Source organism: Mobula hypostoma, chromosome 9 (assembly GCF_963921235.1).
Source record: "Mobula hypostoma chromosome 9, sMobHyp1.1, whole genome shotgun sequence".
NCBI lineage: Eukaryota > Metazoa > Chordata > Chondrichthyes > Myliobatiformes > Myliobatidae > Mobula > Mobula hypostoma.
The window spans coordinates 121,368,664-121,657,021 of record NC_086105.1 but is presented as its reverse complement, the minus strand read 5'-3'; the positions used below and the strand labels follow the sequence as shown (position 1 = coordinate 121,657,021).

The 288,358-nt window shown below is 41.0% G+C and overlaps 3 protein-coding genes across 5 annotated transcripts; all 3 read right to left on the bottom strand.

Moving 5' to 3' along the window:
- Positions 1–81,795: 81,795 nt before the first annotated feature.
- Positions 81,796–118,089, bottom strand: LOC134352277 (protein disulfide-isomerase-like). Its single transcript, XM_063059567.1, has 11 exons — positions 118,038–118,089; positions 115,555–115,698; positions 100,590–100,796; positions 97,395–97,528; positions 92,305–92,421; positions 91,781–91,906; positions 89,370–89,567; positions 84,871–84,991; positions 83,396–83,580; positions 83,235–83,306; positions 81,796–81,849 (listed from the first exon to the last, which is right to left on the bottom strand). Exons 1-11 carry the CDS (start codon positions 118,087–118,089, stop codon positions 81,796–81,798), a joined length of 1,410 nt encoding a protein of 469 aa, XP_062915637.1.
- A 2,825-nt stretch (positions 118,090–120,914) lies between these two features.
- Positions 120,915–157,308, bottom strand: LOC134352276 (protein disulfide-isomerase-like). Its single transcript, XM_063059566.1, has 11 exons — positions 157,095–157,308; positions 155,301–155,507; positions 144,159–144,292; positions 143,897–144,034; positions 137,283–137,399; positions 133,604–133,729; positions 132,584–132,778; positions 130,735–130,855; positions 122,558–122,739; positions 121,101–121,205; positions 120,915–120,992 (listed from the first exon to the last, which is right to left on the bottom strand). Exons 1-11 carry the CDS (start codon positions 157,306–157,308, stop codon positions 120,915–120,917), a joined length of 1,617 nt encoding a protein of 538 aa, XP_062915636.1.
- Positions 157,309–161,805: 4,497 nt separating this feature from the next.
- Positions 161,806–276,251, bottom strand: arhgdig (Rho GDP dissociation inhibitor (GDI) gamma). Of its 3 annotated transcripts, XM_063057449.1 has the most exons (7): positions 276,154–276,229; positions 273,137–273,228; positions 206,045–206,221; positions 186,549–186,632; positions 173,186–173,262; positions 171,392–171,455; positions 161,806–163,446 (listed from the first exon to the last, which is right to left on the bottom strand). In XM_063057449.1, the coding sequence occupies exons 3-7, from the start codon at positions 206,214–206,216 to the stop codon at positions 163,247–163,249; spliced, it is 597 nt and encodes a 198-aa protein (XP_062913519.1). In that variant the 5' UTR covers positions 206,217–206,221; positions 273,137–273,228; positions 276,154–276,229; the 3' UTR covers positions 161,806–163,246. The 3 variants fall into 3 exon arrangements, with proteins under 3 accessions (XP_062913519.1, XP_062913520.1, XP_062913518.1); XM_063057450.1 differs by lacking the exon at positions 273,137–273,228 and having other exon boundaries at positions 276,154–276,251; XM_063057448.1 differs by lacking the exons at positions 273,137–273,228; positions 276,154–276,229 and adding an exon at positions 224,374–224,726.
- Positions 276,252–288,358: the final 12,107 nt, after the last annotated feature.

Below are 288,358 nucleotides of genomic sequence, written 5' to 3'. Positions count from 1 at the left end.
ATAAATCTTTAAAGGTTACAGCTAACTCAGAGTGGGTGTCTAGCTGCTAGAGTGGGAGTCAGATGGTGGAAATGAGTATTTCTGGGCAGATCTGCATATAAGGAAAAGATCTTAAGACCATAAGACAAAGGAGCAGAAGTCGGCCATTCAGCCCATTGAGTCCGCTCCGCCATTTTATCATGAGCTGATCCATTCTCCTATTTAGTCCCACTCCCCCGCCTTCTCACCATAACCTTTGATGCCCTGGCTACTCAGATACCTATCAATCTCTGCCTTAAATACACCCAATGACCTGGCCTCCACTGCTGCCCGTGGCAACAAATTCCATAGATTCACCACCCTCTGGCTAAAAAAATTTCTTCACATTTCTGTTCTGAATGGGTGCCCTTCAATCCTTAAGTCATGCCCTCTCGTACTAGAAAGAGGGTTGGTCTTCAAATGACAGAAATGGGTAAAAGACAGTGGAAGTAAATATTAGTTCATGGAAATTGGTATTGGAAATAGAATTTCATCCTATGGAATTGGTTATGAGATAGCAGAAGTAGACTTTCAGACAATCAGAATTGCTGTCGGGTAGCGGGAATAGGCAGTGAGTCAATGGAACTGGATATTATGAACACTAGTGAGTATCAGTCTCTAGGTGAGAGTGTGTGGAAACTGCAGTAAAACAAGGGTTAAAATGGTGTGCTAACAGAATAGAGCTCAGACACCTTGTACAGCCTTTTTTGAAGCTTACTAAGGCAACAGTTACGATGATAAGCTGACAGAGTGTGCAGACATGGTACAGTCACCCAGGCTGAGAGTGGCCACTGAAAGCCTAACTGTTGTAGAGCCTTTTTGTTTAATCCTGGGAACAAAGGCCACAGACCATACCAAGACAAGATAAAGATAAACAACAGATCCTAGGGTAGCTCATACTTCCATGGGCCGAATCAAAGTTGGTGATGAATCAGCATACCGGAGGGAGATTCAAATCTGGCTGAGTGGTGTCATAATAACAACCTCTCACTCAATGTCAGCAAGTCCAAGGAACTGATTATAGACTTCAGGAGAGGGAAGCCAAAGGTCCATCAGCCAGTCTTAATCAGAGCATCAGAGGTGGAGATGTTTGGCAACTTTTACTATTTCAGAGGACCTGTCCTGTACTCAGCACGCAAGAAAGCACGGCAGCACCTCTACTTCCTTAGGAGCCTGCGGAGATTTGGCATGACACCTAAACCTTTGACAAATTCTACAGATGTGTAGTAGAGAGTATATTAACTGGCTACATCATGGCCTGGTATGGAAGCACCAATGCCTTTGAATGGAAAATCCTACAAAAGGTGATGGATTTGTTCCAGTCCATTGTGGGTAAAGCCCTCCCAACCAATGAGCACATCTATATGAAATGTTGTCATAGGAAAGCAGCATCCATCTTCAGTGATCCCTACCACCCAGGTCGTGATCTCTTTTCACTGCTACCATCAAGTAGAAGGTACAAGAGCCTCAGGACCCGCACCACCAGGTTCAAGGACAGTTACTACCGTTCAACCATCAGGCTCTTGAATGGAAGGGGTAATTATGCTCACTTGCCCCATCATTGAAATGCATCTATAACCAATTATCTCACTTTAAGGACTCTTTATCTCATTATCTCATGTTTTGTTATTTATTGCTATTCACTTATATTTGCATATGCATAGTTTGCTGTCTTCTGCAATCTGGTTGATCTTTCTTTGATCCTGTTTTAATTACTATTCTATAATAACTGAGTACTTGCTGAGTATGCTGACAGGAAAGTGAATGTCAGGGTTGTGGTTGGTTGGCATCCGTCTGTCTCAAAGGACAATAAGTGTTGATGATCATCATCACAAGCCTGGGCGGAAGGTATGGATATCCTGAGGTGCTCAATTGTCAAGATCTCCCTCTCCGCTTCACCAATGTAGTCCAAAGGAAAGCTTATGAAGCAATACATTTGACACGAGCTTGGCTGCAGAAGCTGCCGGAAAGATGTTCAATGACATCCAGCGGCTTTAGGGGCTCCACTCTGGATTTCTTGTCTGGGTTTACTTCTGTAGCCTTTGTTTCGCCCAAGACTGCCCAAAAGGCAGTGGGGTTGTTTACCCATAGCTATGGATCTGGTTCACGTGCACCAGGGCATGTCCATACACAGGTGGGTCTGTGTGCTATTTGTTCTGGGGCCAGATTTCCTCCCTGTCCTCCCAAATCTCAGGGTTGTCTATGGTGACATACTCTATAGTTCTTTGATAATAAAACTTACTTTGAACTTTGAACTATTGGACAGTTATTTTACTAATTCTCAAGTATTATTGGCCTTTAATGTGTAGATTTAATTGGTTATTAGCACCTGAAAGTGTATTATGATCGGTACTTAAACATGCAAATGGTAGGATTCAGAAGTGCACAAAGTTTTTATTGGATCAATATTCATATACAACTAGTCAATTTCTGTGGAAAAATTGCATTTCTTTGTTCAAACTTCAGAACAGCTTGGTTATAGGAGCAATGCTGTTCTGTTTGTCCACAAGCTACAAAAATGTCATTGAGGAACGAGTCACAGGCACCCGTTAGTCTCATGAGACCATGGATTTGCGCCTTGGAAGATTTCCAGGACGCAGGCCTGGGCAAGGTTGTATGTAAGATCGGCAGTTGCCCATGCTGCAAGTCTCCACTCTCCACGCCACCGATGTTGTCCAAGGGAAGTGCACGGATACAGCTAGGCACCGGTGTCATCGCAGAGCAATGTGTGGTTAAGTGTCATGCTGCCTCAGCTGAGGCTCGAACTAGCGACCTTCAGGTAACTAGACTGGCGCCTTAACCACTTGGCCATGTGCCAACACACGAGTGTAAATTAGCATAGAAACATAGAAAACCTACAGCACAATACAGGCCATTCAGCCCACAAAGTTGTGCCGAACATGTCTCTACCTTAGAAATTACTAGGCTTACCTATAGCCCTCTATTTTTCCAAGCTCCTTGTACCTATCCAAAAGACTCTTAAAAGACACTATCGTATCTGCCTCCACCATCGTTGCATTGATCATGTGGATAGTCAGAGGCTTTATCCCAGGGCTGAAATGGTTGCCACAAGAGGACACAGGTATAAGGTGCTGGGGAGCAGGTACAGAGGAGATGTCAGGGGTAAGTTTTTTATGCAGAGAGTGGTGGGTGCATGGAATTGCCGGCAGCCCATTCCACGCACTCACCACTCTCTGCATAAAAAACTTACCCCTGACATCTCCTCTGTACCTGCTCCCCTCACCTTAAACCTGTGTCCTCTTGTGGCAACCATTTCAGCCCTGGGATAAAGCCTCTGACTATCCACATGATCAATGCCTCTCATCATCTTATACACCTCTATCGGTTCAGCTCTCATCCTCCATCGCTCCAAGGAGAAAAGGCCGATTTCACTCAACCTATTCTCCAAGTGGGGTCTGACCAGGGTCCTATATAGCTGCAACATTACCTCTCGGCTCCTAAATACAATTTCATGATTGATGAAGGCCAACACACCATACGCCTTCTTAACCACAGAGTTAACCTGCGCAGCTGCTTTGAGCGTCCTATGGATTCGGACACCAATATCCCTCTGATCCTCCACGCTGCCAAGAGTCTTACCATTAATACTATATTCTGTAGTTGTCAGAGTCCAGTTAATCAGCAATGGCAGATTTCAAATGGGAAAACGATTAATCTAGTAGAAGGTTTAGATATCAATCAGTGGGTCTCCAGGCTAAGAGTAGAATGCAGATGGAATTCCTTCCTCTTACTCAGTAAATGTGCAGATCCAGAAAGGGATATTCATTTGGGGGAAGTGGGTATCCTGTTGGCAGGGGATGGCAGGGGCATGGAAGTATAGAGGCTACTGGTCAGCAAGTGATTCCAGCCCAACAAGAGGCAAAATAAAAAGTTTTAAAATTTGTTATGGTAATAGAAACTACAACAGTCCTCCAGATATCAGAGAAAAAGAGCCTGAATTACCCAACACACTGCCACAATAGGTTTCCTTCCACTAGGACACCACACTCTGAACTCTATGGATTTGATCTGCATTTGATCACTAATTTATAAAAGTTACTTTGGCTCCAAGACCTTTCAAATGAACTCAGGTCATTACAGATGCAAAAGGCTACCCTCACAGCCTTGCGCAAGTCTCAGGGATGAACTTGTTTCCCAGGGATGGCTTATGTCCATTGCAGTTCCTTTCACCATCAGTAGGCCCACATATTTCTGCACCTTGACAATTCAGGTACTCATCTGTTGCAAGATATTTTATCTCAATGATAAAGGTGGTGCATGCGTGTGTGCCTTGCATGGGACTTACAGAAGAGATGTTACTTTCATAATCATGCCATTGCATTTTTGTTTTTAAATCAGACTGTGCAGAGAAGAGACCTCATTCATTCCAACCAGGTGTTCATTTGAGCTGGTTCCATGTCATTTTACAGGATTAGTTCCCTCTACAGTTAACATTCATACTGCTTGATAAATAATTTGCTGCAAAATTGCTTTTCTAACTCCTATAATGAATGTGAATTCACCCAGGAGAATGATAAATGTACTGTAAAGTGGCGTGGTCTCCACTAACAAATATATCTGAACTTCATAACAGAAAAATGATTAAACTTCCCTAAAAAAATACAAGGTTAGTTATTAGCTGGCCCATTCTTTTGTTTTCATGCAATCAGTTAGAACTAATTGTCAATGGTGACCATTTCAAGAATTGTCCCACCAGCCACCATCTGCTATTTGGAAAAGGAAAATTAGGAATACTTAGGAATCCCAGGTTGATCTCTAATCTCTTGCATAGGACCTTGTTTAAAGTTTTCTGAAAGTCTAAATAAACCACATCCACATGCACCTGATGCCTCCTCATATATTTCTTGTAAGTTTATCCCAAGTTCCCTTTCGTTCACCCATGCTGACTTTGACCAATATTGCCACTATATTCCAAATATTTTGCTTGTATATTTCTAATGATGGACTGTAATATTTCCACACTACTAATATCAGGATATTCTGTGCATAATTCTGTTTTCTCTCTTCCATCTTGGCATTATAGCAAATAACCTCCAATCTGTAGTATCGGTCTAGAGTCCAAAGAATGTTGGAAAATGGCTACCAATGCACTTACTTCCTTGCGTACTCTAGCTCTGGGGATTAATTGGCCTTTAATTTCCTAAATACCATTTCCCTATTGGCACTGATTTCCTTTGGTTCCTCACGTTCAGTAAAGCTCCTGGCTCCCTTATATTTCAGCAAGATTATTTGTGCAGGCAGAATTTGTTTAATTGATCAGCCTTTTATTTGTTCTCCATTACAAAATCCTTCCTTTCTGGCTATTATTTGTCTTCAATAATTATTTTCTCTTCATATACTTATAGAAGTTTTTGTAGCTGGTTTGTATGTTCCCTTTGGGTGGGTGCGTAATTTAAACATCTTGGATCTAGTTGTCACGGTGGGCACTGGGAGGACTGAACCCAGGTGCGGAGGAACAACAGACACCATGTAGGGATGAAACAAAAAGTTAGACATAGGAATACTAACAGAGCTTTGGAGAGATGACCAAGTGACACCACGAGACAAATCATTCTCCAGAAACACAAGGATTCTACTACAGCGCTAAATGAGAGTCCCCTTCAAGTAATTATAGAATGTGGAAACCCCGTGCTAGTCACAATTAACTTGTCAAGGTTAAACAGAAAGCACAAGGGCTTAACAGCTCATGTTAATACAACAATTAGTAAATACAGGTGCTCGAGAAGACTAGAAGCAGAATGCTCTACAGCAAATTGCAGAGGTCTGCAGGACTCATGACACTAGTACTGTTTTGTTAGCCAAGTTGGAGCCAACCTTCCAGTTGTAATTTTGTATCAGACAGGAATGAACAATTGTAAGTGATCATCCACCTGCCTCTTCAATATTAGTCATGGCTGATATATTCCCAATCTATCTGAGCCATACCTTAACTTACACCACCATAGTTCATAGTTTCTTTTGTTTAGATTCAAGACCTTAGACTCTAAATCGATTACACCACTCTGCATATCTAACTTCATAGGTTCACCAGCCTCTGGTGAAGAAACTTGTCCTGATCTAAATGGCAAACCCCATATGCCAAGTCCGTGACCCTGTGGTATTTAACTTCTAGCCACTGACAAAATCTTCTCCATATCTAGTCTGTTGAGCCCTGTTTGAAATGTATAGGTGTCTCCTTGCAATATTCTCTCTCATCCCCATAACCCAGTGAATATAGGCCTAATCAAATCAATCCCTCCTCATGTCAACTCTGCCAAACCAGAAATCAGTCAGGTAAACGTTTGTTGCACTTACTTCATAGTAAGAACATCCATCCTCCGATAAAGAGACCAAACCTTCATACAAAATTCCAGAAGCAGGTCTCACCAAAATCCAGCTACTGACTCCTTCTCGTCCTTCTACCAAGTTCATTAAATATGCTTCCTCAGGTTGGCTTCTCTGCTAAGGAGGTGGGTCTTTCTTCGCCCTATGTAGGCCTCCCATAATTCATGCACCTTAACTACAGCTCTCCTGAGTCTTTCTTCTTGCAATTGAAACAACATATTTCTCCTTATGGTCAAAACTCTCCTGTTAATATTCTTATAAATTTCTGCTTCACTGTCTCTTATGCTTTCACATCCTTCCTGTAGTATGGTGACTGGATAAGTAGATAGGGTGGATAGATTAAAAGCAACACACATTTTCAGCAAATGAATCATATTGGTTGAGCATTGTTCAAAGTGTTGCAGATAATATTCCATTTCAGTTACATTTTGAGTTCTGAATGAAAGGAAGTATTGTGGTTTGAATGCACAATTAAATTTAACCTTTGTCTGTTCATAATTCTCAAGGAAACACATGCAGCAAAAATGAGATTATCTAAGTGCATGGGAAATTTTGACAAGGTCCCTCAAGCTTGGGATTGATAGTGACTTTCTAGTTTGAATTTAGAGTTGGCTTGCCCATAGACACAGATAATGGGCATGGTGGAGGAAGGGTGTTATGTGGCTCAGGACACATGACCAGTCATTTTCTGCATCAAACAACTTTCTTTCTCTGTGATGCATGTCAATGACTTGGATGATCATGTAGATGAATGGGTTACTAAGCACAAAGATTGATGGGGTTTTGAAAAGTGAAAAAGTTGTCAAATATTGTAGCAAAATATAGATCAGTTACAGATACAGGTGGAGAAATGGCAGATGGTTTAATCCAGACAAATGCAAGGTGTCACACTTCGGGAGGTAAAAATGCTAGTATACAGTTAATTGCAGAAGCCTTAATAGCATTGATGTACAGGAGGATCATGGGACCCAAGTACATTGCTCCTTGCAAATGGCTATGCAAGTAGATAGGGTGGTAAAGAAGGCATATAGCATGGTAGCTTTTATGTTCAGTGCTTTGCATATAAGAGTAAGAAGGCTATGTTGCAGCTCTATAAATTTTGGTTAGGCCACAGTTGGAGTATTATGTGCAGCTCTGGTCTCCGTTACGGAAAGGATGTGCAAGCTTTGGAAAAGGTACAGATGTAGTTTACCAGGATGATGCCTGAATTAGAGGGTGTGAGGTATAAGGAGAAGTTAGACAAACTTGGGTTGTTCTCTGTGGGGCACTGGAGGCTGAGGAGAAGCCTGATAAAAGTTTATATAATTAGGAGAGGCATAGATAGGGCAAACAGTGAGATGCCTTTTTCCCGGGGTAGGAATGTTAAGGACATGCATCTATGGTGAAGGGGGAAGTTTTTTTTCCATATAGAATGGGAGGTGCCTGGAGTAGTGGTAGAAGCAGATACAATGGTGATGTTTACAAGGCTTTTAATTTGACACATGAATATGCATTGCGGAGGGATAAGGACCATGTGCAGATGGAAGAGATTTAGTTTAATTTGGTGTCATGTTTGGTGCAGACATGGTGGGCTAAGCGTCTAATGAGATATCACAAAGATTCTGTAAAACTGCAGTAAAATGACATAAATTCAACAGCAGGGAAACAGACTTTCTGTTTCAATTAGTCAATGCTCCCCAGCAACTATCTGTTTTGTACATACTGAGAACTCAAGAGAATTGATCATATTAACAGGTTTATGCTTGTACCTGCTGGTTTTTACTTATTTTCAAAGAACCAATCACAATGGACTATTTCTATCTACAAAGATCTGCCGTAAACACATTTCAAAATTCTTAAACTGTAGATGTTAACTCTTTAATGAGTTTCACTTCACAGAATTCCAATTAAAACAATTTAGCTATAAACTAAATAGGGAATTTGGAGATAAACATAAATATTTATACTGGTATTGATTCTCTAATAGCTCACAATAGCTCTGAATCAGAATTAAGTTTATTACTACTGACATATGTTGTGAGATTTATGGTCTTGTGGTAGATGTACAGTTCCTTTTGTCAATCAACTTACCAGCTCTTGGCTTCATCCCTCCCCCTCCTGTCGTCTCCCATCATTTCAGGTCTACCCATCCCACTTTCAAATCTCTTACTATCTCTTTTTTTCCGTTAGTCCTGACAAAGGGTCTCAACCAGATGCTGCCTGGCCTGCTGCGTTCCACCAGCATTTTGTGTGAGCCATTGGATCTTTTTTTCGCTCAAAATGGAGCAAACTGCTAGAAAAAGGAAACTTTTTTCTGTAAAAGATAAGCTTCACACACTTGACATGATCAAGACTAAAAGTCAAACTCAAGTTGCATGAGACCTCGGGATACTGGAATCGGCACTTTGTGGCTGGAAATCTCACAAAGAAAAGTTACGCACGTTGCTTTGCAAGTTGAAGAAGAAGCAGGACTAAAAGCCAAACATCTGAAGACAGCCAAAGATGTCAGCCTCGATGACTCCCTGTACCAGTGGTTCGTTCAAGCTCGCTCAGAAGGCCTTCCAATTTCCGGTCCTATTCTCAAAGCTCAAGCCGAGAAGTTTGACAAGCAGATCAACGGAGAAACCTCACAGTTCAAAGCTAGCGATGGATGGCTAGATCAGATTAAACGCTGTCACAGGATTTCTCAAGCGTTAGTGTCAGGAGAAATTCGCTCAGCTGACAGTGCTGCCGCCAACGAATACCCTGCTGAACTAAAAACTCTCTTAGAAGAAGGTGGCTATGTGGAAGAGCAAGTGTACAACAGTGACAAAACAGGCCTCTGCAACAAGATGATCCCAGACTGTACACTGGCTAGCAAAGATGACGCCCACTGACGTGAGGGGTTCAAACAACGCAAAGATCGCGTGACGTTGTTGTTTTGTGTAAACAAGATTGGGACACACAAGTTAAGACCGCTCACAATTGGCAAATCTTACTCGCCCCACTGTTTCCACCATGTCAAAATGAAGACGTTATCGTTCGAGTACACGCACAACAGCAATGCTTGGATGACTAGTGTCAACTATGAAGATTGGTTTCACAAAACTTTTGTCCCTGCCATCCACGCTCATTTGCGTAAGCAAAAGCTAAAACCCAAAGCTCTTCTTTTGCTTGACAACTGTCCCACTCATCCACCAGCTGCCAACCTAGTAAGCCGTGACGGAAAGATCCGAGTTTCTTACCTCACCAAGAACACTACGTCCAAGATCCAGCTCCTAGATCAGGGGATCATCTCCGTGTTCAAACAGAATTACAGGCGGGACTTAACTCGTAGGATTGTAGCTGACTCAACAATGCTTGAAGCCTATCTGGAAAGCCTGAACGTGAAGGAAGTTTGCCACTTAGGCCTGGGCAGCAGTCAGCTCGTCATGTGCACAGAAATGCTGGGAGGAGAGTCTGGGGCAGCCTTTTCATCTCGCCAATCCACCATGGAAGATGATGATGACGAGCCAGATTTGTACGGCTGCAGAGAGGAAGATATGCGTGAGGCAGAGAAGCTGTCCGAATTGAACAAAGAAGAGCTACACCAGTGGTACTCTGCCGACGACGAATGCCCAACATATGAGCACCTGACGGGTGCTGAGATCATCTGTAATGTAACTATAGCACCGGTGGAGGCAAGTGTACCGGTTCTCGAACCACAAGAAGATGATAATGACGGGCCTCCACCCCCACCCCCAAGAGTGTCTGAAGCCATTGAACACCTCGAGGCTTGCCTCTGTTGGCTGGAGACCCAGGAGGTGGACCACATAAAAAACATCCCAGGTCAGAAGCATTCTAGATTTCACGTGCAGCCAGCGACATGCTACATTCAAGCAAGGAACACTCGATCACTTTTTTAAGCAATAAACTGTGAATGATGATTGATAATATTCTTGAATGTCTTTATTTGTTGTTTTGTGTATTAAAAAGCTTTACTAAAAATTAATTTGTGTTTTAATTTCTACAGTAACAACAACGCTGATTAGCGCGACTAAGCTTTTTTCACGATGACATTTTATGGACCCAAACGATCGCGTCATAACAAGGTTTCACTGTAGTGCAAAAGGGGAGTAGTGAGGTAGTGTTCATGCGTTCATGGACAGTTCAAACATCTGATGGCAGAAGGGAAGAAGCTGTTCCTAAAATGTTTAGTGTGTGTCTTCAGGATTCGTACCTTCATATATATTAATGACTTGGATGAGGGAATTAAATGCAGCATCTCCAAGTTTGCGGATGACACGAAGCTGGGTGGCAGTGTTAGCAGTGAGGAGGATGCTAAGAGGATGCAGGGTGACTTGGATAGGTTGGGTGAGTGGGCAAATTCATGGCAGATGCAATTTAATGTGGATAAATGTGAAGTTATCCACTTTGGTGGCAAAAATAGGAAAACAGATTATTATCTGAATGGTGGCCGATTAGGAAAAGGGGAGGTGCAACGAGACCTGGGTGTCATTATACACCAGTCATTGAAAGTGGGCATGCAGGTACAGCAGGCGGTGAAAAAGGCGAATGGTATGCTGGCATTTATAGCAAGAGGATTCGAGTACAGGAGCAGGGAGGTACTACTGCAGTTGTACAAGGCCTTGGTGAGACCACACCTGGAGTATTGTGTGCAGTTTTGGTCCCCTAATCTGAGGAAAGACATCCTTGCCTTAGAGGGAGTACAAAGAAGGTTCACCAGATTGATTCCTGGGATGGCAGGACTTTCATATGAAGAAAGACTGGATGAACTGGGCTTGTACTCGTTGGAATTTAGAAGATTGAGGGGGGATCTGATTGAAACGTATAAGATCCTAAAGGGATTGGACAGGCTAGATGCAGGAAGATTGTTCCCGATGTTGGGGAAGTCCAGAACGAGGGGCCACAGTTTGAGGATAGAGGGGAAGCCTTTTAGGACCGAGATTAGGAAAAACTTCTTCACACAGAGAGTGGTGAATCTGTGGAATTCTCTGCCACAGGAAACAGTTGAGGCCAGTTCATTGGCTATATTTAAGAGGGAGTTAGATATGGCCCTTGTGGCTACGGGGGTCAGGGGGTATGGAGGGAAGGCTGGGGCGGGGTTCTGAGTTGGATGATCAGCCATGATCATAATAAATGGCGGTGCAGGCTCGAAGGGCCGAATGGCCTACTCCTGCACCTATTTTCTATGTTTCTATGTTTCTATGTTTCTCCCTGATGTAGTAATGAGAAGAGAGGACATGTCCTGGGTGGTGAGGGACTTTCATGATGAATGACACCTTATTAAGGCACTGCCTTTTGAAGATGTCCTCAATGATGGGAAGGCTTGTAACCATGATGAAGATATGGCTGAGTCTACAGCCCTCTTCAACCTCTTTTGATCCAGTGAATTGGAGCCTTCATACTCAGTGGTGATACAACCGGTCAGGATGCTCTCCACAGTACAGTTGTAGAATGTCTTTGGTGACATTACACATCTCTTCAAAGTCCTGATGAAGTTCAGCTACTGGCACACCGCCTTTGTGAGTGCACCATAAACACATTACAGCAAGGATGGAAGCCATTTGATTTACAGAATCGGGTTTAATACCACTGGCATATACCATGAAATGTGTTGTTATACAGCCGCAGTATAATGAAATATATAATAATAACTGTAAATTACAGTAAGAAGTATATATATATTAAAAAAATTAAATTATGTAAGTAGTGAATAAAGAGAAAAAATGTAGTGAGGTAGTGTTCATGGGTTCAATGTCCATTCAGAAATCTGATGACAATGGGGAAGAAACTATTCCTGAATCGTTTACTGCACGCCTTCGGGCTTCTGTACCTCTTCTCTGATGGCAACAATGAGAAGAGAGCATGTCCTGGGTGTCCTGAAAGATGGATGCTGCCGTTTTGAGGCATCGCTCCTTGAAGGTGTCCTGGTTTTTGGGGAGGCCATGATTTCCGGCAATGATGGAGCTGTTTGAGTTCACAACTTTCTGCAGCTTATTTTGATCCTGTGCAGTGCCTCCCCCCCCCCCCCATAGCAGACGGTGATGCAGCCAGTTAAAATGCTCTCTATGATACATCTGTAGAAACTTGTGAATGTCTTTGGTGACATACCAAATCTCCACAAACTCCTAATGAAATGTAGCTGGTTTGTGCTTTCTTTGTAACTGCATTGATATGTTGGGCCCAGGATAAATCTTCAGAGGTGTTCACATTCAAGAACTTGAAATTGTTCACCCTTTCCACTTATGATCCCTTGATGAGGATTGATGTGTGTTCCCTTGTTTTACCCTTTCTGAAGCCCACATTCAATTCTTCGGTCTTACGGATGTAGAGTGCAAGGTTGTTGCTGTGACAACACTCAACGATTTGATCTACCTTGTTCCTGTAAGCCTTCTCGTCACCATCTGAAATCCTGCCAATAACAGTTATGTCATCAGAAAATTTATAGATGACATTTGAGCTGTGCCTGGATACACCGTCATGGGTGTAGAGAGTAAAGCAGTGGGTTAAGCACACCTCCTTGAGGTGTGCCAGTGTTGATTATCAGAAAGGTGAAGAGGTTATTAATGATTCGCACAAATTGTGATCATTTGCTAAGGAAGTCGAGGATCCAGTTACAGGGGGAAGTACAGAGACTCAGGTTTTGGAGCTTTTTGATCTGAACTGTAGGAATGAATGTGTTAAATGCTGAGATGTAGTCAATAAACAGCAGCCTGATGTAAGGATTAGTGTTGTCCAGGTGATCCAAGGCCACATGAAGAGCCAATAAGATTACACCCACCGTAGACCTATTGTGGCAATAGGCAAATTGCAGTGTGTCCAGCTCCTTGCTTAGGCAGGAGTTAATTCTAGCCTTAACTAATCTCTCAAAGCACTTCATCGTGATAGATGTGAGCGCTTCTGGATGATAGTCGTTTAGGCAACTCACCCTAGTCTTCTTAGGCACTGGTATGATTGTTGCCCTTCTGAAGCAGGTGAGAATTTCCAGCTGTAGCAATGAGATATTGAAAATGTCCTTGAACACTCCAGTTGGCTGGTGCAGCTTCTCAGAGCTCTACCAGGTACATCATCGGCTCATACTGGTTCTCTACCACAGGAACTCTTTAGTTCCTCTTCAGGTACTTCCTCAGTAGCCTGAAAAACTTTATCTACCAGACAATTATCTAATTTTCCCCTTTAAGATCATGATAACACCTGACTCTACCACAAAGAGATGATTACAGTTCAGGTCAAGACTCTGCATCAGGAATCAGGCCTCTGTCACAAAACGTTCACCATCCCTTTGCCTCCACCATTGCTGCTTGATTCACCGAGTTCCTTCAGCAGTTCGTGTTTTGAACCAGCCAATGTCTGACTTTGTTCTGAAATCATTCAAATTAATCTAAACAGCTTATTAATATTCAAATTGGAAACTGTCTCAAAATGGTGCAGTATAGTTTCTTATAGTGTCAATAAGCTTGCCTGCAGTGTGGAAGGTAAGCTTGTTTTAAACAACCAACATTTTCTTTGAGCTCTGTGTTGACAAGAGATTACACAATGAATGGTGGGATATTCAGTGTATGATCTTTACACTCCTTTACTCATTATGCGAGTCAAATGCAGCAGAGTAAAAGTTTGACATTTAGTGAAGGTCTTTTGATTTGCCTTCAACATACAGCAAAGCCTCATATGGGAATGACCCTGGGAATGAAAAGGTTAATGAGTGAGGAACATTTGATGGCTCTGGGTCCTTACTCACAGGAGTTTAGAAGATTGAGGGAGATCTCATTGAGCCGACCAAATATTGAGTGGCCTATAACGTGGAGAGAGAGAGAATGCTTCCAATAGTGGGACAGTCCAGGACTAAAGGGCTCATCCTCAGAATACAAAGGTGTCCCTTTAGAACAGAGATGAAGAGGAATTTCTTTAGCCAAGGGGTGGTGAATCTGGCCCCAGGTGGCCATGAAGGCCCATTTATTAAAGCGGAGGTTGATAGGTTCTTGATTAGTAACAATGTCAAAGGTTACGGGAAGAAGGCAGGAAAATGAGATAAAAGAAAAAAATTAAGCAGCTCGGATCAAATGGAGGAGCAGGCTCGATGAACGAAATGGCCTCATTCTGCCCCTATGTATTCTGGGCTTATGGTTTATATGTGTGGTCACGTTGATCACCAGACTCTTGTTTTCAGTTTGATTCGTTTCTTATCTTTTTTAAATGCTGTGAACATATGACAGTATCAAATAATTCAAAAAGAAAAATACTACAAATACTGGAAATCTAATTAGCAAATCAACCAAGGTCTGAGGAGAGAGAAATGGAGCTAACATTTCATACTAGTAACCTTTAATCAGTTCTGATACCCTTGTTTCTCTCTCCACTGATACTGCTTGACCCTGTCTTGTATTTCCAGCATTTTCTGCTTTGTTTCATGCACAAAATGATTTTCATTTTATGAAAATAAATTGGAAATGATATGGGAGTGGGGGAAGGCAGGAGATTGGAGCTGACGGGAAAAATGGATCAGCTATGATGAAATAGCATATCAGACTCGATGGGCCAAATGGGCTAATTCTGCTCCTATACCTTGTGGTTTTATGGTCTTATAATACTGAAATCGAAAATGTCAAAGCAAGAGGTAAGTGTAATTTTCAGTCTACATTGACCTACTCTACCACAGAAGGCAATGTACCGAATTTTATAAATAAAAATCAGAAATCACAATTTCTGGAGGTAAGCTATCAAATGATAAAAGTTGAGAACACAATAAAAACTTGACCATTTATTGAAGGAAATTGCTGAATAATGTAGAGCACTGTTTCCAAGGCTGCAAGTTATGGAAGCATTTAATACGTTTCTGTCAATTAAGAAATTGAAGCTAGGAAAGGAGGCACATTCCATTTTCAGGCAATCATTTTAAGCATCAATCGCTCTCAGGTTTGACTAGACACAGCAGAAAGCTTTGTCAGAGCATTGAGGTGAATTTTATCATTCTAGGAAAATATGGAAAATAATTTTAAATTTATATTTATGTCCATCAATCAAACTACCTGATAATCCCTAGGTTTCGACCTGGCAGCCTTGTGTCCCACCGATTCATTAATCTCTCTTGCATAAAGCTGGCAAGCCACATATGCCAAGACTCAGCTTCGCAATTTTCAAACATTAATGAGCTACTCAATTAATGCTAATTATAAAGCAATCATAAATCTGGTTGTACAGGAAGGGAACCAATTTCCTTTGTACCATCTTGGTTTCCGGATTGAATTGGATGCCCTTTGAAGTGAATTGTCTGATAAGCAGGCCACTCTTTCCAGGGTGCAATGGTAGCCAGTGAGTCAGGTGTGTTGTCAGGCTTCCCAAAAGCAGAATGTTGATCATTGTTCCGAATAGTTGAAGTTGTGGAATGTAAAGTAGCATAAACAAACACCCATCTAAAAATGGTGCCTCGCTTAAAGGAAATGAAACCGAACGATACAGCAGGTAAAGGAAATATTATTTAAATAAAAGTTTTAAAGTTGACATTGCTATTCTTGAAGTTGAATACTCGGCCAATTTGCACTAGCAAAGCTGTAGTGAAGCAGAAATCTTAAGGTGATGTTGAGTGAGGGATTACTATGAATCAGTTCACCAGGGATAACTTGAAATAACACTCCATATCTGAGAAGAGAGTGCCTTAGTTGAAGATATTCAAAAGCTATTATTTCTGACATTACCGCATTGTCTTCACTGCCACACTGACCTGGCACCCTCAACTTTTTGTGCTAAGTTCTTAAAAGTGCTTGAATCCACAGACTTCTCTCAGAAAAAAATGTATGTTGCCTCATAAGCCACCCACCCTTTATTTGTCCTCAGTCCTCAAACTTTCTGATCCCATTTCCATTCTGTTAAGATTAGACTGAGCAGATTGTACAACAGGCAGCCAATTCATTACTGGCTGCTTTGCGTCTAACCACAAGCTCAGTATCGCACTGATTTATCAGCCTGACTTATGTGCTAGGGTCTCTGGAGCAAGACTTGAACCTACAGCCTTCTGACTCAGTGCCAAGAGTGTTACCAATGAGCCAAGATTAATGCAGCCAGTACAATCACAGCTGACTGTAAAGAATATAGTGTCCTTTCATTTGCCATTTTGCAACTGATTACTGTGGGATATAGCTTCTTAGATTGATTTCAAAGGTACAAACTAAATCTTGGATTCACTTTGTGTTCAGACAAGTTGTCCTTTATAGTAATACCCTAAGATCATAGACATGTAAGAGTCATAAAAGAGTCATAAAAGAGTCAGCAACTTTGGTCCACTATAATTTTCTTGCCCATCTACACTAATCCTACTTGTCAAATTAGGAAGTACCTTTCTAAGCCTTGTCCATGTAAATACCTCTTGTGTTTGGTTCTACCACCTCTTCAGGCAGTACGTTCCAGATACCAAAAACACAAGAGATTCTATAGATGTTAAGAATATAGAGTAACGCACATAAAATGCTGGAGGTCCTCAGCAGATCAGGCAGCATCTATGGAAAAGAATAAAGAGTCTACATTTTTGGGCTGAGACTCTTTCAGGACTGAAAAACGAAGGCAGGAGAAGCCAGCATAAGAAGTGTGGGGGGAAAAGGAGCACAAGCTGAAGTGTAATTGATGAAGTCAGCTGAGGGGTGGGGGAGGGGGGATTGAAGTGGGAAGATGGGTGGTGATAAGTGGAAAAGGCCGAGGGCTAAATGAGGAGGGTGGACCTTGGAAGAAAGGGAGGGAGGAGAGGCACCAGAGGGAGGCGATCAGCAGGTGAGGAGAAGAGAAGAAGTAAGAGGAGAGCCAGAATAGGGAATGAAGAGGGGAGAGAAGTGAAATTACCAGAAGTTAGAGAAATTGATGTTCATGCTATCAGGTTGGAGGCTACCCAGACAATACAAGATGTTGGTCCTCCAACCTGAGAGTGGCCTCATCTTTGCAATAGAGAGGGCCATGTCTGACATGTCAGAATGGAAATGAGGATTGGAGTTAAAAAAATTGGCCACTGGGAAATCCTGCTTGTTGTAGATAGAACGAAGGTCAGATACCTACTGCTCTCTGGACAAAACAAAAACTCACCTCTCAGACCCCTTTTAAATTCCTTCCTCTTACCTTAAAGAACAGAGAATCTTGTAGTGCAGAAAAAAATCATTTGGCCCATTGTGCTTGTGCTAACTCTTTGGAAGTGATTTTCAATTGGACCAACTCTCTCTAGTTTTTCCTCAAAGCCCTCATGCTATTTTTATCCTACTCAAGTATAAGTACATTTCGCTTTTGAAAATTGCTATTGAAGCTACTTTTACCATCAAAGATATCATGCCATCCAGATTGTGACAAATTGACAAATTACTGCACAAAAATAGTGATCAAAACACTGATTAGCAATAAACTTAAATATGATCCTACTGCTGGTACAAGCAGATTCTCTTTTCCTTCCTACACAATCTCATGTTTTCCTAGATCATGGGATAGCTAGATTGCTTCCACACAAACAGTGTGTTCATTCTGGAGTGACTGATGGGACATTGGTGGGATTGGCACACTCTGTAAGAAGTGGAACAGGCACATGGGTAGCCTGTATGTTGCTTCTGCTATTTTTGTTGTGCTTGCATGTGACAAAGAGATACGAGATGCTCAGACACTTTCCAGATGGTCTTTCTCTATTTTAAGCGGATGCAGGATAGGAGTTCCCAAGAGAGCAGAGGATGCTACATATTTTTCTAGGACGCTTTAAGAAAGTCCTTGTATCATTTCCTCTGTCTATCTTTTACTCCTTTCCTGTGACAGAACGCTTGTCAAGACGACTGCTTTAGTAGATTAGTGTGGGCTATGTGAAGGATGTAACTCACGGACAGAAGTGGTTGACTTTAAGTAGAACCTCGATGGTATAGATGTTGATCTGGGAGAGGACACTATCGTGTGCTCACTTATCCTGTTAGTAGTGTTGGAGGAGGTTGCAGAAACAAAAAGTGTGGAGGACAGCTGTGCTGAACAATACCAGAGATGAGGAATCCCAGTCATTTGTAGAGATTCGGAAGGTGTTCAGAGTAGGGAAGGTTAAAAGGTGAATTCATAATATTCATAAAGAAAGGAAGGCTGGATAAAATCAGTAAATAAAAATTCCCCTGCTATAGGCAACCTTCCCTCTCACTGTCCTCTGGTAATTCTCCAGTACTTTGAAATGCCTCCTGCAGGGAGTTTGCCTCTCTGAAGTGTATAGGAGTTCAGTGATCACAGTTATGCTGGGCTTGAAATCAACCAGCTCAAGCAGTGGTTAACTGAAAACTATCACGACTACATTCTACAGACTATGAATTTCTCCCACTGTGCTTTCTTTCACCGCTTGGGAGAAGTTCAAGGGGAGGGGAAGAGTGAGGGAGGCATGGGAAAGAGTAGGTGGGAAAGATCTGGGAACAAGAAGATGCAGAAGGCGTGGGAAGAGCAAAGAGTCAGAAGAAAGAGGGAGACAAGATTGACTAATGCAGGAAAACCCAGCCTATTTATTCTATCCAGCTGGCCTATATCTGAGATATGTTATTAGTTCACCTTTTAACTTTCTGTGCTTTGACTATCTTCCCAATCTTTGAGATTTCTCAGCTCTGGTAGTGTTTTTTTTTAAATAATTTTTATCTAGAGATATAGCATGGTAATAGGCTATTCTGGCCCAACGAGTCTCTGCCTTCCAACGACACCTATATGGCCAATTAACCTACTAACCCATATACAGTATGTCTTTTGGAATGTGGGAAGAAACAAGAGTGCTCAGAGTAATCCTTTGTGGTCACAGGGAAAACGTAGAAACTCTGTACAGCCGCAGAATTGGGTGACTGGCACTCTAATATTGTTATACTGTTCCACCCTGGTTCTGGCTAAGCTTTGCTCTGCTCTGTTAAGACTCTGTTAACAGCATTGGATGAGCTGTTGTGTTCTACGGCAGTCTAATTCCTCCACTAACTCAGTATCAAGTGGAAGAATCAAAATCAGAATCCGATTTATTATCACTGTTAAGTCATGAAATCTGTTGCATTGCACAGAATTAAATGCCAGTAATTTGTTTTTATTCATTTACAGTACATGGGTGTTGGAGGTGAGGCTAATCTTTATTCTTCTTCCTCAACTGCCCTAAGACAATAGAAACCATAGAAACCATAGAAACTACAGCACAGAAACAGGCCTTTTGGCCCTTCTTGGCCGTGCCGAACCATTTTCTGCCTAGTTCCACTGACCTGCACACGGACCATATCCCTCCATACACCTCCCATCCATGTATCTGTCCAATTTATTCTTAAATGTTAAAAAAAGTACCCGCATTTACCACCTCGTCTGGCAGCTCATTCCATACTCCCACCACCCTCTGTGTGAAGAAGCCCCCCCTAATGTTCCCTTTAAACTTTTCCCCCCTCACCCTTAACCCATGTCTTCTGGTTTTTTTCTCCCCTTGCCTCAGTGGAAAAAGCCTGCTTGCATTCACTCTATCAATACCCATCATAATTTTATATACCTCTATCAAATCTCCCCTCATTCTTCTACGCTCCAGGGAATAAAGTCCTAACCTATTCAACCTTTCTCTGTAACTGAGTTTCTCAAGTCCCGGCAACATCCTTGTAAACCTTCTCTGCACTCTTTCAACCTTATTTATATCCTTCCTGTAATTTGATGACCAAAACTGAGCACAATACTCCAGATTCGGCCTCACCAATGCCTTATACAACCTCATCATAACATTCCAGCTCTTATACTCAATACTTTGATTAATAAAGGCCAATGTACCAAAAGCTCTCTTTACGACCCTATCTACTTGTGACGCCACTTTTAGGGAATTTTGTATCTGTATTCTCAGATCCCTCTGCTCCACTGCACTCCTCAGTGCCTTACCATTAACCCTGTATGTTCTACCTTGGTTTGTCCTTCCAACATGTAATACCTCACACTTGTCTGTATTAAACTCCATCTGCCATTTCTCAGCCCATTTTTCCAGCTGGTCCAAGTCCCTCTGCAGGCTCTGAAAACCTTCCTCACTGTCTACTACACCTCCAATCTTTGTATCATCAGCAAATTTGCTGATCCAATTTACCACATTATCATCCAGATCATTGATATAGATGAAAAATAACAATGGACCCAGCATTGATCCCTGTGGCACACCACTAGTCACAGGCCTCCACTCAGAGAAACAATTCTCTACTACCACTCTTTGGCTTCTTCCATTGAGCCAATGTCTAATCCAATTTACCACCTCGCTATGTATACCTAGTTACTGAATTTTACTAACTAACCCCCCATGCGGGACCTTGTCAAAGGCCTTACTGAAGTCCATGTAGACAATATCCACTGCCTTCCCTTCATCCAGTTTCCTGGTAAACTCCTCGAAAAACTCCAATAGATTGGTCAAACATGACCTACCACGCACAAAGCCATGTTGACTCTCCCTAATAAGTCCCTGTCTATCCAAATGCTTGTAGATTCTGTCTCTTAGTACTCCCTCCAATAACTTACCTACTATCGACGTTAAACTTACCGGCCTATAATTTCCCGGATTACTTTTTGATCCTTTTTTAGACAACGGAACAACATGAGCCACTCTCCAATCCTCTGGCATCTCACCTGTAGACAGCGACATTTTAAATATTTCTGCCAGGGCCCCTGCAATTTCAACACTAGTCTCCTTCAAGGTCCGAGGGAACACCTTGTCAGGTCCTGGGGATTTATCCACTTCAATTTTCCTCAAGACAGCAAGGACCTCCTCCTTTTCGATCTGTACGGTTTCCGTGATCTCACTACTTGTTTCCCTTAATTCCATAGACTTCATGCCAGTTTCCTTAGTAAATACAGAGCAAAAAACCTATTTAAGATCTCCCCATTTCCTTTGGTTCCGCACATAGCCGACCACTCTGATCTTCAAGAGAACCAATTTTATCCCCTACAATCCTTTTGCTCTTAATATACCTGTAAAAGCTCTTTGGATTATCCTTCACTTTGACTGCCAAGGCAACCTCATGCCTTCTTTTAGCCCTCCTGATTTCTTTCTTAAGTATTTTCTTGCACTTCTTATACTCCTCAAGCACCTTATTTACTCCCTGTTTCCTATACATTTCATACAACTCCCTCTTCTTCTTTATCAGAGTTGCAATATCCCTTGTGAACCAAGGTTCCTTATTCCTATTCACCTTGCCTTTAATCCTGATAGGAACATACAAATTCTGCACTCTCAAAATTTCTCCTTTGAAGGCTTCCCACCTACCGATCACATCCTTGCCAGAGAACAACCTGTCCCAATCCACACTTTTTAGATCCTTTCTCATTTCTTCAACTTTGGCCTTCTTCCAGTTAAGAACCTCAACCCTAGGAACAGATCTATCCTTGTCCATGATCAAGTTGAAACTAATGGTGTTGTTATGATCACTGGAACCAAAGTGCTCCCCTACACAGACTTCTGTCACTTGTCCTAACTCGTTTCCTAACAGGAGATCCAATATTGCACCCCCTCTAGTTGGTCCCTCTATATATTGATTTAGAAAACTTTCCTGAACACATTTTACAAACTCTAAACCATCTAGACCCCTAACAGTATGGGAGACCCAATCAATATATGGAAAATTAAAATCGCCTACCACCACAACTTTATGTTTCTTGCAGTTGCCTGCTATGATAGTGAGTTACCCTATGTAACAGTCGTACCATTATAAAGCTCTGCCCACAGGCCCCAGGCCCCTCACAAAGGAGAAACACCCACCTTGTAATTGGACTGTCAAGCCTATTGAGAATTTGAGGAATGAGATATCCTCTTATTCTTCTAAAATTTAGAGAATATGGTCCCAACTTACTGAACTTTTATGGAAATGTGTCATTATGATCAAAGACATTATGAAGTGGAAGCCATAGAAAGGGTGCAGAGGAGATTTACAAGGATGTTGCCTGGATTGGGGAGCATGCCTTATGAGAACAGGTTGAGTGAACTCAGCCTCTTCTCCTTGGTGCGTCGGAGGATGAGAGGTGACTTGATAGAGGTGTATAGGATGATGAGAGGCATTGATTGTATGGATAGTCAGAGACTTTTCCCCAGGACTGAATTGGTTAGCACGAGAGGGCATAGTTTTAAGGTGCTTGGAAGTAGGTACAGAGGAGATGTCAAGGGTAGGTTTTTTACGCAGAGGGTGGTGAGTGCGTGGAATGGGCTGCCAGCGGCGGTAGTGGAGGTAGAAATGACAGGGTCTTTTAAGAGACTCCTGGATGGGTACATGGAGCTTAGAAAAATAGAGGGCTATGGATAAAGCCTAAGTAGTTCTAAGGTAGGGACATGTACGGCACAGCTTTGTGGGCCGAAGGGCCTGTATTGTGCTGTACTATTCTATGTTCTATGTAATCATCAAAAACACACACTTGATTTTAGCTGTCTGCTAACTTTATAATAGGCATCCAATGATGTCCAGTTGACAGTGGTCCAGATAAAAAAAGTAATCACACAGCTGCTTCTAAAGATATTATCCAAGGTTTGCACTCACTTATTGGTATAGTATTTCGATTGTACTAATTCTCTGAAGTAAACTTGACAATCCAAGAGGAGTTAGCTTGCTTTCAGTCTGTGCTTGACTATGAAATTAAATTCCTGAGGTGAATGTAAGCTTTCTAAATCCCTGCACCACTGGCTAAAACAGGATAGACCTCATTAATTTCATTGCCTTTTTTAAACCTTTTAAAAATGGTTTTGCACAGTATGAGGATCTGTGGAAAGACTTTCTCACTTTGAGATTTATTGGAGCAAAGGAAGTCTTCAACATAAAAAGGTCACTCTGCGTGATGCAGGGTTTGAAAACAGAACATAGAAAAGGTGGGATTTATTTATAGGCATCCGACCCAGTACTGGAAAAACAGCACTGCATGCTTGTGACAGGATTTTCACATAAATGTATATTGCCTGTTCGCAAGAACCTGAGTAATCATCTGTAAAACTCATTGTGCTTTTTCTTCATTATATGATGCAGTGACAAATGAGCCCCACCATTTTTGTTCATGTTTTGTCAGGTTTCTGCCAGAAATTGCTCTATGGTTTTATGTCTTTCACCTAATGTGCAACTAACGTAGAGCTGCTGAAAACTGCATTACAGTACTTAAACAATTAGGAGATGCCAGTTCTTCAGAACGTGTCAATTGTACAATGAAGATAAAAAATGTATCACTACAGGAGCTTTCATTGACTGCAATACCTGTGCTAATCTACATACAAACATGCAACATGAGACACTTTGTTTATTAGACACACTTATTTTCAGAAGTAATTTTTAAGAAACTGTTCCTTCTCAGAAGTCCAACATAGCAATAATATTGGGATTAGAGGGTTTTGTACGTGGTGGGTAGGTGGGTGGATGGGGCCAGTTTTGCTGTTGCTCTTTACTTACTTGTGTTCTGCCCAATACAGTAGGCCATGCTATATTGACGCTGGAATATATGGAACACCTGTGGGCTGCTCCCAGCACATTGTCGGGTGCATTAGTCGTTAATGAAATTAACACATTTCACTGTCTGTATTGATGTACATCAGATAAATAAATCTGAATCTGAATCTATTTTAGCAATGCACGACAGGGAGTGTGATTTCTGAGACTGAGACTGATTCGAGTAAGAGATGAAAAGCAAATGATCACACTGCACCCAAAATGATATCCATTATGGCTTTAAACGTAGCTTAATGACTCACTAAAATGCCAAAAGTGCATTAATGTAACTATGAAAGAAAAATAGTGGGAAAAGTATTGCTGACTATAATCCACTGGCATGCTTCTGGTGCCCTGGAGAAGGAGCTTGTCTTGCCTGTTCATTTAAGGCTATCGTGACAAGTGGATCCCACAGGACCTGCAGGCACACTGAGTGATAGTTGAAATTGATATCATTAGATCAGTTCAGAAGTTGCATATGCACAGGGTTCTCTTATTGGGTTTTAGTTTCATCGGCACCTCCTCGGTTTTTATTAGATCAAGCATATTGCAGTGGAAACACTCTAACCAATTCAACCCTAAAGTGATTATCACTGTACCAGTTGCATCTGAAGACAGTTAAAGACCTACTGCCTGAAAGACTGGTGATTTGCATCTAGAGGAGGAAGTAGCATCACCACTATTTATGTTGCTCTCCCCATTTTGAGGCCATTAAGTCACAATGAAGGCAATCAAACTAAGCTAAATTGGAACCTTTCATGATTGTAGCCCTACTTTAAAATTATTTCTTTCATTAAAATCCCCAGTCCCTGCTAATTTTTAAAGTACATTTTGATTGCAGAAGTGCTAGAATCTATTATTAAAGAGGCAATGATAAGACAAATGGAAAGCAATAACAGAAATGGGCAAAATCCATAGATTATGTAAAGGAAGCCATGCAAATCAAAGCAAATTCTGGAATTTATTATGGTTATATCTAGCAGAATACATAAGAAATTAATTCACATTGAATATTTGGATATATAAAAGGTCTTTGGATATATAGATATATATTTGGATATATAGAAAGTGGTTTATTACAATTTGAACACAGGATTGGGAGAAGTGTGATGGGGTGATTGTTGGTTAAGGTTCAGAAAACAGAGAGGAGGAGTCGTTTGTCGTTATCGATAGGTCATTTTGTGGTAAGGAGGCTTTGACGAGTAATGTGCCACAGGGTTTAGTGGTAGGGCCCAAGATCTTCACTGGTATGGGGGAATTCTCCTGGAAGGAAACATTAAGCGGCCTGGCCCCACACTCCCCTAATGTTAGAAAAATGAATAGTAAGTATCTCATTGAAAGGATACAGGATCCTCGGGGGGTCGACAGGGGTAACCTTACTGGACTGTTTCGAACAAGGGGATACAGTCTCAAAATTAAGGGATAATATTTCAGGACATGGTTGAGAAGGACTTTCTTTACCTAGAAGATGTTGAATCTTTGGAATTCTCTACCTAAGAGGCCTGTAGACACTAGATTATTAAGTACATTCAGGACAGTGATTGATAATTTTTTAGATGTTAAGGGAATCTATAGATATGGGGATAATGCAGGTGGAAAGCTGACGACACAATCAGCCATGAGCTGTTGAACGGTGTAGCAGCTGTGAGCTTTCTATTCAAGTTCTATATGGATCTTTGATTTAATTCTGTTTTAAGCACAAGCACTTACAATGTGAAATAAAATCTCATTCCTAGATATCAGCTGAAAGACCAGCATGAATTATTGAAGACAAGAGAAAATCTGCAGATGCTGGAAATCCAAGACACACACACAAAATGCTGGAGGAACTCGGCAGGCCCAGCAGCATCTATGGAGGAGAGTGAACAATTGACGTTTCAGGCCAAGACCCTTCATTACCGAAGGACTCAATTCAGTTTTGCTTAACACAAATGAAACACGGTTTCATTGATTCCCCTGATGGCCAAGTGAATAAGTATATTGAGGTGAGGGCGCCCTGTCGCACTCACCTCAATAACAAGCGAGTGCTTTGAGAGGCTGGTCAAGGATTACATCTGCAGCTTGCTACCACCCAAACTGGACCCCCTACAATTCACCTACCGAAACAACCGATCGACAGACGACGCAATAGACACTGCTCTTTACACATCTGTTCTTACACATCTGCAGAAGGATGCTCATGTGAGAATGCTCTTATAACCATATAATCATATAACAATTTATATGGACTACAGTTGAGAGACTAACTCAAGACTAACTCTTCTTGGACTACAGTTCAGCATTCAACACCATAGTTCTATCCAGGCTCGACAAGAAGCTCAGAGACCTCGGCCTTGACCCTGCCTTGTGCAGCTGGATCCTGGACTTTCTGTCAGATTGCCAGCAGGCTGTAAGAGTGGGCTCCCTCACCTCCAACCCTCTGACTCTCAATACAGGATCCCCTCCTTTACTCCTTGTATACCCATGACTGTATCACCTCCCACAGCACCAATCTGCTAATTAAACTTGCCGACAACACTACATTGATTGGCCTTATCTCAAACAATAACGAGGTGGCCTACAGGGAAGAAGTCATCTCTCTGACACAGTGGAGTCAGAAAACAACCTCTCCCTCAATGTCAAAAAAATAAGGGAGCTGGTTGTGGACTACAGGAAGAATGGAGATGAGCTAACCCCTATTGACATCAATGGATCTGGGGTTGAGAGGGTAAACAGCTTCAAGTTTCTCGGCATCCACATCACCAAGGACCTCACGTGATCTGTACACACCAGCTGTGTGGTGAAAAAGGCACAACAGCGCCTCTTTCACCTCAGACGGTTGAGGAAGTTTGGTATAGGCCCCCAAATCCTAAGAACTTTCTACAGGGGCACAATTGAAAGCATCCTGACTGGCTGTATCACTGCCTGGTATGGGAACTGTACCTCCCTTAATCACAGGACATTGCAGAGAGCGGTGCGGACAGCCCAGCGTAGCTGTAATTGTGAACTTCCCATGATTCAGGACATTTACAAGGACAGGTGTGTAAAAAGGGCCCATAGGGATCACTGGGGACCCAAGTCACCCCAACCACCCATGAAGCAGTACCGCAGTATAAAAGCCAGGACCAACAGACTCCAGGACAGCTTCTTCCACCAGGCCATCAGGCTGATGAACTCAGGCTGATTTGAGTGTACTCCACATTACATTGACTGTTCTACTTATTATAAATTAATATAAATTACTATGATGGCACATTGCACATTTGGATGGAGACGTAACATAAAGATTTTTACTCCTCATGGATGTGGATGTAAGAAATAAAGTCAATTCAATTCCAAAAAGAAAACGAAATGTTTCATTTACAGTTCAAAAGAAATTAGATATTTAGGGCCATATAAACACTTAGAATTCAAAATATATCATGATTTTATTTTGTTGTTTGCTAATATCCATGTCTATCATTTTGGATATGGAAGAATCTCTAGAAGGTGCTTTGAACTAACTCATTATAGTGAATGTCTCAGAGGAACATTTATCATAATGAGCAGATGAGAGAAGTCTTTCCTAACCTTATGCCAGACGCAGTGGGGAGAAAATTGCAGCAACTTATTTACTCTGAATAAACATATTTGTTCAGTTATTAATTGTATTTCATACTCTTATAATGTAATATGGTAGTTTATAGTTTTTAAATGATAATCATTTCACAATATGAAACACAACGTAAGACATGGAATTACAAACAGTACGTTAGTATTGAACTTGTTATTTTTTTGATATCATGAAAAGGATGTTGGTGGTTTATAATCTCAGGAGTCAATTGACTGTGATAATTTTATGTATAGCACTGCACTGCTGCAAAAAAAAATTTTTCATTACATATGTGAGCGATGATAAACCTGATTCTGATATAAGTCTCTATTGTGGACTGGTGGATTGAGAGTGGGAAAGGGGAAAGGAGGGGGGAATCATGATTGGGAAAAGGGGAAGGGAGAGGGGAGGGAATGAGAAGAGTCAGAGAGACATTCTGTAATAATCAATAGCACCTTAACTATATATATGTGTGTGTGTGTGTATGTGTGTGTATATATCTATATCTATATATATATACACACACACACACACACACGCACACACAAGAGGTGATTGATAAGTTCGTAGCCTAAGGTAGAAGGAGTCTGTTTTAGAAAACCTAGCACATTTATTTTTCAACATCGTCCCCTCCTACATTTACACACTTAGTCCGGTGGTCGTGGAGCATACGGATCTTGGACCTCCAGAAAGTGTCCACAGCAGGGGTGATTAATAAGTTTGTGGCCTAAGGTAGAAGGAGATGAGATGCCAACCACTTGTCTTTAACCACATAAGTAATCTGCTTTCAGCAAGATTTGCATTTGATCATGATTTTTAATTCATTTTCAAGTCATGTCACTACCAAGAGCAACACTTATAGCCCACCAATAATCATGTCTGAGAAGGGGCTATTGGGATTGTTTCCTGAAAGTACTTCTGTGTTTTTTTTTGGATTAGGGGATTCCAGGATTTGGATGCACCAATGTTACAATATGCAACCTACCAGGGGAACCTGTAGGCGGTGGTGCCCCTGTTCATCTGCTACTCCTTTCCTTTTTTTTGGTGATGGAACTCCTGAGCTTAGGAGTTCTACTAAAGTAGCCTAGGCTAATGATCGTGCTGCATTTGTAGATGTCACACTTGCAACCCTAGTTTAGGTTGGTGGATGGGGCACCAACTGAGTAGCATTGCTTTGTGTTGGGTGGTATTGAACTCCATTCATCCAGTAAAGTGGTAAGTGTACCTTGTTGATGGTGGGAATCCTTTGGGCTTCTGCAATAAAGTGTGTCACTCACTCCAGGATACCTCATCAATAAACTTAAATTACAGTAAACAGCCACCTAACCTAACCATGCCATATTAATGTTTTACCTCCATGCAGCAAAGTACTACAATTACATTCACTTGACTTTACTTTTCAACCCAGTTTTCTTCAGCTAAAATTAAAACCAAATGCTGATATATTTTCTGATTTTTCCACTAATCTTGGAAGTGAAATCCACTGCCTCACAAGAACTGGCATGAAGTGATTTCTCCTCATTCTCCTTCTCACGCATTCTATCTTGTTTGCATTGCACTGAATTTCTAATTCCTCTCAGACACTCCATATTTCCTACCACACCCATCATTTGGTCCTGTTTTCTGTGATCTTTTTTACAGCACCATACTTAACACCCCAAATGAAGTCCACTCTCAATACTTGTCCATCTCAGGCAGGAACACCTCCAGCTCCTTACTCTTAACCCAAGCCTACACAATTTATAACACCCTGAATCTTGTGTGCTATGGACTATTGCAGTGGAGGTCCAAATGTAATACAGGTGTTGGCCCATTGTGCATTACCAGTTTAATGCAGACTTTGTAACATGTGATACATACCTCGAGATCTTGTGACTTTTTTTTGTGAGAATGATGTAATGGTCTTTTGGAGGTCACCTGATGTAATTTTCCTGCCGATGTGAGGTCATGTGATGACATGTTCACCACGGGTATATAATGGAAGACCTCAGATGACGCAGTTAGTTTTTTGTTTTTAGTTTTTAGTTTTCCAGCTAGAACCGTTTCTGTGTCCGTTTCTGTTCCGTAATTATTTTATAACGCAGTTTCATTTTTAAAATGGAGTGTTACGTTCTGTTGCAAGGTACAATAGTGCTGGACTGGCAACTTTTGCTAGATGTGTTGATGTACCTTTTTCCAGCAGTATTGGAGAGTGAAGACTTCATCGAAGTACAGGATATGAAGGATTAAAATAAGTCGGGAATGTTGGGCAGTTTAATAAAGGATCGACCTTATTCAGTCTTCGTTGAAGAAGTAGCGACCTGCATCGAAAATAATTCCTGCCGAAAGAGCAAGGTAGTTCATGCAGGATTTGCTGTCTAGAAATTCAGGTCGGTTGTCTTAAGCCGTTGATTTCCTTCATCGTGAATCCTTTGGACAGAACCAGCAGGAAAATCATGTCTATGAAGAAATCCTTCTCCAGAGAAGTCTCTCCCAATTGAATGTATAAATCTGTTGGACTTTGGAATTTACCATTTTAAGAACTGTATCTGACTTTACCGCTTTAAGAACTGTTTTCGCATTTAATGCTTTAAGAACCAGTGCCGAGTGACGATTTGTTGAACGGCTGCATAGCGGTCAATTTCCGGTTAAGGTTTTCGTTTGTTTTTTATTGTTTATCCGTGTTTAATAAATGTTTGGTTGTTTTCATATAACCTGTCTTGACTGATATTCATTGTTGTCGGTCACGTAACACATGAAGCAATTTCTAGACTGAGAAGTTTAACCAGTGGGGTGCCAATGTCTCTATCTAGTATTCAAAAATTCATATTGTCATTAAAACCTAATATAATGTCATTAAGAACAATTTAATGGCAAATGTTATACTGCAGCATTATGTGAAACCAGTTGGACTGAGCCAGTTTACTGATTAACCTTAAATTCAGGCAGGTTAAGACTGAAAATGATAAGGGTCTTTTTTTTAAGTAAGCGTGTAGGTTAGAGTTCATTTTGATCCAAGGAATGAGTAAGGAAGCAATTGATGCATTTTTCACAAGTAAATAGGATCTAGGATCAGAAGTGGCCTACACAGGATATCACAAGAAAAAAAAACTGGCCCAGTCTACCCTTTTCTCATATGAGATTCTTTCAAAGTCCTCCAATTCCTCTGTTTCCTTCAGCAGATGGCTCGTAGTGTGCAAATCGGGCAGGGGAGGAAGTAACATCGCTGTTATTGTGTTTGTTCCTTCACTAGATCCAGGCATCTTTGGCAAAGCCAACAATTTCTGCCCACTTTGGTTTTAAGATAGCCTTTAAATATTGATGATCCTTTTAAATAGCACAGTATGGAGAGGTGGGCTTCTTCTTGCTGACAATAGTTTGGTTTCCAAGTAAGATTAATATGACATGGCTGATGGTTAGTTTTGCATAAGAACTGATGTCATAGTCTGCTTATACTATAAACACTCAATGTGGACTCACTCTACCATCTGTACGAACAAAGTGGATGGTAGTAGTTCTAAAAATGTCCAGCTGGAGTGCATGTACAAAGTTAAACGTACCAGTTAATCCAAGGTTCCCAGAAATCCCGGTTTTGTTACTTTTGTTTTATTCATTATATGCATAAATATACAATAATGAGAATCAGCTCCAAGAAATTAATTTGTAAATCTGGGAGAAATTTTCATCTGTCAACCAAATTGTGCTCATGGCCAAGAACATTTTTGTTTAATTTATCAGTAAGTGCTCATAAACTTTAGGCTGCACATAATATATAATACATAATACTAGAAGGAAAGTTTCTGTCATTTTGAATTAATGACCGCAAAAGACAAGCTATTTATTGTTTCATACCATATAGGAGATTGCAAAATTGTATTAAGTATTTTACATTGTGTTCTTACCATTGATGTAGAGGGGAAAGATAACATTTACTTTATACAATTGTCTAACTTACTGCCGATTTGAGACTAATAAAGATATTTTTCACCATTAGCGACACACTATATTATTGTCAAGATCAGAACTTATTATTATCTGCAATATTTTTACAAATGCATTGAAACACAACATATATCCAATGAGGTAAAGATTTATATTGCAAGGCAGAACACTTAAACTTTAAATGTTGAGACTTTAATCTGGCATGAATGTTTAAAAATAGACTGGATGCTCTTTTATTTTTAATCTCAGAAATAATATTCTTCAAAATACTTCTGCAAACTGAAATTAAAACACAATTTGAAGCGCATTTCAGGGACAAACTGATTGACAACATGAGTCAGTATAAAACATATTAAAATATTTAATTACAGAAAGTTGTATTATAATTCAGAGACCTATTAGAAGTAAAGGAGTCTGAACAAAGGCACTCAACATTTTAGGAACTGCTTCTTCACTCCCATAATAAGATTTCTGAACAGACAATGAAACCATGAACACTACCTCACTATTTTTGTTCTTTTTAGACTACTTATATATATATATACAAACAGTATTTATTATTATAATTTATAGAATATTTTATGGATTGCTGCTGCAAAAGAAGGAATTCCATGACATAGACCGGTGATAATAAAGCTGATCCTAATCCTGATTCTGAACTGCAACCATCCAAGACTTCTGTAAATTTTCATTTTTGGCATATAGAACTTAGAACTTTACAGCACATTCCAGACCCTTCAGCCCACAATGTTGTGCTGACCATGTAACCTACTCCAGTGACTGTCTAGAAGTTCCTTAGCACAAAGCCTTCTATTTTACTATGCTCTTTGTACCTGTCTAAGAGGCTCTTAAAATGCATCTTGCGCATTTCTTGTTTTATTTCCTGCTCCTTTATGACTTCACTTTCGCCACCAATCTTTGAAACTGTTTACCTTACTTCTCTGGAGGTCTCTTAAACCCTCTCTTTGATCATCTGGTCTAACATTTGTATCTCAGGTGTTGAAAATTCTCTACTACTCTTGCAAAAGATCTTACAACTATTTATAAAATTATAATGTAAAAAGGAGAAATAAGATAATTTAAAGTTTGAATTGAATGCCAAACCAAAGAAGGATTTGGGAATACCAGTCCATAATTCCTTGAAAGTGGTGTCACAGGTAGCTATGTTGATAAAGAGAGCTTTTGGCCCATTGGCTTTCATAGACCAAAATTCTGAGTGCAGGAGTTGAGATTATATGTTGGAGTTGTATAAGGCATTGGTGAGGCCGAATTTGAGCATTGTGTGCAGTACTGGTCAGCTACCTACAGGAAAGATATCAATAAGGCTGAAAGAGTACAGAGAAAATTTACAAGGATATTGCTGGGAATTGAGGAGTTGAGTTATAAGGAAAAGCTGAATAGGTTTGGACTTTATTACTTGGAGCATAGGAGAATAAAGGGAGAATCGATAATGGTTATACGAGCTCTTAGCAAGCAAGATTTTTCCACTGAGACTAGAAACAGAGATCATAGGGTAAGGATGAAAGGTGAAATATTAAGGGGGAACTTGAGGGCAGTTCTTCACTCAGAGGGTGGTGTGAGTGAGGAAAGAGCTGCCGGTGGAAGCAGTGGATGTGGGTTCGATTTCTACATTGAAGAGAAACTTGGATAAGAACATGCATGGGAGGGGAGTGGAGGGCTATAGTCCAGGTTCAGGTTGAGGGGACGAGGGAGAATAATGGTTTGGCACAGACTAGATAAGAACATAAGAAACAAGGTTTATAGAAGTTAAGCTCTTGGAAGGAGGCATCACAGGATAATTGGCAGTTAGGGATGAGTTGAAATTTTTAGAGGTAGTTTAATAGGAACTTTGTCTAAAATGTATTAGGAGCTTGTTATGCCTCACAATGAAACCCATCATATTGTCAGCCTTTTTACAGTTACTAGCATTTTATGCTTTCAAATTAACTTGAATAGCAAAATAAAATTATTAAAATATCTATATTAAAAATACAACAAAAATATAGGAATACAATGAAATTTCTAAAAAAACAAAGGAATTTGTAAAAAAGCAAAATGCATGTTGCCAGGTGAATATTTGAAGTGTAAATGATGGGTTTTTTTTAGAGTGAGTTCAGTTACAGGTAATTGAAGACTCTGGTGAACATAATGGCTTCTGGAATTACAGAGATGCTGCTTTAAAAGAGCAATTAATCTTGGATGAATAATTCAGGTTTTAAGGTTAACTAAGGATTCAGGAGTTTAACTTGATACAGGCTGGGATAAACTTTACAAAGTATTTTCTCAGTTACTTGACAGAGTGTTTATTTTTGACCTACCTTTGTGCTTCTTTTACTTTTGGATATGGTTGCTACATTCTGAGATGAACCATTTTGGACAAACTTTAGAAGGAGAGTCTACCAAAGTGCAGTCCAACACAGTGCAGACAATGGTGTCAGGAATTGGTTCCTTGGGTCACTGCAACTTCCAGCATTCTATTTGGGATGTTTGAATGGTGCATTCCAAAGATGTCATGGAATTTATTTTGCATTGTTGTAATCCTTCATTGGAAACACCCGATATGTCCTTAGTATCCAGTGTAGCTATTGCAAATATCAAGTTCATAAGTGATGAGGTGATGGGGAGAGGAGCTGAAGGACTGATGGGAGTACTCACAATGTCCAAAACAGAATTACAGAAATAAACACAGCACAACAAAAGGAGGCCACTCAGCCCATTCAGTCTTAGCCAGCTCTCAGGCTATTCACAACACAGTCTGTCACTTCCCACATGCCCATCATCAACACCCTGATTTTTCTACCACCCACCTACACCAGGGGTAACTTACAGAACATAACTGGCCTATCAAACAGCACAGTCTTGTGTTATGAAATGAAAATGGAGCAGGCAGAATAAACCACACATGGTCTGAAACATGCAAACTCCATATAGACAACATCAGAGGCAGGATTGAACTGAGGTTGCTGGAGCTGTGTTGCAGCAGTACTGCCATTTGCCTCTTGAAACATTCATCCCATTACGTTAAGAACACAGGAAAAAAAGTCGGACAAATTTTCATGTCTGCATTCTCTTATTTCAGATGCTTTGAAAGAGTTTGATGAATTGTGAAAGTCTCTATTCTGCCTTTTTTATTTCCTTCTCTCCCATTACATGATGAGTGAGTGCTAGGTAACAGAATTGGCTCTGTTTCAACCATCTTAGACATGATGATCTGAGAGATTTTCTCAGTGTTGTAAATTATCTATGATTCTATAAGTGCTCTAGGTTTTCATCTGTGGAGTCATTTGAAAGGCTTTTTGAATCATTGCTCAGCTTGGTATCCTCTAAACTGGCAGCAGACAGCCAGGTCTTTCAAGCACCCATGTCAAAGGCAGTGAGAACATGCATTTCTTCCTTCTTGTCAATGGCTATGGCTCATTATTGCAGCTTCCTGTGCAAAATTGTGGCCAGAACTCTCTGCGGAAATGCTAGCTGTTGTAGGCTGACGTTCTAAGCAATAGCACAGTTTGCTGCTTGGAATTTTCCTATTGTGCTCCAGTGTTGACACCTCATGGTATCCAATGGTGATTCATAACCTTCTCAGTAATAGCACTGTGAAAATGTCTATTGTACCTGTGCCAGGATATGCCTTGTGCAGGAGCAACAATTCCATTCACTTCAAAACTTCAAAGTTCAAAATTAATTTTATTATCTAAGTATGCATATGTCACCCTGAGATTTATGTTCTTGCAGGCATTCCTAGAACGTAGAACAGTACGGAACAGGAACAGGCTCTTCAGCCCACAATTTTGTGCCAAATCACTTAAATTAGTAAATCAAATAGCTAAGTAAACTGACCCCTTCTGCCTACACAATGTCCATAAGCTTCCACTTTCCTCACATTCATATCTCTATCTAAACGTCTCTTAGAAGTCCCGACTGTTTCTTCCTCTAGCACAACCCCAGGCAGTGAATTCCAGGCACCTACCACTCTGTGTAAAAATATTGCCTCTCACATCTCCTTTAAAATTCTCACCTTGAATGCATGCCCTCTAGTATTATATATTTCAACCCTGGGTAAAAGATGTGGTCTATCTACTCTAACTATACCTCTCAGAATCTCATGAACTTCTATCAGATCTCACCTCAACCTTCATCGCTCCAGATAAAACAATCCAAGTCATTCCAGCCTCCTGTTATAGAACATGCTCTCTAATCCAGGCAACATCCTGATGAGCTTCTTCTGAACCCCCTCCAAAGTCTCAACATCCTTGCTTTAAATGGGATGACCAGAAATGTATGCAATACTCCAGATGTGGGGAATAGAGAGAGTTGACATGGATAGGCTGTTTCCATTGAGAGTGGGGGAGATTCAAACAAAAGGACATGAGTTGAGAGCTAAAGGGCAAAAGTTTAGGGGTAACATGAGGGGGAGCTTTTTTACTCAGTGAGTGGTAACTGTGTGGAATGAGCTTCCAGCAGAAGTGGTTGAGGCAGGTTCGATGTCGTCGTTTGAAGTCAAGTTGGACAGCTGTGTGGACAGGAAAGTAATGGAGGGTTATGGGCTGAGTGCAGGGCGGTGCGACTAGGTGAGAGTAAGAGCTCAGCACGGACTAGAAGGGTCGAGATGGCCTGCTTCCATGCTGTAATTATTATATGTGGCCTAACTACAGTTTTATTAAACTGAAACATAAATTGCTGACCTTTGAACTCAATGCCTTGACTAATAAAGGCAAGCAAGCTATATGCTTTCTTAACCACGATATCACTCTGTGTAGCCACTTTCAGAAAGCCATGAATTTGGACTCCAAGGTTCCTCTGCTCATCAACACTGTTAAGGATATTGCCCCTAACAGTGTAGTGTCTCTTTGTGTTTGACCTACCTCACGTTTGGTCAATTAAAATCCATCTGCCATTTCTCCGCCCATATGCAGAAATGATCTGTATCCCATTGTATTCTTTGCCAGTCTTCTATGCTATCCACATATCATATCATAATCTTCATATCATCTGCAAATTTACTAACCCTCCCATATACATTTTTATCCAGGTCATTAATATACATCACAAACAGCAGGGGTCCCAGCGCAGTCCCTGTGGAACTTCACTAATCACAGACCACCAGTCAGAATAGGTCCCTTTAACCACTCCCCTCTGTCTTCTATGGTCAAGCAGGTTCTAAACCTCAACACCCAATTCACCATGGATCCAATGCATCTTAATCTTCAGGATGGGCCTCCTATGATGGAGATTTTCAAACCCCTTGCTAAAATCCATGTATTCAACAGCCACAGCTCTACTTTCATTAATCACCCTCATCACCTCGCCAAAAAATTCAATCAAGTTAATAAGACATAACTTGCCCCACACAAAAGCAGTCTGGCTCTCCTTTAGTAAGCCATCATTTTCCATATGCTCATAAACCCTATCCCTAAGAATTCTCTTCAGTAACTTCCCTACCACTGCTTGATGCCCTTGCTCTCGAGGTATGTATAGAATGCCTTGGGATTCTCTTTAATCCTATTTACCAAGGACTTTTCATGGCCCATCCTGGCTTTCCTAATTCCCTTCTTGAGATCTTTTCTAGCCTCGTTATAATCCTCAAGGGCTCTGTTTGATTCTAAAACTTTACAAATTCACCTTACTCTCCCGCCATCCCACCAGGGATAGGGTTCCTCGTCCTCATCTACCACCACACTCGCCTCCACTTCCAGCATATAATTCTACCCAACTTCCGCCATCTCCAATAGCATCCCACCAAGAAGCACATCTTTTCCTCCCTGTCCCTCTTTCTGCTTCCCACAGGGATTGCTCCGTACATGACTCCCTTCTACATTCATCCCTCCCCACTGATCTCCCTCTGGGCACTTATCCTTGCAAGTGGAACAAGTGCTACACCTGTCCCGACACCTCCTACTTCACTACCATTCAGGGCCCCAACAGTCCTTCCAGGTAAGTCAACTCTTCACCTGTGATTCTGTTGGGGTCATCTATTGTACCCAGTGCTCCTGGTGTGGCCTCCTGTATATTGATGGGACCTGACGAAGATTGAGAGACTGCTTCACCAAGCACCTACACTCAGCTCACCAGGAAAAGCAGGATCTCCCAGTGGCCACCAATCTCAATTCTACTTTCCATTCCCATTCCAACATGTCAGTCCGTGGCCTCCTCTACTGCTGTGATGAAGCACACTCAGATTGGAAGACCAGTACCTCATATTCTATCTGGGAAGCCTCCAATCTGATGGCATGAACATCGATTTCTTGAACTTCCGGTAATTGGCCCTCATTCTCCTTCACCATTCCCCATTCCCATCATTCATCTCCTTACCTGCCCATCACCTCCGTCTGGTGCTTTCCCCCTTCCCTTTCTTCCATGGTCTTCTGTCCTCTCCTATCAGGTTCCCCATTCCCCAGCCCTTTATCTCTTTCATCAATCAACTTTACAGCTCTTCAATTCAGCCCTCCCCTTCCTGGTTTCATCTATCACCTAGCACCATGTACTTCTTCCTCCCCTCCTCCCACCTTCTTACTCTGACTTCTCTTTCTTTCCAGTCCTGATGAAGAGTTTCAGACCAAAACATCATCTGTTTACTCTTTTGATGGCTGGCCTCCAGCATTTTAAGTGTGTTGCTTCACAAACCTTTCCTTTTTCTTCTTGACTAACTTCATCACCTCTGTCAACATCCAAGGTTTTCTAGGATTGCATCCTTGCCCTTCCTTCTTACTAGAACATACAGTACCTGTCCACTACTCTGTGCAGCTGGTCTTGATACGGTCTCCACATAACAGTTGTGTACTTGCCTGAAAATAGCTGTTCCTGATTGACTCTCCCTAGTTCCTCCCTAATGCTCTCGTAATTTGCCCTATTTCAGTTTAATGCTCTCCTGCAAGGTCTATACTTATCCTTAAATGTAGCTATCTTAAAACTTAAGGAGTTGTAGTCACTGTTTCCTAACTATTCAACCACTTAAAGGTCAGACACATGGGCAGGCTCATTACCCAACACCAGATCCAATGCAGCACCTCCTCTTGTTGGACCACCTACATATTGATTTAAGAAACCTTCCTGAATGCACCTAACAAATTCTGCCCCATTTAACCCTCTTGCCCCGCTGGCTACTGTGGGGTCTGTAGTCAGTGTGATTGTGTCCTTCCTATTTTTAAGTTCTATGCATATGGACTCTGGACAAGTCCTCCATTTTGTATCCTCTGAGTACAGTTGTGATATTGTCCCTGATTAGTAGTACAACTCCCCCACCTTGTATACCTCCCTCGCTATCTTTGCTAAAACATCGAAATACTGGGATATTAAACATCCATTCCTATCCCTCTTTCAACATAGTCTCTGTAATAGCCACACTTCATAGTTAATGATGTTAACTATGTAAAACAAAAAATTACAATAAAATCAACAAAAAAACTACACACAATGACTAACAAGCAACCAGTATACAAAAGAAGATAAACTATGCAAATACAAAAAAAATATAAGACTGACTGCAAGGGAGACATGTAAATATTCATCAATAATATTGAGTGTTTGCATTTTTTTTAAAGTTTTTTTAAAAATTGATGAGGGCTATTTTATTTTGAATTCTTTTCAACATACATTGATAACTTTAATATCCTTGAAGGTCAGTAAATCCCGATGTGTCCCAATGATCTTGCTTATCAGCACGGACCCCACAACCCTGAAGTCGGATTTTGCCGATGGGGATCTGCAGGTAAGGATGGGTTTGGTGGGCAAACATATGTAACCATGGATCAGGAACTGCTTTGTTACAGTACACTTTCTTCTCTGGTCTGAACATTCACAGTTCACAGCTGGTTGTTCATGCAGATGGTGCATTTCACTGTATATTTCGATGTACACGTGGTAAATGAATTTGAACCTTGAATCACAGGTATGGATGTCCCCAACTTCCCTCCCATACATTTAAAAAAAGGTCACCTCGAGCCAGACATGGCTCGATTAGGAAACTAAAAGGATTAGATTGACCCCATATTTTCAAGAGTCAGTGGAATATCACATCACAAATGGAATATGTGCTTTGGGAGCTTGACGTAGCCAGCCATGTGAATGATACAAATCACCCAAAAGAACTAACTAAGTCTTGGTGAGGAGACTCACTCACTGAGGCAGTGAAGACAGCTAATGTTCGCTCTTGTCCTAGCTATTTCTGTTGTCCTCTCCCACAAACCATTTTTGTTCATTTCTCACTACTTACAGGTTCTGGTTCAAGACAGTTCTCAGGAAAGGAAACCTGTCATAACAAAGGGACTGCCTGTACCTATGGGCAAAACGAGGATTATAGTAATTAGGCCTTGTTGTTTTCATTTCTCTAATTAGGCCAAACCATAGTCATGGCCCAACTCGGACGTGGTAAAAGCATTCTTCCTTACTGGTAAATCCTTGTTTTGGTCAGCCCTGTTGGTCAGGAGTTAAAATGACAATTAACTGGCCTTGAAGCTGTAAAAGTAAAGCAAAATCTCTTTGCAAGCCTTATTCTTGAGGTAATAGAAACAGAATTAAAGCCATAAAAGACAAAACTACAGATGCTGGAAGTGAGAGCAATTCTAACATTCTCTGTGAAAAAAAACATTCTTATGTTTCAGTTCAAAGAACCTTCGTGAAAACTGGAAACAAGAGAGAAAAAAATAGGTATTATTGTTGAATTGAATTGACTTCATTTTTTACATCCTTCACATACGAGGAGTAAAAATCTTTACGTTACTTCTCCATCTAAATGTGCAATGCGCAATCATAGAAATTTATAATAAAGAGAACAGTCAATGTAACATAGAAATACACTCAGATCAATGCAGGTTAATCAGTCTGATGGCCTGGTGGAAAGAGCTGTCCCAGAGCCTGCTGGTCCTGGCTTTTATGCTGTGGTACCATTTCCTGGATGGTAGCCGCTGGAATAGATTGTGGTTGGGGGTGACTCGGGTCCCCAATGATCCTTCGGGCCCTTTTCTCACACCTGTCTTTGTAAATGTCCTGAATCATGGGAAGTTCACAACTACAGATGCGCTGGGATGTCCGCACCATTCTCTGTAGAATCCTGAGACTAAAGGAGGTATGGTTCCCATACCAGGCTGTGACGTAGCCAGTCAGGCTTTCAATTATGCCCCTGTAGAAAATTCTTAGGATTTGGGGGCCCATATGAAACTTCCTCAACCATCTGAGGTGAAAGAGGCGCTGTTGTGTACAGGTGTGTACAGACCATGTGAGGTCTCCAGTGATGTGGATGCTGAGGAACTTAAAGCTGTTTACCCTCTCAACCCATCAATATTAAATTGCAGGGAAGATGGAGAATAATAGGATATGTACATTCTAGTACTGGGATGGCCAGCTTGCAAGGTACAAAATCCTGCAATTCATTTGCATTTACTAGGAGGATCTCTCTTTTTGGTTATTATACCAAGCATTATTATCAACATATTCACGACTAGTTATAAATTTTATTGACGTAAAAAATAGACAATTGAATTAAAGGATTATAAGTTTGCATGCATTTAACCATGGTGAACATTCATCTGGATGTAAGTAATCACTGTTTATAATTACCTCTCACGGCCAAATTCAGCTGTTAATTCCTAATTTCCTAGCCAAAGGAAATTTTAATCCTTTTTGTGAAGAAAAGATTAATAAGGAATAAAACTTAGCAATTCTGATATTCATAACCAAATCACTAATCAAACAAATGTTATGTACAGTGACAAAAAGACATTAAACTCTGCATTTTAAAGCAGGGCAGTTAGTCATTTTACAGCTGGGAGTAACAGACGTCTACAGCATGAAATAATGGCATCTAAATCTATATCCCGCTAACATAAATTGTGAGAGCTAGAAGGCTATCCCATAGCTCAGCAAAAATATACTGCCAATTCTGCAGTTCACTGGGTTTCTATTAATTCTGTTATTTAGCTTTATGCACTCTGCAGTTAATTAGATTATTCCTGTACAGCAGTCAAAACTAAAATTTAAATTTTTCAAATGGAAGTCTTGCATTTTAAGGTACCGTGTAAATGCATTCTGCTGTGCCGAAATTATGCTATTCTCATTTCTAAATCTGCATAGTAATGCTTAATTTCTCCATGTCAATCAAAATTAATTCAAACTCCCTTTCACATACACAGATGTTCTTTGTGAAGAAACATTTGTAAAGTACTATTAATTCAGTTTTCTAATGATACTTCGATGAAGTCCTTGTGAAGTACTTCTGCTGAGTGTGCCAAACAGTACCTGAAGCATTTAATTTACCAGTGCCACGGAAATAAAACTGCATTTTGCATCGAAGTACATAGATTTGATATAGATGCTAAACCACTAAAACTTAGCTGGAATTTCTGATTCACCAATGTCATACAATCAAGCAATATAGGATACCACTCAGCCCATTAATGCTGCTTCAGATCTCTGTAAGGATAGTCCAATTATTCAACAAACGGTCTGCCAGAGAAACACAGCAGGTTGAAAAGAATCTTTGGGGGGTTGGGGTGGTCAGGAAAATATCATCAGTGATTTGGGTGAAAACTCTGCATCAGGACTGCAGGCCCCATTATTCCTGCTATTCTACCTTGCCTCTGTGGCTCTTCTATTTTCTCCCTTCAAGTACTTATCTGGTGCCCTTTTGAAACCTACTATTGAATTGAATTGACTTTATTACTTACATCCTTCATATACATGAGGAGTAAAAATCTTTACATGATGTCTCCATCTAAATGTGCAATGTGCAATTTATAGTAATTTATAATATATAGTATGTATAACAGGATAGTCAATATAACAGAAATACAGTTGTGTCAGCATGACTTAAGCAGTCTGATGGCCTGGTGGAAGAAGCTGTCCTGGAGCCTGTTGTTCCTGGCTTTTATGCTGCTGTACCATTTCCTGGATGGTAGCAGCTGGAACAGTTTGTGGTGGGGGTGACTTAGGTTCCCAGGGAGCCTTCAGGCCCTTTTTAAACACCTGTCTCTGTAAATGTCCTACATGGTGGGAAGTTCACACCTACGGATGTGCTGGGCTATCTGCACCACTCTCTGTAGAGTCCTGTGATTGAGGGAAGTATAGTTCCCATACCAGGCAGTGGTATGGTATAATGCTCTCAATTCTGCCCCTAAAGTTCTTAGGATTTGGGGGTCCACACCAAACTTCCTCAACCATCTGAGGTGAAAGAGGCTATATACTAAATATACTTCCACCATCCTTACGGTTATTGCATTTTAGCTTACAATGAGCTGTTGCATTAAAACTTCCCTTGATCTCAATCACAGCTCTTTTGTTACCCATACCCTAGATTTGCCCCCACACCAATCCCCCCACCCTCAACACAATGCCAATATTAACTCTTTATTCCTTTCCTCTTCATACATCCATTAAATTATTTCTTAAACTATCCTCTTCTAAGAACAACAACCCTAGTCCAACAGCCCATGAGCTCCTAATATTGCTTTAATTCAAAAGCTCTTGTTCCAGGTTTTTAAGTCACATGATGATTGATAGCTATGTTCTCAGCCATCTCAACCCTAAGCAAGGTAAGTTTATTTTAATAGCAATTTTTCAGCACAAGGCAATTCAAAGTGTTTTATATAGAATCTTAGAGTTTGGAATATCTTCCCTAAAAATATCAAATCTCACTTCTAAGACTCTTCTTAACATTCCTTCTTTGATAAAACCTTTGACCCCCTTCATTGTTTGCTCATTTGAGAAGCACATTGGGTTGTGGCCCAATTCTGCTGCTATGTTTTATGGTCCTATGGTAAAATATGTTAAACATAACCAAATTGACATTCATTAAGTCTCATTGGCTAATGCAAGAGTACAAAGCTTGTATGTGCCTGTAAGAATAAAAGGTAAGGATAACAAATGTAGGGAACCTTGATTTTCAAGAGATTTTGAGGTCCTGGTTAAGAGAAAAAAGGAGGTGCATAGCAGATATAGGCAATTAGGAACAAATGAGGTGTCTATGGAGTACAATAAATGCAAAAGAACACTTAAGAAAGAAATCAGGAAGGTTAAAAGAATGCAGAAAGTTGCTATTGCAGTCAAGTTGAAGGGGAATCCTAAGGGATTCTACAGATATGTTAAAAGCAAAAGGATTGCAAGGGACAAAATTGGTCCTCTGGAAGATTAGAATGATAATCCATGTGTGGAGCCAAAACAGTTGGGGGAGATATTAAATGCATCCTTTGCATCTGTATTTGCTCATGAGATAGGTATATAGTCTATAGAAGTGAGGCAAAGTGGCATTAACTTCATAGACCCTGTATAGATTACAGAGGAAGAGGTAGTGTTTGCCACCCTGAGGCAAATCAGGGTGGATAAATCCCCAGGGCTTAACCAGCTGTTTCCTTGGACCCTATGGGAGGCAAGTGCAGAAATTGCTGGGGCCCTAGCAGAGATATTTAAAACATCCTTAATGACAGGAGAGGTACCAGAGGACTGGAGGATAGACAATGTTGTTCCATTGTTTAAAAAACTCTAAACAGAAAGCAGGAAATTATAGGCCAGTGAGTCTGACCTCAGTCATGGGAAAGTTATTGGAAGGTATTCTATGGAGCTGGGTATATGAGTATTTGGATAGAGAAGGACTGATTAGGGATAGTCAGCATGGCTTTGTGCATTGTAGGTCATGTCCAACCAATTCTATAGAGTTTTTCAAGGAAGTTACCAGGAAAGTGGATGAAGGCAAGGCAGCGGATGTTATCTACATGGACTTTAGTAAGGCATTTGACAAAATCCCATATGGAATGGTTCAGTTGCTCAGCATTCAGGATGAGATAGTAAATTGGATTCGACATTGGCTTTGTGGGAGAAGTCAGAGAGTGGACGTAGAGGGTTGCCTCTCTAACGAGAAGCCTATGACTTCTGTGCCTATGTGTCACAGGGATTGGTGCTGAGTCCTTTGTTTTCTTGTCCTCTATATCAATCATCCGGATAATGATGTGGTTAAACGGATCAGCAAATTTGCAGATGACACCAAGATTGGGGGTATAGTGGACAGCGAGGAAGGCTATCATGGCTTTCAGAGGGATCTGCATCAGCTGGAAAAATGGGCTGAAAAATGGCAGATGGAATTTAATGCCGACAAGTGCGAGGGTTTGCACTTTGGTGGGACCAACCAGGGTAGGTCTTACACAGTGAATGGTAGAGCACTGAGTAGTGTGGTAGAACAAAGGGATCTGGGAATACAGGTACGTAATGCGTTGAAAGTGGCATCACAGGTAGAGAGGCTCGTAAAGAAAGCATTTGGCATATTAGTCTTCATAAATCAATGTATTGAGTACAGAAGATGGGGTGTTATGTTGAAATTGTATAAGACATTGGTGAGGCCTAATTTGGAGAATCGTGTGCTGTTTTGGTCACCTACCTACAGGAAAGACGTCAATAAGATTGAAAGAGTGCAGAGAAAATTTACAAGGATGTTGCCGGATCTGGAGGACCTAAGTTATAAGGAAAGATTGAATAGGTTAAGACTATATTCTTTAGAATGTAGAAGATTGAGAGGATATTTGATAGAGGCATACAAAATTATGACAGGCTTAGATAGAGTAAATGCAAACAGATGTTTTCCACTGAGAAGAGAAAATCTGCAGATGCTGGAAATCCAAGCAACTCACACAAAATGAACTCAGCAGGCCAGGAAACATCTATGGAAAAGAGTATAGTCGATGCTTCGGGCCAAAACCCTTCAGCAGAACTGGAGAAAAAAAAGATGAGAAGTCAGAGTTACAAAGTGGGAGAGGGAGAAACAGAAGGTGATAGATGAAACCGGGGGTTGGGGGAGGGGGGTTGTGATGTGATGAAGCAAAGAGCTGGGAAGTTGATTGGTGAAACAGATACTGGGCTGGAGAAGAAGGGATCTAATAGGAGAGGACAGAAGGCCTTGGAAGAAAGGAAAAGGGGAAAGGAGCAGGTTAGGTGGGACTACAACCAGATGTCATAGGCTAAGGGTGAAAGGTGAGAAGTTTAAGGGGAGCATGAGGGGAAACCTCTTCACTCAGAGGGTTGTGAGAGTGTGGAATGAGCTGCCAGCATGTGGAGGTGCATGCGAGCTTGATTTCAACGTTTAAGAGAATTTTGGATAGGTACATGGATAGTAGGGATAAGGAGGACCATGGTTCCAGATGGGAGCAGGCAGCTTAAATGGTGTCGGCATGCACTAGATGGACTGAAGGGCCTGTTTCTGTGTGGTACTTCTCCATGACTCTAATAAAAGCGTTCTTGAGAACTAATTCATTTTCTTTGCTACCAGCACCAAGTTCCAATTAGTAACTCACTGCTGCCTTTGTGGTTTTTTCCTCCAGGAACTCATAAGCTCTGATTGAGGCACTGCTGTGGCTAATTTATTGTCCATCACTGGTGTCCTGAGAAGAATGCGATGCATCTCCTTCCTGATGGGTTGCAGAATTTGTTCTTATATTGATCTGTGATGAAGATGTACTCAGCAGCCACCAAATACAATCAACTTTGCCTATTTTACCTTTATATCTTCGGTTCTATTATTACATAGATGCTCAAGTAACTGTGTTTATTTATTTAGGCATTTTAAATTATTTATTCAATATAGCATTGATTTATTTCCTGCTAGTTATTTATTCCACACATCTGTTCCTTTTGCATAATCTCAATTTACGTTTAAAGCTTTCAGATTTTGACCTTGTCCCTTTTAATTTAGCAGTCACAGTTTTTCTAAAGACAAAGGGCCTGTCAAACAGGCATTGTAAATGAGGCAATGTGCAAAACAGGTATCTAAAACCCCAGAATCAGAATCATGTGTAATAAACTTCTGTACTTCTCTTCATGGCCATCTGAGATTCTGCTAACAACAGCTGTGACGTTGGCAAATTTATAGGTGGTGTTTCAGCTGTAACCACTCCTCTCACTGCAACACAAATTACAAGTGAGGTGCAAGTACACACTGTCACTGAGAGAAAACTTTTCTAACTTGACACAACAGCAAGAGCACATGTTGCAAGCAAATTGTTTCAAATTAATACAGCTGGTTCAAAGCAACCGGTCAATGGAAATAAGGTATACCTAGAAATCCCATGGTGTCCTAATAGATCTTGTAGTAGTGACCAAAGATTGCTTTAGTTGTTGGCCCTCTGCTGAAAACTTCAGTTGTTTCCATGAACATTTCCAGCACTTTTCAGAGGACAGGAAATCTCTAAAGGGGGATAGTAGCCGTAGGTCCAATTGGGCAACATATGATTTGGTGGAAATCGGACTTTGGATATCGAGAGGGGTGCGGTGTTGGGGGTTGCAGATAAATAGGGAGCTATGGCCAGGATCATTGTGTTAGGGAATTTTAAAAAATGGAAAATATGTGGAATCAGGAGTATGAGTGTAGGGTTGAGAAGTTCTGTGTGCAGTTTATCAGTAGGGATTTTGTGATGGGGGATAAAGAACAAAGATATGTGAAATGCATTCCAGCACCGTGCTGCAAGACAACTTTGCCATGCGAGTACCAACAATGGATGGTCCCAGAACAGTGTGGTCCAAATTCGTCTTTGAGTTCCAAAGAGGAATAATATTATCACTGGATGATTCACAATGAATTTATGAAAATGATGTTAAGATAGACAGGTGATGTAGAATGACATTTAAATTATAAACTCAAACTGTTACAGATGCTGGAAATCGTGAACAGCACAAACAAAATGCTGGAGGAACTCAGCAAGTCAGGCAGCATCTATAGAGGGGAATAAACAGTTGGTATTTTGGGCTGAGACCCTTCATCAGTACTTAAAAATGCTATGGCCATGTGATTTCCCTAAGAAGATAGCTATAAGTTGTGGAAAATTGTGAAAGGGCATCAAGAATAGATAAAGATTATTTCACTGGTTGGAGAAATAAAGTAGAAACTTAATAGGTAGTCAAAGTGCAGACATTTTATTAAACAGTAAATGAAAAGCAAAAACTGCAATTGTTAGAAATAAGAAATAAAAAGAGAAAATTCAGAAATCATTCAGAATTTTCAGGCACCACCTGCAGAAAGAAAACAGAGTTAACATTTTGAGTTGAAGATCTTTCGGCTTCAACCTGAAACACTAACTCTTTCTCTTTCCACACATTAGGTCCTTTTTTTTTGAAACATACCTGCTAAAATCACAGTGCAACAAATTTCAAAGAACGGAATTATCTTCAGACACCAGCATCTTCTAGTTAAGATCCACAAGCTAAATGTACACATTTATATGTAATTGCTGTGTGAATATTAATTTCAGTTTGTTTATTGTTATTCAAGATTAAGGTGGAGAACTTTTGTTGTGGTCACTGGACTGTGTTGTAACCCTCTTACAGATCAGAGCCTTAGAGCAGCTTGTCCAAATAATGATGGTCAGTGTAAACTACAGGTTCTGGATGGGACCATATGAAAGGCTGGCAAGACACAAAACAAGATTGTACCTGGCATAACTTATTACTCAGACTGGCCAGCAGTCCCTGTTCACCCAGCCAGACTTTTATCCAATGCAAAGATAAAATAAATGTCATCAACTATGACAGACCAGCTTCTTATAGACCAGTGCACCTCACACCCAAAAGGCAGAGACATTTCACGATTTTTTAAATGGATTTAAGTAGTGAAAAATACTTGGTAAACTAAAAGAATAAAGACATTAAAATCAAATAAAATGGCTTGCTGTACAAATCTGATTCCAGTGGTTTAGCATCACCCTTCAGATTTATCCATTTACAGGTCCGTCACTACCTAGCAGAAAACTGAGGGCTTGACAAATCTGGCCTCTCTTCTCAGCACATCAGGACTACACCACTGTGCCCAGTGGAGAATCCTGGATGGAGCAGGGAAACAGATGTACTGGCATCTGACCTGCAGCACAGCTGGCTGATCTTGCAATGAAGTCCAAAACACATTAATACAGGAACAGCTGCCAGCCAGTGATTCCCTGCAGAAATGGCAGCTGTTAGTTAGTTGTATATGGCCTTTACTTCCCCTTCAGAACTAATCTTAATTTCACACCAGGACGCTTACAATAGACTGCTCGTCCCAGCTATTTTCAATTAAATAACTGCTGTAGCAGTGCAGGACACACCTGTGTGACTTCAATTGATTGTTGTCGTGTGTCTTTGAGTAACAAAGGACAGTGCAACTGACTGTATTTAACTTAGTCTGACCTAAGTTCAAAATTATTCTGAACTGCTAAGAAAGAGAACCGGTTAAGTGAGGTTTCATTTGCTGCACCACAAGTCACGCAGTAGTATAGTAGTTACCACAATGCTTTACAGCATCAGTGACCTGGGTTCAAATCCTGCTGCTGCCTTTAAGTAGTTTATAATTTTTCCACGTGGGGTTTCTTCAGGTGCTCCACATTCCTCGCACAGTCCAAGGACCTACCGGTTGGTAAATTAATTGGTCTTTGTAAATTGTCCCGTGATTAGGCTAGGATTAAGTCGGGGATCGCTGCGCAGTGAGGCTCGAAGGGCCGGAAGGGTCTATTCTGCACTGTATCTCAATAAAATAATAAGAAATAAATAAACTCAGACAAGGTATATCCATAAGTACCTGTGCACCCAAGTTCCTGAACGCAACACGATGAATTCAAACCCCATCCCGTAGTCACAATCAATACCATTCTGACTCGGGACATAGTTTTTTTTATTAGGTAATTGCATTTTTATCCCATGGTACTCTAATATAAGGCAGTAATGAACAAAACACATTTAATACTGGGCAACCCTTATGGCCACTTCTTTCAAGTTCACCAGATAAAGGTGGTATTTGGTGGAAATCCTATAGGACCTCCAGACAATTAGTTAATTTTTAAACAATAATTAAAAAGATTCTTCACAACAGGAGATTCTTCTCATTGATTAGAATCCAGGGTGTTTATTTTGTTACGTTACTGTCAACAATGAAATGCTAATTATTTCAATTAATTAAAAGGATTTCACCCACCTTGCTGACAGAAACTAAACCACTCGGAGATTACTTACAATAAAGCCCATTGCATGCCTCTAAAATGAATTGACAGTCATTTTAAGATTGAGCATCAGTATCTTCTTCAGTTGTAGGATCAGGAAATTAAACAAATCAGAGTTTTATTTTGTATGAGTTCTAATTCACTGACATGCCAATTGTGGGTTGGGAAAGACTGGTTCAGGGTTCAGTGTAATTAAAAACAAATTTGTTAGTTTCATGCAGTCAGACTCTGCAATCAGATACAAAGTGTGAACTTCAATTTAGCTTTCATTAATTGCCTTCATGGTTGATTAATGCAGCCTGTATTTAGTACATTCCTCATCCTTCATTTACTGATGGCTCACTGCTAGGGGAGTAGAAAGATCCACTGTAGGGATCCAGTGTTTGGTTTTGAGATTTTCTATTCATTGTTGTCTGAACTCCCATCCTCTCATCCTCCCAGCCTCCCATCTCCTTCTTACTTGAGCCTCAGGGGAAGAGGTAACCGTGTCTTCCTACTCTGGGAGCTTCCACTTCCCTGGCTACTCTGAACACAGTGTGAAAAGACAATCAATACAGTATTATAAGTGAGATAGGATATATTGTCAAGGAAGGTGTAGAAGGGGTTACCATTTTTTTTTAAACTAACCCTGCATTCATTCTTCACTCCTGAGTGAAGATCAATGATCTGAAATGTTGAATAAATTGTCTTTGCAATGGTGCTGCTTGACTCACTGAGTTCATTCAACACTCTCTGTTTTTAATTCAGATTCCAGTGTCTGTAGTTTTAATTATCTTCTATTATTGCCAAGGGAGGTATTCTACTTAAATTTCTTTTTTGATTACGTTGCTAAGTGAGAGGTAACCAAATTTTAGGGTTAAAACAAATTATTATGATGTTGAGATGTTTGCCGAGCTTGGCAATTAGCTTGTAGACAGTTAATCACCAGTCAAGGTGACATCCTCTGCACAGTTGTTGGTGTTTCTCTCTGGGAGTGCTTGCTTTTATATAGGCCCCCATTCGCTTGCCTTGGTTCTGATTGGCTATCCCTTCAGCTGACCTTTGAATTCTTTTGGCCCGCGTTTCTATGGCTCTTAGGGGTATGTAAATGGCATCTATTTTGATATGTTTGTTTACAGAGTTAATCAGGACCGAGGCAAGTGAACAGAGGCCTATATAAACGCAAGCACTCCCAGAGAAAAAACACCGACAACTGCACACTGAGGATGTCACCTCGACTGGTGATGAAATGTCTGCAAGCTAAATGCCGAGCTCGGTGAACACAACATCAAACACCTCAACCCGAGTTACCAATAATTACCATCACCCTGAACAGATCATAATGTCTCAGCCCACCAAGTCCTTGCCATACTTCAAAATAATAATCCCATCAAACCCATTCTCCCTCGCATTATATCCATATAGCAACCTATTCCATCTCCTATGCTCCCCTTTGATTTGTTTGCTTCATACCTACACATGGGGCAAATTTACACCAGTTAATAATCCTACCTGTATATCTTTCAGATGTGGGAAGAACCAAGAGCACCCAGAAAAAAACCCACGAGGACATAAAGGAAATGTGCAAACTCTGCACAGCGAGCATTTGAGGCCAGTATTGAACCTGGGGCCTCTGGAGCTATGAGGCAGCAGCAATAACCGTTGCTTCTGGTTAGTTATCCCCAAGTCCACCTGAAGTAGAGAGTGTGCCGAATGGGTTATGATTAGGCCCAGTTTGACAAAGTTCAAAGTAAAATGTATTATCAGAGTATATATATGTCACCACATACGATCTTGAGACTACTTTTCCTGCAGGCATAGTCAGCAAATCCACAGAATAGTAACTGTAAACAGGATGAATGAAAGAGCGAGAGCATATATCTACTGTACGTCAATAGAAATATCTTCTCACTAACTCCGAAAACTTTGTAAGTGTCGCTGAGGAACATCAGAAGCACTGAAATACCAAAGTTAGATATTTATAGCAATTTCCTGCATAGATGCAAAATCAGAATCTGGTTCACATGATGACTTTGTTGTGCAGCAGTGTAAAGATACAAAATTATATAGATTAGATAAAATAATACATTGTGCAAAAGAGGGAATAATGTTTCATGGGTTCACAGACCATTCAGAAATCTGATGACGGAAGGGAAGCTGCTATTTCTGAATTGTTCATTGTGGGCCTTCAGGCTCCTATACCTCCTCACTCCAGGACAGATCTCAGAGATATTGACACCCATGAAATTAAAGCTGCTCACTCTTTCCGCTGCTGACTCCTCAAAAGACTGATGCATGTTCAATTCCAATTCACCAAATGCAATGTATGGGACACTCTGTTGCACAACTTCCTTTACTTCCATATAATAACCAGAAAAATTGAGAAGTTTCTGTCATCTCCTCCGTCTTTCAACATGGTGTTTTTATGTGGTAAAGGAGTAATGGGAGTCAAAGGTCAGTCTTATAGAATTATCCAAATCATGAGGATCAATACAAACTTAACTTAGATCACTTGTTTCTCAATTGGGGTGGGAGCGCTGGGGGGGCTGGTGATGGTGGGTGCATGGTTCTTGGTTCGAGGTTTGTCCCTGATCTTTTGTTTATGCTTGCTGTCCTTAATTCTGCCTGAATAAACTTATGACTTAAATTGGGAATTTCAGACTAACCCTGTCATTTATCGAAACATTCTTTATCAGCTTTTATCAGAGCTGGGAGCTCCCTACTGAGAATCCAGCTATATTAAGTATTGATCATAAGTCTCTGTTGTTAACAACTGATGAATTGAAATGAGCTTGGGTTTTCCACCGGGGTCCAGTTCCTGCTGTACAACAATGAGATTGTTTATATAGCATCTTTAATGTGATGAAGTATCCCATGAGATGTCCTGGGGGAATTATCAAACATAAATTGGAGTGTTCTACATTAGGTGCAGATAAAGAACAAAAAAAAAATCACGAGATACATTTTAAGAATCCTCTTAAAGGAAGCAAGACAGATTGTAAGGCAAGTTTAGGAAGGGAATTCCAGAAAAATTGAAGACACCAAAGCAGGAGTGATTAAGTATGGGGATGATTTAGATGCTAAAACTAAATGTGGACATTGAATCTTCAAAAATTTAAATGGACTTGGAGGGTAGTTGGAGTAAATTATGCTCAGACTTAGAGGATGTAGAAGGATAATGATTGTGCTACTGAATACGAGGCAAGTTCAAATTCCCCCAGGGCAGAAAAGGAAATTTAAACCAGCAAATTAAAGAATATGTAACTTAAATATCAGTAGCAGAACGGTGACCAAAAAGCCACCATCTGGTTGATACAGGTCCTTTGTTGAAGGAATTCTGCTGTCCTTACCTAGTCTGGTCCAGATGTGACTCTAGATTCACAGCAATGTAGTGACTGTTAACAGACCTCTGAAAAGTTTGAGCAGGTCGCTTTATTTCAAAGGCAATTAGCTACTTGAAATAAATGCTGTCCTTGCCACAAACACCCAGGTCCCTTGGGAAAATAAGAAGTGAAAAGGCTAAATGATTTATAATTTAGTTTTTTTTCCCTATTGGCTTAGAAAGCTTACAATTCCATGTCTTTTTATAGATGTTATCCAATCCATTTGTCTAAAATTAATGAATGGATTTGATAGGGAGGATGTAAATCAATCATTCCTCTGTTGGAGGAATTTATAGCAAGGCTGCTTAGCTTTATATAAAAGCTGGATTATATAGCAGTTAAAATCAGAAAGGTCTTTCATCACACAAAGCCTAGTGGAAATCTAAGCTCTTTTGATCAAAAGGCCATGCAATCTGTATCAATTGAAATGAGAAAGGCGGGACTGATGCGATCTGTTCAGTAAGAGCATCAAGGGTTTCAGAGCTGAGACCTGTAAATGAAGATGAAGCAGAGATCAGTCATGATCTAAGAGGATGGCAGATCAGGCTCATGAGGTTGTGTGACCTATTCCTTTTCCTATCTTTCTTTTGCTTAATACATGTGCAAGATTTGAGAGTTCTGTTAATCACTGGACTACTGTCTAAATAGCTTAGAAACTAAGCCAGTAACAGAATGACAAAGTGGGAAATATATTTGCATGACTTGAATATTCAACATCTACTGTAATGTGTGGCAAGATCAATGTAACCATTTATTTAATGTTAAATACATTCAATATACAGCATGGTGCTGAACCATCCATAATCACACATATGCCAACTTTCATTAGGTTCCTCTTCAGTTTGTCTATTTAGTGAATAATCTATTACACTTTTAAAAAAATACAGGCCCAGAAATTCATCTGTGCAACGCCAGGAGAAACAACATCGTGAGGGTGAGAATTGAGTTTATCGTGTGTTTACCAATTTTGTGCTGATTTCTGAGAGGTTTGACATTAGTCTTTTCTAGAGAGTATGGAGTCCTTGGCACAAGATTTTTTTAGAACTATTGCAGTTTTTGGAGTATACATCTTTCTCAGTGACATCAATAGCATTGTAATGCAAATTTATTGTTCTTGTTTTCTGGGGAGAATTTGTGAAAATTGATTTTCGTACTTAAAGAGCAAAAGAAAGGGAAGCAAGAACAGGAGGGAATTTGGCTTCCTGTGTCCATCCAATAAATGAATGGATAATCTTTTACTTAAATGCATTTTTCCTGCACTATCCATACATCCCTTAATTCTCTTAATACCAAAAAAAATCTATCTAATTCTGACATGAATATACTCAATGTCTGATCCTCCACATCTGACTTGGGTACAGAATTTCAAAATTCCTAACCTCAAAATGAAGCAACTTTCTGTCTTGGTCCTGAATAGCCAACCTCTTCCCTTGAATCTATTATGCTTTGCATCTATCTTGTCAAGCCTTGTGAAAATTTTGAATCTTTTTAATCTTTTTCTACCATGTCTGACCTCACATATTTTTCACATAATATTCCATTTACCATGCCCTCATCCATTCACTTTGCCTCTTGATACCTCTGGATCCTTTCTGCATCTTGGTGATTTGGTTACATTGCAGGGCTGCCATTTTTTGTAGCTGGACATTTCCTGTACAGCCACTGTTCAAGTTCTTCCACACAGTATGTGAGGATTCTGCCCTCTTCCGCCAACATCACTGTAGCACACGCTCATCTTTGCCAGTGCTCTCAATGGTTGCAAGCTTGCTGATGTCACTTCCTGAGATTAGAATATCAGGATATGTCCTAGTAAGTGAGAAATCGATATGCTTTTGCTGAAGCAGTTTCACTATTTTATTAGACCTTTTAGAAAAGAGCATCGGAGAGATTGCATGTCATTCCAATACCAAATAAAGAACAGATGAGTTCTTCAGCCTTAATTTCTTGTGATTTATTTTTTCCAGTCCAACCATAGTCTATCAGGGGTTCCCAGCCTTTTTTTTAAGGCCATGGACTCCTACCATTAATCGAGGGGTTCGTGAAAAGCAGTTTGGGAACCGCTGCTCTAAGTTTTCTGAAATATAAACACTTAAGTGGTTCTTACTGCCCCACTAGCTGGCTAGACCTTAAGAACCTCCAAATCTCTCTGACTTTCTATTGTTCCTGCTCCTCTCCAACATTCCTTACAGTTATCCTCTTTGACAAAGGTTTCTCTTTTTGAGACTCACTGTCTCCCTAAGAAATGCCATAAGCAGTTTTACTCTTTACAGATTAAATTGCCACTGATGAGAAAAACTAATATTGTTATATTCTAGTCATTGAGTTCATTTGTGTTTGGATATTCAGATGAAAGTGTACAGAAAATCAATGTCATAGCACTTTGTCTTTTGAAAACAATTTGGAGTCCAGATTGCAATTCCTCATGGACTATTAGCTTTTCACTTATTTTTGTTCTTTTGAACTAATTAGTTTGCTGTTGATTCGCTGTCAATGTGTCACATGTTAATGGCAACATCTTGAAAGGAATTGCAATTATTATTTATATATTTCTATAAACAAATATCCTATTAATTTGTGGCAGCTTATGAATGTTATGATCCCCACAATATCTGGAAATATTTTGCTGTTTCTTCTATTAATTATGTTCCTATCACTACTGCCACATTGTAATATAGGAAATGAAGCAGTGGATTACAAGCAAACCATGACTGCTTTTATTAGGCATCATATTATTAGCTTTAGTGCCTGCTATCTGCAAAGTAATTAACATTTAATCAGAAGCACCATTTGTAATGAAGCTGGTGAAATAATCTCCTAGAAACAAACGTCATTGGATGGCTGGTTAGGTTTTGAAATAATTCAGATGGCAACTTGAGTGTTTGTTCTCATTTTAGTCAGATAAGAGCATGAAGATTCAGCAGGCTGAATCATATAAACTTTTTAGGTTATTCAAACAGAATTTATCAGGATTTAGACATGAAGCAGGACTTAAAATGTCAGAAGTTATCATCACTTTAGCAGCTTTCTGTGCTGTAAGTACATCCGTTGCTAAAAGAGAGAAACCATTTTTTTCCTCTTTTGCAAATGCTCAGAAGGGTACATTCACAAGTTTCCTGTTCAAATCTCTGCTCTTCTGAATGTCACTGACTTGGCATTGGCTGTCTACATGCAATTCAATCAGTGATCCTTGTAAGGTTTTCTAGAGGTCAATGACTTTGAAAAACCTGATGTAAAATCCTGGAGGAGCAGTAATTCAAAGATGCAAAGTATATTTATTCTCAAAGAATGTATCCATTTCTTCACCTTGAGATTTGTTTGCTTACAGGCAGCCACAAAGCAAGAAACCCAAAGAATCCAATTTTTAAAAAGAAATATCATAACCACTACACTGAGAATGTGGAAAAAAAATCACACACACTTAATGCAAACAATAGGAACAAACAACAGCTTTCTGATCCAGATTGAGTCCTTTCATCTGCTTCCCAGAGCAGCTGGAGTAGGCACAAACCTCGAACTTAGTGCATCATAATAGTGGGCAAAAAAGCCACGAAATTCTCAGAGATGACAGCTGCCAGGGCAGTTCACAACCACGGCACTGTGGCGAGAGAAGTAAGTATCGCGGGAGAGCCAGTGGCATCAGCCCAACCCTCGCCCCACCTCCAGCCCCGACACTCGGGCTTTCCATTCTACCTGGACTGGCATTTAAATTGTCCAAGCACCGGGTAGAGCCTGCTCAGGACCCGGACCCTGGTGCAGCGATACGCTTGCGCCACACAGCCTGCGTGCTTCATCTAACTCTAATGCAGCAGGGAAGACAATAGCTGTGTCCCTGTTCTATCCTTTCCAGTCACCTCCACCTTTTCCTAAGCAGGTGACTCCACACTTTCCCCCGAGCTCTATCAAACTATCTCATCCCCACTACTTACAGTCATTGCCTTCTGACCAAATTTCTTCTGGGCTCCTTTACCTTCTACTCAATCATTTCCCACCCTCACAGTCACAACCATCTCCTTTTTCCCCCTCTATTCCTCATTGCCTCCATTTTTCCCACTAGATCCAACCAAATGGAGTCTCCCTATGTAATGGCTCAAAATGCCCAGTTCCAACCTTCAGTAATTTCCATAAGACTTTACTTTGAGAACAGTTTATAAATATTTAGAGTCTGCATCAATTCAGCAATCAGTCTGAAGTTGATATAACAATGCATCCCTTGATGCAACAGAGTTTTCAGGTTTCTTTGCTTGGCTGCACTTGTTCACACCTCACAATTTATCATCAGATTGCTTTCTACAAAACGATGTTCAGAAATAACCCCCCTCCCCCAGCTTCTTCTTGAAAATTCTCCTCCAATCCTTGTTTTTTGACCAAGTGATAAATGTTGTAAAGAACCTCAAAAGAATTCCCTTGCTCTTCTTCAAGATGGTGCAGTAGGATTGTTTATGTCCATCAGAGAGATGTGGTCTCTCATTGGTTAAACATTTTATATGAATGATGGCATTTCCCACAATACTCTTTGAGTTTTTTTTTAGATTATGAGGACACGCAGTCCTCTTATATTGTCATTTAGTAATGCATGCATTAAGAAATGATACAATATTCCTCCGGTGTGATATCACAGAAACACAGGACTGAAAAACTGGCAAAAACCACATAATTATAACATATAGTTACAACAGTGCAAGTAATACCATAACTTGATGAAGAACAGGCCATGAGCATGGCAAAAAGTTCAAAGTCTCTCGAAAGTCCCACATCTCATGCAGACGGGAGAAGGAAGAAAACTCTCCCTGCCATGCCCGACCACAGTCCGACTCTGTGTCGTCCAAAAACTTCGAGCTCCAACCAGTCCTCCAACATCGAGCACCATCTCTGCCGAATGCCTCAATCCCAGCCCCGGTCGCCAGCAGCAGGCAAAGCCAAGGATTTTGGGGCCTTCCCTCTAGATTCTCGATCGCACAGTAGCAGCGACAGCAAACCGGGCATTTCAGAAGTTACTCCAGATGTTTCTCTGTGCTCTCATGACTGCCTCCATCAAATCAGAATTGTGCACAGCACCCTATTTAACAAATACGATATCATTTCACCGGACAGGCTACGCGTGCTGTGGAACTGTCGGACTAGAGCATTCATTCAAACAGTCTATTGAGAGGAACAGAAAAGTGTTTTAACATCTGAGTCAGCCAGCATCAGAGCAGTATTGATCTAATAATCCAATGCAGAATGCTTACAGGAACAGAGTACAAAGAATGTTTTGGAACAGGAGAAATTATCCTACCAGAAATTTGTAACAGTCCAATATACACTCAGAGGCCACATTATTATTAGATACCTCCTGTACCTAATAAAGTAGCCACTGAGTGCACGTTTGTGGTTGTCTGTTCCTATAGCTCATCTACGTCAAGGCTTGACATGTTGTGCATTCAGAGTTGCTCTTCTGCACACCACTGTTCTACACTGTTGAGGTACTGTTGCCTTCCTGTCAACTTGAATCAATCTGGCCATTCTCCTCTGACCTCTCGCATCAACAAGATATTTTTACCCACAGCATCACCGTTCACTGGATGCTTTTTTTTTCACCATTCTCCGTAACCTCTAGATACTTTGGGGAGGGAACATCGACTCAGACCATGAGAGGCCTGCGTCGGGCATTTTTATGCCTTACAAGGCACAGATTGGAAGTCTGTGTGGGGCGCCACTCCTCGCACAGACACTAGAGCAATGTGTGGTTAAGTGCCTCGCTCAAGGACACAAACACGCTGCCATAGGCTCGAACTAGCGACCTTCAGATCATTAGACGAACGCCTTAAGCACTTGGCCACGTGCCCAACACAAATATGTGAAAACCCCAGGTGATCGATAGTTCCTGAGGTATGCAAACCACCCTATCTGACACCAATAATCATTCCACAGTCAAAGTCACTTAGATCACTTAGTCACTTAGATCGCATTTCTTCCAAATTCTGATGGTTTGTTCTGAACAGCTGAACATCTTGACCATATCTGCATGCTTTTATGTACTGAGTTGTATCACATGATTGTACGATAAAATGTTTGCATGAATAAGCAGATGCACAGGTGTATCTACAAAAATAGCCAAACCTCCCTCTCTCTGTTAGGAACTGAAGAGCCATTGATAGAAAATGTTCAAAAGTGCTGAGTAAGACAATAGAGCAGCATTTAGATGCAAAATGGCCTAAAGTCATTCGTGGAGAAACTTTCAGGGAAAATATTCAGCATTAGGAAACATATCGCTTAATGATAGCCAGCATGGATTTGTCAAAAGCAGACCATATTTGATTAATTTGATTGCTGATGAATTAGTGCAGCTGATTTGCACGTGGACTTACACAAGGTGCTTGATAGCGACATTAAAGTCCAGGGATGAAAGTGGTACTGTCAGTAAGAATATAAATTTGTCTAAGGGACAGAAAGCAGTGGTGAGTTTTTGTTTTTCAAATAGGAGGGAAGTTTAAAGTTCTGTCCCTCATTGGTTGATGAAAGTAACAAAGCTCTGTTTTTGATTTACATTAACAAACTGAACCTGGTTACATTCTGAAGTTTGTAGATTGCACACAATTTCAAGTTTCAACATTCAAGACTGTTTATGGCCAGTCGTCTGCATACAAGTGTAAAGGAGAACACAATTATTGTTACTGTGGATCTGATGCTACATAGCAAAAACACAATAAGCATAAAGAACACATAAAAACACAATAAATATAAATAAGAGGAAATTCACAGATGCTGGAATCCAAGCAACACAGATAAAATGCTGGAGGAACTCAGCACGCCAGGCAGCATCTATGGAAAAGAGAACAGTCTACATTTCAGCTGACACCCTTCAGCAGGACATTTTATATTATATATAAATACATAAGATTAGCTTATATATTTAGACAGATTGTATGCGCATAAAGTGACCTTTTATGCTATGTATCAAGTATCTGTACAGAAGGAGACTGACAGGAAATCAAAGTTCAAAGTAAAATTTATTATCAGAGTACATACAACCCTAAGATTCTTTTTCTGTGGGCATACTTAGCAAATCTATAGGACAGTAACTGTAAACGGTAAAGATCAGGAACTGTGAACTGTAAACAAACTGTGCAAACACAATAACTAACAAGCATGAAGTAACAATATAACAGAGTCCTTAAATGAGTGTGGTTGTCTCCTTTTGTCCAAGAGACTGATGGCTGAGGGGTGGTAATTGTTCTGGAACCTGGTGGTGCAAGTCCTTCTACCTGATGACAGCAGTGAGAAAAGAGCGTGGCCTGGGTCTAATCAGAATGCTCCAGGACCTGGACCTCACTATCCCATTGAGCAATTGAAATGATAACGTGGTGGTGGTGTGGGGTACAGTGCGGTGGATAATGGCTGGAGATATTGATCAGCCTGACGGCTTGAGGGGAAGTAACTATTTTTGAGTCTGATGGTGTTGGTGTGGATATTGCCTAGTCTCTTCCTGATGGGAGTGGGGCAAACAGTCCTTGAGAAACACACATCAAAGTTGCTGGTGAACGCAGCAGGCCAAGCAGCATCTGTAGGAAGAGGTGCAGTCGACGTTTCAGGCCGAGACCCTTCGTCAGGACTAACTGAAGGAAGAGTGAGTAAGGGATTTGAAAGTTGGAGGGGGAGGGGGAGATCCAAAATAATAGGAGAAGATAGGAGGGGGAGGGATAGAGCCGAGAGCTGGACAGGTGATAGGCAAAAGGGGATACGAGAGGATCATGGGACAGAAGGTCCGGGAAGAAAGACAAGGGGCGGGGGGGACCCAGAGGATGGGCAAGAGGTATATTCAGAGGGACAGAGGGAGAAAAAGGAGGGTGAGAGAAAGAATGTGTGCATAAAAATGAGTAACAGATGGGGTACGAGGGGGAGGTGGGGCCTTAGCGGAAGTTAGAGAAGTCGATGTTCATGCCATCAGGTTGGAGGCTACCCAGACGGAATATAAGGTGTTGTTCCTCCAACCTGAGTGTGGCTTCATCTTTACAGTAGAGGAGGCCGTGGATAGACATATCAGAATGGGAGTGGGATGTGGAATTAAAATGTGTGGCCACTGGGAGATCCTGCTTTCTCTGACGGACAGAGCGTAGATGTTCAGCAAAGTCTGTGTCGGGTCTCGCCAATATATAAAAGGCCACATCGGGAGCACCGGAGGCAGTATATCACCCCAGTCGACTCACAGGTGAAGTGTTGCCTCACCTGGAAGGACTGTTTGGGGCCCTGAATGGTGGTAAGGGAGGAAGTGTAAGGGCATGTGTAGCACTTGTTCCGCTTACACGGATAAGTGCCAGGAGGGAGATCAGTGGGGAGGGATGGGGGGGACAAATGGACAAGGGAGTTGTGTAGGGAGCGATCCCTGCGGAATGCAGGGGGGGGGGAGGGAAAGATGTGCTTAGTGGTGGGATCCCGTTGGAGGTGGTGGAAGTTACAGAGAATTATATGTTGGACCCGGAGGCTGGTGGGGTGGTAGGTGAGGACCAGGGGAACCCTATTCCTAGTGGGGTGGCGGGAGGACTGAGTGAGAGCAGATGTACGTGAAATGGGGGAGATGCGTTTAAGAGCAGAGTTGATAGTGGAGGAAGGGAAGCCCCTTTCTTTAAAAAAGGAAGACATCTCCCTCGTCCTAGAATGAAAAGCCTCATCCTGAGAGCAGATGCGGCGGAGACGGAGGAATTGCGAGATGGGGATGGCGTTTTTGCAAGAGACAGGGTGAGAAGAGGAATAGTCCAGATAGCTGTGAGAGTCAGTAGGCTTATAGTAGACATCAGTGGATAAGCTGTCTCCAGAGACAGAGACAGAAAGATCTAGAAAGGGGAGGGAGGTGTCGGAAATGGACCAGGTAAACTTGAGGGCAGGATGAAAGTTGGAGGCAAAGTTAATAAAGTCAACGAGTTCTGCATGCGTGCAGGAAGCAGCGCCAATGCAGTCGTCGATGTAGCGAAGGAAAAGTGGGGGACAGATACCAGAATAGACACGGAACATAGATTGTTCCACAAACCCAACAAAAAGGCAGGCATAGCTAGGACCCATACGGGTGCCCATAGCTACACATTTAGTTTGGAGGAAGTGGGAGGAGCCAAAGGAGAAATTATTAAGAGTAAGGACTAATTCCGCTAGACGGAGCAGAGTGGTGGTAGAGGGGAACTGATTAGGTCTGGAATCCAAAAAGAAGCGTAGAGCTTTGAGGCCTTCCTGATGGGGGATGGAAGTATATAAGGACTGGACATCCATGGTGAAAATAAAGCGGTGGGGGCCAGGGAACTTAAAATCATCGAAAAGTTTAAGAGCGTGAGAAGTGTCACGAACATAGGTTGGAAGGGATTGAACAAGGAGTGATAAAACAGTGTCGAGGTATGCAGAAATGAGTTCGGTGGGGCAGGAGCAAGCTGAGACAATAGGTCGGCCAGGACAGGCAGGTTTGTGGATCTTGGGTAGGAGGTAGAAACAGGAAGTGCGGGGTGTGGGAACTATAAGGTTGGTAGCAGTGGATGGGAGATTCCCTGAGCGGATAAAGTCGGTGATGGTGTGGGAGACAATGGCCTGGTGCTCCTTAGTGGGGTCACGATCGAGGGGTAAATAAGAGGATGTATCCGCGAGTTGTCGCTGTGCCTCGGCAAGGTAGAGGTCAGTACGCCAGACTACAACAGCACCCCCCTTATCGGCGGGTTTAATAATAAGGTTAGGATTAGTGCTGAGGGAGTGGAGAGCAGAGCATTCCGAAGGAGTGAGGTTGGAATGGGGACAAGGTGCGGTGAAGTCGAGATGGTTGATGAAGTCCTTGAGAAGGTCAGTTGTGATCCTTCGTGATATTGCTGGCTTTTTTCCAGCACCTTTCTGTATATATGTCTCTGATGGTAGGCAGGCTGGTGTTGGTGATGCACTGGGCAGTTTAACTACCCATTGTAGAGCTCTCCTGTCCATCACAGTGCACTTTTTATTCCACACAATGAAACAACATGTTAGGATGCTCCCTACTGTGCATCTGTATAAAATAGTGCATAGTCCAGCTCTTGTCAACCTCCTCAGAAGGTAGAAAAATTGGAGATGTAGCAGAAGGGTAAACTGTAGATAGACAACAATTAAAATATTTCTGTATGGTATAAATAGCAAAGTAGTCTAATTTTTCCACAGGTGAATAACTCCATTCAAATGATTGGGGTTACACTTCATTCACCAGCAGCACTGGAGAGAAACTAGGTCAGATGCAGAGAGCTCTGCCTCTGGATTCAGCAGTGAGGCTGGAAGTCTGATGCACCTCATCTTCTGCTGGTCTAAAACTTCTGCTGTTGACACTACAAATGTGGATAGGTGAGGCAAACTGAACAGCAAGAATACAGACAGTTAGCAGATCTCTAAAGAACAGCCAGTTGTAGTGGAGTTTGATCTGAACCAAATATAAGCTGGTAAAATGGGAAGCACATGTGAATTGATAATTTAATGTAGGTAATTATGAACTGATGTTTTGTAGCAAAAATAGAGTGAGGCAAAATAAATTATGTGTAGAGAGCTGTTGAGAGAAGAGGTGATGTAATTCCACAAATCTTTCAATATGGCAAATATGGATATGGTTAATCAAAAGATGCAGGAATTATAAAAGGAAGCAAGGAGTGGAAAATCAAGCATCAGTTAGGTTCATTGGCAAAACTGTGTCCATTCCTGGGCATATATATCCAGAAAGACATCAAAGTCTTTCTTTGATGTCTAATCTAAAATCTAAAAAAATCTAAAAGTCTCAGTGTAGGTGTAAAGAAGATTTATTGGAAGGGTGGCTGGGATGTGAAGATTTTCATTTCATTTTGGAGATTGGAAAAGCTAAAGTCGTTTAACCTACTGTACGAAATGTCAATTCATTCATTAGAAGTATTCTTTATTCCGGATTTGTCTCTTGAATTGTCCCGCACCCCTTCTTCTATATAATTATAGGGATTTTACAGGCATTGGCTCAGTCCCCTCCCACAGTGCCTCTTTTCCACACCTTGTTAACCACTGTAGACTTTGTAGCATCTTATTTACCGAGCAAATAGATGAACATTATTGTAAATCTGCATTTTACACTGTGTGTTTTATATTATAGATTTCTTCACTGGCTCTTAATGACTGAAATAGGCTCAGTCCTCCATGTGCTCAGTCACCTTCATTGTTCTTAATGTTAATATTAATATTAATATCTCTTAATATCTCTTTACAGGCAATGTCCTTTGCAGTTAAAATCAATAGCTATTGAAATATTATGAATCCACCCAAAGCAATTTTCTGAAGTTGCTTTTCTCTGACTATTAATCAGGAAGATTATGTGGAATGGTTATATAAATGACATGTTATGACAGAGTGGTAGAATGTGATAATCTAAGATCCACCACCAAGCAGTCTTGTCCATGACACCAGAAAATTATCGAAAGGGAGCTCTGCACCTCCTAATAAATGAGAGGACTGTCACCCGGGGAAATTTCCAGACAATATTTGGCTTTAACTTTTAAGACTGACAGGAGAATCAACATGTATCATAGCTAGAGAATGGAGCATAATGGAGGGATCAATAAAGGGGAAGAAAAACGGCCTTCGATTGAAGGAAAACGACCAAGCAAAGCAGCAGCCACGTTAATACCTCATTGCAGACCACATAATTGTCCTGTCACCTTTCCAATCTAAAACACTATGTCAGCATTGCTCATTTATTTGGGTCCTAGCAAATGCGTGCTAGGTTCCATCTTGAACAAACTGGTTCTGTGGCACTACAGCTGCAAACTTTAGTCAGTATGAAGCCTTGTTGGACATTGTGGAGCAGGGTAAGCTTACGTTCATCCTTTCAGATTTGAAATGGGTAGTGCAGAGAAAGAAACTACTTACAAATTTATTGATCTTTATATAGGTGCATACACTCGGTGGCTACTTTATTAGGTACACTTGTAAACCTGTTTGTAATGCAGATATCTAATCAACCAATCGCGTGGCAGCAACTCAATGCATTAAAGCATGCAGGCTGTGAGGGGATCCAGGAGTGCCCCTATTAACTGTTTGAAGAGAGAAAGAGAGAGTTATTTATCATCGATGGTTTGTTTTGAAAAGAGAGAGAGACGAAGATTGACGGTTGGACAGTCACGTTAGGGCACGGGAGGTAACTTTGGATTTTTACTTTGGAGATGACACCGTGCAGCTCAAAGGTTGCTATGGTGACCAACGGCACATTATTGATGTTACTTTCAAGGATTTGTTGCTTGCTTGCATTTCTTTACAGACAACGGAGCGAGGGACTCTTTGAATGACAGGTGATGCTCAGCCCGGTGAGATAAATAGGAGGTCAGATGATACGGACCTCAGACACATGATCTGGACACTGAATGAGCATTGTTATGCCCGCAGAGAAAGTGGGTTTTGGAGGATCAATCAGGCAGATTGATCCAATTGCTTTGCCAGTGAAGGCAAGGGGTTGACTGGTGGGGAGTTGTCCATTTGTCCACCCTTGCCAGGGTGATAGCTCCACCACAGGAAAACCGGTCCCCCTTGATAAAGTCACAGTTGGTGACTTGTGAAGGATTTCGAAGGACGACGAGAAGATCGATGGCATCAGCTCACCTGAAGACTCAACTCTCTCTCTCTTTCCACTAAATACCACGAACTGAACTGAACTGAACTTTACTCAACATCGTAAGACTGTATCTTTTTACCCCTAGACTTAAAGAAGCTTGGGTTTTTCATACATATACTTCCACACTTACTGATTTACTTGCTTATATATGTAATCATTGCTAACCTGTTTGATTTATTTACATTTATATTACTGTATTGTGTAGTCATTAATAAATATTATTAGTTTATAGCAATACTAGGCTCCAAAGTGTTTTCCATCTCTGCTGGTTCTTCATTCCCGTCACGGGGTTCGTGACAAGGCATAGTCAGGAGGTTCATTTGCTGTTCAGAACGACCATCAAAATGGGGAAGAAATGTGATCTAAGTGACTTTGACTGTGGAATGATCGTTGGTGCCAGACGGGGTGGCTTGAGTATCTCAGAAACTGCTGATCTGGGGTTTTCATGCACAACAGCCTCTAGAGTTTACAGAGAGCGGTGCAAAAAACAAACATCCAGTGGGCAGCAGTTCTGTGGGCAAAAATGCCTTGTTAATGAGAGAGGTCAAAGAGTAGCCAGACTGGCTCCAGCTGACAGGACGGCTACAGTAATTCAATAACCACACGTGACAACAATGATGTGCAGAAGAACATTTCTGAATGCACAACACATCGAACCTTGATGTGGATGGGCTACATCAGCAGAAGAACATGAACCATGCACTCAGATGATATTCAAAGCATGTCAATGGCCAATTCTTATGCCGGTGTTCATTCTGTCTGTGTCCTCCAGCTCCGAGGGACTGCTTGGTGTTCATCCTTCACACTTATTCATAGACGTTTCCTTCCAATTCACCCTTACCATTTTAACTCCAACCTGCTGATTCAACCACTCCATTTTGGTGTCCCCTCTTGATCCTTATTTTTGCTTCTCTTCAAAAAACACCAAGTGCACAACCCTAGCTCCCTCCCCCCATCTATCTTGAAGAGCATTTGTCATAGCTCAAGGTCTTTATTATCTAAAGATTCCTGTTTCTGAAGTGATGTCCGACTGATGGACAATCAACTGGCGCTTATGTCTCCAAAGATATCCAGCACTGATATCAGATCATCTCCTTCGGTAGAGTATTGGAATATAGTAATGGGAGTTGTAATGGCCAGTGATCATTGCCATGTATTATTTGACACCCTGGCTTAAGACTAATCCCATTATCTTTAAAGTCTGCCTCTACAGTATATTTTTCTGTCTGGTGATCGGCTTCCAACTGCTAAGTCTGTAAGTCTTCTCTGCTCCAAAGGAGAGCATAAATTAAAATAGGTCAGTGGTCCAAACTACTGTCAACAGTGGCAGCGTGCCCCTTCACTCATGGTCTTCCCTACCTATTTGGAGCACAACAAAGAATTTTTTCCTGCAGCAAAACCTGTCGGGCAAAGGCCCCGGCACTGAATAAGGAAATGTTAAACATGTTCAGCTGATGCATGCTCTGTCCACGCATATTATGCTTTATAGCTCTTAAGAAAATTTCAATGAATGTTTTAAAGCCTTCTGTTGAACTTCAGTGTATTTAGCCAATTTTGATCTGAGATTTCAGTGTGTTGCAAACTGTGAATTCCCACTGTTTAAACAAATAGAGGCAATATTGTGGTCGGGTGGTAGAGTGGAGATACATCTCTATCAAGGGAGGTGTAAGGCACTCCTTTCCTCCTTCAGCCCACAGGTCACCCCTGGGCAAGGTGTAGCACCTGCTTAGCACCCCTGGTCAGTGTCTTGTAAAGCCGTGGGAGCAGGTGGTGCATGGTCATATGAGCAGCTGGTACATATCACAAGTCCTGGTTATGCGACCTCTGACGCCAAGCAGACAATCCCTGAAAAGTATTGATAATGGCTGGGGTCGTCCATCTTGTAAAGACACTACCCAGAAGAAGGCAAAGGCAAACCACTTCTGTAGAAAAATTTGCCAAGAACAATCATGGTCAATGCCATCGTCATTACATTGTATGACTTGGCACGTAATGATGATTGTAGTTGTTTGTACACCCATGTGATTGCTGCTCTTGTCCTTCCATTTAGCCTCCATTGTGGAGTAAACTACAGCCACTCTCCGCCAGCGGTAAAGGAAGTGAATATCCCATATGCTAAGCAGCCGACATAGTGAGCGAATGACAAAAGTAAGTAATCACACAACTGATGGAGCAGGTCAAAGCTCTGCTGCTCTTTCACATCTAGTCATGAAGGGCAGTGGACAATTAACGCAAATGAAAGGGGAAAAGTCCGGGAACCGAGGTTTCAGCCATGGCAGGGACCAGTATGTGAGTGCTAAGAGAGTACCTGCAAAATGTTCACTCAGAAGTGATGAGTAAATTATTCATCTCAGCTTCCACCAAAAGTCAGTCATCCATCAGTTTACTCCGTGTAATATCAGCAAATAGATAAGAACACAAGTTTCATAAAAGGCTGGGGGAACCAGGCAAATTCCCAGCTGTAATACTGAAGATATGAGTACCAAACAATCCATGGTTTACTCTGTTCAGCAAAGGGAGCACAAATCCAACTATTCTAATTACCACCATCAGCAAAGTTATGCAAGGTGCCTTTGATGGTACAATAAAGCAGAAGTCAGGTGTGTGATGGAATACTTGCCACATGCCTCAATGATTGCAGTTCCCGTAACGATCAAGAAGCTCGATACCAATCAGGACAAAGTTTTCCACCTGACTGGTCTCCATCCAACACAGTAAACGTTTATTCCCTCCCCCAACACCACAGGATGCAAGGCACATATTTACAAAATGCAGTGCAGTTTCTCAAGATCTTATGTCACCTCTACGATCATGAAGGCCAGAGACAGGATGTCTTTTATTTTATCCTCTTCCTTTTTTCTCTTCTTCATCCTCTTCTTCTCTCCTTTGGATTGCATGAAAACTAACCCCCTCCCGGATGAGCATCCAATGACTGTAACAGCATCCCTTTTTATATCGGTGGCACAGCAGTAGAAACTGTAAGCAGTTTCAAACTCTTGGGAGTACACATTTCACACAACCTCTCATAGTCTCAGAGCACATCCTACACAATCAGGAAAACTCACCAACACCTCTGCTTTCTAAGGCGGCAAAAGAGAGCTGGACTATGCATATTTAATATCCTTCTACAGATGTGCAGAAGAGAGCATCCCAACATGCTGCACCACTGCATGGTACAGAAACTGCACTGCTGCCCACAGACAGGATCTACAATGGGTAGTCAGAACTGTCCAACACATCACCGGCTCCAGCCTACCCACTATCAAGGACAAGTATACAGAGAAGTGCTGGAAAAGGGCTAGTAACATCATGAAGGATCCCACTCACCCTGCTAATGGACTGGTTGTCCCACTCCTATCAGGAAGGAGGCTAAGTAGCCTCTATGGCAGGACCACCAGACTCAAAAACAGTTCCTTTCTCCAAACAGTAAGGTTGGTCAACTCCTGCACCCACTAACCCACCCCTCCACATCCCCCACCACCACTACTTTATCATTTCCTGTCAGTCACCTTGTGTATAGAAACTCCTCTGCCTAGCGTCACTTTATGGACATACAATCAATCTATGTACTTAGGCTATCTAGTGTATTTATTTTTATTCTTGCATCTTCCCCCTTCCTTTGTAGCCCTGAAGAAGGTCTCGGCCTGAAATATTGACTGTTTCTTAATTTCCATGGATTCTGCCTGGCTTGCTGAGTTCCTCCAGTGTTTTGTGTGTGTTGCTTTGGATTTCCAGCACCTGAAGAATTTCTCATGTTTATTTTTATTGTGTTTTTTAATTATTGTGTTCTTTATCTGGTTGTGCTTTCTTTGTTCCGGGGGGTGGCTGCATCAGATCCAGAGTAACAATTATTTTATCCACTAGTCTTGAACCTTTGATCTTGAATCTCGAATGTTTTACTTACAGCTACAATAAATGTTCGGAAGTGGCAGGTAAGATCAATGTGTTTCTTTAGCCTGGTGTCAGGTACACAAACAATGCGGTCCACTCATTCCAATTGACTGAGTGTAGTTAAGGCCCCAACACTGGGATTACTGATCTGGGAGAGCATGCTGATGTAAATTTGCTTATCCTGCACTGAGTCTGGAAGCTTTCGTGATGGCACTATAACTAGTATCTTCCCAGTGCTTTGAAGTGCCTGCTGTAAGTGGTCCAAGTAACTGAAGTCTATTTTACGGCAAGCCATGAACTTTGTGACAGGGTTGGGGTCCTGACCTTTAACAACCTTTTCCTCAGATCCTTAGGTTTTACAATAAACTAGAGGCAAAAGTAAATATTATCACTGAAAGTTTGTATTCACTGAGCCATGGGAACACCACCAACTGCAGTTCTCCTACAAATCCTACTTGACATCATGACATGGAATTATCATTCCCTCATCCTCAATGGCTGTAAATCCCAGGAGTCCCTGCCTAACAACATTGTGAAGGCACCTTCACCAGAATGACTACATTGGTCTTGAAGGTGCTTTAAATTCTGTCAAAAATTTTGAATTAGTAATTCGTGTGGTTTAACTGCAGTTTTTAGTGTTTTTGATGATTTCAAGACTTCTTTAAATATTGTGAATAATTTTAGCTTTCTAAATGGTGTTTAATTTTTGTGAACTTGAGAGATATTCATTAGGAGCTTGAGGAAGTTTGGTTTCTCACCTAAAACACTCCAAAACTTCTATAGATGTACTGTGGAGAGCATTCTGACAGGCTGCATCGCTGTCTGGTATTGGGGGGGGGGGCGGGGTGCTATTGCACAGGATCAAAAGAAGCTACAGAAAGCCATAAAATTAGTCAACTCCATCTTGGGTACTAGCCTCTGTAGTATCCAAGACATCTTCAAGGAGCAGTAACTCAGAAAGGCAGCGACTATTAATAAGGACCTCTATCACCCAGGACATGTCCTCTTCTCATTGTTACTAACAGGAAAGAGGTACAGAAGCCTGAAGTCACATACTCAGTAATTCAGGAACAGCTTCTTCCCCTCTGCCATCCGATTCCTAAATGGACATTGAACCCTTAACCACAACCTCACTTTTTTATATTATTTCTGTTTTTGCACTATTTTAATTTAATTATTTAATATACATAAATAAATAAATATACACTTACTGTAATTGACTTATTTTTTCTATATCATCATGTATTGCATTGTACTTTGCTGCTAAATTAACAAATTTCATGAATTATGCCGGTCAACTTAAACCTGATTCCGATTCTGAAGGATCCAAGGTGTCTCACAAGTCAGGTTGGTAACAATTTCATTGAAAATGTACCAAATGACCTGCTTGAGGTCAGAGTGGGTTATACATCTGCAGTTGGATAACTACAGTATTTTACTCCCAGAATCAAGTGCTGAAACAGGCTCCTTGTGATCCAACATTATGATGAATGCAGGATGATCAATGAGACAGAGCTTTTACCTTATAGCACTGCTGTGTGTAAATTCAAAAGGCTGCAGTCGGTTATAGATCAACCAGTGAGAAGGTTTCAAGTGTTTTGAACATTAAAATCTGACACTGCAAGACATCAATATCAGAATGGGGACATATTAATTAACATCTCGCTGGCAACCTCAGCACAATGTGCTGCAGATTTTCTAAATGTTCAATGAATTTCACAAGTTTTTGCCAAAAGCTCTAATTTATGTCTCAAGAAGGAAAACCTGTAGTATTGGATATCATTTGGTGCTGGTAGCATGCCAGAAGACTATTAGATGTTCTATGCTAAGTGTCAGTCTTCTGGAATATATTTTATTATTTGTGGTAGTATTGCTTTATGTGTTGCTGGTGAGCTAAATGTACAATGTTGTGTACCTTGGTCTGGAGGAACATTGCTTTGCTTGCTGGTATACATGTACACAAAAGAATGACAACAAACTTGAACTTGACCTTGACCTGAAATCATTGCGTAGAGAAGCGCCAAGATAATCTTGCCTCTTGTGCGCCAGCTTCACCCACTTGTCTGATCGAATGCAGGTTTAATTTGCAATTTTGAGAGATGCACATGAAAAATAGATGCCTGTGGCCCCAGCTTCAAAGCAAAGGTCCTTGAAGAGGTTGGATGGATGGAAGAGTAATGAAGATATGAGTGTGTGGGAGGGAGGATGGGACTTGTTTTCTGTTGTTGTTTTGTTCCTGTTGTTCACTTGTTTTGTGGCTGTTGTTGTTGTTTGTAATGTTCTGCTGAATATTGAGGACACCAGAATGTGTGGAGACACTTGCAGATTGCCCCAGAACATTCCTTAGGTCGTGTTGGCTGTGAACACAAATGGTTTAGTTAGCAGATATTGGCTGCTAAGCTTATTGGCCTAAAGTGCTAACACTGAGGATGAAGAGGGAAGGGTCACAAATTGGATATTTTATCACAAAATAGCAGAAGAAGTTACTGAAATTGTTATTTTGGGATGAGAGAAGGAAGTTTACGATTCTTTTCCACCTCCATCTACTTCACCTTACTCAACTGTTCAGAAAGATCATCCTTGTCCCCACATTAAAAGTATAGGAATTGTAATATCCCCAGTTACACCCACTTCTGATTTGTTCCGGTCCCCTGGATGTTTTTATCCTGCAACTTCGATATCTGCATTGGTGTTACTTCCTACTTCCTAAGTCAACAAATGGCTCCAAAAATCCCAAAATCCAGATGCTAGTTTGATTGGAGGGAGAGATCCCATTAAAATTACTGCTTTAGTCTTCTTTCTGAGACACATTCTGAGTTAGGTCAGTACTTCCAGGCGCCAATTTATTAAAGAGACCTTAAGAAGCTGGTAGGCATATGAGGTGAAAGGTCTTGGCTTGAAATGTTGACTGTTCATTTTCCTTCATAAACACTGCTTGGCTGGCTGAGTTCTTACAGCATTTTGTGCCTGTTGAACAGCTGGTAATTCCTATTTACTTTCTTAAATTCCAGAGTAACTGGGAGAGATGATAGAATTATAAGTATAAGACATTTACAATTGCAGTTATAGGACATTTAAATGGGTTCGTGGATAGGAAGTGCTTGGAGAGATGTGAACCAAATGCAAGAAAACTGGAAACACGAAGAAATCTGCAGATGCTGGAAGTTCAAACAACACACATAAAAAATGCTGGTGAACGCAGCAGGCCAGGCGACATCTATAGGAAGAGGTACAGTCGATGTTTGGGGACGAGACCCTTCGTCAGAAGAATGATGCACTATCAATTACTCCAAAAGACTGGAAGTAGAATAAATACTGAAAGGCTTTTACTAACAGTGAACTGGATCCACGTCCATGCTGAGTATCTGTCCTGGACTGAGGGAGGAGCAGTGATACAATCGCCTTTATTCAGGGGTCTGTGGGAGGAGCCACAGGAGCAGTCAGCAGAGGGGTGTGTCCAGACGGGTAACCCAGTTACAACATATATATATATGGTTTACCACATTCACCCCTCCTTTTTAAAAAACAGAGTCCCGCGGGGTGAAGTGACTGACAATATTTACAAGTATATTTACAGGTTAAGTCTATCAGGCAGTCGAGTCCGTCGCTGTGATCTACGTAGCACCGGCGGTGATTGCACCGGCGATGGCGGTTGTGCTGGCTCCGGCCTGACTTGAGGTGTCAACATGTTAGGCGTCGGTAATTCCTCGTGTGTGTGCGTCGCGCCCGGTATGGGAGTGTCGTGTGGTGTCTGTATAGGGTTTGGGGTGCACGGTGTCTCGTAGGTACATACATTGGTGGGTACGGGGTCAATAGTCACCACGGAGTGTTCAGGGTAGGGGCCCGGAGCTCCTGCGGGCGCCAGGTCGCGGATGGAGACCGTGTCCTCCCGCCCATCAGGTAAAACCACGTAGGCATACTGGGGGTTCGCATGAAGTAAGTGAACCCTCTCGACCATCGGGGAGTATTTATTGCTTCTCGCATGTTTCCGAAGCAGCACTGGCCCCGTGGACATCAGCCAAGATGGTAGGGTGGTCCCAGTGGTCGACTTCCTGGGAAAAGAAAAGAGCCGCTCATGAGGGGTGGCATTGGTGGCTGTGCATAACAGGGAGCGAATGGAGTGGAGTGCCTCGGGAAGGACCTCCTGCCAGCGGGAGACCGGCAGTCCCTTTGACCTGAGGGCTAAGAGTGTGGCTTTCCACACCGTGCCATTCTCCTTCTCTACCTGTCCATTCCCCCGGGGATTATAGCTCGTGGTCCTACTGGTTGCAATTCCCCTAGCCAGTAGATATTGGCGCAGCTCGTCACTCATAAACGAGGACCCTCTGTCACTGTGGATATAGCATGGGTATCCGAACAGAGTGAGGAGCTTGCGCAGGACTTTTATAACTGACGTGGTAATGGTGTCGGGGCAGGGGATGGCGAAGGGGAATCGCGAGTACTCGTCGATAACGTTAAGAAAGTACACATTGCGGTCGGTGGAGGGAAGGGGGCCCTTAAAGTCAACACTCAGTCGCTCAAAGGGGCGGGTGGCCTTGATGAGTTGTGCCTTTTCGGGTCGGTAGAAGTGCGGTTTGTACTCTGCGCAGACTTGGCAGTCCCTGGTCATCATCCTGATCTCCTCAAGGGAGTAAGGCAGGTTCCGGGCTTTCACGAAGTGGAAAAGCCGGGTAACCCCCGGGTGGCAAAGATCTGCATGTAGAAGGTATAGCCGGTCAATCTGCGCGCTGGCACATGTTCCCCGGGGTAGGGCATCGGAGGGCTCGTTGAGCTTCCCAGGCCTGTACATGATGTCATAGTTGTAGGTGGAGAGTTCGATTCTCCACCTCAGAATTTTATCATTTTTGATTTTGCCCTGCTGTTGTTTACTAAACACGAATGCAACTGAGCGCTGGTCAGTTAGCAGGGTGAATTTTTTCCGGCGAGATAGTGCCTCCAGTGCCTAATAGCTTCCACTATGGCCTGGGCCTCTTTCTCCACTGCGGAGTGCCGAAGTTCAGGGCCTTGAAGGGTACAGGAGAAGAACGCCACTGGTCTTCCAGCCTGGTTGAGGGTTGCAGCCAGTGCAAAGTCGGAGGCGTCACTCTCTACTTGGAAGGGAATGGCCTCATCCACCGCATGCATTGCTGCTTTGGCAATGTCCCCTTTTATGTGGCTGAAGGCCGCGCGGGCCTCGGCTGAGAGGGGGATTGTGGTGGACTTGTCCAGGGGGCGGGCCTTGTCTGCATAGTTAGAGACCCATTGGGCGTAATATGAAAAGAAGCCCAGGCACCTTTTGAGGGCTCTGAGGGTGTTGGGAAGAGGGAGTTCCAACAGGGGGCGCATATGGTGGGGATCAGGGCCAATGACTCCATTCTCCACGACACACCCAAGGATAGCAAGTCGAGTGGTTCTAAACACACACTTGTCCTTGTTATAGGTGAGATTGAAAGCTTTGGCCACTTGGAAAAATTTTCAGAGGTTGTTGTCGTGATCCTACCGGTCATGACCGCAGATGGTGATGTTATCCAGATATGGGAACGTGGCCTTCAGTTGGCACTGGTCCACCATCCAGTCCATTGCCCTCTGGAAGACAGATACACCATTCGTAACACCAAAGGGGACGCGCAGGAATTGATAAAGCCTGCCGTCCGCCTCGAAGGCAGTGTAAGGGCAGTCCTCCCGGCGGATGGGGAGCTGATGGTAAGCAGATTTTAGGTCTATGGTCGAATACACCTTGTACTGTGCTATCTGATTGACCATATCCGCGATGCTGGGTAGAGGGTACGTGTCGAGCTGCGTGAACCTATTGATGGTCTGGCTATAGTCCACAACCATCCTATTCTTCTCCCCGTTCCAAACAACGACCACCTGCGCCCTCCAAGGACTTGTGCTTGCCTCAATGACCCCCTCCCTGAGCAGCCGCTGCACCTCCGACTTAATGAAAGCTCTGTCCCCCGCGCTGTACCTCCTGCTTTTAGTTGCCACAGGTTTACAGTCGGGGGTCAGGTTGGTGAACAGCGGTGGGGGAGGGATCCTGAGGGTGGAGAGGCTGCAAGTGGCGTCGGTGGTGCGGCAGTTGGCATGGTGTTGTGTGGGATGTGCGGGTCGGTGTGTGTGTGTGGTCAGTAGCGGGGTATGTGACGTATCCCTACAAAACTGGGGATTTATGAGAGTAATTGGTGGGAGAGGCCCATCATACTTCATTGTCACGCTTTTCAGGTGGCTCTGGAAGTCAAGCCCCAATAGCACAGGGGCACACAGTAGAGGCAAGACCAGTAACGTAAAGTCTTGATATTCTGTGCTCTGCGCCACTAGCTTCGCTACACAACCCCCCCGGATGTCTGTTGTATGTGACCCGGAAGCCATGGCAAACCTCTGGCTTACTGACTGTATTGCGAGTCCGCAATGCTGCACCGTGTCCGGGTGGACAAAACTCTCCGTGCTGCCCATGTCAGACACACAGCTTGTCCTGCTCCCCTCCACAGGATGTCCATCACTGACCTTGCGAGCTGGTGGGGAGTGCTTTGGTCAAGGGTCACGGAAGCCAGGGTTGAGTCGCTGTCTTGGTCTGGCGTGGTGGGGTGCCTGGTGAGCACTCGTGGGTCGTAGGCGGTGCGAGGTAGCGCCAACCAAGATGGCCGCCCCCATGTCTCGCACATGGTGGCGGCATGCAGGCAAGATGGCGACGGCCAATATGGCAGCCCCCATGCCTCTCAAGCGGCGCTGCTCAATCCCGCTCGCGGTTTGGACTTACAGGCCTTGGCGAAGTGGCCCTTCTTTCTGCAGCTGGAGCAGGTAGTTTATCGGGCCGGGCAGCATTTCTGGGTGCTTCTCGAGTCTGCAGAAGTAACACTTCGTGGACTCGCGACTGGCAGCAGCCGTGGTTGACTCGCCAGTGGGTTGTGGGGTCTGCGGTGTCCACGAGGCCGTCGGGAGATCGCGTGCCTGGTGAGCATCAGAATTGTGCAGAGCGGCCTCTAGCATGTCGGCCAGCTCAATCGCCGAACATAAAGTAAGATCGGCGTGTTCCAGCAGCCACTGGCGCACATACACTGACCTGGTCCCCGTGACAAAAGAGCTCCACATGCTCTTCGGCCGTCAGCCCCCGGCAATCGCAGGCCCGCACGAGTGTCTGTAGGGCCTGGACGAACTCAGCGCTTGACTCTCCGGGCCGCTGCTGCCACGTTGCTAAGTGATGTCGCGCATAGACGGTGTTTACCGGCCGCAGGTATTGTCTTCTGAGGGTGCTCATCGCGCCATCGTAGCTCGGCTGGTCTCTAATCATTGAGTAGACCCGTGGACTGACCCTGGAGAGGAGAACTCTGCGCTTCGCGGTGGACTCGGTCACTTCAATCTCCTCCAGGTATGATTCGAAGCAGGCCAGCCAGAGTTTGAAAGCGTTTCCAGCTTCAGGTGTTTACAGGTCGAGGTCTAGCCTGTCAGGTCTCAGGACGTGTTCCATGCTTTAAAATTACTGCTAATAAAATTGATGCACTATCAATTACTCCAAAAGACTGGAAGTAGAGTAAATACCAAAAGGCTTTTATTAACAGTAAATGGACCAACGTCCATGCTGAGTATCTGTCTTGGACTGAGGGAGGAGCAGTGACACAATCGCCTTTATTCAGGGGTCTGTGGGGGGAGGCACAGGAGCAGTCAGCAGAGGGGCGTGTCCAGACATGTCCAGACAGGTAACCAAGTTACAACCTATATACATGGTTTACCACAGACTAACTGAAAGAAGAGATCGTAAGAGATTTGAAAGTGGGAGGGGGAGGGGGAGATCTGAAATGATAGGAGAAGACAGGAGGGGGAAGGAAGGAGCTACGAGCTGGAAAGTTGATTGGCAAAAGAGATACAAGGCTGGAGAAGGGAGAGGACCATGGGATGGGAGGCCTAGGGAGAAAGAAAGGGGGAGGGGAGCCCAGAGGATGGGCAAGGAGTTATAGTGAGAGGGACAGAGGGAGAAAAAGAAAGAAAGAAAGAAAGAAATGGATGAATGAATGAATGAATGAGGGATGGAGTACGAAGGGGAGGTGGGCCATTAACGGAAGTTAGAGAAGTCAGTGTCCGTGCCATCAGGTTGGAAGCTACCCAGACGGAATATAAGGTGTTGTTCCTCCTACCTGAGAGTGGCTTCATCTTGACAGCAGAGGAGGCCGTGGATAGACATATCAGAATGAGAATGGGACATGGAATTAAAATGTGTGGCCACTGGGAGCCACACTGCTGTGTTCACCAGCATTTTTTATGTGTGTTGCAAGAAAAATGGATTAACAGACAACAATGTTGCATGGATATTGCACCAAAGGGTCTATTTCTTTGCTGGAAAACACTAATGCACTAGATTATTGTAAAATGTGTTACCATAAACTTCAGAATCACCTTCAAGAGCTGGTTGAATACAAAGAGTTTTCAAACCTATTGACTATCATAAGAAAGTGGTGGTGTCAAACCTGTGTGAGTTCAAAGTTCAATATCCAAAAACTAAATATCTAAAGAAAAAGCACAGGAACAGAACATCCTCATTAAGATAACACCAGAAATACAGATTTTCATCTTTTCAGACAGTCTTACGAAAGTGGAGTTGAATTTAGTATTTGGGGTATGATATCACATTAAAGATTTGAAATTAAAACAAGTTGTTTTTGATCTTTAAATAAAATTTGAAAGGAGTTTGAGTAAAGGAGATCAAAACCATGGGATGTATTGAAAAAAACTGTGAAATTCATTTGTACACTCAACGTATAAGCAAGGAGCCAGATGGGATGAGGGATTTAAACATAGGAACAGAAAATGTTATGGACAAAGTTAAGGGACAATTGAACTGGTTTTCCATGCTTAAGGTTGATTACATTTCTATGCATTGCTGCCATCTGCTGGACTGTCTGTGATACTGTTGTTAATGAGTGATATTTTGTCAAGGATGGAAGTTCGAAGGTCAAAGTAAATTTATTCTCAAACCGCATATATTTCACCATATACAACCCTGAGATTCATTTTCTTGTGGGCATACTCAATAAATTCAATAACCATAATAAAATCAATTAAACACCACACCCAACCAGTGTGCAAAAGACAGTAAGCTGTGCAGATACAAAATAATTAAAAGAAATAATAACAAGTAAATACAGCAATAAATATTAAGAACATGAAACGAAGAGTCCTTGAAAGTGTGTCCTTAGGTTGTGGGAACAGTTCAGTGATGGGGAAAGTGAAGATGAGTGAAGTTATCCCCTCTGATGGTTAAGGGATAACTTTGGAGGACAGACACCCTGAGCCAATAGGCTGGTCCTGGACTTATTTCATAATTTACTGGCATAATTTACATATTACTATTTAACTATTTATGGTTTTATTACTATTTATTATTTATGGTACAACTGTAACGAAAACCAATTTCCCCCGGGATCAATAAAGTATTACTATGACTATGACTAATAGCTGTTCCTGAACCTGGTGGTGTGAGTTCTGAGGCTTCTGTTCCTTCTTCCAATGGCAACAGTGGGAAATGAGCCTGACCAGAGTGGTGGGGGTCCCTGATAATGGATGCTGCTTCCCTGCAACAATGCCCTGTGTGGATATGCTAAATGGTGGGGAGGACTTTAGTCCTGATGGACTGGGCAATATCCATAACTTTTTGTAGGATTTTCCATTCAAGGGCATTAGTGTTTCATACCAAGCTGTAATGCAGTCAGAGATCAGAGATCTCAGGTCAGAGACGAGCTATGTAAAGGCAAAGGACAAGAGGAGAATGGAAGTAAAATTGTCAAAATGTTTTTATTTTGGGATGAGAGCAGAAAGCCTAGCTCTCTTTGTACAGCACATCCACCTTGCCCTATTCCATTTGTGATCAACTTCTCCTTTGACCCCACAGAAGAAGCATTTTAATGGGAACAGCCATTTTGTATGTTATGTGGACCCCCTCACCTCATCTTCGCATATGTTACAATGAAGTCTGTATCACTGCCTAGACAGGCATCTGACATCCGAGTAGAATTAAACTTGAGATAATAAGGGTGAACCTGCACCAGGCAACATTAGCAGACAAATATTTAGAGTCTGTGAACAGACCAAATAGTGCTCAAAGTAGCTGTGTATTAATGCAATGCTCTAATTTTTCAAATATATTTTAAATTTTGATAGGGTTGATTTAACCCATTTGGTTCAGAATAGGTGATCTGGTAAAATTGCCACAAAGTACACATTGCTCCATATTGCTGGTTTCTCCTAAACTTAATCAAATGGGGCTTAATTTGTCCAACTTTTTATCATTACCTTAATATAATTTTAATGTTCACTTCCTGCACAGCACACACTATGCTGACATATCCTCGTGACACGGATCTCAAAGGTGTACTGGATTTAAAGAGGTGCTCAATGACAAAGCTTTGGATTCTCAAGGTCTTTGTGCCGCGATATTGATTGGGCTCCAGTGGGACCTGGCTTCTAGGTTATTTCTTTCTGAGACTTTGTTTTTGCCCTACTGAGCATGATTTGGCCTCCAAGGTTATTGTTGGTATCATCAAACTCAGTTTGATTTGGATGTAGGAGGGTGTGGGGGATGATGGGGGCAGTTTTAGTGGTAGAAGCAGTAGATCTTCCTATTGTAGGAGATCGGTACGTCTACAGGCTGTTGTCAACCTTCACCTCTAAGGATCAGGTTGAGGATCGACGACCAATTTTATTCACCATATATATTTACATGTATTAGGGATTTGCTGTGGCTTATTGATCAGGATATGACATGCATGTAAAAACAACAATATTCATCAAAAAGATAAAGAATTATATGGAAATAAAGTTAGAGGTTATAGTATGGATATGGAACAAAATGTTCATGTGCTGATCTAACAGCTTCCCAAATGCTTCCATCACCTCTAACTCAACCACCAGCCCCGGCAGCACATCCCTGATACCCACTATTCTGTGCAAAACGTGCCTCACACATTTGCTTTAAACTTACCCAGTCACCTTTAATGCATGCCCTCTAGTAATAGCCACTTCAACCCTAGGAAGAAGAAATTGGCTGTCTACCCTATCTTTTTGCCGCTCATAATCTTATAAACTTCTGTCCTATCAAGTCTCCCCTCTGCAGATCCAAAGTAAACAAACCTAGTTTGTCCAATCTTTCCTTGTAGTACATGCCCTCTAATCCAAGGAGCATTCCGGTAAAATTCTTCAGTACCCTTTCCGTGGTGTCCACATCCTTCCTAAAGTGGGGATAGCGGAACTGAGTGCAGTATTCTGGTTGCAGCCTAACCAGAGGTTTTTAATGATACAACTTCCTGATTCTTGAACTCAGTGACTCATCTAATAAAGGCAAGAATGCCATACGCATGCTTTATTACCCTGTCAACTTATAAGCCTGCTTTCAGAGAGTGATAGACCTGGAGCCCATGCTCCTGATCCCTTTGTACATCAGCAACTGAGGATCCTGCCATTAACAGTGTACTGTGCCTTTACTACAAGTACCTCAGGTCAAGAATGATGAGTTCGGAGAAAGACATAAAGATACCGAAGGCGCTGGCGTAGAGGGCTATGAACGACATGAAGGAAATCTGGAAGTCGAACCTGACCAGAGGGCTTAAAAAGAGGATTTTCATAGCAGTCATAGAGTCCATTCTCACATACGGATGCAAGACAAGGACACTCACCAACACTATGCGAAAGTCTCCAGATGGTTGCTATACACGAATGCTCTGGATGGCTCTTGACGTGAGTTGGCAATAGCATATGACGAACGTCGAGCTCTATAACAACCTACTGATGCTCACCACTAAAATCGAGGTGAGAAGACTGCAACTAGCGTGGCACTGTCTATGCCACCCTGAGCTACCTGCCAGGCTAGTCATCATATGGGGGCCCAAGCATGGGAGGATGAACCCTGGACACCCTCCCAAGACTATGGTCAACACGCTCCTAGAAGACAGCGGCGTGACTAATGTAGATGAACTGAACACACTGATGAGGAAGAGGGAGAAGTGGAGAGTCCGTCATCGTGCCCGACACTGGCCCCCTAGGCCTGAGTCGGCGTAGTAGTAGTAGTAGTAGTAGTGCCTTTACATTTGATCTCACAAAGTGCAACACCCCAGACTTGCTCAGATCGAACTCTATCTGCCATTTTTCCACCCATATCTGCAACTGAACAAAACCAATTAGAACCTCCACTTCGGGTGCCAAGTTGCTGTAGTGGCCTTAGCAGTGAAGCCCGGATTTCCCATGTGCTTCAGAGCTGATCAGTCTGATACAACCATCACATTTGAAAAGTGATCCAATTACCAACTTTCCGATAAAGTGAATGTATAAAATGATTTTTGTAATGGTAGCACTGCTTTGGTCCATTTTTGGATATTTTGTTGGGATAATTAAGGTATTTTTCTAGTTTTATGCTTAACTGGATACTTGTTCAACTTGGCCATCCATAAACTCGAGGAAGGATTATTTTTGATTCTGATAGTGAAGTTGTTCATTGTACTTTTTCACTGTATTCGAGTCCAGCTTCTTCTCTAGCTGTCTGTGTAGCAATATGCGATGAGTAGCAACGTAATGATTTCAAACAGTTCATTTTATATTTTTATCAAAAATCACAAAATATAATGATTCAACTTTTATTCCTGAACATTTATCTAATGCGTGTTATTTTAGCATTTGCACAGGATACACTGATATAAAGACTGTACAGATAAACCTGCTTTAAATCATCCCATCATCTGATCACTATATCCTCATCAATTGTAGACAACTAGGAGGGACAGTTAAAGATAAACATTCAGTAAAGGCTTCTTGGTATTTTATATCATTAAAGTTCATCTTTTATTTCTTCATCTGTAGCATGTGAATTTTCACGAAGTTTCTGCAAGAACAATTGTAGAGATCAGAATGTTGAGCTGTACTTTCATTCTGTCAGATATTGTAACCAGGACAATTTACCTGAGACTTGAGAGATTCATTTGAGATATTGGTGGGGTCTCTGCTCGAAGTTAGCTGTGATGGTCTTGGTGCAGTCCATGGACAAAGCTATCTGAAAACTCCCTCCTTCTCTACCCAGATTCCTCCCTATCTTTCCCTATCCATCCACTCGTATGCAAGTTGAGGAAGGGGGTACGGAAGCGCTTCCCAACCAATTATATTGCCTTCCTGTACCTGTGTTGATGCCACCACGCGGGGTAGTCTGGCAAATGTGCTCTAGAGGGAGAACTGCCTTGTGGTAGTCTCCTCCTCCACCATGCAGTCACCAAATGCTTATCTGTTTGTAGCACTGATCTTCACCAAGATCCTTGCTGCAACATCTATGCCAGAAAATAATACATTACTGCAATTATTATCTAATCGATATGTGTCAATAAATTTTTTTAAAAACTGTTCCACGACACTTCTCAGAGCTTTAGGAAATCCGAAGTGTGTTGTGGCCAATGAAGTTCTTTTAAACTGTTGTCACTGTTTTTAGGAAATGAAGCAATAAATCAAGGTTCCTCATGAAATAAATATTGGACTCTTTGGTCAAGGGTTAGATATGGGGAAAACTTCATTACCCTTCTAATGGCATCGAATCTCTTGAAAGCAAAGGAGGATATAAAGTTCAGATTCAAATTCATTTAACACATGTGAAATGCGTTGCTTACATTAACAACCAACACAAATAAATAAATATACTGCTGGCAGCCCGCGAGGGTCGGCACAGATTTCCAGCATGCCTATAATGTTCAGCAGAACATGGAACGCAACAACACAGAACATAACAAGCAACAAAACAACGGCAGCAACACAAGCCCCTTTCCTTCCTCCCGCCACCCACACACACAGACAGTCCTCCAACTCCAGGACGGGCTGCCATTCTATATTCATTGAGATACAGTGCAGAATAGGCCCTTCTGGCCCTTTGAGCTACACTGCTCAGCAAACCCCAATCCAACCCTAGCCCAATCTCGGGACAATCTACAATGACCAATTAACTAGTCAGTCTTTGGACTGTGGGAGAAAACCAAAACACCTGGAGGAAACCCCTGTGATCATAGGGAGAACGTGCAAAGACTGGATATACTCAAGCTTCAGGGGCTCAACTTGAGCACTCTATTTTCTGAACTAAAGCAGGTAAATATTTTATTATGAAAATTTGTTAAAATATGTGGGTGTACATATTAAAAAGCAGATTTGTCTCCTAAGATATTGCTAGAAATTCCAGTCTTTAGCATTGTTCTGAAATCAAGTTGTCTGAACTTGTCATGGCTGAACTCTTACCTTTAATTCTTCCTGTTTGTCCAGAAACTGAGATAAGGCTTCCAGAGTATGAGCTCCAGTGTAGTGTACAATCTTTATGAAAATAGGAGGGAAATATCAGCATCAAAAAGCAGATAAAGCAAATATTTGGAAAAGAGACAAAGGATCCTGAAGGTACAAACCTTTTTCTCTGATTCAGCAGGAAAATACTTCACGCTCGGAAACTTCTCAACTATGACAGCAAAATTAACATCATTTGCTGTAATGTCTATCTTAGCAATAATAATATTCTCAGAATAGTTGTACTTCTTCCCCAGCTGTTCCCATATAGAATTAATGTCCTTGCATCTTTGAGACCACGGAGCACCTTAAAGGTTGAGAAAGGAATAAGTCATTATTTAACAATATATCAGATATTGCAAGAGAAATGTTTTACTAATGTGTATAGTTATCACTAGATGCACCTCAGCCTGGAATGGAAACACCAATGCACAAGAATGGAAGAGCCTACAAAAGGTGATGGATGCAGCCCGGTCCATCACAGGAAAACCCTCCCCACCACTGTGCACATCTACATTCAGGAAAACAGCATCCATCATCTGGGAATCCCACCAGCTAGGTCATGCTCTCTTCTCACTGCTGCCATCAGGAAGGTAGTACAGGAGCCTCTGGGCTCACACCACCAGGTTCGAGAACAGTTATTACCTATCAACCATCAGGGTCCTGAACCACTCACTTCTATACTGAACTCAACCTATGGACTCGCTGTCAATGACTCTACAACTCATGTTCTCAATATTATTTATTTACATTATTATTATTGTATTTTGTACAGTTTGTCATATTTTGCAATGTGATTGCTGACAATCTTTGTGTGTAGTTTTTCATTGATCCTTGTATTTTGTTTTACCATGAATGCCTAAAGAAAATGAATCTTGGGTAGTATATAGTGACAGAAACGTACTTTGATAACAAATTTACTTTGAGCTTTATTAACTGTTTCTTCTGCCACTGAAGGGGCTGTTTCTCAACATTGTATGAGTTGGTTACCATAGTGCATTGGTCTCTTCCAGTGGATCAGCTGTTTGAACTCGTGCAGGATTACTCTGCACCTTATGGCCATGTGCTGTGGCCTATTTCCTCAATCAGGCTAATGACTGAGACATTGTTATTAATGCTGCAAATAGAAGCGAAAAAAGATCTATTGTGACATCTGTATCTATCCAGCCACTGGAAATGAGCACTATGGGTAGTGGTGAACACAACATGTTGTTCCATCCCCTTAAGGCAAGTAATTGGATGCTCCTCATGCATATGTTGGTTGTTTAAGATTCAGAGGAGTAACTGATGCCCGATATAGTCATAACCATCAGAAAAGAAGAGGAAGAAATGGTGAAAGTAAATGAATGTTGAGTTGTTTTCAACATTAAGGACTCAGAATAAATTACAGCAGAATAATATTGGACTCCAGGGGACTAAAATTTAACTGCAGTGTGGATACAAAATGTGGACATTGCCAATCTGATTGTTACAAACTCCTACAGATTACCTTTCCATTGAACATATCATGTGTTATATGGTTATCTAAAACTTTCGTGAAGTTTATTTATATTTATATTCTGCAAAGATAATCTGTGAACATCTAAAATATACTTACAAAAGAGGACAAAGACATCCTTTGTCTCATTAAACACAACTTCTTCAAAATTTTTTCCCACTAAAACTTTAACAGGATTCTTATTCCAATCTTCTGGAATTTCTTCGCTGGACTCTTCAGGCTATTGTGTAACGAGCACATATTATTATCATCAGCTAAAACTCAATTTGAAAAGTTAATAAGATACCTCCATCATACTTGTCCTTATTTAACAATCACCTGAAGCCCTTGGAAAGGTGCCAAACTCTTCTTTGCATTGATAATGAGCAGGAGGAAAAATAATTAAGGCTCACAATCACCACCACCCAATCTCCAGGGCAAACGTTTGAGACTGAAGTCTCGTACTTTGCTGTTGCCCTCCCTCAAAAACCTGCCAATAAAGTCCTTTTGAACAATGGATTCAAAATCACAAAAAGAAGGTATGCTGTATACTGTTTTTGGATGCCAAATATAATTTTTTTTGACAAGATAGACAGATTACAAGTAACTTTTGAAACCTGGTCCTGAAATAATACATTTCCACATAAAAAACTGCAACAACGGTTGTTTGTTTCTTGAAAATGAACACCTAAGGTTTATCCAATCATCTCCTACCAGCTATGACTGATCAATTTTCTATAACTTCTCCTTAACCTCCCTCTACTATACAACAGCTTGTTGTCACTGTTCCTTCATAAACTGGTCAATGCCTCCTTCCATTCTACATTATATGGTAGAAATCATAACAAGCAATTTAGGGAACTGTCCATTTCTGAATTAGCAGCTGAATTATGGTTCTACAGGAGAATGTTAAAAATATCATGGACCACACACACATCAAATGAAGAAGTTCTCAGAAGAGCCCAAGCAGTTCGATCATTCATACCAAAAATAAGAGAAAGACAACTCAGATTCCTAGGACACATCATGCGGAAAGATGAACTAGAAAAACTCATACTCTCTGGAAAGATTGAGGGGAGTAAACCTAGAGGAAGACCTCAGTTTATGTACATCAAAAGCATAGCCAGGTGGCTACACGTTGAGGAAATGGAAGTCATCCAAAAAACGAAGGATAGATCTATATGGAAAACCATGGTCACCAAAGTCTGCATCGGATATGGTACCTAGACTGACAGTCCATTTCTATTGTCACACACCTCTAACAGAAATCAATATTAGAATCAATGTTGTAGTACAGTGATACTCTGTAATTGGAGGTGTATGCAGCCTTTCCTTTTGATTAATTCCTGTTTTGGGGATCAGAGTGTTGCTAGCATAGCTGACACTTATTAGCCATTCCTTTGTGTCCTTGAGGAAAAAGTAGAGAGCCACCAGGTTGAACCAGTGCAATCTTTCTGGTAAAGGTGTTCCCACAGTGTATCCATGAAGGAGTTCCAGGATTTAGATCCAGAGACAAAGATAGAAGATTTAATGATTAGTTTTATTTGTCACATGTACATTGAAACATACAGCGAAATGCGTTATTTGCATCAACTACTAACACAGACCAAGATGTGCTGGAGTCAGCCTGCAAGTGTCACTCTACCTTTGGCACCAACATAGCATGCCCACAACTTACTTATCCTAACTTGTCCATCTTTGGAACATGGGAGGAAACTGGAGCACCTGGAGGAACCCCATGTGGTCATGGGGAGAACTTGCAAATTCCTTATAGCTAGCGGTGGGAATAGAACACCTAACATACTGCTGGCACAGGAAAGCATTATGCTAACCATAATGCTACCATGCAGCCCCTTAATTAATTAAGGATCAACAATATATTTTGGAATGATTGTGATATGAGACTCTGAAAGGAACCTGCAGGAAGTGAAGTTCCAGTGCATCCTTGGTAGTACAGATCATGGGATTAGAAGGTACTAATGAAGTAGTCTAGGCAAGTAATTGCAGTGCATGTTGTAGATGATGATGTTGAGAATTAACATTTAGGACAATGGATAGGAAGCCAATCAAAGCAGATTTCCTGAGAGCTGCTGGAACTGCAATTCTTCAAGCAAGTAGAGAGTATTCCACCATACTTCGACTTTTGCCCTGTTGATGGTGGAAAGGCCTTGGACTGTTAGGATAAAAGTCACTCGTCACACAATACCCGTCGTCTGGCATGTTTTGTAGAGATGGTATGACATGGCTTATCCACTTGAGTTTCTTGCCAGTGGTAATCTCCAGGATATGCGTTGAGGCCCACTGCTGGTCAGGGTTTACTATGGATATCATAGAACATAGAAATCTACAGCACATTTCAGACTGTTTGGCCCACAATATTGTGCCGACCGTGTAACCTACTCGAGAAACTGCCTAGAAATACCCTACCGCAGAGCTTTCTATTTTTCTAAGCTCAATGTACCTATTGAAGAGTCTCTAAAAAGACCCCATTTTATCTGAATCCACCACCATTGCCAGCAGTGCATTCCACGCATCCACCACTCTCTATGTAAAAAAAAACTTACCCCTGACTTCCAAGCACCTTAAAACTATGCCCCTTTGTGTTAGCCATCTCAGCCCTGGGGAAAAAGCCTCTGGCTATCCACACAATCAATGTCTCTCATCATCTATCAGGTCACCTCTCATCCTCCATCACCTCAAGGAGAAAAAAACAAATTCACTCAACCTATTCTCAAAAGGCACACTCTCCAATCCAGGTAACATCTTTGTAAATCTCCTCTGCACGCTTGCTATGGTAGTCACATACTCCGTGTAGTGAAATGACCAGAATTGAACACGGTACTCCAAGTGGGGTCTGACCTATCACATCCTAACTGTTTACCTGATACACAAGCCAGGGCAGTACGATATGGAGAGCAAGCTGTTGCCCGTGTAGCAGGCCCTCCTTCTCCATGTAGCTGATGAATCCAAAGGAACAGCAGAGACTTATACAGTTCAGCATCAGTGCCGTTGCAGGAGGTGCCAGCCAGTGTTGAACTCAGCGTAGGACTGCCTTAGGGACTCCAGCCCTGGTCTTTTTTCCCTGTGAGTGGATATAGCTGCAAGGTAGTGGAGATCTGAGATCAGGGTGTTCCTTCTCCTAGATGAGCCCCCATCTGCAGGCTGGTGAGCCCCCGACTGTGGCTGAGGAGCCCCATCTGCACTACGTGACTGGTTTTAAGGCTCCAGTAACCTGCCTTTGGCAGTAGAAATGGTTCCTCTGGGCTTAGTAGCTAAGCCACACATGAAGGCCAGGAGTTGGACTTGGTTGTCAGAGATTTTCTGTGATGCACTCCACTGGGAGCATTTGATAGGTTGTGGGAACTACCGACCCCAGCTATAACAACCTTAATGAACCAATAGGATATTTATGGCGGGGACTTCCGCAACGGTAATTGAATTTCAGGGGTAAGTTGTCAGACTTGGTTTTGGTCCTTAACTGGCATTTTCATTGTGCAGAAGTTCCCTGCCACATACGAGCCGTGCTGTATGTTGTCTCTGTCTTGCTGCTCTATTTGCCGAGCAGCTGTAAATGGAATTGAACTGCATACAATCATCAGCAAATATCCTTTTATCTGACTTTATAATGGAAGGTCAAATGAATAAATAAAATTATGATAACTGGACCCTGCAGCACTTTTCCTGGGGCATATCTTAGCTAACTTCTCCAGGAAACGTCAATTGATTGATCATGATCTGGGAGGTAGTGGATAACCTGTGATTTACTGGGTTATAACCAACACTGGCATCACAGAAAATGTACATTTTTATGATTGTGGGTTCAGACTACTTGGATATTTGATATAATTTAGCTGCTGTTCATTTGTCCTTTTGGAAGTTGCAAGGATGACGAATTGATCACTCAGATGTCAAAGCTGCAGTTTCCTCTTTCAGAAAAACTGTGAGGACCTGCTCTGAATCATCCCAAAGGTGATTTCACAAGCAGGTCAACATTACAGCTTTGTGATATTAAGAATGCAGTTATGAATTGTAGACTGACAGGTCCTTGCAAAGTCTCCAGTTGTTGCCAGAAAGAAACTTGTTCAGTGTTGTTGGCAGCCAAGAAAATTAATTAACATCAGATATGACTGTGGACTTTAACTTGACTTTACCCAGATTATTTGCTAAAGGAGCTTTAAGATAATGAGAAAAAGCATCCACAAAGGGCAGTGATGTTTCATAATGCTAACACAAAAAAAATGACGTTCTGTCTCTCTCTCTTGCTCTCTCCCTTTATCACTCTTTCAGATACACACATGCAGCATTTACACGTACAAACCATATTAAACAATTGCACAGTCAAATACACATGCACACACACATACGTAAATACAGAACATTCATGTTAGATCTTACATTATCAAAATTATACTTATTAAAGATATTAAATGCTTTTAATACGGTAATACTAACACAAACATAATGACATTCTCTGTCTCTGTCTCTCTCTCTCTTAGATACATACATATTTAAATGTTTACATTTGAAAGTCTAGGGGATGCAAGGAGAAGCACCATCTTTGCTTCTGATAATGACCACTTTACATGTTGTGTGGTTATCTTCTATTGACGTTACATTACCTTTTCTTTCCCATCAATGTATGCCTGGCAGAATTTTTCCACTTCTTCAGTTGTGACCTTGTCAGCTTGCATTCTGTATCTCACTGTCTCTGTTATATTAATCATTCGAACAGCAGGTATGTCCAAGTCTCGAATCTGGAAAAATTCTCTGATGCGGCCATTTCTATTTTCATCAGTGTCAACCAAAATAAAGATTATCTGAAGAGTTCAAAAATTAGTGTTGTTGGAATCAAAATATCTGTAAAAGCAGTAGACTATTTAAAGAGCAGAAAAATAGAATTTTCATTTGAAATATATATTTTTGTTAATTATTAATAAAAGAGATTGGTATACAAGCCAGATATGGCTCTGCTGATACCACTCTTTTCCCCATGTCTGAAAATTGTGGGCTCAAGTCTGAGCAGAAGTAACTAACATAGCTGTATTGAGCTAATGTTGCAATGCACAGAAGCCATCATTCAAATGAGGCAATAAACTGACACATATCTGCCCTCTCACAACAGATCTTCTTCCAAGGTTAGGAGAATGCTACCTGGCATCTAGGTCAATGCTTATCCCTCAGTCAATGTCATTACAATGATCTAAATACTATCAAGGTATTGCTATTGGTAACTGTAAGTAATTCACCTTTCATGTTTCCTAAATTATATACAGATGAAGTATCATCAGGATTTTAGTGTCTGTGTTGGTCCTTATGTTGGAATAATATGGAAGATATTTTACAATGTAAATCTTACTTCCAATTACCAATTATTAAATGGATCAAAAATAGCTTACTTGTGCTTATATTCTGATAACCCAGTTGGGTTCCTATGTGAGTAAATTAATTGGATGAACACACACACCAGAATCAGTTAAAACTTCTTAGCGTAATTGAAATTTGTTGAGTTTTTCTACAATCTGCACGAGATAAATACGGTAATTATTTTAGTCCTCATCAAATATTAGCAATTAGAAATTCCGATGGGACATTATATACTAAAGCCTGTTTTTCCTTACTATTTATGCAAGTATATATTAGTTTAAAGTATGTTGGCTTGATAATCACCTTCTCCATGATTTCAATTCAATTGAGCAAGAATCAGTGAGGCTTGGAATCAATGGATTAGCAAAACTGAGAACTTCAAAAGAACCAGTATAAAGATTCCATGGAGTGTTGCATTTTCCCTACCAGGACAGAAAGCCAGCATTTCAAGATCATGTGGTAATGCATGTTCAACTTCAAGATCGCTAAAGATACAGAGTACAGTTGGTGCTCTGATCTGGTAACATAGGCAAGCAACGTAAAGCATATGAATTGGGCGAAGGAGGAGATCACTTAGACCTTCAAGCTTGATCCATTATTTAATGGGATCATGGCTGACTTCATTGTTACTTCATTTCTATCCCCATATACCCAAGGTCCATCTCATTACAGATCAGAAGTCTGTTGACTTGCCACCATAATGTGAAGGGTTAACACTGACCTCTTCTCTCACCTAGAACATCAGGATATTTTTCATGTGTCAAACTTCGAATGCCCTACAAATGATCAAACCAGCTCTAAATTTTACCACAACACAATTCTAGCAGATGCATTATTGTTTGATCAGCACAAATCTAATCATTTTATGACAAGCATTTGGTTAAACTAAACAGTTTCCATTATGTGTCTGGCAATGGTTAGTGATTAAAAAATGCATAACTTGATAATAGATCGTGTCGTGCTGATTATTCAGAAAAAGTGTTTTAACTATAATATCATTAAGCATTTTTGATTGAAATTCTGGGCATAATCTCATCATGTTGACTATAAACAACTTTAAGAGAAATTGGGTGAATAAGAAATGGTTCTTGATAGCCATCTCATTATAAGATCAGAATCAGATGAATGATAAATGATCTGCATTAAATAAATGTGGATTAAATTACAAATGTCAAAAACGTGTATGGCAGTGAGAGAGGGAAACCAGACTGACATTACAGCATAATTATCAAGGCCTCTTGCTCAAAATAGTAAAGATGTTATAATGCTTGAGTCAGTGAAAAGGATAAAATACATTTTAAAGTCTATGTTGATTTAATTTCTGGGCTGCACTACAATCTCAGTGTTAGTTGACTGATTGACACTGAGTGCTATTTTTTAAGCCGTGGTCCATATTTGATTTGAGAATGATTGGAAGAGTAAAAGTATAATAATTATTACAATATCAAGAGTTTTATGACTGTCAGAAAGCTGTGTATTACTGTAGGTGTAAAAGGCAGATTAAATTAAAATACTGGAATCTGAAAGAAAAAAGATGCAAGTAAAACCAAATGTCATGAAATGCATGTTTAAGTAAAAAATAATTAATTAATTATTTGTACTTTTCACTTTAAGTTTGCAGTATGGATTAATTAATTTATTTAAAACAAACAGTAGCACAACAAACCTGGCCCTTGAAGTGAACAGCTGCATCTTTAAAGCCTTCGTGAATCTCATTAAAGTCCTTTGAGGTCTTGTCTGCAAAGAGCAAAAGGTGACTGTCGACGTCAACATCAAAGGTTTTCATAGAATTCTGAAAAATATATTTTAGATATTGAAAAAAAGGCTTAATCTCTCAAAATGGAGCATTTTGAATATATTGCAAACAAAAAATGGCTTTTAGGTACTACTTTGGAGAAAAATTCTAAAATTTTTATGTTAGGAATACGACTTCAAACTTACATATGGACACAGAAGATCTTGGCTACCATGGTTTTATAGTCAGAAATGTAACATAATATAAATATGTTTAATAATTCATATCATTTCATTAATTTCTATGTGGTAATATGGAATAAGAGAATACACCATTTGAATTGAGTGAAATTATGAGGTTCCCAAATAAACAATTAAATTCCCTTCTGAATATATCAATATACAGTATGAAAAGTTTAAAATTGTTAATTATATTTAATTAAGGTACAAATGTACCTGTTGATTATATTCTGTGACTAACTGCAGCTCATTGACTTTGATGAATTTATTAAGAATATTTTTCTCCATTCTATTTTCATCAGTGATTTCATAATCAATACGCCTTTCTTCAAACTACAACCAAAAAGAAAAGCAGAATGTTTAGAAATGATCATCGACTCTTTAACAGCATAAATTACAATAATAGCTTGCCTGACTTTTCACATATTTCACAAACAACAATATGGAAGTATGCGTTTCTATCTCATTCTGTTAACAGAAATTTGTTATATTTCTCCTTAAAAAACTGTTCACATTTTCATCCATTTTCTGCTGTTGGTTACACTTCAGATTGACATGATCAAGTAATCCTATAATTGCCTATAATCCTATAACGTTAAGCAATCAAAAGATACTTGTTACTGACGCAGTTGGTTACGTTCCAGAGGCAACAAATCTGCTGATGCAAAGGACATCAACAGCACCTTTTAGCAGTTAGCAGTGTTTAAATCAAAACCTTATGGTCTCCTTAATTTTATATAACTACTTAAACTTTGAAATCAAAAAACCTATATTAATTTCAAACATTATAGACATAACCATTGATATCAGAGTCATACCTTTCTGAACAGAATGACGGTATCCCTGGTGATGCCATACTTAACAAAATGTTTTGCACTGTTTGTGATACCAAATGGGAGATGAGGAATATCTTGTGCAGTCTCATAAAAAGTTTGAGTGTCATTACCTTTTAGATCCTGCATTGAAATAAATATTTTTATCTAATAACTTCCTATTATAACACAACAGAAAATTTATTGAAAATGTGGAAAACTTCTCTTCATTACATCTTCAAAATGGCAAATTTAAACTTCTGGCACCGAAAGTTGTTATCAGTGATTTATATACATATAAATTATCTGTACCTTGCATGAGAAACTTCAGGATTTTAACTATTTAATGTATGAAGGTGTCTATCTTGATTTTTGTCCTAGATGTTCGAGTTTGAATTTTTTGATATTTTCTATTCTCCAATCCTCTGGAACCTCTCCCATCCCCATTGATGATGCAAGGATCATTGCCAGAGGATCAGCGATCTCCTCCCTTGCCTCCCACAGTAGCCTGGAGTATATCTCGTCCAGTCCCGGTGACTTATCCAACTTGATGCTTTCCAAAAGCTCCAGTACATCCTCTTTCCTAATGTCTATATCCTCATGCTTTCTAATCCATTAAGTCATCCCTACAATCGCCAAGGTCCTTTTCCGTAGTGAACACTGAAGCAAAATATTCTTTAAGTGCATCCGCTACCTCCTCCGGTTCCATGCACTCTTTTCCACTGTCACATTTGATTTGTCCTATTTTCTCATGTCTTATCCTCTTGCCCTTCACATACTTGTAGAATGCCTTGGGGTTTTCCTTAATCCTGCTCACCAAGGCCTTCCCATGGCTCCTTCTGGCTCTCCTAATTTCATTCTTAAGCTCCTTCCTGCTAGCCTTATAATTTTCTGGATCTCTATCATTACCTACTTTTTTGAACCGTTCTTAAGCTTCTCTTTTCTTCTTGACTAGATTTTCTACAGCCTTTGTACACCATGATTCCTGTACCCTACCATCCTTTCCCTGTCTCATTGGAATGTACCTATGCAGAACGCCAAGCAAATATTCCCTGAGTATTTGCCACATTTCTGCCGTACGTTTCCCTGAGAACATCTGCTCCCAATTTATGCTTCCAGGTTCCTGCCTGATAGCTTCATATTTCCCCTAACGCCAATTAAGCGCTTTCCTATCTCGTCTGTTCCTATCCCTCTCCAATGTTATGGTAAAGGAGATAGAATTGTGATCACTATCTCCAAAATGTTCTCCCACTGAGAGACCTGACACCTGACTAGGTTCATTTCCCAATACCAGATCAAGTACAGCCTTTCCTCTTGTAAGCTTATCTACATATTGTGTCTTGAAACCTTCCTCAACACCCTTATAAACTCCAGCCTATCTAAGCCCCTTGCTCTAGGGAGATGCCAATCAATGTTGGGGAAATTAAAATCTCCCATCACGACAACCCTGTTATCCTTTGTTTTGTTTTAGTTTTCACATTCATTGCCTTCTAGGGTTCAGAATTTATTGCTAGTTTTCACTGCTTCAATATTTGCCTTCAGCTCCTCCTGTTTCCCCAACTTCTTGTCTCTTTCCATATTCAGTATACCAATTCACAACAGCCTATATAAATTTGAATAATAAGTTCAAAGTATATTTATTATAAAAGTACATATATGTCACAATATACAACCCTGAGATGAATGTGCTTGCAGGCAATCACATTAAGTACAAGGCACATAACAGAATTAATGAAAGGCCACACACAACAGCACAAACTACAACCAATGTGCAAAGAAAAACAGGAGTCTTTGAAAGTGAGTCCATGGATTGTGGGAACAGTTCAGTGATGGGCGAGTATAGTTATGTCCTCTGTTTCAAGAGCCTGATGGTTGGCTGGTAATAACTGTTTCTGAACCCGGTGATGCAGGTCCTAGCTCCAAAAGTCCTTCAGACATTAACTTCAGCAGCTGTTACATGTTAAAATCTATCTGTGGTTTCAGGAGAGCCTGATGCAGAGTTGCAGTAAAATCGATGTGTCCTGTGAGGAAACTAACCTGAAAACTCACAAAATTATTATTAGTTACAGCATGAATGTGAAGGTTGACAGAGACCATGAATCAGGATATTGAAAATGGAGGAAGATGGAAAATTGTGAAAATAGAAGGCATGAAAACATTAGGTCTGCTTTTTCATCACTTTTCCATGCTAACTTGCTAGGGTATTTTGAGATTTTTTAAAAAGGATGCAGTGTTGGGTCTCTCAGGGGCTGTTGTACATATCCCTGTTTATTGAGGGAGGCAAGAGATGAGATTGCTTGACCAATATTTTCATGTTCTCACAAGTCACAGATATAGTCCCAGAGGACTGGTGAATAGCTAATGTTCAATTATTCAAGAAGGGAATTAGGGAATATCCTGGAGATGATATACCAGTAAGTCTCATGTCAGTGGTGAAGAAGTTACTGGAGAGTATTCATACTGGTAGGAGTTATGAGCATTTGGAAAGTCTTGACCTGATTAGAGACTGTCAGTATGGCTTTGAGTCAGACAAGTTGTATCTTGCTAACTTGAATGAGTTTTTTGAAGAAGTGACAGAAGTGATTGATGAGGGTAGAGCTTTGGATGTTGTACATGAATCTTAGTAAGGTGCTTAACAAGATCCTTCACAGAATGCCCACCCGGAAGATTAAGAAAAATGGGATCCATAGTTAATTGGCCATTTGGATTCAGAATTTACTTGCCCATAAAAGATGTAGGGTAGTGGTCAATGGGACTTACACTGCATAGAAGTCTATGACTGAAATATTCCACAGGGATCTGTACTGGGACCACTGCTGTCTGTGATATATATGCAAGCAGCATGGATGAAAGCATAGAGGAACGGGTTAGTAATTTTGCAGATGATAAGAAGATTGATGATATTGTGCATGGCATAGAAGAGTGCCAAAGGACACAGCAGGATATAGATCAGTTGCAGGTATGGGCAGAGAAATGACATATTGAGATGAACTGGGCCGAATTGTTACGCTTTGTGAGGACAAATGTAAAGACACAGTATACTGTTAATGAAAAGTCCCTTAACAGTGCTGATGTGCAGAGGGAGATTAAGGTCCAAGTCTACAGCTCCATGAAAATGGCTACATGTGTTGATAGGGTGGTAAAGAGGGCATATGGCAAGCTTGCATTTGTTAGTTTAGGAACTGAGTTCAAGATTCAGGAAATTTGTTGCAGCTTTATAAAATTTTAGGTTAGACTATATCCTGAGTACTGCATTCATTTCTGGTTTCCTCGTTATTGGAAAGATGTTGAGGATTTAGAGAGGATGCAGTTAGTTAGTTAGTTAGTTAGTTGTTTATTTATTTGTTTGTTTGTTTGTTTGGGTACAATATGAAATAGGCCCTTACAGCCCTTCAAGCCACGCTGCCCAGCAATCCCCTGATTTAATCCTAGCCTAATCACAGGATGATTTACAATGACCAATGAATCTACCACCCTGTACATCTTCGGACTGTGGAAGGAAACTGGAGCACCCAAACAAACCCACCGGGAAGACGTACAAACTCCTTACAGGCATCAGCGGCAATTGAGCCCGAGCCACCAATACTGTAAGGGGTTGTACTAACCACTCGTCTACCTTGCCACCAGGAAGCTGCTTGGATTAGAGGGCTCCTGCTGTAAGGAGAGGTTAGACAAACTTTGGTTGTCTTCTCTGGAGCGGCTGAGACTGAGGGAGATCTGATAGAGGTTTATGAAATTATGAGAGGCATTGATAGGCAGCCGGTATCGTTTCCCTGGGTTGAACGATCTATTGCCAGGAGGCATGCATTTAATGTAAAGTTTAAAGGAGGTGTGCAGGTCAAGTCTTTTACATATAGAGTGGTGGATACTCGGAAGATCTGCCTGGGGTAGTGGTGAATGTAAATACAATAAGTACATTCAAAAGGATCTTAGATAGGCATATGCAGGAAATGGAAAGGTACGGATTAGAGCAGATTGTTACAGTATTTGATCACTAATGTAATTGGCTCAGCACAACTTTGTGTTGTTCTATTCTATGTAATCAGACTTTAATTATAAGTTTAAGTAATTGTGTTACAATGATGCTTTCAAAGGCATTGGGCTTTGGATAAGGAATCGCCTGGGGGATGGGGTCAGATGGTGGTGGTGGGAATCTAAATATGTGACCCCTGTGAAACCTATAGCCTCCAGTTCATCTTTGTATGTAGTTGTCTGTAGCTGTTAGGTTGATTAATCCTTTAGTATCTGACAAACATTTCTGCAAAAAGCTTAGTGGAGAAGTAGAAAAGGGAATGGATCTCTTCAGCTCTCACTGGGAAATGTGGTGTAACATGGTGCAAGATTCAGGATACAAACCATCCCTCTGATAGTTCAAATCTCTTTAAGGACAATTTGATGATTCCATGTAGGGAAAGTGATCAGGCATTAGCACAAAGCACAACAATGTCTACATGCCCAAAAACCATTAATTTTAAAACTGGATAGAATAATTACCTTAAAGAAACCGACTACCACCACATCCTCAGAGTTAATAAAAGCTTCAATTTGAGACATACTGGTCAGTCGTACGGCACTATCACCAATCCTTCTCTTTAACCAGGTGATAATGGAAACACCTGTTCTTACTCCTGAAAGAAAGGATTTAGACTATGTAGCATTTAATTTTTATGAAAAATCTAATTTCTGCATTTACTTACTGAAATTCATGGCTTGCTAACTCAAGAAAAGAGTATACATTTCTTTTCCTTTTTTATCGGGGCTTATTTTTCATATTTTATCTCTACTGGGGCTTCTTCATGCCATTTAGAATGCCAATGTATTTGTGTACAATACTATAAAATAATGATAACAGCTGGAAACGGTAGCTAAAAATGTCATGTGACTTTTCCTGTGCAGTCCCATACCTTTATAACAGTTCGTTATCAAATTGATATTACATAACCTGCATTAAAAAGGTTAAATTGAATTTGCTGATCTTCCTAACTAATTTCAAATATATAAATTAAACCAAAATGATTGCTTCCAGAAATCCATATTATTAAAACCTGCTTTAAATATTGCTGTGAATAACGAACTCAAATGTAAGCATTGTGTACCATTACAGAACCTTTCAATCTAATTGAAACATGTTTCAAAAATAAATAAAAATGCTGTCCTGACCTAACAGATCTTTTCTGAGTTCTTGTGCTGTGAAGTGCAAATTTACCGTCAACCACATGCACTAATTGCATAAAAACGCAAACATGAGAAAATCTGCAGATGCTGGAAATTCAAGCAACACACACAAAATGCTGGTGAACGCAGCAGACCAGGCAGCATCTCTAGGAAGAGGTACAGTTGACGTCTCAGATTGAGACCCTTCATCAGGACTAACGGAAAAAGAGTTAGTAAGAGATTTGAAAGTGGGAGGGGGAGACCCAACATGATAGGAGAAGACAGGAGGGGGAGGGATGAAGCCAAGAGCTGGGAATTTGATTGGCAAAAGGGACACAAGGCTGGAGGAGGGGGAGGATAATGGGATGGAACGCCTTGGAAGAAAGAAAGGGGGAGGGGAGCACCAGAGGAAGATGGAGAACAGGCAAGGAGTTATTGTGAGAGGGAAAGAGAGAATGAATGAATGAATAAATAAATAAGGGATGGGGTAAGAAGGGGAGGAGGGGCATTAACGGAAGTTAGAGAAATCAATTTTCATGCCATCAGGTTGGAGGTTACCCAGACGGAATATACGGTGTTGTTCCTCCAACCTGACTGTGGCTTTATCTCAATAGTAGAGGAGGCCATGGATTGACATACCAGAATGGGAATGGGATGTGGAATTAAAATGTGTGGCCACTGAGAGATCCTGCTTCCTTTGGTGGACAGAGCGTAGGTGTTCAGCGAAACGATCTCCCAGTCTGCATCAGGTCTTGCCAATATATAAAAGGCCACATCGGGAGCATCGGACACAGTATATCACACCAGCCAACTCATAGGTGAAGTGTCGCCTCACCTGGAAGGACTGTCTGGGGCCCTGAATGGTGGTGAGGGAAGAAGTGTAAGGGCAGGTGTATCACTTGTTCCACTTACAAGGATAAGTGCCAGGAGGGAGATCGGTGGGAAGGGATGGGGGGTGACGAATGGACAAGGGAGTCGCGTAGGGAGCGATCCCTGCAGAAAGCAGAAAATGGGGGGTGGAGGGAAAGATGTGCTTGGTGGTGGGATCCCGTTGGAGGTGGTGGAAGTTATGGAGAATTAAATGTTGGACCTGGAGGCTGGTGGGGTGGTAGGTGAGAACAAGAGGAACCCTATCCCTAGTGGGGTGGCGGGAGGATGGAGTGAGAGCAGATGTGCGTGAAATGGGAGAGATGCATTTGAGAGCAGAGTTGATGGTGGAGAAAGGGAAGCATAAATGCATAACTTGTGTTCTACCCAACTTCCAAAAATTCAGTTCTATTGACTTCAGTGGAGCCATGTTTCAAAAATAGGACAGTGGTATGGAAGAGAGAGAAAAATGTTCATCATTAAATGTACTTTATAGCGCAGAAGCCAACAGAGTTAAAACATTGAGTGAAACAGGTCCACTATGCTAACAGTGTTCCATGAAAGCTTTATCCCATTTCATTTTATCTGATTCCTTCAATACAACTTTCTTTCCTGGCTCACCTATATATTCAGCTACACTCTTAGATTGCTCAGTGCCATTCACCTCAACCACTGCACAAGGTGATGAATACCACAGCCTTAAGTTTCTCCTGAATTCCGTCTTACATTTATTACTAACTCCATTATACGCATGGCTCATGGTTTTGGGTTCCCCGCTTAAATCTACATTTATTTGCTCCTTTGTACTTGCAGTATTTTTTCTGGACTGCACAGTAGATCATTTAATTTCATTCCCCAAGATAACATATTCTCTTTCTTTTAGATGAAGTAATAAAATGTTAAAAAGCTGTTCTGGTGAGTGTACGCAGTACGATAACACCAGCTTGCGTGTTCAACTAACACTATCAAAAGTAATTTAAAATTTAATCAAACTTTTCTTTTACTGTTTGTAAGATTTTGCTGTCTGTAAATTGTTTAACACTCTATCTATCTAATGAGAGAGAATACTTTAGAAAGGAAAATCTTCGAACATGATAAGACATTCAACTTACATCCATTCTAGACGGTTACATCACCTTCTAGTAAGGAGGTGCCATTGGAGAGGATTGGAAAAACTCAGCTAGCTCCATCAATGGCACCAGCCTGCCCATCATGGAGGATATTTTCAGAAGGTGATGCCTAAAAAAAGGCAGAATCCATCATCAAAGACCCCGCCACCCAGGACATGCTCCCTTCACGTTGATGCCATCAAGGACGTACAGAAGCCTGAAAACACACACTCCACATTTTAGGAACAATTTCTTCCACAGATTTCTGAACGGTCCATGAACACAATCTCACTATTTTGCACTCTTTTTGAAATACTTTTTATTTTCTATATCTTCCTTATTGTAACTTATAGTAATGTCTGTGCATTGTACTGCACTGCTGCTGCAACTCAGCAGATTGCATGACACTTGTCACTGATAACAAACCTGATTCTGATTCTTATACCCACGCTCAAGGAGTGACCAAGGTGTTTGTTAAGTGTTACAAGGCAAAGACAAACCAACAGAGAAGAGTGTACTGGGGAGGGCGGGAGGGATAAGTGCCGATAACAACAGTGACCTGTGCAATTTAGTGGGTTCTTCCTGTCTCCTTTCACGAAAAATTTCAAGGTTGGGTAATCTTGAATATTGAATTCTTCTATAAGATCCTTTTCTTCTGATGCATCGACCTTGCCAAGTTTAGCTTCAAAATGTTCATTCTTGAGCACTTTGGCAGCATTCTCATATTCAATCAGTAAAACGTGTGAAGCACCAGACAAAGGGGCATCTGTAACAAGTGAAAAAACAAACATAATGGTACCATATGCTCTGCTGCAAAATCAAATATGCTGTTTTTATTCTCAAAGTTTATTATTCAATCAAATAAACAAGAGCAGCCAGAGTAAGTTTTCCTGCATGAATTATTCCTTTTATTTAATTTTCATCTAGTTACACTAAAGATTTACTTAGAGAGACTTTACAATGAGGTGATAAACTGATCTATTCAATCAAAATGAAAGACAAATATGCTAAATACACACCACAAGTTGGGCAGTATCTGTGGAAAGAGAAACAGAGTTATTATTTCATACCCAAGACTGTTCATCAGAACTGGGAAAGAGAGCAAACAAGTTATTTTTCAGAACCAGGATAGAGAGACATTTTCTATATAAGCAATGTCTGGCCTGTTCCAGTTTAGAATATCTGATTAATATAAGGTTGGTTTGATGTGTTTTCAGGGATGAAATGACCCTTATTTCCCTTGTAACTTTTGTCCAAAGATTCAGCAACAAGCTTTAAAAACTATATAGTCACAGTTTTAATTATCTAATTATTTTAAATGGTTAAGTTTATTAAGTTCCTTAAGTCCAGGGCCAGCACTGTAGCTTAGCAGATAACATAACGTCTTACAGCACCAGCAATTGGGGTTCAATTTCCACTGCTGTATGTTCTCCCTGTGACCGCATGGGTTTCATCGGGTGCTATGGATTCCTCCCACATTCCAAAGAACGTATGTGTTAGGGCTAGTAAGTTATGGGCATGCTATGTTGGCACTGGAAGCATGGCAACACTTGTGGGCTGCCCCCCAGCACATTCTCAGACTGCGCGAGTCATTGACGCAAATGACATCAATATATATGAAATCACCCAACACATAGTGGTTAAGTGTTCTAGCTCAGTCTTCAGATCGGATGTCTTAGTAATCATATGCTCTGGTTATTATCTTTGAGACTTTTATACATTCCAAAATTACTCCAATAGGTTTGTGGTAGTAAATGTGACCTCACTATTTGACAAAGAAAGAAAGAAAAACACAGTAAACTACTGACCTATTAGCCTAACATCAGTGGGAGGGAAAATGCTGGAATCTATAATGAAGGATGTAATAGCGAACTAGCACATATGGTGTATTTGGATTTTTGGAAGGGTGTCAATAACATCCCACAAAGGACGTTGATCATTAACGTTAGGGTACCAAGTATTCTCAATCCACATTACTTGGTTGAGGATCCCAAATGATATATTTCCTAGTTCACTGATAATACTAAACAAGGTGGAATTGTGAGTGCAGATGAAGACATCATGAGAATACAAGGGAATATGGACAAACAGGGTTCAAGGGTTAGAATACGCCAGATGGAATAAAATGTGCCTCATTATTATCTTGCAACTTCTTGTTTACCTGCTCTGCACTTTCTCTATAACTGTTGCACTTTATTCTGCACTCTGCTATTGCTTTTCTTTACTCTATCTCAGTGCACTGTGTAATGATTTAATTTGTATGAATGATATGCAAGGAAACCTTTTCACTGTATACCAGTACATGTGACAGTAACAAACCAATTCCAATTCTAATTTCAAAATATGGAAGAATACGAAGTTATCCAATTTGGTGGAGATAACTGAAAATCAGAATGTTAAATGGCAAGAGACTTGGTGATGTTGATATTCAAAGGAACCTAGATATGCTTTTACACGGGTCATGGAAGGCCAACAAGCAGGTGAAGTCAGTGATCATGAGGGTAAATGGCATGTTGGCTTCCATTATTAAAGGACTGGAACACAGGATTAAAGAAGTCTTACTGCAATTGCGCCAGGCTTTTGTGGCATTCTGTATAGATTTGGCACCTGTATGTAAGAAAGCAAGTAGAGAACAAACAACAAAGACTCACCAGGCTGATCCCAGGGTGGCACATTTGCCATATGGGGAGTAGTTGAATAGACTTGGTTTGCATTCTCCAGGGCTTAAAAAGAATGAAAGATCTCTCCAAAAAATTCCAAGCTTCAAGGCTAGATGCAAGGAAGATGCTTTCCCTGGCTAGGAAATCTTGGAAGTCCAGTTTTGCAATAAGGTATAAACGGTTTAGGACTGAGATGAAAAAATTCTCAGAGAAGGAATTCTCTGATCTGGGGGCTCTGTGAAATATTGGGGAAACTTTGCCAAGGGTGGTGTTTAGAGGTGGTAAGATGTAAAGGAGCGGTCAGAACTACTGTAATTAAATTTGCCTCTGGTCAAGCCTTCAGTCACCTTCCTTACTATTTCCCCTGGATCTTATAACATTCCTGTAAAGTGACTATAAATCAGAGGTAGCCCTGTTGCTTCTAGTTCAGTACTTTTGCTTGTTGAAGAACATTTGTTATTCTGATTTTTTTATTCTCTATATCCAATTCTTCATTTACCAATTACATATCCGTTTGGCAGTGGCCATTTTGGCAAACTTCTATGTGAAGAACCACCTCTCTTCCAAAAACATAACACAAAGAAAGATACCACAGAACCCTAGAGAAACTTTAACCAATAATAATAGGGAAGGCCCACAGTGGCCAGAGCAGTAGTTGGCACATACTGATATCATGTCAGATTTTGCAGAAAAATACTGAAAATTAATCTACCAATAAAATCAATGAGGTTATTACTACAGATTTCCAAGGATAAATTATTTGGTTCTTCGAAAGCATGAACCTGTTTTCTTTAAAAAAAGAGTATGATGCTTACCGAATCTTAGTATTAGAGACAATTGTGACGTCAGCAGGCACTGTAGTTGCCATGTTGACACACTGGATATGATTGTCATTATTTTTTTTCTCTGCTAGATTATGTATTGCATTGAACTGCTGCTGCTAAGTTAGCAAATTTCACGTCACATGCCAGTGATAACAAACCTGATTCTGATTCTGACATAGCATATGCATAACTTATTCTTTTTGTGTTACATTGCAAGAAGATCTAACAAAGGGCAACTGGGTGGGAAAACCCTACAAGAGTGTGCACAGAGGAAAAGAAACTGCAAGTTCTCAGAATATCGGTCAAAGAACAGTTCAAGACACAAGCAAGGTGCTCATTACTTACCCAGAATTCCCATGCCATTTGGAGATACTGTATGTTCCAGTCAGTGATTCACTGAGCCATACATTATTAAAGCTCACCAAGTCCACGCTGGCCATCACGCACTGTTTGTACAGATTCTACACTGATCCCATTTTATTCTCCCTACATCTCCATAACTGCCCCAGACACTACCAGCCACCTACATCTATTTGGTTTTTCACACTAGCCATTTAACTTGCCAACTCACACTTCTTTGGGAATTTAGAGGAAAGTAGAGCACCCAAAGGAAACTGACATGGTCACAGGGAGAATATGCAGACTCTATGCAGATATTATCAGAGACCAGGATTGAATCCCACTCACTGGTTGCGTAGTAGCTGCACCAGAACGCTGCAGTCTGTGGTTGACCACGTTGGGAGGAAAATAGGATGGCATTGGCTTTCTGACATACCCAAGAGCTTTATGATGCTTCCCATGAAGCTCTCCCTTAGCTTATTTGCATTTTATACTGAAGCCCCAGGTGTTCTGCTGTTCTGTTTGCTGCTTTACAGTAAGCCTAGACTTAGATGAACTTATGGATATAACCATTCCAACCACATAATTGGAAGCAAAAGCTTTGCATGCATGGAGAGATCCTGGGTTCGGATTCATTTTATTTCGTGACATGAACATCAGAACATACAGTGAAATAAGTAATTTGCATAAACAGCAAACAGAACCCAAGGATGCACTGAGGGCAGCAGGGAAGGTGTCACCACACATTCCAGCACAAACTTAGCAGCTCCAGAATGCTCGCCAGAACAACACAGAACACAACAAAACATAGCACAACAAGTAACAAAGCAACAACAGGAAAAGACACTTCCCACATACACAGTGCTCCAACTGCCAAACAGGCGGTCTCTGGTCTCCAGCCACCAGCAGACTCAGAGCTTTGACTTTCCCGCATAACTCACAGATTCAGAGCTCTGTCCATCGTGCCTCAACCTCTAGATTTCCGATCAACCTTTAGGCGTCGACCTCAAGACTCTGTGACAGTTGCAGCAGCTGAGATTTTTTTACTTGATGGCAAATTAAGTGGGGTCTCAATCAACTTGCTTCCCACTCTCTTTAACAGAGCCACTGAAAGATGTTTCCTGCCCCACATCAATCCGCCTCTAGCTGCAGTGAGGAACTTTTAGGTGCCTCCATTTGCTCAGAGGACGGGAGCTGCAGCAGGGCAGAAATGGGCAGCATTTTAAGAGAAGAGACCAGATCAGATGAGACCCTCACATTATGCAGAGCCTTAGTAAGCTGTTGTGTAGGCAAAGAGTCTTTGATATAAAGATACTGAGCCAGCCCTACCAGAAGCTGCCCAAGGACCCTTAGTCACACTTGTCTGCATACACTACTAGGCCTCCATAACTTAGAAATTAATCACTGCCATCATCTTCTATGGCACAAAGTCAATCCGTGAGACCATGAGGTATCACTGCAAAGCCACCCTGGTCATGTCACAAGCAAACATACATCAAGTGACTGATATACAGTTCTTTGTAGGTATCCAGGGAAATTCATTTTACTCAGTGCTAGAGTGATGTGGCAGTGACTGAGGATCTAGTTTTATGGAACAGTTAGCCTTCCGAAGGCTTGGATGCTGTTTTTCCTCAGAGGAAAAAGAAACATAAGGGTTTTGCGATTGTACAAATAAGATTTTGCTGAGGGCAGATGCGGGTTGTGCTCCCTTTAAATAGAGTTAATTGCGAAGAATAAGCTGGAAGGTTTCTCAGTTAGAAAGTGGTAAGGTGTGTCCAAGGGATAAAAAGAGAGAAGGACCAATATTTTAAGATTTGGAAGTGAGAAAATTGAATAATGTGAGTATCATTCCCCTACATTTGGTTTCAGTAATCGTTTTGATGTTGCTTGCATCTATGTTGTCCCCCATTGGCTCAGCTCTTCAGCTCCTGTATGTTACAAAAGAGTTTGTAGGTGACGTTCTGAGAACTTGCAGTTTCTTTTCCTCTGTGTCACACTCTTGTTGGGTTTTCCCACTCACTTGCCCTTTGTTAGATCTTCTCATAACATAGCACAAAAAGAATGTTAAGCTATTCCTTCTCTTTCCCCTCTCCCCTCATGACCTGCCCATCACCCATATTCCTCATTCTGGCTCCCCACCTTCTTGTCTTTATTCTGTGGTCTATTGTCTTTTCCTAGCAGATTCCACCTCATTCAATCCTTCCCATCTTCCAGCTTCACATTATTCCCACTTCCCTCTCTCTCACAGGATTCCCTATTACCTATCAGATCATGCTTCCATCCCTCTCACACCCTTTTATTCCAGTTTCCATCCAAGGGTCTCAGCCCAAACAGTGACTGTTCATTTCCCTCCACAGATGCTGCCTGACTTGTTGAGTTCCTACAGCATTTGGGGTGTGTTGATTCAGATATGCCTGCAGACAAGTTAGTGAGTGAGCCAAGCTCAAATTCTTCCCTAATGCAGGTACCACATCTGACTGCTGCTGTCAATGGCAGCCTCTTTCTCCTCAACAGCACTAGTATAGTCTCTCTGAAAACTAACATGGTCCATAGCTTTTCCTCATCTTTCGACACATTTTGATCCTTTAGCAAAAGTGTTTTCCTCCCTTTAAGACATTGAAGATCACAATTTTCAACAATTCTCAAATTCTAATATCCTTACATATCCTTCTCTCTCTTCATTTTCCTCTGATCCCATCTCTCCCTTTAGTTTTACCCTTGCACATTTTCATTACCTGAAGTTCCCACTGAATGATCAATCCTCAGCAGAGACATCAGCTTCATCCCTGAGCATTGCTAGCTAAGTAAACTCCTTGTTAAGTTGTTGTTCTGCCCCTGTTGACTCAGTGCCAGTACCATCAGGAATCCTCATCTTGAATGATAAGAACAGCATCTTCTGACTGGCACAATACAGCCATCAGGATTTAACACTGAACTCAATGATTCCAGCTAACAAGGCTTTCTAGTTTATTTCAGAACAGACCGATTCTAAGGAAAATCATTAACCTCTAAGGTTAGCGCCATGCTTTTTCACTCAACAGATGTTGTCTGATCTGTTGAACATTTCACCTGTTGTACATTGATTGATTTGTTGATGGTGGAACATCAAAATCTGTGCGGATTGGAAATAACATCGCCTCCTCATTGACAATCAACACTGGTGACGCTCTTCGCCCACTGCTCTACTTCCTCTACACCCATGACTGTGTGGCTAGTCACAGCTCAAATGCCATCTATAAATTTGCTGATGATACAACTATTGTTGGCAGAATCTCAGATGGAGAGGAAAGGGAGTACAGGAGCAAGATATACGAGCTAATTAAGTGGTATCATAGCAACAACCTTGCACTCAACGTTAGCAAGACCAAAGAGCTGATTGTTTACTTCAGAAAGAGTAAGACAAGGAAACATGAACCTATCCTCATAGAGGGATCAGAAGTGGAGAGAGTGAACAATTTCAAGTTCCTGGGTGTCAGTATCTCTGAGGACCTAACCTGGTTGCAACATATTGATGCAGCTATATTTCATTAGGACTTTTGAGGAGATTTGGTTTGTCACCTTAAACACTCAAAAACTTCTACAGATTTACTGTGAAGATCATTATGACAGACTGCCTCACCATCTGGTATGGCGGGGGGCAACTGTACAAGATCAAAGTAAGATGCAGAAAACTGCAAAATTAGTCAGCTCCATCATGGGTACTAGCCTCCATAGTATCTAAGTCATCTTCAAGGAGCAGTCAGTACATATGCCAATGATATTAAACCTGATTCTGATTCTGATTCAGTCTCCATCCCTTCCCAATTATTCCCTCTGTTCTCGCTAACCCCGGTCTCTGCAGTCTGAAACAAGCTGGTCTACTTTAAATGTTTCCCAGTCCTAACAAGAGATAACTGACCTGAAATGCGAGCTGTTTCTTTCCCCACAGATCATGCCAGACCTTCTGAATATTTTCAGCATTGACTTTTCTTTCCAGCAGCTGGTGTATTTGTAATCTTATGATTCCAGTATGTTTTTACCTTCTCTCTCTCTCTCTCTCTCTCTCTCTCTCTCTCTCTGTTTTCATTCACCTCATTTTTACATCTACTTAAGAAAGATCAGATGAGCAAGTCTTCAGCAGTCACCAACACCAATGGCATCATCCAACCTTTCTTGCTTTCTGTCTTCTTGCCTTCCTTCCCTTTTTCTTTCCACTTTCCTCCTCCTTTGCATTTTATAACACGTTTGATTTCTATCTTTTGCTAACTCCGACCTGAAACAGTAACTGCTGCCTAACCTTTATACTTTATACTTTTATACTTTATTGTTGCCAAAACAATTGATACTAGAATGTACAATCATCACAGCAATATTTGATTCTGCACTTCCCACTCCCTGGATTACAAATATTAAATATTAAAAATAGTAAATATTAAAAATTTAAATATAAATCATAAATAGAAAATAGAAAAATGGAAAGTAAGGCAGTGCAAAAAAAACCAAGAGGCAGGTCCAGATATTTGGAGGGTACGGCCCAGATCCGGGTCAGGATCTGTTCAGCAGTCTTATCACAGTTGGAAAGAAGCTGTTCCCAAATCTGGCCGTACGAGTCTTCAAGCTCCTGAGCCTTCTCCCAGAGGGAAGAGGGACGAAAAGTGTGTTGGCTGGGTGGGTGGTACCCTTGATTATCCTGGCAGCACTGCTCTGACAGCGTGCGGTGTAAAGTGAGTCCAAGGACAGAAGATTGGTTTGTGTGAAGTGCTGCGCCGTGTTCACGACCTTCTGCAGTTTCTTTCGGTCTTGGACAGGACAACTTCCATACCAGGTTGTGATGCACCCCAGAAGAATACTTTCTAGGTGCATCTATAAAAATTAGTGAGGGTTTTAGGGGACAGGCCAAATTTCTTTATTCTTCTCAGGAAGTAAAGGCGCTGGTGGGCCTTCTTGTCAGTGAACTCTGCTTGGTTGGACCAAGTCAGCTGATTTGTGATATTGACCCTGAGGAACTTAAAGCTTTTGACCTGTTCCACCTGCGCACCACTGACGTAAATTGGGTCGTGCGGTCCGTTACTCCTTCTGAAGTCAACAACCAATTCCTTCGTCTTGCTGACGTTGAGGGAAAGGTTATTGTCTTCGCACCATGCCACCAGGTTCTTAATTTCCTCTCTGTACGCAAACTCATCATTACTCGAGGCACAGTCTACAATTGTTGTGTCATCAGCAAACTTATATATTGAGTTTGATGGAAACTTGGCTACATAATCATGGGTGTACAGTGAGTACAGCAGGGGGCTGAGTACACAGCCTTGTGGGGCACCAGTGCTCAGAGTGATTGTAGAGGAGAGCTTGTCCCCTATTTTTACAGCCTGGAGCCTGTCTGTGAGGAAGTTGAAGATCCAGCTGCAGATCTGAGTGCTAAGGCCCAGGTTCCGGAGCTCAGGAATCAGTTTATTTGGAATGATGGTATTAAAGGCAGAGCTGTAGTCAATGAAAAGGAGCCTTACGTATGCGTCTTTATTCTCCAGGTGTTCTAAGGAGGAATGTAGGGCCAGAGAGATGGCATCTGCCATTGACCTGTTGCTCCGGTAGGCAAATTGCAAAGCGTCGAGGTTGACCGGTAGGCTGTGGTTGATGTGTGCCATAACCAATCTCTTGAAGCACCTCATAGCAATTGATGTCAGAGCCACAGGTCGATAGTCATTCAGGCATGCCACCTTGCTCTTCTTCGGCACTGGGATTATCGTTGCCTTCTTAATACACGAGGGGATCCTGACTGAAGCAAGGAGCAGTTGAAGATGTCAGCAAACACTTCAGCTAGCTCGCTTACACAGGCCCAAATATCTGATGAATATTTGCAGCATTTTCTGTGTTTATTTCATTTTTAAGAGCTGTTGTCTAACCTCATGCAGAGCTGGTGATCTCTGTGTAATTTTGTGGATTTTATTCCCGCAAACTACACGACAACAACCTGGGTACTCCTGGTTTACATAACTCTCAAAGTAATCTGTAGTTGCAGCTGATTTAATACTATTGCAGCTTATTGACAATTTTATGCTACTATAAATACAAGTACAATTCTCCAACACCATCTTATTAGCCCACCATTACACCGACTGCTGCCATGACAATCAACATGTTCTGTGAAGTTATTTCAAGTTTATACGTTTATCTGTCGAAAAACCTTACATTGTATATCTGCAAATAGTGATGTGCTCATTGGCCAGTATAAGTCTCTCAGGTTCCTGCCTTTTCTTCTGAGTGCTTATGGAATTCAGATTGAGCTCTTCTTTGGATTGGATTTTTGTTTAGTTTACCTTAGTATATGGGGAGCTTCTTTACACTCACTGACTTCCTTCTTTCACAAAGAAACTTAGTTAAAACCTGCTACTCATAAAAACTGATGTTAGTGATCTTTAAGAACTGGTATTGAATACTATTCGAAAATCGAAATACCTCAGATACTGAAAACACTCAACAGATCAGGAGGTATCTGTGAAAAGAGAAACGGGATTAACGTTTCACATTGAAGAACCTGAAAGATTATTTGGCCTGAAACATTAACTTTCTTTCGCTTGCCACAGATGCTGCCCAATCGACTGAATTTTCTGTTGCATAATAACAGCATTATTTTAAATTCTACAGTATCATGTTTGCACTAGATTGCTTAATATTCCACATGCTTTGATACTGATGTTTTATCAGGTTCTACACTGCTAAGGTATCATAATATTGGCATTATTTCAAATTGTTAAAAATAAATGCAGAATCTTACCACTAGATCATATTTAATTACATTAGTACTGTATCAAAGAGTATGTGTTTCTTTCTCTGATAGTACAGTACTGTGCAAAAGTCTTAGACATATATATATATAGCTATGGCGCCTATGATTTTTGCTCAGTACTGTACTTGTCAATGTGGGGCAGAGATCTGAGTTTGTAAATCTGGTGGGAGCAATGGATGTTGGGAATGATGAGACTGGAGGACCGCGGGAAAGACAGAGAAGGCGTGTCGGAGTAGGGTGGCATTGTTGCGGACACCATTTCATTTAAAACAAATGGCTTATTGATCATTACAGAATGTCTCTCTAGTGCTTTCCACTCCCTCCCCTCTCCATATAGTCATGAAATTTGTTTTTTTTGGGGTGTGGCAGCAATACAGTGCAAAACATAAAATTACTGCAGTACTGTGCAAAGGTTTAGGCACCCTAGCTATATTTATGTGCCTAAGACTTTTGCACAGTACCCTATATCATTAGTTTTAAATTTCTTAGCTCTATTAGATAGTAGAAGTTGGTAATTGATTGAATTCCAGTGAATTGTTAGAACCACGACCAGCAGTTGCTGATTGAACTTTGCTGCCATCTCCTGTTTTGATTGCAAAATACAGAAATCCTCTCTGATAAATAATCACCTTTGGCATCAAAATAATTTTACAGGTGATGACAGTGAGAGAAGGCATAGAGCCAGGAGGACTTGAGAAAGTTTCAAACAAGGTGAACGAATTTTTGAAGGGTTCTATGGAATAATTTGGCTAAGAGGATTGGAAATCAGAGAATAGGGGATCAATTTGCGAAAAGAACCAAAATAGGCTGGAAAGGATTTAGTTTAAGCAGCAAAGTTTTTTTTATGTGGAGTGCAGTCACCAAACAGATGCTAAAACAGATTAAATAATAGGGTGAAATAGATCTCAATCTTGAAGGGGGAAATCCTCTGGGCTGGAACAAAGTGACAATTAGATTGATAGTAATACTCTCTTTGAGTGAAACCAATGATAAGTGCTCTATCATTAAATTAATCCCATTAACACTAATGGCATCGAAAAGAATTTCGTTCCAATTTCTAACAATTGACAATGAGGTTCAATCTTTGCTGTAGGATATCAAGTTGGGTTTATGACAGTAAGCAATCTGTTGTTGGCATGTTGGTTTAAGTTAGTTTTGATACTGAGAGCTGCCCTTTAGTACAAGAGCTTGTTGTTAAAAGGTTCACACATGTATATAATGAAACACTGTGTGTGTGTGTGTGTGTGTGTGTGCGCGCGCGCGTGCGCACACGCGCGCACGCATACACAGATTTCTGAACAATCATTTTGAGAGATCTTTTCAGAGGCATATTGGGTCCACATTAAGAAACACATAGCAAAAAATCTTAACTAAGTTTGTAGAAAGTGATATTTTATTTGGAAAACATATTTGAGTTTATGGAGAGATAAAGAATACAAATAAAATAACAACTTGTTAAAAAAAAAGCTCCAATAGCAAACTCCTCAAAGGAATAATAATTCTACTCATTTTTCAAGGTCAGACAGCTTGTTTAAAACATAGAATAGTACAGCACAGTACAGGCGCTTCAGCCCACAATGTTGTGCCGACCCTTAAACCCTGCCTTCCATATAACCCCTCACCTTAAATTCCTCCATATACCTGTGTAGTAGTCTCTTAAATTTCACTAGTGTATCTGCCTCCACCACTGACTCAGCCAGTGCATTCCACGCACCAACCACTCTCTGAGTAAAAAACCTCTCTCTAATATCCCCCTTGAACTTCCCACCCCTTACCTCAAAGCCATGTCCTCTTGTACTGAGCAGTGCTGGCCTGGGGAAGAGGCGCTGACTGTCCACACTATCTATTCCTCTTATTATCTTGTACACCTCTGTCATGTCTCCTCTCAACCTCCTTCTCTCCAAGGAGTAAAGCCCTAGCTCCCTTAATCTCTGATCATAATCCATACTCTCTAAACCAGGCAGCATTCTAGTAAATCTCCTCTGTACCCTTTCCAATGCTTCCACATCCTTCCTATAGTGAGGCGACCAGAACTGGACACAGTACTCCAAGTGTGGCCTAACCAGATTTTTATAGAGCTGCAACACACATCAAAGTTGCTGGTGAACGCAGCAGGCCAGGCAGCATCTCTAGGAAGAGGTACAGTCGACGTTTCGGGCCAAGACCCTTCGTCAGTATCTGCAGAATTCCTCTTCCTAGAGATGCTGCCTGGCCTGCTGCGTTCACCAGCAACTTTGTTGTGTGTTGCTTGAATTTCCAGCATCTGCAAAATTCCTCATATTTACATTTTAATAGAACTGCATCATTATCTTGCGACTCTTAAACTTTGTCCCTCAATTTATGAAAGCTAAAACCTGATAAGCTTTCTTAACTACCCTATCTATCTGTGAGGCAACTTTCAGGGATCTGTGGACATATACCCCCAGATCCCTCTGCTCTTCCACACTACCAAGTATCCTGCCATTTACTTTGTACTCTGCCTTGGAGTTTGTCCTCCCAAAGTGTACCACCTCACACTTCTCCGGGTTGAACTCCATCTGCCACTTCTCAGCCCACTTCTGCATCCTATCAATGTCTCTCTGCAATCTTCAACAATCCTCTATACTATTCACAACACCACCAACCTTTGTATCATCTGCGAACTTGCCAACCCACCCTTCTACCCCCACATCCAGGTCATTAATGAAAATCACGAAAAGTAGAGGTCCCAGAAATGATCCTTGTGGGACACCACTAGTCACAATCCTCCAATCTGAATGTACTCCCTCCACCACGACCCTCTGCTTTCTTCTGGCAAGCCAATACTGAATCTACCTGGCCAAACTTCCCTGTATCCCATGCCTCCTGACTTTCTGAATAAGCCTACCATGTGGAACTTTGTCAAATGCCTTACTAAAATCCATGTAGATCACATCCACTGCACTACCCTCATCTATATGCTTGGTCACCTCCTCAAAGAACTCTATCAGGCTTGTTAGACACGATCTGCCCTTCACAAAGCTATGCTGACTGTCCCTGATCAGACCATGATTCTCTATGTGCCCATAGATCCTATCTCTTGCATTAACTATTATGTGTCACTCCATTCAAAATTTTTGAAAGTATTATAGATCTTTCAGCTCATAAACAAGAGAAAATCTGCGGATGCTGGAAATCCAAGCAACACACACAAAATGCTGGAGGAACTCAGCAAGCCAGGCAGCAGCTAGGAAAAGAGTACAGTCGATGTCTTGGGCCAAAACCCTTTGCAGGAATGGAGAAAAAAAAGCAGAGGAGTAGATTTAAAAGGTGGGGGGAGGGGAGAGAGAGCCACAAGGTGATAGGTGAAACTTGGGTGGGGGGGGGGGAATGAGGTAAAGAGTTGGGAAGTAAATAGGTAAAGGAGACAGAAGGCCATGGAAGAAAGAAAAGGGGAGGAGCACCAGAGGGAGGTGGTGGACGGGCAAGGAGATAAGGTGAGAGAGGGACAAGGGGATGGGAAATGGTGAAGGAGAGGGCACTGGGGGGCATTACCAGAAGTTCAAGAAGTTTCAGCTGCTTTTTTGTGAGGGCAAAGTGAGCTAATAAAATAAATGCAGGCTTTTCATTTCTATCGGCATGAATTGCACTAGCAGTTGAAGCATTTGCTTCTAGATTAATGCATGAAAGTAAGTTGGCAAGGATAGTAGTCATTGCTGTTTGATTTACCCTGTAAGAGCAAGTACAGTTGGTCTTGCCGCAGTAGTATAGCAAAATATAACCCAATAGCTTTAAGTGTGGAGAAAACAGCTTCAGCACAAACTCTATCTTTGGAAGTCAGGTTTCTGCCATTAACATTTATAATAGAAAGTGGGATGATGTAAATCACAGTAGGTATTCAAATGTCAACAATTCCAAGTGCACACTGATTATGACGTTAAAGATTAGCTATAATTGAACAGTTGTCTAGGCATACTGTACAGAAAGTGAAGAAGACAACAGGAAAAATAAAAAGAATCAACATTACAACATGGTGGAACATCTGTAATGGAGATATAGAATAGCCATTAAGGAAAGGAACTAAATGGTTCGAGGATCCTCTCTTCTGCAGTTTGAGCAAAGTGTTGAAATGTTAAGACTTGTTTTATTTTAAGTGAGAATGTTGCACCTGCTGCTGATTGTTAAGTTCAATGTCAAAGTATATTTATTATCGAAATAGGTATATGTCACCATATACTGCCTTGAGATTTATTTTCTTGGCATTTACAGGAAAATAAAGAAATATGATAGAATTTATGAAAAACTGTACATAAACAAAGACTGACAAACGTCCAAAACAAGACAAATCCTGCAAATAATATAACAAGTAAATAAATAATACTGGGAACATGATTTGTAGAGCCCTTGAAAGTGAGTCTATAGGTTGTGGAGCCAAGGTGAGTGAAGTTATCCACACTGGTTCAGGAGCCTGATGGTTGAAGCATAATAACTGATTCCTGAATCTGGTGATGTGGGACTACCAATGGAAACCAATTTAACCGTTGAGGAAAAGTTCCTCCATGGCTAGAAAATTGCAGGATACTAATCAATGTTTTCTTTCAAATTCCCAGTCAAGTTTATATCAAAAAAAAACCTGTGACATTTACAAATTATGCTATTATAAGTAGAAACAATTCTCAAGTATCCTTGAAACTCTTGAAGGTCTTGGCAATTCCACAAGTGGATTTACAGCAGGTGTTCAGCAGGTGTGTTCTGAACCACATCCAGTAGGACACTTAATTCAATATCAAAGTTTAGAAAAAAGAGATTTTAAGTCTAACCATAAGCTGTGTTACCTTGGGTAGCATTAGCCTTACACGTATCAATGCTCACTGTAGAAGCTTTCCTCAGAACTAGTCCAAAGACTTTCCTGATACAGCATAACCAAGCTAATGATAAAGCACACATACTATTGTTTAGCCTCAAGTTGAAAAAACTTACGGAAAAAAACAAGGAGGAATTTGTTTTCCCTCAGGGCTCTGGCAAGATTTTCTTTAGTTAGCACAAGAACATGCTGCTCTTCCTTGATCTTGGGTTGTTGAGCTCTCGTGTCATTTCTTTCCTTTTTGTTGAGCTCAGCCCAAACTGCAGATAAAAAGACGGGTAATAAAAGCACAAGAACTGAGGTGTTCATTCTGTGGCTCTGGGTGAGTAGAAGCTGATTCAATCGCTCTCCATTTTTCATTGTACTGAAACTTTCAGAACAGTTTTAAGATAGCCAGAACAAACAAACTTGTGGAGCTAAACCTGGAAAATGGTGAGATAAACATCTGCAATCAATATGATGAAATACTACTTTTTAACCTTGCTACTGTATCAAGGTTGCCCACATGGGTAAACTGAATCCTATTTTATTCATTGCTCATTAATACTCACTATATGTGCTAAAGCCAATGGATCGAGAACTTGGTGTAAAGGATGGTTTGATACTAATAATCCATACCACAAAACTTCAAAGAATTATTTGTCAATTGGGAAAACTAGCTGAAGCTATTGCGTCTGTGAACACAGAAGATATTATAATTTTACTGCACATTTCCACCTCTGCAGGTAGAAAAAGACCAGTCACCAGATACTGTATATTAAAACTGAACTACTGTGAGAGTTAAATAAGTGACTGCTGGTGACATTGAAATTATTAATAGCACAGTTCTACTTACATTAAACCTGATAAAATCAAATCACATTTGGGAGACTATTTCCACCATTTAATTTAAAATTCATTGCTGGATACTGAAGCAACAGAAGCTTTCATGAATAGCGATTGCTATAAAGCAGTAGTATTCATTTTATTTTTTTATTTAGAGATACTGCACAGAACAGGCCCTTCCTGCCCAGCAACCCACTATTTAATCCCAGTCTAATCACGGGACAATTTATGATGACCAGTTAACCTAGTAACTGGTACATCTTTGTGCTGTGAGAGGAAACTGGAGCACTTGGAGGAAACCCAGACAGTTTATGGGGAGAATGTACAAATTCCTTACAGATGGATCTCTAAACTCCAGATTGCCCTGAGCTGTAAGAGGATCTTACTACACTTCTGTGGCATCCAAAGAGAATTACAGAAAACACTGATTGGAATGCTTCAAGTTTGCAAGCAGCTGTGTACATACATCTACTGATGCTTCTGGACACATCTTCAGTGATGTTCCTGGAATCATCGGGTGTTTCGGGTCTTTCAACATCATACAACCTCCTCCAGGAGACCCAGCCGGGGCTGATCAGACCCCAGCTTGTGTCCAGATGGCTAGCTACTTATGACTCCATGGCTCCCCTCTTTTGAGCCACAGCCATCTTGAGGCCCTTTCTGCCGCATCGGTGGTACTGCGGATGGCTCTCCTCTTCCTCTCTCCCTCGATGCCCAAGATGCTGAAGGCTCTAACTAAGGAACGGGCTGCGAATCCCCTACAACCAACCTCCACTAGGAGACACCTCGCACTCCATCCAGCCTGCTGACAGTTGCTGACCAGTCCTGCGTACTTGGAGAGCTTCCTTTCAAAGGCCTCTTCCAAGCTATCTTCCCATGGGACTGTCAGCTCCAGCAGCACCACTTGCTCAATAGACTCAGACACTAGGACAATGTCGGGTCGCAGGGTGGTGGCTGTGATATGGTTGGGAACTTCAGCTGCTGCTCAAGGTCCACCAACAGCTGCCAGTCCCTTGCAGAGGTCAGAATGCCTGCAGATGTTCTTTTGGCAGGTATTGGCTGCTCCCCAGTTCTGAAATAACTACTTACTAAGGAAATAAACATAGATTGCAGTCTTAGCTTGCAGCCTAGAAATTCAACAGAAATGCAGCCATGTAACATGGAGCAATATGGGAAATGGCCTGCCTGTCTGTCTGTAAATTCTACAGGAAAAACATTGTAATGAGATATTCAAAATGGATGGCATGCAAAACGATGTTACCTGTACCTAGGTATGCAGCATGTGACAATAATAAGGCAACTCTAATTCAAAATGTGCCATCTTTCATAATGGTCTAAGCACCAAAAGACCCTTTCCTGAAATTGAAATTGGATAGACCTAACACTTGTCTGATGTTATTGATTGATTAGGTTGTCCTGAAATTTCCCAAATGGCTGCGTTCAAGAAAACTGGCTATCCCTACAATCTAGCCAGCAATCTTTAAAAGCCACATCAACAAAGCTGTTTCCATGTATACCTTGCAAAAGAAAGCTTGAAGGTGGTAGATCAAAGGCTTTTTGTTTTGAAGATGCAAAGAGATGAAGAAGAAAGAGTTTAGAATGACCACTTGGTGATGATGAGTGGAAACTTCGAAACATATATTGGAAGGGACCATTTTGGTTTTGCTACCATTTAATAATATCAATGTAATAAGCTAACGATTGAGTTACACATAACTTAAGAGATGGTGCAGGTTCATAAGATGTTAATAGTTGATATACTGTGAAGTCCTACCGTTGGCCCTGGAGAATGAGAAATCGTAAGGTGTAGAATAAAGAGACGTCATTGCCAAAGAGAGGCAATGTGTGGAAACTGTGAATGGGTGCTATTATATCTGCTGTGTTACCTATCACAGCAAATGTCATCTAAGTACCAATGATAAGTATTCATAAAATTTATTAAATTGTTGCTGCTACATTCAGAGTCTGATTTTAAGTAAACATCATCAAATTTGCTTTTCAGTAGCTCAGATGTAGACACTTAATAACTGTACCTTAAGAAATAGGCAAGAAGTTACTTAATAGCAGGTTGCAGAGCAGTCATCAAAATGAAGGTAGGTTTTGATGAGGGAAAGGTATCATTATCTATAATTCTGCAGTTCAAAGTGAGCATTTGGTGTGAGCCAGTGCCCCTGAAAGGAACTTACCTTCTATGGTTACTTGCATATGATCTTCCAGCTTAGAATAGCTGAATCCACCCTGGCAAAGTCCCAAGCATGAAAGGTTCTTTTAAGATTGAGATAATGCTGTGGGGGGGAGCCGGTTAGGAAATTTTAACACCCCAGCAAAAAACAACTGAAGAAACCTGGACAACCAGGTAAGCAACAGAATCCCTTAACCCTGATTCAAATACAAACCTCTGAATGATTCTGATATTTAGAAATATGCAAAAATTATTCAAAGCGATTCAAACCATTAAGATCAATGAACCCTTAAAAGATACTTTAAGCCTTCAAATAAATTGAAAAATTGGTTAAAAGTACAGATTTATTAAATAGGTTGCACCCAGTCCAAAGAAACAGAACTTAACAAAGATGATGGTCATATTGGTGGTCCATTCCTTAAATCCTCAAAGACTTATCCACTGAGAAGCTGCTGTGATCTACCAATTGCTGCTTCTCTACCTAAGTACTACACTTGCACTCTCTCTCGCTCTTTCTCTATTTAACCCTAAACTTTGCCTTTTTGATCTTAACCCACTATCAATTCCCAGTACTACCTTTTCCTTTGTTCCTTTCTATGACTCTATTTCGTATTGACAACCATAAGGATGAGCATCACAATGCACCTGCCAAAAGTACCAAGCAGAATTGATCACAAAATCCATGATATTTTTAGAGTACATGCAAATTTTCATGTTTTTAAATCTGGTTTGATGCCTCAGTTATTTCTGTCAGCAATGTATATGTGTGTGGTTAACAGGTGTAGAGATTTGGAAGTAATTAGCAAATCCACATACATGTATATTGTTAGTGCACTGGAATTGTTTACTATGCATTCACATTCATGATTGAATTCCATAATCATGCATGGTGCCATAGGGCATTCCTATAAGACTGTGGAGAGCTCTTGGTATTTCTCCATAAAATCCATATTATCTAAATTGCTTGACCTCACAATATAGTTGGTGACAAATATTTTCTTTTTTTTTCATTATCATCTAATCCAGGTAACTCTGCTCTGGAATTGGTTAATTCACATGATTATATTTGCCACTGTTTATTTTGAAGCAAGCTGGGATCCTCACATTAGTGTGAAGATAATGCAATAAGTGATAGGTTTTCTCTTTTATAAAATTAGCACTGCCTTGAGAAACATTATTGACTTTTTAGTCAACATGTGAAAGTAGAAGTAACAGTTGAAATCTATTTTAATATAGGTCGTAGTTCCATCCAAAATGTGTTTTTCAAATGGAGACATACATAGGATTATATTTATTGTTGACCTCTGACTGTTCTGGTTAAAACATAAACAGACAATGCAGGTATGTTAGAGTCCTTTACCAGAACATTTGCTGTCTACTGTTGTTGATGTTGTTCCTCTCCAAGCCTTGTGGCGCATTGGGAGGCAACCTGCCGTTTCTTTAGCATTTGTCTGTTTTTATGAGGCTGAGTTGCTAGCTCGACACTCAACCCAGTAGGGATGGAAAGTGTGCAAGGAGCTGGTTGGATTCCAACCCGGGACAACTCGCCTCAAAGTCCATTAGACGCCACTACGCTACCAGCCAGTCGTGTGATTTCTATTTCTGGAACCAACCAGTGGGCAGTGAGAAGAGAGGCTGGTAGTGAATAACAGAAGGAGAGCGAGACGAACAATAAATGAACTTACTCTTGCAGACTTCAGAATTTAGAAGACTGCTGAAATCTATTTAATATAGTTTGTAGTTATATATAAAATTTGTTCTTATAATGGAGACATATATAGAATTATATTTATTGTTGACCCTGGAATTAGAAAAATCACAAAGGCAATGCCTTTATAAATAAATGTTTCCTGTAGGGAAATGTGGAATTAAGTAGCTATCAAATGAACAATAGTGGTCAATAAGAAATCCAGATGTCACACAACACACTATCACAGTTGGAAATACAGTGATATCACCTTTTATTTGATTGGGATATAAGTCACTGTTTATTAGCATGTCTTGTATCGAATAAAAATGCCATTTTGACTTAAAACAATATAAGTACAATGTTCATTTTCATAACATGAAGCAAATGGTATGGGTAAAACTAAGGAATAAATTTTCCTACTCCTACCCAAGTTGTCAAAGGATTTCCAAGGTATAGTAAATAGAGGAAAATTCAATGAGTAGTAGCTCCAATAAGGAGTCTACTTGAATAGGTATTCCAAAGTGGATGGATCACGTTTTTTAATGGTCCCACATTTAACCGACCCAATTTTCCTCTACTCATCAAACCCAGCAGGTTCAATAAATTCAAACACACAAGCACTCAGATTAACTAAATGGTACAAAAGAGAATAGTTCTCTCACACAGACTTGACAATATTACCAATGGGAAATGATTGATCTTTGTGAAACCTAAATTACCAAAGCAACGATGCTTAGCTCTGTTTTGCACTGTATTACTGATTTTTTTAATGAAGGAAACTATAGTTCATCCCTTTTATCTTTTGTAAGTTGCTCAGTTGTTTTGTTGGTCTTCCCCAGAAGAATGTCATCAGAGTCCTGTAGTAATGAAGAGTATAATCACTCATTAGAAAATTGTTATTTTATCTGAGAATAGAAATAGAATCTTAAGAAAATTGATTTAAATCAAAAAGAGAATGCACTAACTGTGTCATCATTATCATCATCGTCTTCTTCTGGAGGTAATTTACCACCATTGTCTAAAAATGTTATAAATGTGTCCAGATCCCTTGCTCCTTCATAGTCCACAACCTATGAAAGAATCCAAATGCAACTTATCTACAGGATAAAGTGCTTCCTTTTCAAAAGCACTGTGATCTAAAATAGGTAACTAGGTAGCATTTTAGGATGAGATGTGATATTGTTATGAAGGTCAAAAATCATCCAACTTGTATGATTGATTAGTTTGCAGAGACAGCAAATAATTGATCCCAAATCTAGTTGATGGATAATCTATAAACAAAAGAGATTCTGTTGTTCCTGCTCTACATTGACGACTGCATTAAAGCTGCTTCAGGAATCCATGCTGAGCTCATCAATTACATCAACTTTGCTTCCAACTTCCACCCTGCCCTAAATTCACTTGTTCCATTACTGACACCTCTCCTGATCTCTGTGTCTCCATCTCTGGAGACAAACTGTCGACCGACATCTTTTATAAACCTACCGATTCCCATGACCATCTTGACTATGCTTCTTCCCACCCTGTTTCCTGTGAAAATACTATTCCCTTTTCTCATTTCCATTGTTTCCACCACATCTGTTCCCAGGATGAAGCTTTCCTTTCCAGGACATCAGAAATGTCCTCCTTCTTCAAAGAACAGGGTTTCCCTTCCTCCACCATTGATGCTGCCCTCATCCACATGTCCTCCATTTCCCAGATATCCACACTCATCCTATCTTCCTGCTGCCTTAACAGGGATAGAGTTCCTCTTGTCCTCACCTACCACCCCATGAGCCTCTGCATCCAACATATCATTCTCCTCAACTTCTGCCATCTTTAACAGGATCCTAACACCAAACACACTTTTACCTCCTCTCCACTCTCCACTCTCCACTCTCCACAGGGATCACTCCCTCTGTGAATCCCTCGTCCATTTGTCCCTTCCCACTAATCTCCCTCCTGGAACATACTCCTGCAAGCAACAAAAATGCTGCACCTGCCCATTCACCTCCATTCTGGGTCCCAAACAGTCCTTCCAGATAAGGCAGCACTGCACCTGCGAATCTGTTGAGGTTGTCTATTGTGTCTGGTACTCCTGAAGCAACCTCCTCAGGGTCTCAGCCTGAAACATCAACTGTTTATTCATTTCCATAGATGATGCCTGGCCTGCTGAGTTCCTCCAACATTTTCTGTGTGTTGATGGATAATCTACATGGCCAAGTTGCTCAGTTGTTTGAGTTACTGGTGCACATTCTCCCATTTTCCTAGAAAGCAAAGCTCTGCAGGCCTCTTAAAGGTCTCGTCTGAGCCCTTTCGCTTGGGGAAGCTCATCCTTTCTTATGAGTTGGAATAAGATAAGGGCCAGCCAGGGACCTAGTAATTACTGAAGGAGAGAATTGCCTAATCAGTGCTTAGAATGGAAAGTCTCAACATACAGTACCTTTCTCTCTGAGCCTGCGGGGAAATACTTGATTGTTGGATATCCTTGGACTGCAATTGATTCAACTTCATTAACAGTGGCATCCATTTTTGCTATTACAATGTTTTCATGATCCTTGTACTTCTCGCCTAGTTGTTCCCAGACAGGGGCCAATTCCTTACAATGACCACACCAGGGAGCATCTGTGAGACAAAATTAGAACAAACATCGTCAACAGCTTTGACCTCTTCATTCTACTGAATTGGTCATTATAATATTAATGAAGGAACCCAAACTGTTGTGTAGGAGTTTGATGCTTGTGAAAAAATGCATTATAGAGCAACTACATCGCCTGTTACTAATCTTACGCTTATTCCACAAGATAAACACAACTGTAACTGTTAGTTGTTTTACGGAGGATATTGTAGAACTTGTATAGAAGCCGCATACTTTTTGGTGTTGACATGCAACACAGGACATCCCAAAAAATTATAACTGGATTGCTCTAAGTCCTCCATTCATTGCCAAAGTCCCTGTAATTTTTCCATCAGCTTTCTGTTGGTATTGGTTACTATGAAGGTACATTCCCCCCATTTTTGATGGGAGAAAGTTTCGAAATTCTAAGATTTATGTGATTATAGGACTCTTCCAGTTTTCTGTGTTTTCTTTCTTGTTGCTGATTCGTGGGTTGACGTCTTAGGTGGGTGATATGTTTGTTTTTGTGCAAGAGAGTGGTTGGGGATATACTTGTTGGTTTTTCTGTGTGGACAATCTGTTAGTTTTTGTGTGTGAGAAAAGGGGTTGAGGGTCTGATGTTATTATCACCTTTTTATTGCGAGAGAGGGGATTGGGGGTTTGTTTCATGCAAGGAGGGGTGTTGATGTCTTCTTTTTCACCGACTCCCATGGTTTTTTCTGTGTTGCATGGTTATCTGGAGAAGACAAATATCAGAGTTGTATTGTACATGAACAAGAGAATATTTGCAGATGCTGAAAATCAAAGTAATACACACAAAATGCTGGAGGAACTCAGCAGAACATGCAGCATCTATGGAAAAGAGTAAACAGTTGACATTTTGGGCCGAAACCCTTCATCGGGACTATTGTACCTGCATACTTGGACAATAAAATGAACCTTTGAGCTTTTGTTTAGGACCGTCTGTCTGAGGTCTAGGTGCTCTTCATGGATCAGTTCATTTTGCATTGAAGCCTCAAGAATGTTTGAACCCATGGAACACAGGAGTTAAGCTCAGATATAAGAGCAATATAGGTGGATTTGACCATGGGAAGCAGGCCAGATCAAATGCAATTCAGTCCATTAGATGGCAACAATTAAGGAAAAATGAAGATCAAAGGAAATAATTAATCTCTTCAATGGGTTGTGGAAATACTGAAAGACATTCCAAGCAAAAGACAAGTAGCATGAGACAAAAGGCAACTAAAAAATTCATAAAAAAGTAAAGGTAGAATACAAAAGTAAACTAGCCAATAATATTAAAGAGGATATCAAAAGTTTCTTCAGATGCATAAAGTGTAAAAGACAGGTGAGCATAGATTATCACACCTCTGGAAAATAATGCTAGAGAAATAGTCATGGGGGGACAAGGAAATGGCAGACAAACTGAGTAAGTATTTTGCATCAGTCTTCACTGTGGAAGCCACAAGCAGTATGGTTGAAATTCCAGGTGTCAGGGCTTATGAAGTATGTTAAGTTACCATTACGAGAGAGAAGGTTTTTGGGAAACCGAAAGGTCAGAAGGTAGATAAGTCACCTGGATCAGATGGTATCCACCCCAGGGTTCTGAAAGAGGTGCCTGAAGAGCTTGTGGAGGCATTAGTAATGATCTTTCAAGAATTGCTAGATTCTGGAATGGTTTCGGAAGACTGGAAAATTACAAATGTCACTCACTCTTCACTTCACTCCAGTCAATTATTAAGGATGAGGTCTCGGGGTACTTGGAGGCACATAATAAAATAGGGCATAGTCAGTGTGTTTTCCTCAAGGGAAAATCTTGCCTTTTGGAATTCTTTGAAGAAATAACAACCAGGCTAGAGAAAGGAGAATTGGTTGACATGGTGTACCTGGATTTTCAGAATGCCTTTGACAAGGTGCCACCCATAAGGCTGCTTAACAAGCTACAAACTCATGGTATTACAGGAAAGATTCAAGCATGGATTCAAACAGTGGATAACTGGCAGGAGGCAAAGAATGTGAATAAAGGTTGCCTACCGGTGACTAGTGGTGTTCCACAGGGCTCTTTTTTTGGGACCAATTCTTTTTACGTTATATGTCAATGATTTGGATGATGGAATTGATGGCTTTGTTGCAAAGTTTGAAAACAATATGAAGAAGGGTGGAGAGGCAGGTAGTTTTGAGGAAGAAGAGAAATTACAGAAGGACCCTAGGCAGGTTAGGGAAATGGGCAAAGTAGTGGTAGAATAGAATATAGTGTCAAAAGGTGTATTGTCACGCATTTGCGAGAGGAAATGGAAGGGTTGACTATTTTCTAAATGGACAGAAAATACAAAAAACTAAGGTGCAAAGGGACTTAAGAGTCCTTGTGCAGAATTCCTTAAATGTTAATTTGCAGGTTGAGTCTGTGGTGAGGAAGGATTAATGTGATGTTACCATTCATTTCAAGAGGACTGGATTATAAAAGCAAAGGTGTAATGTTGAGACTTTATAAGGCATGGTGATGCCATACTTGGTGTATTTTGAGCCGTTTTGGGCCTCATATCTAAGAAAGGATGTGCTGAGACTGGAGAGGGTTCAAAGGAGATTCATGAAAATAATTTCAGGATTGAAGGGCTTGTCATATGATGAGCGTTTGATGGCTCTGGGCATATATCCACTAGAATTCAGAAAAATGAGGGGTGATCTCATTGAAACCTATCGACTAGTGAAAGGCCTTGATACAATGGATGTGGAGAGGATGTTTCCTGTGGTGGGAGAGTCTAGGACCAGAAGACACAACCTCAGAATAGAAGGGTGTCCTTTTAGAATGGAGATGACATGGAATTTATTTAGCCAGAGGGTGGTCAATCGGTGGAATTCTTTGTCACAGGCAGCTGTGGACACCAAGTCTTTATGTATAACCAGAAGATCACAGGTTGTATGGATTGGTGATAACATATCCTTCTCGCTGACAATCAACACTGACGCACCTCCGGGGTGTGTGCTTAGCCCACTGGTTTACTCTCTATACACACATGACTGTGTGTCTAGGCATAACTCAAATACCATCTATAAATTTGCTGACGATACAACCATTGTTGGTAGAATCTCAGATGCTGACAAGAGGACATACAGGAGTGAGATATGCCAACTAGTGGAGTGATGTTGCAGCAACAACCTGGCACTCAACATCAGTAAGACGAAAGAGCTGATTGTGGACTTCAGGAAGGGTAAGACAAAGGAACACATACCAATCCTCATAGAGAGATCAGAAGTGGAGAGAGTGAGCAGCTTCAAGTTCCTGGGTGTCAAGATCTCTGAGGATCTAACCTGGTCCTAACATATCAATTAGTTATAAAGAAGGCAAGACAGCGGCTATATCTTATTCAGAGTTTGAAAAGATTTGGCATGTCAACAAATACACTCAAAAACTTCCATAGTTGTACCATGGAGAGCATTCTGACAGGCTGTATCACTGTCTGGTATGGAGAGGCTACTGCACAGGACTTTAAGAAGCTGCAGAAGTTTGTAAATCTAGTCAGCTCCATCTTGGGCACTAGTCCACAAAGTAACCAGGATATCTTTTGGGAGCAGTGTCTCAGAAAGGCAGCATCCATTATTAAGGACCTCCAGCACCAAGGGCATGCCCTTTTCTCACTGTTACCATCCGGTAGGAGGTACAGAAGCCTGAAGGCACACGCTCAGCGATTCAGGAACAGCTTCTTCCCCTGTTCCATTTGATTCCTAAATGGACTTTGAAGCTTTGGACACTACCTCACCTTTTTTTTAATATACTGTATCTGTTTTTGCACCTTTTTAAATCTATTCAATATATGTATTTGATTTACTTGTTTATTTATTATTACTTTTATTTTATTTATTTATTTTTTTCTCTCTGCCAGATTATGTATTGTATTGAACTACTGCTGCTAAGTTAACAAATTTCAAGTCACATGCCGGTGATAATAAACCTGATTCTGATTCTGATATTAAAGGCAGACTATGATAGATTCTTGATTGGTCAAGGCATGAAGGGATATGGGGAGAAGGCATGAGATTGGGGCCGAGAAGAAAATTGGATCAGTCATAATGAAATGGCAGAGCAGACTCGATGGGCCAAATAGACTAATTCTGTTCCTATATCTTATGGTCTAAAACAAAATACTAACATGAATCTGCAGGCATGTTATTTAGAAGCTGAACTCCTGGTCCTGTATTATTACTGAAGTTCAGGTGAATGTCACTTCATAATGCCATCACTGAGACAGAATGAAAGGTTCTCATATCGCATAATGGCTGCAATAATTTGTGGATTTATCACTAGTTATGCCACTTTTGTAATCCCAAAGGGCAATCTGTCCTTAGATTTCTTAGAGCACCACCAAACAGGCTCAAGGATGACTTGAGCCATTCTTGTGTTTGCCTGCTTATGATAGCTGAGATCTTACTTTGTCTGATCAATCAGGTTATGCCACACATTCATTATATTTGCACAATGGTTCAATTAAATTTCTTTGTCTTGAATTAAACACAAGAAATTTAATTGGGATGTTGCTGAAACATAGAAAACCTACAGCCCAATACAGGCCCTTCAGCCCACAAAGCTGTGCTGAACATGTACTTACTTAGAAATTTTACCTAGGGTTACCAATAGTCCTCTATTTTTCTGAGCTCCATGTACCTGTCCAAGAATCTCTTAAAAGACCCAATCGTATCTGCCTCCACCACCGTCGCGGGCAGTCCATTCTATGCACTCACCACTCTCTGCGTAAAAAAACTTACCCCTGACATCTCCTCTGTACCTACATCCAAACACCTTAAAACTCTGCCCTCTCGTGCTAGCCATTTCATGTCTGGGAAAAAGCCACTGACTATCCACAAGATCAATGCCTCTCATCATCTTATACACCTCTATCAGGTCACCTCTCATCCTCCGTCGCTCCAAGGAAAAAAGGCCGAGTTCATTCAACCTATTCTCATAAGGCATGCTCCCCGATCCAGGCAACATCCTTGTAAATCTCCTCTGCACCCTTTCTATAGTTTCCACATCCTTCCTATAGTGAGGTGACTAGAACTAAGCACAGTACTCGGTTGTGGCGAGGGTCCTATATAGCTGCAATATTACCTCTTGGCTCTTAAACTCAACACCATGACTGATGAAGGCCAATGCATTGTATGTTTTCTTAACCACCAGTTAACCCGTGCAGCAGCTTTGAATGTCCTGTGGACTCAGACCCCAAGATCCCTCTGATCTCCACACTGCCAAGAGTCTTACCATTAATACTATAGTCTGCCATCATTTTTGACCTACCAAAGTGAACCAGCTCACACTTATCTAGGTTGAACTCCATCTGCCACTTCTCAGCCCAGTTTTGCATCCTACCAATGTCCTGCTGTAACCTCTGACATCCCTCTATACTATCCACAATACCTCCAATCTTTGTGTCATCAGCAAATTTACTAATCCATCCCTTCACTTCCTCATCCAGGTCATTTATAAAAATCACAAAGAGTAGGGGTCCCAGAATAGGTCCCTGAGGCACACCACTGGTCTTCGACCTCCATGCAGAATATATCCCGTCTACAACCACTCTTTGCCTTCTGTGGGCAAGCCAGTTCTGGATCCACAGAGCAATGTCCCCTTGGATCCCATGCCTCCTTACTTTCTCAATAAGCCTTGCATGGAGTACCTTGTCAAATGTCTTGCTGAAAACCATATACACTACATCTACTGCTCTACCTTCATCAATGTGCTTAGTCACAACCTCAAAAAATTCAGTCAGGGTCGTACGGCACGACCTGCCTTTCACGAAGCCATGCTGACTATTCCTAATAATATGATGCCTCTCCAATTGTTCATAACTCCTGCCTCTCAGGATCTTCTCCATCAACTTACCAAGCACTGAAGTAAGACTCACTAGTCTATAATTTCCTGGGCTATCTCTACTCTCTTTCTTGAATAATGGAACAATATCCGCAACCCTCCAATCCTCTGGAACCTTCCCGTCCCCATTGATGATGCAAAGATCATCACCAGAGGCTTAGCAATCTCCTCCCTCGCCTCCCACAGTAGCCTGGGGTACATCTCGTCTGGTCCCGGTGACTTACCCAACTTGATGCTTTCCAAAAGTTCCAGCACATCCTCTTTCTTAATATCTACATGCTCAAGCTTTTCAGTCCACTGTAAGTCATCCCTACAATCTCCAAGTATAACCTGAGGTGATAATAGTATAGGTGTTCACCAGATCTGGTGGTTCAGTCCTTCTAGTGAACCTTTGCCTCTCATACTTCACTGATCTAAAGTAACGTGTGTGCAGGTTTGTCTGCAGATGTAGTTGTCTTGAGGACCAGCAGATGGCCACGCTACCCTCTGGTACAGCCAAGTCTATTGGTTAAATGTTCTTTATTTTGTAAACCCTGACATGCTGAATTCCCAGCAGATCAGCCATTAAGGGGTAGTTTAGGGCTGATAAGAGATGAGAGATGGTCATGGAGAGTCAGGAGGATCTAGTGCCAACTCAAAACAAGATGAAAATAGTCTAGGAGATAACACCTATTGAACTAAATAAATTTTCCCATTATTTTTTCTATCCCTAACAACCTTGGTTACCCAGTTAAAAGGAATTCTATTATCACCAATAATAATAAATATTTAAGAAATCATGTAAAGGGCATCACCATAAGTATTTCAACTTTTAAAAGAGTCTTCCAGCTGCCTCAGACAGGAACTTCCTATTTCCATTTTAAAAGACGAAGGTCTGTTGCAAAACAGATCAAGACAAATTTTTTAACTCTTCCACTATTGTTTCTATGCTTTACATTCACTGGGCAAGTAAAACCATCCACATGAACTGGATGGGATGCATGCCCAAGGCAGGGTGTGCCCCAGAAGAATATGGAAGCATTGGTTCTCCCACACTGCTCACACTCAGTAATCTGGAGGAGTTCTGGGCAGGTGCTACACTATGACTTCGGCTTTCATTCCTGGAGCTGGTAAGATCAGTGCTTCTTGTTAATGGATAAGTGACTTGGAAAAAAATAATGATTTTGAGCCTTCAGATTAACAACCTGAGAACAGTTACGAATCAACCCCATAGTGAAGTTCATCAGGCCAGATTTGGAAGGGTCAGTTCCTTTCCTAAGAGGCAGTATGGGAAACTGATGGGTTTATGCAACAATCCTGGAGTTTCATGGTCAAATTTCTTTGACCAGAAACATTAACTCTATTCCACTTCCCACAAACACAGTTGAACCTGCCAAGTACTTTTAGCTATTTTCTGTTTTTAGTTTAATTTTATGGTCACCATTACCGATACCAGTTTTACATCAGGGTTATTTCAAATAATTCAGTACTAATTATGCACAATCCTAGGTGGGATTTCAGCTTGTGTTTCCAAGTTCACTTTTGAAAGTTACTCATGTGATCATACCACTTTCAAAGCTTTGCACACCCCAGCCATAGAGTCATAGATTGTTAACCACTGTGTGTTGGTGAAGGGGTTAGAAGCTTAAAGCGGTGGATTATTGAAAATTAAACCTTTTTTCATAACTATATTTTGATTTATTTTTTCATGTTTTTATTTATCTTAAAATTCAAGGACTAGGGAAAGTTATCTTCAAATAAATTTCTAGGAGCAGCTTGTCCTTTGAACACGGCATGGCTGAACAATCCACATCAGTGCTAATGTGTAGTGATTTAATATTTAACATAATATTATCTCATAATACAATACATAAAATGCTTTTATCTAATAATTTTAGCTTTACATTTGTTGAAACTAGGTTGTGTACACATATCGCTATCACACGTAATCATGGGAGAACCTAAATTAGAAAAACATTTATGAATTTCAGTAAAGGCACATGATGGAGTGCGGATGAGGAGTAAAACAGAATAACTCTACACCGTAGTTTGGATAAACTGAAGGCAAAATTATCTAAAAATTTATAGATCAATTGTGTTTATTTGAATATACAGAATTCAACGTCTGAAATATATGTTCAAGTATTGGATTAATACTTACAGAACTCAACAAACACATTCTTCGTCTCATCAAAAGCAATGTTTTCAAAATTCTTCCCAACCAAAATTTTAACAGGATTCTTGTCCCAGTCTTCTGGTATGTCTTTACTCTTTAAAAAAGGCTTTAAATGATTTGAAGAAACTTTGATTATAGTGGATAGAATGGGAATATATTGTAAACAATTTAAAATTAAGATCAGTGATTGCCTAGAAAGTTAAAACACTGCCGATGCATAAATCTGGAGCAGAAAACAAACCGGGATTCCTTTGCCTCTACAGAAGCTACTTGATCCAATGAGTTCCTCCATTAGTTTGTTTTTTGCATGCTGTTGACCACCTGACTAACTCTGAGTGTGGAAATGGAGGTGATATCAGGGATGGCAGCTCTATTTTAGAAACAAGGCCACCCTAACCTCAGTGGCAGATGAAGCACATTCTTGTGCATATTCAGAGACTCATTCAGGGAAGCATATGAGAGTGTAGGCCTTATGATCAACATGGTCTCCTGGACAGCAGTGGCCCCTGCTCTCTTACATGTTTCTAAAACTTGAAGTATCAATGGAAGGCACCTTGGAAAGAGTTTGGAGAGATGGCACCAATGTTATCTCTACAAATCTTCCAGTTCCACTAGCGGGGTAAGTGAACCAGTATCAGTGACTTCCACTAGGACACCACCACCGTTGTTAAGGTCTTACCTATGCTGTAGGCTCCACTGGAGACGTCTATCATCCACTATCATTCACATCTCAAACAAACACTCTATTCTGAGCTCTGTCACCAGGAATTGATTACAGTAAGCAGAAGAAAAGATTCAAAAATGTCTCTCAAAGCCTGCTTGAAAAAAATGCTCGGCCCGACTGATTCCTATGAATCCCCGGGTCGGGACTGCTCAAAATGGGGAAGGAACTTTCAGGATAGCACTGAGAACCTTAAGTCCATGAACTGAAAGCACACGGAAACTCAGTGTAAATGACAAAAGTAGTACACACCCCTCGATCTACCCAGACTCTAATTCCATTGGGCATCTCTTGTCCGTTCTCTGATACAGCCAGCAAATCCTAAATGGGCCTCATTAGTGACATCAAATCCCACAGAATCAGAGGAGAATCAAGATGTCCACAATCCTGAGGGATTACCTAGAAATAAGATCAGGAACATCAAATTACGTGTGGATGTTTCTTTGTTGAAATTGGTTTGCTAGGGCCAATGTATTTGTATTAACTTAAATTTAAAAACATAATCAAATTTCACTTACTTTTGCATCCTTAGCAAGGCTCACAAAGGGTGGTGAATCTCTGGAACTTTCTAACTAAGAAGGTTGTGGAGGCCAGATCATTAAGGGCAGTAAAAGCGGAGGTAGTTATAACTATGATTGTATTGATTGGAGGGGTAGGTTTGAGGGGCCAAATGGCCTTATATTTTCTTCTGTTCTTATGTTGTGCATAATACACTCTAGAAATTCAGCATTTTACCTATGATGTTAATGCTTCAATATATTGAAGGGTCTAAATATCATAACCTGTGGCTATGACTATTTAATCTGCTTTTCTTTCTCTTTGTACTTACTTTAAAAGGAGCGCTTAGAACATTATGTAACTGAGCATTGAAAGATGCTCAGTTTTTGCATCGTTCAGTGACATGGTAAAATCTGACCTTTTGTGTGCTGTGATTGATTTCATACTTCAGATCTTATTCACAGTACAAGAAATGAATAGTACTCAGGATAAGACTTTCAAATCAAGACTATATAAAGTAGGGATAATGTAAAGAGTTAACATCTTACAATAATTTGTAAGCTCCTCTCTTAAAAATCTAACAAGGGCAAAATTCTATTAGAAATTAGGGTGTACCTCAAGATTTCCATTAAGGCCCTTCTGACAGAAGCTTTTCACGTTATCTGTGCTAATTTCATCAAATGGAAACTTGTATTTCTTAGTAGTGGTGATGTTGATTAAACGAATTTTTGGTGCATCTTCTTTCTTTACAGAGAAGTAGTCCAGCACATGATCGTTGTCGTCGTTAATATCAATATAAACAAAAAGAATCTGAAAAATATCGAAATAACTGGGTTTGAGGCTAATCTGTAAACGGTGGTTTGTATCATATATTACCTACTAAAATCTGATAACTTAGGAAAGATCGTCTGTCTTATTGTCAATATAGTTACATGTATGATTTCTTTCAAAGTTGTAATTTGTTTACCAAAGGAAGACAGGAATGTTGATTGTCCAAACTAGAGATTAACTGTACTGAAAACTAAAATCATACAATCAAGACTCAGAAGAAATTCTAAAATTGAGCATAAGTTTAATGTGATAATCAAGTTCTCACCCTTACCTCTTTTAAGTTACCCAGGATACTGCAAGTATTAAATTACTGCATGTATTAAATGCTGTATGTGTGAGACAAAGACAATGAGTGTTTGTGTGTGTATGTAAATATGTGCACACACATGTTCTTTACAGAAAATGTTTCAAATTAATGAATTTCCAGTATGATGTTTTACCACAGAACTGCTTGACATTATTCGTGTAACAGTTAGTGTTTGTAACATTTTAATGTATCAACATTTCTAAAAGTATTAAAAGGGGATGTGTCAAAAGCTGAAAAGCCTGCTGCTCAAAATGGTATTATAAAACACATATTTTAAGGATCAAGTCAATAGATCTTCTAATCCCGATACAAAGTTGTCCTTTCAAACATGAGTAATTTTCTACCTTTAATCTTGCTTTTAAGAAGCTATTCAAAGTATAAGTGCTTCATAATGAAAAAGAGAAACAAAACCATTCCAATAGCTCTTTAAACACCTGTAATTGATTCACTGGGAAACAGTGGAAGGGTTTAATAGACTTGAGCTATGTATTCTATACCTTGCCTCTGAAGAAAGCCGCAGCAGCCCTAAAATTCTCCAAATGTTGATTGTGTTCTTTAATTGTCTTGTTGATGAACAACAGAATGTGGTTGTCAACTTTAGCATCAAATATTTTTGGATTACTCTGCAAATTAAAAATGAGTGGTGAAAACTAGTTGGACAGAACACTGCAATGCATAATTGTACAAATTATTTGTATTAAAACATTATTTGGTAGCAATACAGAAACCAGTGTAAAACAGATTCTTTATCCACTAGTTGACGCATATTATTGAATCATCCCTTTTTTTTCGCAGTACTACCAGATCAAAGGAAAGGCAATAATATCTTGAAAATAGCTAAACAATTTCAAGATCACTGAGGTATTTTTTCGAAGTGCTTCTGCATTGTCAATATTGAAGGAAACTCTTGCCTAGCCAGACCCTTCTTACCTTCTATGTCCCAAAATAGATTAGATCAGAGAATGATTCTTCTTCCACTCTCGAAATTTGGCTTTCCATGTAATTTATTTAGCTTCATATCTACACAAACTATTAATTCTTTCAAACTGTAAAATATTGTTCATTTTACCAAATTATATGTAAGTTAAATTTATTTTCATCTTTTCACAACTGAGTTTTAATCAATGACAACTTATTTAAGGATTTGTATTAGTATCGCTGGATAACAAAGATTTTGCTTCCTGAACACTTTAGGGTGTTTCTTATGTATTTTGGGCTGCTGATCATGAAAAGCACCATGAAATTTCCCAATCAGGCACAATTTTTTTGAAATCCCCTATATTTGTTATTTCAATTCGTCATTCAAGCCAGAATGTGATGCCCAGGAAGGCATTTTTGTTGGTCCGCAAATCAAACAGTTAATCAGACAGGCAATTTAAAGAACTTCGAGTTGGACTGTAGAAAATCACGTGGAAGGCATTGAAGGATGTCGTTGAAATTTTCTTGGCAACTACAGAGCACTAAGCTATGTGCAGCTGGTTGACAACATGTTTCAAGCATACAAAGCCATGAAGTGCAACACGTCACTAAAGATTCATTTTCTGCATTCCTCTGCAAATCTTGACACTGCCAGCGGCAATCATGGTGAAAGGTTTCACCAGGGCATCACGGTCATGGAGAATCCGTATCAGGATAAATGGAATCTATCGGTACTGGCTGATTATTGTTGGACACTTAAACAAGAAGCTTCAGACACTGAGTACAAATGAAAATCATTGACAAAACATTTTTAGCTTAGTTGGATGATTGCAAAGTGTCAGCACCATTATGCAATTAAATGCATTCTATTTAATAAAAGTTAATTTCCTGTCTCTCCAAATTTCTACACGATAAAAGTAGTCTGAAATTATATTTGTGTTCACTTTCAAGCAGTCTATCATAAACAAAAAAAAACATTGAGGAAGCAACACTTTCAGAAAAAAATTGTCCAGTGTATATAAAATTTTGGGGGAATAATTTTTTCTAAACTCTTTTCCCAATACAGACAACTTTGACTTTAAAACTCAGCTGGCTTTACTTAGGGATTATTAATTGGTTTTTCATTGAGAAATAAAATGGTAGGTTTAATTTGGACAGGTTATCATTTAAAAGTATTTTTCCCAATTTTAGAGAAACAAAAAAGAAATCCCTACAACTTCTTATCAAAAATAGCAGCCAAACTCCTTGCTTCACATTGCTAACTCAGCTTACATGTTGGATGCTTTGTATTTTTAAATAAAATCACCCGGGATAATTGGCCCTCTGCGAGGTTACCTGCGGCAAAATTTCCATAGTATAGACAGCACTTATGCACTTCCCTGCTAAGTTTACAACATTACCACAGGAGCTGCCCTGAAGAAATCTGTCAAACTGGCCCTACCCTGCCTTCTCCATTCCCCATGACATTGATTTCCAGAAAATCTGAATAAATAATTCTGAGCTTATATTTTATGAGGTTGTATTACCAGTTTTAGTAGAGCTTAACATAAAAATAGCAATTTTGGTTGATTGTATCCTGGATTTCTTGTGATCAAGCTGGTCCTCAATAATTAGACTAAAAATTAATCCAGAAAATATCTAACAAACAATGTGGGTTTTCAATTTGTCACCAAGTTCTGAGTGTAATGTTCCTTATTTTCCTTAATCCCCTGTGCAGGCTAATGTCCTCTATTGGTAACATAAATCAGTAGATGTCCTCTAATGGCACAGAAGGAGGCTATTTAGCCTATTTAATCATACTGGCTCTCAAAGCTATCACAGCTTTCACACATATCTCTATCTTACTCTCTGTCACATGCCTATCAACCTTATTCTAATACTTTGGGCACCTAGCTGCATAAGGGGTAAATTCAGGTAGCCAATTAATCTATTAAACAACAGAGTGTTAAGATTAGGGAGGCAATCAAAAACACTCAGGGCACAACCACATATTTACAGGGACAATATGCTAACTCCACACAGTAACACTCGTCTGGATCAAACCTGGGCTTATGGTGCCATGAAACAATAAGACTACCTACCACAGCACAGAACGACCTCCCTGTGGTCTATTGCCTAGAACTGGCCTCGATATTGAATGTAAAGACAAAACCATGTTATAACTTAATGGAGAAAGTTGCTCGTTTTCCAAGGACTTTCCATGAGATTTTATTCGACAATGCTTTACCATCATCTCGGCTTGGATTTGTGATGAGAGTATGTTCACTAAATCCTGTAGGTTCTCTGTCATTTGTCCTTTCACTGTTGAGTGTCCTCATTCAACTCGTGACTTATACTCCTCCACAATATAGACCTTTTATGATAAGAATTTGATCTACCAGGTTCCTGAACAATTCATTTACCAGCCTACTTAAACTGATACCTAAAGATAAAATATAACATGTACATTGAAACATTGAAATGTACAGTGAAATGCGTGGTTTGCGGCAATCACCGCCACTTTCTGAGGATGTGCTGGAGGCAGCCAGCAAGTGTTCCCATGCTTCCAATGCTAATATAATATGCCACAACTTAATAACCCCAACTCATGCACCCTTGGAATGTGGAGGAAACTGGAGCTTCTGGAGAAACTCGCGCACTCATGTGGAGAACATGCAAACTCCTTACAGACAGCAGCAGGAAATCAACCATATTTAAACTATTGGGCTACGATGACTATATTTTTCTCACTTCAGCTATTGTTTCTCCTGTCAAGTAGCTCAAGATTCAAATCCATTTATTATCAAAGAGTGTATAAATTATACAACCTTGGGGAAAAGGCAGATAGGTGGAGAGGAGTCATGGCCAGATCAGCCATGATCTCATTGAATGGCGGAGCAGCTTGACGGGCCAGTAGGCCGACTCCTGCTCCTAGTTCTTATGTTCTTGAGATTTGCTTGCTCACAGGTAGCCACAAAGAAAGAAACCCAAAAGAACCCAATTTAAACAAAAAAAGAATAAAAATAAAAATAAAATACCAACACTTGATGCACTAGAGAAAGATAAAAAAAAATACAAGTCATGCAAACAATTGAAGTAATATCAGCATTCCGAACCAAAAATTTGTAGTCTTTCTACAAAAATATAGTTGTTTAACCTGCTCTCTATCTTTGTCATTGTTTTTTATTATAGAAGACCTTCAATATTCACAATGTTTTGGTTTACTTATATAAAAAAATACATTATTCTATTTAGGAAACAAAACCATTGGCAACATACCTCTTCAGTAAATTCAGTAACAAGATGCATTTCATTAACGTGGATAAACTTAGTTAGTTCATCCTTAACCAAACCCGTCTGATTATCAATTGCAAAATCATTTCTCCGATCATCATACTAAAGGGAAAAAAAAGTCAAGTTAATTATACATTCAACAAAGAAATTCACCACTGCTCAAATACAAATACCTTTGTTCATTACAATTAAGATAAGGAGGCTGTTTCTACAATTAGAAACATCAGCAAAATTTTGCTACAAACGCCTAGGGCTCACTTTCTGTAATTGGCACAAATTAAACTATTTTTTAATTACATAAATCCAGATAATTGTCTCACAGCTTGAAAGTAAGCACACAATTAAGACTAAAAGTCAGAGCAATGGTCTAGATGGAAATCCTCAATGACACCATTTTAACTGAGAATAGGTGTGCAACTAATCACAGAGTGTGGTTAAAAACATCTGCTGTTGAATAAGCATCCGTGAGGGCTGTTTAATAGTTGACAATTCCAATTAAATACAACCAGGCTATAGCCCTGTACAGACACGAGTATAATCTTCACACATGTTGGCCACTAATAGTTCTCTTGTGGTTTTGCTTACATGAAGTTAGGACAAAGCAAATTTCTTTCAGAATACATTAATGACTCTAAGCTTGCATTTTTAAAACAGCTTTAACAATGTAAAAATGTCCCAGGAGAGTTCAAGGAAGTAATTATCAAATAAAATCTAGTATCCATTGGTTGATACAATAATCTAGAAATGCGGAGCACGGAGAACTAGGAGGGTTGTATAACTGGGGAAAGTTACATTCAGAGGGAGGTGGGAGACTATGGGAATATGATGAGAATTTTTGAAGTAGTTTAGCTATGGTGATAGGAATGTATACATCTAGAAATTATATGGTTTTCTTGATTGACATAAATGTCGAGCAGATAGAATCAATGCATTACTTAATTGTTCCTAGAACTGAACATGTCTCAGAGAAAATGATCTGCCTTTTAACTAACTTAATTCATTTATTTACATCTTGCCTCTTCTGCTTCCTTAAATTCGCTTCTATTCTGCGCTCTCTGACTCTTATTACTCTCTGTCCTCATGTGTTTAATTTCCTTCTTCACTCAATGTCAGCAAATGCAAGGAGATAATTATTGACCTCAGGAAGAGGAAACCGGAAGTCCATCAGCCAGTCCTCATTGGGGATCAGAGGTGGAGAGGGTCAGTAACATTAAATTCCTCAGTGTTGACATTTCAGGGGATCTGTCCTGGGTCCAACATAAATGCAATTACAAAGAAAGCACAGCAGTGCCTCTACTTCCTTAGAAGTTAACAAAGATTTGGCATGACCTCTAAAACTTCGTCAAACTTCCATAGATGTGGGATGGAAAGTATACTGACTGGCTGCAACATGACCTGGTTTGGAAACACCAAAGCCCTTGAATGGAAAACCAACAAAAAGTAGTGGGTCCAGCCCAGTCCATCAAGGGTAAAGCACTCCCCACCATTGAGCACATCTACATGGAGCACTGTTGCAGGAAAGTGGCATCCATCATCAAGGACCCCCACCACCCAGGCCATGTTCTCACCTCGCTGATGCCATCAGGAAGAAGGTACAGGAGCCTCAGGACTCACACCACCAGGTTCAGGAATAGTTATTACCCTCAACCATCAGGCTCTTGAACCAGAGGGGATAACTTCACTCAGTTTCACTCACCCCATCACTGAACTGTTCCTACAATCTATGGACTCTTCATCTCATGTTCTCAATATTTATTGCTTGTTTATTTATTTTATTTTTCTTTTGAATTTGCACAGTTTGTTGTCTTCTGCACATGGTTTGTTTGTCCATCCTGTTGTGGTCTTTCATTGATACTATTATGTTTCTTGGATTTACTGAGTGTGACTTCAAGAAAACAAATCTCAGAGTTGTATGTGGTAACATAGATGTAATTTGATAATAAATTTTCTTTGAACTTGATCTTCAGTGAAGAGCAGCCAGAGGTATGCTATGGTTTGCTAGGGATAAGAGCCAACTTGATGTGTAGACTGCCTCTAAGGTCAGGTCCTCCTCCGTTACTCACACATCTCCCCAGCCATCACTACTATAAAACTTCTCTTTCCCATCGACATACATGTTCAACCCATGTACCTTGCATTCCCATTCTATTTATCCCTTACCTTTAACTCTCCATCCACATCTGTCTACCTTAAGTAACCTTCCTCTATGACATGAACTCACTCAGCCTCAAACTGTTGTCCTCTTCACTCTTTCTTCAACCAATTTCCCTACACTTAATTTCTATCAATTATGCTCTAAGCAATTGGATTTACTTTCAAAATTCCCCCCCCCCAATTATATGCTCTTAAAACAGATTGAATTTGAAAGAAGATACTGTCCAGTTATGTATCACTATTTCTTCCCTTTAATACATTGCCACAGCAATGAATACAATCATGTTATCCAGCCTTCAGAACCTGACAAAGGGTCTATAACTTAAAATTAACTCTGTTCTCCTTTTCATAGATGCTTCCCGATCTGCTCTCTTTCCAGCATTAATTGTTTATATCTCATCTTCTCACCTTTTTATTAGCTGAATAGACTTCCTAAAACAAAGAAAAAACTTCCTAAAATATATAAATTTTATGTTATAAAATATGGGAGTTAGTGTGGAGAATTAATTCATGGAATTCTTAAAAGATGGTGCCTAGCTCTGTATGTTGAAAAGAGGAAACAGGATATTTTGGATCTAGTACTATGTGAAGGTAAAGGAATAGTTGATCATCTGGTAAATAAGATATTTAGTGATTAATGATCATAATATGAAGGAATATCATATAGAAATAGGGTATGATTTAGGTTAATTTGAAACCAGGGCCTTGGACTTGAATAAAGAACACCTCAGTTCAGTTGGTAAGGGTAACCCTGTATATCTCCCAGTCTCTCTCCATTCTGACACTGCCCTCATGAAGGGCCGTGGCCTGAAACGTCAACTGCTGTGAGAGAGAGAGAGAGAGAGAGAGAGGAGAGAGAGAGAGAGAGAGAGAGAGAGAGAGAGAGAGAGAGGAGAGAGAGAGAGAGAGGAGAGAGAGAGAGACAGAGACAGAGAGAGAGAGAGAGAGAGGAGAGAGAGAGAGAGAGAAAGAGAGAGTGATATTTCTGCCTTTGGCCACCTGCTTGTAGCAACAATTCTCAAGGTAAGCTTAAGGAACAATATCTGGTACGTTGCAGCCCTTGGCACTTCAAAATATACTTACTCTTTCAGGTAACCACTCTTCATTCTCACTTGATGGATGTGGCTGCTCCTTTCTATTTCAGTTTCTTTCTTTTTTATCTTCCATCTCTAAACTGATTTTTAATGGAATTGTTGCCTTGAAAAAAATTGGTCTTCTGTCTTTCTCTCTGTAACTTAAAACACACTCTTCTACGTCTGACAAAAGTTCCCTGATCTGAAACACCAGTACAGTTTCTCTTTGTGAATTCTGCTTGATCTGTTCATTGCTGCCAACATTTTCAGTTTTCATGTCAGAGTTCCAGTATCTGTATTTATTTTTGTTTTAATATGATGCAGGTTCAAAGGGCAGATTTCACAGCTGGAATAGTTGAGGAAGTCAGCATTGCTGCTGAGCCCAGTAAGAACATGATCAGACCAGCACTGATGTGCCAGGATTTAGCTGAAGCAGAAGACAATCAACACTCAGGATTTCCGAGTTTCTCCATAGCGGAGTGGGTAAAAGCTGCCAGATAAAGTTCAAAGTTCAAAGTAAAATTTATTATCAGAGTGCAGACGCGCCACCACATACAACCCTCAGATTTTTTTTCCTGTGGGAATTCTTATCAAATTTATGGGACAGTGGGGTAGAGAGAACAGCAGGAATTAATGAAGTTCTTTTGATGATTATATTCAAAGTTTCATGTTTTCTGTAGAATGGGCCTATTGGATCCTAGTGCTTTTGCAATCCAAAGGTTCTTAGGAAGTCAAGAAAGAAGCATAAAACTTGTCGCTTATGATCATTTATTGAGTGTTACAAAAAGAACGAACAAGCTGAAACATAAACAGAACAAAGAGAAGACCAGAGTAAAAAGTAGTCGTGATCGTCTCATACTCAACTTGGAGATAACAGCAAATTCCAGTGATGACAATTAACCTATGAAATAGCTGGATTCAAGTGTCACAACACCTGCTACTAAAAACTAAGATGACAAATATAAATGCAATTGTACCATAATTACTGGAAAATTCACTGAACAATTACATATACAGTATATAGGTGATTATATAAAAAATATAAAAATACAAGCAAGAACAGGGAAATTAAACTACAAGGGGGAGGGGGAGCTGGGGGGCTTGGGGGTTCTAACATTTAACTGTCATTCATTCTTTGGGGCGCTCCTCTGTTTTCATGGATGTTTGCGAAGAAAAAGAATTTCAGGATATATATTGTATACATTTCTCTGACATTAAATGTACCTACTGAAACTATTGAAGGCAAATACAAGAAAAATATTAATTCTACGTCCCAATCCAACAGGCCTGAAATGCAGCCCTGAAATGCAGCCCAGGTTCCAATTTCCTTCTCCTTCACTCTTTCCACCCTCTTCGTCCCCTGTAACCTGCAAAAGACTGAACTCACACTGCTGGGAATAGAAGGTGAATGTAACTAATTCTATGATTGAATGAAAGTTGTTGCATAAACATTAAATTTAGATTAAGAATTGATAATTTTTTTTTCAATATATGCATTTTTAGGCCAAAACCAGCAAAACAAGTTAGCCCAACCAAGGAATCTCTATATAAGAATGCATAATTCACTATAAATTGATCTTTAAACAATCATTAGGGTGATTTCACCATTTTGTGCATTAAAATGTGCAATTCCAGCAGGAACAATTGCAGACATTGCAGTTACTGCCTCATTGCTATTAAGACATTTTGGAAACATCAGAACCTGAAAGGGAAGCAACTCCACGATAGCTGCAATAGCTTTAGGTAAAGGCCGTCGGGGGAGGAGGAAAAATGGTGGAATAAGTGGAGGGGGAGGTCATTTGTATTCAGTATACATGGTTCAAACCCTGCATCCCCTCTTCCCACATATATCATTATTGATCATTCAGCATTAAGGGGTAGTGCACAGGCAGAGACAATAGAGGCATTCAAAGGTCTCAGGCACATGAATATGCAAAGAACGGAGGAGGCCATGTGCGTGCTGAAGGAATTAGTTTAATTAGGCGTGAATAGCTTAATTAATTTGGCACAACGGAGAAGGCTGAAGAGCTGTTCCTGTACTGTACTGATTTCTCGGATCCTCTCCCATATGGCAACAAGTCGGTAAAAATGACAACATGCTTGCATACTGTGATCAACATTAAACACAATGAGATCCAGTGATGGTTTTATCAATATAAGGAAAACCTACTAAATCAGGCAATGCCTTAATAGTGACTCACAAGAGACTGCAGAGACTGGAATCTGGAGCAACACACAAAATGCTGAAGGAACTGTGTAGGTCAGGCAACATCTGTGAAACCCTAAACATCGACTATCCATTTCTCTCCGTAAAGGCTGAGTTCCTTCATCAGCTTTTGTGTATAGTTTAATATTTTCAGCTTGTTGACTTCTGCATGAATTTTCTTTGTTTTAGCAAGAACTAAAATCAGTTATGACTCCGGAGCTCATGCAAATCAGAATAATCAATTCAGACCATGTCCAAAATGATATTTTTGTACATTTTATGCCTAAAAAAATCATAAATAGGTTCAATTTCTCAGCCCATACATATACATTAAATATATAAATAATTCCATTTTGAATTAATTGCTAAATATTTGTGCATTAAGGTGTAAGTGGCATGACTGATTCAGAGGCCGTGAGCACAATTAGAGTTAGATGTTAGTAAAATGAATGGTTCATACGCCTAATTGTGGGATTATACACTGTGACAGAAAAGGTAGAGGCCAATGTATGAGTATTAAAACCCACAGAACTTGCATTTTTCCTGGAAGTGCAGACGGCAAGTATCAGATTTCCATTCCAGTAGGAAGCAAAGAGGTGATGGAGAGACACTAGCAGTTAGCAGGAGATGGGAGCATACAGTATGTGTGGGCCCAGGACAGAGGTCAGTGATTGTCAGAGTGGGGAAAGTGTTAGATGCGATCCATGGTGGAGTCTGCTGGTGCTGCTGGGAAGGGGTATTCATGTCTGATTGTGAGATTAAGCAGAATCACCAGCACAGGCCATCAGTGCTGCCCCAACTATTGCTTGGTCTTCACTTGCTAAAGTTGACTGATGACAAGAGGACAAACATCAGCTGTTCCCAGCAGCAGCCACAACACAACACCATCAATAGCATGCATAAAATGCTTTTTAAGCATTCAGAATAGAAGTTGTCCCTTAGCTCCCAATCACACTATTGCTCCTCATTTGCCCCCAGAAACAAAAACACCCATTAAATTGCCAAAACTGGGCAATATTTCTTTCTTGCAACTAGGAAGTATTTTCCGAAATTTATCCTACAGTTCAGGTCAGGTCTTTACGAGAACTGTTTAAAAATGTCAAGGCTCAGCTTGTCAATTGCCATAAGATAGTCCAAGTGAAATAAGAAAACTTCACAGAACTTACCATTTTGAACATTACTATGGTACTCTTCGAAATTCCATACTTCTCAAAAGCCTCTGCATTATTGGTGATAGCAAATGGTATTTCCACAACATCATTGGCTATGTCAGAAAATGTTTTCACATCGTCATTTTCAAGGTCCTCAATAAAGAAATGTAAAATCAGCGGTATAGGTTTCTTCCGGTATAACAAAGGATAATGTCAAGAAAATAATTAAAAGTGTATTTTGCAAGTTTTTGAAAATCTTTCACGGTAAAATCATTACCTTGAAAAAGCCAACTATGGCAACCTCAGCTGAATCAATAAAGGCTTCAACTTCAGCTAGACCATCTAGAAATGTATAGGTGGGACCAGCTCTTCTTTTTAACCAGCTGACAATGCCTTTTGCATTTCTTTTCCCTTTGAAGAATAAAAAATCGACTAATCATCAAAATATATGGCAATTCAAATAATCCAAAATCACTAGGACATGTGTCTAAGATCAATATTTATTTAACTATTATACTTATAACATTTTAAATAAATTCACTTTCAGAAATAGAATATAGCTGCTGAAAGAAAGAGTCACTTAACTTCATATACCTGAGCCTAACTGAAGGGTGGGTAATTGACAGATGTGCGCTGTGAAGACAAATATCACATCCTTGTGAGGCAAAAATGTAAACACAAATTGTACCAGTAATCACTTTCATTAAGTAAAATGCTCTTCTGAAGGAATATTCTTCTAATCAGGGAATTGTTTACATTAATGTCATTTCATTAGACTGAAACCAGGGTTTTGGCCTGAAATGTTGATTATACCTTTTTCCAAAAAATCTGCCTGGCTTGCTGAGTTTCTCCAGCATTTTGTGTGTGTTACTAGAAATACAAACTGCATTTTAAAAATGAATAATTCTGCAGAGTTTCACGGGACATTATCAAGTCATAAGGAACATAGGTACAAGTGGAAAGGACTAGCTATTTAGAGAATTGGACACTTCCCACCGTTCAGTGAATTCTTGACAGATCAGTGACATTTTTTGCATGCACATTTCTTTTCTCCTTACTGTTTAATACCTTAGTTTAATAAAAATCTATTTATTTCAGAAAAATAATAATAATTGCCCAGCAATGATCTTCACTTTGAGACAAAAAGCTCCAAAATTTTCTCATCCGTTTGCTGACATAAGTAATCAAAGAATATGGACATATTTTCGTTCACTTTCTTCAATGACTTCAGCCAGCAAAAATATTTTCTTTCTACCTCTGGAATCAAATCACTCGTTAACCTTGTGAATTTCAGGGTACAGTTCCAGTTTTTGTAATCACTCACAATCAAACTCTGAATGTCCAGGCACATCTGGTAAATGACCTTATTATGTTGGGAGTAGGTGAACGTGCAACATAAATTTTAGCACGGACCAGTTGGATCAAATGCCTTATTTCTGCAAAATATGCCTCATATAATTCCAGGAATTGTACCTGGGTGTTTCCAATGCATTAGACACTGGCAGTTTACACCTTGAACCTGGAATGATCTCTTCAATTGGCAGTATGGGTCCGATTTAAAATTTGTCTTTATTGCAGATAATAAAGCAGTAGCTAATTTAGCATTAGTTGGCTCAATCGATAACACGACCCAAATGGTGGTTTGGAACATGGAAAATTACCACACTAGAGCAACACTAGAGCTCTTCTAAAGCTGTAACAGGCACTTTAGTGATTAACAGACAGCAGGTGGGAATCAATAGGACCCAAGATGGGGTTTTAAAAATCATACTAAACAATCTACGTAAAGTGGGGTGACTGGGAAAAAAACAAAAGTATTCATTAAGGAAAAGTCCTGTTTTTTAGATGTGACAATATCCAATTCAGCAGCCCAAGAATGGTTGCTCACATGACTGATACTCAAATGCGGCCATTTCTGGACTGTTGGGCAGAACTTTCAAAAGCTCGACAGCATATACCTCCTTGCTCAAAGACAGACTCATATCGGCTATAATTTGAACCTCTCAGTGCTAAAGATGAATTCTTGTTCTTTTAATGTATCTTGTTACGGTCTTTCATTTTATTTATCTACCTGCACTGTATTTTCTCTCTAACTGCAAAACTGTATTCTGTTTTCTTTTTACTTCCTCAATGAATGACATGCAGACAAAGTTTTTCACTACATTCCAGTACAGGGACCAACACCAGTCCAATCTAATCCACTCTAATTTTTCAGAAACTAATATCTCTCATCTCAGGAATCACCTTAAAATGCCTCTTCTCAGCAAAGCCTTTGCACTTTTTCCTGAAGTATGATCAGCAGACCTGAGAATAATACTCCTGTTGTTTTGGAAAGGTTTATCCTGACATCCTTGATTCTAACCTCCAATCCTACTTCCCAGGATCCTCGGCCGTTTGAAGCATTTTATCAATTTGAATTGCTTTCTTCTAATATAACATGGAGTATATCTACAGACCCCACTTAGAGTTGTGCTCATTGGTTTACGTTGCCTCTTATGGTTCTTGACAAATGCAACACTACATATTTTTTGGTGTAAAATTTCATCTGCCACCCATCCACCCATTCTGCAGGCTTATCCACATTTCCCTGAAATTTTTTAATATCAGCCTCATGGTTTACTAAACTTCCAACATTTGCATCAGTCTCAAATTTGGAAATTGTACTCTGGACTCTAAAGTCCAAGACATTAATATATGTTTGCAGAAACAATGGTTCCTGGGGACATCAACTTCTCCCTCCTGTCTGAAAACAAACCTTCAATGAATCTCTTTGCTTCTTGTTAGAAAGCCAGTTTTGAAGGAGCAACATTCTTAAACTGTGTCCTCATGACTGATCCAAATCCGCAAAACGCTGGCAAATTGGTAGAACAAGTAACTAGGTCATTCCCACCATTGCTTGAGCTCCTAAAGCAATGAGTCTCAATGTGAACATTCAATTCTTGTAGATGTGATGCTATTGTACAATGTTCTCTGAAGTCACAGGATGAGGGTGAGAACCTGATTTCACACAGTGTGCTGTTATGGGTAGGCACTCAGTGATGCTGATTTGTAATATTTCTTATCCTGTCCTAACTTCCTTGCAACATTGAGCACAAGGGGATAACTGATGAATATTCCAAGGCTAACCAATGGAAGACTCTGAAAGAAGTTCAGATAAAGTTCAGATATAGAGACCCTTCAGCCTCTATAGATGCAGGTCTGTTTCCTCCCATTAAGCTCAGCTCCTCCATTCAGGTTCAATGTAGTCAAAAGGCATGAAACAGAACTTCCTGATGCCTTCGCCATCATTTTGGGGGATTCTAACTAGGCCAGCTTGATAAAATTACTAAATAATTATTATCACCAAAGGAAATAACACACTGGACCACTGTTATACTAAGATTCAGAGTACCTACTGTGCTATCCCAGGCCCACACTTTGGCAAGTCTGATCACCTGGCTGCAGCTCCGTTATTGAGGACCAAGAAGGTATGGACCAGGGAGGCACAGGTGTGCTTACAGGACTGCTTTGAATCGGTGGCTGGACTGTATTCAGGGAATCATCTTCGAGTCTGGATGGGTACGCCACAGTTGTCACTGACTTCATTAAAACCTGTGTGGATGAGTGGGTGCCTACGAAAACTTACCGTACATTCCCAAACCAAAAGCCGTGGATGAACCAGGAGGTTCATAATCTACTGAGGGCTAGATCTGTGGCAATTAAGACTGCCGACCCAGGTCTGTATAAGAAGGCCAGGTATGACTTGCGGAGGCTATTTCAAGATCCAAGAAAAAGTTCTGAGAGTGTCTTGACGCAACATTGGATGCACGTTAACTCTGGCAGGGTTTGCAGACCATTACTTCCTACACAATAAAACCCAACGTCATGAATGGCAGTGATGCCTCATGCGCAGATAAGCTCAACGCTTTTTAGGCTTGTTTTGAAAGGGAGAATAATATCACAACAATGAGGATCCTGCTGCATCTGGTGACCTTGTGACCCTGTGACCTCCACCTCAGAGGCCGGCGTCGGGCTGCCTTTCAAGAGGGTGAACCCTTACAAGGTGGCAGGGCCCAATGGAGCACTGGTAAGGCTCTGAAAACCTGTGCCAACCAACTGGTGAGAATATTCAAAGACATCTTCAATCTCTACGGTCGGAAGTTCCCACCTGATTCAAAAGGGCAACAATGATGCCAGTGTCTAAGAAGAGTAGTGTAAGCTGCCTTAATAACTAGCGTCCAGTGGCACTCACAAGTATGATGATGAAATGCTTTGAGAGGTTGGTCATGGCCAGAACCAACACCTGTCTCAGGAAGAACCTGGACCCACTGCAATTTTCCTGTTATAGGTCTACAGCAGACACAATCTCAATGGCTCTCAACATGGCCTTGGATCACCTGGTCAATGCAAATACCTATGTCAGGGTGCTTGTTTATTGATAACACCTCAGCATTTAACACCATCATTCCTACAGTCCTGATCGGAAAGCGACACAATCTACAGTAGGCCTCTGTATCTCCCTCTACAACTGGATCCTCGACTTCCTAACCAGAAAACCACAATCCGTGCAAATTGGAAATAACACCTCCACCTCACTGACAGTCAACACTGGCTCACCACAGGAGTGTGCGCTTAACCCACTGCTCTATTCTCTCTAATCCCATGACTGTGTGGCTAGGCACAGCTCAAATACCATTTATGAATTTGCTGATGAGACAACCACTGCTAGCAGAATTTCAGACGGTGATGAGGGGCATACAGGAGCGAGATATACCAGTTAGTTGAATGGTGTCAGCAACAACCTTGTACTCAATGTCAGTACGACCAAAGAGCTGATTTTGGACTTCAGAAAGGGTAAGACGAAGGAAAACAAACCAGTCCTCATAGAGGGCTCAGAAGTGGAGAGAGTGAGCAATTTCTAGTTCCTAGGTGTCGATATCTCTGAGGACTTAAATTGGATGCAACATATTGATGCAGCTATAAAGAAAGCAAATGAGCAGCTATATTTCATTTGGAGTTTCAGAATATTTGGTTTTGTCACCTAAAACACTTGAACACTTCTACAAATGTACCATGGAGAGCATTTTGACTGGCTGCATCACCATCTGTTATGGGATGGGGGGGGGGAAATCAGTTGTACAAGTTTGAAGTAAGTTGCAGAATGCTGTAAAATTAGTCATCTCCATCATGGGTACTGGAATGTGTAGTATTCAAGACATCTTCAAAGAGTTGGTGCCTCAGGAAGGCAGAGTTCATCATTCTCACTGTTACCCTCAGGAAGGAGGTACAGAAGCCTGAAAGCACACACTCAGTGACTCAGGGACAGCTTCTTCCCCTCTGCCATCCAATTTCTAAATGGGCATTAAACCCAAGGACACGATCTCACTACCTTCTTTAATTTCTGTTTTTTTTGTACTACTTATTTTAATTTAACTTTTAAATTAATTTTAAATGTGGTCGGGTGCTTCCAGAGTGCTGCATCGGCAAGTTTGCGGCGCTGGAAGCTCATGGCAGGAAGAGAGTTTCTCTTCCTCCTACCGTCTGCGTGAGATGATGGGACTTTCGAGAGACTTTGAGACTTTTTTTTACCATGCCCACAGTCTGTTCTTCATCAAATTATGGTATTGCTTTGCACTGTTGTAACTATATGTTATAATTTTCTGGTTTTTGTCAGTTTTTTTAGTCTTGGTTTGTCTTGCGTTTCTGTGATATTTTTTCTGGAGGAACATTGTATCATTTCTTAATGCATGCATTACTAAATGACAATAAAAGAGGACTGCATGTCCTCATAATCTAATCTAATCCAATCTAAATATATATATAAAGCAAATTCAATGACATATGCTGGTGATATTAAACCTGATTCTAATTCTGATTCAGTCACCACACAGTTTCTACAACAAGTAAGCACACTGAAATCTTGTAGAAGCAATACCAGCATATGTTGCCTGCTCATTCTGTTATTGCTGACCTTCCTCAACATACAGGTCACATGCATGAAAGATGACTTGGTTGTTACAGACTTAATTTACTAAGCGTCATTTCCCATGCACCTTCTCTGCTAAGTTATGCAGATCTGCATGGGCTTCAGGAAGTTCTTTGACAAGGTCCCACATGGGAGATTGCTACAGAAGTTTAAAGTCTTTGGGATCCCTTCCCCTTCACCTGGTTTCATCTATCATTTGCCAGCTTGTACTCTTCTACTCCCCCCCCCACCTTCTTATTCTAACTTCTCCTCCCTTCCTTTCCAGCCCTGATGAAGGGTCTCAACCTGAAACATTGACTGTTAATTCCCCTCATACAAAGATGCTGCCTGTCCTGCTGAATACCTCCAGCATTTTGTATGAGACACAGGATACTTGCTTTCATTGGCCTGGGCACAGAATATAAAAGCACAGAAGTTCTGATACAACTACACAAAACACTGGTTAGGCCTCAGCTATTGTCCTGTGTACAGTTTTAGTCACTGTCCTATAGGAAGGGTGTGTTTGCATAAAGATGACACAGAGATGATTCACCAGCACATTGCCTGGGATGGAGTGTTTGTATGATGAGGAGAGACTGGATAGGCTGCACTTGTTTCCTTGGACTACAGGAAGCTGAGGGAGGATAAGAAAAAGAAAACAAATTTTGAATGGCAGAGAAAGGATATATTATTGAAAACTTTTCGTCATTGCTGAAGGATAGATATACAGCAATGTGTAAGAGATTTAAAGGGATTCGGCAGAAGAACATTTTCATGGGGGGGGAGGCGGAATCTGTCTGAGCAGGTCTTGAGGCAAAATTTAATAGACAGCAAGATAAGCAGTTGTATCAAGGCATAGTAGGCTTCAGGCCAAGTGTTACTAAATGGGATTTCAAAAGGTAGGTAATTAATTCTGTGCTCTATATACAATTACTGTATCTTGCACTTATCTTCATCCTTAATCCATAATTTGAATTTTTGGTATAACAGAACCAGTGAATCCATATAAGGAATTTGGGCCTTGTGGAATAAATCTATTTGGGCAGAACAGATTAAGACCATAAGACATAGGAGCAAAATTAGGCCATTTAGCCCATCGAGTCCACTCTATCATTTCATCATGGCTGATCCATTTTTCCTCTCAGTCCCTATCTCTTGCCCTCCCCCATGTATCCCTTCATGCCCTGACTAATCAAGCATCTATCAACCTCTGCCTTAAATATACATAAAGACTTGGTCTCCACAGATGCCTGTGGCAATGAATTCCATAGATTCACCTCTCTCTGACTAAAGAAATTCCTCCACATCTCCATTTTAAAAGGGTGCCCCCCACTATTCTGGTCTTAGACTCTCCCACCATAGGAAACAGCCTCTCCATATTCACTCTATCAAGGCCTTTCACTGAGGTCACCCATCATTCTTCTGAATTCCAGTGAATACAGGCCCAGAGCCATCAAACACACTTCATATGCCAAGCCATTCAATTCTGGAATCATTTTTGTGAACTTCCTTTGAATCCTCTCAAGTTTCAGTCCATCCTTTCGAAGGATAAGGGGCCCAAACCTGCTCACAATACTCGGTGAGGTCTCACCAGTGCTTTATAAAGTCTCAACATTGCAGCTTTGCTTTTATATTCCAGTCCTCTTGAAATGAATGCTAACATTGCATTTGCCTTCCTCACCACAGACTCAACCTGCAAATTAACTTTTAGGGAATCCTGCATAAGGACTCCCTAGTCCCTTTGCACCTCAGATTTTTGTATTTTCTTTCCATTCAGAAAATATTCTGCCCTTTAATTCTTTCTTCCAAAGTGCATGACCATACACTTCTAAAAACTATATTCCATCTGACACTTCTTTGCTTGTTCTAATCTGTCCAAGTCCTTCTGTAGCCTCTGTATTTCCTCAAAACTACCTGCCCCATCACCTATCTGACCAACCTGATTTTCCCAATTTACCTGCATATTGAAACACCCTATGAAATAACATTGCCCTTTTGGCATGAATTTTCTATCTCCCATTGTAATTTGTAGATCACATCCTTATTACTATTTGGGGGTCTGTATATAACTCCCACCAGGGTCTTTTTACCCTTGCATTTCCTTGGCTCTATCCACAATGATTCAACACCTTCCAACCCTATTGCGCCTCTTTCTAATGATTTGATTTCACTTTTTACTGACAGAGCAACCCCAGCCATTCTGCCTCCCTGCCTGTCCTTTCGATACAATATGTATCCACAGACATTAAGCTCTCAGCTATAATCTTCTTGTTCCATTAGAGATGCAGAAACGTTTGCTAAATGTCAAAGAAATCCCCCAAAGCTGCTGTCCTTCATAGTTAAACTGAAGTTCAAGTTTAAGTTTAATTGTCATTCAACCATACATGAATACCCATGAATACAGGTGAGCAAAATAATGTCCCTCTGGGGCCAAGGCACAAAACTCGGTACTAACAGTCATACACAGCACAAAGCACATATAGCACATATAAGATAGCAGTAAACATACAGTCAAAGCAATAAAATATAATATAGCCCAAGTCTCTGAGTGAGTCTACGTATGTTGTTGGCAAGAGCAAGCTCACAGCGGTTTGCAGACAAACGCAATCCGGCTTGTTTTCCACTGAGCAAACACTAGAGGGCAGCACCAGTCCCAGCATGGATGTTATGTGTGTTATGTTTTGTAACTTCAAAACATTAAACTAATTCAAAAGAATACATGGGGAGTCCAAAATACGGGTGTAACTTCGACTTTTACTTTAAGCGAGGTGCGCATGTCAATTTATCCTCTAATTTGTAATGAGAGTTCACAAAAATCTTGTGTTGTGCAATTTTTTTGCCCAGCGACAACAACATGTGTGCACTGATTAATTTCTTCAATAAAAATGCACAAATAAGCCATTTCTAAGAACTTCACTTTCAATCTTTTTTATTGATTTAAAAGAATAAGGATACATACAAACCAGAGGAGAGGTTATCTCAAATACATATTTCAATAATAGTACAAACAAAGAAAGGAATATACACTGTCAAAATCATATATTGTATAATGCTAATATAAAGAAAAAAAACAAACCACTTCTCCTCTTAACAGTTCATAGAATAAAAAGACTCAAAATTTCTGTTATTGAGAAAAAAACCCACTAAACTAACCTAAGACAAAAAAAAGGGGACTGGGCAGTCCATTTTGAGGATACAGTTTTAAAAAAAGGAAAAATCCTTCTGGTCAAATCTAAAACTTCAGGGAGAAGAAAAAAAAATAACTGAAAAAGTAAAAAAGAATTAGATCATATGAAAACATTGAATATATTTCATATATTACATATTCAATATTTTCATAAGCCATTTCTAAGAACTGCAGATAAATCATCGCGAACCCATGTTGTCAACACCTTCAGCATCAGAAACTGGAAAAGGAAATATGATTGTAAATGATCGTGAAATATACGTAACAGGCCAACAAGGTAGAGGTTGGCAACCTTATGTGTGCAGTTTAAATTCCTTTGTGTGCTAGTGGCAAAAGATACACCTTAGAGGGAACATTGACGCACGTACCACATGATAGTGTGATGACGAATGCAATTGCCATATTTTCACGTATAACCCATAATTAATTATTTATATGAAAATAATGTTTAATCAAACAACATACATATATAAGATCACTCAACTGTTATTGAAATATTAAATACACAACACCACATCTCACTGCCTCCGGGGTAATTCCGACGCTTCTCTCCTGGATGGCTGCAAACAGGTGGCACTGCGCCATGAAGACTTTTCCACACTTCAAAAGGGGCCACACAGCTACCCCACCATTGCTCCTACCAATAAACAAGTGAACTAAACTTGCAGCATTCCACTTAACCAATGTCCAACAGGTTCTTGCGATCACAGGAAAATGGACTAAGACGATCACTCGCTGTTAGACTGCACTATCGTTTTTCAATGCTTCTCCTTGTTAATATTCAGAGGCATTCCAAAACTATTCTCAAAAACTTTTGAATAATTAGAAGCATGAGAGCAGACCAATATAATTATACAATGTAACCCACTTTATTCTAATCATTGCTGTTCATAGCCATGAGATCTGCATGAAATGAATGAGCTTGTGGATCCTGGACAGATCTAACCTGATACAAAATGCTACACCAGATTCCTGTTCATCCAGTGACAGTGTGCAACCACTAAGTTTGCGGCAACCACTTAGGACAATTCTCAGCGGTTCCAAGCCCTAGTTATGCCATGGAAGTGCTGCTCCCATTAGCAATGATTTTCCATTTCAAAGCTATCTCATTGTCTGCAAACTCACAATAGATATTCTTGCCCATGATCTTCCAGATCAAGATGCATTGCAGGTACCTGATCAGACAGATTATTATGACAGTACTGGAGGACGCTACAAGACATCTTTCAGAGTACAGATGTGCACGACATAAAAATCAGCCAGTTTGGTGCTTGAATGCACTGAGAGATTTGAAAGGGAAATGTTAAACGCTATAATGGTCTTAATTAAAGCTAACAGAATCAAGGAGATCTGAAAGATATTGTCTCTTACAATAAGTATTCAGTACACGAGGACAAACATGTTAGCCACGATGTAAAACAATATTTGTGGAAAATTCTTCCGGAAATCAACTGGAGTGCAGTATGACTATGGCACACTTAGTGGCCACTTTATTAGGTACACCTAGACACCTACTCATTAATGCAAATATCTAATCAGCCAATCATGTGGCAGCAACTCAATGCATAAAAGCATGCAGACATAGTCAAGAGATTCCGTTGTTGTTCAGACGAAACATCAGAATGAGGAAGAAACGTGGTCTATGTGAATTTGACTGTGGAATGATGTTTGGTGCATACAGGTGGTTTGAGTCTCTCAGAAACTGCCGATGTCCTAGAATTTTCACACACAACAGTCTCTAGAGTTTACCGAGAATGGAGCTAAAAACAAAAAAAATTCCAGTGAGCGGTAGTTCTGTGGGTGAAAGTGCCTTGTTAATGAGAGAGGTCTGAGGAGAATGGCTAGACTGGTTCAAGCTGACAAGAAGGTGACAGCAACTCAAATGACCATGCATTACAACAGTGGTGTGCAGAAGAACATCTCTGAATGCATAACACATCAAATCTTGAAGTGGATGGGCCACAGCAGCAGTAAAATACAAACATACACTCAGTGATCACTTTGTTAGGTACAGATGATACCTAATAAAGTAGCCACTGAGTGTATAAATGTGACAGAATGCATATTATCTACTTCTCACTGTTCAATGCAATAACATAATAATAAGTATTTAGACTTTAGTTATAGGGCATTCTGGTTTTAATCCAATGGTTTATGCAGAATCTAAATTTTGCATTCATATGATCCAACTGCCTTGTAGTTCCTTAAACTACTATCTTCCATAAAATTAAATCTTTTGTATTTTTGTCTGGTCTGAAGTCAGTAAATATCTGTTGAAACCACATTACCTGTGTAGTCAATTGGAGTTTTTCTGTTGCTTTCCTGAAAAAACTTCAGTGTGGGATAGCTGCGTACATCAAATTCTGATGCCAGTTCTTTCTCCATAATGGCATCAACCTTGGCCAGTTTCAATTCTGAAGACTCAGTCTTCAGCTGTCCTGCGGCTTTGGCATATTCTGGTGCTAACTTCTGACAGTGTCCACACCAAGGGGCATCTTTGGGAAGGATAAGTAGAAATAATATTAAAGAATTATTTTAAACTCTATACATTTGGAAAACAGTATTTGGGTGCCACATAAAAAAGACGTTAAGTTTCTTTGATTTGCCTATCTGTCAAATGCTCTACCACAGAATACAATACATTAGACATGCTAAATCAACAATTGCCACCTTAAGGTCTGAACAAGTGCAATATTTCAACTTTGGAGAAATCTGTATGTAAAGCAAACAAAAACTATCCCAAGTAACTGAATCATTTTCATAAAACTAAAACAGAATAATATTGGATTTGCATCTTTGTTTGCTCCGAATAATTTTGCCCTGGCACTCAAGTTAGGCATAATTTATTTAATTGAATAGATCATCCCCAACTCCCACCAAGCAATTGAAAGTTGGTAGTTCTTTGCTAAATTCCTAGTATTTGCATTGTAACCAGATGGCATTTAAATTAAGAGACACAAAAGGGGACAGACGTTTATTGTATTTAAACTATGTCCAACCACTTAAGGGTTTAGATAGAGTAGTCAGCATAATGGATTTGCAATACCATATAAAGATACGATGGTGCCATACTGGTTTTATTTAAACCTTAGTCATCATTTCTACTCGAGCGCATTGCCCCTGCTGCTGCTGCTAAGTTAACAAATTTCATGACACGTGCCGGTGATAATAAACCAATTTCTGTGAAGACAGTAACACTGAATCGTTTGATTCAAAATTTTGCTTTGTACTGAATAGAAGCAAACATCTAAGCTTCATTCGGCACAACAACATTTGCTGACTATGGAATTTACACAAGTTATTATTCCAGTTTTGGAGTTAACTTTGAGCATGAATAGTATTGTTTGGAATTAAGTACATGGGTAAAGTTTTAGCTCGATTCGAATTAGTACAAAAGTGTTTAATTTGTAAGAAGAACAACAGTTTAGAAAGTAACATTATTCTCACACATTATTTACTTATGATTGGTTAACACAACACATTGTATTATAGTGCAGTCCTCAATACAAAGAAAGAATGAAATATTAATTATTTCTAAGTAATTAGAGACAATGATCTGTATTTACAAATCGTCTCAATGGTTTAAGAACAGCTTTTTCCATTCTGCCATCAGATTTAGGAACAGTCCATGAACCCATGAACTATACCTCATTATTCCTCTGTTGCATTCTTTACTTATATTTGTGACTTACAGTAATTTTTATGTCTTACAGTAGAGAGCTGCTGAAAAATATTAAATTTCACAACATATCTCAGTGAAAATAAAGCTGATTCAGATACTGATTTTTACCTAAAAGCAAAGGATGAGAAATAGATAAAGGAAATTATCCATATTTGTGCATGGATAAAGGAAATTATCCATATTTGGGAACTGTGGTCATTAAACTTTGCAATATGTAATTATATCAGAAAATGACCATATTCTACTGATAATTGACTAATGATATTATTGGATATAGTATTCAGCAATGTTTTGACATTTCAAGGCAATATTTTTAACTGATACCAATATACAATTGATTTGTCAAGGAAATTTGATTTAACTTTCAGTCAAAGCTCGCAAAGAAGTCATGCTTACTTACAAAATTCCACCAGAAGGTATTTGTTCTCCTTTAAAGCTCTCTCGAAATTGTGCTCGTTAAGCACTAAAACATCTTGGTCTTCAGTAATCTCATCTGAAATGACTTCCTCAGAATCTTCTTCTGGTGGCAAAGCCTCATCTTTCCCTTCAGTGTCTTCAGCCTCCGTTGCAGTGATGAAGGCAAAGACCAGCATTAAGAGGCACCACTTGGCCATGGTGATCAGAACTGTATGCTGATTGCAGGCAACACTGATAAAGACAAGGCCACCATGACGCCTGACAGACAGCACTTCGTGGAGTATTATTACTGGTTGTGGTATTAATAAAGCAGTTTAAAGTTTATTCTTGGCCTATAGAATTAGAATATGAATTGATGTTGTAGCATGTAAAGCACTTAATATATGCACATCGGTAAACGTCATTTTCTGCAAAGGTAATCACAGTCTGATTATTATCTTAATGCTTCTGAAATTATTCCATTAATTGTTTTACTGCATTGATAATTAATCTTATCAGTTGATAATCAATGCATTAAATAAAATTAAATCTTTATTCTAAGCTAATTAGGTTCCATTTCTGAGTGGTTGAAACAATCTCCAAAGTGTTGGCCGAATGAGTATTTGTAACTCCTCCACATAATGTAAGCTATCTTTTGTCTTTTCTCTACGTCAGTTCTCAAGTGAAGGACTTTGTTCCCCCCAAGTAACTATATGCTTTAGAAGAGCTATGGTTCATAAAACTTGTTCACAATATGAACCAGTTAATGGACAAACCTATTGTCCTGGGAATGAAATGGGTATGTAAAATATGAGCCTGCTTACATATTTGTACAGATTTCTGGAGTCTGAGCATTGTATAATCTTGCATTATCACAGCCAGTGTTGAGACAGCATAGGAAACATTTTCAAAAGCACATTTCCTCACTGTTGTCAACTTTCTGTGTGCCAGGAGTTTGTAGGATAGAAAGGAAGACAGAGCTGAAGAGATTAATGGTACGGAGAGGAATCAGGGAAGCAGTGATGATAGTCAGCAGGTGGCAGTGTAGAGCTACTACCTCATGACTGACTTGGGGTCAATCCTGACTTCTGTTTGTGTGGAGTTGGAACATTTCCCATATGGATTTCTTCAAGGTGCTCAAGTTTCTTCCAACAACACAAACTGTGCAGTTAATTGACGGTAAATTTTCCCTGGTGTGCAGAAGAGAGATACAGTCATTGAGCCATGCAACTTAGCAACAGGCCCTTGGCCTACCACACCCATGCCAACCTATTTGTTCATCTACATTAATTTCAATTCCCTGCAAAAGGTCAGGCTTTCAATGTTTTGTCTGTTTAAGTGCCTCTCTAAATATCTCTTAAAGGTAGTGATTCTATCTGGCTGCTTTACCTCCTCTAGAAAAGTAACCATACTGTGTAAATTTTTAAAAAATCATTCATATGCCCTTTAAAACTCCATCCTTTCAAACACTTGTTTTTGATAATCCTACCATGAAAAATGATTCTGGTTATCTACCCATCTACCCTATCAATGCTTCTTATAATGTTATTATACTCCCATCATGTCACACCTCAGCCTCCTTCTCTCCAGAAAAATCAAACCCAGCCTATCTATCCAATCTCTGCCCATTCTTAATGTCCTGCAATCCAGGCAATTCCTGGGCAGTCACCTCTGTTCTCTCTCCAGTTCAGCCACCTCCTTCCTGGAGTGTGGAAACCAGAATTGCTGAGTTTCTTTGAAAATGTGCGTGTCACTCTGGATTCCAGTACCTGCACAACCTCCTGCATGTAAAGTGATCTTATAAGATTGTACACATGCCAAAATATTTCTGTTTTTGTTAAACACACCAGAAGCTAAACGTGGGTTAGTAGAGGACTCATAAATAATGCTACGCATTCTTATAATAAATCAATAGATTTTATTTGAAAACTTGTATTTAAGTAGCAGTATTTTTTCCTCATACAGTGTTTGATTTAACCTGATGTGTGACAAAATTGTATTTACTGTATATTTAAATCTTAAATATAGATGTGAGAATTTGCCAGCCTTGTCCATATGTGCAAATGACTTGATCTGATGGATTTTTCAGGCAACTTCAGCTTACAACACACAAAAGATGAGAAATTATAATTCTAAAACAGGTGCAATGGTACACGTGGTGAATGTTGGTTGGTACAAGTCAGTTACTCTGTTTGCTGACCTTCTCACATCGAATGACTAGACTTCCATGCAGTGACCTTCTCACTGATATTTCCAAATATTGAATCAAGTCTGGGATGACTTTGATAAAATAATGATAAAAGTTGTAACTAGTCATTGAGAATGTACTAACAAATTTAAGTAAATAGATTATGCAGTATATTAGCTAGTCATCACCTACAAATATTTAACTTATTTTTAACAATATGTTTAATATAAATTACATAGTTACAGGGATGTCCAGTGCAGAAACAGGCCCTTTGGTCCATCTAGTCCATGCCAAACTATTTAAACTGTCTACCCTATCGACCTGCACCAGGACCATAGCCCTCCGCACCCTTACCATCCATATACCTATCCAAACTTCCCTTAAACGTTGCAATTAAGTTACATTGTGTAACTTCTGTCCAGCTACACTATTATTCTAAAGTGTTCATTTTTCCTTGTATTTAATTTTTGAAAAGAATTTAGAATTTATTCAAATCACATTAGGACATAATATAAAGTCACCGAATATAGAGCTCAGCTGGTGAAAATAATTGTTAATATCACTGTGACCTACTGATAGTTAAATAAGGATTGAATATATTGTAAGACATCAAATTTAATAGCTTGCTGATTTTAAGTGAAGCAGCTGACCTTTGACAACAAATATGGGAGTTAGTAAGTGAGTAAGATGTAAACATATTGCATGATAAAATAACCAATTCCTAACTTTGAGGAGCAAATTCCCACAAAAATATAATGACAATGTTAGTGTTTAGTTATTTTTCCACAAATATTATTAAATTACAAAGATAAAGGAAAGTGTAAAAGGTGACTCAACCAAAATTGTTTTGACTATTTGTATTCATTGGAAAGCTTGCATTTTTGATTGAATAGCATTCACACATAGCAGAAATTGAATTCTGTGTGGCATAATGGAAGCAGAAATTCAGAGTCCAAATGTACAAACTCAGCACTTTTTCATGAAGTGCAGATATTACAAAGGGAAAATAGATGCCTGATAAAATAAATAACAATACTAGTTGTACAAAATATGCAGCAATACAAACCCCAGAATTCTGCCTAGTGGTTTATACCATATTTTTTTCTAATTTGAAATGAGTTGCACTACTCTATGTAGGAATGTCAGCCCATTAGTTCTTCATTGGACCAGTTCCTGTGGGGAAACATAAATAATGAGGTAGTATACTACAAACATAGAGTAGAACTTTGAAAAAGACTGTACTGTCTTTTTAAATGGTACTGCTCGAAACATTGAAGCATGCAAGCAGTCGGGTGAAGGAGCACATCAGAAGTAAATGGTTCAATAGGTTTACTGCCAGCTGGTTTACTGAATGTCTCATAACTGCTTTTGTACCATTTTAGAATAATGTCTAAACATACCAAAACAACACTGGATGTGACAGAAATGGAAAAAGGTGATGTAATTCTGCCAAATCAATCTTGCAATTCCAAAACAAGAAACAGAAGTGAGATAAGGTGCCAATTTCACCCAGTCAAAATTAGGTAGCACTGGCATTGAGTGCAGCCTCACTTTACTTCCGGAATGTAATCACAAGCTGCAAAAATATCAGCTAACTCATCAGGACCGACAGAGACATGATGGTAGATTAATTAGTTACTATAAATCACCCCTTAGCGGAAAAATATCAAGAGGGTGTTGATAGGCATGAGAGAGAAAATAGTTTTCAATAAAGTGGGGAATGGAACCTAATGGCTTTGTCCCCTATGAGCTGGCATGGATATGACTGGCAGATCTTTGTGAAATAATACACCATTACACTCGTTTTATTTCTTGGGCACTCACACACACCTCGCCTTTTACAAGTAACAGCCCAAGTTTAGTTCTTCAGAGTGCATTATCAAAGATGGGTTTTGAGCCTGTATGTTATATTTGTAGAAGCACTGGGGAAACTTTGTTGTTATTGAATGCATCAATGAAGTGTAGCAGCTTCAAAGAAACTGTAGCTTCACGGGTGAAGACATACTGACAGCACATTCCTCAAAGAAATGCAAACTAATTAAATACATCTGGGGAAAAATTACCAGTACTATCTGCAATTATAGCCATGAAAACTACAAGTCTGTTGTCTGACTGGAAACCGTATTGCACATTTCAAAACATATATATACTTTGTGGAAGTGTACATATGACCATTGTCAGCATTGTCCTTTTGGATACTCAGAACGTAATTTTGAGGATTCTGTTTAGTGCAGCTTACTGCAGATATAGTTCCAAGCAAAAATGTCATTTTCTACACATACAACAGGAATATAGTCAATGGACAATCTGAGCATATAGTTGATGTAATCGTTCTATTTTTGATTAGGTGGCAAAGGTGCAAGTTATCATTTTTGACTTAATATTATAATTAGGTCAACCAAGAGTATAATTAGCAAGAATTTCTTGAGGTTTAGCTTTGATGAAAGCTTTGCTTGTGGTAGATATAACTCTTCCATTCACTGTTATCAAATAAAAAATAAGAGCATGGTTTTTAAAGAGTCTTGTTCGTGCCCAATCTTTATTTGAAGCATCAAATACAGGTCACAGAAAAATAAGAGCCTCACAAGTAGATAGAATGGTTGTAACATACTGAAATAAATAGGCTTTGGTCACACAATGGAATATAGAACTGCATTAGAAAGAGCCCAGGTTTCGGACCCCTGTCTTATTACATTTTAAGAATCTTGCTAAAATGTCACAAACTGCTTTGAAATGGAAAAGGCTAACAAAATGCACATTTGTAATTTCTATAGTTAACTCTCAGAAAGAGCAGCAAAGCAGTGAAAGCTGGGAAGTGAAGTGTACTAGTACCATTATGTCACATTCCTGTGCACCTTAACACACATTTTCAAACCATTTAACATGCTGCCTCCACCACAATCATCACTAAAAGCTACCTGAATGAATTATGCTTTGTGGAAGGCAAATTCAAAACCAGGAAGAATTACAATAATGCAATTAAATTCTAATTCAAGTGAATTTGTATCTACAATAAAAGACACTGCTCTGAAAGAGTAAAAACAAAAGTACGTTTTTGTCAAATTAATTTTTAAAATTTTAAAATCTCTATCTGTTATCAGCAAAGATATTGTATTCAGAACCGATGCCATTTTTAGATAAAGCAGTGAATCAATGGCAATATGTTTGAAAAATGTCAGAAAGAAAAGCTGACAAAAAGAACAAAACTTTGAGATCCCAAAGTGCTTTACAGCTTGTGAAGTACTTTTGAAATGTAAATACAGTAGTTAACGTGCTTGATGGCAAAGGTGTTCAATGTATGGTTTCAAAGTGACTATCCATATTGAATTTTAGTTGCAAAGTGCAAATATTTCTTTCATCATTGTGAAATTTAAATATTATCAATAATTTGTAATTTAATGTTGGCTGGCTTTTCACATTGAAGTAAAATCCAAAAAAACTGTATTCGGGGAAATACAGTTCCAATGAAGTATATATCTGAAATTTTAACACATCTTTCTTTTTTGGATGTCAATTAAGTAGCTGTGCACTTCCAGCAGTTTGTGTTTTTATTTCAGATTTATGTTAATGAAGAAGCAGAATATATTATAGAACATGTGCCCGAAAGCAGAGCTTAGCAACATACTCACTGTTCATTGGCTTCCTTTTCACATAATGAATGCCATTACAGTGTATTTTATTAGCCATTCAGAAATAACTAATCTTTCTCATATCCATGTTCACATTTAGTCATTTTGAATAGTCAGTTTTAATATCAATCTTCATATCACCAATAAAACACCAGAACACACATTACTACCTAAAGCACTTGTACTAAAAGCAAAGGGTTCTGCAGACAAAGTTACTTTTGTACAATTAATGACATATGCAATTAGTAATGGTAGTAAAAAGCCGTAAAGTAACTTTGGTACCAGGACAGTAATCCCTCTGACTACCGGTTTCTATCTTATTTAAGAGTGAGCCAGGTCCTAGTCATTCCAATCCTTCTTTATATTCAGCTTCCATTCCCAGTGCAGGTGGTCACTTTTGTCATCATCTGTGAAATGGGACTTCATGGTATACATGCCCCTCACCATAATTCCTTTTGGTGCTTCCTCAACTGGACTTATAAACTCATACTCTTCTTCTCTGGGGCCATAGCTGCCAACCATATAGGTGTCTTTGCTTGCTGTTTGCCATAAATAGAAGAGATAATTAAGGTTTAGAAAGAAAAAGTTATAACATTGTCAAGTGATTCAAGCAATTCCTCAGCAACATCCAGATTTAAACACCTGACTGAACATATTTGACTAACAACGGCATAGGATAGCATAATATGTCTTGTGATTATCTTTGGAGCTAATGATTCTACAAGCATAATTTTCAAATAATTTCAAGTCGTTTCATTTATTGAAAAAGCCAAAATATGAATGTGTGCAAATAAGATTACTGGTCAAAAGCAAGACAACTGTTTTGCTCTAGTAAGACCATTTCATTTGAAAAATATCATCATGTAAAGAATAATTGTTTGTCTTCGCATTAATCATTCTTGCAAATAAACACCACCAGAAATGGAAAAGTTGTCAATTTTGACCATTCCATGTACACAATCTGCTTCTGCCTTCACCTGAGGCACAATAACCACTTTAAAGAGTGAAAAGCACAGCTCTTTAGGTGTTATTGTAACCCCATTGAGGAGAGAAAAATGCATCATCTGGGCCTGTAGTGTCACAAATCACAATAAGGGAGCTAAATGTAGCATCTACAGATTTGCAGATGACACAGTATGAGAACGCAAACAACAGGAATTCTGCAGATGCTGGAAATTCAAGCAACACACATCAAAGTTGCTGGTGAACGCAGCAGGCTAGGCAGCACCTCTAGGAAGAGGTACAGTCGACGTTTCAGGCCGAGACCCTTCGTCAGGACTAACGTTCCGTTCACCAGCAACTTTGATGTGTGTTACAGTGTGAAAAAATGTGACTGAAGCAGTGGTTGAAAAGAGGCTCCAATGTGATTTTGGACAAATTGCGTGAATGGGCAAATGCAGTTTAACATGAATAAATGTGAAATAATACTTTGATTTAAAAACAGAACGACTGATTGTTATCTACAGATAACTGATTACAGAGCAGGAAGTGACAATAAGATTAGATTAGATTAGATTATGGGTCCTCTTGTAGTCATTCAAAAGGACGCATTTAGGCGCAGCAAACAATTAAGGCAGGCAAATCATATTTTGGCTGTCATTGTAAATAGACGAGTACAGTAATAAGATGTCATGCTGCAGCTGTACAGGGCATTGGTGAAACCTCATCTGGAGTTCTCTATGCTATGTTGGTCTCTATCTGAGTAAAGAAGTTCTGTCACTGAGGGTTTGCAACACAGCTTTACTACACTGATTCTTGCGATGAGCAGATTGATACTATGACGCAGGCAATTAAAGGAAAGGGTGCAGTCAGGTAGAGTGATAGTGACAGGAGACTCAATAGCAAGTTGAGAGGGAAATGACAGACACCAGGATGGTACATTGCATGAGAGTGTCAGGATCAAGAATATCTCTAAGTAACTGCAGAAAATTCTTGAGAGGAAGAGCAAACCGCCAGAGATCATTGTACGTGTTGGTACAAACAACATAGGCAGAACAAGGGATGAGGTCCTGCAGAATGAATATAGGGAGTTAAGCAGGAAGTTAACAAGCAGGTCCTCAAAGGTTGCGATCATTGGACTACTCCTGGTGCCACATGCTTGCGAGCACAGTTAGAAGTTGGTGTGTATGAAGTTGTGGGCATCACTGAGTTGTGGCTAAAAGAAGATCATAGCTGGGAGCCTTAACATCCAAGGATACAAAATGAAATTAAATCCTTAGAAAGAGGTGATATAGGATCGGAAGGTGTAGAATCCTTGTGGGTAGAGATAAGAAACTGCAGGGATTAAAAAAAAACCTAATGAGAATTATACACAGGCCTCTGAACAGTAGCCAGGATGTGGGGTACAAATTACAACAGGAGGTAGAAAAGGCATGTAAAAAGGGCAGTACTATAATAGATCTCAAGAGAGTGATTTTGTAGAGTGCCTTTTCAGGTGGCTTTTTGAGCAGCTTATTGTTCAGCCCAATAGGAAATGGCAATTTTGGATTGGGTGTTGTGAAATGAACCAGATTTGATTAGGTAGCTTAAGGTAAAGGAATCTTGGGGGAGCAAAATTGATTGGAAGGATACACTAGGCAGGGATGACAGGAGAACAGCAATGGCTGGAGTTTCCCGGAGTAATTCGGAAGGTGCAGGATAGATACATCCCAAAGGAGAAGTATTCTAAAGTTTGGTTGACACTGCAGTGGCTGACAAGGGGAGTCAAGGACAGCATAAAAGCAAAAGAAAGGGCATATAATATAGCACAAATTAGTTGGAAGTTAGAGGATTGGGAAGCTTTTAAAAACTGATTGAAGGCAACTAAAAGATGAACTATGAAGGTAAATTAGCCAATAATATAAAAGAGGATACAAAACATTTTTACAGGCACATAAAGAGTAAAAGAGAGGTGAGAGTGGATATCGGACTGCTGGAAAATGACAGTGGAGAGGTAGTGATGAGGGATAAAGAAATTGTGGGCGAACTTAATAAGTATTGTGCGTTAGTCTTCACTATGGAAGACACTAGCAGTATGCCAGAAATTCGAGAGTGCCGGGGGGTGGGGGGAGTGGTGCAGAAGGCCTGTGGCTGATATTACTAAGGAGAAAGTGCTTGGAAAGCTGAAATGTCTAAAGGCAGATAAGTCACCAGGACCAGATTGACTACACCCTAGGGTTCTAAAAGAGGTAGCTGAAGAAATTGTGGAGGCATTAGTTGTGATCTTTCATGAATTACCAGAATTCTAGAATGGTTCTGAAGGACTGTAAAATTGCAAATGTTACCCCACTATTTAAGGGAGGGAGGCAGAAAAAAAGCGGACATTATAAGCCAGTGAGGCTGACTTCAGTGGTTGGGAGAATGTTGGAGTCCATTATTAAGGTTGAGGTTTTGGGGTACTTGGAAGTACAAAATAAAATAAGCCAGAGTCAGCATGATTTTCTCATGGGGAAATTTTGCCTGACAAATCTTTCAGGAAATAACAGGTAGGATAGATAAAGGAGAGTCAGTGAATGTTGTTTACTTGGATTTTCAGAAGGCCTTTGACAAGGTGCTGCACATGAGGCTGTTATCAAACTAAGAACCCATGGTATTACAGGAAAGATACTAGCATGAATAGAGCATTGGCTAACTGGCAGGAAGCAAAAGTTAGAATAAAGGGAATCTTTTCTGGTTGGCTGCCGGTGATTAGTGGGAAGCTGCAGGGGTCAGTGTTGGGATCGCTGCTTTTCACATTATATGTTAATGACATGGATGACAGAATTGATGTCTTTGTGGCCAGATTTGCAAATAATATGAAGATAGGTGGAAGGGCAGATAGTGTTGAGGATGCAGGGAGTCTGCAGAAAGACTTAGACAGATTAGGAGAATGGGTAATGAAGTGACAGATGGAATATAGTGTAGGGAAGTACACGGTCATGCACTACGTAAGTAATGAAGACATAGACTACCTTTTAAATGAGGAAAAAAAACAGAAATCAAAGGTGCAAAGGGACTTGGGAGTCCTTGTGCAAGATTCCCTAAAGGTTAACTTGAAGGTTGAGTCAGTGGTAAGGAAGTCCTATGCAATGTAGGAATTCATTTTTAGAGGACTAGGATATAAAAGCAAAGATGTAATGCTGGCACTTTATAAGGCATTGGCCAAACTGCACGGAGCATTGTGAGCTGTTTTGGTCCTCTTATCTAAGAAAGGATGTGCTGGCATTGGAGAGGGTCCAGAGGAGGTTCACGAGAATGGTTCTGGAAATGAAAGGATTAATGTATGAGGAGCATATGATGACTCTAGGCTTGTACTGACTAGAGTTTAGAAGCAGGAGGAGGGATCTCATTGAAGCCTGTCAAATATTGAAAGGCCTTAATAGAGTGGATGTGGAGAGGATGTTTCCTATAGTGGGGGAGTCTAGGACCAGAGAGCACAGCTTCAGAATGTTAACTCAGAACATAGATGCTGAGGAATTTCTTTAGACAGAGGGCAGTGAACATATGGAATTAATTGCCACAGATGGCTATGGAGGCCAAGTCAATGAATATATTTAAAGCATAGGTTAATAGGTTCTTGATTAGTCAGGCATCAAAGGTTACGAGGGAGAAGGCAAGTGAATGGGATTGAGAGAGACAATAAATCAGCTATGATAGAATGGTGGAGCAGACTTGATGGGCCAAATGGCCTAATTATGCTCCTATGATTAAATAGAAAGTCAGGCCAGATGGACTCAATGTGGAGGAGCTGATGCAGAGGGGCAGGAGTTCAGGTTCTTGGACTATTGACTTCTTCTGAGGTGGAGCTGACCTGTACAAGTGGTACAGGTTGCACTTGAATAGGAGAGAGACCAATATCCTTGCAGGGAAAACTTATTAATACTACACAGGAGGATTTAAGGTAACTTGGCAGTGGACTGGGACTCTGAGCAGGAGCAAGTCCTAGATAAAGCAGTGACCTGCAAGAGTGAATCAGATTAGCCAGAAGTACAGTAAAGGCAGGGAAAGGAATACTCAGGGAATCTTCTGTTATATCAGTGCATGTGGTTTAACAGGCAAGGTGGATGAACTAAAGTATGGATTGGCTCTGAATACAGGGTGTTATATCTATAACAGAAACATGGGCTGGCAGCTCAATATTCCAAGATGAAGATGCTACTGGCATGACTGTGGCGAGGAGGGGGTGTAGCCTTTCTGATTACAACCAGCAGTACTTAGAGATGACATTCTTGGGGGATCATCCGTGAGGCCTTATGGGTAGAACTTAGAAACAGAAAGAGGTGCATCACTCTAGGTCCCCACACCAAGCCCCAACAATAAGCAGAAACTTGATGAGCAGTTGTGCAGAGAAATTTCTCACAATTGTAGGAATAATAGGGTTATATCAGTGATATTTTCAAATTTGACTGGACCACCCAGATGTTAAGGGCCTGGGCAGGGTGGAATTTGTGACATAAGTTCAGGAAAGTTTCCTGCAGAGAATAAGGCAATACTGGACCTCCCCTTCGGGAACACGGCCGAGCAGGTAATTGAAGTGGAAGTCAGGAAACACACTGTCTCCAGTGACCCTAATTCTATTCATTTTAATATAGTGATGGAAAAGAATGTGTGTGCTGCTCTGGAAAAGGAAGGCAGAGGTCCACGGATTAGGGTGTTGTATTGGAGTAAGCAAGTTGTTGAATTGGGAGAATCCAGTAGAGGTGGAATGAGGGAGCCTGTTTGAAAGGCAGAAATAGCAAGTGGAAGGCCTTTAAGAGTATGATAGCAAATGTTCAGGAGTGGCATATTCCCATGAGAGTGAGGGGAAGTTTAGGTAAACCTGACAAGTTTAGGTAACCTTGGCTGATGAGATATTGAAGCTCTGGTCAGGTAAAAGGGTTTAGGAAGGGAGAACTGAATCTTTTAAGATTAACAAGATTAAGAATATTCTTAAAAAGGAAATCAGGAGGGCAAAGAGAGCATATGTGATGGATCTAGCAGGTTAAGGTTTAGGAAAATCCTAATTAGGCTCTTGGACGGAAATGTCAACTGTTTATTCACCTACATAGATCCTGCCTGACTTGCTGAGTTCCTCCAGCACTTTGAGTGTGTTGCTCTACATATCCAGCATCTGCAGAAATTCTTATGTCTAAGGAAAATTTCAAGAGGTTCTATAGCTATATTAAAAGTAAAAGTGTAGCTAGGATGAGAGCAGACCCCATGAGAGATCAGCAGGGCTGCCTGTGTCTCAAGCCACTGGAGAGGAGTAGGATTTTTGACAAACATTTCTCCTCAGTTTTACTAAGGAGAAAATCAAGGTTGCTTGAGACATGGATAACAAGTGAAGATGCTTTGGAGGGCATTTGTTTTACCAGGGAGGAAGTAGTTACAGTCTTACAGTGCACTAAGATGGATACTCCCCAGGGCCTGACGAAGTTCATCTTTTCTGTGATGCTAACAAAGAAATTGTGGAGACCCTTGCAGAGATCTTTGCTTCGTTGTTAGCCACTGGTGTCATTTCCAAAGACTGGAAGGTGGCTATGTTGTTCCATTGTTAAAAAAGGGTAGCAAGGAGAATCCAGGGAACTACAGAAAATGGAGGGAATTCTGAAGGACAGGATCTATCAGCATTTGGATAGACAGAGTCTATTTAGAGGAGTTAGCATGGCTTTTGCGTGTGGAAAGCAGTACTTCACAAATCTTTCAGGGTGCTTTGAAGAGTTCGTCAAAAAGGTAGATGAGGGGCTAGTGGATGTTGTCCGTTTCAACTTTAGCAAGGCCTTCTACAAGGTCCCGTATGGAAGGGTAGGAGCCATAGAATCCAGAAAGAGCTAGTTAGGTGGATTCAAATTTGGTTCAGAGGTAGGAATCGGAGGATAGTGGTTGAAGGGTGTTTCTTAGAATGGTGGCTGATAACTAGGGGGTCTGTTAGGACCATTGCTATGATTTGATGTGAATTCATAAAGATTGACCAGTAAGTTTGCAGATGACACAAAATTAGGTGTTGTTGATTGTGACAAAGGCTATAGTAGATTATAGGGAGATCCTGATTGGTTAGGGATGTCACCCAAGCAGTGGAAAATGGATTTCAATGCAGATAAGTGTAAGGTGATATATTTTATAAAGTCCAACCAGCTAGGACTTGTATTGTGAATAGTAGGGTGTGAGGGAGTGTAATGGTGTACAAGAGCATAGTTTGTTGAAAGCAGGATCACAGGTAGACAGAGTGGTGAGAGCGCTTTGTACCTTGCTGGCCTTTATCAGTGAAGGCAATAAGTAAAGGGATTGGCCTCATTTGGTGTACTGTGTACCACTTTGGTCATTCTGTTATAGGGAAGACATGGTTAGAGTGGAAAGAGTGCAGAAAAGCTTTATGAGGATATTGCAAGATTGTCAGAACCAGATATTATAGGAAGAGACAGGCCACAATAGATCTTTATTTCTTAGAATGTAGTAGAATGAGGGGTGACTTTATCGAATGTTCAAAATGATTAAGTTTTCTCCCATGGTAGGGGAGTCCAAAAACAGGGTGTTATAGATTTAGGATGAGATTTAAAAGGGACCTGAGGGACAACATTTTCTCTCAGAGGGTGGTGAGCATATGGAACGAGCTGCCAGAAGTGGTTGAGGCAGGTACAACAGTATCACTTATTTATTTTTTGGAATGGGTCCAGTCCTTCGAGCCACACCACCCAGCAATCCCCCGATTTATTCCTTGTCTAATCACAGGACAGCATACGATGACCAAATAACCAACCAACCGGTACGTCTTTGGACTGTGGGAGGAAACCGGAGCACCCGGAGGAACCCCAGGCGGTCATGGGAGGAATGTACAAACTCCTATTTAATAAGCACTTGCATAGCCACGCACAGGGAAAGACTTAGAGATTTGAGCCGAATTCCGGAAAATTGGACAAGCTGGGTGGGAACTGTAACCGTCGTGGATTTGCTGGGCTGGAGGGCATGCATCTGTGCTGTATTGCTCAATGATGTCTGAGTTAACGGGGATAAATTCACCGGAGTTTAGATGATTAAGAGGTGATCTCACAGAAATACTAAGAAGATTAGATAGACTAGATAGACACATCTTCCCGACGGATGCATAGTGCAGAACAAAGGGTCACAAAATCAAGTCAAGGAGCATGTCACTTAGAACCAAGAACCAAGATCAGGAGAGTTTTCTTCACCCAAAGATTGGTAAATTTGTGGAATGTGGTACAAGTGATCAATAATAATACTATAATAATTTAGTTATTAAAATTTACCCAAGGAAACAGATATGTTTCTTAAAGAAAAACAAGTTTGAAGAATATGGGGAGAATGGAAGAGTGGAATACTGATGTGCATCATCAACCATAACTACGATGGATGGTGCAGCAGACCTGAAGGGCTGAATAGTCTCCTCCTGCTTTCTGTACGTAATAATTCAAGAGAATGCATGCTTTGCTTAGACTAATCAGACCATTTGCTCAAGTGCAAATGTTTTTATCTGTCTTCATATATTTTAGACAAAGTGCCTAGGATATTGTAATCCCACGTGCGACTCACCCTGCAAACGTCCTTTGCACGTGTAATGGATGTACTTTAAGCCTGAAACAATTTCTCTGTTAACCTAAAAAAGAAATCAATAAGCTATTTCATTCCTAAGTTTCAACATTATCAATGTACTTAAACTGATTACATTTCACAAACACAATATAATTTCATGAGGCAGCTAGGGTTAAATACAAACCTACCTTCCATTCAGTTATGAGCAGATTAGCAATTCTTGTTCTTCACTTACTGTAGGGCGTCGGCCATACTGAGCTCCACTGTTTTTTCCCCCTGCCTAACTCTTTGACTAATAGAACTCTACTATTCGATGAGGTTAGCCAGGCTCCGTGGAGTCAGTGAACGACTGAACTTAAAATAAATTATTTTTAAAATTAAGCATTTTTCTCATCTTCCTCTGGCAAAGTACTTGAGCTCAATTTGCAACTGCATAATGCAATGCAAGTGAAAGCAGGAGATCTGCCTATGCTTGACTATTACTAGAGTACAGAATTATTTTCAAAGAAGAATTTAAGTCTTCCGTGAGAATTTTTGCTGTATTCTACAGAACAAATCAAATGTGAAAGTATTGCCTTTGTGCACCACAGCAGCTGGTAGCATTAATCAAATCCAACATAATAGCTGCATGTTCTCCTTCTGTGGCATAATTCTTGGGTATAATTCCAATGCAAAAGACCTTTACAACTATGAAATTATTCAAAAAATTCAATGGCTTGATTTATTAATTCTGAATAGTTCAAGCACTGAACAAAAATACAGTGGAGTCAATGTGTCATACAGCACAGAAATGGACACTTTGGCCCGCAACGTCCATACCAACCTTATTGTCCATCTACACTAATCTCATGTGCAAGCATTGGGTCCACATCCTATCTATGCATCTGTCTAAAATGCCTTTCAGACACAGTAAATGTATGTGATTCTAGCATCTCCTCCAGAAGCATGAACTACATTGTGTAAAATAATTATCTCTCAAATCCCCTTCCTCTCACGTAAACCTATTTCCCAAGAGGGAAATCTCTGTTATCAAACCCCTGATGTTAAACCAGAGAGAGAGAGAGAGAGAGAAAATCAGGTGTGTAAATGAATTGAATGTAAGGATTGCTGAAATTATCTTGAAGAGCAAAGTGATCAGTAAGGCAGAAAGCTTTACAGCCAGAAAGAGCACAAAGTATAACATTCTGAGACAGAATCAGAATCATTGACGGGTAAGGAAGAATAATTTCACTCCACTTTGGTTATTGATCAGCTAACACCAAGCATGAGAGGTGGACAAACAGTTGAATGTTCATCAACATGCAGCACAAAACAAAACAGAGCAATAAACCCAGATACAAGACACTCACAGCATGAAGTAAGATGACAGTCATAATTATAACCGAGCTGCAAATGACCATTTCAAAATCCTTCATTAAATCAAAGGAAAGGAAGGAAAGGCACATCGCATCCGGAGTTTCTCCGGTTAGTGGACGATTTCCCTCCACGCCTCCCAGACGTAGTGGGGAACCGCATACGATGCAAGTTACAGCAGTGGTTTGCCATTGAGTTTCCAAAGAGATCACCAGCTCGTAACCCAGCACGGATGGAAAGCGTGCAGGGGAGCCAGCTGGATTTGAACTCGGCACCTTTCGTGCCGAAGTACAATGCCACTACCAGCCAGGTCTTCATTAAATCAAGGCTTTGAAATTGTCATTCTAAATGCAAAGATGTGTTAAGAACAAGGCTTTGAATTCTTCGAAGTTATTCAATACTAAGTATTACATCTATTGGCATTAAAATTAAAATTCTTACTTTAAAGTTAATTTTCAATCTGTATTCAACACCTTCCTTCAGCACAAAGGTCTTCTTCTTCAGAGCTGCCAGGTCACCTGGAAAATAAATTGTATCATACAGCAATTTATACCTTTGACTTGACACTAACTTAGAAAACAGTCTTGGTGAGGCACATTATGAATCAGCAATAATGACCTCTTAATACAAACTTTACACCACATTTGGGAGCTGTTTGTGCTGCCCAATAAATCAGGTAAATGGCCCTTACTGGCACAAGAAAACACACAAAAAAAAGAAATACACTGTTTTGAATTCTCAGTTTTGAAATGCTAGACTTTGGAAAAATGATAACTATTATTAATGTTCATATTGGTTTAGAAAATGCACTAAATTATAAATGGCATGTACTTCATAAACAAATATCACTTTCACTATTTTTCCTTTTCATTAATTCAGTAATCCTTTCAAGAAAATGGCTAAAGCTTATGACTAATTCTCGTCTTGAATATCTTCATGCTATAGACTGAAAATGTGGCTACCTCTACACTGAGGCATGGTACAAAGGCTGTTCTACATCTATGACTCACTCAGAGCTTCTGTGTTAAGAACAGAAAAAAGTCCAATAGATTTAAATGCTGACGAACAACCTGCAGAGGGCAGCACTTCTAAACCTTTCTTGAAAGGGTAATATAGATCCTGAAACAAAAGCAAAGAGGAAAGATCATGATGTGCAATTAATGTACCACAGTTGGCAATGCAGGCACAATGTAAACTTAATGCGTTCTATTCACTTTAATGATTTCAGGACCAACCCAACATTATCCATATTGCTGCTTTGCTAGATGAGAAATATAAGTAGCAGGCAAGCACCAGCTGAAACTGTACCATCGGAAACTAGGCTGGGTCCACTCCAAAAGTAATTCACTGTGACCACAGCTGACAACAACAGGAGTTCAAGTGAACCTGATCTGGGAGATACTCACACCAGCACAACTCTGAAAAGGGCGATGGCTTTATGGTTTACAGATGTTGGATGTTGGAGATGTAGCTGGAGGAAATGGAGAGATGACCTGGACCTTCAGGAAAAAGAAACGCCCTCCAGATGCTCACTGGGAAAGCCGTGGAATTAGACTAACTTGGAGGTCAATGTTAGGAATCAAACCTCAGGATGCAAATAATCCAGTGACCTCAAACAACTGATCAAGTTCAATGAGTGCATTTTCCACTTCACAACAGCACCAGCAGACACCATTCAATGGCCTCAAACTCTGTAAATCAATTAACAACAATACTGTCGATAAGGATCTGATTTTAACAATTATAGGTTGACTTCATCCTCAAATATATTACCACTTCATCTTCATCACTCTCTCTCTCAGAATGCCAATGTCAATTATGAAAACCATGTTGTCACAAAAGAATTGGTAACACTGAATGGGGCACTTGATCTCTCTCTCATAGCTCATAACAGCACAAAGGCAGAAGAAATATCCAGAGGTATACTGACATCCTAATCCCCAACAGTGCTGACACTCACAAACACATCAATGGATAAAGCCTGAATTAATGATGAATTGAAAACTGTTGGATACTGAAGGTATTTAAAGATTAATTTTATTTGTCACATCAAAACATACAGTGAAACGTATCGTTTTGCGTCAATGACCAACACAGATCGAGGACTGTGTCGGGGGCAGCCCGCAAGAGTTATAACTCACTAACCCTAACTGTACACAGTCATGGAGTGCACACGCACACTCCTTACAGACTGCGGCAGAAACCAGGCGCCGACTGGAGCACGCTGGTGCAGTAAAGTGGCTGCACTAGCTGTCACGTTGCTGTGCTGCCCCTCATATCACATCTCATTAGAAACCACATACTTTGATTAAGGTGAAACAGAGTCATAACTTTAATGATTCCTACCAACATAACCTTATTATGCCTTTTTCCTTTGAGGTATCACATGCCAGGCAGTTCAGGAACAGAAGGAGAACAGTGAAGATGAAAAGACAGTGTCATGTGACTTTGCACTGCTTACCACAATTCCTGAACTCAACACTCATGTATTTAAAGAATTGCAAACAACTTGGGGGGGGGGAGGGGGAGAGGGTACGGGGGAGGTTATGGAATTAAGATGATGTAGAACTTTGTGCAGAGCTTGTCGTATATCTTTTCAGCGTGGAATTCCCAACTTACACACTTGGGGATTAACATGGATGCAGCATCTCATGATGCAAGCCTCAGTCCTTCTCCAGAATCTGAATACTAACTTGGAAACACAGACCTCTGCCATCAAAGACACTCTTAGAATATCACAGCAATATGTCCATCAACTGATTACTGGAAATTTTATAGAAACCCCAGTTAGAGGTGGTATGCCCACAACAGGAACTTGGTATCCTCTGCCAGTGGTTTTGCATACCAGCTAGTCCAGCTTGCATGTGGCAAAGAGGTACTGTCCAGAACCAGGCCTTCACAACTCAGAGCTGCTTGAAGATGTCCTCCATTTGCAGTCTGCTCAGCATTCCAATAACCATCAGGAAAATCCACCTGGTAACAGGCACTCACAGAATGGAAGGAGAGCTGGTTATCTTTGCAATATGGTAAATCTCATTTACAAAGATGTTTTGGAATAATTATTTGCTGGGGACACTTACTTTTGTATCATGGGTGAACAACTAATGTGATAATCGAAGGCAAAGGGAAGGTACATGAGCTGAGCAGGGGACTGGGTTTGCAGTTACTGGTAATGCATTAAGATGATCTTAAGGGGGCCAGCTGGTGGCGCAGCGACATCAGCGCCAGACTCGGAAGCCGAGGTTCCCGGGTTCGAAACTAGTCAGGTCTGCCCCCACGCATGCTTTCCATCCGTGCCAGGTTGAGTGTCGAGATCGCAACTCGACCTCGTAAAATAAAGGGAAAATACTGTGAAAGTGTCTGTGTGAGGAGTGGCACTCCACACAGTCTCTCTCTCTCTCGCTCCGTGCCTCGTAAAAGCCATGAAAAATCCATCATCACGGACGCACACACAGACACGCAGACACACACGGACAGACTCGCATGCACGCACGCAGGCACACGCCAAAAAAAAGATGATCTTAAGGATTAGTTAGGCAGAGGTGGGCTGTCAGATTGTCACTTCCTTCTTCTGTTTCCTCCACTTTCAGCTCCATTTTTTCCTTGTTTTCCTGCCTCTCATGAGCTCAGTGTATTTTTGTGTCTAGAGCTATAATTACATATGGGTCGGAGGTGCACGTAGCAGACTATCGGGAAAAATCTCCCGATTACTGTGGCAACCTTCCAAAGTGGCTCAGTCAGTGCAAGCCTGTTTCAGTAATCTGCCCTATCAGAGATTGTGTGCTAGTCCTGCTTTCACTGGATACATTTTGCCGCACGTGGAACATGCATCAGAACCATCAGCCATGCAATCTGCGGATTTTATTTGTTAGCAAGTGGCTATCCTCTGGTTTGCTATAGTCACTCAAGTGTAGTTAGCATAATGGGTTGATGTATAGAATCTAAACACATTGACCTACATGGTTTTCTACCTTTGGCTGCACGTAAATGTGTGATACAGGAAAAGAACCATTTTGGTTCAGGTATAAAGTAGAGTTGGCATGCAACATCCTTAAAGTCAAGAGTGCACTTGTTCAACATTCAGCTTCAGAGGCTTCTATCACAAAAAAAGTTGATGGCAAAATGCTACAACTCTTTCTTCCTTCAGCCTGGAAGGTACCAGTTGGGTGACAGATGGCGAATTAAATACATTATTGATGAAAATGCATCAGGTAGAAATGAAAGAATGAAACATCTCTTTGTGTGCTTAACTTTACAGACCTAAAAGCTTGTAAAGTCCATAAAATAGACCTACTTAAGATTAAATAGTGATGTGGGATAGAAATAGGCCACAAATATATGGACCCAACATCTACTTCTCTTCCCCACACAATTTATTGCCCTTTTTTCAAGAAAAAGATCAATACATAAAGCATTAAATTACAAGCCTGTCATGTGCTAACATCACAAGGATACAAGAGCTTTATGATTACATTATTTGACGCAGAGTGGAAAGCATGAGCTATTGATCACAAGACCTGATTTTAAATTCCATCTTGCTCGCTGAGGATTTAAATTCAAGCAATTAAGTAATTACAGAAACTTTTTAAAAATTAATACCAGTGACCAGTTAAATACTGCCACTTTGTTGGAAGAACCTGTTTGGTTTACTACAACAGAAAATGTGCTGTCTTTACTTAAGCTACATCCACACTACACCGGATAATTTTGAAAACACCGATTTTGAGTAAAAACAACAGGCGTACACACTAAGCGTTTTTCAAAATAACTCTGTCCACGCTAACACAGATATTTGGGCGAATCTCCTCTACTGGGCATGCGCAGGGCACACAGAAAACAAGTGAAGAGGAAACGGTATACTAGTGCACGTTTTGTCCAGATACAGAAAAACTTCAAAGGAATTGCTCTTGGCTCTCGCGCAGGAGGACTTAAAACTAAAAAAAACAAATAATGGAGCGCATGGAGGCAACCAACAGGGAGTTCACAGACAGTATGACCCAGCTGACGATGAACATTGAAAAACTGACTAACTCTCTTGCATTAATAAAGCACCTAGTTAAATGTATAACACATGTCTGCATCAGTGTTATCTTGTATTTCCATACAATGTTACATTAGGCTGTTACACATCTATTGTCAGAGAAGTACTTGCATAAATAGGTAAACCACCTTCATACAAGCAAGGACAGAAAACAGGGCAAAGTGAGTATACTTATTTATTCAGTAAGCTATGGGTCAAAGTATTTGGTGAGTACATTTCTAACTCTTTGGCTTCAGTCTCGTTGCCGTCTGTTCTGAAATTGTTAGGTTGTGTGGGGGGTTGCGTTCAAGAAAACAATGAAATGCCACACTGTGGCCATCTGTTCCGGCACATCATGACAGCGTTTTTAAATGGTCAAAAAAGCTCACTTTACAATTTAACTCTCACGCCGTTCTCACTGACTGCGCGTTATACAGCCGTATGGCAGTGCTTGCGCAGTACCAAGCAGAAGCACTAAAAGCATTGTTGTCGTGGTGTTGTCATGACAGCGTTTTTAAATCTCTCCGTTTACCCCGTACACACTACAGCGGATATTAGGCATTTTCAGATTTATTCACTCTGGAGACTGTTTCTGAAAATCTCCATTTTCGGGGGATGAAAACGCAGCTTTAGTGTGGACGGAAGGTCAAAACGAAGAGAAAAAACTTTGTTTGCAAACTTATCCGGCATAGTGTGGACGTAGCCTTAATCTTGGCTAAATATAACTCCAGACCTATCACAGTAGTTGCTTCTTAACAGTTCACAATGGACTGTTTATTTTATTTCATTAATTTTAAAGACGATGGCAAACAAATTAAAGACAGACATTAAGTCCTAGTCCCATGAATTGTCTTTTGAAAGAATAAATTTAAAAGAAAACAAAGACAGTGTTGCTATTCACTGGCACGATGATGCGTTAATTTTCATCTCCTTCCCTCCCAATTGGAAATCTTTCAAAGTTCAAGAAATGATTAGTAGTGCTTGAAAGTGAGGGAAATTCAGGGTGCTACATTTCATCCACAGCTGGAGTCATTGATCCAATTCGATCTCATTTAGAATCATTCCTGAATTGATTGCTACTGCAACACTAAAGTTCATTAAATCAATAATTGTAAATGCAAAATAAAATTCAAGCTGTTCTTAGGTTCAAATTAAGATCAGGTTTATATTCAGTGTTGAATCACAAGTTTATTGTCAGTATACCATAACAAAACCTATAGTCTGAAAAATCATCAATATTTACCTTTAATACATTTCGGTGCTGATTATAATAGCTGTTATTCAGATTTTTTAAAAAACAGTATTAAGATGTTAATCAGAGGCTCTTGCTGTGTTTTGCTATTGGTTCCAAAGTTGAGTTAGCTGTTCAGACCAGTGAGCACACAGGCATGCAATGCCAAAGGTCAAAGTTCTTGATAATGTCAGATTTGGAAGTTGAATCTGTTAGTTCACGTCATTCCTGAGGTCCTCTAGTGAAACGGACCCTTCATTTTGCTTCTAAGATCCTAGAGCAGGGCATATCTGCTGTAATATGAGAGATCCTATTGACTTTAATGTGTTCAGTGAGGTTATACAGTAGATTAAGAAAAAAAGGGAAATTTGGGTTACTGAAATCATTTTGCTGTAATTTAGTCTTCTTAATTATCTGTGTTTTAGTTATTTATTTTTAAATTTTACCTGTTTTACTTCTGTTATTTGCTTTCAAATGTTTCTGCTGTCCAAAGACAAAAACTATTAAAATCGCTCGCAAGGTTTACATCCTATTCAGCATGGGGAATGTTTTGCCAGCTAGCAAGGAAAGGTTGGGAACGCTTTGGCAGAATGAATTCCACATGAAGGCCCAGTTGCCATTTAGACCATGTTACTGAAATCTGGGGCTTTGGACTTGTGAGATTGTCCCTCTGCAGCCAGACCAGGTAGTAGGGCAGCAATTCTAGAACCTAGATGAGTAATCAGGCTAGTAAAATCTGGCTCTTGCAATTTTGCATTCTCTCCAAAGCCAACACTGGAAATAAATGGTAAGCACACTGACTTTGGAGATACCAGAAACAGCCAGGAGTGAAAGTAAAGTCATTTCAACAATTAGGAATTATGAAGAATTTGATGATATCAACAATGATCTTGAATGGTACAATGAAAATGAAGATTTGCAGGATGAAATCATCAAAAGCACTGTATGAATATAGTCCATTATCTCCACTAGGTGTCTGCACTGATTTTGTTCATTGACAATCAATCAAAAGAACACGACAGCATACATTGGATGAATTCCTCCGCCGATAACTATAAGGAAAGAATACACAGTTTTATAGTACTGTACTAGTATTGGTAATGTTCTAACTTGTTCTGTATTTCATTTAAATACACAATTTGTTACTCAGTTAAACTGTAGTTTGTCTTTTTATACCTTTTTAGCTATTTCCATGAAACTTCGGCTGATTAGGGCAATGCTTAATTGGGCCAAAATACACAGGTCCTGATGCATCCCAATTAACCGGAATACCATTGTGTTTGTATATATTAGTGAAAGGTTGTGGGTGATAAAGTGGATCACATCATTACCCTTCAACCCTGGGATCTGATATTGCATCCAACATGGATGATAGTATTGCATCTCTTTCCAGGGCTACAGTAGGAAACTTTGTCACATGGTGTGAGCAGAATTATCTGCAGCTTAATGTGAAAAAGACTAAGGAGCTGGTGGTAGACCTGAGGAGAGCTAAGGTACCGGTGACCCCTGTTTCCATCCAGGGGATCAGTGTGGACATGGTGGAGGATTACAAATACCTGGGGATGTGAATTGACAATAAACTGGACTGGTCAAAGAACACTGAGGCTGTCTACAAGAAGGGTCAGAGCCATCTCTATTTCCTGAGGAGGCTGAGGTCCTTTAACATCTGCCGGACGACGCTAAGGATGTTCAACGAGTCTGTGGTGGCCAGTGCTATCAGGTTTGCTGCTGTGTGCTGGGGCAGCAGGCTGAGGGTGGCAGACACCAACAGAATCAACAAACTCATTCGTAAGACCAGTGATGTTGTGGGGATGGAACTGGACTCTCTGACGGTGGTGTCTGAAAAGAGGATGCTGTCTAAGTTGCATGCCATCTTGGTCAATGTCTCCCATCCACTACATAATGTACTGGGTGGGCATAGGAGTACATTCAGCCAGAGACTCATTCCTCCGAGATGCAACACAGAGCGTCATAGGATGTCATTCCTGCTTGTGGCCATCAAATTTACATTTCCTCCCTTGGAGAGTCAGACATCCTGAGCTAATAGGCTGGTCCTGGACTTATTTCATAATTTCCTGGCATAATTTGCATATTACTATTTAACTATTTATGGTTCTATTACTATTTATTATTATGGAGCAACTGTAACGAAAACGAATTTCCCCCGGGATCAATAAAGTATGACAATGACAGATCCTCCATGTGGAACAAACTTATCCGATAAAACTCCAAACATGAATGTTCACAAACATCAAAAAAAAAACCCACATCTTTAAAACTTAACGAATGCCCCATAGGATAAAGATGTTTTTCTTTTACAGATGTCTGACCAACAGCTAGCAATGCTAATTTATTATTGATGTCTACATAATGCTAATAAATGAGCTCTTCATCTCCCCCCCACTTTGTTTTAATAAACTCTATGTTGGAGGCCGATTACTCACTCATGAGTCAACAGCCCTTCCACAGGGACTGTAATTGGCCAGACAGAGATGTCAGCATCTTGATCCCTGATTTTAATTGTTTCTCCATTGCCAGTAATGCCTTCTGCTGCCAAGGCCCTCAGCTCTGGAGTTGCTTCCCTGCCTCACCCTTTCCATTTGGGCCACACCTTAAAACCTAACTCCTTGACCAATCTTCTTGACATCCGCTGCTTGGATCAACATTTTTTTCTTAGTTTGGTAATACTCCTGTCAAGTCCTTTGAGACATTTTTATTACACAGCATGTTCCACTGAAAGGGAACATGATACAGAATACATTTTGACTTGCACAGAACACACATGCTGCACTTGGCGATGAATTTAAAAGCATGAGCACGCAAACATAAATTAGGAACAGAAGCAGATCTTTTGGCTACCCAAGCCTGCTACGCCCTTCAATGAATTCATGACTAATCTGATAATAGCCTCATCCCACGTTCTGCTTATGCCCAGTCGCCTTTCACTCTCTTGGTTGTACAACTCAATCTAACTGCCTCTAAAATATTCAAAGGCTTCATATCCACCGCTCTTCAAGCAAGGGGCTTTCAAAGATTCATGACCCTCACAGAAGAGGAAATGCTTCAAGTGTGCAATCTTTTATTTTTAAATAATCATCACTTGTTCTAAAATTGGTGTCTGCCCCGAGGGCATCAACCTGAATCAGACGGACCACATATTTTGCCAACCAAATCATTACAGAATCCAGTTTATGTGAATTTCCAAATGACGTGGTTCAATGTTACCACAAATCTCTGCCTATCTAAGGGTAACCTTTAAGTTATAGATTACAGATCAGATTGTAGTACATCTTCTTGTCACACACTAAAGAAAAAAGTAGCAAATTCTGACCACCATCATTTACAGTAATATGGACAGCTTTCTTCAAGACACATAGGCATTCTGGTATTCTGTATTCTGCTTAAGAAGTCATTCCAGTTTTGTGTACAAACAATGTCTCCATGCCTCATGGTACAGCAACTATCAGGAAATTCTAAGTAAAACACTTCTAAAATATATATCAAAGCTCTACGTTTCTTTTTGGATTCTAGACCTAATCAGTTCCCCTCTACCACCACTCTGCTCCGTCTAGCGGAATTAGTCCTTACTCTTAATAATTTCTCCTTTGGCTCCTCCCACTTCCTCCAAACTAAAGGTGTAGCTATGGGCACCCGTATGGGTCCTAGCTATGCCTGCCTTTCTGTTGGCTTTGTGGAACAATCTATGTTCCGTGCCTATTCTGGTATCTGTCCCCCACTTTTCCTTCGCTACATCGACAACTGCATTGGCGCTGCTTCCTGCACGCATGCTGAGCTCGTTGACTTTATTAACTTTGCTTCCAACTTTCACCCTGCCCTCAAGTTTACCTGGTCCATTTCCGACACCTCCCTCCCCTTTCTAGATCTTTCTGTCTCTGTCTCTGGAGACAGCATATCCACTGATGTCTACTATAAGCCTACTGACTCTCACAGCTATCTGGACTATTCCTCTTCTCACCCTCTCTCTTGCAAAAACGCCATCCCCTTCTCGCAATTCCTCCGTCTCCGCCGCATCTGCTCTCAGTATGAGGCTTTTCATTCTAGGACGAGGGAGATGTCCTCTTTTTTTAAAGGAAGGGGCTTCCCTTCCTCCACTATCAACTCTGCTCTTAAAAGCATCTCCCCCATTTCACGTACAACTGCTCTCACTCCATCCTCCGGCCACCCCACTAGGAATAGGGTTCCCCTGGTTCTCACCTACCACCTCACCAGTCTCCGGGTCCAACATATTATTCTCCGTAACTTCCGCCACCTCCAACAGGATCCCACCACTAAGCACATCTTTCCCTCCCCCCCCCGGCTTTCCGCAGGGATCGCTCCCTACGCAACTCCCTTGTCCATTCGTCCCCCCCATCCCTCCCCACTGATCTCCCTCCTGGCACTTATCCGTGTAAGTGGAACAAGTGCTACACATGCCCTTACACTTCCTCCCTTACCACCATTCAGGGCCCCAGACAGTCCTTCCAGGTGAGGCCACACTTCACCTGTGAGTCGGCTGGAGTGATATATTGCGTCCGGTGCTCCCGATGTGGCCTTTTATATATTGGCAAGACACGACGCAGACTGGGAGACCGCTTTGCTGAACACCTACGCTCTGTGCACCAGAGAAAGCAGGATCTCCCAGTGGCCACACATTTTAATTCCACATCCCATTTCCCATTCTGACATGTCTATCCACGGCCCCCTCTACTGTAAAGATGAAGCCACACTCAGGTTGGAGGAACAACGCCTTATATTCCGTCTGGGTAGCCTCCAACCTGATGGCATGAACGTCGACTTCTCTAACTTCTGCTAATGCCCCACCTCCCCCTCGTACCTCATCTGTTACTTATTTTTATACACACATTCTTTCTCTCACTCTCCTTTTTCTCCCTCTGTCCCTCTGAATATACCCCTTGCCCATCCTCTGGGTTCCCCCCTCCCCTTGTCTTTCTTCCTGGACCTCCTGTCCCATGATCCTCTCGTATCCCTTTTGCCAATCACCTGTCCAGCTCTTGGCTCCATCCCTCCCCCTCCTGTCTTCTCCTATCATTTTGGATCTCCCCCTCCCCCTCCAACTTTCAAATCTCTTACTCACTCTTCCTTCAGTTAGTCCTGATGAAGGTTCTCAGACTGAAACGTCGACTGCACCTCTTCCTAGAGATGCTGCCTGGCCAGCCGCGTTCACCAGCAACTTTGATGTGTGTTGCTTCTAAAATATATATAATTTTTTTTTGCTGGCTTTTATAAATGCCTTTCAGAACCCCAGGAGTGTAAAAGTATTGTACAACTTGAGAATCTCAGTACCTGGAAGGTCAGGTGTCAGACTGTGCCATTGACCCAAAACTAGGAACTTGGACCTATGAGTTATCAACTTGCACAATGGAGAGTGGCACTGGTGGGATCATGAACTCAGTAATACTAGCAACTTGCAGAATGGGCTACTGGAGTGTTCTATCACACTTGGTGCTTCACTGAACATTAGGAAGCCGAGGAATGATGGCAGTCGTGTGAGCTTCCATGGCAGGAATCAGAGACCTCCTTGGTGCAAAGGAAGATGAAACACCACAAGTTGCCTGACGAGTGGGTCTACAAATGTGGAAATGTGGAGAACAACATGGCAGCCAGCTGTTAGTGCTGCGGACTCACAATTCCAGAGAGCCAAAAAAACGCCTGATCGTAGCTACTTCACTGTATTGAGACATTTATGTGCAGAAATTAGCTACCATGTTTCCCAACTCAGAGTGCCCACACTTCAAAATTTGGGTCACTGATGAACTTTATATTTAAGTAGCAAAAAAGACCAAAGTAAAACTAATGGGGATGCAAAGGAATAGCCTGCAGGGCTACAGAGAAATAAGGAGAGGGTGAATGGAACTGCTAGAATTGCTGGGAGTTAACAGGTCTAATAGGTTAAAGGTCCCTTTCAGCCTATTGGATCCATGTTGGCTCCCAGTAATCATGAAACTGTACAAGCATGCAACTATACAAAGCCAGTTGTAAGGTTGTAGCTGGATGACCCCATCATGATAACTTGATGCAGTCTGCCAGTGATTCAGACATCCCATTGTGCCTGCTCCATCAAAGTCCATCACTGGAGCAAAGCACATGCCAACCCACACCCTTCATTCCTTAGCTCTTGTCACCTATATGCCATTCTTGCTCAGTCACTCTCTACTTGCAGATCTCTCTTCTCCATCACAGTAATCACCATGCTATGCCAAGTATTGAGCAGTTGGTATTGGCAGCTTATAGATATTTGGACAGTATCTGTGAGCCTGAACTATAAACATCAGTGGGTGATGTTGGAAGGTAGATAGAAGGGTTCCAAATATCAGATTGGTCCCGTGTATCACTGAACACTCACACCCATACATAGGCATCTTTGTTCTGCTGTCATGCAAACAAACACTGAACAGAAACAAATTGGCCCCAGTCCACCTGATTATTGAAAAGCATTAAGATACTTATGGGAGTCCCAGGCAGCTTGCCATTTAAAGAGTCACAAGCTTTAATCACATTTTTCCAACATATTTTTGCTATTCATTATCGTAGATGCCTTTCTCTCATCACCACAGGTCATGAAGTGTTGGATAAAAAAAAGCAGACAGTAACTGTCTCAGGAGATGTTGAACTTTGGAAGACATGAGGGGCAGGAGCTGGCAATGGGAAGCTATGCCCGACACATAGGGTGTACAAGACCAGTGTTAATGAAGGAGCACAGACAGCACCAGAAAGTCTAGACCCAATTTTAACGGAAAGCAGGTTCTGTATCTAACAAACCCAAGCAGGAAGAGCCTTTCAAGATCCTGTGCATGTGGGGAGCAAACCCATCTTACAGCCAGGGCTTATATACATAAATGTTCCTGTAATTCCAACTGAATCTGACCTCCCACCAATCAATGAGAGGAGAAGTCTGGATACAAACATAGCAATACTAGAACTGTGACCTAGGTTCATGGAAGTTACTGGGGTTCACCATAACCGAGGATTTTCAAAGATCTCACCTTTAATTGATGGGATCTGTGGGAGGGCCAAAGGCTTCTACTGCAACAAGCTTCAGGGAACAACAGGACCTGCTATACTTTCCTGGCTGCCAAAAAGTATTCTCTAACTACTTAGCTGAACTGGAAATAGAGAATTCGTCCCGGCTTGCGTCTGGAGATCCATAAATCATAGAAACAGAGTGCGATATAAGCTGACTATTGTCGTGGATACTTGGAAGAGCAGACCACCCTTAATTCTATAAAAGGCCCAAGTGTTAAAAGTGTTAAAAGGTTGAACACTGTTTTTCCAGTCTTACCACCCTGTTTGTCACTTTACTTTTCCAAACCTTAATCTGTTTATCACCCAGCATAACGGTTTTTGAGAATTCAGATTAATATTATAATACTTCAGGGCTCATAGGGATCAACACTGGAAGAAATCAAACCTAACGTCTGTGACAGGCAGTGGCAAGTTAAGTTGGAGCCAAGTGCAACTTCACCATGTTAATCTCATTCTGATGACATCTCACTTAATGAAATTGAAAGAACACGTCAGAAAAAGATAGTTACCTGTTAAATCCATAAAAATGGGCTCGGGTGCAACAGTACAGATCAAGGTCAATCTTGTTACTTGAACGTTGGGTAAACTGGGATCTGCAAATGACAGACACATGTCAGAAGAGCTTCTAAAAATAGGCTTTTACCTATAAAGTCCAACAATATTTCTCACTAATTACATAGCTTGCTACGCCCGTTCAGCTACAGCATTCATAAATCAACACAAAGTTCCTGAACATTAATTTATTTGATTAAAAAAGTTGCAATCAACAGATAACTTTCGAGGATGAGTAACATGGGTCTTTAACAAGACTGTAAAGGTCATAAGCAAGAAGCATCCTAGTTTAGCTGGTTTTCTGAACGAAAATTACCTGGAATAGAAAAATCCCTTGCTGCTTCCTCATCACCTGATGCTGTTGAGTTTTATGACCATTCTGTTTAACTTGGAATCATGTTTCAAAAATTGCTTCAAAAATGCATCCTTAGGCACAACAGCATCTCAGCTATCTTTGCTACCACATTTTTATTTTAAATGTGAATTTAAACCTCTATTTTATTCCTTCACATCATTTCCCATGTTCCAGTACCTCAAAATGTGTCCCCCATTCATGGTATTTAGCAAGCTATGCAATTGCAGCTTACACACCTTTCAATTTACTGTTGATGTACATTATTTTAAAACTGCACTCCTTGACAGACAGAAGCTCCTCAGGTAACCATTTCTAAAGCTTATAAGCAATCTATGCCAGGTTTTCTTCACAGGTTCTCCAAACCAGCCACATTAACTGACAGAAAATCAATAGGAACTCTGTTTACCCATCTATTTACAAATTCTCTGGCCAACCATCTGGGTTGTGCCCTCTTCTCACTGCTACCTTCAGGCAGAGAAAGAGCGGAATGAGGTCCCACACCTCCAGGTTGAGAAATAACCACCAGCTTCTTGAACAGACCTGCACAACTGTGCCCCTGCCTTAGCAATGCAACATTTAGGTTAACTCTGATTGTGTCTTTTTTTTTACACTGTCTTGTTTTTGCAAGGTCTTTTTTCTCTCTCTGTTCATTGTGCTGTATAAATTATGATTCATTTATACTCTGTGTGTTGTCTGTACCGACGTGCCTGTGATGCTGCTGCGAGCATGATTTTCATTGTATTTGTATCTCACCGTACTTGTGTACATGATAGTAAATAAAACTTGACTTTTGCCAATCCATAAGAAGTTCCCATTACAAACATTTCCACATTGGCCGAGGCTGAGAGAACTCATGTTAGCTAACTACTGTTGGAATCAGTTTAATGGGAACAAGAATCGTGTTGAAACAGGATGACATTTCACTCTCCTCTGCTTTGGGTTGCTGCCCAAGATCAGCTTAATCTCCAGAAAGTTGAGAACATGTTCCAGAGCAAATTATCACCCAACCTCTACTTTATCTATTCAATACACAAAAATATATATTTCCAAGTGCAGCAAACAAATTGATGCCTGTCTGCTTTATGTAAAATTGACTACTGCTTGGATATAATGGAAAATAGCATAATCAATTTGATCAACAATCTGCAGGGAAAAAACGAACTTTGTAAATAGTAACCACAGTACAAGTGAATAGGTGTTGGATTTGATACAGAGAAAGAAATTTCACAAGCTAATATTTTAAATTTAAGCCTGGAAAACCACAATGGGGGAGTAAAAATGAACCACAATGAAACATAAGAATATAAGAAATAGGAGCAAGAGTAGGGCATCTGGCCCGTCGAACCTGCTCCGCCATTCAGTAAGATCATGGCTGATCTGGCCATGGACTCATCTCCACCTATCTGCCTTTTCCCCATAACCCTTAATTCCCCTACCATGCAAAAATCTAGCCAACCTTGTCTTAAATACATCTACTGAGGTAGCGCCCACTGCTTTATTGGGCAGAGAGTTCCAGATTCACCACTCTCTGGCAAAAGCACTTCCTCCTCATCTCCATCCTAAATCTACTCCCCTGGATCTTGAGGTTATGTCCCCTAGTTCTAGTCTCACCTACCAGTGGAAATAAATTTCCTTGCCTCTATCTTATCTATCCTTTTCTTAATTTTTTATGATTCTATAAGACCTCCTCTCATTCTTCTGAATTCCAGAGAGTACAGTCCCAGGCAATTCAAGCTCTCCTCATAGTCTAACCTCCTCATCTCTGGAATCAACCTGGTGAACCTCCTCTGCACCACCTCCAAAGCCAGTATATCCTTCCTCGAGTAAGGAGACTAGAACTCCAGATGCGGCATCACCAGAACCCTGTACAGTTGCAGTCTAAGCTCCCTGCTCTAAAGTTCAATCCCTCTAGCAACGAAGGCCAACATTCCATTTGCACTGGAAATCAGCTGTACTGTTAATGAAGAAGTCTACAAAAAAAATACAGAATTGTTCATCTAAGTTCTTAGAACAATATAAAGACAATATGTAAATCTGTGAACCTAAAGCTCTACTTATTTCACAAACAGGATCAACAAAAGATGTCACAGGCAGCTTCAGGTTAAAAGAACAGGGCACCCATTTGATGAAAAAATGGAAATACCATAAGCATGAAATGGGTAATGTGCTAATAAGATAGCCATTTAAAGGCTAATTTGAGGTGAGCTTTTTGGGCATTCTATGATTTTCATGATTTAAGCGTTTTTGGAAGCATAAAGAAGATATCTTCAGGGCCGGCTGGTGGCGCAATGACATCGGTGCCAGACCCGGGAGCGGAGGTTCCCGGGTTCGAAACCAGTCGGGTCCCCTCCCGAGTACGCTTTCCATCCGTGCCGGGTTGAGTGCCGAGATCGCAACTCAACCTTGTAAAATAAAAGGGAAAAATACTGTGAAAATGTCTGTGTGAGGAGTGGCCCGCCACACAGTCTCTCTCTCGCTCCACGCCTTGTAAGAGCCATGAAAAAGACATCATCACGGACGCACGCACACAGACGCACATGCACAGACTCGCACGCACGCACACATCAATAAAATCTGCAGGTTTCATACTCAGGCATCAATTAAAATATTTTTATGTAAATGAGAAATCCAAAGTCCTACTTCTATTAGAAGTGTGTCACCAATTGGTTGGCACATCATGGGACAACTCAGAATATCACAGCTACAAAGTAAGAAGAGGTCTTGAGAGCATTACATGAGTGGATCTGGAGAAAGAATGTGGACAAGGAATACCACCCGGCTACAGTTGGAAAGAGCCCACCTCACCTTTCTTTTCATCTCTCCCATTGCCTGTTTCTATCCCATTTGTCCTCTAGCCCAAGGCGGGAGATGAGTTTGGAATGGGGGGGGTGTGGTTTGGCTAAGGACACACATATACTCTGTGACCACAGTCTACTCAGGAAGGTATTGTAGTATAGCTACAGATAAAATATTGATATTATGTTGCTAAAAGTCTGTTGATTTGGCTCAAAAGTCCATCTGATATACGATCTAACTCCAACACAAAGTGAACATGACATAGCTTTAAGTAGTGTTAGAAAGTCTCAGGATCAATTTATTTGCTCTGTGCAGTCACTTGCTGTTGGGAGGAATTAGTAATTGAAGCACAAACCTGAAAAACAGCACACGTTTTTTTTTCAAAACGAACATCTACAGCTTGTCAATCAAAACTTGAAAGTTATTCAGGATCAGGATTCATAATACATGATTTGACCCATTTACCAGAAGCTATCCTGTCATAAAGTAAAAAAAAATTCCAGTGAAAATAGGGATTGCTGGACACATCAGCAAGTCAGGCAGCATCTATAGAATGAGAAATAGTTAATGTTTCAGGTTCTCAGCACTTTCCAGTTCTGATAAAGTTCAAAGTTCAAAGTAAACTTATTATCAGACTTGTCAGGATATACAACTGAGATTCATTTTCTTGCGGGCATTCTCAATAATTCTGATAACCATATTGGAATCAATGAAAGACTGCACAAAGGGTGCAGAGAACCAGTGTGCAAAAGACAAGAAATTATGCAAATACAAAAAGAAAGAAAAAGAAAAATAATAATAATAAAATAAATAAACAATAAATATCAAGAACATGAGATGAAGAGTCCTTGGACATGAGTCCAGAGGTTGTGGGAATAGTTCAGTAATGGGGAAAGTGAAGTTAAGTGAAGTTATCCCCTCTGGTTCAAGACTCGGATGGCTGAGGGGTAGTAACTGTACCTGAACCAGGTGAAGTGAGTCCTGAGGCTCCTGTACCTTCTACCTGATGGCAGCAGCGAAATGAGAGCTTTGCCTAGTTGGTGGGGATCCCTGATGATGGATGCTGTTTTCCTGCGACAATACTCCATGCAGATGTACTCAATGGTCGGGAGAGCTTTACCCATGAAGGAACGGGCCGTATCCACTAACTTTTGTAGGGTTTTCTGTTCAAGGGCATTAATGTTTCCAAAACAAGCTGTGATGCAGCCAGTCAATATACTCTCCACCGCACATCTATAGAAGTTGATCAAGGTTTTAGATGTCATGCCAAATCTTCGCAAACTTCTAAGGAAGCAGAGGTGTAGCCATGCTTTCTTCATAATTGCACTTAAGTGCTGTGCCCAGAAAATGATAACACCAAGGAATTTAAAGTTGCTGACCCGCTCCACCTCTGATACCCTGATGAGAACTGGCTCATGGACCTCTGCTTTCCTCCTCCCGAAGTCAATGATTAGCTCCTTGGTCTTGCTGACAATGAGTGAGAGGTTGTTATGGCACCACTCAGCCAGATTTTCAATCTCCCTCCTATATACTGATTCATCACCACTTTGATTTGGCCTATGACAGTGGTGTCATCAGCAAGCTTGAATGTGACACTGGAGCTGTGCTTAGCCAAAAAGTCATCGGTGTAAAGCGAGCGGAGCAGGGGGCTAAGCACACAGCCCTGTGGTGCACCTGTGCTGGTGGTGATTGAAGAGGAGGTGTTGTTATCAATCTGAACTAAATGCAGTCTGCTAGTAAGGAAATCAAGGATCCAATTGCACAAAGAGGTATTGAGGCCAAGGTCTTGAAGCTTATTGATTAGTTTTAGAGTCCCAGACCTGAAACATTAACTATTTCTCTCTCTGATTCCTGACCCACTGAGTGCTTCTATTATTTTCTATTTCTCCTGCAATAAAATCAGAGTAAACAGCTTATGATTTCAAGGCCTTTTTTGACTATGACAGTTTCTCTTTAGCCCCTAAAACCACACAGGAAAAGTGACCCCCAAGAATTGCACAACTGCAATGGAAAAAAAAGTGAAATCCACCAGACTGTGAAAGCTCATCAAAAATGTGGGGTTCAACAAGGCTCAATAGTGTAGTGGTTAGCATAACACTATCACATCGCCGCCAACCCGATTCAATTCCTGCCACTGCCTGTAAGAAGTTTCTACGTTCTGATCACGACAGTGTGAGGTTTCCCGTTACGGTTTCCTCCCACATTCCAAAAGATGAATCGGTTAGTAGGTTCATCGGTCACATGGGTACAATAGGGCACTGCAGACTCACTTGGTCAGAAGGTCCTGTTACCAGGCTGTATTTCTAAATTAAATTGAAATTAAAGAAAGAATTTGAAAGAAACATGAAGGAGTCACTTCAAAAAGTTGAATAAATAAATTGGTTTATGTGAATGCAAGTCAATCAAAAATAGATAATAGCTGAACTATAATAAATAAAAATGATATGGATGATGGTAAGTTCTGTTCAAACCTAAAATAACTCACAGAAGAAATATTAAGGATTAAATTTCAATAAAAATAATTGCATTAATATTTAATGATTCTTAACATAAGCAAGGCACTAATTAGTTCAGAAGATATAATCTGTCTCACACCAGTATCAAGTCAAACAAAAATTAAACACAAAATTGGCCTTAGTTTTAATTTCTAAATCTGACTGAACCACAAAACTTCACTATACTTTATTTAATTGAAACTGTTCATTATTATGTGATCATCACAAGGTGTAGGGCTATCTCATGCTCTGTTTTATCCTCCTAAAATGTCTGTTCATATGTTCCTTCTATCCTGGGAGCAAATACAAAATATGAGGAGTACGCAGACTCTGGGATCATGGTAGCATAAAGTGATTAGCACCACACTTTACCGTAAGACCTTAAGACAAAGGAGCAGAAGTTGGCCATTCGACCCATCGAGTTTGCTCCACCATTTTATCGTGAGCTGATCCATTCTCCCATTTAGACCCACTCCCCCGCCTTCTCACCATAACCTTTGCTGCCATGGCTACTCAGATACATATCAATCTCTGCCTTAAATACACCCAATGACTTGGCCTCCACTGCCACCCGTGGCAACAAATTCCATAGATTCACCAACCTCTGGCTAAAAAAATTACTAGCGACCCTGGTTCCCACCACTATTTGTAAGGAGTTTGGACATTCTCCCCGAGACCACATGGGTTTCCTCGGGTGCTCCAGTTTCCTCTCACAGTCTAAGGACATACTGGTTGCTAGGTTAATTGGTCACTGTAAATTGTCCCGTGAATGGCTGGGATTATATTGGGGTATTGCAGGGCAGTGCGGCTCAAAGGCCCAGAAGGGCCTATTCCAAGCTGTACCTCAATAACTAAAATCATATTGCAGCTCTGTCAACAGTTCAACAACTATAAGTCCCACAATAATCCTACATTTGCAATTCCTGTCCATCTATCTCTTTAAGGGTTGTCAGATGACATTGGGTGAATGAACAGGAATCAAGTAGGGAAGGCACTGAAAGATTATTATTTATAAATATGGCAATGCACCCATTTTGATAAAGTAAGTCATTAAACATCTTGATAACATTCTATCTAAAGTATGTTTCATTTCTAAGATTTTTGTTGAAAATAAAAGTAACTTGGTTGAGGAAGAAAATAATTGCAACAAGATTTTGCCCGCAGCTTTGGCTGGCTGGGGAATTTTAATCTGAAACAACCCACAATTGGTCGGGACATTTTACTGTCAAAATAATATTGATGTGTTAAAGTTCTAAAATAGTTGAATTTAATCTCTGACTGGTACTTGATTCGAACGTATGTTGTTGGAAATATGAAACATGCATAAGGAAGAAAATATTTTACAATTATTGGTGTTAATGTATTTCATGTTTCCAATAACGAGCAAGGGTCTCTTTCAACCCATAGAAGTTGGCAACCACTTTAATAAAAGTTTCTTTTTAAATCAATTTATTGGACAGGATTCAAGTGCCAGCTGTAACAAGAAATAAATAACAGGGCTCTTTGCCAAAAGCATGTGCTATTACATTCTGTGCCAATTTTAACAAAAATAAATTACGGCAAATGTTGAGATCTTTGAACAGTTCACCCATTCTAAAACTTGTCACTGGGATCCAATGAGTCATTGAGAGATGCAGCAAGGAAACAGGACCTGTAGGCCACCAAGTCCAAGCCAGTTATCAACAACTTATTTATGCTAATCATACATTAATTCTCTTCTGATTCTCCCTATCTATCCCCAGATTCTACCAGTCAGTTACACACTAAGGGCATTAGAATACAGAACAATTCAGCAGTGTAACAGGACCTTCAGCTCACAATGCCTGTGCTGACCATGATGCCAATTTAGACAAATCCCATCTGCCTGCATGTGATCCACTTCCTTTTTTTTCCAATCTTTTTATTAGCTTCATAAAAATAAACATAACATGGTAATGGTACAAAGTTATTGGGAATCTATTGTTATAATTAGCATAAGTGATTATAAAGCTGGTTAACGTTTAAATGATAAAACTCCCAAACATATAGGATACAAATGAAGAATATAAAACAAAGAAAAATATCTTTAAAAAACCATGAAAAAGGAAAAAAATATAACCCCCCCAAAAACAAACTAATCTAAACAGAATTAATCAACTAAACTAAAAAAAAGACATGGGCTGTTATGTAACATCATTAAAAAAAGGAGAAAAGAGAAAACCTTAGTGTCAACGACTCCGTTCCACTCAACCAATATTACAAAGAAATAAAATAAGTTTGGAAAAGGTCAAATTACGTCATATGAAAATGTTGAATAAATGGCCTCCAAGTCTTTTCAAATTTAATAGAGGGATCATAAACAACACTTCTAATTTTTTTCCAAATTTAAACACAGCATAGTTTGAGAAAACCAATGAAATGTGGTAGGAGAATTAATCTCTTTCCATTTCAGCAAAGTGGATCTTCTAGCCATTAAATTAAGAAATGCAATCATCCGACGAGCTGATCCACATCCATCCATTTCCTAACTATTTATGTGCCTACCTAAATAACTTTTAAGTGTTGCTATCACATCTGCTTCCTCCACTTCCATCTGCATCGCAGTCCAGATACCTACCACTCATTGCAGATCACATCTGTGATGAACTAAATTATCAGAGGAATCAGGTGTTAGGACAAATGATAGAATACATTAGTGTACATTGCAGCAGAAAACATGTCACTCTAGAAACCACCAGTGACATACAAATTATCTCCCTGTACCACTTTGCTATAGAAATCTAGATTCCATGTTCATAAGCATCCATAAGCAACTTTATAAAATTTACCTCAGATGCAAGTAACATCTTCCATTCCTCTATCACTTCAACACATGGACTGACTTCACTGACCACACAATGTTTTGTTCCTATCTCAATATTCTTTAAAAGACCAAGGTGAGAGCCTTATTTAAGTGCATGTTGCTATTGATTTCTCAAGATTAAAGTGGACATCCAGTTTCACTGTATCTTCAACTTATAAACATGAACTGATATTTAAGAGCACAGAACAAAGAACAGTACTGCACCGGGCAGGCCATTTGGCCCACAATGCTAAGACAAATGACAGAATACATTGACATCCTGATGCCAGTCATCCATATCCCTCCATCCCCTTCATATTCATGTGTCTAAGAGCCTCTTAAACTCATCCAAACTGCCGGATTCTTCAATTACCCTGATAGCCTATTCCAGAAACCTAGCACTCTCTGCATAAAAAAAACTTGCCCCTCAAATCACCTATAAACTCCCTCTTCAAAACCTTAGAAATATGTCCTCCGGTGTTTGTCATTCCTGCTCTGAGGGACAAATTCCTACTGTCTAATCTATCTGTAATATTAAATAATGCTCTCAGGTCTCCCCTTAGCCTCCAGCATTCTAGGAAGAACAACGCAATTTGGCCAACCTTTCCTTATGGCTCATATGCTCTGATCCAGTCAGCATCCTGCTAATCCTCTTCTCCACCCTTTCCACCGTCTTCATATCCTTCCCATAATGGAGAAGTCCATGCAATACTCCAAGTGCGATCTGAATGAAGTTTTATATAGCTGCAACATCACTTCTTTACTCTTATACTCAACACCCCTGCAAATGAGGTTAAGCATGCCACATGCCATCTTTACCACCTTATCCAGTTGCATAGCAACTTTCAGGGAAATCTGTACCTGGACCCCAAGATCCCTCTGTACCTCAAAGCTATTTGAGTATACCAGTAACTGTATATTTCTTCCTTTCATTTGACTTCCCAAAGTGCAACACCTAACACTGGGCTGGATTGGATTCCATCTGCCACTTCTTTGTCCAGATCTGTAACCAATTTACATCCCACTATATTCTTTGGTAGTCCTTTACACTCTCCACAACTCTACCAATCCTGGTGTCATCTGCAAATTTTCTAATCTATCCACCTACACTTTCATCCTAATCATTGATATATATCACTTGCAATAAAGATCCCAGCACTGATCCATGTGATGGGTTACATCGTCAACATTTGCATTTGGAGTAGACCTAGACCTTCAATATATCAAAAGTAAAAAAATATCATTGCGTACACATTGGAAGCTAGAGTAATGAGTTAATTTGGCTTCCGTTGAAAATGGGTATAATTAGGAATTTGAAGTAGATTTGTTCAATCACTCCTTACAGAAGAAATTGGTATCAGATCATTAAATCTCAAATTGCATTTTCACATTCTTTTCTAAATAAAAATGAATGATTCCTCTATAATCAGCACAATACCAAGTTTTCAAAACAATTTTCTTAGGTCTGGTAACCATCCACTTGTGAAATGGCTTAATTGTTTTGTTTATACTGTGATCATCAAATTCAATGGCCATTATTTAGATTGCAGAATGTAAAGCATAACTTTGGTATCCTCCTCTTCTTTCTGGATCTTTCTCAACATGTTCCCTCACAACCATATATTACAGACTAAAACATCAAAGAATCACTTCCTCCACTGGTAAATGTTTACATGGAATTTTGCAGCAAACGGGCATGACAAATAAGATAAATTCCAAAAATTACTTTCCTTATTCTCTAATGGCAGATAAACTCTTGAATATTAAGGACAATAGTGGAAACACAAGCAGACAAATTCAAGTTGTAACTAGGATTTCTGTTAGCAAAGGTATTGTTAAGAGTCTAGTTTTAATTATTTCATAGAACCTTTGGTCCAGGTAAGCCTCTTATTGGTATGAAGGCATTTTTATGAAATACTTACCAGTATTTTACCAATGGACAAGCAGCAGCTGTAAATTACAAATTTATAGAAACTACACGGACATAAGAAATAACTGGCACATCAAAGCATCAGAACAAACAGGTAGTCACGATATAGCCGGATTTTTCAGATCACATTACTGTGACTTGTTTGACAAATTAACAAATCTTACAAAGCTCCTGTTCCAGACATTGATTTAATGTTGTTTTCTTTTTGCCACCTTACCTCAAGACTAAATTGAAAAGGTTCAGGTTACAGAAATTCGCCTGTACAGAATTCACAAATCACTACCCAAAAATGAGATACAGATTAAAATTCACTCTTATAGAAATTATGTGAAAATAGTAAATAAATGAACAAATAATTTCCTTTTTTAAAAATTCATGTTTATTGAAGCTTGCACAGATTATGCAATTTCGGCTTATGGAAATTCACAACACTATTCGTGTGGATAGTCAGAAGCTTTTTCCCAGGGCTGAAATGGCTAACACAAGAGGGCACAGTTTTAAAGTACTTGGAAATAGGTACAGAGGAGATGTCAGGGTAAATTTTTTTAAGCAGAGAGTGGTGAGTGCGTGGAATGGGCTGCCAGCGACGGTGATGGAGGCAGATACAATAGGGTCTTTTAAGAGACTCCTGGATAGGTACATGGAGCTTAGAAAAACAGAGGGCTATAGGTAACCTTAGGTAATTTCTATGTAAGTACATGTTTGGCACAACACTGTGGGCCAAAGGGCCTGTATTGTGCTGTGGGTTTTCTATGTTTCTAACACAGACCCTTTTCTAGGAATCGAATCCCACCACAACAGGGGTCACCTGTAATCACTTATTCATGCATTTGGGCTACTTGGTTGTTCAGATTCTCCAAAAGTCAGTTGATAGTGGATGATTTATCTCCATCTTCTTATCCTCCAAACAGTTGATCATTGTGCTTCGATCATCAGCTGGCTAACTCCATTTTGGGTCTTTGATTTACTGTATATGATCAATTGCTGATAGGTGGGCATTTCCCACGCTGTCCTCAGTGATTGCTCACTGAGCCACTGACAGGCGTCATTAATGAGTCACATCGCCCACTGTCGTGAAATTTGTACAATCCAAACATGATAAATATAGAAAAAACACTGAATTACAGGAAGCATGTATGTGCATTAAACAGTTAAAATAAGTAGTGCAAAAACAGAAATTTCAAGAAGGTCGTGAGGTAGTGTTCATGGGTTCAATGTCCTTTTAGAAATTGGATGGCAGAGGGCAAAAAGCTGTTCCTGAATCACTGAGTGTGTGCCTTTAGGCTTCTCTACATCCTTCTTGATAGTAACAACAAGAAGAGGACATGTTCCAGGTGGTGGGGCTCCTTAATGATGGACATCACCTTTCTGAAGCACTGCTCCTTGAAGATGTCCTGGATACAATGGAAGCTAGTACCCATGGTGGAGCTGACTAAGTTTACAACTTCCTGCAGCTTACTTTGATCCTGTGCTGTACCTGACTTGCAACCCACCCCACCCCGCCCCCCACCATACCAGATGGTGATGCAGTCAGTCAGAATGCTCTCCACGGTACATCCGTAGAAGTTTTTGAGTGCTTTAGGTGACAAACCAAATCTCTCCAAGCTCCTAATGAAATATAGCTGCCATCTTGCCTCCTTTATAGCTGCGCCAATATGTTGGGACCAGGTTAGGTCCTCAGAGATATTGACATCCAGGCACTCAGAATTGCTCACTCAGTCCACTTCTGATCCCACCATGAGGATTGGTTTGTGTTCCCTCATCTTATCCTTTTTTAAGTCCACAAACAGCTCTTTCGTCTTACTAACATTGTGTGCAAAGTTGTTGTTACACCACTCAACTAGCCTGTATGCCCTCTCTCATCAATTTGATAATGAAAGAAATTAACATCAACTTGCAGTTTTATTGTGGGCACATGGCCAAGTGGTTGAGGCTAGTGATCTGAAAATCGCTAGTTCGAGACTCAGCTGCGGCAGCGTGTTTGTGTCCTTGAGCAAGGCACTTAACCACACATTGCTCTAGTGTCTGTGCGAGGAGTGGTGCCCCACACAGACTTCCAATCTGCACCTTGTAAGGCATGAAAATGCCCGACGCAGGCCTCTCATGGTGCATCCAGCTGCAGCTCCTATCAGAGCAAGTTAGGGAATTGGAGCTGGAGCTGGATGAACTACGGATCATTCGGGAGGCAGAGACAGAGATAGATAAGAGTTATCGGGAGGTAGTCACACCGAAAATACAGGAGGTAGGCTACTGGGTGACTGTCAGGAGATCAAGGGGGAGCAGGCAGAGAGTGCAGAGCACCTCTGTGGCCATTCCCATCAACAATAAGTATACCGTTTTGGATACTGTTGGTGGGGATGACCTACCAGGAACAAGTTGCAGTGGTCCTGTCTCTGACACTGAGGTTGGACCCTCGACTCAGAAGGGGAGGAGGGAAGAGAGGACAGCGGTAGTGATAGGGGATTCTATAGTCGGGGGGCAGATAGGAGATTTTGTGGGGGAGATCGGGAGTCTCGGATGATATGTTGCCTCCCTGGTGCCGGGGTCCAGGACATCTCAGATCGGGTGCAGGTTATTCTCGAGAGGGAGGCCAAGAATCCAGATGTTGTGGTCCATGTAGGGACCAACAACGTGGGTAGGAAGAGTGAGGGGCTCCTGCGTAGTGAGTTCAGGGAGTTAGGTGCAAAGCTGAAGGGCAGGACCTCCAGGGTAACAATCTCACGATTGCTACCTGTGCCACGTGTGAGTGAGGCGAGGAACAGAAGGATTATACAGATCAATACGTGGCTGAGAGGATGGTGCAGGAGGGAGGGCTTCAGGTGTTTAGACAATTGGGCTTTGTTCCAGGGAAGGTGGGATCTGTTCCAACGGGAGCATTTACACCTGAACTGGAGGGGTACTAACATTCTTGCAGGAAAGTTTGCTAGTGCTGCTTGGGGGGGTGGGTTAAACTAAATTTGCAGGGGGCAGGGATCCAGAATGTGAGAGAGGATAGCGAGATGAAGTATAAAGGACAGGTGGGGACTACACGGTTCCGGAATATTAAGTGTGAAGTAGAGAAAGGTGAGGCGGAACGAGTGATAAGGAGGATACATGTGCAGAGGGATGGTCTGACGGAGCATGGAGTTAAATGTGCAGAAAGAGTAAGTAAATTTAAGAAGGACAACAAAATTCAAGGGGCGTATAGCCCAGTGAGAGTTTGGGGAGCTGGGTTATGCACAATAGGCAGCGATTTAAACAGAGAGAGGAGAAATGAGTTAAAAATTCTATATCTGAATGTGCGAAGTGTCAGAAATAAGGTGGATGAGCTTGAAGCTCAGGTGCGAATGGGTAACTATGATGTTGTTGGGATAACGGGGACATGGCTGCAGGGGGATCAGACCTGGGAATTGAATGTACAAGGGTATACGTGCTATCGAAGGGACAGAAAGGTGGGCAGAGGGGGTGGGGTGGCCCTGTTGGTGAGGAATGAGATTCAGTCCCTTGCAAGGGGGGACATAGAATTAGGAGAAGTAAAGTCAGTGTGGATAGAACTGTGGAACAGTAAAGGCAAAAAGACCCTGACAGGTGTTATCTACAGGCCCCCAAGCAGTAGCATGGATATTGGGTGCAAGTTGAATAGGGAGTTAACAATGGCATGTGGTAGAGGAAATGTCGCAGTAGTTATGGGGGATTTCAACATGCAGGTGAACTGGGAAAATCAGGTTGGTACTGGACCCCAGGATAGGGAGTTTGTAGAGTGCCTATAGGATGCATTTTTGGAGCAGCTTGTACGAGAGCCGACCAGGGATAAGGCTATTCTGTATTTAGTGTTGTGCAATGAACAGGATTTGATAAGTGATCTTGAAGTAAAGGAGCCATTAGGAGGTAGTGACCATAATATGATAAGTTTTTATCTGCAAGTTGAGAGGGATAAGGGCAGATCAGAAGTGTCAGTATTGCAGTTAAACAGAGGAGACTATGGAGCCATGAGGGAGGAGCTGGCCAAAGTTGACTGGTTGGATATCCTAGCAGAAAAGACAGTGGAACAGCAATGGCAGGTATTCTTGGGAATAATGCACAAGGTGCAAAATCAGTTCATCCCCTGGAGAAGGAAGGATTCAAAGGGGGGAAAGTGGCCACAGTGGTTGACAAAGGAAGTCAGAGATGGCATAGCATTAAAAAAGAAGTATAACAGAGCTAAGGTGAGTGGGAAGATGGATGATTGGGAAATTTTAAAGGAGCAACAGAACTTAACTAAAAAGGCTATACAGGGAGAAAAAATGTGGTATGAACGCAAGCTAGCTAGGAATATAAAGGGGGATAGCAAAAGTTTTTTTTAGGTATGTGAAGAGAAGGAAGATAGTTAAGAACAATGTTGGGCCCTTGAAGAATGAATTGGGAGAAATTGTTATGGGAAACAGAGAAATGGCAGACGAATTTAATAAGGACTTTGGATCTGTCTTCACTAGGGAAGACACAAGCAATCTCCCAGATGTATGGATGGGCCAAGGACATAGGGTAACAGAGGAACTGAAACAGATTGACATAGGAAGGAAACGGTGATGAGTAGACTGATGGGACTGAAGGCTAACAAATCCCCAGGTCCAGATGGTCTGCATCCTAGGGTACTAAAGGAGGTAGCTCTGGAAATTGCAGACGCATTGGTGATCATTTTCCAATGCTCCTTAGATTCAGTATCAGTTCCTGAGGATTGGCGAATGGCTAATGTTATCCCACTTTTTAAGAAAGGAGGGAGGGAGAAAACAGAGAACTATCGCCCTGTTAGCCTAACATCAGTAGTGGGGAAGATGCTAGAGTCCACTATTAAAGACGAAATAGCGGCATATCTTGATAGCAGTGATAGGATTGGGGCGAGCCAGCATGGATTTACCAAGGGCAAATCATGCTTGACTAATCTATTGGAGTTTTTCGAGGATGTAACCAGGAAGATAGACGCGGGAGATCCAGTGGATGTGGTGTACCTTGACTTTCAGAAGGCATTTGATAAGGTACCACATAGGAGATTGGTGGGTAAAATCAGAGCTCATGGCATTGGGGGGAGGATATTGACATGGATAGAAAACTGGTTGGCAGATAGAAAGCAAAGGGTAGCAGTGAATGGGTGTTTCTCAGAATGGCAGGTGGTGACTAGTGGGGTGCCACAGGGACCACAGCTGTTTACGATTTACGTCAATGATTTAGAGGAAGGCATTGTGAATAACATCAGCAAGTTTGCTGATGATACTAAGCTGGGTGGCAGTGTGACATGTGATGAGGATGTTAGGAGAATTCAAGGTGACTTGGATAGGCTGGGTGAGTGGGCGGAAACTTGGCAGATGGCGTTTAATGTGAATAAGTGTGAGGTTATTCACTTTGGGAGCAAGAACAGGAAGGCAGATTATTATCTTAACGGTGTGGAGTTAGGTAAAGGAGAAATACAAAGAGATCTAGGAGTACTTGTTCATCAGTCTCTGAAGGTGAATGAGCAAGTGCAGCAGGCAGTGAAGAAGGCTAATGGAATGTTGGCCTTTATTACAAAGGGAATTGAGTACAAAAGCAAGGAAATCCTTTTGCATTTGTACAGGGCCCTGGTGAGACCACACCTGGAGTATTGTGTGCAGTTTTGGTCTCCAGGGTTAAGGAAGGACATCCTGGCTGTGGAGGAGGTGCAGCATAGGTTCACTAGGTTAATTCCTGGGATGTCCGGACTGTCTTACGCAGAGAGCTTAGAGAGACTGGGCTTGTACACGCTGGAATTAAGGAGATTGAGGGGGGATCTGATTGAGACATATAAGATTATTAAGGGATTGGACAAGATAGAGGCAGGAAATATGTTCCAGATGCTGGGAGAGTCCAGTACCAGAGGGCATGGTTTAAGAATAAGGGGTAGGTCATTTAGGACAGAGTTGAGGAGGAACTTCTTCTCCCAGAGAATTGTGGAGGTGTGGAACGCGCTGCCTCAGAAGGCAGTGGAGGCCAATTCTCTGGATGCTTTCAAGAAGGAGCTAGATAGGTATTCTATGGATAGGGGAATCAAGGGTTATGGGGACAAGGCAGGAACCGGTTATTGATAGTAGATGATCAGCCATGATCTCAGAATGGCAGTACAGGCTTGAAGGGCCGAATGGTCTACTTCTGCACCTATTGTCTATTGCTCCCTCCCTCCCTGCAGTTTCATGGTACAGTTAATACAGTAAAACACAAGACACATCAGAGGATCTGACAAAGGTAACAAGAATGGTTCAGCAGTACACGTTAACTGAGAGCAGAAATTCAGAGCTTTTTAAGAAGAGAAATCGTCCTGCATCATACTGTATCTAGGTCACTGTTTCGAAGCTGAAGGATAAGCAAACTCCAAATGGATCTCAGAGATCATTCTCAAGTCCATGAAATAGTAATAGTTTCAATTGAAAGAATTCTTTATCATCAGAGACTTAATCATCCCAGAACTTGCCCTGGAACTGTAGCAGTGGATTTCAGGTTTTGAAGTATTTTCTATCAAAGTTGCAATGGTTGGTCACTCACACATTCTGATTACTGAGAGTAGCTTGGAAGAGTTCAAATAGGGGCATGTGTAAGCTGTCTATTCTTCTTTGTCTAAATCAACAGGGATCATGACCAATCATTCCCATCTCCCCATCACATTCCAAAATATAAAACTGTCCTCAATATCCCAGCCGACCCTCCCCATAGCTCCTCAGATGTGACTGACTCTCTGCAAGGAAAAAGTAACAGCACAACAAATATTCAACTGTAAAATAAATCAGAATTTAGGATGAAGGTAGTATTTAGGAAGGATATTTTTCTTGTTTGGTGGTGAAAGATTGAATCAATAATTTAGCTCACTTTGTCATTGAAGATTTTTGTCATTGCAAATTCAGTACAGTTCATAGCCCAGCATTAAAATATAGCTTACCTGGTTACTCTCCATCTTCTGATTCAAGCCTCACAACACTTCTATATGCTACTTGCATAATAAGGCATTTGTACTTGGAAAGAAATTAAGATTTACACCATAAGACATAGGAGCAGAATGAGGCCATTCAGCCCATTGAGTCTGCTCCACCATTCCATCATGGCTGACTTGTTATCCCTCTCAAGCCCATTCTCCTCCATGTAAACTTTAATTCCCAAACTTATCAAGAATCTATCAACCTCCACTTTAAATATACTCAATGACTTGGCCTCCTCAGCTGTCCATGGCAATGAATTCCACAGATTCAACGCCCTCTGGCTAAAGAAAATCCTCCTTACCTTTGTTCTGAATGTACATTCCTCTGTTCTGAGGCTGTGGTTCTGGTCCTAGACTCACCCACTATAGTAAACATCTTCTCCATATGCACTCTATATAGGACTTGCAATATTCTATAGGTTTCAATGAGATTCCTCTTCATTCTTCTAAACTCCAGAAACAATTGGCTCAAAGCCATCAAATGCTTCTCATACCTTAACACTTTCATTCCCAGAATCATCCTCGTGAACCTGCTCTGGAGCCTCTCCAATGCCAGCACATCCTTTCTGAGTTAAGGGCTCAAAACACCTCACAATACCCCAAGTGTGGTCTAACCAATGCCTTATAATGCCTCAGCATTACATCCTAGTTCTTATATTCCAGTCCTCTCGAAATGGATGCTGAGTGATTTCCACAATGAATACAGACGCACAATATTTACTTAGTTATTCAGCCATTTCTTTGTCCCCCATTACTACCTCTCCAGTATCATTTTATAGCAGGCCAATTGCCACTCTCACCACTCTTTTACTCTTTATGTATCTGAAAAATCCTTGGTATTCTCTTTGATATTATTGGTTATCTTCCCTTCATCCTTTATCTTTTCTTTCCTTATGGCTTTTTAGTTCCCTTCTCTTAGTTTTTAAAAGCTTCTCAATCCTCTTTCCCACTAATCTTTGCTCTACTATATGCCCCCTCTTTATCTTTTATGCTGTTTTTGACTTCCCTTGTCAACCATAGTTCTCTCATCCTCCCTTTAGAATACTTCTTTATCTTTGGGATGTTTCTATCTTGCACCTTCCAAATTCCCCCAGAAACTCCAGCCATTGCTATTCTGCAGTTATCCCTGGTAGTATCCCCTTTCAAACAACTTTGACCAGCTCCCCTCTCATTCTTCTGTAATTCCCTTAACTCCACTGTAATACTGACACATCTGATTTTATCTTCTCCCTCTCAAACTGTACAGTGAATTCTATCATATTATGATCACTGTCTCCTAAGGGTTCCTTTACCTTAAGCTCCCTAATCAAATCTGGTTCATATACAATACCCAATCCAGAATTGTATTTTTCCTTATGGGCTCAACCGCAAGCTGCTCGAAAATGCCATCTCATTGGCATTCTACAAATTTTGTCTAGTGGGATCCTGCAACAACCTGACTTTTCAAATCTACATGCATATTGAAATCACCCATGACTATTGTAACATTCCCCCTTTTACGTGCCTTTGCTATCTCCAGTTGTAATTTATATCCCATATCCAAGCTACTGCTTGGAGGCCTGTATATAACTCCCATCAGGGTGGTTTTACCCTTGCAGTTTTTAACTCTACCCACAATGATTTTACATCTTCTGATCCTATGTCACCTCTTTCTAAGGATTTGATTTCATATTTTACAAATAAAGCCACCCTCTGCCTACCTGCGTGTCCTTTCAATACAATGTGTATTCTTGGACGTTAAGCTCCAAACTATCATCCTCATTCAGTTACGACTCAGTGATGCCCACAATGTCATGCCTGCCAATCTTTAACTGTACTGCAAGTTCATCTATCTTATTCTGTATACAGCATGCATTCAAATATAACACCTTAAGTCAAGTATTCATCATCCTTTTATGATTCTGCCCCATGTTACATTTCAACTCATCCCACTGATTGCAACTTTCCCCTATCATCTGCCTGTCCTCAGAGTCTCACTGCAGACTGCACTGACTTATATACAAACTGCACCATCCTCAGCCCTGTCACTCTGGTTATAAAGGAAATATTCCTTTCACATAATTCAGACGCAGCAAGATGGGGAACTATTCCGTCAGTTTTTCAATATTAATGAAATACTAACCTACATTCTTAGGAGAGGAGCCAAGAAGTGCCTGTTTGTATTTGTTCAAACTCTCATCATTACAGTCCATCTCCTGAATTTCTTTAAGTGTCTTCTGTGCTGGTGCTTTGTAGTTTGTATCAACCAAGGCATTCTCTTCAACGGGATATATTTCTGGATCCTTGTCTGCCATAATATCTGAGAAAGAGGAAGGTTCACAGGTTTATTCTATTAGACAAAATGTAGTGCAAATCATCTGGTATAGAGAGATTCTGCATAATATTACGTGAAATTAAATTACCAAAACTTTGAATATTATCATTTAAATTGTGTGCAGCGAATGGAGAGCAATTTAATTCCTTTGGACAATCGTGTTATACAAATTGAAAATTGTACCAGTTTAAAATTGAAAATATTGAGCATGACACAACACAGTGGAAACTTACAGAGGAGCAATTACAATTATCCCTATTCCCGACGTAACAAAATACAAAATGTCTGTTCTGAGGGCTGATACCTCATAGCCTTTAGTGTCCTGGCTCTGTTAAAAATGAGTCGGGTGGAGACTGAAAGATGTTCCACTGAGTGCCTTGAGGCCCCGTTATTGCCCCTGCCCTGTTTGGTGATACTACAATGACATGGCGTTTTGAGTGGACATGGCTTGGGAGGTGTTGACCTTAAAAACATATATAGGGGTCGTAACAACACCTATAAATCACCAACTGGAGTGTGCGCTGAAGCCTGACAGCAGGACCAGGCTACAAGATGCACTTCTCAATAGAATCACAAGTGTGGATTTGGATACAGGGATCTAGGAATAAGATCCATAACTCCCTGAAAGTACCATCACAGGTACATAGGGTCGTAAAGAGAGCTTTTGGCTCTCTGGCCTTCATAAATCAAAGTATTAACTATAGGAGTTGTGATGTTATGTTGAAGTTGTTAAGACTTTGAGTGAGGACTAATTATGAGTATTGGGTGCAGTTCGGGTAACCTACCTACAGAAGGATATCAATAAGATTGAAGGAGACCAGAGAACATTTACAAGGATGTCAATGGGATTTGAGGTCCTAAGTTACAGGGAAAGGTTGAACAGGTCTGGACCTATTCCCTGGAGCATAGAAGAATGAGGGGTGATTTGACAGAGGTATACAAAATTATGCGGAGTATAGGTAAGGTGAATACAAGCAAGCTTTTTCCACTGAGGTTGGTATTACTACAACTAGACGTCATCGGTTAAGGGTAAAAGGTGAAATGTTTAAGGGGAACATGAAGGAGAACTTCTTCACTCAAGGGTACTGAGAGTGTGAACCGAGCCGCCAGTGGAAATGAATTCGGATTGATTTCAGCTTTTAAGAGAAATTTGGATAATTACATGGATGGGAGGGGAATGGAGGGGTATGGTCCGGGTGCAGGTCGATGGGACTAGGCAGAATAATAGTTCAGCACAGACTAAATGGGCTGAAGGGCCTGTTTCTGTGCTGTAGTGCCCTATGACTCTATCACTCTATGTAGCAACCTTTGTTTCCTCCAGAAGTCCAATGTAAGCAGATACTTGTAATCAACTAAGTGTAGCTTGGCAGCAATAAAGCTAAAAATTAAAATTAATTCAAATCAGACTTGTTGGATCAAATTGTTGGGAAAGAACAATATTTCACTTTATTTGTATTTTTAAAACAATGAATAGATGAGCTGGATGTTGAGAAAGTCAATTTATGGATTATGTTACCTGAAGAAAATTTACATGAAGAACATGAAAAACATACTAATTAGCAGAAGTCTTCTGTGCTCAGGAAACAAATTGCTGGAGGAACTCAACAGGTCAGGCAGCATCTTTGCAGGTCAAGGAATGTAAGGTCTCATCTCTTTGGCCCCATAGAAGCTGCTTGACCTGCTAAGTTCCTCTAGCAATTTGGTTTTGCTCTCTGTGTGCTCTGTCATACTGATGTGATCCTAGAAGCATCTGTTTTGACAAGTTAAAGTGATACTTAAGTTGACAAAAATTTTGCTGGTCTCCCTCTAGGGGGACAGGCTATCTTGTTACAGGAAAGAAATCTTTAAAATGTATTAATGATACCTTTCCAGTTACATAAAGGAAAGTTATATAAATTCTTAAGGGGAAAAACTTGCCTGACAAATCTGTTAGAATTCTTTGAGGAAATAACAGGCAGAATAGATAAAGAAGAGTCAGTGAATTTGGATTTGCAGAAAGCTTTTTACAACGTGTCGTACATGAAGCTCCTTAACAAGGTAAGAGCCCATGGTATTACAAGAGAAATATTAATATGGATAGAAGATTGTCTGATCGGCAGGAGGCAAGGAGTGGAATAAATGGGGCCTATTCTGCTTGGATGTTGGTGACAAGTGATGTTCCTCAGGGGTTGGTACTGGAACCACTTCTTTTCACGTTATATGTCAGCGATTCGGAGTTGATGGCTTTGTGGCCATGTTTGTGGACGATACAAAGATAGGTGGAAGGGCAGGTAGTGTTAAGGAAGCAGGGGATCTGCAGAAGGACTTGGACAGATTGGGAGAAAGGGCAAAGAAGTACGGATGGAATATAGTATAGCATATGGCCATGCACTTTGGTAGAAGGAATAAAGGCATAGATTATTTTCTAAACAGGGAACAAATCCAAAGGCAAATGCAATTTTAGCATTTATTTCACAAGGACTAGAATATATGAGCAAGGATGTTAACAAGTTTTGGGCTCCTTATATAAGAAAAGATGTGCTGGCATTGACAGGGTCCAGAGGAGGTTCACAAGAATAATTCTGGGAATGAAATGGTTAACACAGCAGGAGCATTCGATGGCTCTGGCCCTGTACTCACTGGAGTTTATTAGAATAAGGGGTATCTCATTGAAGCCTATGGAATATTGAAAAGCTCAGATAGAGTGTATGTGGAGAGGACGTTTCCTACAGTGGGTGCATCGAGGACCAAAGGTCACAGCCTCAGAATAAAGGAACATCCATTTAGATGAGAGTTGAGAAGGAATTTCTTTAGCCAAAGGATGGTGAAACTGTGGAATTCATTGCTATGGATAGCTGTGGAAGCCAAGTCATTTAGTATAGTTAAAGCAGAGGTTGAAAGGTTCTTGGTTAGTCAGGGAGTCAAAGGTTATGAGGAGAACTCAGGAGTGTGGAGTTGAGAGGGATGATCGATCAGCCATGATGGAATAGTGGAGAGGTGTTAATGGGTCAAGTGGCCTAATTCTGCTCCTATATCTTATGATCTATGGTCTTAAAACATTTTAAAGCCTTAGTGTATACAATGCGTCATAGATACATTCACTTATTGGTTATTTTCTGCTAATTATACAGGTAAACTATGCATTACCGCTGTTCAGGAAATAGAAACTCTCCCTTGCAGAAGTCACAAATCTCTACACAAAACTGAGATATAGAATAATATTTGCTTTCTCTAAATTTATGTAAAATACAGAGCAAATGAATTAGTTCAAAATTTTATCATCTCAACTTGCTTTTCTTGAGTCAAATACTAATGACAGTGCTTCAATTATGGAAAATGGCAATACAAGCTTTTTTATAGGTATTTATTTTTGGTATTTATTCCACAATTTCACCTCCCCCCACACACACACACACACGCCCTCCAGAAAATTTATATAATTTATGGTAAATTTTCATACAAAAATCTGCCATTCAATGTTTCTCACCCTCTGCATGCCCTCTTGGCTGAACAGAGGAGCACTTTTAGTAATAGACTAAGACAACTGCACTGCTCCAAAGAGCACGATATGAGGTCATTCTTACCCTCGACCATTAGGCTCTATAACGAGTCAACCTATAGCTGGGGAGGTGATGACCCTCTCCTGTTAGACTGTTTGAGTTAACTTAATTTTTATTTCTTCTTACTTCTCTTCTAATATTTGTATATCTGTGCACTTGTAATGCTGCTGTGACACTATAATTTCCTTTGGGATCAATAAAGTATCTATCTATCCGTCTAATAGGGATGGCTCAGAAACTGCAGGTCACTTGGTACCAGACGGAAAGTAGCCAAGAACACATGGTTCACATCCTTTTACAACAGCACTGCACCTGAGTAACACAGATGTTGTGAAAAGCAGAGATCATGCCCTAGGGATGCTAAAGGAGACAGCTAGGCACATTGACAGGTCTAAGCCCTACTTGCAACATGGCACAGAGGCTGTAAACAGCACAATGTCACATGACAGACAGGCTGGAATGTGGAGAGTATATGGCTGGAAATCCTCATGAAATATCAACGCTTTGCACCCATATACTACAAAGGATCGACTAAGCAATTAGCCATTGCTGTGTCCTGTTTAGGCATTGAAAGAAAGGTGGTTATGTGTTTTGAACAACATAAAGGCCATTTATTGATTAAATAAGGCATTCATTTTCATGGTTTCTACTAATGAAAACTTCTGCAATGCTTTACACTGAAATATTTGCAGCAACGTGTAGCAAGCAATTCTTAAAGAGATACGTTCTCAATATTACATAAGTCACATGCGCTACAAAAATATCGTAATCTCACACCAAGTCAATTAACTGACCCTCAACTTGAAGAGGGGCAGCAAGCAATCCTCTGGAAGTCAAGGGGAAGGGCTTAGAGCCAACTTCTGTGCAAACATTTCAATAACTGACCCAAACACCAAGAGCAGACTGGCACCAGTTCACAGGTAGGCGGCAGACATATTGGGGCAGGAATTAAATGCAGGAGCAGAACCGGGTTTATTATCACTGTCTCGTAGGATGTGAAATGTGTCGTTTTGCGGCAGCCTCAGGAACAGAAATAGAAAATGGGCAAAGGAGATCAGAGTTTTGTGATACTCAAGGAAGACTGAAGCTGGGAGTCAGATCATCCTGGATGAGGTGGGAGGTGGGGTTGAAGGGGATGAGACACCGAAAAAGGAAACAGTGGGGAGAACGGTTTAGGCTTTCCTCTGCTAACATTCTGCAAGATTGATTTCCTTGTATAAGGCATTAGGTCTCTTCTCTTTTTCAACCAGAAATACAGGTTGTCCTTACAAATACTGTGGTGCAGGGTGCCTGTCTGCCAGTTTGCAAATTTAAGCACGTGTATACCTAAAATGCACCCTGCATGGTACAATTTCTAGACCCTTATCACATTCTTCACCAATTCCATCCTTCTGCGCTAACCAATATTTATCCACTCAATCAACTTCATCGTCAACGATTTTCTGACACTGAAGACTTAGAAGCTGCTATTAAAACAAAGAAAAAAAAAATCAAATGTGATAGAGGCAATTAACTTAATAGCAAATATTAAGCATTCATTTTCACATGTACTTTTTTAAAAAGTGATTCCTAAGTCTAATTATGATATCGCCTGTATTAAACTCAACAACCTTTGTTAAAGATTACTACTCCTCAAGTGAGAAGTCTTGGGGTATGCCCAACCAGGGGCCTCTGGACGCTAGGACAACGTGGGCCCTTTTACAAACTCATCGACGACAGGCTAATTTGACTTGCTGCTGCCACCATGTGAAGGACTATCTGAGGAGGTGGTGGAGTAGGAGATGAATAGACATGTGGTGTTCCGCAGTGGTCAGTGTTGGGACCACTTCTTTTTATGCTGCATATAAATGATTTAGATGATAGAATAGATAGCTTTGTTGCCACGTTTGCAGATAGTCTTGAAGAAACAGGTAGGATGCACACGGACTTAGACAGATGAGGTGAATGGGCAAGGAAGTGGCAAACGAAATACAATGTTGGAAAATGCATGGTCATGCACTTTGGTAGTAGAAATAAACGTGTGGACTATTTTCTAAATGGGGAGAAATTCCAGGAATCTGAGATGCAGAGGGACTTGGGAGTCCTTATGCAGAACACCCTGAAGGTTAACTTGCAGATTGAGTCAGTGGTGAGGAAGGCAAATGCCATGTTAGCATTCATTTCAAAGCATCACATTTCAAGGATGTGATGCTGAGGCTTTATAAGGCACTGATGAGGCCTCACCTTGAGTATTTTGAACAGTTTTGGGCCCCTCATCTTAGAAAAGATGTGCTGGCATTTGAGACGGTCCAGAGGAGGTTCACAGGGATAATTCCAGCAATTAAAGGGTTACCATACGAGGAACATTTGATGGCTCAGAAGGATTGAGAGGGTGGGGGGAATGTCATTGAAACCTTTCAAATGTTGCAAGGCCTATACAGAGTAGATGTGGAAAGGATGTTTCCCATGGTGGGAGAGTTTAGGACAAGAGGGCACAGCCTCAGGATAGAGGGGCGCCCTTTCAAACCAGAGATGCGGAGAAATTTATTTAGCCAAAGGGTGGTGAATTTGTGGAATTTGCTGCCACGTGCATCTGTGGAGGCCAGGTCGTTGGGTGTATTTAAGGCAGAGATTGATAGGTTCTTGATTGGACATGGCATCAAAGGGTACGGGGAGAAGGCCATGAACTGGGGTTGAGGAGGAGAAAGCAAAAAGGATCAGCCGTGATTGAATGGCGGAGCAGACTCGATGGGCCAGGTGGCCTAATTCTGCTCCTACATCTTCTCTTATGGACATCATGAGAAATGTCAACACAAAATGGTCCCACCATTCTACAGCCACTCCTAAAGTATTAAAACTTCCACTAACATCTTCCACCTTTGTGTAGGCTTGGTGGACACAATCCTTGTCCACATCTCATCTATAAACCACTCTGCTCTTAAAACTTCTCCTTCCAGAAAGGGCAAGGGCAGAATTCACCAGACCCTGAAATTCCAGTCTCCATATTCAATGGATCAGCCTTCACAGCTTCTATCAAATCCAACAAGTTTCCACCATCTGACACAAACCTTTCTCTTCCACAAGCTCCTCCTTATTCAGGTAGAAAGCCCATGTACACTTAAACCATACTGATGATGACCGTCATGGTGCTGTCATCATGCCATAGAGCAGAACCACACTTAAGCAATGAGAGATGACAAGAGGTTGGTGTTCACCTTACCAGAGCCACTGCTGCCCTTCATGGTTAGCGCCACAACATCCCTTTTAGTCCAGTTGAGCCTAGATTTGATTGACACACTTGCAGCCACTTTGACTGGTATCAAAAGCTAGCCTTGCAGTAGAGCAGCAAGGTTAGTGTGGCAGCTATCAAGACTGCCATTGTCCCAGCTAGATATTAAATGGAGGGGCAGCATGGTAGAGTTGCAGTTAGTGCAACACTCTACGATGGCAGCTATAAGATTGGGGATCACTTCCCACCACAGTCTGTATGGAGTTTGTTCTCCCCGAGACCACGTGGGTCTCCTTCCATTGCTTTGGTTCCTTATCACATTCCAAAGGCGTACAGTTAGAGTTAGTGAGTTGTGGGCATGCCATGTTGGCAACGGAAGTGTGGTGATTCCTGCTGGCTACTCGCACAATCCTCACTGATCTGATTTGACGTAAATGACACTTTCCGTCGTACGTTTCAACGTACGTGTGAATCTCCTTTCCTGGTTGTGCTGCAGCTGAAGTTGGAAGATTGGCCGTCATTTGCTGCGGGTTGAAGTGACATTCTGCGCCACATCCATGCTGGTATCGATCTGTGTTCTGTTAGGAACTCTGCACAAGGTTGGACTGGACAATGCACACTGAAGTTGTGCTAACACATTCAGCACATTACTGCGTGTAGCCCCCAGAGTCTGGTGTATGTCCTGTTCAATAAAGATCCTCAGCTGAATATTCCATGAACAGCCCACAGTGAGCTGTCACCCTGCCCTCTGCTTAGGCCATTCCTATATATAGTCCTGCTTTTAAATCTCCATAATGTGCAGTTTCAGTAGCTGAGCCGGGAAAGCACAAGAGTAAGACTGAAGCAAAAAGGCAACCGCTGGGCGATTGAGGGACAGGAGATTGTTTATGGTAGGAGATCTGGGAAGACCAAGCCATATGCAGCTGATAATCCAAAGGGACCACCATGCGAGAACAAGTGAACTGTGTCAAGGAGGATTAGGTATGAATACCCCATCTACATCATTGTGGTTCACTCCAAATTTTTGATGCTCATTGTGTGGAGCTTGTGTGTTCTCTCTGTGGCTGTGTGGATTTCCCTTTATTTCTCCAGTTTCCTCCCATATCTCACACATGTGCAGTTTGACAGATTACGTGGCCATGGTAAATTGTCCTCGGTGCAGTAAGAGTTGGAATCTGAAGGGAATTGATGGGAATGGGACCGAGAGCTGGTTATAGGAAAAATTAATCAGGGAATTGGTTTGCTCTGTGTGAGCTGGCATAGACTAAACGGGCTGAACAGCCTCTTTCTACGTCATGTAGAAATATGAATACAAAATAGTAAAGCTGTCAATTGGAAAGAGAATGTTTCTGTTGCACCGGGCTGTATTGGGGATTTTATGTTCATCCTTGCTTCTGCACCCAGTACTCCATGGAATGATTTTCAACTGACCCGAAAACCAGGTTAGTTCCAGATAACCTGAACCACACCACAAGTCACTCACAGAGCTGAGTCCAAGGTGCTGCACTCGGGCAACAGTAAGTGAACTGGTCATGATTGATGAATGATATTAGGAAACGTTGGGCATGTCCTACACCGCAAAAAAACTGGTGTGGGTACTGCAGCACAATCCGATTTAACAATATTCCACATGGAAGCACACCACCAGGGCCAAGGGAACACATTCTAGGCTGCCACCTCCATACTGCACTGACAGAGGTTTCACGTCATGGATGAAATGTCCACAGAAAAGAAAAATCCAATGGCGTTGTTGAAAAGGAGCAGATTTCATGCATTGAACTGGTCACCAGCTTGCTTTCTACCAACAGACTAAACAGATCATCTGGCCACTGTGCAGGACATTATCTGTGCAAATCAGCCACTGCATCTCCTAAACTTTAATTTACTTTCTGCAGTGCGCTTTGGTGTGTCCTCAGGTTATGAAAGATACTTATAGCACCGCGACTTGAAAATGACATATCATACAACAAACATGTTTGTGTACTTCGTAATTGGTCCAATAAAAACAATTACAGAGGCAAGTCTGGGACTTACCTCAAGTTGCACAAAATCAATGACTTCTCTGTAAGCTTCTCCATGCTTATCAATGCACTGTCAAGGCCACTGGTGTGCCATGCAGGCCTGGGTGCTGCTTTATGGATTTTCATCCATGCAGGTCACATACATGGAAGTAAGTCACCACAACTCTTTTTTTTTGGCATTACCTGCAGAGGAACCGCATGGCTCCAGTCTACAAGGCCAGTTCTGCAAAGTCACATCTAAATGATGTATTTACCTCGCCCCCTGGTTTCCAAATCCCACGTAATCTTCACCCAACTCCAAATCTGCTGACCTGACCACCAGATCCTCATTCTAACTGCCAATCTCCCAGACACTCCACCGTCATTTCCCAATTCACTGACCTAACCGTCTCCAGCACTCTTCCCTTTATAGAGCTGGACTCTCCACTCCAGCCCCATTCTGATTCCTGGTCGCCAACCATTATCATCACCCTTCTCCCATCAATACTATTAATCTTGGTCCTCCCCACGACTCTGTTTTATTCCCCTTGGTAATCCTCTTGCTGATTTCTACGATCCTCTGTAGGGTCATGTGATCTGATGCCTTGTAGTGATGAAGGCAGACAGGACACTCTCGATGGTGCTCCTGTGGAAAGTTGTTAGAATCGGAGCAGGGAGCCTCAATCTCCTCAGAAAATGTATATGCTGCTGTGCCTTCTTGACTAATGAGGAGGTGTTGTTGGTCCAGGTTAAATTGTCCATTATGTGCACACACTGGAACTTTGTGCTCTTCACTCTCTCCACAGCAAAGCCAACTCATGTGCAATGGAGAGTGGTTGACCTGTGCCTTCTTGAAGTCCACAATCACCTCTTTTGTCTTGTCCCCATTGGGACTCGGGTTGTTGCTCTTACACTGCTTGACAAGCTCTCTCCCTCCTATCTGTATGCCAGCTCATGAGCAAACTTGATGGTGCGGTTTGAGCTGGATCTGGTAGTGCAGTCGTGAGTTAGCAACATGAACAGCAGCAGCTGAGCACAAAGCCCTGTCGGGACGTGATGGAGTTCAAGATGTTGCTGCCAGCTGGGATTGACTGGCATCTATCCATCAAGAAGTCCAAGATCTAGTTACAGAATGGGGTTTTGAGTCCCAGTGAGGACAGTTTACACACCAGCCTCTGAGGGGTGATTGTGTTAAACACCGAGCTGATTTCAATGAACATCCTTGCATAAGAGGCGTTGTTTTCCAGGTGGGACAGAGTAGAGGACCGGGTCCAAAGTAGCTGGAAGGTGGGATTTTAAATGACCCATGGTATTCATGATTTACCATTGAATTGCATATTTAGCACATAGTCAAATTTCTCTGTAGTTTTTTACATGGATGAAACCCGACCAAAAATGCACCCGAAGTAGATGCTAATTGCAGGTTTTGCCTAAATATCCACCAATCCTGTCATAATATTCCCAAATTTAATACAGAGGTGGGGGGCATAAATCTACAGAAGTAGATAGGAGCCCAGTAAGTTGCCAGCCATAAATAAAAGAACTTCCTTAGATGTCTATATCAAGGTATGATATTATGTTTAGACGTTTTTCAATTTTTAATATGCTATATACTTATGCCATGAAGATGCATTAAAGGAAATAAAAATACCATTCATGTCTCAGCGAGTATATAATAGGAAACACTCACAAAATAAAATACCGGAACACATAAGGTCTAGTGCACCCACAAGGTGGACTAGAATTGTCTAGATGCAAGAGTAGCTACAACTGTTTCGGTCATCATCCTACCATATAAAACTTCAGTTGTGACTGCGAGCTAAAACCTCCTACCAAGACTGAGGTGAGGTTAAGTTAAGTAGGGTGTGGATTGAGGGTGGGGGTACGTTGGGGCTTGTACATAGACTAGAGGTGGACATGGAAGGTTTTTAGGGCAGTGAATGAGAGGAATAGGGTGGAAGGTTTGGGAATTTAATTTTTATTTGGCATGCAGGACTCCAAGTTCAATGGTGTGGATTTTTTAAAACCACATGTCCACTTGTGCCCCAAAAATGATCATCCCAGAACAATGTCAGCAAGTTATCCTGCAATGTTCCAAGTGAAGAAGTGAAGGTGGAATGGGGTCTGCCTTGGCACCACTTTCTCCAATATTGAGTCAAAATTGAGTTGGTGACCAGCAACTGGAAGAAAATTTGGAAAAACTTAGCTCACAGTGTGGAACGACCCAGAAATACTCATAATACTTGAAAGGAAAATCCAGCTTCAATCTGCATGGTTTTCAAATAAAAGAGCTTTATGTAATTTAGCTTCCACATCACATTACCTTGCTGCTGCACCTGACAATCAGATCGTTGCATGAAGAGACTATCCAAGGAAGTGAATTCCAAAGGTAAATTGGATTTAGTGCTGGGGGTGGTAGTGTGTCGCCTGCTTTATGGGCGAGGATAGAGTCAAGTAGAGGATTTGATGAACTAATACAAAATAAAGAAGGAACCTGAATGGATTACATTTAACTCTCTTTTCACTCAAAATTTAACTGTCCTAATGTACAGGATACCATAGACTCAAATCATGTAGCATTACCCTCCTGTGTCACTTATGGGATAAATAAAAGGGAGTGAAAAATACCTTGAGCAAAGCACACAAAATGAAAAGGAATGAACCAACACCTCATCTCAACAAATACAAAACACTTGTCAATAGATATTTCTTGTTTTGCTTTCTATCCCCATTATGTCATCTCTACAGAGAGACACCTGGCGCTAAGTGTTGATGCAATGATATCAAAAAGCCTGCAAGGATATTGAAAGATATTTCTGCCAATCACAGGAGTTTATACACACACACACACACACACATACATACACACACACACACACACACACACATATATACAAGCAGAAATAATACCAGGAATTTAAAGAGAAAACACTGAAAACAAATCTGCAATTGATATAGATTTCTCTGCTCTATTGGCTAATACTTTAATGCTTTCAACTTTACATCATAAACTTATTATCTCTATAACCTCATTATATCCACTGCGAGCTCTCGGTGATGTGCAATAATGAGGAATCTTGCTAATGGTCTGTTAGACTGCGAAAATAATATTTTCCAACTGAGTGTATTTATACAGGATTAGAAAACAATGACAATTATTCACCAGTAACCAATGACCTCATTTCAAGTGAAGGATTCTCTGTCAAGGAAAAATAGATCACATCTACAACATGAAGTTGAGTTCTATATAAGTTGACGATAGGCCATGTCAGAAGCTTGTTGTGTGTTAACCCTATTAGGGTCAAACTTGAGTCACAAGTAAGTCCTGGATACAGAAAGAACAGAGGTTTTCCTTTCTAAGGAAATTTGTGGTAGGCGTTTAAAATAACTGACTAAATCTCTTTTTTTTACTCTAAGATTGAATGCTTTGAACTTCAGTGGATTGAAACAAATGCTGGAACAATTGCATTTGGGTTCATCATAATTTGTCAAGGTGTCCAGATTCAAAAATGAAGAATTTCATTTTATGCAGACCATCTATCCAACATCAACTGTGCAAAACTTTCTGCAATTTACCTTCAGAAACCGAAAGACAGAAATTTGTTCTTGGACACATCAATTCAAATGGAACTGAATTTTGGATGAGCAGAGTAAAAGGTAGCATTTTGCATACTTAGTATGAGCGACTTAAGGAAAATTTCTTCCACACAGTAAATGAGTCCTCATACATATCATTTAATAATAATCTTGAAGATATATCATCCCTGACTAATGCAATTGTTTTTTTTTCTGAGCTTTATGAACAAGATTACCTGTGGATGATGTGGATAACAGAGGCTAATTAATACGGATCTGAGATATCAAAAGATTTGTAATAAATTAAGAAGCTGTAGCAGTAGGTATAATCTTATAATTGGTCAGAGCATCAGAAAATAGGAACGGGGGTTACGTTCTCTGATTGGCTTGTGAGAAGTGCTGATTGCTTAGGCCTGTACTGGCTGAAAGAATAAAGAGCTGAAAATCTAGATCTGTTGATATGGCACAGAGAGGAAACAAGCTAAAGTGTACAAATTAGAACCAGAGGTTATAAAAGGACATTAATTTTCATTTATTTATGGAACACAGAAATACAGAAAAGACCAACATATATTACCTATAACTAATTACTCTTAAGGTGGTGGTGTTAAGACTGTGGCTTAACTAGCTAAAGTTTTCAATGCAGAAAATTCAGGAACTGGGTCACAGCTTTTTGGGGTTTATATTCCATGGGTTTATCTGCACACGTTAATATTCTAAAGGCTTACACAGACTTACTGACAACAGGACTGATAAGATGGGTGAAAGAGGATGGTAAAGGCATGTCTGGAGAAGATTAATAAATACCTGAAATTATCAGCATAGAGAAAGAGAAATATAAAAAGAATATTGCAAATGTGGGATACACGTTTTCTTCACCGTGAAGCCTACAACACACCTCTGCAGAAGAGAAAGTCTTGAGGCTCGAGGATACATTGGACATGAACAGTGTAGGAACCAAAACCAGGGAGATCAAAATTAAAGTGAGGTAAAGAATTAAGAAGGTAGGCAACTAGAAGCCCATGTCACCCTCATGGAGTGACTAGAGCTGTTCTGTAAACCAACCACTTGGTGCCAGGACAACCAACTGTGTCTGTCCTCACCAAGGTGCAGGAGCATTTTGCTCATCTCCTCCTGTCTACCACCTCATCCAGACTGCCCTCTTTTAACTTCCAATGCCAGCACCACCATTTTTCACACTCTATCACCTCATCCATCATTTAATCGCTTCCGCCTTCATTTCAGCTTTGCAAACCTTTCCTTGTATTCTCTCCACATCTCTCCCCTTTCCCTACATCTTAAATATTACTTGATCTTCAAATTTTCGAAATTCTGGCAAAAGACCATCAAACCAAAAATTAGATCTGCTTCCGCCTCTACAGATGCTGCGTGACCCATGTTTCTATTTTATTTCAAATTTCCAATGTCAGTAGTATTTTGCTCTTTGTTTCTTCTGCGTTTATTTGATTGTTGTGGTGTATTGTTTCATTAGACTCAGTATCTAACAATTCTCCTCAATCTTATTTCTACCACATTCAGTGGTACACTTCCTGAAAGATGTATTGAAAGAATTGCTTAGAAAACTATTTGGAATCCATCAAGATGAGTGGTGAGAAAGAGACATAAAATGTCAGAATTAATATTGATGATTACTTTTAAATTTAGAACAAAGAATGAAGAAATATAAACAAATTTTCTTAAGCGCAATATAAATATCCTTTTATACAATGTGAATCAAATAGATTCCACTGTTTGATTAAGTTTCAATGTACTTTCCCACAATAACCAGAATAATAATAAGAAATAATATTCTCACAAATGTTTCAAACCGATCCTTAGTAAATCCAATGATGCAATATAAATATATCCAAAATTTGGCTTTATTTTTCACGAAAATTATTTGACATACTGGGATTGTTTGTAATTTAATTGCCACTCCCATTTGAACCTGATGGAATCTGCTTTGGAGATATTAAGCAGTGAATTTTTATTTAGTGACTTAACCATCAATACTCTACACAAGTAATGCAATTTCTGACTTTTACTAGCATATCAGGAATTAAGCTATTCACCCAGATGTGCAAGGGCCCTTTTATAAATAATAAAATTACCATGAAGATAGCCTACCTCCAATTAACATCATCAATTTTAAATAAGGGGAGATGTCATCTCCCACCAGGTCAGAAGTGGTTTGACAGCAGAAAGGGTATTTTAAGTTAAAGAGGAAGCTTAGGCATACTTCCTCAGGCCTCACAATATACATTGTAGCCCCCTGCATGCTGAGTTCCAAATTCATTTCCAGAATCCCTATTTCCACACTTACTTGGCATGAAGTTGGGTAACAACAGATGTTGTACTAATATTTCTAGGCAAGGCAGATAAGAGGGAGCAAGATAACTCTGAAGCAGACTGTGTAGATTCAGGGCCCTGATTTTAACCATGCCTGCCCTACAGGTAGGGGAAGTGGCAGTGGATCAGTATCTGCTTTTTCTGTCAGTTTATGGGTTATACAGGAACATAAAGGAAGGCTGCGTTTGGTTGATACTTTAGGAAGTTATAATAGCATTAGAGCTTTAATCTATCAGGTCTCATTCTCAGAGAGCAGGCAGATGAATTGCACAGTCTCCTGACCCCTCACCCTTGATATATGAAGTGATATATTAAAATTGTGATTTAGGGCACAGTTAATGGATTAACTGATAGAAAAATTAAATTAGAGGCAATATCATATTAGAGGAAATGGTAAAACTATTTTGAGATGATTCTGAAATACAAACTGAAACATCTTTCAAAAATCACGTTGATAAAGCTGTAAAAAATAGGCACAAAAATAATGGTTAATCCTATATAAAGTAAATATGAGTGAACCACAAATTCGTTCATATTTTGGAGACAGTGCTTTAAGAATAATATAAGGTTAACAAAAGAGTAGAGAAGAAATTCATCACAGCATCACAACACCAACCAGGGTATGGAAAAGAACAAAAAAGAATGGAGTTCTTTCTATACAAACGGAGAAGTTTAATAAATCTGAGTGAGGTGTTCAGAATAAAAGGATGCTTCTTTAAAATAAATTTTGTGGCCGCTACAAGGATTCACATTTAAAATTAAGGTAGAGATTGCATTTTTATAAACAGAGAAGATGGTTGAAACAGATGAAAGAATACTTATTTTAAATTTTAAAAGGGGATATTTTTGAAAATACAATGTTCAGTGTGTAAGAGAGAAGAGAGTTTTAGTAAATAACTGAACACAGTGAAGGTGTGATGCGCCAATGACTGTGTATAATTCCAAAATTCCAGTCTCTTCAGTTCCTTCTTATAACCAAAACTTCCATTATTATGCCTCCAGTCACAACCAAAGAATTACCAGCTTTCTCATATCTGCATCATTACCACTAGTACTACCCCAGGATCTATCCTTAGTCAACTAAAAATTGCGTCACTTTCCATGTAATCTACAAATACGACATAGGATATGTTTATAAAGCAGAGTTTTACGTCACCACAACTTGTCTTGACTCATCCACTGTCTCTCAGTTGTCAGACTGTTTGACCAGGATTCAGCAAGGGGTGAGCTGAAATTTTCCCCTACATTAGAAAGACTGAACTAATCATCTTCTGACCTTGTCATAAGTTGCATTTTCCAGCTTTTGACTCTACCACTCTCCCTTGCCAATGTGTGAAATTGAAGCAGACCATTAACAACTTCAGTATTGTACTTGACCCTACAATGACGGGGCCTCATATACATGCCACATTAGGGCCCTATACCCCCACGTCAATAATACTGCCTAAATCCAGCCTCATTAATTTTGGAATCCCTTGTCAATGCCTTTATAAACTCTACGCTTGACTTTACTGGTATAGTCCTTGCTGTCCTCTCTAGTTATGCCCTCTACAGCCATTCAAAATGTTGCTACCTGGGTAATAACTCATACCATTCACTCTTGGCCATTGACTCCAGGTTAAGCCATGCCTCTACATACATTAACCCTCCCATCCTTGCTTTCAAATCCTTCCCTGTGTCTCGCCCCTCCCTGTTGATGTAAACCTTTCCAGTTATATTAAATCTTAAAGAGATCTGCAGTCCTCCAATTTTGGAATAGTTTCAGATTCAGTCATTTAACTTCAAAACATTCAGCTTCCAAAGGCCTCAAATCTGCCGTAAATTCCCAATTATCTTTCTTTCACAAAACAAACCCATCAGATCAAGCTTTTGGTCATCTGCCACTAGTTCGTACTTCAATGTTTCTTTTTGGATTGACAATAATCCTCTGAAGAATCTTCTGGCTGCATCAAAAGGTTTTCCATAAATGGAAGCTCTCTGTTAGAATTGTGTGCGGAAACAGAAAATTAATGCCTCTCATAATGTACTTCAATTACCATATTAGTAGGCAATTGAACGGGTTGCAGTAAGGACATGAAATCAAGAGAAGCAAACTGAAGACACTAGGTGGCTGGCATAGTCTGACCATAGACTTCAAGCCAATCCATAATTAAATATTTAGACAACATAAGGATTGCTACTGGAGAAATTTTGCCAAGGAAGCATGCCTGAACAGAGCTTGCTCTCAGAATAAAGCACACAGGCATGGCAAGACAGCAAAGAGAATGAAAACAGCGTAAATTACTCAAAAGCACAGCCTTTTATCTGAAATACCCATATTGGGTGTGAAAGATAAAAAAAAGGGTTGTGATGGAAGCTATACATCACAGGCATTATAATTTCAGAGGCTTGGGGAGTGAAAGAAAGCACATCCCTTAAGTAATTTAAAACCACTCAGGGTAGCTGAAGGAACTGTTCTAAAGCACTGAAAACCAGCAGCTGTGCATGTAAAGGTCCTGCCTAACGGGACCATATGTTCAATAGAGGAGACACTTTTTGGAGGGCTGTGCAGCCATCATGTAGTTGTACCTAGATTGCCTTGCTGCATCGTTTCCCTTGGTAGCCAGCAACAAACACAAGCACCTTTCAAAAATACATTCACAGTCTCAGGAATAAAGCAGAACCTTATTCTTGTTTAGCAGTTTCAGTTCAAGAAATGCTTCTCACTGTTAAGCTACTTCAGTACAATTGTTTCACTGTGGGGAGTGACACATTCCAGAGACTTCACACAGCCCAGGTAATGTATGCGTATTCCACAATAAGGACTGGATCATTTACAAAAACCGAGCATAAAGCCATATTACTACACAATGCTCAGTACAAGTCTTTTTTCTGTATGAAGTGAATTCTAGTGGGTTAAAGTATCAAAGTTCGAATTCTTAAAAAGAAAATTAACCTGACAGAAACTCTCACGCACACACCACTCTCATACAGAGTTATGAATGGAGCAACATTGATTAAACTATACAAAGCAAAAATGAAACTGTCCTTAAACATAATTCTTAGACTGGCCTGAAACCAGTCTACCTCACAATTGACTGTTTTCATTGGTCATAATTACTGCTCATATTTACTAAGGATTTCTCAGGATCAGACGTATTTGTCAGCAACAAAAAGTTATTTCGCATCTGCAAGATATATATGGGTGTGGCTTACCAATGCTAATTTACACTTGCACATATAGCACATCACATCACAAAGTAACATTGCTTTTATATATCTTTCAACCAGGAGCTCATTTTATGAACCCCATGATTATAAATGCAAAACATTGAGAATATATTAATACAGATACTAAAGAGAATCTGCTCAGTCAGCAGTGATGTGAGCAGGCTTGGTCTTGCAGGAAACCCATTGTATAGCTCTTCAAACAAAGGATGGGATTTTGGATTTGAAAGAACAGAAATTTAAAAACTCTCAGCTCACCTTTGTAGCATACTGTCAACCACATAAGTTCCAGGAGCTGGCTGCCAAACTCACACACATCCAATCCCAACATGGCAATCTTTCTCCAAGCAGTGTGGATGCTGACTCACTCAAAAATGAGCACAATAAAAAAAAGCCAACAGCCAGAACAAAATATCCTTTATACTGTACCCATAAAGTACATGAGAAAAATATCAGTAAAAGTAATCGTGGAGCAGAGGATTTCACATGCTATAAACTGACTGCAATGAAACTGCAAGAAACTGTAATGAAAAAATCCTATTCGTCTGCAGACGCTATTGATTTGCTAGCTGCCCTAATGCTATGCTGCTCTCAACTCCCATCAGTCATTATCTCGCAGATGTCTATGATCTCATCTCCCTCCCACCACATGCAGCACACACTTGAATACAAACACAATCTTCCCCATGTAGAGAGAATATGTAATGTTCCCAATTCACTGACTGGTATTTGTAATCCTGAGGTTTGTGTAACATCGCTGTGCTAACTGGGAAAATGCAATATATCCTTACCAATGCAGATAAAACCACTTTCCAGCAGCATTAAACGAGCAATGAGAAGATGCACATGAAACACAAGCAATCGTATATACTCTAACTATGTCTCTCTATTTCCTGAAGGAAAAGCAATATATATTTTTTATATAAAAGGTATGTGTAAATTGTGACTAGAACAAGTCACTAATACTAACAGCAGTACTAAAGTCAATTCCTATGAACATACAAGGAACCCTGTTATTTCCTTAGTTTCTCCCCTCCCCCATCACTGCATCACCTGTTCACACAATTGCACAAGATTAAAATAAGAACAGATTTATTTTACTTAAAGATTAATTTTAAACACAGTGAAATACTACAGTAAATATTTTGCAGCCTGAAATATTAAGTACCCCCATACTAAAAATGACAAATCTGCCATATGTAAGATGATATTTCAAAATATATTCTATATAATTTATAAGCCTAATCATAAACAAGGATGCAGAACATTTTAAATGAGCTTCTCACAGCCACTGGGCATTGCATTATGTGAACATCAATGCTGATTTGTTTACATTGCAATTACAGTATCAGCAGTTCTTTTGTGTAACACTTCAACAACTAGACTCAAGCAGTTATACACCTAGACCATGCTCAACAAGGTTGAAAATTGCATGATTATAACTATCAATCAATCGAGAACACACACTTCAGCTTTGTATTTAATCAGAGCTCTTTGCTGCAAGAGGATGAAGTAAGATGTGGAGGTTGGGATTTCCGTCTCACAGGAGGGAAAAGATGACATCATCTTTCTTGAAATGTATCTCTTGTTGCTTAAACTGCTCTGAAGCCACCAGCAGTTTGCCTCTCTTAGGGCTAGTTGCTTTCCCCATCTGAAATGATTCTGTAAAAGTGAAAGACTCACACAAGCAATATTACGCAATGCATGTATTTCAGTTAACACAACTACAGAGACCTGTAAATATCCACTTTTAACCTGCTGCAGCATCCCCATCCCCCACAATAGATAGGAGAGGTTCAGCGTAACTGAATTAAAAAAATACCCCTGATAGTCCACTCATCTTTTATTCTTTGACGCAGATTTCAAAGGTTCATTTATTATCAAAGTGTACAACTCTGAAATTCTTTTTCGCTAGACAGCCACGAGAGCAAGAAACAAAAGAAAGGCAGCACGATCATTAACTCCCAAATCCCTCCTCCCTGCACAAAAAATGAACAAAAATCTCACAGGCACATTAAGCCACAAACCCTCCTCCCCCACTCACTAAAAAATGAGAAAGATCATGTGAAAATACAGAATACAAAAAAAATCACAGGACTGAAAAAAGTCCACAGTCCAAGTCCACATCCAAAATGCAGAAAGCCTGGGCAGCATTCTCCTTCTCCATAGCAGAGCAATCACACCAGTGATAAACAGGCAGCTTCCTCTCTCTGCAGCAGAGTGATCTCACCAGCAATAGAAGGCAGACTCCTCTCTCAGTAGCAGAGTGGTTTCACCAGTGATAAAAATGCAGTCTCCCCTCTCTGTAGCAGAGAATTTCACATGCCATAAAAAGGCAGTCTTCCCTCTCTGGCAGCAGAGTAATCCCCCAACAATAAAAGGAAGGCATTTGGTGTTTCAATCTCCCTCATCGCTTTAAATGGTGAACAATGGAAGCTTTTTCTGCCTCCCTGAATCCCTTCGGAAACTGCAAAGCACTGAAACACCCAAATGATCTCCAAATTGCAAATCACAGGCTCCAACAGTTCCAGAATCACTTTCAAGGTGAAAATCAAACATAAAAGAAGTGAAATATATGGTTTCATGATCCATCCAGAAGATGTCGACCAAAGGAGCATTGTACTCAGGTGAAATCTTGACTAGAAGATCAAATACAATCTCACTTGGTTTGAATTCCATTGCTGCAATCGAACTGTACTTTAAAAGGAATTAACACACCTCATCACCTCATTTCTAATCAAGAAAATGAAATCAAGGCAACCAAGCGTGGACCAAGACAGTGGAGTTTCACACCAGACTTGAAAATAGTGAGCCCAATCAAATGACCCGCCAACTGGGAGTACACTTTCCTGTAACTCAGTCAGAAGATTAGACTTTAGGTAGAATAATGAAGTTCCAACCTTCTGTCTACAAGTGTGGCAGTCAAATCAGTCCCATATATGTAGGTATCTGCAGATAGTTCCACTACCAGTGGTCCTGGCTTCACCTCATCCGGATTGCTGACAAGTGAGAGATCTCGGGTTGAAGAAATTGGGTCTCTGACTTAGACCTGTACTTTGGCATTGGAGGGAAGGGAAAATTGGTCTCAACAGCAAATGTTCTTCCAGTGTCCTTATATTCATTCACAGGATTTGGATGATACTTGGAATAATGGCATTCAGTGTCCATCCCTAGTTGTCCCAGAAATGAGGAAGCTTTAGAGGACTGAAGTAACAAATAAGTCAGGCCAGATAAGAGAGGCAGATTTTCTTGGCTAAAAGACAATCACATGGGTTCTTATGACCATGCAGTAGTTGCATGGTTAACATTACTGTGGGTTGTTTCAATTGCACATAAATTTCATTACTCAGACTTAAAGTATGCAATTTCCTTGGAGGCTTTCAAACTTATGCATCTTGATCAATAGTCTGGAACCCTGCCTCCTACCGTAATAATATTCTACCCCATGAGGTATTATTAGGATGCTATAAATCTGTGAAATTCTTTTGCAAAAGAGACCTATTTATAAAAGGTGCCATTGGGAAAGCTGGGAGTTATTTCTGGCACAGGAGCCTAACAGTACATTCCATGCTATGATTTCTGTTCTGTACTGGGCATGAATCAAAATTTTGGAGGTCCTGTTCTGGTCACCCACGATAGTTCTTTAATATTAACGACTGCTATCAAAGCATTTACTATTTCCTTTTGTGGCGTTATTCACATCTCAGTCTTTCGTTATAGAGCATGCACTGGACAATTTATTAACCTTCTGTTTCAAGCGAAAGCTTTATGGAAACAAGGTGCTTTAAAACCACTGCCAGCATCACATGAATTTCAATTTCATGTAGAATAGGTAATGTGTGGGCCATGGTGCAATTATCATTGAGCCATCGAGTTACAAAAATGGAAGCAGGACCTTCGGCCTAGTTCGTTTATGCCGACCAATTTGCCTGCATTTTGCTTATACCTTTCCTATTCATGAACTGACCATCTGGTCTTTGAAACGTTTCATTTGACCTGGCTCTACAGCTTCCCGACAGCTCATTCCGTATACTCACCACGTCTGTGTGAAAAACTTAATCCTCAAGTCCCTTTTAAACCCTTTCCCTCTCACCTTAAACTAATGGCCAGTAGTTTAGACTCCCATACCCTGGAGGAAAAGACTGTGACCACCCATCTTGTTATGAGGATGTTATGAGAATGCAGGGTGACTTGGACAGGCTGGGTGAGTGGGCAGATGCATGGCAGATGCAGTTTAATGTGGATAAATGTGAGGCTATCCACTTTGGTGGTAAGAACGGGAAGGCAGATTATTATCTAAATGGAGTCAAGTTAGAAAAGGGGGAAATACAACGAGATCTAGGTGTTCTTGTACAGTGGTCCCCAACCACCGGGCCACGGACCGGTACCGGGCCGCAGAGCATGCGCTACCGGGCCTTGAGGAAGCGATATGATTTGGCGATATGAGTCAGCTGCACCTTTCCTCCTTCCCTGTCACGGCCACTGTTGAGCCATTACGCATGCGAGGTCATTGCCCGCGCGTCATCCGTGTCAGCGCAGGAAGGAGATCAACTCCTCGAGCTTGCAAATGATGACGGGCTGAAAAGTATGTTTGACATAACATCTCTGTCAGCATTTTGGATCAAAGTCAAGGCTAAATATCCCGAGATAGCCACGAAAGCTCTAAAAACGTTGCTTTCATTTCCAACATTTTTCTGCGAAGCGGAGTTTTCTGCAATGAATACAACGAAAACTAAACTGTGGAATAGACTGGACATAAGGAACCCCCTTCAAGTATCGCTGTCTCCTATCACCCCTCGATGGCACCGTCTTGTTGCAGGGAAACAAGCCCAGGGCTCCCACTGATTCTGCGATATTGGTGTGTTGCAATGATTTTATATATTTATACAGGGAAAATATGTGCTGTGTGTTTAATATCCAAATGTTACTTAAAATGTTATGATGCTATTGACTTATAAGTGACCGTATAACAATTACAGCACGGAAACAGGCGATTTCGGCCCTTCTAGTCCGTGCCGAACGCTACTCTCACCTAGCTCGCCGACCTGCACTCAGCCCATAACCCTCCATTCCTTTCCTGTCCATATACCTATCCAATTTTTCTTTAAATGATAATATCAAACCTGCCTCTACCACTTCTACTGGACGTTTGTTCAACACTTACTTCAAGCTCCCCTGTCCTCCCCTGATAATTGACATCACTGTATGTATGCGAGGAAAATATGCGCTGTGTGTTTAATATTAAATTCATTAGCTAAACCCTTTTAGAAACAAAATTGAGTATATTACCCACTTATCGCCTATATTCCAGTAGTGATTAAAACCCACCCCCATGAACAGAATCGCCAAAAAGGATTTGCTGGGGGGGGAAATCAGCAGGTCATGACGCGCATGCGCACTGGTGCCCACGCAAGGCTTCATGGTCATTGTAGTCTTTCTGGGTAAACAACGCATTTGACTGCTACTCTTGTCCATTGGCAACCCTACCCACCCCCCTACCCCACCGGTTAGCTGGTCCGCAAGAATATTGTCAATATTAAACCGGTCCACAATGCAAAAAAGGTTGGGGATCCCTGTTCTTGTACATCAGTCACTGAAAGCAAGCATGCAAGTACAGAAGGCAGTGAAGAAAGCTAATGGCATGCCTTCATAAGAAGGGGAATTGAGTATAAGAGCAAAGAGGTCCTTCTGCAGCTGTACAGGGCCCTGGTGAGACCACACCTGGAGTACTGTGTGCAGTTTTGGTCTCCAAATTTGAGGAAGGACATTCTTGCTATTGAGGGAGTGTAGCGTAGGTTCACAAGGTTAATTCCCGGGACGGCAGGACTGCCATATGTCGAAAGATTGGAGTGACTGGGCTTGTATACTCTGGAATTCAGAAGGCTGAGAGGGGATCTTATTGAAACATATAAGATTATTAAGGGATTGGACACGCTGGAGGCAGGAAGCACGTTCCCACTGATGGATGAGTCCAGAACCAGAGGCCACAGTTTAAGAATTAGGCATAGGCCATTTAGAACGGAGTTGAGGAAATACTTTTTCACCCAGAGAGTGGTGGATATATGGAATGCTCTGCCCCAGAAGGCTGTGGAGGCCAAGTCTCTGGATGCTTTCAAAAAAGAGATGGATAGAGCTCTTTAAAATAGCAGAATCAAAGGTTATGGGGATAAGGCAGGAACTGGATACTGATAGTGGATAAACAACAGGAATTCTGCAGATGCTGGAAATTCAAGCAACATACATCAAAGTTGCTGGTGAACGCAGCAGGCCAGGCAGCATCTATAGGAAGAAGCGCAGTCGACGTTTCAGGCCGAGACCCTTCGTCAGGACTAACTGAAGGAAGAGTGAGTAAGGGATTTGAAAGCTGGAGGGGGAGGGGGAGATGCAAAATGATAGGAGAAGACAGGAGGGGGAGGGATGGAGCCGAGAGCTGGACAGGTGATAGGCAGAAGGGGATACGAGAGGATCATGGGACAGGAGGTCCGGGAAGAAAGACGGGGGGGGGGTGACCCAGAGGATGGGCAAGAGGTATATTCAGAGGGACAGAGGGAGAAAAAGGAGAGTGAGAGAAAGAATGTGTGCATTAAAAAGAGTAACAGATGGGGTACGAGGGGAAGGTGGGGCCTAGCGGAAGTTAGAGAAGTCAATGTTCATGCCATCAGGTTGGAGGCTACCCATACGGAATATAAGGTGTTGTTCCTCCAACCTGAGTGTGGCTTCATCTTTACAGTAGAGGAGGCCGTGGATAGACATGTCAGAATGGGAATGGGATGTGGAATTAAAATGTGTGGCCACTGGGAGATCCTGCTTTCTCTGGCGGACAGAGCGTAGATGTTCAGCAAAGCGGTCTCCCAGTCTGCGTCGGGTCTCACCAATATATAAAAGGCCACATCGGGAGCACCGGACGATAGTGGATGATCAACCATGATCACAGTGAATGGCGGTGCTGGCTCGAAGGGCCAAATAGCCTACTCTTGCACCTATTGTCTATTGTCTATCTTATCTATATCCCATCACAGTAGCGTGGTGGTCAGCACAACATTCTGGGTTCAATACCGGCTGCTGTCTGCGAGGAGTTAGTACATTCTCCCTGTGACTACCTGGGTTTGTTCTGGCTTCTCCTGTTTCCTCCCACAGTCCAAAGACAAACCAGTTGGTAGGTTCATCAGTCATTGTAAAGTGTCCCATGATTAGGCGAGGGTTAAATCGAGGGTTGCAGGGAGCCAAGGCTCAGAGGATTGGAAGGGCCTATTCTGCAATATATCTCAATAAACAAATCAATAAGTAATTTTATGGTTGTTCGTCCATCGTTGACGTCGATGAGGACCTCGACACCATTATGATGGTGTCGAGACTAGCGCGTGATTTGGATTTAAGTGAGGGAGAGTTGCGCAGCGTCAGCGTCACTCTCTCTTCCCAATTCCCATCTGGATCCAGTGGCAAGACAGAGTCTAGACGGCTGGAAATGGGACTAGACGCAGTGGATGACCAGGACGTCTTCTGTGTCTTGTCCTGCTCTATACGTTCCACGACGCTTGCAGAGACCGCCTTCTTGACCGTTGGACCTTCCACTGGTCTCGTCCTCTCAATCCGCCGGAGTCTGTCTTCACATGCTGGGATAGACAACTCCCTATCTCACCGAGGGTTTGAGACCCATCGGCTACCCTCACCTGGTTTAGCCGGCTTGTCGAAGCCGTTGCCCGGGGTGTGGCCGCTGTCACATGCAAACAGCTACGAGGAGCCACAGGTGAGAGCTGAGTGCCAGGTGGGGACCAAAGGTGGACTAACCGCCTTGAAAAAGACGCGACATGTTCCCCCACCAGAGGTGCTACCCCTCCCTGACACCCCATACACCCTAAGTAATTTTATAAACCCCTAAGGTCACCCCTCAGCTTCCTTCACACAAGGGAAAACAGTCCCAGCTTATCCATTCCCATCACACATCAAGCCTTATTGTCCCCTCATCATATTAATGCAATAAACACAATCCAAACTTCTTTTTATCAACTTCTTTGTTTAAATTCTTTCTTTCAAATTTTATAAAAATGGAAGTTAGTATACAGTTCATTTAGAGATAACTTTAATGCAGACATCTATCATCAAGGACCACCGCCATCTAGGCCATGCTCTCATCTTGCTTCTACCATCAGGAAGAAGGTAGAGGAGCCTCAGGACCCAGAGCACCAGGGTCAGGAAGAGTTACTACCCCTCAGCCAACAGGCTCCTGACCCAGAGGAGATAACTTCACTCGCCCCATCACTGAGCTGTTTTCACAACCTATGCATTCACTTTCAAGGACTCTTCATCTCATGTTCTCAATTCTATTACATATTTATTTATCAATATTATTGCTATTATTTACTTTTTCTCTTCTTTTTATGTTTACACAGCATATTGTCTTTTGCACATTGGTTGTTTATCCCTCCTGTTGGATGCAGTCTTTCATTCTCGGCCCGAAACATCCACCGTACCTCTTCCTAGAGATGCTGCCTGGCCTGCTGCGTTCACCAGCAACTTTTATGTCTGTTGCTTGAAATTCCAGCATCTGCAAATTTCCTCGTGTTTGCGTTTCATTGATTCTATTGTGTTTCTTGTATTTGCCCACAATAAAATGACTCTCAGGGTTTATACAGTGACATTTTTGTACTTTGATCATATATTTACTTCGAACTTTGAAGCTGTATCAGTGTTTATGCTGTGTTTATGCAGGGTTGTGAAAGTATCTGCATAGATTTTAGTAGTCTATAGCATTCCATAATTACATTTTCTTCCGAAATGTAATAAATAAGACCACCACATTGAGTTTGTGTCCTGTTTGACAAATACTCAACTACCCCAGGCTCCCCAGTCTCCTTTCATATGCAACTCTCGTAGCTAATGGAGGTAAAGTGTTATGATTGTAGCCAGAGAAACACTTATTAATGCATGGAAAGAGCAGCTGAGTGATCATCAGTACATGCTGATGAAGTCTGCGCTGTGCAAGGTTTACCAGTGGGAAGGGATTTGCCAAGTGATGTATGACTCTGAACAGTTTGGTTAGGAGCCCAGTGAATGGCAGATCAGATGTTTCAGCCCAATATAGTCTTATTGTTATGTGTAATACTGACTGTGTACTCTCTGTTTCAAGCCAGCCGGTAGTGTAGTGGCATCCACACTGGCCTTCAATTCGGGTGGTCCTGGGTTCAAATCCAGCCAGCTTCTTGAAAACTTTCCACCCATTAAGCATCAAGCTAGCAACAAAGCCTCATAAAATCAGAGAAATGATAAAGAAACAGCAAGGATGCTTGCTGTCCGATGCACCACAAGGTGCAGAAAGGAACAACAGCAAACAGCAAACTTGGTGTTTCAGGAAGAACATAAGCCACCTGCTACCCTCATGGGTCAGTTGAAGATGAAGATGTGGAGTTTTGTCACTTCTCTGGCAAGTATTAGTTCTACAAGCTAACAATACATTACTGTATCTTGACTACTTTTCAGTATAATCAGTAACACCTTCATCTAAGGAGGCTGTTTGCTACATTTCCTTAATCATAAGAAAGCATGGCCACTTCTAAGTTACCTCATTAGCTATAAAGTACTCTGGGGTATCTGAAGGCCATTTAAGAGTTTATATAAATGTAATTTCACTGCTGTGATTTGTGTGTAACGCTCAGCTATATCAGCTTGTATTTATCTAGGGGAAACCCTGTCCGCTGCCCAACTGTGCCTCCCGGTTGCGTCAGTTGCTGTGCAATGCCACCTGGTACGACCTCAAACATCAAACACCAGACCGCACAAAATGTACACTTTACAGATTACACTTTAAAAATCTTACTGGGACTATGAGATTAATAGAGATACAATATAAAAGAAAAAGAAAAAGGCGCCAGACTTATCAAAGTTCAATTTCTTCGTGTGTACAGCTGGAGCTCAGAAACCCGGGGTCTTCTCTCTTCACCCTGCGATCCACTCCGACTCCCTCGACTTGCAGCTCGAGACCACCCAAGGTGATTGAACAGAGTGCTTCCAGCACGTCCGTCTAACTCCCAGTCTCTCCTCCAAAAGCCCACCAAAAACACCGGTTCCCAGCCATATGAGACAGAATATCACCCCAAAAAAAGAATAACATGGACACCCATTGGTTCATTCTTTCTCTTATCAATAACATAACCCAAACAAGCTGCTAGCAAGAGAACTTTCTCAGCACTTAACATAACCAAGAAGCCATTTTAATTATAACATAACAAAGAAGCCATTTTAGACAATAGACAATACACAATAGGTGCAGGAGTAGGCTATTTGGCCCTTCGAGCCAGCACCGCCATTCACTGTGATCATGGCTGATCATCCACAATCAGTATCCAGTTCCTGCCTTATCCCCATAACCTTTGATTCCACTATCTTTAAGAGCTCTATCCATTTCTTTTTTGAAAGCATCCAGAGACTTGGCCTCCACAGCCTTCTGGGGCAGAGCATTCCATACATCCACCACTCTCTGGGTGAAAAAGTTTTTCCTCAACTCCGTTCTAAATGGCCTATCCCTTATTCTTAAACTGTGGCCTCTGGTTCTGGACTCACCCATCAGCGGGAACATGCTTCCTGCCTCCAGAGTGTCCAATCCCTTAATAATCTTATATGTTTCAATAAGATCCCCTCTCAGCCTTCTAAATTCCAGCGTATACAAGCCCAGTCGCTCCAATCTTTTAACATATGACAGTCCCGCCATCCCGGGAATTAACCTTGTCAACCTATGCTGCACTCCCTCAATAGCAAGAATGTCCTTCCTCAAATTTGGAGACCAAAACTGCACATAATACTCCAGGTATGGTCTCACCAGGGCCCTGTACAGCTGCAGAAGGACCTCTTTGCTCTTATACTCAATTCCCCTTGTTATGAAGGCCAGCATGCCATTAGCTTTCTTCACTGCCTGATTAACATACACAGTAACATAAAAGAAGAAACCCCTCACATGTGCATCCATATGATAACCCATTCATCTGGGAGAATTGTAAGGAATTTCAAATACATTCAATTGGTTGTCATGTAAAGTGTTAGGCAGATGTCTGCCTGGTTTTATGGCACAATCATAGTATCGTTACTCTGTGCTACCACTAAGCATGACCTCTCTTCCATCCAGATTATTGAATGCTAGGTGAGCTGCCTTAATACCTTGCTCATGACTATCTTTCCAGGACAGATATTAAGGAGCTGTATTTTGACTGGAAATCAGAAAGGCTATCAAAGCTTGCAGTGGGATGTGGACCAGCTGAAAAATGGACTGAAAAACTGGCAGATTGAATTTAATGCAGACAAGTGTGAAGTGTTACACTTTGGGAGGACAAACCAGGGGAGGAATTACACAGTGAATGGTTGGGCACTGAGGAGCTTGGAACAGAGGGATCTGGGAATACAGATCCAGAGTTCCTTGAAAGTGGCATCAGAGATAGATTGGGTCATAAAGAAAGATTTTGGCTCATTTGCCTTCATACACCAAAATACTGAGTTCTGGAGATGGGATGTTATGTTGAAGATGTACAAGACATTAGAGAGGCCTAATTTAGAGTATTCAGTATGGTTTTAGTCACCTACCTACAGGCAAGATGTCAATAAGATTGAAAGAGTGCAGGGGAAAGTTATTGCAAAAGACTGAATAAGTTAGTACTTGATTCCCTAGATCATAGGAGAATGAGGGGAAATTTGATAGAGGTATACAAAATTATGAGGCATACGGATAGGGTAAATGTAAGCAGGATTTTTCCACTGAGGTTGGGTGAGACTAAACTAAAGGTCATAGGTTAAGGGTGAAAAGTAAAATGTTTAAGGAGAACATGAGGAGGAACTTCGTCACTTAAGAGGATGGTGACAATGTGGAATGAGCTCAGTGGATTTGGGTTTGATTTCAACATTTAAGAGAAATTTGGATAGTTACTTAGATGGGAGGAGGGCAATGGTCCAGGTGCAGTTCAATGGGACTAGGCAGATTAATAGTTTGGCATGGACCAGATGGGCGAACGGGCCTGTTTCTGTGCTGTAACATTCTATGACTCTGACCACTGCTACCTGGGAGTTTCCACAAATCAGCCCAATGGCTGTCAGAAGCAGGCATCTCACTAACTACACCAATATCTCACTGAATGGTGCCAAGACAAAATCTACGTATTCACATCTGCAACCTTCTTCCACAAAAAAAGACCATCTCAAAACATTCATCTTCTTGAGTGTCGTAAGCATTTCACCAAGAATTTTCACAGCAAAAATAAGCATTAATAAAATGCCAATATTTTTCACTGAACTTAATTCTATAACTGAACATGTGAAAGAAATCAAAACTGGAGAACATTGCAATCTAAAAGGTTTGACTCAAGAGATTCTGCAAATGCTGGAGATCTTGTGCAACACACAAACAATGCTGGAGGACTGATGAAAGCGATTGCAGGGCAGGGATGGGGGCAGGAAAAATGATAGAGGTCATGTCAGCCAAAGAATACTGTGACAAGAATGAGGGTTTTCAAGATGAGTCATTGGCAGGTGAGTATTGTCATTGTAGCCCAGCACAGTTTAGTTGGGGTGAATCCAGAGATGGGTATTTTCAGTGCAGCCAAACATAAATTAGATTGGGGTGAATTCAGAGAAAGTTGAGGAGCAGAAGTTTGGACAGGCATTTTTATGTAGGCCAGAGCTAGGCCATCATTGGGACATCATCTGTAGAAAATGAAGGACAGGGTGAGATTTTCAGCAGTCTCATTGCTGATGAGTTTTACTATACCGGAATAAAAGTGGGAAGGAGTAAAGCAGCAAGGCTCATTGATCAGCTGAATGACTAATTGGACAGCAACTGTCAATAAAAAGAAGGTAAACTCAGGTGAATGAGTGTAGGTGCAGTACTTTGATGTGAGAGGCCCAGATCAGACTTGTAACTTTTCCTCTTTAAATTACTCAGATGGGTTAATTGCTTAATAGTTGAGACTTAAATGAGGTTACTGACAACATGGTAATTAAACAATGATAGCAAATTAAAACTAATTAAATAAAGCAGGAGCAGGTGGATGTGTTTATGGTGGTTTTGAAATTCTTTAATACAATATGGATTGAAAGGGAACTTCCTGCTTCCTAGAAATCAGTGGTTGTTATCCCTATATTGTAACCTGGTAAGGATCAATCAGATCCTTCCAATTATGGACCTACTTCACATGAATAATAGAATGAATGGTTATTGCAAGGCTTTCTTACTTGTGGAAAGTGGAGGAAAATTAGCTGTATACTAATCTGTATTTTATAAAGGGAGAATGACCGGACATTCACTGTTAAGTTTGGAATCTGATATTTGTAAGGCCCAAGCTAATAAAGACTCAGTGGTTAAGTTTCCTTTGACGTAGAGAAAACTTCTGATATGTTACAGGCACAAGGGTTGCTGCTTAAACTTGAAAAGATGGGAACAGGTTGCAGAAGGTTCAATTGGATTCAAGAGTTTTTATGTGACGGGACAATACAAGTTAAGGGACAATATTATCCAATGAGTATGAGTTAGAGAAATGGACTCCACAGGGGTGTCTGTGTAGCCCACTCCTCTTTAATATTATGATTAATGATATTTTCTTAAATGTTGGCTCAGACATTTCCAAATCATTATATGCTGATGATGGTGCAGTGTGGAAGAGAGGAAGACTAATAAACGCTTGTATTATGTAGTTAGGAAAATGCCGGCAACTATTAATGAAGTAGAGGAATGGAGATGTTGATGGGAGTTTAAATTTTGTTGCAAAGACTCAAGTTATTTTTTCTAAAAGAAACATTACACCTGCAAACAATCTCAAGTTATATGGCAAATCTCTTAAACAAGAATCAGTGGTAAAGTTTCTAGCTATGTGGATGGACACAAGGTTAACATGGAAGGTGCATGTGAATAAAATTTTAGAGAAGTGTTTTTTTTTAAAAAAGCCCATAGTGTGCTCAGGTGGTTAATTGGGTGTATTTTGGATATGAGTAGGAGGTCACAAACAAACATGTATTGCTTTAACCAGATCTGTCTTTGCTTATGGATGTGTTGCTTATGGGTCGGCCTCACCAGCCATCTTAAAGCCCCTAGATATAGTTCAAGCTCAAGCATTCAGATTATGTTGTAATGCTATTAAATCATCCCAAATTTTGATATTACTGGTAGAAATGGGTGCAATATCCTTACATCTACATGGATTACAATTAGCATTGGTTTACTGGCTTTACACAAGAGGATATAAACTTGGTCATCCAATTTTGGCAACATTGGAGTGTTGGGAACATTGTATTCATAAGATCTTCAGTTCTGAGTGGATAGGAAATGAATGGGCACAAAGTATAGGCTTGTTTAATATGGATTATGTTCCCAGTGTACTCATTGTCACTCCTCCATGGTATTTCCCTTCGCCTGTGGTTGCTTTGAGCCTTCAGGAAAAGATCAAGATGATGAGTGATTGTCAGTAGCACAGGAAGTTCAGCAATATATGCAAGGCAGATATTATGGATTCTTGCATTTCTACATGGATAGTTCAAACGATTCAGTGACAAGTCATTCAGATGTTTCTGTTTATGTTCCAAAGTTTCAAGTAAAAGATTAGCAGATGAAGTATCAGTATTCACATCTGAGATGGTTGCTATTATTTTAACCTTGGAATGTGTGGAAGTAGTATGCCCTAGTTATGTACTTCTGTGCTTTGACTTGTTCTTCGTCTTCACACCTATTAAAACAGGCACTTCAAATTGTAAGCCAAGCATTCTTCTTGAGATTGGACATCTTCAAGAATGGAGGCAAAAGGCAGAAAATTATAGGTCTTTTCACTGGTTGGTAAGGTGTTAGAGTTCATTATTATGAGGTTTTGGGTACTTGAAAGCACGTGTCAAAATAGGTTGAAGTCAGCATGACTTCCTTCAGGGGAGACCTCGCCTAACAGATTCAGGCAAAAATTTGGAATTCTTTGAGAAAATAACAGGCCAAATAGATGAAGGAGAGTCGGTGGATGTTGTTAACTTGGATTTTCAGAAGGTCTTTGACAAGGTACTGCACACAAGGCTGTTAAACAGAGGAGATCATACTATTTCAGGAAAGGTACAAACATAGAAGATTAACTGACCAGCAGGAGCCAAAGACTTGGATTAAAGGGGAACTTTTCTGGTTGTCTGCCAGTGCCTAGTGATGTTCTGCAGGGGTTAGGGATGGGTCGACTACTTTTCTCTTTATGTTGGTGAGCTAGATGATTGAATTGATGACTTTGTGGCCAAGTGTGTAGACAATACCAAGATCAGTGGAGGGACAGGTAGCTTTGAGGAAGCAGGAAGTCTGCAGAAGGACTTGGCCAGATTAGGGAAATAGGCAAAGAAGTGAAAACTGGAATACAGTGTAGGGAAGTGCATGGTCATGCACTTTGGTAGTGAACTGCTTTCTAATTGGGAAGATAGCTCTGAAGTCAGAGGTTCAAAGGAACTTGGGAGTCCTTGTGCAGGTTAACTTGCAGGTTGAGTTGGTAGTAAGGAAGGTGCATGCAATACTAGCATTAATTTTGAGAAGGCCAGAATATAAAAGCAAGAATACATTGCTGAGGCTTCATAAGGCATTGATCACTCCACATTTGGAGGATTTTAAGCAATCTTGGGGCACATATTTAAGGAAGGATGTACTGGCATTGGACAGAGTCCAGAAGTGGTTTAGGAGAATGGATTTGGGAATATGATCCCAGGAATGAAAGTGTAAATGTAAAAGCAGTGATTGATGGTTCTGAGTTTGGAAGGATTATGGGAGGTCTCATTGAGACTTGCTGAACATTGAAAGGCCTGGATAGAATGGATGTGGAGAGAATGTTTCCAGTAGTGAGAGAGTCAAGGACTAGAAGGTACAGCCTCAGAATAAAAGATGACCCTTTAGACTAGATCAGGAATTTCTTTAGACCAGGGGTTCCTAACCATTTTTATGCTATGGGCCCCTACTATTAACCGATGGATCTGTGGACTCTGGGTCTGGGAACCCCTGCTTTAGACATAAGCCGATGAACCTCTGGAATTCATTACTATAAATGGCTTTGGAGGCCAAGTTATTGGGTATATTTAAAGCCATCATTGATAGGCAGTTGGTTAGTAAAGTATCAAAGGTTAGAGGAGAATGCAAGAGAATGGGGGTTTGAGAGAGAATAATAAATCAGCCATGATGGAATGACAGAGCAGACTCAATGAGCTGAATGGATTATTTCTACTCCTATGTTTTATAGTCATATTAGCTGAGTTAAGAGCACAGTCACCCAGCCATGGTATAGTGCACAGTAGTGGAAACACACAGCTTCAGTAAGACAGACATCCCACCTCTCCCGGAAGTTCCGGGAGTCTCCCGCATATTAATAGTGGCTCCCTGATGCCTGCAAATTATATACAATGTCCCGGAAATCTATTTTTTTGAGAGCAAGCGAGCGCGAGAGAGACCACGAGAGCAAGAGAGAGAGCGAGCGCGAGAGGGAGAGAGCGAGAGCGTGAGAGAGCATGCGAGAGAGCGAGAGCAACCACGAGAGAGAGACAGAGGGAGAGAGAGAGATTGCAAGAGAGAGCGAGCGCGCGCCATGGCAGAGTGTTCCAAAAGAAGAAAATATAAAACGTACGTCACGCCAGACTACACTAAAGTGTACCCCTGCCTAATAGGGGTCAAAAATAATGATAGTGTTGCTCGCTGCACTGTTTGCAACAGTGACTTTTCTATTGCCCATGGTGGGTTAAGACTGTAAAAGACATGTTGAGGTGAGTTTAACAGATGTCATTCGTTCATTAGCATAGGTAACGTTATTTAAACTAGCTGGCTAGCTGCTAAGGAGCCACTCTATTGCAGACATCCCACCTTTCCCGGAAGTTCCGGGAGTCTCCCGCAAATTGATGGTGCTACCTCCCTGAAATGAGTTTTTGCAGGGTGGGATGTCTGATAAGAGGAGATGTATGACAATCACCAAGTCAAATCTTGCACCACAAGTGTGAGTTACTTTGCCTAATTTCAGAATATTTGAGGGCAGAATGATATACAGAAAGCTCAGCTAATAGCAGAGATCAAACACAATGAGTACAGTCTTCAAGTTCTGATTTATTATCACTGATTTGTGTGACATTTGTTTTGACAGCAGAGGTTCTTTGCAAAAGATATTAAACTACTATAAATTACAAAAATAAATAAACTGCAAAAAAAAAGAATGAGGTAGTGTTCATGGACTGTTCAAATATCGGATGGCAAACTGGAAGAAACAGTTCCTGAATTGTAGAGTGTGAGGCTTCAGCCCCCTGTCCCTCGTCCCTGATGGTAGTAATGAAAAAAGACTTTGTCCCAGATGGTGAGGGTTCTTATCATTGAGACATTACCTGTTGAATATAGAAATCTACAGTACATTACAGGCTTTTCAGCCCACAATGTTGTGCTGACATGCAACCTACTCTTAGACACTGTCTAGAATTACCCTACTGCAGAGCCCTCTATTATTCTAAGTTCCATGTACCGATCTAAGAGAGACTCTTAAGAGACCCTATTGTATCCGCCTCTACCACCATCACTGGCAGTGCATTCCATGCACCCACCACTCTCTGTGGAAAAGCTTACCTCTGACATCCCCCCCTGTACCTACTTCCAAGCACCTTAAAACTATGCCCCCTTGTGTAAGCCATTTCAGCCCTGGGAGAAAAGCCTCTGACTATCCACATGATCAATGCCTCTCATCATCTTGTATACCTCTATTTGGTCAAGATGGCCTCACTGGAGGAAAGGGTTGTGCCTATAATGAAGGTGGCTGAGTCTGAGTCCATGATCTCCTGCAGTTTTTTACGATCCTGTGTATTGGAGCTTCCATCAAGCCAGGCCGTGATGCATCTAGTCAGAATGCTCTCCATAGAAATTTTCAAGTGTCTCTGACATACCAAATCTCCTCAATCTCCATACCAAGTAAAGCTGCTGTCATACCTTCTTCATAATTGAAATATATTGGGACCACAATTGATCCTCTGAGTTGTTGAAACCCTTGTCGAAGCTGCTTACTCCTTCCACTGTTTTCCCACTTCCCGAGGACTGATTCGTGTCTTCCCCTACTCTTAAAATTTCTGTTCATCTGGTATCAGATATCAGAAAAATGATGAGTTATGTTGGAGCCGGAGGTATGATTCAGGTACACTGTCATTTACAAATGAAGTACCATTGCTAATCCCCTCCTGTATTTTTGCATCACATCAGACAGAGGCAGCATATACCTGTAGTTGAAAAAATAAAGACTGGAGAACTGGGTGGATCCAGGAGCAACAGTGTAAGGTGTAATGCTGTTACATCTGATAGGCTGCAGTTTAATAAATCTGGGGCAAATCTGCCCAGCTGGTCTAAAGATAAATTCGGACTGCAGATCGGGCAGCACAGGTGGATGGAGAAAGAGTTAATGCTCGATGTTGAGAACTTTTTCTCCATCTGCAACAAGCAGGATTTCCTGCTGACCAACCGTTTTAATTCCAATCCCCATTCCCATTCTGACATGTTACTCTATGGCCTCCTCTACTGCTATGATGAGACCTCATTCAGGTTGAAGGAGCAACGCGTTGTATTTCATCTGGGTCACCTCCAACCTGATGGCATGAATATTGATTTCTTCAACTTCCAGCAATTTTTCCCCCTTTCCCATTCCCTATTATGCTTTCTCTCTTACCCCGTCTCAATTGCCTATCACCTCCCTCTGGTGCCCCTCCTCCTACCCTATCTCCCTTGGTCCACTCTCCTCTTCTATCAATTCCTTCTTCACCCCTTTACCTTTTCCTCCAATCACCTTCTAGCTTCTCAGTTCACCCTCCTTCCCCCTCACCTGGTTTCACCTGCCACCTTCCAGATTGTACTCCTTCCCCTGCCCCACCTTCTTATTTTGGCTTCCTCCCCTTCCTCTCCAGTCCTGACAAATGGGTCTCAGGCCAAAATATCGAGACTTGATTCCTTTCCATAGATGCTGCCTGACCTTCCGATTTCCTCTAGCATTTTGTGTGTTAGTCTGGCTCTCCAGTATTTCGTGCAGAAACTCGTGTTAATACTCCTTTGTCACGATTGAGAAAGAGAAAACAAGTTTGTTTTCATTTGAAGATGGTGGGAAAGGACAAACGTAACAAAGGGTGAAGCCGAGGTGTCGTTTGGGGATTAACTGATGATGTAATCTGATTGATAATTTAAGAAGATCATTTGCTGAGAGAGAGAGAGAAAACAAAACAAAGGAACATGGAAGCAATGAAATGCAGAGCTGTAGGACATGCTTAACAACATAACCCATGGAGTAGAAAATGAGCCAAAAATATATATGGGTAATTGACAGAAGGACTGGGCTACATTAGAGAAAACAAACACAGACGAGGTGACTATTGTAAAGAACAACTGTGTTCAGACAGTCCTTTCTTCCTGCCATTTCAAGTCTGAATTGTTTAGCCCACCCCAACCCCAATGCCTCCAGTGCTATTATAACAGGGTCCAATGTAGGCTTAAGGAACTGCACCTCACTTTGTCTCTAACGATGCTGCATTCTGGACTCAAATCTGAATTCAGCAACCTCAAGTAATGAACTTTTGTTGTTTGTATTAAAGCTAGACAGTTCTGCTGTAAGCCATCCATATGTAACCGTATGGCTCAGTTTTTTTTCTCTGTCCATTAGCAAGGCCTGACCTGCTGGGCATTTTCTGCAGCTCAGCATTTTGCAGCTCTCACTTTCCTTTGCCCTCGCCCCTCAGCCCCATGTCACTGCTCTTAAGATTCTTTGTTCATGTTCTCTCTTTATTCTTGCCCTGATCGATCAACCAGATTACCTCAACATCTGATCCCCATGGCAACCCTGGATTAACCCTTTCAGAGATATCCTTTTTTTTTTCGATTTTATTCATCCCAGACCAGTAAATTAAGGAAGACATTGCAAAATCTCTAATGGAGGTTAGATGCTCCACCTCAGAAAGCAGAGATTTCCATGTGTACTCAAAATATTTTGTTAAATGTTCAATTTGTGTAGTTTAAGGGGGGGTAGGGATAAGTAAAAAGGGTCAAATGTTGCAAAGTATATAATTACATGGCATTTAAATATTTGAATGTATATAGTTGATAGATATTCTCCGAAGCTTTTGGAGGCTTACCGTTCACTTTTTGTTTTAACAGATCCGTTTTGGTTATTGTTGTGTCTAAGCCCAACTACATATCAATTGAATAAAAGGACGCACGCGGGAGATGTCTTTAACTGGTGTATTCACATTGCAGTGAGAGAGAGAAGAGTGCACATGCACAGACAACAGATCAATACATAGTGTTGGGGGGGGGGTCATTACTTTAAAAGAAATAGATCCATACATTACACTTCCTTCCCCCTTTAGCTTAATGCAATATAAAACGGTACATGTACAAAACATTCAATTTCCCTTTCATAAACCCATATTCCAAATAAACATGCTTTCACAATAACAGTCCATAACTAACTTCACAGTTCTAAAGGGTCAGTCTTTCGGGAGGCGCTCTGTTTCTTTCAGATCCTCTGAAAGAAAGGACCGATGAGGTGGCATTAGGTTTGGTAGGTGTCTTGTCTAAGTTAACGTTCTCGGTTTCCGGTGTCACGTTGCTGTCAATGACATGATCATCACTGAGAGGTAAGTCTAGTGACTGTAATGTGTCCGTCTTGTTGGATGCAATCGACTCGGGTGTGTTCTTCAGTTGAGTTACCTGGTCCACATGACATCTCCAACATCCTCTGGGTACATCAGTGGTCCAGTTCTTGTAGTTACCCTACCAGGTGTCTACTGGTTTCTCAGTACTCGCACGCTAGAACTTCCTGTCCAATCATCTATCTCCTTGCTGCTTCACTTGGCAACTGGCTGAACTGTTTATTCTGTACTTCCCTCTGGAGAACTGGTTTCTGGAGGTCTCCGCAAGATCTCAGATTTCCGCTCATGAACAGTATTGCAAGTGTTTGATTTGTTGTTGCATGAACTGAGTTCCAATACACAAAAAGGAAGAGTTGTCCACATTGTGCTGTAGAGAATTGCCCTCCTTCTCCATCACTTTAATGGACCTTGAAGGTTTGGATAAACCTTTCAGCTAATCCATTTGCTGCTGGGTGGTGAGGAGCTGACTTGAAATGTCTGATGCCACTTTTCTTCAAGAACAGTTGGAATTCTTCTGATGTGTATTGTGATCATTGTCACTCACAATTTGTTCTGGTAAGCCATTTCTGGCAAAGATACTCCTCTGAGCAGAGACAGTCTTTGCTAAGCTGGTTGACTTCATTGGTATTAGCTTCAGCCACTTTGTATGAGCATCTACAGCAATCAGGAACATGGAGTCCATGAATAGCCCAGGAAAGTCAATATATACTCTTTGCCATGCTGAAGATGGTCACTCCCATGGGTGTAATGGGGGGTGGATTTTGAACTTTCTGGCATCCTGAACAACTTTTGGCCAAGCCTTCAATTTATTTATCTATTCCCAGCCACCACACATAGCTCCAGGCAAGACTTTTCATCTTGACTGTACCCAAGTGATCTCCATGCAGATTTTCCAACACTCTGGTGTGCAGTTTAGAAGGATCCACAACACAAGATCCACACATCAGCATTCTTTGACATACCGACAATCAGTCTCGTCTCGCTGAACTCTGGAAACATAGGGTTACCATGAGCTGGCCAAACTTGCATGGTGATTTCATAGACTTTTGACAAAGTTGGTTCTTTCCCAGTTTCTCTTTGTATTTCAGAATTTGTTACCAGCAGCTGGTCCACCAATGCGATGCGGAATGCTTCTGCCGAATCACAGTGTGAAGACTTTTCTTCTTCTGTTGCCAATAGTGGAAGATGTGACAAGCCATCAGAGTTGCTGTGTTATTTGGTTCTCTTGAACTCTGTCATAAGGATGGGCTCCAAGGAACAGTGCCTAACTTTGTAACCAGGTAGTAGTCATCACTGGAACTCCCTTCCTGGGATTGAAAATGGACACAAGGGGCTGGCGATGTGTCACTAGTGTAAACTTTTGTCTACAGAGATAGTGGTGGAACTTCTTTATTCCCCATACTAGACTAAGGGCCTCTCAGTTGATCTGTGCGTAGTAGCATTCTGTGCTTGTCAGTGATCTTGAAACAAACACAATTGAGCGTTCAGATGAATCTTTCACAATGTGTGACAAAACAGCTCCAATGCCATCAGGGGACACATCGCACGCCAGTCTGATGGGCAAGGATGGGTCATATTGGGTGAGCAGTTCATCGGATGTTATTAGTCTCTTTGTTTCCTTGAATGCTTTTTCACATCTTTCTGACCACTCCCACTTTGTTCCAGACTGTAACAGTGTATTCAATGGATGCAGCACTGTAGCTATGTTTGAGAGACATGTGTGGTAGTTGTTTACAAGGCCCAAGTATGACCTGAGTTCTGACATATTTTCTGGTTTGGGTGCCTGCAGCACTGCTTCAAGATTTTCTTGTGATTTATGTAAGTCATGTTTGTCAATGTCATGTCCACAATATGAGATTTCATTCTTGAAAAACTCACATTTCTCTCTCTTTGTGCAAACAGCATACTCACTCAGCCTGGTAAGCACTTTACCAAGGTTCTGGAGGTGTTCTTTATCACTTTTGCCAGTCACAATGAAGTCATCAAGATAACATTGTGTTCCTGGAATATCTTGGAACACTTGGTCCATTGCTCTTTGCCAAATTGCTGGAGCTGAGGTGATGCCAAAGATGATATGATTATATTGGAACAGTCCCTTGTGAGTGTTAATTGTGAGGAACTTCCTGCTAGACTCCTCAATCTCCATTTGCAGATAGGCTTGTGACAAGTCAATCATTGAAAGCCTTTCCCTGCCTGCCAATGATCCAAAAATGTCTTCTATTTGTGGCAGAAGATACTGCACAGTACGCAGAACTGGGTTAGTGCTCACCTTGAACTCTGCATATATGCGAACAGCTCCGGCCTTCCCTTTTTTGATCACTGGGACAATGGGCATGGCTCAATCACTCCACACAGCCTCAGAGAGAATTCCAGACGCCTCCAAGCTCTTCAGTTCAATATCCACTTTAGGATGTAGAGCGTAAGGCAATGGACACGCTTTATGGAATCTTGGTGTTGCTGTTTCATCCAGTTCAATTTTGGCCTTCTTTACAATCTCCTTCTCAAACACCTTCTCATTAGCATTAAGCAGCTGTGCCAGTCTCTGGTTAGTGCTACTGTTTGGGCTGCTGTTGCTTAATGATCTCACACCAAGAGCTTTGATTGGTGCCAGTACAGTTGGAATTTTCTCAACCATTCACATCCAAAGAGTGCCAGCCCTCTACTTTTCAATACATAAAGCTCTAACTGTTGTGTTTGGCCTCCATACATCACATTTACTTTCACTTTGCCTTTGGGAGACACTTTTTTTGCATTTGTAAGTCTTCAGTGTCAATGAGGTCTTCTCTAACGGTATCTTAGAAAACAGTCTGTTGTAGTCAGCCTCTGGAATTATGGACAAAGATGACCCCTGTATCCAGCTCCATCTTCAGTTTCACACCAGACACAGGTGATTTTGTGATCTGCTTCAGTTATACTATGCAGTTCTAGAGATGACAGTTCACCTTTGACAAACACTGTGTTGTCTGAATCTGATTTACATTTGGTAACAATGCATTCGCTTAACTTTGTGTTTGAGACTTTTCACTCAGTTGAACTTTTTGTCTATCTTCCACATTCTCTATCCATGCGATCTTGACTGTGATACTTTCTTTGAACCGACAGTCATTTGTATCATGGAAAGATTTGCCACATCAATAATATTTTGACATTTGTACCATTTAGGGACATTTTGTGCATTCCACATTTTAATCTTGTTCTCTGTAGTTTTTCTGCATCCTTTGCTGCAGTCTCCAACGATGTTGCAATGGTCAATGCCCATTCTAAGATTAGGTCCCTTTCTACCAGTAGCTTTGTTTGAGTGCTTTGACTATGCATGCTACATACAAGCTTGTCCCTTAACGTAGCAGAAAGTCCACCTCTAAAGTCACAGTACGGGGAAAGTTTGCACAGTTCTGCAATGTATTCAGAAAGGTTTTCATCTTTTGACTGGTTCCTTTTGTAAAATCAAAATCTCTCTAAATCTATGACTAGTGGTTTAGGGCGCAAGAGATTTTGTAAAATTATAACAATTTCATCGAACGTCTTGCTTGCTGGCTTTGTTGGGGCTACTAAGGTGCATAAGAGACTGTACATCCTTGTACCCATTAAGCTAATAAGTGCAGAGGCTTTCTTTTGCTCCTCTATGTTTTTCACGTTACAAAACAGTTCAACCCACTTGATATATGACTCCCAGCCTTCATTAGCGCTATCAAATTCATCAACTTTCCTGGCTGATGCCATCACCACGTGATTTCCACTTTAATTTCAGTGCGTCTTTCACTGTTACTATGCACTGTACTCATGTGTTTGTTAGCGTCTATGATGGCTTTCTCATGCTGTTTAATTCTTGTTGTTTCGTCCTGTAACTGTCGGTACAATTGGTGATATTTTCTGACATTCAGGTTTGTACTCGTCGCCAGTTCGTTATGTCTGTGCACAATTATTAATCAATTAAATAAAAGCACACATGCAGATGTCTTTGACTGGTGTGCTACATTGCAGCAAGAGAGAAAGAGAAGAATGCACGGGCACTGACAACAGTATATGCACAGGCAACAGGTTAATACGTAGTACAAAGGTGGGGGGAGCCATTGCTCTAAAGGAAATGGATCCATACAATACAGATATCTCTGTAAAGATTAATTTTATAAATGTGCATTCAGGATCTTAGGAAATAACTAAACCTAAAGGATGAAAACTCTGCACATTTAATGCTTGACATGCTCAGCAGGACAAGCAGCATCTGTGGATAGGGAAATACAGCTAACAGTTCAGGTCAAAGATCCTTCATCAGACCATCAAGTCACTTTTCAGCTTTCAGAAGCTATTTAGGAGCAAGCAGTATAATGCACAAAAGACTTCTAAAAATGCATGGAAATAAATAATTTAATTTAAGCTGTACTTCAGTTAGTACAGACAGGAAGCGGATCAATGAAAAACTGACACTCTATCTTTGTGGAATATTAAACTCATTGGAAGTTCTGTCTGAAGCATTCTTCAGAAGTCGAACTAAGAATAAGGAATGTCAAATAGCCCAAAACTCATCAACAAAATATTGCTTTGTAGCTGTTATATATCTGCATATTAGATGCTTTGATTAAGCATCTGGAAATTGAAAGTAGTCTTGGATGTGAACTTTGCTAGCACAATCAGATTCTAACTATTTGGATAATATTTTGGTATAGATGAAACTATAAGCTTTCACTCAAATCCATCTACTATATAGTATAGCTAAGCACTGGGATTTTCAAACAGTAGTTCTTAAATACAATGTAATAAATATCACAACTTGGCTGCATATCTTTGAGTGCAATAATTTTTCAAGTAAATATTTTGCACATTTGTTGCTTCAGGCCAAATAATCTAAAAATCCTCAGACATCTGAACACATTCCAACCATTCCAACATTTCTACGTATAAGCTTGTATTGCAGTAGAAATAATGGTAAAAAGAGCTTGGAGCACCACATTTAATTTTTAGATTCATAGTTTAAAATTCATCTCAGTGGAGAGAGAGAGAAAGTTCTAGAAACAAGCAGTGTTTATATTCATCAGCCACTCTGCTCCAGTTCCATTGTAAGCCCCTCCAGATTTGAAAGTTACCCCAATGGACTGGTAAAGCATTGAAAATAATCAGCCTGGGACTGGTAATTTTCTCCTTGAGCCCCTGTTCCCATTAATGCACCAGTTTATTTGAAGGAATTACCCATTAATCTTTGAAAGGACATATTTATTGCAAAGAATAAAACATCCAGTCCTTCTGTGTAGTAAAAAATGTATATTCATCTTTATTTCACTTCTGGCTGCTTTAATGTTGAGTCTTCCTGATAATATCTTCCTAACAATTTTAATCCTGACATATCACAGCCTTAAATAGGTTTTTTATCAAATCGTCCTTTTTTCAACTGGACCTCTCTTTCCTTGACTCCTCTTTGGTTACCATTATATTGTGTGGATTTTAATTTCATCCCATAATATGGCAGCCAAAACTATACATAGCATGGTATATAGATTCTAATGGTACACAATTACAATACAGTATATCCCATGCCACTGTGAAGAAATAGAACCAAAGCTTCCATTAGCCCTGATGTTGAAATCAACAGTACACACTGATCTACTCATTGCACACTTGATTTTTGCTTCAGTGTTTCTAGGATGTTTTTACTGCAATTAACATTGATCACTTTTAAAGCAGATGAGATCAAGAGCACTGATCTGTGCAACTATAATAACAACACAATTGTATTATAATGAAAGGCACAAATGTTGAGCGCACTTTGTGAAATAAAGGGCATTATCTCCAGTGTCACCCAGATCCAGTCAAAGGCAAGATAAAAGTTCAATTTTCAGTGTACAGATCTTGCTCCTTCCATATTTCCTGAAAGATTAGCCAAACCTCTCGCTTACACAGTAAATGCTAATTAAATGCTGTTCAGATCAGAGAGATCTTGCTCTTTGATATCTCTTCAGTCATCAAATTGTACAGCAAGTGAGTCCAACTCCTCTCCAGCTACATTCATTTTAAAATCACAAACTGAGTGTGTCACACTTCTATGTTTGAGAGAGACAGGAGTAGAAGACAATGCAACACCTCCAGCTTGGACTGACACTCACTTCCAAATTTTGATGAGTACAATAATCTTAACCTGCGGGGTTTAATGTACAAACTGCAGCTCCTATCGGGTCCCCTACAGAATTCTGATCTCTCCAGTGACTCCTGTGGCTCAGTGACTGCAGTTGTCCAATGGGACCTCATTATGTTGCCCTATTTTTAACTCTGACTGGTTTGGGACCAATATCTAAATCATGTACAGTTGAATAACAGATTAAAGATTATAATAAGAAAGGGTGTGTGTACCTTCACAGCACAAAAGATGCCTATAATTTAAATTCAGTGAAGGGATGTAATTTTAGGAAAGCTGGGCTATCGTTTCTGATCAATGCAAGAAGCAGGAACTCTCTTTCTGAGATAGGGCAAACTTTACAAGTATTATATGCTAATTGTAAGAAGGCAGATGAGTTTTTTTTTACCTGATACAGCTAACCATCCAGAAACTTTGTTAATTTGCTTCTCTATTGCAGTAAGTATAATCACAAAAAAATCAGAAAAAAAAGATTGATTTATGGTTAGAAATTCATCTCGCTGGGTAATAGTAAAATATTCCAATACAATAGAGGTCGTGGGTTCTAATATGCTTCTGAAACTTGATTCCACTAAATTCAGCAGAGAACAACTTCAAATGCTACAGTGTATTGGTTTATTATTGTCACATGTACCAAGATACAGCAACAAGCTTGTCTTCCATACTATTCATACAGATCAAACCATCACATTGCATTGAGATAGTACAAGATAAAACAATAATAATGCAGAATAAAGTGTACAAGCTACAGAAACAAAGTGCAATATACGAGGTAAATTGTAAGGTTAAGAGCCCATCTTATCACACAAGTTCCATTCAAGTGTCTGATGACAACAGGATTAAAAATTATCCTTGAGCTTAGAATGTGCTTTGAAGTTTTTGTATCTTCTGCCTGCTAAAAGAGGGGAGAAGAGAGAATTCTGGGGTAGACAGGGTCTTTCATAATGCCAACGCTTTACTGAGGCACAGCAAGAAGCACAGACAGAGTCCATAGAGGGAGGCTGGTTTACCTGATGTGCTGAGCTGGGTTCAAAACTCTCTGCTGTCATGTGAGGGCAATTGTCATGCACCCAGAAAGGATGATTTCTGTGGTGCATTGATAAAAAAAATTGATAAAGGCTAACAGGGACATGTCAAACCTCTTTCGCCTCCTGGGGAAGTAAAGGGGTTGATGAAATTTCTTCTCCATGACATCAACATGGTTAGACCAGGACAGGTTATTGGGGGTGATCACTCCTAAGAACTTGAAGCTCTCAATCCTCCCAACCTCGACACTGATGTAGACAGGAGCATGTGCACAGTTCCTCCACTCCCTCCCCGCCCCCAAAGCCAATGACCAGTTTTTTTGTTGACATTGAGGGAACAGTTGTTACACAACCACATCACTCAGCTCTCAGTTTCCTTCTTGTACTCCAATTCATTGTTATTTGTGATACACCCACAATGGTATCAACTGCAAACTTGTAAAATAAATTAGAGCAGAATCTGACCAAACAGTCATGGTATGTAGGGACTAGAGTAGGGGGGCTCTGGGTGCAACCTGGTGGAGCACCAGTGTTTGGAATAATCATGTTGGAGGTGTTGCTACCAATCCTTGCTGAATGTGGTCTACTGGTCAGGAAGTCAAGGATCCAGTTGCAGACTCCCAATGTCTCAAGTTTGCTGATGAGTTTGCCTGGAATTATATTATTGGAGGTGGATAAGCACATTCAGAATTAAAACCAGGGCATGATCTTTTTACGTACCTGTAACTACATTTATGAGACCATAAGGCCATAAGACAAAGTAGCAGAACTAGGCCATTCGGCCCATTGAGTCTGCTCTGCCATTTTATCATGAGCTGATCCAATCTCCCATTTAGTCTCACTCCCCCGCCTTCTCACCATAACCTTTGGTGCCCTGGCTACTCAGATACCTATCAATCTCTGCCTTAAATACACCCAATGACTTGGCCTCCTCTGCCGCCCATGGCAACAAATTCCATAGATTCACCACCCTCTGACTAAAAAAATTTCTTCGCATTTCTATTCTGAAAGGGCGCCCTTCAATCCTTAAGACATGCCCACTCGTACTAGACTCCCCCCATCATGGGAAACAAATTTGCCACATCCACTCTGTCCATGCCTTTCAACATTCTAAATATTTCTATGAGGTCTCCTCTCATTCTTCTAAACTCCAAGGAATACAATCCAAGAGCGGACAAACGTTCCTCATATGTTAACCCTCATTCCCAGAATCATTCTAGTAAATCTACTCTGTACCCTCTCCAACATCAGCACATCCTTTCTTAAATAAGGAGACCAAAACTGCCCACAGTACTCCAAGTGAGGTCTCATCAGCGCCTTATAGAGCCTCAACATCACATCCCTGCTCCTATACTCTATTCCTCTAGAAATGAATGCCAACATTGCATTCGCTTTCTTCACTACTGACTCAACCTGGAGGTTAACTTTAAGGGTATCCTGTATGAGGACCCCCAAGTCCCGTTGCATCTCAGAACTTTGAATTCTTTCCCCATTTAAATAATAGTCTGCTCGTTTATTTTTTTCTGCCAAAGTGCATAACCATACACTTTCCAACATTGTACTTCATTTGCCACTTCTCTGCCCATTCTTCCAATCTATCCAAGTCTCTCTGCAGACTCTCCGTTTCCTCAGCACTACTGGCCCCTCCACCTATCTTCGTATTGTCAGCAAACTTAGCCACAAAGCCATCTATTCCATAATCCAAATCGTTGATGTAAGATGTAAAAAGAAGCAGCCCCAACACTGACTCCTCTGGAAAACCACTGGTAACCGGCAGCCAAACAGAATAGGATCCCTTTATTCCCACTCTCTGTTTCCTGCCAATCAGCCAACGCTCTATCCACGTATGTAACTTTCCCATAATTCCATGGGCTCTTATCTTGTTAAGTAGCCTCATATGTGGCACCTTGTCAAAGGCCTTATGAAAATCCAAATATACAACATCCACTGCATCTCCCTTGTCTAGCCTACTGGTAATTTCCTCAAAAAATTGTAATAGGTTTGTCAGGCAGGATTTTCCTTTAAGGAATGCATGCTGAGTTCTGCCTATCTTGTCATATGCCTCCAGGCACTCTGTAACCTCATCCTTGACACCGACTCCAACAACTTCCCAACCACTGATGTAAAGCTAACAGGTCTATAATTTCCTTTTTGCTTCCTTGCCCCCTTCTGAAATAGCGGAGTGACATTTGCAATCTTCCAGTCTTCCGGAACCATGCCAGAATCTATCGACTTTTGAAAGATCATCGCTAATGCCTCCACAATCTCCACAGCTACTTCCTTTAGAACATGAGGGTGCATTCCATCTGGTCCAGGAGATTTATCTACCTTTAGACTATTCAGCTTCCTGAGTACTTTCTCTGTCGTAATTGTTACTGCGCATACTTCTCTTCCCTGCGACCCTTGAGTGTCCGGTATACTGCTGATGTCTTCCTCAGTGAAGACTGATGCAAAATACTTGTTCAGTTCCTCCGCCATCTCCTTATCTCCCATTACAATTTCTCCAGCATCATTTTCTATCGGTCCTATATCTACTCTCACCTGTCTTTTACTCTTTATATACTTGAAAAAGCTTTTAGTATCCTCTTTGATATTATTTGCTAGCTTCCCTTCATAGTTAATCTTTTCTCTCTTAATGATCTTCTTGGTTTCCTTTTGTAAGGTTTTAAAAACTTCCCAATCCTCTGTCTTCCCACAAATTTTTGCTTCCTTGTATGCCCTCTCCTTTGCTTTAACTTTGGCTTTGACTTCTCTTGTCAACCACTGTTGCATCCTTTTTCCACTCGAAAATTTCTTCTTTTTTGAAATATACCTGTCTTGCACCTTCCTCATTTCCTGCAAAAACTCCAGCCACTGCTGCTCTGCTGTCTTTCCCGCCAGTGTCCCTTTCCAGTCAACTTTGGCCAGTTCCTCTCTCATGCCACTGTAATTTCCTTTACTCCACTGAAATACCACATCAGATTTCAATTGGCAAAAGAGATACAAGGCTGGAGAAGGGAGAGGATCATGGGACGGGAGCTTTGTATCTCTTTTGCCAATCAACTTTCCAGCTCTTAGCCCCATCCCTCCCCCTCCTGTCTTCTCCTATCATTTCCGATCTCCCCCTCCCACGTTCAAATCTCTTGCAATCACTTCTTTCATTTAGTCCTGACAAAGGGTCTCGGCCCGAAACATTGACTGTACCTCTTGCTATAGATGCTGCCTGGGCTGCTGTGTTCCACCAGCATTTTGTGTGTGTTCATTTAAAAAAAAATCTGTTTTGGAGAAAGAAAATCAGAAGATGCTGAAATACTTGAGAGGTCAATCACCACATGACAGAGTTAACATTACAGCTTGATTGCATGTTATCTCTCAAATAATCCCATCATATCATTTTGATAAATGGTTGGCAAAACAGCAGGAAAATTTCACTCCTCCTCTAATAATGTCTTTTTTATCTTACATCCATCTGAGAGGAGACCTCTGTTTAATATCTTGCCAGAGAACTGCATTTCCTAAAAGGCACCAGCCAGATTATGGAACTCATCCCTCTGGAGTGAAACTTGAACCAATGACCTTCTAACCCAGTAGTGACAGAGGGCTGAAACTGGAAGGAATCCAAGGATTTAAATACCGCCTAATTTTATCTTCCAAGAAAATCACTAAAGATTGAAAACAAAGCTTACATAATAACCACATATTAACTGGAACAGCGAGAATTATTTCCTAATGTATCCAAATCTACTTGTTATTCAAAACAGATGTTTTGGTGATATTAACCTCCCATTTTCATTATCTGAGCTTTCACGTTGTACTTACAGTATTGTGCAAAAGTTTAAGCATGTATAGATATCTAGGGTGCTTAAAACTTTTGCACAGTACTGTATTTGTCAATGTAGCGCAGAGAGCAAGTTTGTAAATCTGGCAGGAGCAAAGGGTGTTGGGAATGGTGATGGTGCAGTGCCGAGGGAGGAGTGTGGGACAGGTGGCAGAGGAGGAGTTCCAGAGGTGGAGGGTGGGATGGGTGCAGACACACCTAGTCCTGAGGCACCAGGTAAGGTCATTTGATTCCAAACAACTGGTTATTGGATCATTACAGAATGTCTCTCTGGTACTTTCCAATCCCTCCCCTCTCCCCTCCCTTTGTCCCAACCATAAATCCCCTCTCCCAGTCCCCTTCCCACTCTCAATCCACAATAGAGACCCATATCAGAATCAGATTTATCATCAATCCCATATGTCATGAATTTTTTTTTGCAGCATTACAATGCAATAGATAAAATTACTACATACTATGCAAAAATCTTAGGCACCTTAGCTATATAGACGTGCCTAAGACTTCTGCACAGTACTGTATATGTGTACCTTTATGGTCTAAATTTCAGAATCTTCAACCAAACCATACATCCAGTGATAAAGTAAACACAGTATAGCTGAGTGCAATATCTTTTCTCTTACATCTGGAATTCATGTGCTGCTTTCCCTTATTTGCATCCATTCCAACATTCAATTTTTAAAAAAAATGCCTTATAGCATTGCAGAACAATTAAAACTAAGTTAGACAACAGATTTATATTAATGTTACATGGACAACCATTCCTTTTGCATTGTAGATTAGCATCAAGCATGGTTTTCCTCACTGGGGCTACTAAATCAGAAAGGACAATAGAGAGATGGTATTTCCTCAAGTCCGAGAATTATCAATGCACTGTATCAATGCACAACCAGTCAAAGTGCTCACATCAGTAGCACTAGCTTTTTCACTTCCCACTGTATATGAATAAAACATCTGCTGTTCAGTGATTGTGAATAACTTGAGTATTTCTGGATGTAAGGGTGAGCCTAGGAATAAAATGAACCTTTTTGCTCACACTTCACTATTTGCATTTCTCTCTCTTTAACAATATTTTTTCAGCCAGGAAACAATATTTGTTTGTTGCAGAAATAGAGCAGATGAAGGAAGGGGGGAGGGAAGCATAAATGTAGAACATGGATTTCCAAAGAAGAATGCTGGAACATTCTCCAGAGAATTGATTGAAGTGAAAAATTAATGTTAAAAGCTTTGTTTTCCCTGTGGGGGGTGGGGGGGGGGGAACACTCCTCCAGCAAAGGTCACTCCTAAAACATGTTCAAGGCGTGCGTCTGATGAACAGAACGCCATAGAAACACAACTAAACACAAGCATGTTAAAATATCCTTTTTCTTTCCCGCAAACATGCTAATGTTGGAATTTATTTGGAAATCGTCAGGTCTCAGACACATCTATGATGTAATTCAGCACCTGAAGGAACAGACATCCAATTTCCAACTGGCTGAAAAAAGTTGCCAGAGAAGTTCTTGCGGCAATCTGGAGAAACAGCTGAGGAGCAGGTTCTCGAGTGTCACTGCCAGACCTCACACAGGATTACCTTACTAACCTGACCAAATCACAAAGAAGCTCATAGGCCAGGCAGCATCTATGCAAAAGAGTAAACAGTCGATGTCTTGGGCCGAGACCCTTCATCAGAATTGAATGAAGGGTCTCGGCCCAAAGCTTGGACTATTTACTCTTTTACATAGATGGTGCCTGGGCTGCTGAGTTCCTCCAGCATTTTGTGTGTATTACTTGAATTTCCAGCATCTGCAGACTTTTTCTTGTTCGTGAAATCACAAAGGGCAAGTTTGGGTCTTCACTTGGCTATATTTGGTAAAAGTGATTCCTCATTCTCCAAACAATCACAATCTATTAAGCAGACTACCTATTCTCAATCTAGTTTTACCTTAACCCATTACTCACTTAAGAATTTAAGGAATCACTAGCAATAAGCTATTTGGTCCAGCAAGCAGATTCTACTATTCGTCACACTGTTCTGCTACATCAACATCACTTTCTTGCACAATCTCCTCATCCCTTGATTTCCTTAAATCCAGATATATTGATCTCTATTTTAAATGAACTGAAGGACTGTGCCTTCACTGTTCTCCATGGTAGACTATTCCAAAGATTCACCACCTCCTGCATGAAGAATTTTCTCCTCATCTCAATCCTAGTTGGATCAACCTTTATTTTAAGACTTTGACCCCTAATTCTATACTACCAAGCTAAGGAAACATCTTCCCTGTACACAGCCTGTCAACCCTAAAAGCATATGGCTCCACAGAACAGTACAGCTCAGAGACAAACCCTTCAGCCTAAGACATCTGTTCCAAGCACGGTGCCAAATTAAACTAATCCCTTCTGACTACACGTGAGCTATATCTCTCTGGTGAGACTGAGATCAAAGTCACTGGCGAGACACTGAACCTAGCGATACAAAAGTAAAAAGAGCTTTGACCAAAGGCCAATCCAGACACCAGAAGTTTGAGAAGAGGGAACTTTAATCAGGTCCACTGCCTGAGGTTAAAAGGCAGCAGCAATAAAGAGCTTTGACTAGCGACCGATCAGCATTTGGGATTGATTAATAAGAGCAAATTAAAGGAAGCCGGGGCAAGGGCAGCAGCCGTTATCTGAGTGGACAGTCAGAGTGGTGATCTTGAGGCTTTAAGTCTTTGAGGCTTCAGTGAAGAGAGATTTCAGTCAGAGAAAGCAAAGGAAGGAAAAAGCTCAAGTTTTTTTATAGACGATAGACAATAGGTGCAGGAGTAGGCCATTCGGCCCTTCGAGCCAGCACTGCCATTCACTGTGATCATGGCTGATCATCCACAATCAGTATCCAGTTCCTGCCTTATCCCCATAACCTTTGATTCCGCTATCTTTAAGAGCTCTATCCATCTCTTTCTTGAAAGCATCCAGAGACTTGGCCTCCACAGCCTTCTGGGGCAGAGCATTCCATATATCCACCACTCTCTGGGTGAAAAAGTTTTTCCTCAACTCCATTCTAAATGGCCTACCCCTTATTCTTAAACTGTGGCCTCTGGTTCTGGACTCGCCCATCAGCGGGAACATGCTTCCTGCCTGCAGCGTGTCCAATCCCTTAATAATCTTATATGTTTCAATGAGATCCCCTCTCAGCCTTCTAAATTCCAGAGTATACAAGCCCAGTCGCTCCAATCTTTCGACATATGACAGTCCCGCCTTCCCGGGAATTAACCTTGTGAACCTACGCTGTACTCCCTCAATAGCAAGAATGTCCTTCCTCAAATTTGGAGACCAAAACTGCACACAGTACTCCAGGTGTGGTCTCACCAGGGCCCTGTACAGCTGCAGATGGACCTCTTTGCTCTTATACTCAATTCCCCTTGTTATGAAGGCCAGCATGCCATTAGCTTTCTTCACTGCCTGCTGTACTTGCATGCTTGCTTTCAGTGACTGATGCACAAGAACACCTAGATCTCGTTGTACTTCCCCTTTTCCTAACTTGACTCCATTTAGATAATAATCTGCCTTCCCGTTCTTACCACCAAAGTGGATAACCTCACATTTATCCACATTAGACTGCATCTGCCATGCATCTGCCCACTCACCCAGCCTGTCCAAGTCACCCTGCATTCTCATAACATCCTCCTCACATTTCACACTGCCTCCCAGCTTTGTGTCATCGGCAAATTTGCTAATGTTACTATTAATTCCCTCATCTAAATCATTAATATATATTGTAAACAGCTGCGGTCCCAGCACTGAACCCTGCGGAACCCCACTGGTCACCGCCTGCCATTCCGAAAGGGACCTGTTAATCGCTACTCTTTGTTTTCTGTCAGCCAGCCAATTTTCAATCCATGTCAGTACTCTGCCCCCAATACCATGTGCCCTAATTTTGCCCACTAATCTCCTATGTGGGACTTTATCAAAGGCCTTCTGAAAGTCCAGGTACACTACATCCACTGGCTCTCCCTTGTCCATTTTCATAGTTACATCCTCAAAAAAATCCAGAAGATTAGTCAAGCACAATCTCCCCTTCGTAAATCCATGCTGACTTGGACCAATCCTGTTACTACTATCCAGATGTGTCGTAATTTCATCTTTTATAATTGACTCCAGCATTTTTCCCACCACCGACGTCAGGTTAACCGGTCTATAATTCCCCGTTTTCTCTCTTCCTCCCTTCTTGAAGAGAGGGACATTAGCCACCCTCCAATCCACAGGAACTGATCCTGAATCTATAGAGCATTGGAAAATGATCACCAATGCGTCCACGATTTCTAAAGCCACCTCTTTAAGTACCCTGGGATGTAAACCATCAGGTCTCGGGGACTTATCAGCCTTCAGACCCAACAGCCTATCCAACACCATTTCCTGCCTAATATAAATTTCCTTCAATTCATCCATTACCCTAGGTCTTTTCTTCTCTTCTTTACATCTACTCAGCCAGGACAGTGGAGATGCCAGGCAGGACAGTGAAATGCTTCTCTTGTGGGATGTGGGAAGGCAGGGAGACCTCCTATGTCCCCGACAACTACCACAGTGAGAAGTGCATCCAGCTGCAGCTTCTAACAAACCGTGATAAGGAGTTGGAGCTGGGACTGGATGAACTGCGGATCATTCAGGAGGCTGAGGGGGTGATAGATAGGACATATAGAGAGGTAGTTACACCCAAGGTGCAGGACACAGGAAACTGGGTGACTGTCAGGAAAGGGTTAAGGAGACAGTGCAGAGTACCCTTGTGGCCATCCCCCTCGACAATAGGTACATCACTCGGATACTGTCGGGGGGGAGGAGGGTGTGGGGGATGAGCTAACAGAGGAAATTCACAGTGATTAGGTCTCTGCCACTGAATCTGCCTCTGTGACTCAGAGGGAGCGGGGTGAGAAGAGGTACACTGTGGTGATAGGGGATTTATAAGTTAGGGGAATGGACAGGAGGTTCTGTGGTCAAGAACGAGATTCCCGGATGGTATGATTCCCGAAGGAATTGGTTGTTGACTTCAGAAGGAGTAGCGGACCGCACAACCCAGTTTACATCAGTGGTGCACAAGTGGAACAGGTAAAAGCTTTAAGTTCCTCGGGATCAATATCACAAATGACCTGACTTGGTCCAACCACGCAGAGTTCACTGCCAAGAAGGCCCACCAGCGCCTTTACTTCCTGAGAAAACTAAAGAAATTTGGCCTGTCCCCTAAAAACCTCACTAATTTTTATAGATGCACCATAGTAAGCATTTTTCCAGGGTGCATCACAACGTGGTATGGAAGTTGTCCTGGCCAAGACCGAAAGAAGCTGCAGAAGATCGTTAACACGGCGCAGCACATCACACAAACCAATCTTCCGTCCATGGACTCACTTTACACCGCACGCTGTCGGAGCAGTGCTGCCAGGATAATCAAGGACACGACCCACCCAGCCAACACACTTTTCGTCCCTCTTCCCTCCGGGAGAAGGCTCAGGAGCTTGAAGACTCGTACGGCCAGATTTGGGAACAGCTTCTTTCCAACTGTGATAAGACTGCTGAACGGATCCTGACCCGGATCAGGGCCGTACCCGCCAAATATCCGGACCTGCCTCTCGGTTTTTTTACACTACCTTACTTCCCATTTTTCTATTTTCTATTTATGATTTATAATTTAAATTTTTAATATTTACTAATTTTAACTATTTTTAAATATTTTTAATATTTAATATTTGTAATCCAGGGAGTGTGAAGCACAGAATCAAATATTGCTGTGATGATTGTACGTTCTAGTACCAATTGTTTGGCGACAATAAAGTATAAAGTATAAAGAAAATTATGTTGTCTCCCGGGTGCCAGGGTCCGGGATCTCTTGGACTGAGTCCTCAACATTCTTTAGTGGGAGGGTGAACAGCCAGAAGGTGGTCCATGTAGGTGCCAATGACATGGGTGGGATGAGAGACGAGATTCTGCATAAGGAGTTCAGATGCTAAGTTAAAGGGCAGGACCTCCAGGGTTGTGATCTCAGGATTGCTACCCGTACTATGTGCTAGTGAGACTAGAACTAGGAAGATTATACAGTTTAATATGTGGCTATGGGGGTTGGTGTAGGAGGGAGGGCACAAGATTTTAGGATCATTGGGCTCTCTTCTAAGAAAGGTGGAACCTGTACAGAAGGGACGATTTGCACCTGAACTAGAGGGGGATGAATATCCTAGTGGGAAGGTTTGTTAATGCTGCACAGTGGGGTTCAAACTAGAGCTGCAGGGGGGTAGCAACCAAAGAGCCGGGACAGTTAGTGGAGAGGTTGTGGAGACAGATGTTGGTAAGACCTCAGACAAAGTGAGAAATCAAAAGGTGCAACTTGTGTCCTGAGCTGCATATACTTCAATGCAAGAAGTATCGTAGGAAAGGTGGATAATAGTGCTCAAGATGAGGTAGCTGGTTTACAAACAGACACAACGTGTAGTGAGGAGAGGCTGTTGATAGGGCAAAATTGCAGTCAACACGATGAGTTGCAACATAAAAGGTGGACAAAATTGAAAAGGATGAACACAGGACTGAAGGTGTTACACTGTATTTGAATGTGCACAGTATACGGAATAAGGTAGATGATCTTGCAGCACAGCTGCAGATTGGCAAGTATGATGTTTGTAGGCATCACTAAGTCATGGCTGAAAGATTATAGCTGGGAGCTTAATGTTGAAAGATACACACTGTATCGAAAGGACAGGCAGGAAGGCAGAGAGGGCAGCATTGCTCTGTTGGTAAAAAATGAAATCAAATCATGAGAAAGAAGTGACATAGGGTCGGAAGGTGTTGAATCATTGTGGACAGAGCTAAAGAACTGCAAAGGTAAAAAGACCCCGATGGGAGTTGTATACAGACCCCCAAACAATAGTAAAGATGTGGCTTATAAATTACAGTAGGAGATAGAAAATACATGCAAAAAGGACAATGTTACAATAGTCACGGGGGACTTAAATATGTAGGCAGATTGGAAAAATCAGGTTGGTGCTGGATTACAGGAGGGGGAATTTCTAGAGAGCCTACAAGATGGCTTTTTAGAGCAGCTCATGGTTCAGCCCTCTAGAGGATCAGCTATTCTGTTTTGGGTGTTGTATAATGAACAAGAATTGATTAGAGAGCTTAAGGTAAAGGAACCCTCAGGGACAAGTGATCACAATATGATCAAATTCACCCTGGAATTTGAAAAGGAGAAGCTAAAGTCAGATGTATCAGTATTCTCTCCCCTTTCTGCTGCATCTCTAATTACTGCTCTCTCTGTAGGCAGCCGCACTACTTCTAACAACTCTTCACTATGTTTGACCCCTACACTTGGGATCTCATGACATGATCCACACACATTGATCTGTCTCCTGCCCCTGATTGGGAATGCTACTTCTCTGTGGGCCATGCTTTCTGTTCTGTTGGTCATATATGTTTACTCTCCGTGCTTTGTCCATGCTGTTGCTCCCTTTCCTGAATCTATGATCACACCTGCCTTACTCAGCCTGTCTCTCCCCAGGGCAATTTCCTCATTGTTTGGGTGAAAGAAAAATCCACACTCCCTCAATTTCAAATACCAGAGGATCACTTCCCTCTCCCTCATTGTTTGAACCTCTGCACTGGTAATGTAATCACCTCTCCAGTCTGGACAAGAACAGTTACCAACACTCTTCACCCTGTGTCAACGACATTTCACATTGCCGTTCCCCTAATAAACCTCTTGTGTACACTCATTATTGGCATTATTGGCCATTATTGACCATTATTGGCAACGGCCAGCCATTTGTCTGACCTGGATGCTGACCTAACCAGCTCTACAGTCTGATTGGACAGACAAGGCACTGCTGTCATTTTGGCCTGTTTTGGTAGGTGACTGTAACACCTTTATCTCTTTTTGGGACACTGCCTCTATCTGCAGCCCAATAGGCCTCAGCTGAACACAACATCTCCTTTACACTTTTACGCTTACTCTGGCAGTCCTTTGCTAGGTGCCCCCATTTTCTGGGACACTAAACAAATCCTTTGTGATGTCACAGCAGCAACATCCACCGCTGCCACTTTACAACTTAATTTCCCCCTCCCCTGTCTATCTCCCTGGCCCACGATACTATTGTGGGTAGCTCGATCCCACTGCTATCTTCTAATCTAAAACTCCCTGCTGGGCTGATCTCAGGACTCCCTCCAGCATTTTCAGGAAGACCCTCCCTGGATTGTCTAACACTGAATATTCCTCATATGCTCGATATTTACATACTGCATAATCCATGGCAAACCCTTCAGCTCTCTGTACTAACATTATCATTCCCCAGTTACCCTCACCTCCCTCCAGTCACTGCCCACCGCCTCACTTCCCTCTTAAAGAAGCAATGTCTCTCCTCATTACTAGCACTCCCAGCAGTTACTCCCGTACCATCCCACACCCCCTGGGCTGTGCTTTCCTAGGTATTCCCCCTGCATTTCTCTTTAACCAACACATATATATCTTTGGGGTGCATCTGGTGAATTTCAATCATTTCCTGAAGCATGTGCCAAAATTCTAAATTCCAACAAGTGGCTTTAGGTGAGAGCAGTTGAGACAAAATGTTCTGCTTCTCTCTGGGAGTGAAGGGTCTGTGAATTGTGGTAATCAGTGTAAAGGGCTGGCTGGGGTGGTCAGGATTCTTGACCTGATGTTGTCTGACCACAATGGGGGCCCATCTCAACAGATATTTCTAGGTATAACCTCTCCCTCAAATATTTCCACACTAATTCCCACACTAAACAAAATAGGAAGGATGGATTAAAAATTAAACAGTAGATACTTCAAACCACAGACTATGTACTCCGCAATTTTCCACTTGTGTGCCGCTGAACTCAAAATGTCTGTTGTATGCCCTTGCATTTAAAAGTCTTATTACCAAGGTTCAAGTTATTCTGAAACACACAAACACGCTCACAAATTTAGAAGAATGAAAGGGGATCTCATTGGAAACATATCAAATGTTGAAAGGCCTAGATAGAGTGGATGTGGAGAGCATTTTTCCTGTAGTGGGAGAGTCTAGGACCAGAGGCACAGCCTCAGAATAGAGGAACATCCATTTAGAGTAGAGATGAGAAAAAGTTTAGGGTGGTGAATCTGTTGAATTTATTGCCTTAACAGTATGTAGACCGAACTACTGGGTACATTTCAAGCAGAGGTCGATAGGTTCTTGATCAATCAGGGCATCAAAGGTTATGAGAGAAGGCAGGAGTTTAGGGTTTGAGGGATCAGCTATACTGTAATGACAGAACAGACACCATGTGTCACCGTTTTCAGATATGGCCCAAGTGTGGAGTGAGAGACATTGAAGCAGGTCGATAGTTCACAAACTTTATTGCAAAGCGTGTTAAAGGGAAAATAAACAATAAACGTTCGGCCAAACTGGGCTGTTATTTAAAATTCTCAAAAGGAAAATGAAGCCTATTCTGCGACTAGAAAGAAAATCTAAACATTAAACGTATACCGCTAGTTTTCAGAGTCAGTTGACTCAGAAGTCCAATTTCTCAAGGAAGGCTGAAAGCAAACAGGCAGTAAAGTGTTGCTATGCTCTGTTCAAGTCTCAACAAGCACCACGGCAACAAGGATGGAGTTAAATACTATCAGGATAAAATAATAATTAGCTGCCACGTTCAAATTCACAAGCGGAATTGCCATATCTACTGTGCTGCCAAATCCGTGGTGTGACAGGGCCCCCCCTCTCCAGGTGCAGCCCCTGAGGCACCACAGCCCTGTGTCCACTGGAAGTCCTGCATCAGCAACTTGTCCAAGATGTCCTTCGTCAGGATCCAAGTACGTTCTTCTGGGCCATACCCTTCCCAGTCCACACGGTACTGGACCTTACCACGTACCCAGCGAGATGCCAGGAGGCACCGCACCGTATAGACAAGGGACCATCTACCAAGCAGGGAGGAGAGGGAGGTGGGGTGACTTGGGCTAGGGGAGAGGTAGTAATCGGCTTGATCTGGGAAACATGGAATACTGGGTGGATCTTCAATGATGCTGGTAGACGCAATCTATAGGACACCTTGTTGACAACCTTTTCCACCACAAACGGTCCCATGTAGCACGGTGCCAATTTCCAGTTCTTGTCTTTCAGGGGAAGATCCCTTGATACCAACCAGACCTCCTCTCCTGGCTTGAGTTACCTGTTGACGGAGTCGATCAGCCTGCCGGGGAATGCTGTTTCTGGGCACGCAGCAGAGAAGCCCTGGCTCGTCTCCAGGTGCGCTTGTAGCGCTGGATCAGCTGTTCAGCAGCAGGAACTCCTACGTCGATCTCCTGATCAGGGAAGAGCGGGGGCAGAAATCCCTTCTGACATTCAAAGGGAGACATACCAGTGGAGGAGAACTGGAGGTTATTGTGGGTGATCTCTTCCCTAACCAATTGGGAGCTCCAGGGCGTGGGGTTGGAAGAGACAAGACAGCACAGGGTTGTCTCCAACTCCTGGTTCATTCTCTCAGTCTGGCCGTTAGATTGGGGGTGAAAGCCAGACAAGAGAGTGACCATGGCTCCTACAAGAGAGCAGAAAGCCTTCCAAAAGTAGGAAATGAACTGTGGTCCACGATCAGACAGTGTCTTGAGAAAAGCATGGAGTGTGAACACATGTTGAACCATGAGTGTGGCAGTCTCACGAGCTGATGGGAGCTTGTGGAGGGCAATGAAGTGGGCAGCCTTGGAAAATCAATCCACAACCACCAAAATGGTGGTGTTTCCATTAGATAGGGACAGACCAGTGATGAAATCTACTGAGAGGTGGGAGCAGGGGCGGTGGGGCACAGGCAGTTCACATAACAGACCCGTAGGACGCTGCATGATGATTTGTTCTGAGCACAGCTGGGACAGGCAGATTCAAAGTCGTAGACTTCCCCGGACATAGATGGCCACCAAAGTTGTCTCTTTATAAACTCCTGAGTCCGTTGAATTCCCGGATGTCCAGCCAGACAGAAGGAGTGACCCCATTCCAGCTCTTTGGAACACACCACAGCAGGGACAAACAGCTGGTTGGGAGGTTCCCCATCCGGGCCTGGATCTGATTGTTGGGCGACACTCACCTCTGCCTCTATTATCCAGATCGTCGAAGCAGAGATATATTCGAGGAAGAATGGGCCCTGGATCGGCATTGTTCAGAGATCTGTCGAACTGCCGGGAAAGCATGTCGACCTTTGTATTCTTGCTGCCGGGACGATAAGTAAGGATGAAATTGAAGCGTGTGAAGTAGAGAGCCCACCGGGCCTGATAAGACTTGAATCTCTTAGCATCCTGAATATTGGAGAGGTTCTTGTGATCTGTCCATACCAAGAATGGATGCTGTGCCCCCTCCAGCCGGTGTCGTCATTCCTCCAGGGCCTCCTTGACAGCCAAAAGCTCCCGGTTTCCAACGTCATAAATCCTCTTGGCCAGAGTCAAGTGACGGGAAAGAAAGACACAAGGGTGCAGCCGGCTATCCGCAGACGAGCGCTGAGAGCGGACAGCTCCAATGCCGACATCGAATGTATCCGCCTCGACAATGAATGGCTGCGATAGGTCTGGGTGCTGCAGCAGTGGGGCAGTGGTGAAACGTCGCTTTAGCTCGGAAAATGCTTGGTCAGCATCGTCCGTCCAGTGGAGTCCTGCTGAGGTCTTCTTGGTGTGTGCATTAACTGGAGCCGCAATAGAGCTGAAATTCCAGGTGAAGCCGCGATAAAAATTCTCAACCCCACGAAGCTCCGTACCTGTTTGACTGTAGACGATTTCAGCCACTCTGCAACTGCCTGACCTTGACTAGGGTCCATTTGAACACTGAATGGGGTAAGTATATAGCCCAAAAATGACACCTAGTCTTTATGGAATTCACATTTTTCAGGCTTGGCGTACAGGTTATTTTCAAGAAGGCGTCTGAGTACTCTTCAGACATGCTGGACGTGCTCCTGATGGGAGCGGGCACAGATAAGGATGTCATCTAAATACACAAACACAAACTGGTTCAACATGTCCCTGAGCACATCCTTAACCAAGTCCTGGAATACAGCGGGGGCGCTGGCCAGACCAAAAGGCATCACCAGGTATTCATAGTAGACATTAGAGGTGTTGAAAGCCGTTTTCCACTGATCCCCTTCTCTTATGCAAATCAGATTGTAAGCATTACGCAGAGTTCAATTTTGGGAAATATGGTTGCTCCCTGGAGATGTTCAAACGCAGACGCCAGCAAGGGAAGAGGGTAGCGGCTCTTCACAGTGATGTTGTTCAGGGGCCGATAATCGATGCAGGGATGGAGCTTGCCATCTTTCTTGCTCACAAAAAAGATCGCTCCTGCCAGCAAGGTTGACGGGCGGATATACCCCATGCTCAACGCCTCCTTTATGTATTTCTCCATGGCCACCATTTCAGTACAAGAGACGGAAGAGAGCCGGCCCCGGGAGGACTAGTGACAAGCAGAAGGTCTATGGCACAGTCATATGGCCGGTGTGGGGGCAGGGTGGTGGCGTTTCTTTTACTGAAAACCTCAGAGAGATCCGCATATTCTGCCGGAATCCCAGACAGGTCCACATCCTTAGCTGACACAGGAGGGGATTCATGGAATGGATCTTGAGCTGGACCCAGACGGGTAGACAGGCATGCCGGTCCCCACTCTTGGAGTGCTTTAAGAGACCAATTGATCTGTGGATTATGTCGAGATAACCAGGAGAGACGAAGTACCAGTGGCAGTTCAGGTGAATTAACCAGATAGAAAGATATTTCGTCATGATGGTTGCCTTCAAGCACCAGGTTGGAGGGGTTGGGTGGAAAGGTGGATCTGGCCGGTTCCCAGAGGTCGACCATCCAGTGCCTTGACGTTGATCTTTTCTCTTAATTCCTGAGTTGTATCTCCCAACCTTTGAGTGAGATAGATGTCCGGAAGCTGCACCAGAGTCAATTAACACCTGAAGTTCATGGGTCTGAGACCTCCACGACAAGGAAGCTGCGGGCATTACAGAATCAGGGGAAGCTGACTGAAGAGAGAACCCACCCGTCAGGATTCCCCTCCCTGCTGACGGGTTTTCTCTTTTACTGGATGCTTGGAACATGCCACCCGGAAGTGTCCTGGATCACCACAACAGAGGCAGGAACCTGTCCTCTGGCACTGCTCTCGTTTCTCCTGAGACAGGCGCATGCGCCCCACTTGCATAGGCTCCTCGGTGGGCTGGGTACTGGGTGTTGGGGGAGAGGGAGAGGGTGAGGAAAGACGGTGATCAGGTAGGAAGTTTGAAACTTTCTTTCTCTGCGCCACTCAGTTACCCGGTTGTCAACTCAAATAGCCAGATTAATCAGGTCATCCAGACTATCCTGCTTGTCCCGGACAGTGATCTCATGCCGGACCCCTGTGTTCAGTCCACGCTGGAAGGCAGTGATGAGAGATCTCTCATTCCATCCCATCTCTACTGCAAGGGTTACGGAATTTCACTGCATAGGCTCTCACCATTCCTCTTCCTTGGCGGAGGTCCAAGAGTCAGTGGGCAGCCTCCTGACCCCGTACTGGAAGATCAAAAACCCTCCTTAACTCCGCCACGAAATGTCGGAACGACTGGGCTGTGGGGTATCCTTGCTCCCATAAAGCATTGAACAGGCTGAGTGGCATCATCACCAAAATGACCAGGCTGTGCTTGGAATGTCAGCTCACATTAGGTAATAAAATTCCTGCAACCACTGAGATCACCAGAATAGCTGCCTGGTGGTGGAATACCCGGTTCCTGTACGATTGTGGGAGTCGGCTCTGGTCCGCGTGTGGGAGCGGGAGTATTAATAGCAGAGATTGTCGGGCAGCAGAAAAGGAGGACCTGCCAGATGCTGGCAGTGGGACTGAGGCGGCCTGAAGCTGCTGAATTGAGTTGGCAAGAACGTTAATGGCTGTCAGCTGATGCTGGCTGTTCACAGGAAGTTCACAGATGGCGGCCGTGGGTGCGAAAATCGCAGACACATGAGTCTGATTGTCTGTGGTGAGCTGTTGAACAGTTGTGGCTGGGGACAATACCTGTTCCTCCAAGTGAGACTGGGCTTGTCGGCACAAAATTATCTGCCTCATTGCCTCCGTAACATCACTGAGAACAGATTCCATTGCCTGTAGCTTGTCTCCTACCTGACCAATTAATCTCATGGCCAAGGTCAGCTGCTCTCTCTCTGCTGGGTCCATCTTTGTGTGGTCAAGACTTGCTGTTACCAGATTCAGATATGGCCCAAGTGCGGAGTGAGAGACACTGAAGCAGGTCAATAGTTCACAAACTTTATTGCGAACAGTGTTAAAGGGAAAATAAACAATAAACGCTAGGCCAAAACAGGGCCATTAACTAAAACTCTCAAATGGAAAACAAAGCCTATACTGTGGCTGAAAAGAACATCTAAGCATTAAAACAAATACCACTAGTCTTCAGAGTCAGTTGACTCAGAAGTCCAATTTCTCAGGAAAGGAGACAGGAAGCGAAGCATTGTTGTGCTCTGTGGAAGTCTCAACAAATGCTACGACGAAGAGCGTGGAGTTAACTACTATCACGATTAAATAATAATTACCTGACACGTGCAAATTCACAAGCACAATTCCCATATCTACTTGCTGCTGAATCTGTGGCTGTAACACCACGGGCCGAATAACCTAATTTTGATCCTGTGTTTTAAGGTCTTATGATCTAAGAATGCCACTATACCGTTCCCCTGTACAATATACACACACTCCTCTGATGGTTAGTAACCACATTTCATACTGGTAGCCCTGTTTCAACAAAGCTACCCAAGACTATCTGATAGCTGGTCACTTACACACATCCACATTTTTCTATCTACCAGTTCAGGTCTCTGCCCTGTTCCTTAATACTTCATAATCCGTGACAGTTCATGGTTTCCTAACCCTTGTACTCATGTCCCTAGAAATGATGGTAAACATGCCATATACTATCTTTACCACTCTATGTATGTTGGCGCTTTCAGGGATGTATGTACTTGGACCACAAGATCCCTCTCTATATTGCTCCATACAAAGCTACCTCTGTGGGAAGTACATACATGTATTTAAAATATGTATATTTCTGCTTGGTGTCATTAAGGCCCTGATGGCAGGGATATCAATCTCTCCTTCTGGTGAATAAATTTCCTCATCTCTCCCCTTCCTCTGTTCCTCACTCTGACCTTTCACTTCTTCTCACCTGCCTACTATCTCTCCCTGTGTCCCCTCCTCCTTCCCTTTCTCCTGTTGTTCACTCTCCTCTCCTATCAGATTCTTTCTTCTCCTGCCCCTGACATCACCCACCCACCTGGCTTCATCTATCACCTTCAAGCTAGCCTCCCTTCCCTTCCCCCAGCTTTTCATTCAGGCATCTTCCCCCTCCCTATCCAGTCCTGAAGAAGGGTCTCAGGCTGAAATGTTGACTGCCTACTCTTTTCCATAGATGCTGCCTGACCTGTTTTTGTGTGAATTGCAATAGAACTACTTATTCCTGCAAACAAATCCTCTTGTAATACCATTTGTCTCCACAGACCCTAGCTGCCCCTGCACCTGGCTTAATAGTGATCTATGTTGTATAAAGACAGCCAAGTCCTTTTGAACATTGATATTACACAATTACCTGCCATTAAAAATGCTCTGCTTTTCTATTTTATGCACCAGGCTGGATAACTTCGCATCAGTTATGAAGAAGCATCTGGGCACGAAACAGCGACTCTTTTTGTCTTTCCATACATTCTGCCTGACCTGCTGAGTTCCTCCACATTCATCGTTGCTCTGGTTAACGTCACGTCTTATCACATTACGTTGCTTCAGCCACGTTCTTGTCTTCTGTGCAGCTTGTCCATGGGGCGTTCTGATATCCACCCTTTATCACAATTCCATTTAGTTTTGTATCTTCAGCAAACTTAGAGGAATGGCACGTGGTCTCCTAGGCCAAATTGTTGTAATATGAACAACAGAGATCTAAGGTCTAATCTCTGATACTCACTAGACACAGCCTAGCAACCTCGGGAGGATCCATTTTGTTTTTGTTCCCATACCCAATTCTCAATCCCTGCCAGAATATAGCTCTCGACTGTGTCCTCTAACATTGTTGACCAACCATATCCATAGTATCCAAATTGTCAAAAAACTCCAGTAGGTGATTCAAATATGATATACCAATGCACAAAGGCTCAACAGCTGGTACACTGAGAGTTCGAGCTGTTTGCTCCAGTCAACAGCTAGTCTGGGGTTTGATACCAAAGGGTGAAGGTCGATTGAAGTCCAGAGGTCATAACCCGATAGCTGAAGCCTGGGTTCCAGGGCCCTGTACTGGAGTTTGGGGACTGCCTGTATGTGTGGATAGGGGAGGGCTGGGGGGGCTTGTTTTCTTGTGTAGTTCTGTTGAGCATTGTGGGCATGCTACATTGGCACTGGAATGTGGGGGGCACTTGTGGGCTGTCACCAACACACACTTGGGTAGTGTTGCTGGTTAATGCAAACGATGCATTTCACAGTACATGGGATAAGTTAATGAATCTGAAGTCTATAGCCTTTTAACAGGCACCAGTGACAGTCCACTTTCACATGGAACATTTACAACAGGTGAATTAGAGATAAACCACATATATGTTGTAACTGGGTTAACTGTCTGGACGCGACCCTCTGCTGACTGCCCCTGTGGCTCCTCCCACAGACTCCTGTGTAAAGGTGTTTCACCTTGCCCCTCCCACTCAGTCCGGGGGCAGACACTCACCGTGGAGGTCGTATTGTACAGCGAATAAAAGCCTTTCAGTATTTTACCCAACTTCAGTCTTTTGGAGTTACTGAAGGTGCTTCAGTCATGAAATTTGTTGTCTTTGCTGCAGCATTACAATGCAATACATAATAACAGAGGGAAAAATACTGAATTCCAGTAAGCGTGTATATACTGTATATTAAATCATTACATAAGTAGTGCAAAGATAAATTTTTTTTTTAAAACAGTGAGGTAGTGTTCGTGGGCTCAATGTCCATTCAGAAGTCAGGTAGCAGAGGGGATCAGCCTGCTCCTGAATCATTGAGCCTGTGTCTTCAGGCTCCTGCACCTCCTTCTTGGGTGATGGGGGTCCTTAATGATGTGTGGTGCCTTTTTAAGGCATCACCTTTTGAAGAAGTCTTGGATACTATGGAGGCTAGAGACCATGATGGAGTTGGCTAATTCTCTACCGCTGATTTTGTCCTGTGCAACAGAACCACCCCCCCCACCCTCCCATACCAGATGTTGATACACCCAGTTAGAATGCACTTCATGGTACATCTGTAGACATGTATGAGTGTATTTCGTGATATACCAAATCTCTCCAAACTCCGAATGAAATATAGCTGCTGTCATGCCTTCTTTGTAGCTTGACATGTTAGGCCCAGGATAGATTCTTGGAGATATTAACCCCCAGGAACTTGAAATTGCTCACTCTCTCTACTTCTGATCCATCTATGAGGACTGGTGTGTGTTCTTTTGTCTTACCCTTCCTGAAGTCCACAAGGTTGTTGCGGTGACACCACTCTACTAGCTGATATATCTCGCTCCTGTACGTCCTCTTGTCACCGTCTGAAATCCTGCCAACAACAGTTTTGTCATCAAATTTATAGGTGGCATTTGAGCTATGCCTAACCACACAGTCATTGTTTAGAGAGCACAGCAGTGGGCTGAGCACACATCCCTGAGGTGCGACAGTGTTGACCGTCAGTGAGGCGAAGATGTTATTTCCAATCCACACAGACTGTAGTCTTACAGTTAGGAAGACTAGGATCCAGCTACAGAGGAAGATACAGAGGCCCAGGTGTTGGAGCTTTTTAATCAGAATTGTAGGAATGTTCATGTTAAATGCTGAGCTGCAGTCAAAAAACAGAATCCTGACATAGGTATGTGTATTGTTCAAGTGATCCTGGGCCACACGAAGAGACAATGAGATCACACCTGCCGTGGACCTATTGTGGTGATAAGCAAGTTGCACTAGCTCCAGGTCCTTGCTGAAACAAGAGTTAACTCTAGCCATAACCAACTTCTCAAAGTATTGTTTCATTACCAGCATCCTTCCACTGAACAACTTCATACTCAGCTTGTAACCTACTCCTTTCCTCTCTGTGTGCACGATGTCTGACCTATCTGTTGCCCCTTTATCAGGAAAAGAACAGGATAATCTGCCACTATTCATACTCTGGTCTCCAATATTAGCAATCCTTTGGAAAGATTGCTGAAGATCCTTTTACGAATTTCACAATCTCCTGGCTTGGTGTTTCACAAGATAATTAAGCAAAACAACCCATAAACATAGCAGCTTTTCCTTCTTGGCAAGTGACATCATTAATAAAAATATACCCTCTGTTGTATACTTTACACTTCAATTGTTAACACGTGTGCTTTAGACCCCATTATTCAAATTGGATTCTATTATTTTGATGGAAATGAACTGCTGAAATAGAATTTCAACACATATGCATGCATCACTACCTGTTCATCATACATGCACACCTATCTCCTCACCACTCTTTCTCAAGATGGAATAACTTAAGAAATTTTAACAAGATACTAGGAGTTGGACATTGATGAATGATGATGTACATTCAGTAGCCACATTATTAAGTACTTCCCATACATAACAAGGTGGCTGTGTTTGTGGTCATTTGCTGCATAGACCATTCACTTCAAGGTTTGACATGTTGTGCATTCAGGAATGCTCTTCTGCACACCACTGTTGTTTCAGCTACTGTCACCTTCCTGTCAGTTTGAACCAGCCTGGCAATTCCCCTCTGACCTCTCTCATTAACAAAGCACTTTTTTTTGCTACAGAACTGCTGCTCAAATGATGTTTTTTTTTGTTGTCGTTTTCTGCGCTGTTCACTGTAAACTCCTGAGACTGCAGTGCGTGAAAATCCCAGGAGGTCAGCAATTTCTGAGATACTTAAACCACCCCATCTGGCAACAACAATCATTCCACAGTCAAAGTCACTCAGGTCACATTCCTTACCCATTCTGATAGTCTGAACAACAACTGAACCTCTTGATCATGTCTGCATGCTTTTATGCATTGAGTTGCTGTCATATGATTGGCTGATTAGCTATTTGTATTGTTATTGATGCTTTACCTGATCCGGTGGTGTCTAACACATGTACTCAAATATATCTCTTCAAGCGCTTCTATTATTTTTGCAACTTTTAAGCGTTTTGTGATTAAGCAATCATCAATTCCAAAAGCTTTAACCTCCATTTATGAGGATAATGGAATTAGTCATATAATATTTTCCTCAAATAACACAATTGTTTAAGCACTGATATTATAGATTTTTCAAAGATATTTAAGGAATAAAATTTGAATTTATTCTGACTCGCTTCAAAAGGCAAGACATTGAGTGAACATTTGATTCCGGAAATGAAGAAGGTTAACCAAGAGCGCGGAATCTATAAAGCAGTTTTCAGGTTCCAGAACATTCCCGTGAGCTTTATAGTCACTAAGTAATGCTTGAAGTCTAATCAGGTGTTACTATACAGAAAAAACCACAACAGGTGATCGATGTGACAAGATCCCACGAACGGCAAGAGGAGCAATGAACACGGACGAATTTTGGGCAGAACACTAGTTTAAAAAAACACTTTTGCTTATCTTTGAATACTGCCAGTGATCTCTTTCCATTGACAACTTGTTTTGCCACCTCAGCGCAAAGCCAATTTAACGAAATTCAGCAAAGTTTGAGCACCATTACGCAGTAAAAAGTTGAGGCAGATAAGTATAGACTCTATAGAGGCTGTGGAAGGACAACGTGCAATTCTGAGTAATGTCTATTTTATGCTCATAAGACTTTTACATCTTCCTCACTTATGTTATTCAGAGTCACTAAGGTAATGCGGTTTCCCTTATGTTTTCTGGGTACTTCCAGAAGAACAAGAAATAATATTGCTATTCGCCGTACAGCTGAGAGAGCTTAAGTTCCGCAACACTCACCCGCGGAGTCCAAGGAAACAAACTTCCAGCCCTCGTCACTCCTGAAAATCTGAGAGGGCAGGATTGTCTATGTGTGTCTGTGTTGCAAACGTAAGAAGAACGTCTCTTTTGTGCTTACAAGTAATTTTCTCAGAGCAGTGCCGATTTCCTCATCTTAAATATAAATTAGCATTTAATCGAAATCAACCGATCTATTGACATAGGCAGAAAGTTGCATCAATTTGATTCCACGAAAGTAATTCAATAACGTACATAATTTATGTTTTAATATTAACAATCTATGGAACCAAATGCTTTGGATTGCTAAAGGTTACTGCACTCGAAACCTATGGCTAAAATATTTTTTAAAAACATGGACTTATTGAGTAATAAAATGAAAATACAAATAACCTAGTCAATTTCATCATTTTTGTTGACAAAAAGCACAAAATTATATATTTATTAATGTGTGTACTCGGCACGCATATTTTTTTTAATCGCCGGGGAGCTGATCCCGCGTTTTGCCTGCGAAAGTCAGCCAGCTGGAAAACTTGCAACTTACCTTAAAAACTTCACTCAAGTTGCTCTGTTGACTCTTCTGCCCGACTCCTCCAAAACAACAAAGCGATGGGAGAGAGCGGCTGTGTCTCTGGGCCACCAATCAGCTCTGGCTCAATTCCCTGATTGACTTCTGGGAAATTCAAGCTTTTGGAACGCCAGATTTCATCACTCCACCCCCCTCAGAAAAATCAGTTTAACTTAGTAATGATTAAAGCTTGTGAGTTGGATCACAGTCATTAAGAGACGTTTAGAAAGTCTGTTCAAAGCATTACCCCTTCTTCTCTCTTTACCTGCCTATCACCTCCCCCTGGTGCCCCGTCTCCTTCCCTTTCTCCCATGGTACACTCCACTCCTAACAGATTATTTGGCCCTTTACCTTTTACCTTTCCACTGCCATCTCCCAGCTTCTTAATCCACTGCCCCCATCCCGCCCACTTACCTTCCTTGTCACCTGGTTTCACCTTCTAGCTCGAGTTCCTTCCCCTCACTTCACCTTTTATTCTGGGTTCTACCCCTTTCCTTTCAAGTCCTGATGAAGGGTCTTGGCCTGAAATATGAACTGTTTATTCCTCTCCCTAGATGCTGCCTGGCCTGCTAAGTTCCTTTAGCATTTTGAGTGTGTTAATATGGATTTCCAGCATCTGCAGAATCTCTTCTGTTCATAGAGTCATAGACAAATACAGCACAGACACAGGCCTTTTGGCCCATCTAGTCTGTGCCAAACCATTTAAACTGCCTACTCCCATCGACCTGCACCAGATAGCCCTCTATACCCCTACTGTTCACGTACCTATCTAAACTTCTCTTCAATGTTGAAATTGAGCACGTTGACACTACTTGTGCTGGCAGCTTGTTCCACACTCTCACTACCCTATGAGTGAAGAAATTTCCCCTCATATTACCCTTACACATTTCACCTTTCACCTTTAACCTCTAGTTGTAGACACACCCAACCTCAGTGGAAAAACCATGTGTAATGTATGGATCTATTTCTTTTAGCGCACCACTTATTGACTGATAACTTACCCATGCGTATTGGTTTGAATGCTTTTATTTAATTGATAGGCAGTTGTACAGAGACAACAAATGGCGACGAGTATGAACCTCAATGTCAGCGAATATCACCAACTGCACTGACAGTCATGAGAGGAAGAATTCAATGGAAGGGAGAGAGAGAACGAGAGGAAAGAGCAAATCAGTTTGGAGAAAGCTGTCATGGATGCTAACAAAAGGATGCATGAGTAACAGTGCACGGTACACAGCGAGAGATGCATGTGGTATGTGCACACCAGCAGTGTAGTGAAAGAAGCACAACAGCGCCTCTTTCACATCAAACAGTTGGGGATGTTTGGTATGGGCCCCCAAATTCTAAGAACTTTCTACAGGGGCACAATTGAGAGCATCCTGACTGGCTGCATCACTGCCTGGAATGGGAACTGTACCTCCCTTAATCACAATATTCTGCAGAGAGTGGTGCGGACAGCCCAACGCATCTGTAGTGTGAACTTCCCATGATTCAGGACATTTACAAGGACAGGTGTGTAAAAAGGGCCTGTAGGATCATTGGGGACCCAAGCCATCCCAGCCACAATTTATTCCAGCTGCTACCATCCGGGAAACAGTACCACAGCATAAAAGCCAGGACCAACAGGCTCCGGGACAGCTTCTTCCACCAGGCCATCAGACTGATGAACTTACGCTGAATTGAGCGTACTCTATATTACATTGACTGTTCTATTTGTTATAAATTATTATAAATTACTATGATGGCACATTACACGTTTAGATGGAGACATAATGTAAAGATTTTTGCTCCTCATGTATGTGAAGGAAGTAAGAAATAAAGTCAATTCAATTCAATACTAGCAAAGTTAAAGTGAAAATAACATGACAATGGCTTTAGTTGGGAAAGCTGATGAATTTGACAGTGCAAATGAGGACTAGGAATCGTATATCGAGAGGGTTGTACTGTATTATAATGTAAACGATGTGGATAAGGAAATGAAAGTCTCCACGCTTCTTAGCGTAATGGGTACCAAAATGTACAGGCTCTTAGGCAACTTAGTAACTCCTGAAAAGCCAGGAAGCAAGAAATTTGACAAAATTGTTGCTGTTTTACAAAATCACTTGACCCCCAACTCGCTAATAATAGCTGTGAGATTTAGATTTCACAAAAGCAACCAAAGGATGAGAAAATTTTGAATACTTTGCAGAACTGCACAAACTTTCCCAATACTGTGACTTTGGAGATGGACTTTCTGATGCATTAAGGGACAGGCTTGTATTTGGCATGCATAGTCAAAGCACTCAAAAGAGCTTACGGTCAGAAAGATACCTAAGCTTAGAACGGGCATTGACCATTGCAATATCACTGGAGAAAGCAGAAAAGGACATTCCAGAACTACAGAAAAAGAGCTTAGAATGTGAAATGCGCAAAATGTCCCTGAATGGTGCAAAAAGCCAAAAATGTTATTGATGTGGCAAATCCTTCCATGAAGCAAATGACTGTTAGTTCAAAGAAAAAGTTTGCAGAAAGTGTCACAGACAAGGCCATATATAGAGAGTGTGTAAGTCAGACAAAAAGCACAACCAAAGAGAAATAAAAGTTTCAAACACAAAACTAAACAAATGCACAAAGTGACTGAATGTGGAATGGAATCAGTCTGACAAAGGTGAGCTGTCGTGCCTAGAGCCGCATAGCATTACTGAAGCAGGTTGTGAAGTCATATGCATCACAACAGATGTGTCGGGTGTAAAACTGAAAATGGAGCTGGATACAGGGTCAGGTGTGTCTGTAATTTCCAAGGCAGACAGCAACAGGCTGTTTTCTAAGCTACCATTAGAAAAGACCTTGGTGATGCTAAAGACCCATACAGGCAAAAAATTGTCTCCCAAAGGTGAACTGAAAGTAAATGTGACATACAGAGGCAGAACACAGCAGTTAGAGCTTCATGTGTTGAAAAGTAGAGGGACAGCACCTTTTAGAAGTGAATGGTTGAGAAAAATCCAACTGGACTGGCACACAGTCAAAGCTCTCAATGTGAGATCATCAGGCAACAGCAGCCCAAGTGATAGAACTAACCAGATACTAGCACAGCTGCTCACCCATTATAACCCATCCCTGCCCATCAGACTGGTGTGTGATGCATCCCCTTATGGAATTGGATCTGTTTCTTCACATATCATGAAAGATGGATCAGAATGTCCAATTCCACTTGCTTCAAGATCACTGATGAACGCAGAATGCAACTACGCACAGATTGACGGAAAGTCTCTTAGTCTAGTATGCGGAATAAAGAAGTTCCACCATTACCTCTATGGACAAAAGTTTATTCTAGTGACAGACCAACAGTCCCTTGTGCCTATTTTCACTTCCAGGCAGGGAATCCCTGTGATGTCTGTTACCCGGTTGCAATGTAGGGCACTTTTCCTAGGAGCCCATTCTTAAAGACATAGAGCTCAAGGGCACCAAACAACACAGCAATGCAGACGTCTTGTCATGTCTTCCACGGTTGGCAACTGAAGAAGAAAAGTCTTCATTCTGTGACCTCGGAGAGGAGTTCCGCACAGCATTGGAGGACCAGTTGCCTGTAACAAATTCTGAAATGCAAGGAGGAACAAGGAATGACCTGACACTGTCAAAGGTCTATGACACCACCATGCAAAGATGGCCAGCTCTTGGTGACCCTATGTTTCCAGAGTGCTCAGTGAGTCAAGACCAACTGTCAGTATGTCAAAGATCGTTCATGTGTGGACCTTGTGTTGTGGTTCCCTTTAAAATGCACACCAGAATGTTAGAAAATCTGCATGAAGGATACCTGGGTGCATTCAATAGACAATAGACAATAGGTGCAGGAGTAGGCCATTCAGCCCTTCGAGCCAGCAACACCATTCACTGTGATCGTGTCTGATCATCCACAATCAGTACCCTGTTCCTGCCTTCTCCCCATATCCCTTCACTCCGCTATCTTTAAGAGCTCTATCTAACTCTTTCTTGAAAGAATCCAGAGAATTGGCCTCCACTGCCTTCTGAGGCAGAGCATTCCACAGAACCACAACCGTCTGTGTGAAGAAGTTTTTCCTCAACTCCGTTCTAAATCGTCTACCCCTTATTCTTAAACTGTGGCCTCTGGTTCTGGAATCCCCCAACATCGGGAACATGTTTCCTGCCTCTAGCATGTCCAATCCCTTAATAATCTTATATGTTTCAATCAGATCCCCTCTCATCCTTCTAAATTCCAGTGTATACAAGCCCAGTCACTCCAATCTTTTAACATATGACAGTACCGCCAACCCGGGAATTAACCTCGTGAACCTACGCTGCACTCCCTCAATAGCTAGAATGTCCTTCCTCAAATTTGGAGACCAAAACTGTACACAATACTCCAGGTGTGGTCTCACCAGAGCCCTGTACAGCTGCAGAAGGACCTCTTTGCTCCTATACTCAACTCCCCTTGTTATGAAGGCCAACATGCCATTAGCTTTCTTCACTGCCTGCTGTACCTGCATGCTTACTTTCAGTGACTGATGAACAAGGAAACCTAGATCTCATTGTACTTCCCCTTTCCCTAACTTGACACCATTCAGATAGTAATCTGCTTTCCCGTTCTTGCCACCAAAGTGGATAACCTCACATTCAAGATGAAGAGTCTTGTCTGGAACTATGTGTGGTAGCCAGGAATAGATAGACAGATTGAAGACTTGACCAAAAGCTGTTCAGGATGCCACAGATTTCAAAATGCACCCCACAGGCATCATAACACGTATGGGAGTGGCTGTCTTCACCATGGAAAAGAGTACATATTGACTTTGCTTGGCTATTCACAAACTCCACATTTCTAATTGCTGTGGATGCTCATTCAAAGTGGCTGGAGGTTATATCCATGAAATCAACCACCTCAGAAAAGACTGTTTCCACTCTGAGGACTATTTTTTCCAGAAATGGCTCACTTGGACAAATTGTGAGTGACAACGGACCACAATTCATATCAGAAGAGTTCAGACTGTTCTTATAGAAATATGGCATCAGACATTTCAAGTCAGCTCCTCCACACCAAGCAATGAATAGGTTAGCTGAAAGGTTTATCCAAACCTTCAAGAGGTCCATTAATGCAACGGACAAGTAAGACATTTCTCTACAGAACAAGGTGGACAATTTTCTTTTTGTGTATTGTAACTCTGTTCATGCACCGACAAATCAAACACCTGCAATGCTGTTCATGAGCAGGAATATGAGATCATGCATAGACCTCCAGAAACCAGATCTACAGAGGGAACTGCAGAATAAGCAGTTCAGCCATTTGCCAAGTAAATCAACAATGAACTTCGAGGTTGGATAGGAAGTTCTAGCACATGATTACCTAGAAGACAAGTGGATACCTGGTAGGATAGCTACGAGAACTGGACCACTGATTTACACAGTGGATGTTGGAGATCATACATGGAGGCGTCACGTGGACCAGATACTGGGTGCTCAACTGAAGAATAAACCTAAGTCAACTGCATCTAAAAAGACGGACACATTGATCCACCAGACTTACCTCTCAGTGATGATTATGTCTCCAACAGCAACGTTACACCTGCAACAGAGGAAGTTGTCTTTGACAAGACACCTACCAAACCTGATGCCTCTCCACAAGTCCAGATGCACTACCCTGAAAGAAACAGAGTGCCACCCAAAAGACTGAATCTTCAGTATTGTGAAGTTAGTTATGGACTGTTATTATGAAAGCATGTTTATTTGAATATGGTTTGTTAATGGGAAATTGAATGTTTTGTTACATATGCAGTTTTATTTTATATTAATCTAAAGGGGGAGGATGTGTAACGTATGGATCTATTTCTTCTAGTGCAATGACTCCCCTTAGCACTTCGTATTGACTGATAATTTTGTTCTTCCACTGCAAAGTGAATATACCTGTTAACCTCACCTCCGCTTGTGAGCTTTTAATTAATTGATATGTAGTTGTACAGACACAACAGCATGCTTGCATTTACCCTATCTATCCCCTTCAATTTTTGTATACCTTTATCAAATCCTCTCTCAATCTTCCACATACCAAGGAATAAAGTCCTAACCTATTTAATCTTTCCTTATAACACATGCCTTCCGTACCTGGCAATATCCTTGTAAATTTTCTCTGCACTCTTTCAACTTTATTTACATCTTTCCTGTAAGTAGGTGACCAAAACTACACACAATACTCCAAATTAGGCCTCACCAATGTCTTGTACAATTTCAACATAACATCCCATCTCCTGTATTTAGTACTTTGATTCATGAAGGCCAAGGTGCTAAAAGCTTTCTTTACAATTATTAAGCAGGATTTCCTTTTTTTATGTTCAATATTTTTCAGTATCAAGGTGCTTCACTCTTCTCTGAGCTAAAATGTTGTAAAATTCCATCCTACCCTAGAGACCAGATTGGTGCAGTCCTGAAGAATGCAACTCTGTCCCCAAATATGAGATATTCCCTTTCAGGAGAAATGTTAAAACAAGGCTTTCTTTATTTTTTGTGGTTGTAGAAGGCAACGTTTGGAAGAACAATTTGCTGTATAAAGTTATAAGTGGCCAAGATGGGTCAGAGAGGAAGACCATTTCCTTTGGCTGAGGTGTGAAAAACCAGGGGACATGGTTTTAAAGCAATTGATGAAATACTTAGAAGATTGTCATTATATGACTGGCATAGACTCAGGTAAATGTTGTCTTCAGTGTTGTATATTTTGAATGATATTTTCTGCAAGAGCAGGAAAGTTTTCCCCTCTGTCAACCACAGCCAAAATTTATCCCTCAAACAACATCACCAAAAAATCAAGTCAAGTCAAGTCACTTTTTATTGTCATTTCGACCATAGCTGCTGGTACAGTACACAGTAAAAATGAGACAATGTTTTTCAGGACAATGACGCTACATGAACAATACAAAAACTACACTGAACTACGTAAAACAACACAAAACTACACTAGACTACAGACCTACCTAGGACTGCATGAAGTGCACAAAACAGTGCAGGCATTACAATAAATAATAAACAAGACAATAGGCACAGTAGAGGGCAGTAGGTTGGTGTCAGTCCAGGATCTGGGTATTGAGGAGTCTGATGGCTTGGGGGACGAAACTGTTACATAGTCTGGCCATGAGAGCCCGAATGCTTTGGTGCCTTTTGCCAGATGGCAGGAGGGAGAAGAGTTTGTATGAGGGGTGCGTGGGGTCCTTCATAATGCTGTTTGCTTTACGGATGCAATATAATGGTGGGAAGAGAGACCCCGATGATCTTCTCAGCTGACCTCACTATCCGCTGAGGGGTCTTGCGATCCGAGATGGTGCAATTTCCAAACCAGGCAGTGATGCAGCTGCTCAGGATGTCTCTATTATTCCAGAAATAGAGAGAGAAAAAACAGAAAATGCTGGAAATACTCAGCAAGTCAACCTACACCTGAGGGAAGGGAAACATCGTTGACATTTCATGTTAAGAGTGCTTCCTCAGAACTGTAGGTTCGATCTGAAATGTTAACGTTGTTTCTATAATTTTCCAATAGGAAAGATATTGACATCAGGGATGCTTCATCTTGTCTCATCAGTATATGTGTTGAACCTGATGCTGTTTCTTTGGGTGGTATTTCAAAGGGCAGTGTGTAAATAGCAAAACTGAGAAATTGGAAGCTTAATTTCAACAGAACCATTAAAACTCAATGGGTTATGAAGTAATCGCACTGAATGTTTAATTGCCTTATAAATATCCCAGAAAAGCAATAGTTTGTCTCTTCAAATGTATGTGAATTTTCATCAACACGGTACATCTTTATTTGCACCAGCCAAGTTTTCTAATACTCTGATATTTCATCCCTTTAAAATTTAATTATTGTTATAAATTTAATAATGAATAAACATTAAAAATTTACTTTTCTTGTATATGTCACTTACTCTCTTGTTTCCATCTTTCATTCCCTTTCATATTTAGACTCTGCAAAACCCAAAAAATGGTTCATTCTGAATATTTTTTAAAAACCACAGTGAAGAACCAGCTGCCTTCTAGAGACATCACTTTGAAAAGGTGTCTAGTTTTTGGTACTTTGGTACAAAATTTGATAAGCAGTGGTAAGCATTAAACACACCACCGTTACCGCAAAATCCAGAACATTATCTGTCCTTATGATAGTGGCTTTTGTATAAGCTCACAAATTAATTGCCACTTTTTCTGTATTTCAATTGTGAATAAGATAGTTTATTGGCATTGGAATAGATGGAGACTGGGAGAAACCTTAATCCTTAATCTATAAGAGGCTGCTAATGTAGGAACCCAGAGCAACAGTCTGCTGGAGAAACTCAATGGAGCACATGGAGAGTAAAGTAAATGTTGAAACTTTGGTTTGAAACCTTGTATATTGATGTAGAATTTGAACTTGGAACGTCAATATTTCTTCCTCCAATAGATTGTTTGTTGCTCCTTAAGCTGTAGGACTGATCTCATTATGTTCCAGCATGTCTACAGCACTTATGAATTACAGTTTCAGATGTCTTTGAATTACTGTGAACATTTCAATTTTTCTTTGTACATTGGCTGCTTTCTGCTGATGAGTCCCACAGTATCTAGGTGCAACTATTCAGCATCTGTCCTTTAAATGCTCCAGACATTCAAGAGTTGGAAGACTATTTGTCTTATTCTTCTAAGGTACATAAGACAGCATTAATCGCCATTGTGAAGATAATAGAGAGCCATTGTTGACCTAATAGTGAAGATACTCTCATGGTGCTTATGGACAGCTCCTGAATCCAAAAAAGAATGAGGTAGTGGCAATATATGTCTACATCGGGATGGATCATGACTTAAGGCTGATCTATATTTGTGCGTACGGGCTATGCCGTACTCTATGCCGTAGGCCTGATTTATACTTTTACGTAGCCCTACGCCGTAGCGAGCATGCGTAGTTGTGTCTGCATCGCTCTGTAATTCACCGCCAAAAGGCTAGTTGGCAGTGGGGTTTCTATGCCACTGTGTTGAGTTTCTTCGTGAGGGACATGGGTGAGGAAATGCATTTCAAATATCTTCGGATGTCGGCAGGTAGATTGGACGAATTGGTTCATCGTCTCCAACCATTCATTTCACATCAGAGTACAGACATGGCGGAGAAAAGCAACCGAAAATGCGATGCTACCAAGCCGGCCAATCACAGTTGTTACGGTCTGCATCGCCGCAACTCATGAGTTACAATTTTGGGGAGGTGCACGTCACCCTACCGTGTAGGGTACGCGGTACCTACGGCGTACATTTGACGCACAAGTATAAATCAGCCTTTAGAGGGGAGCATGCCTGTTCTGGCGGTCACATAGCCAGCTACACTCACTCTGCTAATGTGGCCACAATGGTACAGCTTCATTTGTAATCAGATCACGAATATGAAAATGTCCCACAATTAAACCTTAACTTTATTCATTACTTTTGAAACTATACAATGACTCTAACTCTAACTGATTTTCTGTTGACTCTCGGTGAGCATATGCCAGAATATCAGCAGCAATGAATATTTACAACAACTCACAACCACGACTATTCTTCAGTGAATGGTGCAGCACCTTCCTGCTGCATGCAATTCCATTTGAGCACCATTCATAAGTTAGACATCAGGCATATCTAGAAACAGATTAAGCTGTTTATTATTATTCATTAAAAGCAGAGACATCTGAAGAAAATTAAAAGTACTCCACTATTGACAAACAATGAATAAAAAAGTCAGGAACATGAAGTTCAATTTTTTTGAGAGAGTGACATCCATATGAATTAAGCTAAGAGTTAAAATTCAGAATCTCATCAAACTCTCTTTTATTTGCATTCATAGCAAGAAATCAATTTCCACAGGAAAGCCTGAATCTTCAATATTCTGAAATTTATAAGCTTATCCGTGTCACGAATAGCAAAAGCAATTCCCAAGATTAGTGAACCTCACTGCAATATTTCACGCCGCAGTCTGCCCACTGAAAAGGCAAAAGGGTTGTATTTGTTTAGAAAGGATAATATTAGACATAAAAACTATTGAAAATAATCAATTATATATTGATTGATATTGACTATACCTTCAAATGTTTTGATAAGAGAATGTCCGTATTTCGAGGGTTCCTTTTGCACTTGTAATCAAATAACAGAGGAAATCTCTATGTTTCAGATTCATAGTGTCTACAATCTCACAATTTTATCAAGTAGTGAAATAAGAACTAGTAAAAACTAAAACTACAACAGTGCTTCTTTGAATTTGGTTGGAAACTGGAACCTTAGAGTAAAGTCGACCATTTCCTACTGCTGGCAAAGTTATTCCAGGGAAGATCAAGGCTGGAGGCCAATTTGAATCAGATGCTAAAACAAGAAACAGTCTCCCTGTTGCAGTTCTGCTTTTTGAGGCAATTCCCACAAACTGAAGTTTTAGTGTTCCTATCTAGGCCTACAGATTAGAAGGTAGTTAATGATGTGTATATAATTCTCAAATCTATGGACTTCCCATTTGTTGCTGTTTTTCACTTAGATGAGGGAAATAAGAAATGGCACAAGAAATGAATCACATATAAAATGAGAGCCTGCAGATGCTTGCACCTCTTGTGACTGAGTGTGTCAGTAACTGACATTCAATAAAAATAACATGGTTTAGGAATGCAGCATAATTCCCCATTCCCACCCTTCACATTTCCACGTCTTCTCCAAGCTTTGCCAAGCAAGATCTTCAAAATAAACCGAGTAGCTGTCCCTGATGTGATCTTCCCATATTTTCATGATTTCACAGCAAGTCTGTGCTAACTTATCCAGCAAAGTAGGAGTTCATATTGTTTAGAAGCGATTTACAACTTAATCGAGATTTCCTGTAATGTGTGGTGTATTGTCAGAGTGATCACAGGGAGGTGCAGCGTACAACAAAATCTGTAAGGAAGTACAGTTCAATTTTCCAATGTGGTCATAATTAAAGGCATCTGTTCTTGCAGTTCTCATAACCATGTGTGTGTGATGTTGTTTGTGGAAAGCAACATTAATGTCATGTTATATCCCTGCAGACGGAAATGGTTGAAAACAACCAGAGCCAGAGCATCTGATCTGAAAACTTGGAGAAAGCACAAGAGCAATATGACAGAAAGAAAGGCTGCCATGTTTGGAGGCACTGCGGCAAGAGAAAGTCATGCAAAGCTCACCATGTCCAGGGATGAATCATCAATCCCAAGTGACAAGCATTCTGTGGGTCAATTAGAATCTGTGGACGGGCGGGGGAAGGAATTGTGGATGCTTTGGGCTGAAACCCTGTTTCATGTATCTCAGATTGTGGTCATGCTTCGGGTCAGGACGGTGACTAAACTACAACATATCTGGAACTATGTGGTATATGTAATATTATCTGTGAGTAATAATTGTAGCCTTATGGCCATTGCTCCCTTAAGCAATGTATCTTGTGACTAACTGCTCTCTGGGTTGTAACAATATTTATAAAAAGTTTCAAGAAGCAGTGTGAATAAAGAGGCTTTGTTTTGCACTCTTTTGTGTCATAAGTGTATTTGCCAGCTCATTCTGCAAAAGGTCTTCAGAAATCTGCAGGGCACTCACAATCCACGACCAGAAACCAGAATACTTCTGGCATTGATGGAGGAGGGCTGGGGAGTGGATAGTCATTCCACTCCAGATAGGTATTCATGACATCCAAGTTTAGTAATGAGACTGCCTCCCATCAGTTTAATAGCAAGTCTTTCCTTAACCACAATCAGCTGGTCCGAGAGTTAAAGTTTCTGTGTCCTGTAAATTGTCAAATCCAACTGTTAGGATCATCCAGTCAGCATCATATCTACTCCTTTTTGCATAAAACATGCCACTGCCCTACATCTGAAGCATCAACCGTAACTTGGGAATCCCTCACCACCTGGAGTTCTGGACTTACCACTGGCCTGCTTCCCCTCCCCAAGTCCTTACAGTTACTGTATTAATCTACCCTGCTTGTGCCGTCTTCATTTTTCTTCAGAAGGCAGGCTTTCCCTTGAAGAAGGCTTTGGGGCTTTCTGAGGGAGAGAATCTATTGAAAGGAGACCTGCAGTTAAAGTTTGTAGCTCATGTGGGATACCCATTCTGCTTGGGTTTTCAATATCACAAAAGAATCCCGTTTTCCAAGCCCCATGCTACCAGCCAGTTTGCTAAAATATTAGCTACATTCTCAAAACAAGTTTTATAGAATTTACCAGCATGA

Coding starts and splice junctions, on each gene's coding strand:
- LOC134352277 (XM_063059567.1), bottom strand. CDS start 118,089: ATGACGTCTCTTTATTCTACACCTTACGATTTCTCATTCTCCAGGGCC. Junction 97,529..100,589: donor GAACCCACTAAATTGCACAG/GTCACTGTTGTT, acceptor CCTTTCTTTCAG/GAGTAAGAACAGGTGTTTCC. Junction 92,422..97,394: donor TGGTAGTCGGTTTCTTTAAG/GTAATTATTCTA, acceptor TTTTGGTTGTAG/TTTGAAGAAAGGCGTATTGA.
- LOC134352276 (XM_063059566.1), bottom strand. CDS start 157,308: ATGGCCAAGTGGTGCCTCTTAATGCTGGTCTTTGCCTTCATCACTGCA. Junction 155,508..157,094: donor ATACCTTCTGGTGGAATTTT/GTAAGTAAGCAT, acceptor TCCTTCCCAAAG/ATGCCCCTTGGTGTGGACAC. Junction 121,206..122,557: donor CCGCAGGCTCAGAGAGAAAG/GTACTGTATGTT, acceptor ATTCTTTCATAG/GTTGTGGACTATGAAGGAGC.
- arhgdig (XM_063057448.1), bottom strand. CDS start 224,446: ATGTTGGGATTGGATGTGTGTGAGTTTGGCAGCCAGCTCCTGGAACTT. Junction 173,263..186,548: donor CATTTTTATGGATTTAACAG/GTAACTATCTTT, acceptor TTTATTTTCCAG/GTGACCTGGCAGCTCTGAAG. Junction 171,456..173,185: donor GATTGAAAATTAACTTTAAA/GTAAGAATTTTA, acceptor TTTCTTTTTTAG/GTTAACAGAGAAATTGTTTC.